Here is a 212,498-nt window from a genome sequence, read left to right on the forward strand (position 1 = left end):
TTGAAGAGTTGAAAATCTGTTGCCACATCTAAGTACAAATAATAAGCAAGCGAATATCTAAAAAACATTTGGAACGAGCCTCGGAAATATAAAAAAATAATTTTAAAGTAAATAACTCTTTTGTGGCTAGCCGAGCTGCTGTTTTAGCTGCTCTTTTAGCTGATGTTGCTGTTGTTGTGGCTGCTGCTGCTGTTGCTGTTTTTTTTTTTTTTTTTCATTTTCTGCGCCTTTGGATTTTGAAAGCAGTGTTCCAAACGATTTTTTAGTTAAAACATGCTACGTGCGAGTATAAAAACGAAGACGCGTCTTTTCGAAGCTTAGTGCGACAGCGAACTCTTAACCAGCCGGCGATCGAAATAACTTTTCCCAAGCAACGATCAGCAAGTGATTTCAGTAAGTTTCAGCAATTAAGTGACAATTAATCTTAGCTGGATTTCGACATTATTCAAGACCATATTGTTCATCAGTGCTGTGCTGTGCTGTGTGAGACCAAAAATATATCTTTTGGCATTTAAAGTAAAAATTGCAAAATTTATCTAAAAACTCTGCGATTGAGAAAGAGGAGTGGCAGTGTTAATCATAAATTGTGAAATTGTTGGACATAGTCTCATAAATATTTTATAATAAAAATGCATCTTTGTCATTTAAATCAGCACTCATTTAAAGGCATATATTTAATAATACAAAAATGCATCTTCGTTAATTATATATTACTAAATGTAATCTTTTAAGACTTGTATCGAAAATGTATTACAAGTTTAATCAATGTCATTTTTCATTTAAATTACCTCTCATTTAGGAAATTTAAATATTTTTACGAACCAAATGTGATCTCTTAAGACTTTTGTAAAAATAAATGTGTTACAAGTGTAATCAAATTCATTTTTCATTTAAATCACCACTCAGTTAAAGCCAAGAAAAATATTGGTATTTAATGATTGAGCTATTTAAAATTTAAACGAATTAATCGCAGACAAAATGTAATCTTTTAAACAATGTTTTACAAGTGTTATCGATTTAATTTTTCATTTAAAGCCCCACTCAGCTAAAGCTTAATCAAACCATTGTTTATTAATCTGTGTGCATTTAATAAAAGACGGATAACATTTTTCATAAATGTTAGATTTAATTATAGATTAGCCGAAGATTCTTCGGAAGGCCGAAGACCGAAACAAATCAATCAAATTGCATCAGTGCCGGAATAACATTTAACCCAAACAAGCCAAAGACTTTGGGCCATGATTTCTATGTCTTAAGATAAAATAATCACAATGAAACCTAATTCAAAGTTATTTTTATAGACTACAGTAAACATACTGTGAGCATTAAATATTCCTGGACAAGCCTTGAGCATATGCAAATGAGGATGCCAAATTGCAAACCGCAGATTGCGTTGCTGATTTTATTGTGGCAATCATTTTATCCGTAACATTTTGAGATCTACGATTGATCAATATTAGTTTTGAAGGCACAAAACAAATCTGCCCTACATTGGCTGCCCTAAACGTCAGTGGCGATTGCTGTTTCGTGAATGAAAAAGCCTAATTCAAGTTTTGGCGAGCATCGCATTTTACACACCCTGTTTGCAATTGTGGTATTATTAGTCATGCCATACAAAACTTTAACGCCGAATCTTATAAAAAGTATATAAGATTGTAAGATTTGGTTTAAAGATTGACTTCATTAAATCCAACTCCCCATTGACCTCATGCATTTCCACTGACGACAGAAACATATTAACCTTTGCAAAGCAACACAAAAAAAAAACACACGCAAAACAAATGCGAATAAATTTATTTAAAATCGGTTATTATTGGCCCACCTTTTATTTGTTTATTCGCGAACAGCAGCTTTAGCTTTATTTATTTATGATAAACATTTGGCAATGTTGTGTGTATAAAGATTAGGCTAACAGACCAACAATTTCACTAATTTGACGGTTGTCCAAATTAAGCAAACAATTTTTATTATAATATAAAAAGTCAAATTGCCGGATTTGATGTCCGGCTCAGATTGCAATTAATTCAGATTTATCGATTAAGCTACGCCATAAATTACCGTATCAAATTAAATACAGCCGTAGGTGCATATTCACATTTATTGAAATATTCTTGGGCTGCATCATTAGATATTCACAATATTACCGCTGGCTGACCAGTTCCAATGCGGTTCACAGTGCGCACCCAATTTGATGGCTGCTGATGGGTGGGTGCCAGTAAAAAAAAAGATATACACACGCACACACACGCACACACACACGCACACACATACACACTCGCAACAGATGTAATATTCAGATGTGTGTACACGATGCGTGGCTGTGACGGCGTCAAAGCCTGTTGGGTAATCACTTGTTTGCCATGACGAATACAAATACGAATACATATACGAATACATATACGAATACGAATACGAATACAAATACAAATACGAATAGGAATGCAAGCATGATGAGCACAAGCGCCCATTTGTGCGATGTGCCCAAATGGCAAAAGTTCACGGCAAGATCATCAATGTCCAAGTTATTATTATTTATCTCATTTTTGTAACCAGTCAATAAAATCTTTTGAAGCCCGCCAAAAGCAATGCAAATGCTGAAATCGGGTTCGACTCATTAGTTGTATTGAAAAGAACACGTTAATATCAATAGGCAGCTATAACTAATAATTGCACACAATACAAATCGAAAAAGAAGTATTCATTAATTAACATAGTTAATGAAAACCGTACAAAATCCGTTTCTTTAATTTGCTCTCCGTTAATGTCACTTACCTGTTTGCTTACACTAAAGACAAACAAATAAATAAATTTCAAAATATACCAAAAGTAGGATGAAGCTCACATCAATTTATGGTTAATTGCATCAAAGACTTTTATTGCGCACAAAAAGCAAGAAAGAAGAAGCAGTAAACCAGTCAAGAAATATCAAATTTAAAAATCTTAAGTCTAGCTGGTAACATCCACAACAAATACAAATACTTATTAACAAAATAAGCAAATTGCGTAATGACAACTCAACATAAAAGCAAAAAAATATGATAATAAAAAAATTAGGGAATCCAAGATATTCAAGGTCACAGCCATCGGCTGGCTGTCTTGAATAAACATCTATAAACGAATTGTATTCATAAATATGTACAAAATGTGGTTGATATACCGTCTTCAGAAAGTTAGGTCATCCTCGAATACGTATGTGAATATATGTTCGTGTTCATATATGTATTTTTACATATAATCAACTATCCGGTCTGGCATGCTTGCCACATTATACTTTATTAATAGCGCCTTTTTACTGTATTAATGGCATTACACTTGTTTTAAAGAAAGCTGAATATCACCTTAAACGGATTTCAAGCCGGATATTTTGCAGTGTCTGGCCTCATTAAAGCCGTTCCATAGAGAATCCCCAATAAAATATGGCCCTAAAATATTCTAGAAGATATTTGGTTTGAAGAATAATAATAAAACGGAAGAAGGTTTTCAGTTATGGATGGTAATTTTAAGATTTTTAGTGTAGAATTTCGCTCACAAAATGTGTTTTTAAATTGATGTGCCGAGTTATTAAAATTTAAATATTATAAATCTAAATTTTGTTAGAGCTCATTATCGGTTATTCGGTTAACGGTAAAAAAAACCTGTTTCACAGCTGATTATTTTTGAAGGTAAATGCGTGCAAAATTCGATTGTTTAAAAGCTATAATTACTTAAATTAAATACGGGAATTTATTATATTTGTGTGGTTCAAAACTGCTTTTTCAAGTTACTTACATACAAACACAAAATAACTTATATAATCCTATTGTTTCGAGCGGTAAGAACCCTGTTTTCTTTTTTAATGCTGATTGCAGACCAAAGAATATATTGGTTTTATCCCCTATTTATAATTTGAAGACCAATAATTCTTCGACGCTTATCTGCATATATATTTATATTAAGAATGTATTGTTATTCTATAGACTATATTAATATGCTAATTAAAACCAGTCGCATCCCTGATATACTCGTACAAGTACATAAATTAATTCCACATATATAGCAAACAATTTTAATATCAATTGCGATTCATTTACAACAGGTTTCAGCTTGAGCGGCAATCCAAACAAAAATGGTCAAAGCTGGCCACATAATACTTTTGACTCAGCTTTTGGTATGCATTTTGCACATAATGTTATAAATTGTAGCTAATTGTTATTGAATTTTAAAGGTCATTGCAAATGGAGCAGAACTGAGCAAAGATGCCGATTATGTCCAAAACGAAGTCAATCCAGCCGAATCGGCACTTTCCTTCCCCAGGGTATCTCGAAAGACATCGTCGCTTAACGGCAACATTGAAAAGATCGATGTAAAATGTGACACTTCAAATGGGATGATAGTCGAAGTGGAATTTGCGGAGCCATTCAATGGGGTTATATACAGTCAGGGATACTACAACGATCCCAAATGCAAGTGCGTAATATAACCCAACAATTTGATTATAAAACAAAACCAACTAATTTTTCCCCTACGCCTCTTTAGATATGTGAACGCTGGTAAAAATGAAAACAGATTTGTATTTAAAGTGCCATTTGATGGCTGTGGCAGCAAGCCCTCCTGCTCGCTGTGTGCATCTGTTGACAACATTCTTATCATTCAGAATGACGAAAGTATTCAAGAGAGCTGGGACACAGCACGCAAGATAACATGTAGTCGCAGTGACGAACAGGAAAAAACTGTTTATTTTCGGCCATTCGTTGTCGATATGCTGGAAGTAATTTCAGTGGAGACGCCAAGTGGTCCTGTCGAATGCTGGATGGAAATTGGAACCGGAATTCCTCCGAATATTAAGCCAATTAATTACACCTTAAAATTGGGCACGGATATCACATTTACGATAAATGTTAAGCAATCTACTCAGACATGGGATATCAATATTTTACAATGTTATGCATCCGATCATCCAGAATTTGATGCTAGCACTACGACAAAATTGCAACTTTCGGATAAAAATGGATGCTCGTTAAAAAGAAAAGTGTTCGGAGAATGGATGAAATTAGAGGCGCGCTCTGGACAAACATTAACATATTATAATACGCTTAAGGCTTTCAAGTTTCCCGACCGATCTCAAGTTTACTTAAAATGTGATATTGAACTATGCAATGGATCCTGTGAGCGGGACTATACCTGTGGCTTAGACATTAGAGACCAAGGTATAGCCACAACTAAACGAACACAAATCGAAACTCTGAAGCCAGATTGTTATCCGGGAGCAACAGATCCTCGTTGCCAACAAGGATCTAGGACCACACAAAAGCCAGGCTGCTCTCCTGGCTCAACCGATCCTCGTTGTCCACAACAGCCCACAACGACAGTTTCACCTAACTGCTATCCTGGATCACGCGATCCACGGTGCCCACAGGAACCGAAAACCACTTCAAAGCCTCGTTGCTATCCTGGGTCAACTGATCCCGATTGCCAACAAACCACTTACTTGCCTCCAACGACTGGTAAGCCACCAAGAACTTCACCTAAACCCAGATGCTCTCCTGGATCCACAGATCCTCGTTGTATACAACAGCCGAAGACAACGTCTTCACCTGATTGTTATCCTGGCTCACGGGATCCTCGTTGTCCGCAGGAATCCAAAACCACATCGAAGCCCCGTTGTTATCCAGGCTCTAGTGATCCTCGGTGCCCACAGGAACCGAAACCTACTACGAAGTCCCGTTGCTATCCTGGATCTACCGATCCCGATTGCCAACCAGCCACCTACTTGCCTCCAACAACAGTTCGACCAATAGGAACAACGTCTAAGCCAAGCTGCTATCCTGGCTCAAGCGATCCTCGTTGTCCACAACAGCCAAAGACGACTTCTTCGCCTGACTGCTATCCTGGCTCACGGGATCCTCGTTGTCCACAGGTACCGAAAACTACTTCGAAACCGAGTTGCTATCCGGGATCTACCGATCCTCGTTGTCCACAACAGCCAAAGACAACTGCCTCTCCTAACTGCTACCCAGGATCTACTGACCCTCGTTGCTCACAACAACCCAAAACCACATCGAAACCTCGTTGTTATCCAGGCTCAACTGATCCCGATTGCCAACCAGCCACCTACTTGCCTCCAACTACAGTTCGACCAATAGGAACAACGTCTAAGCCAAGCTGCTATCCTGGCTCAAGCGATCCTCGTTGTCCGCAACAGCCAAAGACGACTTCTTCGCCTGACTGCTATCCTGGCTCACGGGATCCTCGTTGTCCACAGCAACCGAAAACCACCTCGAGGCCCAGCTGCTATCCTGGATCAAGTGATCCACGTTGTCCACAGGAACCAAAAACTACTTCGAAGCCTCGTTGTTATCCAGGCTCAACTGATCCCGATTGTCAACCAGCCACATACCTACCTCCTACAACGGTCCGACCCCGCTTAACAACGTCGAAGCCAAGGTGTTCTCCTGGATCAACAGATCCTCGTTGTCCACAACAGCCAAAGACGACTTCATCACCAAAGTGCTATCCTGGATCAAGTGATCCCCGTTGTCCACAGGAACAGAAAACTACTTCGAAGCCTCGTTGTTATCCAGGCTCAACTGATTCCGACTGCCAGCCAGCCACATACCTACCTCCTACAACGGTTCGACCACCGGCAACAACGTCGAAGCCAAGGTGTTCTCCTGGATCAACAGATCCTCGTTGTCCACAACAGCCAAAGACAACGTCTTCACCTGACTGCTATCCTGGATCAAGTGACCGGCGTTGTCCGCAAGTACCGAAAACTACTTCTAAACCGAGTTGCTACCCGGGATCTACCGATCCTCGTTGTCCACAACAACCAAAGACAACTCCAACGCCAAGCTGTTATCCTGGATCAAGTGATCCTCGGTGCCCAAAAGAACCTATTAGAACAACCTCCACTCCATCATGTCGTCCAGGATCGAGTGATCCAGAATGTCTGAATTGTTTCCCTGGATCGCCAGACCCAAGATGCCCCAAAGTACCAACTACAAGAAAACCAGGCTGCTTTGATGGCTCAACTGATCCAAAGTGTCAACCAGCCACTTACCTTCCGCCAATAAAAACAACCAAAATTCCTGGTACTAAGGTAACGCCACCAAGACCTTCTTGCTACCCCGGATCAACAGATCCTCGTTGTCCGCAACAGCCAAAGACGACTTCTTCACCTGACTGCTACCCTGGCTCACGGGATCCTGGTTGTCCACAGCAACCCAAAACCACCTCGAGGCCCAGCTGCTATCCTGGATCAAGTGATCCCCGTTGCCCACAGGAACCAAAAACTACTTCGAAACCTCGTTGTTATCCAGGCTCAACTGATCCCGATTGTCAACCAGCCACATACCTACCTCCTACAACGGTTCGACCACCGGCAACAACGTCGAAGCCAAGGTGCTATCCTGGATCAACAGATCCGCGTTGTCCACAACAGCCAAAGACAACGTCTTCACCTGACTGCTATCCTGGATCAAGTGACCGCCGTTGTCCACAGGTACCAAAAACTACTTCGAAACCGAGTTGCTATCCGGGATCTACCGATCCTCGTTGTCCACAACAGCCAAAGACGACGTCTTCACCTGACTGCTATCCTGGCTCACGGGATCCTCGTTGTCCACAGCAACCCAAAACCACCTCGAGGCCCAGCTGCTATCCTGGATCAAGTGATCCACGTTGTCCACAGGAACCAAAAACTACTTCGAAACCTCGTTGTTATCCAGGCTCAACTGATCCCGATTGTCAACCAGCCACATACCTACCTCCTACAACGGTTCGACCACCGGCAACAACGTCGAAGCCAAGGTGTTATCCGGGATCAACAGATCCTCATTGTCCACAACAGCCAAAGACGACGTCTTCACCTGACTGCTATCCCGGCTCACGGGATCCTCGTTGTCCACAGCAACCCAAAACCACCTCGAGGCCCAGCTGCTATCCTGGATCAAGTGATCCCCGTTGCCCACAGGAACCAAAAACTACTTCGAAACCTCGTTGTTATCCAGGCTCAACTGATCCCGATTGTCAACCAGCCACATACCTACCTCCTACAACGGTTCGACCACCGGCAACAACGTCGAAGCCAAGGTGTTCTCCTGGATCAACAGATCCTCGTTGTCCACAACAGCCAAAGACGACTTCATCACCAAAGTGCTATCCTGGATCAAGTGACCCCCGTTGTCCTCAGGTACCGAAAACTACTTCGAAGCCGAGTTGCTATCCGGGATCTACCGATCCTCGTTGTCCACAACAACCAAAGACAACTCCAACGCCAAGCTGTTATCCTGGATCAAGTGATCCTCGGTGCCCAAAAGAACCTATTAGAACAACCTCCACTCCATCATGTCGTCCAGGATCGAGTGATCCAGAATGTCTGAATTGTTTCCCTGGATCGCCAGACCCAAGATGCCCCAAAGTACCAACTACAAGAAAACCAGGCTGCTTTGATGGCTCAACTGATCCAAAATGTCAACCAGCCACTTACCTTCCGCCAATAAAAACTACCAAAATTCCTGGTACTCAGGTAACCCCATCAAGACCTTCTTGCTACCCCGGATCAACAGATCCTCGTTGTCCACAACAGCCAAAGACGACTTCATCACCAAAATGCTATCCTGGATCAAGTGACCCCCGTTGTCCGCAGGTACCGAAAACTACTTCGAAGCCGAGTTGCTATCCGGGATCTACTGATCCCGATTGTCAGCCAGCCACATATCTGCCTCCTACAACGGTTCGACCACCGGCAACAACGTCGAAGCCAAGGTGTTCTCCTGGATCAACAGATCCTCGTTGTCCACAACAGCCAAAGACAACTTCATCACCAAAGTGCTATCCTGGATCAAGTGATCCCCGTTGTCCTCAGGTACCGAAAACTACTTCGAATCCGAGTTGCTATCCGGGATCTACTGATCCTCGTTGTCCACAACAGCCAAAGACGACGTCTTCACCTGACTGCTATCCTGGCTCACGGGATCCTCGTTGTCCACAGCAACCGAAAACCACCTCGAGACCCAGCTGCTATCCTGGATCAAGTGATCCACGTTGTCCACAGGAACCAAAAACTACTTCGAAACCTCGTTGTTATCCAGGCTCAACTGATCCCGATTGTCAGCCAGCCACATACCTACCTCCTACAACGGTTCGACCACCGGCAACAACGTCGAAGCCAAGATGTTCTCCTGGATCAACAGATCCGCGTTGTCCACAACAGCCAAAGACGACTTCATCACCAAAGTGCTATCCTGGATCAAGTGACCCCCGTTGTCCTCAGGTACCGAAAACTACTTCGAAACCGAGTTGCTATCCGGGATCTACTGATCCTCGTTGTCCACAACAGCCAAAGACGACGTCTTCACCTGACTGCTATCCTGGCTCACGGGATCCTCGTTGTCCACAGCAACCGAAAACCACCTCGAGGCCCAGCTGCTATCCTGGATCAAGTGATCCCCGTTGCCCACAGGAACCAAAAACTACTTCGAAGCCTCGTTGTTATCCAGGCTCAACTGATCCCGATTGCCAACCAGCCACCTACTTGCCTCCAACTACAGCTCGACCAATAGTAACAACGTCTAAGCCAAGCTGCTATCCTGGCTCAAGCGATCCTCGTTGTCCACAAAAGCCAAAGACAACTGCTTCGCCTAACTGCTACCCAGGATCTACTGACCCTCGTTGTCCACAACAGCCCAAAACCACATCGAAACCTCGTTGTTATCCAGGCTCAACTGATCCCGATTGCCAACCAGCCACCTTCTTGCCTCCAACTACAGTTCGACCAATAGTAACAACGTCTAAGCCAAGCTGCTATCCTGGCTCAAGTGATCCTCGTTGTCCACAACAGCCAAAGACAACTGCTTCGCCTAAGTGCTACCCAGGATCTACTGACCCTCGTTGTCCACAACAGCCCAAAACCACATCGAAACCTCGTTGTTATCCAGGCTCAACTGATCCCGATTGCCAACCAGCCACCTACTTGCCTCCAACTACAGTTCGACCAATAGTAACAACGTCTAAGCCAAGCTGCTATCCTGGCTCAAGCGATCCTCGTTGTCCACAACAGCCAAAGACAACTGCTTCGCCTAACTGCTACCCAGGATCTACTGACCCTCGTTGTCCACAACAGCCCAAAACCACATCGAAACCTCGTTGTTATCCAGGCTCAACTGATGCCGATTGCCAACCAGCCACCTACTTGCCTCCAACTACAGTTCGACCAATAGTAACAACGTCTAAGCCAAGCTGCTATCCTGGCTCGAGCGATCCTCGTTGTCCACAACAGCCAAAGACAACTGCTTCGCCTAACTGCTACCCAGGATCTACTGACCCTCGTTGTCCACAACAGCCCAAAACCACATCGAAACCTCGTTGTTATCCAGGCTCAACTGATCCCGATTGCCAACCAGCCACCTATTTGCCTCCAACAACGGTTCGACCAATAGTAACAACGTCTAAGCCTAGATGCTATCCAGGTTCAAGGGATCCTCAGTGTCAAAAAGAGCCCACTGCAACGACCAAAACTCTGTTATGTCATCCTGGCTCAAATGATCCAGAATGTCTGAATTGTTTCCCTGGATCGCCAGACCCAAGATGCCCCAAAGTACCAACTACAAGAAAACCAGGCTGTTTTGATGGATCGACCGATCCAAAATGTCAACCAGCCACTTATCTTCCGCCAATAAAAACAACCAAAATTCCTGGTACTCAGGTAACGCCATCAAGACCTTCTTGCTACCCCGGATCAACAGATCCTCGTTGTCCACAACAGCCAAAGACGACTTCATCACCAAAATGCTATCCTGGATCAAGTGACCCCCGTTGTCCGCAGGTACCGAAAACTACTTCGAAACCGAGTTGCTATCCGGGATCTACCGATCCTCGTTGTCCACAACAGCCAAAGACAACGTCTTCACCTGACTGCTATCCTGGCTCACGGGACCCTGGTTGTCCACAGCAACCGAAAACCACCTCGAGGCCCAGCTGCTATCCTGGATCAAGTGATCCACGTTGTCCACAGGAACCAAAAACTACTTCGAAACCTCGTTGTTATCCAGGCTCAACTGATCCCGATTGCCAACCAGCCACCTTCTTGCCTCCAACTACAGTTCGACCAATAGTAACAACGTCTAAGCCAAGCTGCTATCCTGGCTCAAGCGATCCTCGTTGTCCACAACAGCCAAAGACAACTGCTTCGCCTAACTGCTACCCAGGATCTACTGACCCTCGTTGTCCACAACAGCCCAAAACCACATCGAAACCTCGTTGTTATCCAGGCTCAACTGATCCCGATTGCCAACCAGCCACCTATTTGCCTCCAACAACAGTTCGACCAATTGTAACCACGTCTAAGCCAAGCTGCTATCCTGGCTCAAGCGATCCTCGTTGTCCACAACAGCCAAAGACAACTGCTTCGCCTAACTGCTACCCAGGATCTACTGATCCTCGTTGTCCACAACAATCCAAAACCACATCGAAACCTCGTTGTTATCCAGGCTCAACTGATCGCGATTGCCAACCAGCTACATACTTGCCTCCAACAACAGTTCGACCAATAGTAACAACGTCTAAGCCAAGCTGCTATCCCGGCTCAAGCGATCCTCGTTGTCCACAACAGCCAAAGACAACTGCTTCGCCTAACTGCTACCCAGGATCTACTGATCCTCGTTGTCCACAACAATCCAAAACCACATCGAAACCTCGTTGTTATCCAGGCTCAACTGATCCCGATTGCCAACCAGCCACATATTTGCCTCCAACAACAGTTCGACCAATAGTAACCACGTCTAAGCCAAGCTGCTATCCTGGCTCAAGCGATCCTCGTTGTCCGCAACAGCCGAAGACGACTGCTGCGCCTAACTGCTACCCAGGATCTACTGATATTCGCTGTTCGCATAATCTAGTGACTTCAACTTTACCGCCTACCACGACTCCAGCTTATTGTTATCCAGGATCTGTGGATCCCCGTTGTCCTGATACTTATAAGGGATCAACGCCTATTCCAGCCACTTACTTGCCGCCCTTGAGCAACCCTGGTTTCGACAGGACCATCAGAAACGCTAAGGCTAATTTCTTTAACGAGATTAACAAGCTCGCAATCACAAACAACAATATTTTTGAATTAGACGACGATGAGGATAACGAGCCCAGGAGAATTAAACGTGATCTAAACGACAAAGATATAAATCCAATAACAAGTGCTGATCTGAGCGAAGACCTTTTATCGAGAAAGATAATGAAGCGTGAGTTTAATGAGCGACCACCAGAAAGGGAGGTAATTTCGTTTACCCTTGGCATTCGCACCGGCATCGTGGTGAATTAGCCACCGTGGTATAGTGTCAAGAACGCAACTCGCTCGCACTAAGCTTAAAATGTAAACATGTCTTATAGCTACATATTTATATCTTACTATTAAAGAAATCATTCGCATATACTCGATAAATAGTTTGTAACTTATTTTTAAGTATGCTCAGCTTGTAACGAATGATTTATGTAAATGCTTACCAAACTGAACAATTAAAAAATATGAAAAATTAGAAAAATATTTCTGATTATACAGTGTGAGTCATACAGACTTACAAAAGGATACTTGATGAAGGATACATCTATTTATACATATTTATACGCAGTGTGTGCAGACAAAGCAAAACAGACTACGTAGCTGGTGGCCTGCTAAAATATTGGGATCGGTGATGCAATTCCTAATTAGACACTGGCATACCCTATCCCATTTGTGAAATTGTTGAAATGTTTATTTTAAGATTGATTTTATTTTGTAACTATGTGATTTCTCCATGCTGGGTTTGGCGAATTAAATACATACATATAAAGATTTGATTTCAGTGGCCTGCTGATACTAATGAAACTGTGATCGATATCGCAGATATCGCTATTGATACAAGTTTTCGATAACAGAGAATAACTAGAAGTTTTGAAGTTTTATTAAGAATGAACTAGAACGCAAAACGATCGTCTTTAGAAAGATTTCATCTACATAATCGAGCGATTTATTTATCAAAGCTTGAGCAAGCAATCGCAAAAAATAAATGCTACTGCTTAAAACGTAAAATAATAATAAAGTAGTTAATTTACGACTCTGGATAACGGCAATACGAGTTGCTTTCGATCGATTCATGTGGTATCCATTCCTCATATAACGGCAAACGATTCTTGAGAGCTTCAATTTCACGCAGAATCCGCATAACATTTCCACCAACCAGCTTTTTGATAGCTGCGTTCCCCCACACCCTATCTCGAGCTAGCTCGGCCAACAGCAGCGCATAGCTTTTGGGTGCTCCACCCAATCCAATGTGATCCACACCAGCCACCTTCCGCACATAGTTAATGGCGAGTATCGCTTCCCGTACACTAATCGGCCGATCACCGCAGCGCTCCAAGTTTAGCAAAATAACTCCACCATTTTCCGGCAATAAGCTGCAAATCATATTCAAATTAGTTAAATTAAATGTAGCAAGTTAGAAACCAGATACGAAAACAAACCTCAGCACATGATCCGGTATGGAGGCGACATTGGTGCCATTGCACAAGGATAATGGAGCGGCATTCATTAAGAGCACAGGTGCTTTGGCGGTGCGCAGAGCTATAACCATAGCGGTCTCGCTAAGCTGCGATATCTCCACCAACATGCCCAAGCGGTTCATTTCGTAAAGCATTGTCTGGTGTAGTAAATGGTATAATGGTTTAAAACTCCTACTTCAATTCGCATTGCCATGATTTGTATACCCACCTTGCCGAATTCGTTGAGAGAATTGGTCACATTTTCCTCGATGAGGTAATCCCGTCGCCGTATGGCTGCAGCAGCCCAAGGTGTTGTGCACTCCAGGCTCGCAATTGAAACGAAACGAGCGCCCAGTAGATAGATGGAACGCAGAACCGCTAAACTGGTGCCCAATGCATGACCACCACCAATGCCCATTAGGACGGCGACCTCGCCGCGAATGTGGGTCTGCTCCATCTCATCGGCCGATTCAACAATGTGCATCGAGTTCGTGGCGGCCGTGATGCGTTTCGCCTCATCGATGCCCTCGAGGACAAGCTGCACCGCATCCAGATACTGAGCACCACAGTGGACAGCAATGGGCCACAGAACGGCACCAATATGATTTTGCCGTATATCAGCCATGCCACTGCTATTGGTTTTAATGTCACTCGGCGGCTTCCAGGAGCCCTCGATGAGCGGCGATTCCGTCAACAGGCGTCGTATGAATGCCAAACGTGCCTCCAACAGCGACGAGGAACGCAATTGGAGTGCCAACGGTATTCCGCCAGCCATCGCAATACAGACCAACACCAAACAGACTCCTATGAGAATCTTGCGGCCTCGCGATCGTCCAGGTCGCTCAACGGAAGACTCGCTGCAAGAGTCCTTCTTGCAATTGTATGTCGGCAGGCCGCCATTGGAGCACCGCAACTTCTCATTGCCGCCACCGAATTTAGTTATCTCGGCGGGTAGCTCGATATCGGCGATTTCAGTGAATACAAAACATTGCTGCTTGCAATGTGGCTGATGCTGATGCAGCGGATGCACCTCCATAAAGTCACGATTTGGCACTGGGTTCATTGCATCCTTTTAATGGTGCAACAGCTAATTGAGCAACCACTGAATCCCAAAAATTGAGTAAAACAGCCAAGAGCTCAATAGTTTTATACTTGTAGCACAGCAAAACTTTACCTTATTGATTTTCCCAGTCAAATCCTTTTTTAATTTCACGCACGCAAGTCCTGCGCAATGCGCGAGTCCACACATTTAGTCTGTCTGGCAACATATGTATATTTCTTATCCTTTTTGATTACAGCCAAAGACAAACTTTATTCTTAATCAATAAAAAAGTACTGCATTCTTTCAGGATGAATATCACTTTCTACAAGGCTGAAAAGAAGTCACTTGGGGGATCCTGTTTGAGAAACGCTCAATTTTAAAGCATATTTTTGGGTAAAGCAATTAAGTGTGTGGGGATACGAAATTTTGAAAGCATACTTTTAGGTTGAATCAAAAGATATGTCAATGAATTTCAGAAAAATAAATCTAGCTTGGCCGTTTCCATAATTTTTTTAAGGACAGCTTTTTTTTAAGTCCAGATTAGTTCAAGTCACATGTCTTGGCTAGTCCTTACAATGGGGAAGTCTTTTATTTTTCTGAGCTATTCGCTGGAAAAATTTGGACTTATTTTAATATTGCAAATTCTAAAAATCCTTGTATCATACATAGGGATATGGCCGAGATATAGCTACGCAAAATAAATTAACAATTTCTTGTATGTATTTATATTTATAATTAATTTATTAAATCCGTATTGCAAGATGTGCTTATTTATATGGATACTTATACCTTCTTGTGTCATAATTTTTTGTGCGTTCCCAGCACAATTTTCATGAGTGTGTGCGGCGGCAGTGTTTCGAGAACGCAAAGCAACTGAATCTGATTTGTGATGCAATTGGAGGCTAAGGCGATTTGCACAGCTTGAGCGAATCGCTCCATGCATTTTATGTACGCGGGATCGTCATCGGGGACAACGTTGGCCTCGGTCAAACGGGAGCAATACTTTTGCAACGATGTCACAATTTGCTTCAAGTCCTGGGCATGCAATGGCGTCGCATCACCACTGTTGACCAGCTGGAGCAATGCGTGCAACAGTGACAAATGTAATTGGCTATAAGCCTGGCGATTTGAGACCAAAGGGGCCAGTACCACCCAGCGCAGCAGGCCGGCCAGTGGTGTGGCAAATGGCATTGCAATGGCGCCTGGAGGGAGGACAAGTGGCTGCTGAGGTGCCTGGCACAGCAATGGATTCTCGGTCGTCCATTCTGTTATCGCATCGAGGAGCGCATCTGGCGGTGGCGTTAAAACACCACCACGCATCTCATTCAGATAGAGATCGGCCACGGCAACCATAAAGTTTGCCGCAAAATGGGGACCGACCATTGGAAGTTGCTTCAATTGTTCCGCCGTTTTGCGCGAAAACGAAATGAAATCACTGACTATATTCTGGGCAACTTCCAAGCTCGGCGCTGTCTTGCAGCCAACCTGTTGCATCCATGTGCCTGCCGAGGAGAGTAGCGGCGCCACCGAACCCGACACCGCCGTACTAATCAGTCTCGATAGCAGCCGGGAGCGCTGTGGGGTCAAATGACTGCCAAATAGCGAGAGAAAGATCGCATTGCGTGTGGCATCCCGGCCGGGCCTGGAGAAGTACTCGATGAGCGTGAGTATCAATTGAAACTCTTGATATATATTCATTTGGCTATCCTTGCTACGCTCCAAGAATATGAACTCCGAAATCATTTGCATGGCCAAGTTTTGTTTCATGCGGCTAGCAATGAGACCCTCTGCAATAACAACAATAATATTACAGTAGTCGCAAGGAGATCTTAAAAATGTTGCATGTAAACCAACCAAGACGAGAAAGTGCCTCCACTGCACACATTGGATAATCAAGTTTCCGCAGACTTATTTTACCGTCGCCGGAAGACATTTCTATTGAAATGTGTGTAAATAAAAATTACTTAAATGTTTCTTTTTCTTCTCTGCACGTCAGATATTTGCTTTTAGAGTTCAGTGTTAATACTGTGCTTAGTGGCAACTCTAACAACTATCGTATTTCACGCTAAATATATCGATAAATATCATATCGATGGCGCACATTTTGAAGGGTTTCATTAGAATTAGGCTACTTTTTCGTACATATAGCATTTTGTTGGCAAATTGGGAAAAGACGACAATTGTTATTTATTTTGTATCAATGGTAAAAGAGTTTCTTTTTCCTAATGTATTATTACCAATCAGCTTATAATCAAATTTTAATTACGTATGTATGTATGTAGGGCTATCTTTATTGCATGTAATGATTATAAAATAAAATTGGGGTTACAAAGGCCCGCTTGTTATATCGGTAAATTTAGATACATTCTGAAAAGATGCAAAATGTTAAATTAATAAAAAGTAAACAATTAAAATTTATCAAAAGCCCTCATGGTCAATAATCAGTTAAAAATGTGTCGCATCAATAAACTACAATTATTGCTGAATTGATTCGGTGTAATCGAAACAATTAAAATCCGAACGCAAAGCAACTTTCTCTTAAAGTCGAAGAGTAGACAAAATTATTAAAAATGGCAAATGTCTGCAGATGGTTTCGTGTCACACATTTGGAAATTTGATAAAAAACGTGAAGCCAATACACATTACATAGGCATGTAAATAAATACACATACATATGATTAAGAACTTTTTTGTTTTTTAAAAAATACTAATGTTTTTTTGTTGTTGTTTGTTGTTTTGAAAAGCTTTAAACATAATCCATACATACTCGCATCGTGCGTTTGTGTGTTTGTGTCCGATTATGTGTGTGTGAGACAATAATGTCAATGTTCCTTATATAAGTTTAATGCTAATTGTAAGTCATGCTGCTCATACACATTGTATTGTAATGGCAGTCTTGTGTTTTCGCCGTCGCTGCAACAAATATATATATACACATATATATATATATATATATATATATATATATATGTATATGTATATACATTATGTGGCTGCAGAGACATGCGCACCACGTTTAGATCGACATTGGGAGTTTTACTTACGAGCTAATTCAGAGTAATCACGCACTTATTTTTATGTATGCAGATACTATACGCATTTGAGGGTCGCTTGCCATACACAAAAAAAAGGAGGAAAAAATAGATAACGGACAAGGAAAATAAAATAAAAGAAATTAACATTAATCGAAACCGGACGAAACTTAAATTGGGTGTGATTAAAAGCTGATCTGATGATGATAGCGGAAAAATACTATTGCAATATTTAAATACAACTATAAGTATGAATAGATTAATATATAGGCTATATGACCTTTGACTAAAACAATACAAAAAACAACCCCAAATTGTACACGACAACCCCCGCAACGGCATCGGTATCCACCACAAAAATAAATCGGTATGAAAATTGCGGTTTTAGGTCATGTTCCATGAGGAGGACGACGAACTGGACGAACAATCGTCACTCTCTGTCGTTGCACTGCTACCGGTTGGCTTCGGCCCCCAAATACGAACGGTGGCATCATCGCTAGCGCTGGCTAGTAGGGACGGATAGACTGGATTCCAGGACACACAGTTAACCGTCTTGGTGTGGCCGGCCAGCTTAGCCAATGGCTCCTCGCGCTTCAGGTGCCAAATGTACACAACCTTGTCCTCGCTACCGCTCGCCACGAAGCTCTCGTTTAAGCCGCCAAAGCACGAATGAATGGCAAAGTTGCTTTGTCTAATCCCTTGGAAACGTCGCACCAGGCACTTATCCTCGATGTCCCACAGATGCAGGCCCTGATTGGATACATTCAACAGAGCCAGACGATCAGCCGCATTGATGCTGAACGTCATGATTGGATGCGGTTCCCGAAGTATATCAAAGTCCGAGCGTGGATTATCGAAATTATAGCTGCAATTTCATTTCACAATTCCACAAAAATTAGTTGGATCTTTTTGGCAATATGTTTGTCAGGATGCTCACCCTCTTATGCGATAGTGATTATCGGCCGCTAAAATGGTTTTGTTATCTGCCCGGAAGGCGACGCTGTTGACACGCACACCCTCCCAGGAGTCGATTAGAGTACCATTCAGATCGCACAGGTAGAGCTGGCCCTTTTGGCCGCCGCAAACGAAATGATTGCCATCGCGACTGAACGTGCCGCACGCGAGACTATCCTCCAGGGATTGAGAAAACTTCACCACCAGCTTGCCATCGTCGACATTCCAGATGAACAGCTCGTGCGAGTCCTCAGTGCCACCCACCAGGATGAGCTTTGAGTCTGGACTCCAGCTAACGAAACTCACATTCAGTTGCGCTTGACCGTCGAGAACGCGACGATGCTTAAGCGTCAGCTTGTACGGATCTACATCCCAGATGATCACAGTGGAATCTTTGCTGCCCGTTGCGAGTTTGAGGCCATCGGGCGAGAATTTACAGAACCAGACCTCGTCACAATGATCGGTCAGCACTTGTATTGTCTGCATGGGAAACCCATCTGTGGTGCAACAATGATCGGTGAGCAGCGAGACTGTTTGCAGGTTCGTCTGCCAGGCCATGTCATGACAGGGGCAGTTCTGAGTTTGCAGGTCGACCGCCTGCTGCAGCAATGTACGCAGGCGACGCGGCGACATCATCACCGATGGCGGCATAAATGTCTGCAGACGCTCCATGACTAGAGCACGCGATGTGATCCCCTTGCCATCCCATTTGGCGCGCTGGTAGAGGTCGTGATTGGTCGAACACATCATGTACGAGGTCAACTGATGTACACGCGCAATATTATGCTGCAGTGGCGTCAATTCGCTGCGCAGCACATGCAGTGCATCCAACGGATTGCCATCATCCAAATGCTCCAAATATTTTTGCTCTAACAATATGAACTTCATTTCGGTAATTGTTGCGGTTTTTCCATTGTCAATCAACGGCTCCAAGTCCTGCAAATTACAATTTTCAATAGTTATGTAATTCATAAAAATGAAAACAACAATAATTTATTCCGCATTGATTTACCTTGAGATCACCATCTGCCTTGCTCCAGTCGCCCACTAGGACATGCTCCCTGAACTTCGTTGCCGATGGATGCTCCAAATAGCAATTTGATTCGCCCATTAGCGTCTTCACCGACTTCTCCAGACCAACGTCGTGCAGATATTGGCCAATCAGGCGTATTATCTCCTGACTGGACTTATCCAAATGCACGCCCGTATATCCGCCATTATTTTCACGATTATTCTCGCCATCCAGAGCACAATTGTTGTTGCTGCTGGTGCTACCATTGTTGTTAGGAGCAAAACCATTTTGTTTGACATCGTGACCATTTGTGGTATTATTGCTATGGGCACTGGATGGCTGCTGGACAGACTGATCGGCTGGTCCATCACCAGCAGCAGCACCGCTGCCACTGCCGCTGCCACTGCCTGTGGTGCTGCTGCCAGCCAAATGGGTAGCTTGGTCGCCATCTGTGGGTAATTCCACAGTGGAACCAGAACCATCTCCGGTTGCTGCAGAGCCTGACAACGCAGTCGTATTCTGCATATTCATAGCAGAATTACTAGAACTATTGTCGATTAATCTGTTGATATTACTAGTGTTGTTCGTATTGGTGTCCGTCGTGGACGTCGTACAATTCTGTTGCAGTCTATTTGCCTCCGAAAGGCTTTTTCGACTGGACTGTGACGATTCAGTTTTCCTTTCAGTTGCACTCGAGGTCGAGGAGGAGGTGGAGGACGAGGACGAGACTTGCTGTTGGGCCGCTCTCGACGTCGACGCTGCGTTCGAGTCTATGGCTGAAGATGAGTTAGATCCTCCGGAGCGACGTCCCTTTTTGCGCGGCGGCTGGTCCCCGGCTGAGGCACCAGTTGCAGCAGCCTTTTTGTTCTTTCTATCAATTTTGAGTACTTTTTAGGAACCTCACGGCAACAAGTAGCCTTCGCTCGCCTCTCCCCGTCGTCCGTCTATTGACTCGGCCCGTATTTATCCGTATCGGCCCTCGCTTATTATCTCATTCACCCTCCACTCTGGCGTTCTTGAGAATCTTGGGATCGTCGATAACAATTAGCTCCAATCACCTGTCGACTGTTAAGCAAAAAGACTTTCATAAATAAGCAAACTAAAACTTTATAAATAACACAACACGCACTTATTGTTGTACCGATCATTGTATTTATTGAATATTCATATATGTATTTACTGCGGAAAAGTGTTTTTTTTTTTTTATTTACGCAGTTGTCTGTATAAATGACAAATTTATTTTCTTTCTTTCTTTTTTTTTTGTTTCAGTATGATCAAAATGTATTTTCTTATCTAAATCCATAATTATCTTGCAGCAAACTTTGAATATTTATTATCAAAAAGATATGGGTGAATTGCTTATAGATTTTTTGTAACAAGTTTTGAAAAACTCACATAGAAAGTTTTGGATGCGTTGGGCTATGTATACATATATTAAGTATATACATAAATAGCATCTTTAAGAAATTTGTAATGTTTTGAATAAAAATACGCAGTTTTTTATAAAATGAAAAAGCAGAGTTACATACATGTATGTATTCATAAATATATTAGTATATGTTGATGTAGATATGTGCATACATCAGTGATGTATAAAAATTACCCCAATCTTGTGAACACTAGTGCACACACACACACGGGCACACATACATGTTGTACATATGTCTGTGCGTGTGTGAAAATGCATTTACTATGTAGAATACAGGTTCGGGTCTCCATAGCCCAAAATGAGCCCGAGCATAATCGGGTTTTTGACACAGACACGAACCGAGCACTAGTTAAATGACAAAGAGTGTGCGAGAAAGGGAACACTTGCATTCAAAACAAAAACAAAGCTGAAACAAAGCTACCGTTGGTGAAAACTATACATTCGCACGGATTGGCCACTCTTCCATGGTCGTGTCTCTGACGTACATATGTGTGAGTATATATGCAAGTATGAATGTATGTAAATGTGTATATGTAAATGAATATATATTTACGACATAAAATGCAGGTTTAAAGTTTAATTTCTTGGCCACATTCATCCAGTTACTGCTGAGTTATTGCGTTAAAACTTCCTACTCTTTGTATCCCACACACACGCACACAAAAACAAAAACGCACTGCCACACATGCATACATATTCAATTTGTATATGTATGCATATGTATGTGTACGTACATAAATACAGCAAACTGCATACATATACAGCTTATCTATTTCATTTTGCATTTCTATTTAACGTTCTATGTGCAGACATTAGTATATATTTTATTTCGATTATTGTTAGTTTACAACGAATGTATTGCGTTTACAAATCTATATGATTTACTTCTTATATGCACTTTCAACTAATAACAACGACAAATGGTCACACAATAGATAAAACGAAAAAAACGTAGTTTAAATGTGACCGTAGACCTCAAGTGGCAAATTACAAGTTTGGTATTTAAAATATACCAAACAATTCTACAATAATAAACCATCGAAAATATTACTTCAATTTCGCTGCCCATGAATATATATGTTTCTTCAACCTTTATACTTATGTTCATTTATATTATATTGGTTTAACTACTCGTCTTTTATTCCGCTAAATAAATAAAGTTACTTTCCTCCTTTTTTTCAGCTGTTATCACATTGAATTCAGAGTATTTCGCAGTTGCTGATGACGTCGAACTGCAAAATTCTGTTTTATATTTTTCAAACACTAAAACTTTCAGCTAAAACAAAAATATATTTAACAATCGTTAACAATTTCGAAATACATATACAAGCATTATAATTTTAAATATAATTTTTTTCATTTAAACTGATTTCCTTCGATTTGCCAATATGCTCGTAATAAAGAACTCTCCAGCTTTGTAGGAGCTCCGCACAAGAGGCCCGCTGGCAGTATATAGAAAACCGAGTTCATTGCCGCGCTGCTCCCAATGCTTAAACTTCTCGGGCGTAACATACTCGATGACTTTGAGGTGCCTCTTTGTGGGCTGCATGTACTGACCCAGGGTCAGGCATTCGACGCCTGCTTCTCGCAAATCGAGCATTGTTTGCTCCACTTCTGCATCCGTTTCACCCAAGCCCAACATCAAGGAACTTTTCGTAATGAGATTAGGATTGAATTGCTTCGCTTCATTGAGAACCTTAAGCGTTTGCCTGTAGTGGGCACGACGATCTCGCACAAATGGCGTCAGTTTCTCCACCGTCTCAATATTGTGGGCATAAACATCAAGGCCGCAACCAGCAATCGTCTGCACACACTCCAAATTCCCGCGAAAGTCGGGCACCAGGCACTCTACAAATATGTTGGAGTTACTAAAAGCAAAGGTTATTAAAATATTATTGGGGGTATTACAGAAAATGCTAATATTCTACCTACCGTGCCTTAATCTCACGCACAGTCTCTGCAATATGCTTTGAGCCACCGTCCGGCAAATCTGCAGGTTAAATATATTACAATTATTATATTTTAATTTATATAACATTTCCATTGTTATACCATCGCGATCAACCGATGTTAACACTATGTAGTCCAGGCCCCAGGAGGAAATAGCTTTGGCTGTGTTCACAGGTTCGTTGACATCCAAAGGCGGCGGAGCACGTGCAGTTTTCACCGAACAGAAACGACAGCCGCGGGTGCAAGTATCCCCCATGAGCTGTAATCAGTTAAATGGCCGTCAGCAGTGCTATCAGCACAGGTCAAGCAGGTCTCACCATAATTGTGGCTGTTTGTGTGCCATGTTCACCACCGCCCCAACACTCGCCGATATTCGGGCATCGTGCCTCCTCGCATACAGTGGACAGTTTTAAATCTCGCAGTTGTGACTTGATTTTGGCATAATTCTTTCCCATTGGAATTGTCGTTTTTAGCCATGGCGGCAGGCGCAATTGTTGAGTCTCCCCTTTTTCACGACGCAGTTTGCCATCGTAATTCTCAAAGTCGTCCTTGGAATTGTCGGAATTTTGTATAAAATCTTGAAAGTTTGGACCTTTAGATAATCGGTCACGGATCTCTTCCAGCTTTTCGGTGCGTGTTGACGCTGTTCGCTGCAAATTGAATGCAAAATCAAGTGTATATTAATATATTCCAGACAATTATAAAATAATGATTTATTTAATCGAAATCTATTTACCACCAAAATTGCCGTTGGGGAATTTAGTCTTCGCAACATTTTATATGTAATATTTAATTTTTAATGCGAAGGCATCAGTTATTTATCTTACGAAATAAATGGCCACCAAAAAACTGCATAGCTATCGACTACTATCGATATTTTGTACGTTGTAGGAAATAAAATATTTCGATTCTTACCCGATAGTGAAAAATATACATCTGTTTATTGACATCGCTGACAACATTAAGTCCACATTTTAAAAATCAACTTAAAATTTTAGAATTACAATTGTTAACAGTTAGGCTCTTCACTTTTTAACAATTGTAATTACAATCGAGAGTCTTATGTATAAAATATAGCTTTGAAATACCTCAATCAGCTCCAGAAAAAGCTTAGTTAGATTGCCTGTTAATGAACTGTTTATTTACTTTTCATACACGCACACAATTTGAAATGTTTAAAAAGCAGCGTATTTAAAATTCTTTATTTGAATGTAGATATATACATATGTACGTAATTATATGAATATCAATGAGTGTACGCAAACTAGTACAAATATTTCAATGATTTCTTACCAGCTATAAGAATAAAAACATAAAAAACACATATTTGCATGAAATTATTCAAAAGAAATTTAACACTCCAAATATTCAGCAGTTACGTGATATTAATCAATATAAAATACGTATTTGCGGACGGAAAATATATACTTCAAGTTCAAACGTACAAATATATATTTGATTATTTGAATGAACAGGTGGACATTAGATGGTTAAAACTAGAAACTCTATTGATGGTCATTTTTGGAAGGTTTTCACGTTGGAAGGACAAAAAACCCGTATTTATTGCTGATAACAATTCTCATGGGATTTTGAATAAATACATGTTTATATATGTGTATCTTTGATTGCGTTCGCTACTGGCCTAAATTTAAATTAAAGCAATAAATTAACATAGACAAAATAATGGAATGATATAGAAATGGGTTACATTTTAAAATTAAAAACAAGGTCTTAACGATATAGCGGATTTTTCGTTGCATTTCTGTGTCTTTGTGCTTCATTGTGCCAACATTTGAATATTAATGAAGCGCAAGTTGAATAATTTTAAATAATATTTTCTAGAAGCGATCCTTGGATGTAGCGCTATATTCTAGTTCGTTTAGATTTTGTATCTCCTGCAATTCCTGGAATTTCTCATGATCGCGAATGTGCGCATAGTTTGCCGAAAGACACATCAAATAATGCACAAGACTGAGAATGACTAAGAGAGTGGAGAGCGTGGCCAGAATAAACATGACCTCAGCGTTCTCAACACCATCCTTGCAGAATGCCTTAATCTCGTATTTTTCGCACACCTTCATGTCCTCCAGCTTGGTATTTGGTGGAAACATGAAATCTAGAAAAGGAGACAATCAATTGGAGATGTGATATCTGTTGTATTTTTGTTGACATACGGAATTGTGTTAGATCAATGCAGCTGAGGGATTGCTCGACACTGGAGCACATGTTCCAGAACATGGTGTAAATGAATGTGACAATAACCAAGAAGCATAAAATCAGCGTCCACACAAAATTAAGCAAATAGGTGATACCCATTAGCACCGCACAGGAGATGCGACCGCCGACGCGTGATCGCCACGCCCGGTAAACCTTGTAGCGTGTGGCGCCCGTTGCCAAGAAGCCCACAAACAGTATCATAAAGCCCAAAGCAGCCATGCCAGCAGCAATTATAACGAATATCAACTGCACTGCCTCGATCCTGAAAAGGTTAATTGGTTAATTAGTTAAGGCACATTTAATTTTAGTTAAGACAACTTACCAGATTAGACGCAGGTGGAAGACCTGATCCATCATGATAACCGTCAGCGAAGCACCGCGATACATGGTGCCACAGAAGATGCCAACGCCGAGCAGACACATTAGTGTCGCTATTAGCGTCGCATATGGAATGCGTGCCATACATGACTGGCAACACTCGGCTGCAAGAATACCAATTAAAATTATATTACAAAATGTGGCTACTTTTATAATAAGATAATGAAAAAACACATAAAGTACACTTATGTTGCATGTAAGAAACTGAGTAGTTTTAGCGGCTGTCTTTTATATACATCCATATTATATTTATTTTTTATATATTTATGTACATGTATATATCATTTTTAACCTTAATGTATTCTACATACACATACACAGAAACGCACTACACACACACACACCTGTTTACAGACAAGATAAGAGCTGTGCATTGTGATAATTATGAGTGGGGGACAAATACGAACGAAATTGTGCTTAAGCTGTTATGTGCTTGTTGCATGTGTTTGTCGTCGTACCTTCGCCGCCGCGTTCAGTGTACCTATCCAAGGAGCGTTCCGATTCGTAGGCACTCTGTCGCCGATTCTGGTAAGGATTATTGTTGTAGGCACGCGTGAGTACGCCGCCATCGTCTTCGAAGTTCGTCTCGAGCAGAATCTCTTCGCGCGGATCTCGAATGCGATCGCGATTATTACTGCCCTTGCCAGACATATTGAACAACGGCAGATCGTCGATCGAATCGAGTGCTTGTCGGGTTAACAGAATTTGTGTAGTTTTAATTCGTTATTCGATTTAAATGGCACAAATTGGGAACTAAATTCAATGCTCTTTACGCGCCTACTGCATGTTATTCACTGAAACAAAAGTGAATCACTCTCATTTGTTCGCGTTTCCGTCATTAAATATCAGTCATAGCAGAAGCGCTTCTCTTAACGTTTTATGTATCTAGTGAGCCCTTCTCACTTAACAGCCACATTCGATTTCGATTCTGCGCTCTCTCTCGCTCTTGCTAGCTAACTGCCCAGTGTGTGTGTACATTTTAACTTCGATTTCGAATTTCGAGCTGAGCAATTTATCGTTCGTCGTTGACTCACTTGAACTGAGGTGCGGTTGAAGCTAGCAGTCTGCCCAGCGAGCAGAGTAAGAACATCTTATCTCACAGACACACATATACACCTTTATCTGCGTCTCTTTATGGTCATGGCAGAGAGCAACATCACTGAGAGATCTTGTCTCAATTACTGTTAACCAACTGCTAAGCTAACAGACATTGGTCACATTCGTGTTCGAAGTTGCACTCCGTATTCAATTGAAGTTTTCGTCAATTAAGAGGTCAAATAGCATGCACAAGTAGTTCGTTACTTGGTTCAATTGGACAACAGCACAAGAATGGAATCTGATCGAGAGAAGAGCGCTAATTATGAAAGCATTTCGAAATTGAACTGAGTTGGATTATAATACCAGAGTTATTGAGTAATTAGCTAATAATTTAGCGATATTCTGTTGTCTGAGCGGAAGTTGGAGTTTTAATGTTTAATAATATTTTTGTACACTTAAATTGAAAGGAAGTATTAAGATATGTCATACAAATCTATCTTTCAAATTACGAGGAATTGGGGAAACGATAGCTGTATAATTTTATTAGAATATAATTAGTTTACTAAATAAACAGGAGCTAACGGTAAAATAAAACACTTTTTTATTATGTCTAAAATCGAAATGTTTGATAATAATTTATAGTAATTGTAGGTCTTTAAATGAGATTAATTAGTCTATTTAGAAGCTAACAACTTTATAAAGCTAAATGCATTTTGGGACACGAAATCTATGTGTTCCGCAGTTTGAGAGTCATTGTCTTCGAAGCGAAGCCGTCGGTATAAATTTCGACACGTTATTCAATATCGTTTTAAAATAATTAATTTAATACATGCAAATTAATGATAAATTTAACACTTACGCATTTTATGTTTTTAACAGAAATGTAAGCAAGAGTTGCAAATGTGTAAAAAGCAATCGTAGCAAATTTGATGATTTCAAACACGACTTGGCGCAATGTTGATATACAGTTGTTTTGTTTTCATGTGTTCATGTGTCTGTGCGAACGTAGTAAATTTGAGTGCGAACTCTGAATGAATGCGGGGAGGAGGCTTGAATTTGTATGCACGAAGTCAAACTCAACTCAAACCAGTTTTTGAGCTGTGCGCGACTAAACAAAAAACTACACTTGCCAATCACTAAATAATAGTTGGACTTATGTAATGCAATTCATGTATAGCAATTCATTTAAATTTGATAATAAGCACTGTTATTCTACACACCACATTTTATTCGCTGTGCTCGTAAGCTCAGAAATAAAAGAAAACAAACTTAAAGCAAACTGTGCAGCACTGACAAAAACACTGAATTCGTTTGTATGTATCAGAAATACTAGTGATGTTAGCATCGTATCGATACATGGTTTTACATATCGATATTTCAAGGTGTATTTATAGCGATATTTATAGCAATACGATTTAAGCATTAAAAACAAATCATTTTTGAATAAGGGCTGATTTCAATGTAATATAATTGACAAATATAAATTGTGATATGCAATTTTTAATTGTTAACTGTGACTTTATTTATGGACTGATCCGTCTCAGACGGGCACTTCAAAGAACATAAAATATATAAAATTTAAAATTGATAAGTAATATAAAATATATATATATTTATATTCAAATGAAGTTTAAGAATGCATTTAACTTTTCTCTTAAATAAAGACTACAACTACTACTAGTGCTAAGGGGGATTCCCTCTAGATTAGCATGCGATTGTGCCAAGGAGCAGATTCCGTCGTCGTTTTGCAGTCAAATTTCTTGCTGCCAATGAGGGGAGCAGATTTCAGCTTCATCTGCACCTGGGGGAGTTGCGAGAGCCGATCCCTAACCGCTATCGGTAGGTCGTCGTGGTCGGGAAAGTGTGTGGATAGTCCACTGGACTGCGTGTATGTTATGCCGCCTCCCTGCGTTTCGGGTATAATGGAGATCACTGATCCATCATAGAATTGTACTTGCACAATCCCATGGGACAGCTGAAAACAAGTGAAGAATATCATTAAGTCAAGCCACGAAATGCAACATTCAAGCTGAATCAACTCACTTCTGTGGCAGTGCCTACGCCCGGCACATTCAATCGCTTAATCGGCACATTTTGCTGGGCTGCCAAAAGCTGAGATCCAATCAGATCGTTGCCACTGCGCATCGATGAAATCGTGCTAATGGAAAAGTTTATTGAGCCCTGCAAATACAAATATATATTAGTAAAGTGTTTAAATTAAATTGCTACTAAAATTACCTGTTGCGATTTTGGCGTGGAGTATGCAAAATTTGTTGTATCCCGCAGTCCGTCAGCACGTTGCTGGCTGGGCATCACTTCAGGAGTGGGTCGCCTGCCAATCGTGACAGGAAAACATGTATTGCTGCCCGTTTGGGCGAGTTCCAATGCATTACAAATGCTCAAGCAGTGGGCGAAGCACTCATTGCTGTGTTCAATCCAACGCATTGCTTCGCCACTTGTCTGATCGGTGATCAGTAGTCCATGCTTATTGTACAGCTTGACAGCATCAGTGGGTGATTTGGTGAGCTTGGCACCCGAGTAGTAGCACATCTCGAAATCGGCCATGTTCTCCATCAGATGGCATTTTGCCAAGCCGCTAAAGTAGGTCACCTTCGGTGTTTTACTCTTCACCAGGCTCACAAATCGAGCTGCATAGACGTATTTCTTCCAATGTTTGCTGGGCAAATTGTCATAGTTGTAGGCATAATTTTCGGGTTGAACTGCTGATGGTTGATCCCGTATGGGCAGACCTCTGAAATTAATCATATGCATGAGAGTTTATTATCAACTCAGAGGTTTTTTGTACCCTTACCGTCCTGGATCTGGTTGGTAGATTATAATGCGACGTCCATCCCCCGATATGCGACAAATATCCACAATTCGATCTTCGTTCATTTTACTTTTGCACTTGATAAACTCGATGACAACTTCGCCATTTGCCATAATGCTCATGATGGCATTCTTTGTCTTGTAGCGCGTCGGTTGCAAGCGGAGAGTGTTTAACGGAGGCATCGAGATACATTCAGCATTATTCTTTTTTGCGGCAACTTGTCCACCAGTCGCTGGTGTGGAATGCGCCAAGAAGTGACCATTACTCTGGCCAATTCTCTGCCATTCCATTTCTGTGCTGTTCAGCGGCTCTGCTGAACTTTGTCGATACACTGGATGTGGTGCATAATTCTTGCGCTGCTCCTGGTAATAGCCAAACTCTTCCTGAATCTGTGGCAGCATGTGCCGCTGCGAGTTTTTTGAATCATCTATGCAGGCAAGAAGTGTAACCAATTTAAATGGGATATAGAAACTGGAAATTGTTATTTACTCACTGCTAGCAAATGTGACGATTCCGCTATCGCCACTGGCGATACTCTGTCCATAGCCATCGGATGCGCCTGGCGTTGTTGTGTAGGATATTATGCTGCCACCACCGGCCTTCACCATGAATGGATGCCGAAGCACTTGCTCCAATGAGATACGCTCATGTGGATTCTTCCGCAATAGCTTTTCGATTAAATCCCGTGCCTCGTAAGATAAATGGCTGGGCATCGTATAGTCGGAGAGAACCACTTTATTGAGAGTTGACTGTACGGCATCAGTGTCGAATGGCGGTCGACCCACCAGGAGTGTGTACAGCATACAGCCAACGCTCCACAGATCAGCGGGCAGGCCGTGTGACATGTGGGAGACCACCTCCGGTGATATGTAGTTTGGCGTGCCACACATGGTCATGTGCCTCTCGTCGGGCCTTTTCAGCTGTGTCGCCAGGCCAAAGTCAGCTATTTTCACATGCATATCTCTGCTGAGCAGTAGATTCGATAGCGATATATCACGATGCATAATGTTGTGCGAGTGCAAATAGAGCAGACCATCCACCACCTGGCGCAGAATGGAGGACGCCTCCTGCTCGGTGAAGGGGCGCTTCATCTGCTGGTTCATATAGCGATGCAGTTCACCGTTGTCGGCCAGCTCCAGCACCAGATACACATAGTTGCCGTCCTGGAAGAACGTGTGCAGCTGCAGCACAGATGGATGCTTCAGGCGGGAATGGATTTCCACCTCTTGCCTAACTCGACTCGACAAGCCCGAGCCCTGTATTAGTTTCTTGTCAATCTGCAAGAGAAAAACCTTAACTTCAACAAATATCCCATTTAAGTGAAGCACATTTGGCGTTTACTTACCATTTTGATGGCGACATTTTGCTGAGTGCGCAGACATTTTGCCTTGTAGACACAAGCGAAGCCTCCTTTGCCCAGCAGGTGCTGTACTTCGTATTCCTTTCGATGCAGATATTATGATATTTATTACTACTACAACAAATACCCGCATTATTTTGGTATTTATAATTACTTACATCAATTGTTTCTCCATAATTCCGAAATGGTAGCATAGTTTACTATGATTTATTTGTACTTTTATTTCTTATTTTCATAAACAAACATAAACAAGCCGAAAACTATTCAAAAAGAAGAACGCCAACTTCCAAGTGTTGGTAAACGAATAAAATTATTGCACATTCCCTTGCATCAGCTTGCCAACTGCTTATCGATATCGTTGCCATCGATACTTATTATCGAGGCGTTGGCTTTTGGGCGTTTAAATTTAAATCGGTAAATTATATGATTGGAGTATATTTAATTTTTTAGAAAGTCTCTCTTCCCTGACTGATTAGAACAAAATAATAAGAATCGTTAGACATTAGGCAACTTTATTTAAACCCATTTATGCGGTTGTCCACAGCATTGTTTTGTCTAATATCTATGATTTGCATTTTGCAATGAAAATCGTACTGTAATATTTTCAACAGATTTCGTGTCCATTTATCATTGTCATAATTATGCATGTTATGTATATATTTATATTATGTAAACGGAGTGACAGTTTTGGAAACCAAAAAAGCAATTTGATTTGCGCTTTGGGAGATAAGTGTCTTGTTTGTTGGAATTTGTAATTTATAAGTTTTTCCAATTTTCATTATTCAAATTGCACTATTTTTTGTGTTCAATTACTTTCAGTCTCACGCAGATTCATTTTATTATATAGTAATTTGTATAGACATATTTATTCATATCTGGCTTCATTTATATATTAAAAAATATAAGCTTTTTAAAATATTTGTATGGGTGTTTTTTCTGTTTTTTTTAGTACACATTTACTTGATAAATTCATCTTTAACTTTACAATTTAATTTAAATACCTAACAAAATAATCATATTATACGTGCAACATTAATATGTTGCTAAGATAATTAATACTATTACTAGTAACCTATTTAATTATAATATATTTATGTATATATATATTTATATATACATATATATATATTTATTTATATATATATATATTATATTTATATGGATGTATATATAACAATTTTTTAAATGTTAAAATGCTAACCTTTAACTGCTTCACAATATCGCCTTTATTTTGAAACTAAGCGATGGTTTTCATTCGATCGTAAACAAAAACCGCATCATGCAACTCAAAGCTAGGAGAATTGATTTGTCAAATTTGTTAAAACAGAATAAAATTATATGTGAACAAAATTTGAGACACGCACATCGGTTAAATATGTTATTTCTCATGTTTTTTATTGCCAATATGTAAGACATTATTACGCTAAGCATTAAAAAAAAAAACTTTAAACAAATAATGTTCAAACCAATTATTTGTCTGAATATAGCGGTAAATAGTATTTATATATTACAATATGATACAGCGGTCAATTCGAAATGCTCGATTTGTAGCATTTCATCACTTTTTAAAATGTATCCTTAGCTCAGTTATTTTTTTTCTTCGTTTTAGTTTTTCTTTTTGTTTGTTTTTTGTTTTTGATTTTTTTAAAGATGACTTAAAGAATAGAGTGCTTTGGTAGAGCATGTCAACCCGCGATCAGAGTCTGCCTGCCAACTAACTATTTATAATTCGTTACAAACTTCTTAGGTATTAACTTTGCCACCAGGCACACTCCACCTCCCGCTGTTTATAGTCTTCCTCTTCCTCTTCATTGTAGCATGAAGCATAGAGTAAATGCTAGGCATCCCCAACCATAGCGGCTCCGTGTTGCTGATACCTAGCTGCTGGACAAATAACACCCGGTGGCAGCGATTCCTGCTGCTCACGCAGCTGCCGACGCCGTTTCTTGCTCCATAGCTCATGACAGTCCTGCCACGTTGGCAATTGTGGTGTTGGCATTCTGTTGCAACAAATAAAGCAAATATAGCAAGTCCTATCAAACTTATCTTAATGACGTTCATTTTATTTGTACTCACTCATCTGGGTTGATATTCTTTAGCCAAGGTGATCTAAGCGCATCCTCCGCCGTAATGCGTTTCTCCGGATCCAAATCGAGCATTTTATCGAGCAGATCGAGTGCTGATGTTGGCATAAACTCAAAATCTTCACGCAAACGCCGGCGATGCGTTTTCTTCTGTTTCAGCGTGTGAAAAAGCGGCAGCTTAATAACATTCGGCCAAACGGCAGGAATTGGTGAACCACATATTTTCGATATAGTTTCCAGTTGTGCCATTTCCGCGTTTGCCTGAAATAGCGGTCGCTTCAGAAACAATTCGCCCAGTATGCAGCCACAGGACCACACATCGATCGACGGACCATAACGCTCCTCGCCCAGCAGCAGCTCCGGTGGCCGATACCAAAGCGTTATGACTTTGTTCGTATACGGACGTTCCCGATCTTCCGCGTTGTACAGTCGCGCCAAGCCAAAGTCCGCCAATTTTACCTTGCCCCTAAAAGAAGCGTAAATAAATATTAATTTTAAATTCAATAATATAGAATAACAAATATTATAATTATATATTCAAGTGAGGCGCATACTTGTTGTTCATTAAAATGTTGGAACATTTTATGTCCCGATGCAGAAAATTCTTTTTGTGGCAGTAGTTGAGGCCATCCAATAGCTGTTTCATAATGCTCGCATTGTTCTCCTCGTTAAAGTCAACCATGCCGGACTCGAGAAGACCCATGAGATCGTGGTCCATGTATTCAAACACCAGATAGAACGAGCCCTTATCCTTACGAAACTCAACCGCATCCTGTTTGTCCGTCACGATCTCGTGCAAGTTAACAATGTTGCGATGATTCAGTTGCCTTAATATTTTGATTTCACGCACAGCCGTTATGGGAAAACCTTCCTTTTCGTGCTCGAGACGCACCTTCTTCAATGCAACCATATCGTTGGTATGATGATCTCGTGCTTTGTATACCTAGGAATTAAACGTATGGTTAATTAATGACTTATAAAAATGTGCTAGATTCTGAGATCATCACCTGTCCATAGGTGCCCTCGCCGATCTGGGCAATCACCTCGAACACATCCACACAGCGTTCGCCCCAATCGCGGACATTGTTGCGAGAGTCGCGTCGATTGAGGATCACTGGACGACGACGCGATGCCGACTGGGATGCATTTGGATTCGCAGCCGTATTTGTCGTGCTGTTGCTGTTGCCACTGGGCGTATCGAAGTCCTCGGGACTGTCGATGACATCATCGTCGCCACTTAACTCTTCGCTGCCCGGTATTACGGGCGGCATTGGCAGATTCAAAAGGCTCTTGTTGGCATTGGCATTGGCAATTAGATTCTTATCTTCGGGTGATAATTTCTTCGTTGATGATTTCGGTGTGGCCGCCATCGCCGCCGCCTGCTTGACCACATCTGGCGGCGAAGGCGTAGTTGCATTCTCAAAATCGGCAGCATTCATGCCGGGCGGCAGGGGCAAAGCCGTTAGGCTCTTGTGTTTTTGGTTTGCTGCGTTCGGTTTAAATGATTGCATTACAATTGGTGAGGCATCCGTAACATCTACAGCAGCAGCAGAAGCAGCAGCAGCACCAGCAAGAACAGCAATAGTCGGATGTAGCTTAAGTGTATCATTGTTTTCTTTGTTTGGCATTGGAATGTTGTTAACGTCCAAATCCGGCTTACCGGCACCACTCACACTGACAATTCCGTTTGGCGTGGCACTTGCAGATGTTTGTGCTATCGACAATTGTCGATTGTCATTGGCAACATTGGGCGTATTGCCATCCACTGAGGAACTGTTTTCGTTGATAGTCATCGCACCGTTGCTGTTGCTATTCTCCTCCTGCCGATCAATAATCTCCTTCAGAGCCTTGTTCCGCTTATGGCGATCCTTCACCAACTCAGCAAACAAGCTCGTCTCGCTTATCTTTTTGATATACTCATCACGCTTATATTTCAAGTCACGCGACGCAGGTGATCGGGAACGCGATGCCGAGCTGCGACTGCTGCCAGAACTGGGTGAGCGTTGCTGCCGATTGCTGTTGCGATGATGTTGCTGATGATGTTGCCTCGGCGATCGTCGATGATGATGCGACGTCGACGCTGAGACGCCCGCCGGCGATGGCGGCGATGACTCATAGTAACGCGAACTTAGCCGCGGTGAGCGTGACGAGTAGCGTTCTGAAGAGATGCCAGCCATGCCACTGCTGCCGGAGACACGTTTGGAAGACGATCTCGTTGGCATTGGTGGCGAAGGCGAGTGAGGTGCGCCACCAAATTTGTTGTGTTTATGACTGCTATTACTACGTTGTCGATACATATTTGAATTACTGCTGCCCGAATTGGCGCCACCTCCAGGCGACAGTCGACTGCGAGATAAGCGATGAACGCTGGGACTCCTGAAAAAATCGAGAATAAATATAGTTTAATCATTTGATTTTTATTTCCAGTGCGAATTGCTTACTTGGACACACGCCGTGAGTATCGATCCCGGCTGTAGCGTTCATATTTAACAGCATGGTGCCTGCCGTGCTCGAATGGACCCACAGACGATGACAAGGATGCATCTCGGCCATCGCTAAACTTTCGTCGCTTATGCGGCGGCGTGCTCGGCTGGTGGTGATAGCGATCCAACTCTGAAATGCGAAACGGTTTTTTGTTAAATCAACACCATAATTTTAAGCTAATTTATTTTATTATTATTATATATATTGTTCACAATCTGATTGTACTTACCCGGTGATATGCGCTTCAGTTTTCTGGAGTCCTGGCCACTCACAGAGCCACCGCCCGAATAGCGTGTTCCATACGTATTTGAAGATCGGTGATGAGCATTTATTTCGTCTTTTAGGGGACTTTGCACAAAGCGAGTGCTACGTGAGTCACCGCGTCCACCAGCCGATGGATGGGAGTGGCTGAGTGACTGTGGCGGTGTGCGTGGTGAGGTGGCATATCGTTGGTTGCTGCTGCTGCTGCCACCACCGCCGGCGCGAGTTGGAGGCGAGCGATGTCGACTGTTCGAAGACGACGTTTTGTTCGTGACCGTCACTTGCAAATTGCTGCCCAGCGGCGTGCTTGTTGTGGCCGCCGTAGATTCACCATAATAGGTGGTATTATTACTATTGGGGCGTCGGGCAGGTGGAGTACCCACAGATATGGGACTGCTTTGACTGTCTTTATGGGGCGTATATGAGGGAAGTGCAGCGCTGACGACAGTGCGCTCGGCGCTCTTGGCTCGATTTGGAGCCGATGGCGGTGTATATCGCCGATGCCTGTCCAGCAACGATGTCAGGTTGCTGTCAGATAACGAATCGATGCTCGAAAATGATTTCGCACGCTTCTTCTTGCGCTTCTTTGACTTCTTTTTGGATTTATGCTTGTGCTTGTCCTTCTTCAACTTTTTGCGCTTCTGTCGCTTCATTTCGGCTTCGATTTCATCGGTGTCGATTGTATCGCTGGACATGTACAGCTCCCTGTCCCATTGCAACTGATCCTCCTTGGAGCCCTTCGTCTGCGTCAGTTCGACTTCGGCGCGATGGTGACTGACACTCTCTGTGACCGATGAAGTGTTAAGCCTACTGCTGCTGCTGGCAACAACTGACACTTGCCTCGTTCTTGTTGCCACCTCGTGAACTAAGGCCATGTCGTCGCTTTCTTCAGTGCGCCTCTTTCTACAAAAATGCAAACACATATACAACATCTGCGAAAAAGAAATGAAATTCGAAAGTTTCCTGATTTTACCTGAAGTCATTGTTCTTTGTTATACGCAAAACGGCATCCGAATTGTGTTTTCTAGTCTGATTATCTAGTTTTCGATTTGCTGGTCCTGCTGCTGATGTTCCACTTCTCCCAGCTAGCGCAGCATCCGAATCGATCTCGCCAGCTTCTGCATCGGAGAAATCCTCCGAACTGACGTCGGAGTATTCCACAAGCGCACTTGATGCCGCAGAGGAGGAATGCATGTTTTGCACGCAAGCTTTGTTGTCTATATATATATATATATATATAGATATATATATATATATTACAGACCGATCTGTACCTTAACGATAATCGAACAGCTCCACTCTTGTTCCCGGGTTTAATTCAATGATTTAGTTGCTGCTCCTTCGCAGTTTCGAGTACTTTTTGTGCAAAGTTTTACAGCAAAACTCGCGAACACAAACGAATTCGAAGCTGACATTTGAAGGGGCGACACTCGACGTGATCTTTGCCTTCCGGAGTTGTGGTAAATGTACGCGACTGGGTAATGTACATATGTGTGTACCAAATGTGGTCGATTGCTCGATTTGCCTGTCGGTTGGCTCGAAATTTTCACTTTTTGCCTAAAATATTTACATAGCTGCCTCTGTAAAAAGCAAATCGCCAGATCCACATCGACAAGAGTCCATTATTTATGATATCAGCTTCGAACAGTGGTTGGAGTCCTACAATAGGAGACACTGTAGCAAATGTTTTGTATTGTCTTTGATTGTGTTTTAGTCGCTTAAGGTGAATAAAAAAAGAAATTTGTCACTTGTCATTTTTAAGGTTATATTTTATGTGTGACCAGGCGTGGTAACATGCAAAATACCCGACTTGTGGTTTTTTTCTCTTTTCTTTTTATCAAAATCATATTTACTATACAAGTATATCAGCCATATTTTTAAAGTTTATTTCAAGCAAGGATTTAGAAAAATTATTCGTCAGTGTATTATACATATAAATTATTTTAAAAATACTATATATAGATGGTCACATTGGCAATATGAATGAGCTGTCAATTTATATAGTGTGAATTAACGTCTACGTTTATCACTTATACACTTTAAATACAAACACATATGTCTGATGAGTTGTCCTCAACAAATTCATAAGGTGCAAAAGGTAAAATATTTTGCTACTTTAGAGCACTTCTCAGTTGCCGCAACGATGAACTTAAATTACATGTGTATGTGTGCAAATACATGTATATGAATGAATACACATGCACATATGTATGTGTATGTGGGTCATTTTACTTGTTCTAAACTTACCAATATTTTGTTTTTTATTCTCTTGTTAACTTCACTTTGTTTTTTGGGTTTGCGTCGTTTTAGATTTGCAATTGTAATTGCAATACGCACACTCACTTGTTGTGTTGCGTCTTACATTATTAAATAACACGTTTGCTGCTGGCTTTTTTATAGATGAGCAAAACTCATTACGTGCTTTTCAGATACACGTCGGTATTTATATCCTTCACGGGTTTTTATTTTGCAAATTAAAAACAATTTAGATTATGATAATAGTAATGTATATCGCCAGATATAATTTTAATTTTGCATAATGGAAATAAGAAAAATAGAATTCTCATAAATTCTGCATGCGACATTGACAGAGCTCGGCCGATTATTGCGAATTTCAGGGTTGCAGGAGCACTAAAAAAGTCCCAATGAAACCAAATTCTTTTAATAAATACCATATTTATGGATTTTTATTAAAATACTGTTTTTTTTTATTTTCATTTAAAAATTACGTTTAAATATATAATCACTTACTATATTTCTTATCATAATCACACGACGTTGAAGAAAAAAAAAATTTAAGATAGATATAACTCTATTTTAAATGATGCCAAATATCTGACGTACTCCTTAATGGCAAATGCAAAAATCACCAAAATTGCGGTCAAACATCGCAGATTTCTATTGCTAATGCCAACGACACTGTAAGCCATTATCAGGGAGCAGAGATGGTGCCCTGTCACTAGCATATAGTGCAATTTTTGTCCAAAATCGGTTGTATTGCTACGCCAAACCAATATCGGCAGCAGGAAGAACTTGGAGAAATTCGAAATGGCCACCACTTTAAGTATGATTAATGTAACCGCTTCATGTCCGACTTTATTCATCTGACGTAAATTGAGAAGTGCGCTAATAAATAGCAGCAGCAGTGTTATTAAAAGGTATTCTGAAAAATATACGGTTGTTTTTGTGTTTAAAGATCATGTATATTGAAATGTATATTTTACCTCCAATGCTTTGTAATGTGCACATATAAAAGCCTTTCTCGTATAAGGCTGTATTTGAGCCATCTCCTCGCTTTTGCCGACACAATGCAAACGATTCAAGCAGAAGGACGACGAGTGAAATCTTCCAATACAACTTTAAAATAGTTATAATAATATTTAGTATTTAATACTGCTTAAATGGACCGCCAAGTGCACCTTAAAATTTCCATTGAATATCATGTGTCGAAACGCAGCCGAGTCCAAGAGAAGTGCATCTATCAAGATAATGAATTCTTCGACTTCGATATATTTATCAATGAGCTGGTTACACTTGCACTGTTAACGAGATGCCATAACTAGGTAAGTAATTAATAGGAATCTAAACAAATTTAGATCTCGATTAGGCTAAGTGTCTTACACAATTGGTCGGCTTAATGGTATTGCTGTACTTTTTAATCAACTCTCGTGCTGGGCTGCCGCAATTGACACAAACATATTGTTTTCCACTTTCGCTAGTCATATTTATTTTAAATCTGTGGTAATATTCAGAATATCCTTTTTAACAAAACAAATATCGAGGTAATCAGCTGACAAGTGCAAACTTGTTGATATCGATATAAATTGATACCTTACCGATAGGTTGCTATATCCAATTGTTCAAATTGGTTAAAAACAAATGGAAAATTTCAGTTGAGTTCATTTTTATTTGGTTAAAACATTTTAATTTTTTTTGGGTATTTTAGACGTCAGACACTCGTTCAAAAAATTGTCAAATATCCAGCGTAACTATCGTATAAGAAAATCGAATTTAATTTATCATTCTTCGCCGATTACCATTAATTTCAGCCCCATCCCTAGTTGAAATTTTGTGAGCATCAATTTGCATCAAAAAAAAAAACGTAAGAAAGAAACCAGTGTTCTTATTAAAACCAAACACATAACAACCGTTCAAAAGTAGAAATCACTCATCATTCACGGGGCTGCCGATGTGTGATTAGAGCTAAAAGGTTCATGTGTATTCAAATTCACAAGTACATATATATATATATATATATATATATATATGCTTATATATACACTTATTAACATATATATCCGTATATATATATACATATCCAATAATTATTCACGTATATGCTTATGTATGCATATATTAAAAAAAAACTGATATGTGTTTGTATGTAGTTGTGAGCGCTGTAAATATTTAAGCTCAAGTTTTGTATTGCGCAGAAAGCGTTGAGTTATTGCGACACCTTAATTTTGTTTGCTCTACATGCCTACATACAAACAAACACAGACACGTTCATACATACTTACACACAGACGTACATATATATGTTCAAATGTGCACACATACGTAAATACATACGAACGATATCGATAGGTCTGCGCTTATCGAGGATATAATCACAGATTTGTTGACTGTTTCAGGTCATCCGAACGTCGTCTCGTTTGATCAGATCACAACATCTGTATGAACCTTTGCAAGTGCAAAATGAGTTCGGCCAGCGTTGGCAATATAGCAGAAGCGTCGTCCAATTTAAATGTTGTGCCTGGACGAAGCCAAACGATGTGCCGTTATTATTTGAGAGGCATTTGCCGATTCGGTGACTCGCTTTGTCGCTTCTCCCATGACATAACTCGGGGTCGACATGAAGGTGAGCCACATGCCAGCAATATAAATCCAAATACAGACACCGATGCCGACGTCGATGGCGATATCGATGCTAAGGCAGAGGCGGAGTTGGAAGCGGAGTTGGAGTTGGAAGCGGAGCAGGATGTCTTGCCCAGCACCAGTCGTCGCAATTGGGTGAATGCGCCGATATTTGTGCCCAGCCAGAAACGTTTTGAGATTGAGGATGCGCATGAGGACGAGGCAACGGGCAGTTCCATTATTCAAAATGGAGTAACATGGGCGGAAATTGTCGGCGTTCCGTCCACACATAGCCAAGACATTGAAATTAAACAGGGTGAGCCGCATTCCTTGGATGAGGTATGTCCATATGAGAGTCCATGCCCCTACGGCAAGTATTGTCCCTATCGCATACATATGGAGCTATGCGAGATGTGCGACCAATACTGCCTGCATCCAACGGACCAAGCTCAACGAAAGAAACACAATCGTGAGTGCCTGCAACAGCACGAACAGGCAATGGAACTGTCTTTTGCGATTGCCCAGTCTAAAGATAAGACGTGCGGCATCTGCTTCGACACCATCATGGAGAAGGCTGGACGCGAGAAGCGCTTTGGCATCTTGCCCAACTGCAATCATATCTTCTGCCTGGAATGCATCCGCACATGGCGTCAGGCCAAACAATTTGAGCACAAAATCACGCGGTAAGTGCTTCCTACTCTCTAAATAATGTCATTATCCTTTGAGAATTTAATTATTTCATGTTTCAATTAAAAAAAATTATGCATTGCATACTTCTGAGCAAGCTTTCAGAAACTACCATAACTTTTGATATATATATATGTGTATTTTCAGAGCTTGCCCCGAATGTCGCGTGTGCTCCGACTTTGTTTGCCCCAGTGCATTTTGGGTAGAAACTAAAGAGGAAAAGGATAAACTGCTTAATGATTATCGTGCAGCCCTCGGTGCCAAGGACTGCAAGTATTTCAAAAAGGGCGAGGGAAAGTGTCCCTTCGGCAACAAGTGCTTCTACAAGCACGCTCTGCCCAATGGCGATATTGTGGATGTTGGGTTGCCAAAACGAGCTCGGAAAGCGTACAACCAGAGTCAACTCATGGACTTACTTGATGTAAGTCGATTTACATTTATTTTGTTCACTATTGTCTGACATATTGGTAAAAAAAAAAGTGCTCAGTAATATCAGCAGTCTAGCTCATTTTTTTTGCCATATAATATGTTTTTGAATATTTACCATCTAGGTTTTATTTCAGCTATTTTTTTAAATGTTAATGGTCTATGTCTCGCAGATTTATCTATGGGAATACGTCGATCGACGCGATATTCACTGGTTGGAATATTATTCAAGTGATTTAAGCGATGGCTCCGATTTCACGGATGAAGAATAAGCTATTCGCGCCAGGAACAATAATATTATCGGAACCACTATAAGTAACATATGCATAACTAAAAGTTAGATTCAATAACAAACTAAAAATAACATAAACCTTACAATGCTGATATATATATATATAATACTGCATGAAAAAAATCAAATGTGTAATTAAAAATAAGAGATGATTTAAGTACCAAATTATTGTTTACATACGGAAATAAAAGTATATATTTTTGCCCAACTTAACGCAACGAAATTACCAGCAAATTTTCCGCAATGCAAATGAAACAACAAAATTGTGAAAAAAAAAAACAAAACAAACGAAAACCAAAAAGATGTGGTTAATAATTAAATTTAAAAAATTAATATTGTAAATCACTTATTATTTAAAAGATATTTTAAAATAAACAAAAAGCAGGATACATTAAACAGTTAATTATTCAAAATAGGTGATATAAAAATGTGTATACACAACTATGCCTTTCAGACTGAATTGTAAACATAAAAAATAAGCGAATTTTTTATGATGTTTTCCACTTACTGTCCTTTAAAGTTTACTTACAAATAAGAAAATGCGCACACAGGAATAATCAGATGCTCATGCACACACACACACACATAATGTATACATATTAAACTGGAAATTATTGTTTGTCAGTCGATTCTATTGTTTGTATTGTTACGAAACTACTTATTACCTAATTAGATATTAAAATATATAATTCGAATAATGCCAGCATACATTCTTTGAACGCAACATAGTAATTTTTAATTTATTTGTTTGTAATAATGCCCCATGCAAAAATTGTATTGTATACACAAATAGGTATTTTGTGTTATGTTATTGTCTGTTATACAAAACAAATTTAAGGGAAAGTAAAAAAAAAAAAAACAACAACCAACTTAAATAAATCAAAACACAACATGAAATATGAAGTTTAAATATTCCAAAGCTAAAAATAATCAATCAACTTTTGTTACAAATTATTTTTCATTCCGCATAACATTGCATTATTTTTATGTAGAAGTCTCACAATAAAGATTTATTTATTAAACCATTTGTCACCAGAACCACAAAAAATCTGAAATGCTTCTCTCATGTCTTTCATTCATTATAAGTGCAAAAATCAACGAATCGACTCAAGGCTTGCAGGGAATCACTTTTGGGTCCCAATATTGGACCAACAAAGGCTTTGTATGAATTTGTTAAATATGTATGCGAATCTGATCAACCAAATCTGTAACAATTACCTGGCCCGAATGTATAAAGCTTTCACTATAAACTAATTGTTAAGCAACACAAAAAACAAATAGAATACAAAATACTAAATCAAAAGCATATGTGTGTGTATATGATTAAAAATATTGGTGTAAAATAATAGATTGTAATCGACTACTTTATAGACTTTAATTTGATGACGAATGATTAATTCCATTCAAATAATAGAGTAATTGAATACAATGTTAACAACCCGTTCAATATACATTATATTAATAGTTAATATAATTAACAGCTATATAGAAATATCACTTGTATGCTTAACATTAATCAAAATGTGCCCTTTCATTCCGTTCATGGGAAGAAATATATTACGTTACATTTAATTGAAATAGTACCTTGAGGCTCTAAAATGATATTTGAATTTTTTAGTTAAATTTAAAAATCAATAGACTATATAAGATGATACAATACAAATGAGCAAGTTAACAAACAACAAATGTAAAATGTGCGATGAATTCAATTTATAATATATGGATAATAAATAAAAATAATCTTGAATACACCGATTGTCTTGGTATATTTCTTTTGGTATTTTATTGCCTGGCTGAAAGGTCACCCATAAAATATCGATATATGCACATCACTATCAAATAGTTCTTATCGATCGAATTTTGTCGTCACTGGCAAGCACTTTATTACCAGCATTGATTGTTCCGGAATAAGAAAAATTGTTGTTAAAAATGTTCCAAAATAGTGCTGCTAAACTTTTGATGCCCGCTGTGCGTGGAGTATGGCAAAAGCGATGCCAATCGGTTGTTTCGGGTCCACCAACACAACACGTCTCCACAGCGGTGAGTAGTTTTTGGCGAATTTTTCGAGGGTTACGTAAACCTAATCCCAAGTTTAACTGCATGTAAAATATGTATATTTCTTATTTTAAATATGTGCATTTAATTGTTTTTTCAGGAGAAAGTGATTCTTGGTGGTGGCATGTGCGTTGCAGCTATGTTCATTCCGGCTTGGGTGCTTCTCCACATCCGTGAATATAGAGGCCTCAAGTAAGATGAGCTGCTGGATTGCGTTAAAATAGATAAAATAATTGCTTCTAAATTGAATTGTCAAAGTTAATAGAATGCATTAAAAGCGCTAAACAATAAATTATTGTAAATAAATGTCTTATTTCCTTGGCTACTCGAGGGTGAGGGATTAGCAAAGTTGCTGCATAGAATGACAAACCGAAAAATTGGAGATTGAGTGGAAAAAGAAAGACACTTTCCCTTGGGATAATATATTGTATTTTATTTTTATTAGAAGCATGAACGTAATCTGCACATGGCTTTAAAGATGTTAGCTCACTTATGATTTCTGATTAATGCAAATTAAATATATATATAAATGTAGGCGAAGAATAGGATTTCACTTTTTCTGCTCATCCTTGCCATCGCTTTTCTTGTCCTTGTCCTTATTCAGAGAACCGACAGCGTCACGCACTGCCTCCGACTGAGGATCAACGCCAGGCAGATTCTCGAGAACGCTCTGCAAAAATGCCGGATCACCGATAACCTCCGAGTAGTCCTCATCCACTTCCATCGGGGCGGCGGCATCATCAGTTTTGGGACGTTTGGCCTGCTGTGTCACATTATCATCGGCTGCATCTTGCATAGACATTTGCATGGCAAATGCGATTTGCTCCTCTTCGGTCATATTGGCAAAATCGGGCAAATTATCCTCTGGTGTCTCCGTGGACAATGCCAAGGCGCGCTGCAACATGGCCTCCTCCGAGTTGGAATTGGGTAGAGTAACACTGCTTGTGCCAGTACTTGGGGCACTCTCTCCGCTTGCCACTGGTGGGGCAGCTGTGGTCTCTGCACCGCCAGCATTGTCGGCACGGCGCTGCTCGCTTTCCTGACGTTGACGCTGCTCCTCCATTGAGACGCGCAAGGCGAGCGCCAACTCCGGATCCTCATTGGGATCGACACCAAATTCGAATACAGCTCCGCCCAGACCAGCAGCACCCATGCCATCCTCACCCTGTATAATGGGCGACGACAACAAGGCATCCGACAGAGCTGAGCCCCTAGGCACACTAACCAAATGCGAGCCGGTGCCGTCTTTGCCGTTGAGAGCGTTAATAAATGCGGTCAGGGTTTCAATGTTGTTGCCATGATCGCCAAAACTGACAATGTCCACGTTGACCTTCTCCTTTTTGAGACGCTTCGCTTGCTTCACAAGCTCCCCTTCCTCGTTGCTTATCGGCGAGCCGACAAAGACAACGATGCGCATTTTATGATTTTTGCCCTGACGATGCTTTAGCACCAAATGGGCAATTCGAATGCCGGTCAAAAGGTTGATTTCACCCTTTGGCTGAATCAGATGCATTTTGGAGAATATGCGACCAACATCGCTGGTCAGCGTGGCCAACACTTCGACGGTGCTGCAATGGAATAAAAGTATGTTTTTACAGAATATGCAAAGCAATTGTTAGGCATATTGATTTTATACTTGGAAAGGGTCATTAGACCAACATTATTCTCTGGATTTGATCTTAGCTTTGTGAGGCAAACCAGATTGATACCATCCTTCTGCACATTTAAACGGGTTGGAAAGTAGTCCCCATTGCGCTGATAATCGCTGTTATCAAAACTGAAAAGGAATGCCATTGAATTGCATTTAGTAGAAGTATTTAATATTTGCTAATTACATTTGTTATTTACCATATCATAGTACTTTCCAGGACCATTTTGTATTTTTGCTTGTCACTTTTCCACTGAACTGTAACACGTAGCTGCTCGCACAGAGCTGTTAATTTGTATTAAATATCGAGTTGATATATCGATATTTGTAAATATTTGCAGCATACGTGATTCGATATTTCTTGCTAGTGCCTTTTCATAAGAGATTTTGAATTTTATTTGAAATGTCCCAACAAAAAAAAATATTAATCACAAATTTACTTAGGCAACACTAGTCAAACCTTTTTTTTATTGCTTACTACATTTTGAGTTGCCTGGTTTCAGGGGCATGTTCATTAAAGAGTCGTTCATCTCTAATTGGAACCAGACTCACCCAACTGCAGTGTGGCAGCCCTGTCAACATATGTTTCTGTCCCATGTCTGTCATGTGATATTCACACAGCTTGAAAAAGTGCCTTATTCGTGATCGCTTATTTATAATTTGCAGTTTTCTGTTCAATTCATAAATCTGCTGATCTCGGCAGAACTGCAGTATTACGCCTAAGTTATAGAAGGAGTGCTGACAAAATGGTTGAAGCTTACGTTCCTCCCGTCATTATCACCTGCATCTGGGCATTCATTGGCATAATTTGCCCCTTCTTTGCTCGCGGCCCCAACAGAGGGTAAGTAATTCTAGTTTTTCGAATTATCTGCATTAACTAAATGTAATTTTCTATCTTAAACATATATTTAGCGTGACTCAATGCTGCATAATGCTTACTGCTGTTACCTGCTGGCTCTTGTAAGTTTTTTCCTCTTGTTGACCATGAGACTCATTTTTGCATACATATATATATATATAAATGATAAATAGTTATGATAAATATATTGACAACCTTATCGTCTTTTTATAAAGTTGGCTGTGCTGCTACTTGACGCAATTGAATCCACTGATTGGCCCCAAACTATCAATGAACGAAATTATGATCATGGCACGTGAATGGGGCAACGAAATCAAAGACACCATGGATGTCGTAGCATAAAAGTGGAAACATGCACACATTCCTTTATTTTAAACTTTGTTAATATTTCTGTCATTAATTTTGTTCCCATCCCACAAAAATTAACATATTTTTTCAAGTGCCCTGTTATAAACTGTTTAAGTTTGCATTATATTATATACAAATGAATAAATTCCATATGTATGTATGAAAAATTAAAAAATGTTTATTATTTACTTGCAAAGCGTATTATGATTAATTAGAAGGAAACATTCCCGGCCCGAGAAAGTTTTTGTTTTGTTGCAGCAGCAGCTGATTCTCTATTCGAAATACATAACATCATTATGTGTTTGGCTATTCCCTTTAGACAAACTGCTGATCAGCTAAAGCAGAGATCGAAGTCTTTCTCTAAATAACTTATAACTGGCTGTTTGTCCCAAGTACCAAGCAAACGAAGCCAACGTTTGCTGCCATAATCTGTTGCAAGTCAGGATCACACATAGAAAATTCTCTCATTAAGCTAACGATTTTATTCAGACATATGTCAATAGAAAATATATAAATTCAGACCATCCAAACGACTCATTCTCTGCAAAGATGCCATCTGCAAGACTCTATACCTTCCCGTTTTGCTAAATTAAATCCTAACCAAGACAATCTATATTGCTGAAGCTGTTCTTGATCAGCGGTAAAAGCTGAGTCAAATATTATTTCGTATATGTAGAAAAGAAAACACCAAATCATCCGCATTCAGTTTAAGTTCAATAAAAGTTTATTTATTTAGTAACTACGCAAAACATAAATCACTGAATGGTTTAAAACATATAGTATGTATATATATAATAATAAGTATGTATATTGATGTATGAGTGTATATGATATTATTGAAATATTTATTTACACTTTAGCGCTAATCAAATTTACAATTTGCTTAAATAAAATAATTCAAAACTTCATTTTGATTTAGAAACAAATGAGAGGAAACAGCATTGCATAATAAGAAATAGGAATAGAATGAAAAAAAAAAAATCAAAAACAAAAATAAGAACAAAACAAAAAGCTAAACAATGGCAAATCAACTGAAAACTGTGTGACTACATATTTACAGACAATCCCAAAAAACATAATTCGACAAGTTTTTACTTAATAATTTATCAAAATCGAAATCATGCCAGTTCCGTTGCCGAACAGTATTTGGGTGCTAGCAATGTTAATGACTTGTCATGAATACGGGAAACGACAACCGTAACATCTTTACACGGATTCTCATATCTATGTATTTGTAGAGCCTGCTGGTGTAGCTGTTGATGATGCTGGTTGTGGTTGTGGCGCTACCACGGCTGCTGCTGCTGCTGGTCCTGTCAAATTCGTTTGAACCGGTGCAGCGGCTGGAGAATAATATGCGGTTGTAGTTGGAGCGTTTGTGCTAAGAGCTAACCGGATACACAGGGAAAACAAAAATGATTACAACATGCGCTTTACTTTGATGGAATTGCGTCTTACATTGGCGCAGTGCCTTCTGAAACTTTTCATATTCAACATAGTGCTTCAAACGCAGTTCGTCCTCCTCAATCAGCTGCCGCTGACGTAGTAGCAGCAGTCGCTGGTGTTGGTTTGTGCCCAAACGTGAATTGCACAACTGATTGACCAACGAGTCCAGATTATGCTTTATATCCTGTAATCATAATCATATTAATTTAGTTTGAAATGCATATTGCAACTAGTTGCGTACCGATTGAATATCGCTTGGCAACAGATGAGGATGAGTGGCTGCCAGTGACACGGGCTCCTCAGCAACTGCAATTCGAATATAATTAAAGATCAATATATATATATATATAGATAGAACTTAAAACTTACCTTCAGCAACGGCTGGATTGAACAGCGGCTGCAGGACATGCTGCATGGTCTGGGCTGGTTGCTGTGCTCCTACCAGAGGCGCCTGTTGCAGCAGCTGACCCGCCATATACATGGATTGCTGCTGTTGTTGCTGCTGCTGCTGCTGCTGTGTAAGTAGTTGGTGAGTTGGCATACCCAGTTGATGTGGCTGCATCTGTTGTCCAACGCCAACGCCCATGGCCATCATCAGGGGTGAGAGCTGATGCATTTGATCGGGCTGCGCCTGCAAATACTGCTGTGTTGCATGCGGTGGCTGCGGCTGCTGCTGCTGCTGCTGTGACTGTGATGTGGGTAATGTAAACTGTTGTGCAGCTTGCTGCTGTTGCAACAAAATTGGCTGTTGCTGCTGCTGCTGTTGCTGCTGAGCAATGAGTTGAGTTTGCTGCTGTGACATTTGTTGCAAGGGTATTTGTTGTTGCTGCACAGCATTTACCATTTGCGGAAGTGTGCCTATTGGTGGCTGATGAAGCTGCGGCATATTTGAATACATGTGTTGTTGCTGCTGCTGCTGCTGTTGTTGCGGATGCTGCATTTGAAGACTAGACGGCTGAGTCGTAGCACCAACTTGAGTCTGTGGCACCATCACGCCCACACCGACGCCTGGCGGTGCGGCTTGCTGCTGATAAATCAATTGGATGCCATTAATGGCCATCGGAACGTTCTGTATGGGTGAACTAATTAGCTCAGTGGGTGTGTTGACAGCGCTGCCATTTTGCATGGCATTAAAGTTATGTCCCTGCCCAGCAGCAAGGCCTGCCACCTGCAGATCGATCTTCAGTTGATTCTGTGTCGCCTCGTCCATGGCAGTCTTTTGCTCCTGCACTCGACTCACGCTGAATCGGGACACTTTGCGTGCATTGACAACCGGCACGGGTTCATCAGCTGCTTTGGCAGCAGCGGCCACATTTGTCGCAACGTTTGGCGCCTGCAAATTTTGAGATTTAAAGAGACATTAAAAATAATGAAATGGCAATGTAGATTGCATTTGCTTCACCTCCTCAGTGTTATCGACATTGCGCAGGGCAGCCAATTTTTTCTCCAGATCGGCTATAGAGTTTTGATTAAGTGCTCCATTGCTAGCATTCTTGGCATCGCCGCCCACACTCAAAGTATTTGACAATTTATCCAAGCTCTCCTGTTTGGTCAGTTTCTTGTCGGTGCCACCAGTCTCAACACTAGCTATGCTGTCAACGACCTGGCTCGGAGTCTCGTGGTTAATGTTTAGATTCGATGCTGGCAGTTGCATATCGGAGCCCAGACTGTTGTCGATGGAAGTGCGTCGCGAGTTGTAAACGGATGAGCCACGTGCCGAGTTTAGAACTGCGGTGGGTGTATTTTGTCCAAGCGAGGCCGCCGATCCACTGCCACCACCCACGCTGCTTGACTTGGTGACCTGTACATTAAAATATACGATTGGAGTCGGATTAAATACATAATAAACTCCTCAGCAAACTTGCGAGCAAGCGCAACACAGAAACAGTTAAGGCTGGCCAAAAACGTAAAGCGTTAGTAAATAATAAACAATTAAATCAAACAACATTACAACAACTACAATAATATTACTCAAAGCCATTCGATAAATTGGTGAACAAGTTTCAATTACTTAATACAAAACAAAAAAAAACTCGCAATCATTTCGGTTGACAACAGCAAAAGTAAAACAAATAAAGCAATACCGAAACCAGTGCGAATGAGTTCGTTATTATTGTTTTAAGATAATTTCTTGATTACAGAGTTGTGATATAAATGTAATAAGTAAAACAAAACAAAAAAAAACAATATTGGTGACAATTCCATTGTAATCCAGGCACTGCTGCAAATTCTACGTAAATAGAATGCTGACAACATTTATGGAATTGATTCTAAGAGAGAGAGTATGGAGCAAATGAGCAAAGGGTTAATGAGGCCAGTACCAAAATGTTATACTATTTAAAAGACTTTAGTTAGAGCTTTGCAAAATGTTTCGCACTTAGTAATTCAAAAGGACGCCAGCTTAAATATGAATATTATTAACAATAAAAACAAAAAGCTGTACTTTTATTATGGTTGTGTGTGTGTGTGTGTTTAAAACAATAGATACGCAAATCTACACAATACATAAATTAAGAGGCAAAGATAAAAACCGACTACGATTTACGATAAAAAAAAAAACACAACAAAGTTGTTCATTTTTTTTTTTTTGTTTTTTTGCTACCAACCACTGTCTCTGGACCAGTTTGCGCCGGCTGCTGGGCGGACAAGGCTTTCATCGATGCAATTGCCGGCGAGGCTTGATAAGTGCCGGGTCTGCTATTGATGGAGGCAACAACGGCTGAGGCGAATGCATGCGCATGCGTTATATTCTCCAGTTCGATTTTTAGCTGTTCCAGTGTATTGGTGGCACCGGGTGGCTGCACTGCGCCCAGTTGAGCGGCCGTCTCTTTGGATTTGTCGGCATTCGCTTTGGCAAGGTCGCGAGCCTTTTTGCCCGCCTTGCTGCTGGCTGGCATCTCGAATGTAATGTTCACCTCGCTGAGGTCATCCAAGCTACGGGTGTGCTTTAAATCATCCACAATCTTCAATTGACGATTCAATGGCAAATTCAAGCTTCTCGGTTTTGCTTCGCTGCGCGTTGACTCCAATAGCATTTGGACTCGACTTATCGCCAGACTGCGTGCTTTCTGCTCGGAGTTTGGCTTTTCCAAGCCACCGCCGCCGCCATCCAATGGCTGAAATGGCTCATTGCCTGTGGGCGTAATGGCGTTATCCGGCATATAGTCAATCGACAGCGATGTATATTCCGAGGCAGTGCTGGTTTTGCGTGAGGCCGAAGCAGAGCCTATTGTCACGTCATTGCTGTTGTTGCCCGCATCCCTAGAGGTTGTCGAGGAGGACGAGATGGTTGAAGTGGTTGTTGGTGGCGTTGCTGCATTCAGTTGCAATTCGGCATTGCTTTGGGTTGCAGAAGACTCGCGCCCTTTTATCTCACCAGTGGCGGATTGTTCAGTTCCCGCGGCATCGGCGGCTCCTCCATTTGAATCCGTGCCTTGTGCTGAAGGCTCGAACATCTTAGTGATGTCGCTCGCGGTTTCATCCCGCTAAAATAATTGGTTCGTTGAAATGATATTTATATACTTTTTTACATATCAATAAATCTAACATTTTCTTCTTTTTTTTTTTTTAATTTTCTAAACCCTTGCAAAAGATATATTTGCTTATTAACAAGTTCTGAGTTGTAAAATGAGAAAACTAACGATAAGTAAAAATTGTTCGAAAAATATAATATTATAAAAACAATCGGACAGAATTTGGAAAATCGTTAACTGGTTCAATCGTCTCTCTGCAAGGGTATTTATTCATCGGATCTCCGAATATATTTGTTCTATCATTTTGTTTTTGTCAGTTTTGAAATTAAATTTGACTAATAGACGCCGGTGAACTAATAAGCATAAAATATATAGAAAATAAAAATACATTTCAAGGGTATTAAAAAACAAAACAGAGTATTTGAAAATTCGATCCAGATAATTTACAATTGACACCAATATAAATCATTTTCCTAGCATCAATTGCTTTTCAAATCAAATACTTATTGCTAAATAAATTTACTTATGTAGATATTAGAAAATTGTTTACGAAACAGAATTTTTCAAATATATTAGGTGCCAATTGAGACTAAGCGGAGAGACTACTTTCAAACTGTCAAAAGCGAAAGTAAAATATATCCTGAAATGTTCGGTTCAATGTAATTGATACATTTTGGTTTGTTTTTAAAGAAAAGTTGATAGTGTGCATGAGTGCGTTTTCTTAATTAGTTTTTTGTATCAATATGAATAAGAAATTTAAAGGCAGCTTCGAACATCTTGAAAACAAAACAAAAAAATATAGATATTTACATATACATCGGCGAAAACGTGAAATGATAATCCTATTAAGTAAAGAAAGAAGTTCGCGTTTTAAACTATATATATAGTATGTATGTAGTATATACGAGATAATATAAGCCCTTAAAAGTGCACTTAACACTTACAGATCTATGTCTTTGATGTGTTCTAAATGTGGAACGCTGTCGAGTTAGAGACGCGTGACGGACCTGTTTTATTTTAAAGTAGTAGAGATATACAACATACAATCAAGTTAAACATTTCATTTCATTTGACTTCTGGATTAGCTCGCATGAGAACATTTAAGGTTTATACATATATATATATATTTTTGGTTATCCCGTTGATGTTACTGAGAAATCGTATCTCTTAAATATGTGCTCTCCATTTAATCAAATCAATGTTTAGTAAATAAGATTCCACAATTGGCTTAACTGGTCCGCTGGAATATGAAGGCTGTGAATAAACTCTGAAACAGATGCGCTCCATATCAAAATCTTCAAAGCCTTAGAGAGCATGTGAATCGAACCACAAGTCGGAACGCATTTTACAAAAAAAAATGTTTTTTTTTTCTTTGTCATAATTCAGAACAGAAAAAGTTAGTTAGGATTAGTTGCAAGTTAAAGTACCTTCTCAATGTTGCGTCGATAAGTGGTTGGAATTGGAATTTGTTGTGGATTCTGCTTAACCTGCTCAACAATATCGTTTATCATCTCTACAAATACGGTATTTTGACAGTTGGACAGTAAATCTTGCGCAATCTGTAACAATTTGGAGTTGGAGCATTAGAATTTGATTGTTTTATTTTAATGCATGGTTGTTTGTGCTTACCAGTTTGTTGGCAATTTCAACTGGATTTACATCGCTAATGTCAAATTTAAATGTTATCGTCTTCAGCTTGTTTTCCATATGGCAATTAATGACACTGCCGTCATCCACGCTGGTCACGCTCAGCTTTGGTATGCGCTCGTTCCCGCTACGATTGGAACGACGCGGCTTCTGCATACGTGATCCAGCATGTTGCTGCTGCTGTTGTTTTTGCTCCTTTTCGGCGTCTGCAGGATTGTTGGCTGGTGTCTGTTGCGGCTCAATGCTTGGAGCAGCAACTGCTGCATGCTCCGGGGCCACAGATGTTGCCTGTTGATTTATGGCTATGTTCGGTAACTGCTGCTGCTGCTGTTGTTGTTGTATTGGTTGTTGTTCAGCTAATGGTTGTGTGGGTTGTTGCTGCTGCTGCTGTGGATGTTGTTGTGGCTGCTGCTGTGGATGTTGTTGTGGCTGCTGCTGTGGATGTTGTTGTTGCTGCTGCTGTTGATGTTGTTGTTGCTGCTGCTGTGGTTGTTGCTGCTGCTGTGGTTGTTGCTGTTGCTGCGGTTGTTGCTGCTGCACGATTTGAGCCTGTGGTTGACCATGCAATAGCTGCTGCAGCTGCTGCTCCAATGGTATTTGTTGCTGCATTGGCTGCTGTGGATTTTGTAGGAATGGCTGCTGTTGCTGCTGCAGTTGGCTGGAGGCGGCTGCATAGTTAACTAGTTGCTGGGCTTGCTGCTGTTGAGCATCAGCAACATTTGCAATTGGCTGAACAATTTGCTGTGGCTGTTGCTGCTGCTGCTGTTGTGGCTGTTGCACCGACTGAGCCTGATTATATAGAGTCGGAAGAGTTTGTGGATGCATGTTCGCGGGCACCTGCATTTGCCCTTGCATTAGCATAGTTGTCGGCTGCTGTTGCGACATGATTTGTGCAGCACCGGCAACCAGTGGATGTTGCATCGTCATTTGATGTGGCTGCGCCAATACATTTGGAAGGAACTGTTGTTGTTGTTGTTGCTGCTGTTGCTGCTGCTGCTGCTGTTGAGCGAATTGTTGCTGCTGATGCAGCTGCTGCAAGTGATGTTGCTGAAGAATTTGCTGTTGTGTTGTTGTTTGTTGTATGGGCGGTTGTTGCATGGTTGGTTGTTGTATTGGTTGCTGTTGCATGGGTGGTTGTTGTATGGCTGCTTGTTGCATGGGTGCCTGTTGCATGGGTGCTTGTTGTTGAATGGGCTGCTGCTGCTGCATAGTTGATTGCTGCATTGCCTGTTGCTGAAGAGGTTGTTGTTGAATGGGTTGCTGTTGTTGTATGGGTTGTTGCTGCTGAATTGCCTGTTGTTGTATGGGTTGTTGCTGGATAGGTTGTTGTTGCATAGGTTGTTGCTGAATGGGTTGCTGTTGTTGTTGTATGGCTTGTTGTTGTATGGGCTGATTTGGAATGGGTTGCTGATTGTGTGGTGGCAACTGATGCTGCTGCGGCATTGCTTGCTGTGATACTGGCAGCTGCTGTTGTTGTTGCATCTGCTGTTGCTGTTGTTGTAGTGCATACGGCTGCTGTTGCTGTGAAATCTGCACTTGATGCATGGCAAGCGGCGCCTGTGCCTGTTGTTGTTGCTGTTGATAATATTGCTGCTGTTGCTGCTGCACAAGATCCGTTGCCGGCACATTGTTTTGCATAATTTGCTGCAGATGCTGCAAGGGTATTTGCTGTACATTCTGCTGTTCGACCAGATGTTGCTGCGGTTGAATTATAGCAGCAGGTTGTTGTTGCTGTTGGGCAACTGCAACTGGTTGCACCTGCACCGGCACCTGTACCTGTTGGGGCAACAATTGCGATGGCGGCACGCTCGCTTGCGCTGCTTGTAGCTGTACCACTGGCTGCTGAACTGCCTGCTGTTGTTGCTGCTGCTGTTGTTGTTGATTGCCTGTGGGTGAAATAACCTGACCATGTCCATTCGCAATGTCCTGCATGGAGTTGGCCGTATTCTGTTGATATGAGGCCATCTGCGGGTTCTGTATGTAATGAACTGTCGTCTGATGTTGCTGAACCTGAGCCATCGCAGCGGGTGCAGCGATTACTGTCTGCTGTCCTGGCAATGACTGGGGCATCTGTTGCTGCTGCTGTTGTTGTTGCTGCTGTTGTTGTTGCTGCTGTTGTTGTTGCTGCTGTTGTTGTTGCTGCTGTTGTTGTTGCTGCTGTTGCAATTGAGCGCCACCGTTTTGAATGGAATTGGTGGATCTTGGTACCATTTTCTGTGGATCGGTACTGCTTGTGTTGGTACCCAGACTTGTCTCCGAATCGACATTTGGCATTTCGAGCTTGGTCGGCAGTTCCGTTATAATAATTCCATCCTCCTCGTCGTCGGACTCATCCTCCTCGTCGTCTTCCTCCTCAACATTTGTGGGCAAGCTCTCCTGCTGCTGTTGCAAGGCCAGCTTTTTCTGGAGCTTAATTTCGGTTTGGCGCTGCGTGCGTTCCTTGAGCAGCGATACAACCTGCACCTTGAGCAGGCGCGCCACTGCCCTTGAATCATCCTCCGATATGATGTTCTCCTTCATCATATCCTGGGCAATTTGCTCGTACTCATCGTGATCTATATTGAACTCAAACTGAATGGCCTCGTTTTCCTTGTGGCGTGATGAGCGTTTCTTTGGGTCCATAAATCGCAGACGAAACTCAATAATGTTGATGCTGGGATCCGAGAGGAACTGCTCCGAGGCAGTCGGTTCCACACGTATGCCAATGTCCTCATCGAAAAATTCAGATTCGAGCAGTTCGTTGCATCTGGGACGATCTTCCTTTTTCAGCTCAATGCAACGCTCAATGATGTCCCTCACATTGGGATCTTCGACTTTGGAGAGGGCAGCCGGTTTAATGCCAGATATGACCTTCTTGTATATCTGGGCTGGGCCCTTGCACTCGCTGTAAGGATATTCGGATATGGCCATCTCCAACATGCACATGCCAAATGCATAAACGTCCACCGATTCATCATAGTGCTCCTCGTACATCTCGGGTGCCATAAATTCAGGTGTACCAATCACAGATTTAGCATGGGACCGATTTTTTAGAGTTGCCAGTCCCAAGTCACCGATTTTAACGCTACCAGTGGTGCCAGTTATAAAAATATTATCACATTTCAAATCACGATGAATTATAGGAAATTGACGAGTATGCAGGAAGTTAAGACCCTTTAAGATCTGACGACACCATGACTTCAATACCTTTGGGTGTATTTTTTTGAATCGTTTTAAATACCTGCAAATACAAATGCAATCGATTATGTATCGATTAATAAATGGTTCATTCAATGATTGATCTGATTAGCTCCATTTTTACTTACGACTTTAAAGTACCAGATAACATTAGTTCGGTGACTAGTACGATGTTCTTTTTGCGTCCAACAGGAAACTCCCAATACGTATAGAATCGCACAATGTTTGGATGCTGCAATTTCTTCAACATATCCGCTTCTTCTCGGAATCGAGTGCGTTCACTTTTCTTCACTTGTTTATCCTGCAAAAACAGACATATTTACATAGTTACAAATTCCAAATTCATTATGTATTTAATTTTATTTACATACCAGCAACTCGCACCAGGCGACTGGCACTCCGGTTAGAGTGTCTAGGCCGCGATAAACGGTCTTAAAGGAACCACGACCCACTTCTATGTCGTATTTGAAGAAGCGTGTGCATGGCGACAATGCTATCGGATCATCATCCTCATCGCTTTTACGTTCTTTCTGCAGGGACGTCACTGACGAGGTGGCCGATGTGGTGAGTGCCGATGATGGCAACAGAGCCACCGATGACTCTGTACCAGCAACAGTTGCATCGCCGGCAATTCCCTCGCCTCGCTCCGATTGCTTGGACGAGTCCGCGAAAACCTTTGGTTGACTTTCATCATGGAGTCCCTCGCCATCGTGCTTCTCCTCGACGTAGAAGCCAACGCGCTTAACACCGCTTGGCTGTTTATTGGCTGGCTTGGATGGCACATCAGTTTGAGTCTTCTCAGTCTTCACACTGCGCGACGCCTCGTTAATGATGGTGTCAATAATCCCAGCTACTTGATGATTGGCCGCTTCAGTAGTATTCGATCGGGTCGGTGTACGAAATGTCTCCTCCAAACGTTCAGCTTCGCGCGATAGCACCTCAATGTTGTCATCGTAATCGCGTGGAAACTCGGTTTCTAGCTCCTCAAACTGCAACGGGTTGGCATTTCGGTTCGATTGCTCAACGTTCTTCCGCACAAAGCGTATTGGCTGCACATTATTGTTAGTCCCCTTTGCTGGTTTTGCTCCCTTGCCGCTTGGCGCTTTGAAAGGCATTCCGCTGGTCATCGATTGGGGCCCCGTCGACGATTGTTGCTTTACCGCTGGCTCCAGTCCCGTGTCAGACGACGATTTTCGATTCGATTCCACTCGCGGTTTCGGTTTGGCATCTGCAGCAGCAGCAGACGCTGTTGGGGACGGCGACGGGGACACAACAGCCTTGGCTGGCATGTTTTTGCTTTTATCCGCGGATACTACACCAGCGTCTCGATTTTTCGGGCTATTGACTGCATCTGCTGACGGCTGCGCATCATTATCCATTGTTTCCTCATTATGTTCTGCAACGGCAGTGTCCGTTGCCTCGAGGCTAAGTCCCTCAACGATGGACGAATTGCCTCTGGTTGATGTCGTCTCGGTTCTCTCCTCTTGCACCTCCCTTGCACTCCGACTACTGTTGACCACCGTTCTGCCAGTTATGGTGCTATTTGAGAACTGGCGCAGTAACCGACTCCAGATATTATTATTTTTACTATTGGCTAATGGTGAGTCTGCAATGGACGGCTCCACGGCCGGTGCTGTTTGATGAAACTGAGTGGTGCTGGTGGTGCTACTAATGTGTACAGGAACCACTGGTTCCTGTTTGCGACGATATTTGATCTTCTGTGCGGTGCCTTTTAATTTACAAGTCGGAATAATGCTTTTCCTTGGTGAGGCACCTCTACTCGAAGCACACTGTACCGGTTTTTGGCTTTTAGGCTCTTGCACAGCAGTTTGCTCCTCACCAGAAATATCTGAGTTATTTCTGTAAAGAAAGGGAAGCCGATATATATATAGACATATACATTGCGAATATTTCAAACATATTTAAATTACTTATTATATTATGTGTTTCATGTTATTTTTTTCGCTATTTGAAATCAATTATGCACTTTTTTAATTATGTCCAGATCTCACCTTTGAGGTTGCGTGGTACTGGAAGAAGTACCATCTTCGCTGATGGTGCTTTCCTTCCGAATACTGTTTGTGGGTACGACCTCTCTATGTCGTACAAAGTCGCAAAGGGTTTGTCCAATTTTGCAATATTTTCAACAACCAATGGCCAAGGTGGAATCTGCACAAAAATCCAAGGTTCACACTTTCATATATATATGCATATTCATATATATGTGCGCATATATATATGCATGTAAAATAGTTTTATTGTCGGTAATTGATTTGTTTCAGCAATAAGAAAAGCCGATTAATCGATTTAACTCTTGTTGCAGCAGCAACAGCAGCACCAATAACAGTTTGCTGATGAAAATATTGTATATAGTATTCTATTCGGGCTGTGCATTTTTGTTGTTCTATGCAATGCTCGAAACGTTGCTTATTACTATTGATATTTCACTGCGCCTGTGCTCTAATAACATACACAAAAAAAAAATGAGCGAGTATGTATGTATGTTTTTGAATCGAAATACATTCATAAATACATATACATATCTATGTACTGTCTGTATGTATGTATGTCTGTCTGCCTGTCTGTTTGTCTGTGTGTATTGAGCATATGTACTTTGTGCTGTTCGATTGCAAAACAGCTGTCAGAGGCAGCAGCAGTCGGTTTTTTGTTTCTTAGGGTGTATCTTAATTATGAGTCATAAATCCCAATTGCACCAAACTACGCCTACTTTTGCTGACTTCTGGTTTTCTTTTTTCCTTTTTGTCTTCTTTTTATCCGATCGCACAGTGACACACGTACATACGTGAGTACTTATATTGATGTACTCACCTACACATGCAAATACATTTTTAAGTGCATGTGTACGTGCATAAAAAACATATGTACAGATATATATAGATGTGTACAATTTAAATGTTGTTTCACTATGCAATTGTTTTATTTATGCTGCGTGTTATCACAACACGAACATTATTTAGAGTCGCACAAAATGTATGCACTGATTATGATGTCATAGACGTGGAAAACCATCAAGCAACTAGCATAGAAAACGCGTTTGGCATGTCTTTGCCACGGCTATATTGAAAATATGTGGTAGCACTGTATACTATACGTAAATGAAATGTGCAAAATACATCAAAATAGTAGCACATTCATTAAATTTCACAACAAATTTACAAAATATACCGCCACATATGTAGCCGTCCCCGCACCCACAACTGTGATCTATCGATAACTTGTGTATGTCTTTGTCGATGTGTATTTTTCGTTCGTTTAATGCTCGTATTTGATGTACCTAGCTTGTGGCCGTTTGGTGTTAACTCACTATTCACACTCGCATGTTTGCATGGCACTTGTATTATTTGGTTTCCGCAAGAATTTTAGACTATATTTTGTTCTATTTGTTACACAAGAGCAACACTAATTAGAGATGGCCGATAACTGATGTACCTGCTACTTGTCATAAATATCAGATGGTAGCTAGTCAAATATATTCGACGACTATCGATACTTCAATATGTTCGATATTTATCAAGAGGCGTAAGCTTTGCATTGGCGAATAAACTGTTAATTGCTTACATTTCAAAAATAATATTTGGCTAGCTAATTGTGATTAGGTCAACTAATTTTTGACAGACTGAGATAATACATATAAAAAGGAATTCATTTAGGTTGGACACAAACAAAAATTGAATTGCATACTTTATTGTTATATTTATCACATTTTAAAGGTTTTTACATGATAAAAAATCAATAAATATAAGATAATAAAATAAAGCATTAGGAATTTTATCAGAATTATTATACTACTATATTAAGACGTTGTCGTTGTGAGTCGCCTATTGTGGGCGGCGTCCTATTTATCTTTTTGACGCTATTTACTTAAGATGAATATTATCTAATCAATTAAATTGTTTGCTTTTTTAAACATGTATAATTAAACTAGTAGCTTAAAGAGTAAGTAATTATGTTACATGATCATTAACTATATCTATAAATATATGTATATGAGAAACATAATAATACAAAATATTAAAATTATTTAAGGTAATGCACACAATAAAGCTAATAATGATATTTGAACTTTCTCCTTTTTCCATGTGCAAATTTCTTTCATATTTAAAACCCGCTTTCTTATCAGCTCGAAGCGAATTCGCGTTCGTCTCGTGTACTTTTCGTGTGTGGGTGGATGGTTTACTTTGAAAGATTAATTACCCACCTTGGCGCATAGGAAGAAGAAAAGTACATATTTGCAAACCGTTTATTCTTATCTCACTATGATTTTGTGTGAACAGTAATCTGCGGTCATCTAAGAGATTCAGTTAGGAATTGCGGTATTACGTGCTTGCAACCTAAACCGACAGCGCAATTTTTGTCACCTGTTTTAAGTAAAATTATCCATTGTTATTTTTAATTCATATCGTCGCGAGTCTTAGAATATAGCTCAGATCTATATTCATAGCCATGGAGTTAGGTCTATATGCATAGATATATAGCCATGTCTAAGCGCCAAAGAAACACGCAAAAACGGTCCGTCGGCAATTAATTTTTATTTTGAAAAACATTTCTGTATTTAATTTTGGTTGAAGAATGTGAAAAATCTGTATTTTTAAACATTTTTTAAGGAAATATTTTGTTTTTCTTATTTGGCAAAGACCCAAAGTGAGATTGTTCAGAACTTTTGTGATTGGCAAAGTAATTTGGAAACTAAATTATTGTTTGGTATAAAATAATCACGGCTAACGATGAATGAAAGTACATATTTTGAACTAGACGATTTGGGATGTCCACAAATAAATTGTACAAAAATGGAGTTTACACAATTTATACTTGGCCCACAGACACTACCACTCCACAAGGCGGTAATGGTAAGTTTAAATAAATGTCATAGAATGATTGAACTGTTTCGATTTTTCTAAATAGCTTCTAGATTCAGAGACATTTTGTTGGTAATTTGTTGACTAGTAGTAACATAAAAATGCACCACTTTTAGTCTGCAGAATGCCATTTTAAGAGATGTTTAAATTTTCTACTCCCTCAGCTTTGATATAACTGAAACGATTTTTATATTCAGTGATAATGCGTTGAACTCTAGGTGAATGCTACTTATAAGTTTTGTAAACACATTTTTAGCTCATGCCAAAAGTCATGTTGATGTCTTTACACTGCACACATAGATAACATATGACTTTTAAATGGAAAATGTGATTGTTAATTAAACGTTCTTGTATACTCAATAGATAAGCATCATTTTTGGTGGCATCTTCATAACCGGCGTATTGGGAAATGTTTTGGTGTGCATGGTAATAATTCGGCATGCGGCTATGCACACGGCCACCAATTATTATCTCTTCAGTCTGGCTGTATCCGATTTAATATACCTACTTTTAGGTTTGTTTACACAACAAACAATAAAACAATATTTACGTAAATACATTTTTGCTTGGTCAATTTAATGTGTTTAGGATTGCCAATAGAAGTCTTCCTGTATTGGCATCAATATCCATTTTTATTTGGCCTGCCATTTTGCAAATTGCGAGCTTTCATATCGGAAGCGTGAGTAATTGATTTTATTTACTGACCTTACTAGAATTTTTAAGAATCAATTTCATATTACAGTTGCACCTATGTATCTGTGTTCACAATTGTCGCTTTCTCCATGGAGCGATTCCTGGCGATATGTCATCCATTACATGTGTGTGCCATGTCTGGCTTTCAGCGTGCCTTAAGGATCACAACAATCCTTTGGATTGTGAGTTTCTTAATTGCCATACCATTTGGTATCAAGACTGAAATTCAATATTTGAATTACCCAATTGGTATGAGTTGTTATTGTATTGAACGAAAATGGGGTTACAATAATTATGCCTCTTATTGAATAGATGGATCTTTAATTACGGAATCTGCATTTTGCGCCATCGAGTTGGAGTTCCCCGAGAAATTCCCTTTATTTGAGGGCTCCTTTTGTATTTTCTTCATCATTCCCATGGTGCTGATAATAATATTATATGGTCGCATGGGCGCTCAGATACGATCCAGAGCCACAGATAGATTGGGTAAGTCCAAATTGATTGAGAGTATAAACTAATTTAAATATAACTTAATTGCAGGAGTTCAGCAGGCTTCAAGGAATCAAGCCACTCGAAATTCACAAAAGAAAAAGAGAGCTGTTATCCGAATGTTGGGTAAGTATTCCAAATACCAATTTAAAATCAAATTTAAAATAAATACCTTCTCTGAAACAGCCGCAGTGGTTGTAACATTTTTTGTCTGTTGGTTCCCATTTCACCTGCAAAGATTGTGGTTCTTGTATGCTAAGAATAATGACAACTACCAAGATGTGAATGAATGGCTTTTTTCCATAGCTGGCTTTGCATACTATGTCTCCTGGTAAGGACTTGTACATGATCTAATCAAATGCTACAACTGGTTCTCATTATTAGCACAATCAATCCAATTGTATATAATGTTATGTCACACCGCTATCGGGTTGCGTTCAAAGAGATACTTTGTGGTAAAAAGGCTGGGTCATATTATAACAGCGGATTTGCCAGAGATCAGTCGAGTTTTATGAGAAATGACTCAAGTTTCCGCAAGGAAACAACTACAACTCATCTGGGTGGCAGTAAGCGCAACAGTCGTCTCCATCCAGTGAGTAATTAACCTTAACTATATAACTACTATATGTGAATAAGGGCTACCTTTGATAACCTTTAGAATGGCATGACTGACTACCCATTACTCAGTACCACAAATATTGTCATTGTTCTTGGCAATAGCAGTTCACGTGGCCATCAAAAAGAAATTAATCGTGATATACCCGAAGAGATTGGTATCAAAAAGGAGGAAGAAACGTAATTAAGGGATTGTTACTCAATTTATGCACTTATTTATAACTTGTATATTATAACCAAATAACTCCAATATCGCACCACATAAACATAAATGACGAAACGATTTACATTATTTTTTTTTTTATCAGACCTTTAAGCCAAGGCTAAAACTCAGAAAGTAAAATTTTAATTATTTCATCAATGCATATATATATATGTATTTGTATAACCGTACTGTGTCATAGTTAACTGTGTCTGATTATTTGAATAACAATAAACACAAACGTACAAAACCAAAAACAAAAACCAAAAGATCGCAGTGAAAGTTTTAACTATGCGCTTTATAATTGGGCTGCATGGGCATTAAAATAGCTTTTTACTTGGCCTTAAAGCTTAAACATAAAAATGCCTGCTTAATTTGATTGGAGCGCAGCATTATTGCATACGTGATACCCTGTAAATTATGCATGAAGTGGTTTAGAGCCTCATCGTCAGAACAATGCTGGTTTTTTAATTGTGGCTTGGATGGATATCATTTCGATTGTAAGAGAAACCGCCAAACTGGTTTCATTACACACATGTAAGATTTGCGGAGAGATGAGCTGAAACACGCATAAGTTCGACTATAAAATACCTTATTTATTTATTTGTTACTCGTATATTTTTCTCAGTGCTATTAGCTTAAGCTTATTTTTAACGGCACTAATTACTGAAAAGAATGCAGTTTTTCAGGTTGTTGAGAAAATCTAAATAATACAAAATTCAAGTGTTGAAATTTTAATTTTCATTAAATAAAAACTTAAAATAATATGTTATTGTTATTATTTAACGAGGTGTTAAAAGCTTAACACTCCATAAACATAGATTTCATATACTCGCATTATCTATGGGTGGGAGAGAGAGTAAGCTTGTTGGTTAGAAGTTCTGCAGACATGATACAAAGAAAAAGAGAAACGAATATATATTAGAAGAGATGCTTGGCAGTGCTTTGAATATCTATATCTGCATTCATGGTATTTTGGCTAAAGTGAACAATCCGGTTTCCTTGCGCACAACCAATTCATGCGCTTTGTTCAGCAGGCGAACGTTAGTCAACGCATTTGACCCAGAGACGAGGCAGAGTGCTCTTCATTCTTCGGTGGACCGCCTTGAGTTCCATGCGGCAAGAAATACCGCAATAGAGAGATCAATCTAACAAACAACCAGTTCGAAAACAAAAGAAGCTGGCCACAACAAAGCTGGATATCTATCGCGTGTGTGCATGTGTGTTGTGTTAAAAATTTAAGAAAATTGGAATTTGTTTATTTCGAGTAAAAGTAAAGTAAAAGTTGAAGAACAGACAGCTGCGACATCGAAACAGCAAATTAAATGCGTTGCGACAGTCGCAGCAGTCAGACAGAAAAACGCGACGCGAAACTCTTTTCGATGGAGCCGAAAATGTGTAAAACTCGAGGAAACTTATTGCCAGCCATTATGCTAAATGTGATATTGCTCTTTGGCTGCATGCAGCTGCAAGTGGAAAGTAAACAGCAGCTGCCCGAATTTAGCCTTGAGACGGCTCTGCGCAGTGCTCGGTTGATGCAGTTTTTAAGTGAACCAATGCCCAGTTTCAATCATAATCGACGTGTCGGTGGTGGAGGTCCTGGGCAAATACCCCGTATGCGTCCAAGTCCCGATAATCTGCAGTCGCCACCTGGCTGGAGGCCACCACTGCCGCCTCCAATGCTTGCTGGAGGAATGCAGCAAATACGACGTGAATTCAATGGCAATTGGCCACACAACACTGCCATCAATAATGCAGCAACACGATTTGCTCACTCCAAGGATGCGCCTGTTCTCGATGTGGGCAAAAGTCAATTTTATCGTCCCAAGGATGGTTCACAATATAATTATAATGTAAATCAATATACAACGCCGAATTTTAAGGCATCGCCGCCACATTTTAATGGGAACATCGCCGTCAAAAACAACGAACAAAACAAATTTCCAATCTATACGCCAATAAAACAGTATGCGATTCCCGTTGAGGCCAACAAATACCTAAGCTATGCGGATCCTACAAGTAAACAAACTCAAACTCAACCCCAAACTCAAACCCAAACACTTCAACATCATAATCAATTGGGAAAAGCTTCCAACGGTTATGCCGTCTATGAGGATACGGAAAATGCAGCCAAGAATGCTGTTCATTTGAGCTTCAACTATCAGCAGAATCCGGGGCCACAGCTGATGTCCAAGGACGCTGAGAAATATTTGCATTTTATGGGCACCAATGATTATTTTCTGCCCAGACGTGATCCCAACTACAAACAGCTGGATGCTGAGCGTGATCAAATCAGCTATCACCAACAACAGCAACTCATCCAAAGGGGTCAACAGCAACAACAACATCAACAGCCAACAGTTCAAACACTTCTACAACGTCAACATACAGATAGCAGTGGATCGTCTAGTTACAATAAACCCTTGCGCGTCTCCGATCTCTTCTATCAGCAAGATCCCGCTCCAGCAAACTCGGCCGTGGTCCGGGGCAGTTATCAGGCGGGTCAGAATGCCTTTGTCGTCAAGTCGGATGGCAACAAATCAGTGAAACATATTTTATCCACCACGTTGACCTCGAAGACAACACAAACTCCTCCAGGACTACCCACTTACACCAAGCCCTGGCAGAATGCCCATAAAACAGCGACACCAGAACCAGTGCGTTTCGAGTTTACGGAACACGATGCCATCAAGGGATCTGCGAGCTACACGAATGCGCCTCAAGCACCAAAATTCTACTATGAAACGCACACATCAACACCCCAAATTCCCAGTTTGAGTACGGCATCTATTCCCAATATTCCGCACTCAGTCAAGGAGGGTCAAATTGTTGGAGAATCAAAGGATGGCACTGCTTATGTAAAGAAGGTAAACTCAAAACTTTTGTTCTTCTCTATGACAATTTTACTTTTACTCTTCTTTCAACCTGGTTGAACTACATAATAAAATAGTTAATGAGTCATTTCATGCGTTAGATTTTTAAGATTTGAGTTTGCCGCAAGGCAAGAACACAGCAACTTTCCACTATTCAACAAAATACCAAGCAACCCATTATTTGAATCGGCAGTAATTCAGCTTTCTTCTAGATTATTACGCGCTTGCGAGGTTTGCTATCAAGAAAGATCCAAATCAAGCTTAAATTGGTCCAATTTAAATAATTTGAGTTCGCTCGCATTTTTTGTTACTTTCACCACATTACGAGTATTTCAATCAAATTGTTTACCTAACAAATACAAATGATTGTTGATTTTTTTTATTTTATTTTTTTTTTAATAATTTCAGCGTCCCCAAGAGAAAGGGATTTTGAACCCACCAATTGTAGCAACAGACTCAGCCGAGTCGCCAAAGGATAATGAAGCTTATTGTGAAAAGATTTGCGCAAATGTCTATGATGAGAATGATGAAATAGTGTGTGGCTCTGATGGATATATGTACACGGGAGAAACACAACTGCAGTGTTATTCAACTTGCTTAAATATTGGTTAGTATTAATATAGCTTGAAATCGGAAATTCTGATAACTTGATTATTTAATTACATTACTTGTTTTTATTTGCAGAGGTCTCGATACAGAGTAAGGGGTCATGTGCATAAATTTGCTTCGAGTGTGAGCTATTCATTTATTTGTTTAGTTGTAAATTTAAAATAAGTTTATTTATTTTTAGTTTTAGTGAAAAATAAAGCATGCCAATTCAACAAATATTATTTTGAAATTTATAATTCTTTAATTTTAGAGTCAATCTTGTTTTCGAAAGCAAATTGACTTAATCTAAATAAAATGCAAAATCTATTAGCTGAGCTGAACTTTTATCTGTGACGATTTGTTCATATAAATTGTAACCTTCAAATATACCGCTGATGTATGTTGTTCTCGATAGCATTGCTGGGTGGTGTATGGCCGATAAATGTATATATTCGATATACACAATAATTTTTGGTTACCTCGATTTGAAATAGTCAATAAAGCTCGAGTTATGCTTTCAAAGATAAAATCTAAGCTGATTAAATTTAAAAATACTGGTCGCAACCTCTTTTTATTTTATTTGTTGTTTGTTAATTTCCGGAATCCCTCTAATGTTATTAAAACAAAAAATATCGATACCGCGAGTGTCTTTTACCATGAATATTAGAGAAATATCGCAAGAGATGTCCAAGAGTATCGACCTATCGAGGCGATAACAACAATTGCGAAAACAAAGCAATTCACGTATCTGCATAATAATTTTTGGGCAGTATTTATTATCAATTCGATTGAAAAGCGTCGCAATCGCGCCATCCGTGATCTATTTATATTTACCCAAGAGTCGATTGCCTGTTGCGTGCGTGTAGAATTTCTTTTGCATGTTGGAGCCAAACATAGCAAAAGAAAAACTCTACACGGGAGCAACTACGCAACACCCTGCGACCTCGAGACGCGGCCAGTGCAATTAATTGAGATGCAAAATTACGGCGTTGGAGCTGCTGTCGCTGCTGCTGCAGCTCCAGCCGTCAAGCGTCGTACGGACAGCTACGAGGCTGCCCAACACTATCCACACACGCCCAGCAGCGGCGAGAACTCTCGCTGTGAGAGCGATGAGGAGTATGTAAATACAAGGATCTTGCGACGACGCATGGAACTGCAGTCGACGCCTTTGATGGAAGCCAATGTATCAACACCACCTACAACAACAACAGCAGGAGCGGGAGCAGCAGCACCAGAAGCATCTGTAGGAACGGCAATGCCACAAGGTCATGTGGAGCAGCCAGAGTTTCTTGCTGGAGGACCCACATCGTCAACGGCGTCCTACAACGAGGAACGCATGCGTCGCAAGCTGCAGTTCTACTTTATGAATCCCATAGAAAAGTGGCAGGCCCGCCGAATGTTTCCCTACAAATTTGTTGTACAGGTATATATATATATACATATATTATATTGTCTCGTTTATTCATCTGTTGAGCAGTAAACTGATCGCTTTGTCTCGTGATTCGTGATTCGGATTCCCAAACTGAGTCTGTCTCAAGTTTTTGTTTGTGTGTGACACATCTCGCTAACAATGGGACTGAAATTTAATTATTTGGCTTGTTTGCTTTTCAATAAATTCAGTTTGCAGCGCAAACATTGCGTTATCTATGAGTGCTAACTATAAACGAGTTACGTAGTACAGTTACTAGAAATGCTCGGGAAAGTATTATTATGATAAATACAAGGCTTAAGTGGGGAATTTTTTTTTGTGCTTTTATGGCTATGATTAATATATACTTGATTTCCTTTGCTGTCTGTTTGTCTGTCTGCTTGTTGCATAGCTGCCTAGCAAAAAAGAAATACAGATTCTTTGCAGATATGACAGTTTGACGCAGATACATATATATGTTTGTGTCTGTGTCTGTTGATAGAATGAACATCGTATCTATTAATAGGAAACGTTTACAACCTTTTAAAACAATTTATCAATCGAAATCTATGTGAATTTAATGTATTTCACTTTCCATTATGACTCAGATGATTTAGCGGAAAATTGTCGGTTACTTAAAAGTTTTAAATTCGCTTACGTAAACATCCTAATCAGTTGTCCACGTTCTTATTTGTATGCCTCATAGATTAACTATATATATTTCTTGTAATGCACTATTACTATTTCTATGCTGTATGGATAAGATAGAGCGTAAAGTTGTATTTAAAGTGCCGAAGGTTTAAGAAGCAAATATTGTAATCAACAAACAAATTTTTGATATCTTTTGCTTGCTGAGAAATAAGATCACTAAACTTCAAACGATAGAACATATGTATATATATTATTTATATATATATATGTCCATGTCTACAATTGCTTCTTAAAAATGTAAACCGATTGAATTTTGTTTTTCTTTTTGAATGCAATATTATTGTTACTGATTGCTACTTTATCATTCATAGATTGTGAAAATAATTCTGGTGACAATGCAGCTATGTCTCTTTGCCCACTCACGATACAATCACATCAATTATACGTGGGATAATCGCATTGCGTTCTCGCATCTGTTTCTCAAAGGATGGGACTCGTCGCGAGAGGTTGAGAGCTATCCGCCTGCTGTCGGACCATTTGCCCTGTACGAGAAGTCCGAATTCTTTAGTACAGTGCAGTTTGCAGTAGATGGATATGCCAATATGAGCCGTTCCATTGGACCCTACTATTATCCCACATCGAACAATACGATGCCGCCGTTGACGCTGTGCATGCAAAACTATCGTGAGGGCACAATATTTGGCTTTAATGAGTCGTACATCTTTGATCCGCATATTGATGAGTTGTGCGAGAAACTGCCGCCAAATGTGTCCAGCATTGGGGTGGAGCAATATCTACAGGACCAAGGAGTCGAGGTCAATTTTGCATCGCTGGTGACAGCCGATCTAACGTTCAAAATCAAAACCGTCAATTTTAAAGCCAACGGCGGACCGTTGTCGGCTCCCGATTGTTTTAAATTTGACCTAACGATAATGTTCAACAATCGAGATCACGATGGACAAATGCTTTTGTCCCTGGACGCTGAAGCAACGCGCTTAAAATGCAAGGGAGATACGGATTTCATATCGGAGGCACGTTTCGACTCAATACTGAGAAGTATTCTCAATATCTTCGTGATATTGACCTGTGGTCTATCCTTTGCCCTCTGCACTCGCGCTCTCTGGAGAGCCTATCTGCTCAAATGCACCACAATCAATTTCTTCCGCTCACACTTCAACAAGGATCTGAGCTTTGATGGGCGTCTGGAGTTTGTCAATTTTTGGTACGTAAAATGAATGGAAAGTTATTATTGGAAGTGCTGAGTTTTGAACGCAACTGTTTTACTTATAGGTATATTATGATCATCTTTAGTGATGTGCTTCTAATTATTGGTTCGGCTTTAAAGGAGCAAATCGAGGGCAGATATATGGTCGTGGATCAGTGGGACACCTGCTCACTATTTCTGGGAATTGGCAATATGCTTGTGTGGTTCGGTGTACTCCGTTATTTGGGCTTCTTCAAGACCTACAATGTGGTAATACTCACGCTGAAGAAAGCGGCACCGAAAATACTGCGCTTTCTGATCGCCGCACTGTTGATCTATGCGGGCTTTGTGTTTTGCGGCTGGCTTATATTGGGACCGTATCACATGAAATTCAGATCGCTGGCAACCACCTCGGAGTGCCTGTTCGCGCTGATCAATGGTGACGATATGTTTGCAACGTTTACGACGATATCCAACAAGGCCACCTGGTTGTGGTGGTTCTGCCAGATCTATTTGTATTCGTTCATTTCACTGTACATCTATGTGGTGTTATCACTGTTTATTGCTGTTATTATGGACGCATACGATACGATTAAGAAATACTATAAGGATGGTTTTCCCACCACCGATCTCAAGGCATTTGTGGGCGTACGCACCGCTGAAGATATTAGCTCCGGTGTATTCATGAACAATCTGGATGACTTCCAGCAGACAAGTTTTTTGGATATTGTGAAAAGTGTTTGCTGCTGTAACTGCTGCAAAAGGCGCATGGAACCCGACCATGGCAACAGTGGCTACGCGAGCCTATCAAGTATTTTGAAATAGTTTGGTGCATCTGAGAAATTGTTTTTATGTCTTGTAGCTTAGTTCAAATTGTTGTTAATTGTTGTGTCTTGTGTCTTGGTCAAAGTTTACTTGACAGCAAAGAGCATTAATTAAGGAACCCAATGTACGTATTATCAGAAATTTCACAAACCCAAACTGTCAGCTTCTAAATGAGATAACTTTTTTCAATGACACAATGACGTGGAGCGCAGCTGACTAATTTTGTCCAAAGATAAATTTTGATAAAAAAAATAGGAAATATAAAAAAAAAAAAACAGAAAAAACAAAGCCAACACAATATTTGTGTGTGATAGAATACAGAACAATAGAAATTATACTAAGCATGGGAATTGCATTCAGATCTTCCATGTGAACAGATCATCCAAACGAGTTTACGTACAAATAAGAAAGTCACTGTATTATCCAATTATAATATTGAATTGGATAGTTCAATAAGTTTAATCTATTTATGTTTACAATGAAACGCTTGTAAAATACAAAAAAAAAAAAACCAAAAAAAATATATAACTGTTGATTCCATCGAAATAAGTTAATGAAACTATTGGGTGGCATACCCGATAAGGTGTATTTCTCCAGGGAACAATATTGCAATTATAAATTAAAGTTTTGTTGAATTATTGTACAAAAGGCTTTTTTATATATGTAAAGGGCATTTTTGTGTAGCCATGTAGCACTATGGCCGTGCTGATGGATCTCGAAAGGACCTACATATTTTGGCTTGTGAAAAACAGTCCTATCGATTTGCATGTAAGGGTTTTTAAAATTTGGATAAAAATATACAGTATTTTTACATGGGTTGGATTACAAATAATGGTAAGAAGTCTGAAAATCTGTGGTAATTTGGCAGTCTTGAGGACTAGCCGGTTGTCCTTTGATCTATAAATACTACTTTCTTAAAATATCTGCAAGCACATGAGCGAAACACAGTTGTTTTCCTGAAAACCATTTGCCTTTTTTTAAACCTCCTAAAAGTATGCTTTAAGATTTAGAATGTTCTCCAACAGCGTATCAGTGAAATGTGAATGAAAGTCGAATGGCTAATCAATTTAGTTTCAAACCGTTTGCTCAGCTTAATATCCATAAAAAGCATTCGTTTGGCTCGCTCCAATCGTATTTCTATTGTATTAGGCCTGTAAATAAATGGTAGGTCAGACCATTATCACCTTTAATGGTCAATTGACCATTCCTTTAATAGTCCATTGACTATTCGGCCACCTTTGCCGAGAGTAGTAGATGAAAATCGCCACTTTTATGTTGTTAAATTTTATTTTAAATGGTTTCCTTTCGTCAATTACAAATGTATTTAATATTATTTGCTTCTATTGTTGTTGCTGTATTTGCGTTTTGCTATATTGCTGCTGCTGTTGTTGATGTTCTTAACGAATTTAGTGCATCAAAATCGTTGCACGATGTACAACGCTTTGTTTTTATCTTTGTTCTTTGTTTTGTTTTTGTAACTGCATTTTAATTTGATTAAAAATTTTTATTTTTTTGTTTGTAAATAAAATAATATCTGCATTATTTGGTATTGTTAAAGTATTTGATGCCTTTCATTGCGTTCTTTTAAATATATATAAATATGCATTGTATATATAATTTGTTTTCTGCTTTTCTTTTTTCGTTTCTTTTTTTGTATTTATTTATATATTTTTAAATTACATTTCACAAAATACAATTCACAACTACACTTGACGTCAAGTTTCTGGTTTGTGTAACTTCAACTAATCCATCAATCACCCAGCTATTTCCATTCTCTTCCTTTTAAAACCCAAATCCATTATGAAATATTATTATATTTTTAATTTTAGTTTTCTTTTTTCGTTGGAAAAAATTAAAAAATCGTATACATTCGCAAATTGCAATCAATTTTGTTTATCAATTTATAAAATTAATTTTCAATCACAAAAAATCAACGTAATAATGATCAAGAATATTAATCTGTTAATCTTTTATCGTTTTGTTTTGTTTTGTTTTTTTTACATTCGCCATTTGACATTTCATTTACGTATATTCGTTACTCTTTTTAGCCTTTAATAAGTGTATTGTATTATTAATATTTATTATGATAAAAGCGTTTACTATTTACGCCAAAAACTAAAGTTTTAAATGCTCAAATGTCAGGATTAATTCCTTGCAGATTCCTCGAACATTCATTGCAAACTAAACGCTACTACTAATATTCTTAATGTTTCTTTTTTTTTGTTTGTTTTTCTTTTTATTTAAGCTTATTAACAACATCGAATAGTACGCGTATTTTGTATTTGTAATTTTTTTATTGTTTTTGTTTTCAATATTTATGTAAGTTTAAATATATATATATATATATATATATATATATATATATAAATATATTTATATATATATATATATATATATATATTGAACATTGTACGTCATGTAGAGAAATTTGCTAATTAATGTTTAATTTTTGGTTTTCGTTTGTTCTTTTGTTAGCTTAACTTGGAGAGCTTCGTTTTTATGATACGTATAAGTGTTGTAAGGGTTTCTTGTAAATGCTAAATAACAACTGAAGTGAAAAGTCAAAATAAACCAAAACAAGCGCAAAATATCTTCATCGAAGGTTCCAATCAGCTGAAATGATAATCTACTTACTTTACGATTAAAGCAAAAACTTAAAAGAAATAAAAAAACAAGAACTCAAAAAAGTTTGAATATATTTTTGTTGTTTTATAATTTTAATTAAAAATTTTTGAATTTTTTCGGGTTTTTATTTGTTTCTGTTTATAGAAATAGTTATAGTTGCTAAAACATTACACATAAAGTTGCTATATTATAATATATATATATATATATATTATTATTTAATTATTTTGTTTTGTTTCGTATGTGAAATTGGTTTCAAAATGCCAACAGTTAAATTGTTGTTTTTCCATACATATATTATTGTATATATATATGCAAATATTAAATAAAAATACAATAGATTTTAATGCATGAAAGATATTTGTTTTTTGGGTTTCGTTTACAACTAACATTACATTTAATTTAATACTCTTATATTAATTTTTACTTTATACAATTTTCCTTTGCTTTTTAAATGCAAAAATGCCCTGCATTTGGCTGCAGAAAAAGTTGGCAATTTTTATTTGTTGTTATATTTCGTTAATTTCGTTTCTTTCTTTATTGTGGGAATTTTTGTAAAAATTAAATTCAGTTTTTGAGCGTAAATGCAGCGCTGCCAGTGACGCTAAAATGCAAATTACTATTATGTATTTTTACTTGTATAGTTTTAGTTTAGGATGTTAAGTTACAAAAAAATAAAACGTTTACAAACTAAACGCAATTTGAAAATATTTACAAAAAAGTGCTGGATAATGCCTTAAGTTAAGATTAAATAATTTACAAATGGTTTTTGCAACACTGTGCGCTCGCTCGCTCTCTTTTTTCGATGCGGTGTGACAACCCTAAAATTGCACACACATCACTCCTTAAATGCGAATTCGAATTGTGTGTGTGTGTATGTGTATGTATTTAATGTATGCATGTGTGTGTGTGTGTTTTCATTATATTTAAGGTTAAGGTTAATAGTTTAGGTAGTTTGATTAAAAGTTACTTGTAATTTCGAAATATGGCTCGTGGCTCTGACTTGGCAGTGTGGGCAGAGTTGTTACGCATTTCGTTTTTGCTCTCTTCTGTTTTTTTTTTTTTTATAAATATTTTATTTTGTAAGTGATTCTTCTTCGATTTTAATGGTTTCTATGTTTTATGCAAACTATTTATGTATTTACGCTTATCGTTTTGTTTTCTCAGTCTATTTCGTTGAAGAAATTAATGGAAAGAACCAAAGAAATGTATGGAAAATGGCTGCAGAACATACGCGCCCAAGTTGGTTCCTCAACTGCTTTTTTTTTGTTTTTTTTTTTCTTTTTTTGGGCAAGAGAGCGACTTCCACTCTCAATCTCTTTGCTGCGGCGGTGCTCGCTCTTTTTTTTGCTCTCTTGCTCGCTCTTCGTCTTTGTCGTTGTTGTTGATATTTTAAAGGTTTTTTGTTTTGTTTTGTTTTTTTTTTTTTTGGACTAGAATGTTATGCAAATAGTTTAAAATCTCTGTTTTGCGCTTTCTCTAAACAAACTACAAGCTACAAAAATTAATATGGCATTGCTTTCAAACCTTTGAGAAAGTGACAGGCAATGAGAAAGAGAATCTAACAGAGAGAGTGAGAGTGTGCGTGAGTGAGATGAAGAGAGGGTAAACTGTGCTCTCTTACAGCTGACTGAAGCTGCTCGTTGAGACCCAATGGGCGGTGTCCGGGCGTACCATTAACTATATGGGACCGTAATCGCTCAACGCCTGCCCCGGATGCTGGGAGCCCGGACCCCCTGGGAGGGTAACAACCACAGAGACGGCTCGCGAATCAATTACCGAACCGGGTGCTGTGCTCTGACCAGCACCAACACCACCACCAACACCACCAACGCCACCACCGACGCCGCCACCAACACCGCCACCATTGACATTGCCGTAAACGTTGACGGGTGCGCCGCCATTGGCGCCACCGCCTTGTAACAAGCTGCCAGGAGGAGCTCCCATGCCACCAACCGTACTATTGCTCATGCCCGCCGTGCTCATCAGTGTGCCATGACCACCCAGCACACTGCCGCCACCCATGGTTGAAGCTCCTCCCGACTCTCCATGTCATACATGACTGGCCGCTGGCTGCTTGAGAACGTGGTGGTGCAAATGGTGATGGCTCGTCGATGCCACCGAAGCACCACCCGCCTGTGTATATGGCGTGGCCAGCAGCGAGCCCGCAGCTGAACCCACTGGCATGCCCATGCCCGAACCGGCATACGGATGGGGAATGGGTGGCCGCTGTTTGATCAGCGCCTGATTGGCACCAGTGCGATCGGGTGCACCGAACAGACGACGCCAGAAGCGTCGCCAACTCTCCAGCGTCTTGCCCGACCAGATCCAAACGCCCGACGTTATGCCCACAGCCAGGGCCATGAAATACTTGAGCATCAGCACGGAGTAGAGCGGTTTCTTGCCGGGTCCCTTAACCTGGGCACAGGGACAGGCCAGTGCCTTGATCCAGTCCTCGAAATACGCAGCCTCGTACAGATAACAACCGATGACAATCGTTGCTGGTACTGTGTAGAGCACCGAGAAGATGCCGATGCGTATCATGAGCTTCTCCAGCTTATCGGCTTTGACGCCGGCACCAACGCCGCCCTGTTGCTTAATCACTGACCGAATCCGGAAGAGCGACACAAAACCAGCCATGAGGAAGGTGGTGCCAATGACAAGATAAACGAAGAGCGGTGCGAGAACAAAGGTCTTCAGATGATCCGGATTTAGGTTGCCCACGTAGCAGATGCCCAGAATGGGATCACCATCGACAGCGGAGAGCAAAAGAACGGCAACCGATTGAACTGTGGGTATCAACCAGGCGGCCAAATGGAAGTATTGCGAGTGCTTGGTGATGGCCTCATTGCCCCACTTGAGGCCGGCGGCCAGGAACCATGTGAAACTGAGGATTACCCACCAAATGGACGAGGCCATGCCAAAGAAGTAGGTAAGCAGAAAGACCAAGGTGCACGAATGCGGACCAGTCGAACTCTCGCGCAGCAATCGTCCGTCGCACGCAATTTCCTCGTTCTGCAGAAAGTTCCGGGATAGATAGCCGACGGCGACCATGAAATAGCAGGCGGATAGGAAGACAATGGGTCTCTCGGGATATTTAAATCTTTCGGTGTCGATGATGAATGTGGTTAGGGTCATGAGGGTGCTGCAGAAGCACAGGCCCGACCACAGGGCGATCCACAGTCCGGCGAAGTCCTTTTCGTCGTTCGTGAAGAACGGCCCCTTGCATGGAATGGCGCAATTTTGTACGCCGGCGATCCTTTGCACAGTTAGATTCATGTACCAGTGATGGTGCAGCATTGGCGACTGCTGCATTAGCTGCTCCTTCCCCAGGACGATCAGCGGCGAACGGCACGAGCAGCTGCACTCCTTTCCGTTTGCCTTTTCTCCTAGGGAATTTTGGCAGTTTTTTGAATTCTTGCCCTTGCACTTGTTCGCCGTTGTGCCGGAGCCACCCGATCCGCCAGAGCCGCCCTGCTTCCGTTTGCCACCTGAGCCACTACCAGAGCTGCCGCCACTGCCACTGCCACTACCTGTGCCGCTACCAGCTTCCGTATACGATGGCTGCTCCATGCACAGATTGTCGGGATCACCGTGCAGCGGCAAATGTTCGCAGGCCATGCGTTCCGGCCAGTCGAAGCTGTACTGTTGCATGATGGGTGCACAGCCGGAACGGGCACGCTCGCAAACGCTGCGACAGACGGGCAACGGTTTGTGGTAATCCTCCAGGCAAATTGGTGTGTACATGCTGCACAGGAAGAACTTCAGATCCGGTGAGCATTTGATCTCGACCAGCGGCCAGAATTGATGCACCTCGAGGCCCGCCTCGTCCTGGGTCTCGTGATTCATTTCGTTGGGAAAGGAGGTCATGTTGTAGCCAATGCCCCGGCACATGGGTATCGTGATTTCCTCGCATCGCGAATTGGGATCTTTGGGTATGGCTGGCACACCGTAGCCCGGTGCCGGACTCACCTCCATCGAGTGGGAGCCCATTCCCAAGCCCATGCCCATGCCCATGTGACCGCCTCCTCCGTTGTCCGTCATATGCTGTGGATTGTCCGCTCGAACGCAGCACTGGCTGACGACCAGCAGCAGTGTAGCCAATACCAAGATTTTGCTGCTGAATGTGGCTAGCGTTGCCAGACTCATTTCGTTGTGCTTCATTGTGTGCGTAGCTGTTAGCTTTTGTATGTGTATGTTGAACTCGCTCTCTCTTTCCTTTAGAGTAGCTGCTCTCTCTCTCTCTCTCTCTCTCGCGTTCTCTTATGCACTCCTTATCACTCTCGTAAGCGTTTGGAGCTGGCCGAAATGCTTGGAGGATGTATTCGCTATTTGGACAGTTCAGCGTCAAATTGTCAACGCTGGACAAACGGCATGGTTGAGCTGTAAATGGAAAGATGGAGAGAATATAAATTAGTTGAGAATAAATAGGAAGAGAGAGAGTTGAAAAGAAAGAAGTAAAGCAGTAAGGATTGCTTGTAATAAATATTATTTTTCAACTATTCTAAATTGAACTATTCGTATGCAGCTCTAACATTTGACTGACGACAAATGCTGCCATTGATATGAAAATAAATTGGTGTTGGCAATGCTAGAAATATAAATGTGAGTTTTGCTGATGAGTCGTCGACAAGTTGCAACTGCTCTTTCCTGTTTTTTTTTTTTTTTTTGTGGCACTGGTGCTTCATTTGTTTCAATTGGAGCGACACTTGGACGACATCGAAATGTCACCATGTCCACCCTTTCCGCCAATATTTGCTGACGCTGACAGCCCAAAACTGGGCAAATGGGGAGTGTGTAACTGCTGACCAAGAGGCGCATCAATCAAAATCACTGATTTTTATTAAATTTGACGCCGTCTGCTGGTTGCCATCAGCAGTGGAAGCTGCGTTGATCAAAGTGTTTACTCAGCCCAAAAAGGGTGTGAAAACGCACTGAAAAGGGGCATCAAATGGGAAAATGGGTTGTCTCTGATGAAGCAGAAATTAATTCAAGACAATTGCTCACTTGACGAGACACCAAACACTCACAACACAAACGAGGAGTCTTAAAGTGCTGCGCAGCTGCCACCCATATAGATTTTTGGGGGGCAGCGTTGCGTGTCGCTGTGTTGCGGCAGGCGTTGTTTGCCACCTGACGTGAGAGAGAGCTTTGTAAATTGTGTCAGCTCTGGTTGGATATCAATGTCGATGCCAACATTCTGTGGTCATCACGAAACAAAAACAACGATGCAAAAAATAGAAAAGAAAAAAAATGAAGAAATGCTGTGAGAACTCAGGCGAAAATTGACAGCTGGACAAGTTGGTTGGGGGCCAAAAGTGAAGGGCGTTTAAGCAGCTAGAGCATCAGTTGCAGCTTCAGCTTCCAGCAGAGATGCTCAAGCAGTAAGTAGCAAGTAGCAAGTAGCAAGTGTCAAATAACATACATATTTGTGGCTTTTGTGGGCAGCAGCAGCAGTAGCAGCTGCGTGTGGTCGAAAAACATGCGAATTTTCGTGTTGCAAAAGCGTTAAAAGCATCCACAAGCAAAACTGTCAACAGCAGCTGCAAATATATCCTGCAAATCCTTTGTCAGCCTTTGTTGTTTTCGCTTCTTTTCTGTTTTTTTTTTTAAATGAATGACATTTTAATTAATAACATTGGTGCTGCATGTCAACCCCCAGCAACGAAATTCAATTTTTGTTTTTGTTTTTGGGGGGGTGTCGTTGCCCTGAAACATTTTTCGTGTAAAAGTGTTTGCGCAGCACTTTAGAATAATTAAGTAAATAACGCTGCCAAAATGGAAAAATGACAAGTGATGTAAATGGTAAAATAAAACGTTGAAATCCAATACAGAGATGTGGGCGTGGGAATTAATGCAATAAGTTAGGCTATCGATTGCGATAGACGATAACTTTCAGAGTTGTTCAACTATGATTGGGTTACATTTAACCATTTAGCATTGATGCCATTTCAATTCCAGCTAAAGGCTGAACTGTATACGATTGGCATATGTACAGATACAGGCATTAACCCATATAGATAGATAGATACACATACTTCACTTCACCCATTTAAATACAAAACGTGACCAAAATGGTCGACAACTCTAATGAAAAACGCAACGCAGCATGGGTAAAAGGAAAAAATGAAGAAGAAAAACATATGCGTGTAAAAGTACTCGTCGTAGATCCAATCCAAGGTATGAAAACATTTTGTATGGGATGGCCTAAAAACAACAACAAGAAGAATGCCCTTATTATGGCTGCTGCTGTGGTTGCTGTTGTTGTTTTTATTAGTGCCTGCCACAGTATCAAGTGGCATATGGAAGGCAAACATTGGTTTTGTGCCTAGCCATAGATTGCTTACCAAAACCAAACCCAAGCAATAAGTACTCGCACTACTTGGCCGGACTTGTTGTGTGTGTGTTGCATGTGCTCATGGGAAATGGATTGGAAATAATAGCAAACGTGCCTCTTTCGCAGCCAAAGAGAAAATGTGCATAAATATTGCTTTTAATAGACAGAGAGAGCGAGCGGCACAGAGGGAGCGAGATGGCAGACAGAAAGTGTCTCAAGTGCTCGTGTCGAGGTCCATGGAAAGAGTGGTAGCTAAATAATATGTGTGTGTTTTTTCTGTTTGTGTTGGCCCCGATCGCCACTTCGTCCATTTGTCCGATATCGTTTGTTTGGGCATATGGCATGTTTATTTAGTGATTTGTTGTTTCTCCAGCGAAAAACGCGACTCATATTGTTTATTTAATTGTTAACAAGCGTACGAGTCGAAGCTCGTTACAACTAACAAATTATTACCAACTCACACACACAGCAATATGGCTAAACTAAGCCCCAAGACTCTTGGTGCCCGGCATTGCATTCATTTTGCAAATCATGCAGCACAACAAGATGGTCGGAGTCTAGAATTTTATACAAAATCACGCTGCCAACAAGTCTCAACGATGTTTGCACAAGCTCTCGACGAGCCGCCGGCAACAAGCTGCCCATATTTACCCAAGACTTGAGAGAGAGAGAGATCGCTGCAGAGAGTGTGAGAGAGAAAGAGTGAGAGAGAAAGAGTGAGGGAGAGAGAGAGAGTGAGAGATCGCTGGCCAGATTGTGGCCGAGTGCGTGCTTTGAGTGCGTGCCTTGGCCAAGCGATTCGAAATTGGTGAATGGCTGCGCTTCAATGCAGTAAAGAGGCCAAGACGGGGCTAACAGTCATCAGCATCAGCATCGGCATCAGCAATGCAGACGGCGGAAGCTGTTACCAAAGTTGGTAGCCAGGCCAGGCGACAACAGGCGACAACTGCAACTTGACTGCTTTAATTAAACAAACAAGGCGCAGGCGCAGCCAGCGAAGAGCAAGTAAGAAACAAACAAACAAGCTGGGAAGCGAATGGACAGACAGACGGACAGGCAGACAGACGGACAGGTAGCAAGTGATATTCGCCTCTTGGGGTATCTATCGGGTACAGTCCTCACTCGTATATGCATTTACAATGTTGCAAAGTGTTAACAAAATGGCATTCATAGTATAAAGCATGCATTTAACTTTAATTATCGATTTATTTTATCATTCATCTTTGACCAATGAATGATCTAAAAAGTTAAATTCTTCATTCAATCAATCTGCTATTTATCAATGATCAGTGTGTTGATGTTAAACTTTTTAGATTTCTTATATCCTAAAGCAGGATCTCGGGAAGTAGATTTTTAGTAGTTGCATATAAATTATGCCCTACAACAATCAGCACTCTTCATCCAGCTTCAGCGACAATTGATCACCGGATAAACAAGCTGCTGGAACTTCAAAGAGATAAAGTGATGAAGCGACTTTTAGGCAAATTAAACAACAATCGAGGACATCAACTTTAGTTGATGAATCTATTCATAGACAAGCCACACTAAGCGATAAGTTATCGTTGGCCCCAAATGGAGGCAATCAATCAAAACAAGGCCTGCAAAAAAAAGGGGCCTTCGAACAAAACGATTGCCTCAACGAGTGCTTGAGGAAAATGGAAAATGGAACGAAACGGAACGGCATGAAACGGAAAAACTTGCCAACCACAGAGCACTTAAACTTTTCTATGGATCGTTGAACACAAAGAAGCGTTGAAGCAGCAGCAGCAGCAGCAGCAGCCGAGGCAACAACAGCAACAACAACAAGAGTAACTTCACAGAGCACAGGTGCAACAGTACTTCCCTGTACCAAGAAAAGAAAAAAGGAAATACGAGTCGAAAAAATACGTGGAGTTGGCCTTGGCTTGTGCACTGGCCAAACCGCGAAAATCAATTGAAAAAGTCACAGCCAAGAGGAAAAAAAAGTGTAGCTGGTAGCAGCTGCATCATTTAAGGGGGACTGAGGGGCTGCGGGGAGGGTCGTAGGTGAACTGTTTGACCTGTTGTTGTTGTTGTTCTTGTTGCTGTTGTTGGTGGCTCAAAGTCGGCGGCGGCATCAAAAAGCGCGTAGCGCGGCGCAAAGTGAAAACAGTTTGACGAGTCAAGTTGAGGGGGAGGCAATGGAAAACTGAAAAACTTTAGCCGGCAGTCGACCTGTGCCTGTGCCCCCTGACCCTGCCCCTCACACGCGCGCGGCAGCCACAAAGTCAATGCAGACAAGTTCCATGACCTTACAAAACGCAGCAGAAAAAAAAACACACACACACACACAGTGAGCAATTGCCACATGGCTGGCAATAGAGAGAGTGAGAGCGAGAGAGAGAGAGGGAGCGAGGGAGAGCAAGCGAGTCCTTTGGGAGCGTGAGCCTCGCAAGGGGAATTTGCCAGTCGCTCCTCGCTGTGGTTGCGCCTCAGCTCTTCAGCTTTGGCCCAACGACAATGTAATAAACAAAACTGGCTCAAGACTTTTACGCGTCCGCCCATTAAAATCATTGACATTTAAATGCGCATTTTTTGTTAAGCGTGCGCTGCTGCTACCGCCGCCAGAGGGCGCCAGGATACACTTTGGTGGCTGGTTTAGGAGCAGAACAGAATTTGACGAGTTTCGACGGAGTTTGTGCATTTTGGAGTGGCTGGCTCCTTGCCAGCCCCCTCCAATTGCGCTTTGATGTTTTGTGTGTGTGTGTGTGTTTTTTTTTTTTTGCTATTGTCGCTTTGTTGCTTTGTGCTGATGATGCATACAAATTCCGAGTGTGTTTTTGTATGTGGCGCCCCCTGACGGCAAAGCGGCTGCAACGCTGGCTATCATTAAATGCTCTTTGGCATCATAGTTGCTGTTTTTGTTGTTGCAGTTGTTGTTGTTGTTCTCTGCGCTTTACAATTAAAAATTAATTAAGTAGACAGAAGGATTTCTCTCCCTCTTTCCGCTCTCTTTCTCTAGCTCTGTCCTTCTTTCAATATTTATCATTAATGTTAACTCTATTGAGCTTTGGGCTTTGGGTTTGCTGATTATAATAATTGCAAGGGGTTTCTCTGCGTTTCTCTCTGGGGGATCGCATTTGAGGCTTTTGTCGTGATGATAAATTATGCAATGGGGCAAGCCAAATGCATAAATTATAGTTAAACATTGAAAACACACAGAATACAACTTTGAGCGATTTGCAATGTTTCTTTGTTGTGTGTTTGAAACACGCAAATGCGACACAAATTTCTGTGTTTCTTTTTTTCTTATTTTGTTTTTTTACCCTTACTGGAGCAAGAAGCTTTGCTGCTGGAGGGGTTGATTTCGGTATTGCTGTCGTTCCACTTTCGTTTGAGTTGTGAGCGAGTGTTTTCTATTATTAAATTTTTTTGCGCAAACTGTGTGTGTGTGTGTGTGTGCAAGAGTGTGTTCGGGGGCTAAATGACACCGCAGAAAAAAGGACAAAGTGACAGGCGTTGAGAGTCGCTTTTTGGACTGAATTTGGTGAGGGGTTGCTGACGACTGCCGGACGCAGGACGCAGGACGCAGTACTCAAAGCGGGGCAGGCAGGCAACAAAAATAACATGAAAATAAAATTAAATTTCCGATTTCTTTCTTTGCCTTTGCCTTTGCCGTTGTCCCGTTGTCTTGGCAAAAGGCAGCAACAGCAGCAGCAGCAAATTTTGCTAATAACGAAACGAGTGCAGCTGCAACGGCTGCAATCTGTGAGGCGGGTTGGGTGGGGGCAAAGGGAGGTGCAGTCCTTTAGGGTTGCTCATAAGCAAAGAAGGGATGTGGAAACTTCGGCTGGTTGACTAAACACAAAAGAGTGTCAAGTGTCGCTAAAAAGGCAAAACATGTGGGTGTTCCCCTATCCCCTCATCGCCCTACCCTCCCCTCCCCTCCCCCTCTCCGCACTTAACTTTCCGCTCTCGCCGACTTCACTCGCCCTCGACAGATTTATTTTTCATTTGGAAACGTTGCTGGATGAGCAAGCGTTTTATTTTGACAGTTGGCCAGCCTCCCAGCCCCATATGCATTTTACCCATAGGGTGGGGGGGAGTACGAAGACACAAGAGAAACAATTAAAAAGGGAATTGCCTTTGCCGCATTTTCTGCATTTTTGTCAAACGCTGTGAAAACAAAACAAAAACCAAACACAAAATTAAAGACAACCAGAAATTAACTTGCCGCCGGAGGAAGTCCGGGTTGCAATGAATGAATGAGTTGGTTTTTATGTTTTTATGATGCCACAAGGCGTCAAGTTTGGTGTTGAAGTCGTAAATTAGAGGAGTGGCAACATAAAACCAAAATTTGATGACCTTTTGAGTGGGGACTGACTGTCAGCCAGCCAAGTCGGCAACTGCGGCTGCGGCTGCGGCTGCGGAAGTGCATGAAATTGCTGTGATTTAACAATGCTTACAATATTGCGCAAAGAATTTCTGAAGTGCTATTTACGCAATTTCAATTAATAACTACATTATACACAATAACTCACACATATAATATATATTTATCTATATTATAATTTATTATATGTTTTATTTTTACTTTTTTCTCCCTGAGTTGCTTAAAATTATTTTATGACAATCAATTTGGTTTTATTCGTCATTTCAAATTTCATGTGTTATTTTTTTATTTATTTCGTTTTTTTATGATTATTATTATATTTTCAACAGAGAGCGAAAAAAAAGAATGTTTATTGCCATTTTCAGAGGCGGCTATTTGTCTGCTTGCATGATTTACATTTATGGCATTTAATAATCGGCTGCGTTTTATGGCTAAGTTTGGTGCTGTTGTTGTTGTCTCCTATTTGGATCGTAAATGCATTGGAGCGCTATCAATTTTGATATTTACGAGTATTTCTCGTTGCTGTTGTTGTTGAAAGTTGTAATTGAAATATCATAGAAGAGCAACAGTTGATGACGTTCTGCGGTTCATTTACGGTGTTTGTTTGTGTGTGTATTTTGAAAGAAGAAGCCCAATGATAAATGTCCGAGTCCAAAGTGATTATTGTCTGACATTGACATAGAGTGAAACTTGTTTTTACAGAACTCTGTGCAATAAACACGATTTTTATGGCCATTTGAATGCGTCAAGCAAACGACCTGTGGCAACATACGTAAATGATGCATGCGACGATCAAGCTACTACAACAGGGATGCCTCTGTCTATGTCTCTGTTGGGTGTTGGGTGTTGACAATTTAACGTGCATGCTCCAAGTTTGCTGGTTCAGGTTCAGTTTGAGGTTGAGGTGCAGGTGCGGATTCCATTTCTACCAGTTCGCCCAAGCATTTTTAGTACCATTCATTGTTGAGTCTAACAACCTATTGGCATCTCGCTTTTACACGTGTTATGCACACGTATTAATTAATGTCTATGTGGAAATTAAGTGAAATACACACAAAAACACACACATAGAAATGTATATATGTTTATATGTTTTTATATGCATTGCGAGGATGTTGTTGTCGTCATCATTATCATCAGCATTGCTGTTGTTGTTGTTGCTCTTGTTGTTAATCATTGTCGTTGTCGTCGTCTATGTGACAAAATGTCGCTGACATGGATAATTAATGGTCTGTCAAGAGGGAAGTTTAGCTATCTACAGTATGTATCTCCCTCCCCCTCTCATTTTCTATATCTCTCTCTCTCTCTCTCGCTGTGTCCTGTCGCTGCTCTTAATTGCTAGTTTTGAGCCTCGACTAGCTTCACCTGGCCAGGCAGATTACAGCAAAACCTAACTATTAAGCACCACTCGAGCAACTGATTATAGCCTATTTTGAAATGTCGCAAGATGCTTCATGCCTCAAATCTTAGGCACTAAGAAAAAAAAAACAAGTCATAAAATGTTTCATAACTTCCTAAAGCTATTTTTTCAGTTTCGGCAAAAACTTTGTTTATTTGCTTGACTTCAATTTCTATTCGATTGCATATTTTTTTAAGTAGAAATCAACAATGTTGTATGTAGCGTGTTCCTGCAACATTGCTGCTGCTGCTGTTGCTACACAAATTAGTTTCTGCATTTGAGAATGCAATGCAAACAATTCGAATTCTAAATATTTTTATGTGGCTCATAAATTATACAATTTAGTAGTCAACAAATTTGTATTTATTTATTTAGCGATTCTTGCAGCTTGACTTTGAATTTTCAGCTATTTTAGTTGCGTTCGTTCGCATCAAAATCGCCGTTTTCTCTTTTCGATATATTTGACGCGACTCGATGTCTGGTTTGTATTTCAATGCCATAAATTTGTCGCCGTTGTTCTTTGAAAATACGCCAACACACTTACACACAATACACATAATAATACACATATATACACACATATTCCATCAGCTAGGCCAGCTAGGCTAGTCGCTGCCTGCTTCTTCTTCTTTATTTCTTTCTTTCAGTGTTGTAACATTACGCATACGCCCTGTGGCCAAATCTGCTTGAATTGTGTTGTGTTGTGTTGCGTTGTGCTGTATGTTGGGCGGGTGGCTTCCTGGCATTGATTTTTATATGCTTTGCTGCCTGTTTTTGTTGCTGTTGTTGCTGTTGTTGCTGCTGCTGCTGTTTCTTTGGGCTGCTTTGTATTATATTCTTGTATTTAATGGCATTTCTAGCGTGGTTTATTTGTTGGCATGCGTGCGACCCAACGTCGAGCGATAAACACGCGGCTCACCCCCCCTGGCCCCACCCCACCCCCCGCCCACAGTCCCGATCCGTCCGCACGTCGCCGTCGCCGTCACCGTCGCCTTCGTCGTCGGCTTCCCATTCATTCAAACCCCAAACCCAACCACCAGCCGCCCTTTGCCTTGCACCCCACTCACCATGCCCCTGCCACCCGTCCCTGCCCCCTCTCTTCTCTATGGCTGTCTCTGGCATGCGTTTAAGTTTTCAGTTAATGGCTTTTAATGGCATTCCTGTTGTTTTTGTTGCGTTTGTTTTGCTTAGGTGTGTGTGCTGTGTGTGCTGTGTGTGTTTGTGTATATCTCTTGACTTTCTATTAAAAATCTTAAATAAATATCAAAATCAATTAGTTGCGTAAATTTCGTTTCAGTTTTCAAATGCAGGCTATTAAGTATATATGTATGTATGCATATATATTTGAAGATTTAAACCCAATTTATTTCATACAAATAGCTAAACACTTTCTGTGTATAAATATTTCACAATATTTTGCATAATTTAGCACCTTGTGTGTGTGTTATAAATTTTAGATGAATCTCAAAAATGCATAACCAATGAACGCTAACAAATTACCAAAAACACAAAATTACCACAAATTATTTTTCTACCATGCATATAAATTTTGATTTCGAGTCGTATGTCTACTTGACTCTGGTTTGACTTTTTGTCTATATGACTAGAGACAGAGAGAGAGAGTGAGAGAGAGAGAGCGAGAGAGAGAGAGCGAGAGACAGTGAGAGAGAGAGACGGAGATAGGAATTTCAATGAGGCACATCACATTATAATTTATGAAGCTGTGACTAATGGCCAAATTGCCCATGGCAATAATTTGCATGCATGCGCCTCAAGTTTGACTAATTTCTTGGTCAGCAAGAAAAATATATATGTATACATATATATATATATATATATATATATACACATATGTATAGGGAGTATTTGAAGCACTGTTTTCTACTAGCAGTGGCAATCTTATCGATAAGAGGCCTACACACGTCCATATATCAATCAATATCAAGTGTATCCGATATGGTCGCGCCACAAAATCGAATTTATAACAATTGCTTAATTGAAGCGGTTGCCTACAACCGAAAAAAAATTTAAATTTATGAAAGCAGCAGCAGCAGCAGCAGCAGCCACAAATCGAACAAAATCATAAATAAATCGCTTGCTTATCGCTCGACGCGGCATATATATGTATATAAATATAGTTTTTCTGTGTTTTTGTTGTTTTTTTGTTTTTCAAATCAAAGTGAAAATGCCGCTTGGCATTTTCTATTTGGGAAAGTGGAGGACAAAACTGGCACTAGAAAAACTGTCGACTGAAGTCGTAATTGAAACCCCGAACTTTGTACTCAAATGTCGCTCGAACTCACTTTCATATCACAGAACTGTCAGTTTTAATGGCAAAGTGCTCGAAATATATGTACAAATGGATGTATGTGTATATGTATGTGTGTATATGTGTATGTGTATGTGGCAACAAACTGAAGCCCAGTAAAGACACAGTGCACAGGTCAAGTTAGCTGTGAATTTAATTGATAAGCTTTGGATTTTTGGTTTTTTTCTGTGTTATCATTTCATATTTGAAGTGGCATTAATTTTGTGGGCTTGTTTTTCATCGGTTTTCAAGGTACTCAATATGAAATTGTTTGATTGTTTCTTTTCAAAACATTTCAGTTTACAATGTAGCGAATTTTGATTTAGATATAAACATTTAAGTGGGCGAGATTTTTGTGTGCTGTTGTTGTTGCTGTTGGCCCGTTAGAAATTGGTCTCTTGCATATTTGGCGATATGGCATCGTAAATATTTTTATTGCATGCCATAAAAAAAAAAAGAAAAAAATATACAAAATGTAAAGAAAGCAAGAAGTGCATTAGAGACTAGCCGGAGTGTTGGTGCTATCAACAGTTTCACGCCTTCCTGTATCGCTGTATTGGCCTGTTGTATCTCTGCCACATATGCATATGTTGTATCTTCTGTTGTTGGTTGGATGGCCTTTGTTTATGCCACACATGTTACGCCTACGAAAAACACGTATAAAAAACGTAGTACGTCCGTTAGCCCGTTGCTGCGATGTGAATGTGGATGTGGATGTGGATGCATTGTGTTCGTTGTCTCTCGTCTGTCTCTGGTTTGTCTCTGGGTTCCTCCATTTGCCAGCCATATGTGGCAGAAATGCTAATGGGCATGTGGAAACTTTACTTTTTGAGCTCTACCTTGCATGCCAGCCTGCCTGCATGCTTCTATTTTTATATGTTTTTACATATTATTTTGTTGTTGTCAACCAACTAACCAACAACGTTGGCTGGGCGCTTGTCAATCAAAAAAATTATGCGCAGGTTATTCTGCAGACACAGAAAAAACAAAAAAAAAACGAGAAAAATCCTGCCGCGACGCAGTTGCAGCTGAAGTTGCGTCGTCAATTTTATGTATGAAATTACTTTCGAGTACATTGTAAACTCGGCGAGTAGCGAAGACAGCCAGTTTCTAGCCAGACAGCCATGAAAAAGACTGGCTTAAGAGTATGCTAATTGAAATCAAGGCGGAAAGTCAAATATTGAGTCTTAGTTATTGGCGAATAGGAAAAGCGAGGGAAAACGATTGATTTGTAAAAATCTGCAAGCCAAAAGTGTCGCTTAGGGAAGGGAATTGTCTAAATTAAATCGATGTAACATTTTCCCAGTCAAACAATAACTTATTAACGATCTATCGATATTTTATCGATTTCAATCGATTGTTAATTGTACTCAAGGCAGAAAAGGAAATCAGAGAAGAAGAATGTTATCAGATTTTGCAAGGAATTTATTTGCACAATGTCTTTCTAAATGCGTATCAATATTTTGCATTCCCATTTTGATGCTAAAAGTTTCAACAGCATTTTGAATGCATTTTCGAGTGCGCTTGTTAAAACTTTGATTTAACATATACTTGGCAAAGTAGCTGTGCCAATTTGCCAAATGGCCGGGGCCAGACATGCGCTCCATCGATGCATTAAATGAGTAGCCAAAATGTGAATGGGGGGTTGGGTTGAGTGGGTGTTTGGAATGGGCAGATCTTAAGCATTTAGACGATCTCACTGGCAAATGCAATGAACTCTTGGCATCATCATCATCATCAGCAGCAGCAACAGCAGCTGCAGCCGCAGCATCCACAAATAGACTCAGCCCACGCGCCTGCAGCAACTGCAACATTTGAAGAGATAGTGAGAGAAAGAGAGAGGGAGAGAAGGAGAGAGATATGTTGCAGACGAGGCAGGCTGACTGCAATCAACGCACTTGTTCCTGTTATTCTTGCTCTTGTTATTGTTGTAAACTATTTATGCATTTGGAAGTTTATTTGAAACACGCAAGCAAAACGCGCTCGAATGAAAGAATTCCATTTCCCTGGCATTTCAAATGTTGTTTTTGTTGCTTTTGTTGTTGCTGTTGTTGTTGCTGTTGCTGTTGTTATTTTTTTCTCGCATCCCGGCATCTTTTTCATGGCTGTTTGTTGATTTTATGTACTGTTTTTCTTGCTTCACTTCGATGCTCAGCGACGTTGGGGAGGGGGCGGTTGCGTCTGCCCTGCGGCCACATATGGTCACCTTAATTTGCCCGCCCCCCCCTGCACCCCTGCACCACGGCCCCCTGCCTGCTGCCCACACTATTGGCCCCATGCTGCAAATAATTTATGCGTTTTCCTTGAGTTTCGGTTTGTTTTTTCAAGCGCATTTCAACAGGCAAAGCAATCAGCAAATCGCTCAGCGGAAACAGCACCAAGGGATGCTGAATGTTGAATCTTGAATGCTGGGATGCTGGGATGCTGGGCTGTTGAGCTGTTGAGCTGTTGGATGATGATGATGCACGCAATCGACTCGACGGGTGGTTTGACTCTTCGTTCACCCAGCTCAACAGCCGACCGACCCCCTTCTCGTTGTCTTGGGGCAGTTTTGGTGCGTGCCTCAAACGCTCGAACTTCTTCGACTCTCATACTTTGGGCCAATTTTGTTTACATTGACGCCATCGAAACGTTTCAATTGACTCGCTTCCAAGCAGCTAGCTGGCGCAAAAGGTATGAACGTATTGATCCTTGACAGACATCTGTGCATTTGTATGAATTTTGACAGCAAATTGTGCTTCTAAATTTAAGCATGAGCAAACAAGAAACAATGCTGTGGTCGAGTGAGCATGACTACTAGATACTCTGCACCCAGCTGTTAAATATATTCCACTTTTATTACCAAATGCTCAAATGTAAGCATGCGTGGAAGTGTTCTCTTCTGAAGAGCGAATCAAGTCGACGCTGATAATAATGAGATCAATATGATAATATAACTTGGCTGTTTCTAATGAGATCTTTAATTGTCCATTCGATCAAGACACTCCTTTTAAAATTGTGGCTTTTATTGCTATCGGAAATCGATATAAATCGCAGTTGTTGATAAATATAGAGTTCTCATATACCAAATTTAAAGTTTTTAGCTCTTTAAGTCTCCGAGATTCGCGGACATGGCTATATAGACTCGAATCGGCTGATAAATAATATATATAAGGAGATGCTTCCTTCTGCCTGTTACATACTTTTGCAAAATACAAATATACCCATTTTACCCATTTTTAATGGGTTCAGCTAATTATCTTAATTCAAGAACATTTCAATTTAAGAATGTGCTCTTTGCTTGATATTATTCACGCTCTGTTCTACTGTTCTGGAAATTGTCCGTCATTTGGTAAGGATACTCCGCTCTCTTTTTATATACATATGTATGTGTAACCCAAGTTTAGCGCTGTCGCCATTATATTTCATTAGCCCAGAAAGCAGACTATACAAATCGGCGACAGTTTTTATGGCAACTTGCCACATGCTCAGCGCTAAGTATTTTGGCAATTCGATAGCTGCCTCAGCGAATCTTGGCTCGTTGAGACATACATAAATACATGTCTATATATGTTGTTGATGTCTTCTTGGGCCATTGGCTGAAGGAACTTGTTGTGGCAACGTTTTATGCGACATCTCAGTGCCTTGACTCTTTGGCAACTTTCGACACTTTTTTATATTAGCCATAAAGTTAGCTGTGCCGTGTTTTTACTGCCGTCGCACATTGTCAATTAATGTCAGGTAATGGGCGCACCAGATGTCGTTTAAGCCATTAAATGATGTAATGGCAATGTGAGCAACATGACTGAGAGACAGCAGTTGATTCTATGCCAAAGTTGCTTCTCGTGGGAAACATTGTGTGGCGACTTTGGTGAGATTGTCCCAAAAACAAATAAACACAAATAATACGGACTACATACTCGTACATACATACGCAAACAACTAACCCAAAACAGTAAAAACAGTATAATTTAATTGCAGAACGCATGTGAATCTAATTAATGATTATTATTATGATGTGGTTAGCCTGAAAGCCTTTACCAAAGTTAAATAAACTTTTAAATGGCATACTTAAAGCTTTGCCAAAAGAGAGCAAAGAGAGAAAAAGCTTTTGCGCTTTAATAATTTATGAGCACAGTTGTCACTTAAAAAGTTTCGATTATTAATGTCCAATTCAAGGAAAGAAAGATGTGCACATGTTTTTTTTATAGGACCAAAATTAACCAATAAATCAAACATGCTTACGGAGTGATGCAATAACTACAAACTTGAAACTCATCTCAGAATTCTGGGGAAAAAGCTCTTTGCACTGAAATCAGCTAAATAAACATGCAATGTCAGAGATGAGAAAGCTGACACTGTCAGCTCGTTAATTAAAAGCTCCATTGGCATCATCATTGGCAGCGAGAGAGCATTTTCCACAGCTTTTTTTTTTTGGGGCCTCGCCCCTTTTTGCCTACTTCAGTGGCATTTCTAATTAAGCGCCGAGCCCATTTTGGGTGCATAAACAAATACACAATACACAATAGACAATAGACGATGGGATAACAAAAATATGGAAATAAAATGTTGAGCATTGATTGACTGCTCGACATGGTTCGTGATCAATTTTAACAGAGCCAGGCCAACAGCAATGAGGGGAGTGGAGTGTGCGAGGGGGATGGGGTGGGGGGTTGCGTAGAGCGGCACACAATTATAATTCAATTAACAGTAAATTTAAACGTCTGCCGTCGGCTCATGTCCGCGTCAATGGCTGAAAAAGGCAGCGCCACATGTTGAGAGTTTGTACTGTAGTTGTTGTTCTTTTATTTTTTATTTATTTTTGTTTTTTTTTTGTACTGAGAATCGATTGCGCGGCATGTTTGGCATATTTAATTAATTATTGTATTGGATTGTTGTGGTTGTTGTATAAAGTTTAGTAAACAAGGCAACACATCAATGCGCATTGCCAGCCAGTTAGCCAGCAAGTAAGATCAGTTTTTGCATTTATGGAAATATATTTTCATGTTTAATTACGAAAACATTTTGATAGCATCTCTGGCAAGCAGAATAAGCCTCAAAAGTTGAACACTCAAAAACTGCGCCAGTTGGCCAGACAAGTTTAGCAAAAGAGCCAAACAAAAGCGTTGGCAATGAGAAGGGGTTAGGGGCAGGGACATGCTAACTAGATTGAAACGCCTGCCAAGAGCGAAACAGAAAAGGAAAAGGGAGAAAACAAAATCCGAACAGAGCTAAAGGATATTTTTGCATCTAAAGCAGCAGCAGCAGCAGCAGCAGCATTAAAGCACAGACCTGGCTAAATGATGAAGATGCCACGAAAGATGAGTGTGGAAGGAGAGATAAACAGACAGACAGACAGAGCGAGAGAGAGAGAGAGAGAGAGAGAGAAAAAAATAGTGAATGCTCCTGCACTCAGCTGTCGGCGAACAGAAAGAAGTCAACAGCTCGTTAACGTTAAAGTGGCAAGAGATATGCACGAGACTGAAAGCCAGGCAGCCGAGGCACAGACACAGATTGAGGCACAGACTCCAACTGCGACGACTACGACTCCGTTTTCAACTCGGACTCAAAGCAGGCAGAAAATGTGTTTCTCTCGCCGCTTTGTGCAGCAGCAGACGAGGTAGGGTAAGCAACAATGGGGCAACAAGTCGCGTCTAAGATGCGTCGCCCACGGCAACAACAGTTGCCAGACATATACAGCCGCATAGCCGCACAGCCGCAACCAGGATGCCACATTTTTGAAGAGCAAAATTGGCGTTGAAAAGTATCTGACGATGACGACGACGACGACGACGACGACGACTACTACTCTGCCACATGGTCAATTGCACAGGGTCAGGCGTCTTCTACCTCCTTGCCGCATTCTCAGTTGTTGGCAAACTAAGCGCTATTGAAGTTGCCCCAGATGGTGGGCAGTGGCAGTTGCTTGACTAACTAAGGGTCAAGTTTCTGGGACTCTGACTCCAAAGACACGAACTTGTTCACTGCTTCAGGATAAAATGCAAACTGAACACGACAAACAGATTATGAGTGGAGATTTGGAAAGCGTCATGATTTTTGCTTCAGCTAACAGTTGCAGCTAAGCGCTTAAGAAGTGCTGGACTATTGTTTTTTTAAGTCTGTTTTTTTTTTTCTTAATTAAGACAGCAGCAGTGAAATATTTTGGGGTTCAGAGTTACTTCAGCTAAATGTTTACACTTGAAAAAAGTGCTCTTACTCAAGGCATTTCTCATTGCATAATTGCTTTCTAAGCTCGCTTTTCGAATTTTATATTTTAATCGTGTTTCAATCAACTTACCATTTTTTCCATTCCGTTGTTGCTTTGTTTAGCGTTATTCTTCTTATATCTGTTGTCTGGGCACAAAAATTAGCTCAGCTGTAATGAGATGCGAAAGAAGACAAAAAATTTGCATGAGTTATCTAAAGTTTATGTTGGATAAGCTTAAGCAGCGAGCGAGCTCAATCTAATCATGAAAAAGGCCACTTTGAAATCTCTGGCCAAGTTGCTGAGAAATACAGATAATTTGTGTGTTGTGTTGTGTTGTGTCGTAAAAAATGTTTATAAATTTTTAATTAGAAAATATTAAAACAAGACAACTTAATTATGTAATGAGCATTAAAGTTGATGAGCCTGCTGGCATTTAGAACAACGCCACAAACTTTCCACGGCTCCACTGATTTATGTTGTGACACAGAAGGCGTCCCCAAAAACAGGGAGCAACAAAAGAAAATGGCGTGAAAAAATACTGGCAAATAAAATGGACACAAAATCCAACAAGCAAAAAAAAAAACAAAAAAAAAAGGAAAGGAAAGAGTAATGCGACATAATTTACAGTCCATGCTAAAAGAATGTGAAGGATTTGGACGGGAAGTCAAGTGTTTTGGAGAGAGAGAGAGAGAGAGAGAGTGAGGCATAAAAAGAGTTGTGGCAAGCTTAGCTGCCTAAATTGTGGCCTGAGTTATGTGCGCCGCCTAGGCAAATATGTTAATATTTGGCTAATGAATGGCCCGAACAGAATAACTGGCTTCAACTAGAAGGTGGGTGAGGGGGGTGGGGGGGGGGGAGGGTGTCATTGTGGGTCGGCACAGAGACAATTGTAGTAGCTGTGGCCAGAGTTGGGGAGCCAACGCGCCACACTTCAAAAAGCAGCAGCGACAGCAGCGGCGAGCAAACAAGCAAACAGGCAAACGGAGGCCCAAAGCGGGGGCTAAACGCAAATAGACAGAGAAGAAAAGCATAGAAAGACTGATGGAGAAAGAGAGAGAGCGGAAGAGATAGAGTGGGAGAGATGGAGGAGAGTGGGAGCACTTTGGACTACTTTAATCACGCCATGGGATTAAGGGCAATGCCGCCGCAGATGATGAAGAAGTTGCGTGTGCCAAGAGTTTGCATTGGATGTGGGTGCGAGGGGGGAAGGAACTACGCTTACAATTTAATTAACTTTTTTGTTTTTATTTCTTATTAAAGACGCCCCTTGTTTGTTGTTGTATTTGCTTTAACGGCACTCTTTGTATATGCCATAATGCAAGTTTAATCAGCAAGCGACAAAAAAAACAACAAAAAAAAAAGAAGACAACTCAGATACAGATACAGATACTTGTGAGTAGACGTTGAGCGTGTGTGTGTGTAGCAAGATTTGCCTAACCAAGTGGCAGATAAGTCCAACAACAACAACAACAATAGTATCTTTTGTATTCTACCCACACAAATAAGGCAATTGCCGCCTTTGATTTACCTACTGCTTGCCCCTCTCAATTTGCCATGTGTAATCTGCAGTGTAAGAACACCAACACCAACACCAACTACTACAATAAAAAAACAATCGAGAGCCGCTTGATAAAGTTAAGCAAACGACAACAAAATGACAATTTTTTAATTATAAACGTTGGCGCTTTTGTTTAATTAAAATGAAAACCAAGATGAACAAATCTTGCGCAACTCTCGAGATGAAGCAATTTTCAAAACAAATTGTTAGTTTCCATTTAGAGGCAAACCGATATTAATCACATGCCAAAGAACAAGTTAAGAGCAGCGAAAGCTTGCCCAAAAAGTCAGCCAAGCCATTTAGATAAATGGCCAACTGATATTTGATATACGAGCTATGCGCATAGTTTAAGATTATGATCGGATAGTCAGAGATGGGAAGGCGTGATTTTTATTATTGTCAAGCAATACAAATAAATCAAAAGCAAGCCAAAAACACAACAAAATTCCGAGAAACACCAAAAAAAAAAGAAACGAAAAGATAAAAACCAAATTCAAATTCAAATGTGACTCCACATATAAATATTTCCCATGAAATCTAAGCAACCTGCCAAACCACAAGCTGGAAGCCCAGTTCTCCGATCTCCGATTATGAGATCTTCAGATTGTGTCTGACGACTGTTGGACGACTATCATTTGATCTTTTGCCTAATTAAATGGGCGACTCTGTGCAACCACAGCATCAGCGTCATGTGGCAGGCCAATTAATTAAACGCATAATTTATGGCAAAATGTTTTTGTTTTTGTTTCTGTTTTCGCTTATTTTTTTTTTGCTGTCTGTCGAATGTCAACGTTGTCAATAAAGGCACATAATCAAAATGCGAATCATAAACGCAGAACGGCATACAGAGAAAAACGTATCAGTTTGCAAATGTTTAATTTATGACATTGGCGAAAATTTATGACTACAAATTTAAATGCTCAACACGAGGACGAGACCATGAATATGTATCTTGCATCTTGTAGCTGGCTCAATTGAAATTCCAATGAAGCTCAAGGAGCAGCCACCAAAAAAAAAACAATAAAAAAAAGAAACAAATAAAAGGCGCAGGAAGCAAGCAGACTGAAACAGGGACAGAAAGACAGACAGACCGACCAGTCGCAGACCTTAAACAAACAAAAATTAATTATGTTTCGACGAGAGAGAGCGAGAGCTAACAAGAAAAAAAGATACATTTACAGATACAGATAGAAATACAAAACAAATAAGGAAAAGAGCAGAAACCTGGAGGCCTGAAATAAAATCATTTCGTTGCGTTTCGATTCGTTTCGTTGCTGTTTATAAGAAAAATATGTTTTTGTTTGTTTTAACGCGCTTCCTTTGCACACAACATCCAGCATGCAGCATGCAGCGTGAAGATGCGTATCTGTTGCATCTGTATCTGCTGGATACATGTGCAGCAAGCGCAGCAAGTACAAGAAATGTGTGTACATTGTACACGTGTCTATTCCAGCTATTTTCGGGCATCATTTCAATTAATTTTTAGTTTGCTCGAGCTGCCTGTGCATATACATACATATGTATATATTTATATATACATGTATATGTGTGCATCTGCGAGATTCATTTTTATGAATTATATTGCATGCCTCAACAACTCGTGCAGCAACCATTCTTATTCATTCTCTCTCATTTCTGTGCGCGCTGCTTCATTTTAATTAGCTTGACAGTTTTTCATTTTTTTTTTTTTTTTTTTTTTTTTTGGTTTTTTTCTGGTTGCCTTTGAGTGAACTTCGTGTGTCTGTCTGCGGTTTTTAGGGTTAACAGCGCGTAGATTGATATCTTCAAGTTCATTAGAGTTGCAAGTTGCTTTAATTGGAAATATGCACAGATCTTGAGCAGGCCACAAGAGCAGTGCAAGAGGGGGGTGCACACTTGGGTGAGAATTAATGATGCCTGGCTCTCGACTCGAATTGCCTTGCTCCTGTTGCACCACAGCTGAATTCTGCTTAAACTTGGACATACATACATTTATTTCTATATATATACATATATCGCGCGTGGTATATATATAAACTCGCCTTGTGGTATGCCCTTTTTTTTACTGTACTGTGCATGTTGTTTATCATCATCTCTCTGGTTTTGTTTTGTTGTTAACTGATTTCAACGGAATCGCCAGCCAGCTTGCAAGTTTACTTTGGCTGCCTGCCTGCCCCCTACAGTGTTGTTTTAATTAAATGCTTTCCGTATATGGCGCATAAGAATGTTGCCCTGTTGCCCAAAACGGGCAAACAAAGTGTGTATCGGGCCTTGTGCAATACTGATTAAATTAAAGGGAAATATATTTAATAATTATCGCCTTCACAGACGTGGCCACAAATATTTACAACTGAGTCACAATTATGAACTCAAAAGCAAACTAGTTTTTCTTTCCAGATATCCTTCATAATCAAAAGCATTTATCTTATGGCCATTGTCAACTTCTTGGTCGGCATTTCCATTTAAATTTCCACTTCGCTCGTGAGTTGTTGTTGTTGTTTTTGTTGTTATTGTTGTTTTGTTGCCCCATTAGAATAAATGCCCGCATGGCTTGTTAGTTTTCATTTTAAATGAGTGTTTTCCTTAGCTTTTTTAGTTGTTTGTTTCTTTTTAGAACGCTGTGCACAACAAACAGAATTAACACCTAGTCGCAACATTTCCAGCTAAAACCACACACACACTCACTGAAGGAGAAATAGAGAGAGAGAGACAGGGAGAGAGAGAGAGAGGGATACCATAAGTCAAATCCATAACAAGGTGTCACTTGGTCGTTGGTTGCGTTTTTTGTGTGCTAGACTATCTGCTAAATGAATTAGAGAGCTGGGCTGCCCTGCTCCCAAAATGCCATAAATATCAAAGCGAGAGTGGTGGGGAGGGGGGGGGAGCATATTTGGGGTTACACCCACATGTCATGGCTGTGTTGGATTTATAACTGACACTTTCGGTTTTTTCCCATTCATTTAAATGCAAATTGTTCAACTAGGCGTATGCTCAATATTTGCATTGCCAATTAGCATATTCAACATATTTGAGTGATAGCAACAATTTTTAGGCCGTTTAGAATATGTTTTATTTGCCGTTTAACAACACATGTGTGTATCTGTGTCTTTGTATGACAGAAATGTTTCTATAGAAACCAAAAATAAATTCTAGTTAAAATTGCTCAATAAAAAACGACGGCGTCGCCTGGTTTTCTTTTTTTTTTCTTTTTTTTTTGTATTTGTTGTATTTGGAGAGTTTATGTGTTTGTCGATTATGTTTGTCTACTACCTCTCGAAAGGGGTGCGGACAGTAGGAGAGTGGTGAGGGGAAGGGGGGGGGGGGAACAGACTACAGCTCCCCGCTGTTCTATTACCATAATTTTCTAGTTGATTTCTGACGCTCATAAATCATCATCAGTTCTGCAGACTGTGGCCAGAGATAGCGTTTTGTTGTTGTTTTTGTTGTTGTTGGTGTTGCTGAGGTAGTCGTCGTTTAAGTTTTATGGCATTTATCTGCCGAACGGCAGGCGAATGGGCGACAACAACACCACCAACACCATTGACAACAGCAACAGCAACAGCAACAACGACAACAACACAGGCAACACAAAGGAGAATGTCGTCAACTTTGGCGACACAGTTAGCAGCACCAGCAACAAGTTTTTTTTTGTTACACACCCATTAAAAATGCTTAAAAAGGGTATAATGGTGAATGTAAAAAAATATGTAACGAGTGGAAGGAAGCGACTATACTCTACTATATTTTTGATCAGGAACAACAGCCGAGATCTCAGAGAACTTAACATATCAGAGATTTAAAATTTGGAAACTAAGTTGTCGTATATAAAGTTTATTTTATTTTATTATTATCGATAAATATCGATTTACGATAGCACCAAATGTTAGAATTTTTAAGGCAGAGTCTACCAATTAATATATAATACACATTAACATATAATTGATCAACTGTAGGAATTTCAGAAAGATCAAATAGAAAACACACAGTTTATAGTCCATTTTCATATTGATCTCATTTGCAGCTGCCCTGTGTCAGTCATTGGAAATGAGAACACCTCCACGCATGCTTACATTTGAGTGTGCCAATCTTTTTGAAGGGATATTTAGCAATAAAAGTGGATTATATTTGACAGCTGGGTTCAGGGTATCTTTTAGTCGAGCTCATTCGACTACAGCATTCTTACTTGAGTTTGGTGTTTTGTGTTTCGTTTTTAGTTTGATGTATCTGCCAGATACGAATAGTGAAAAATTGATAGCTTGTTGTGTGTGTCTTCAAGCAAAACGATGCATAATAAATGCCTCGATAAACAATATAAAGAATTTATGGAAAGACAAAACAAAAATGATAATATGAAAAACAAATGTATAATACAAATGGACAAAGCTAAGAAATTCAACAGAATTTTGAAGGTGAGAAACATGTTTTGTTGGCTATCTTGTTTCTCCAAGTCCAAGAAATCTATACTTGAGTTAATTATGTATGACTTAAATGCCATATATAAGTTTATATTCTGTGCCCAGTCGAGGCACAGCACACGGCTTAAGTAATAATTGTTAAGCTAACAAAATACACAAAAATCAATTTAGAAATACAACAACTGACACAAAAATAAATATGTGGAAAATAAATAAAAGCCCACATAAACAAAAAGCGTTTAGCAAAATGCCATTAAAACGCAATTTGACGCCTTTTTGTTGAACAAAGCCAAACAAGCAGCTCAATTTGAATATGGGCTTAAAGTTAAAGTTATACTTTAAAAATTTTGCGACGAAATCAGCTTCAAGCCACATTTGAAGATACCGAAAATATGAGCAAAGATCCAAAAAAAAAAGAAACAAAACATTGCAATTTCTAAATTAGTTGGCATAGCACCTAAGCAGATTACACACACACACACACACCGGACACACGCACACTGTGTGTGTGTTTTTTGGATGTCATTTATCATCGAAATAAACCGTCATATGAGTGGCGTGTTTTCTGGTGGCACAACTAATTGCTGGGACTATTCAAACGAGCCGTGGCTTCTCTCATAAATAATCATCCTAATAGACGGCAAGGCAAGCAAACAAAAACAAAACAAAATTTATTCATATAGGGGGAAAAACAAACAGCAAAAGAAAGGCAACCAAAACAAAAAAAAAAAAACAAAACAAATTCGAAATCGTTGAAGGCACCAGAAAATTATGATCAATGCAATCATGTCAAATTGATTTCGGCTTGCCCCTCAACAAAACACAACCGCAAGCCATCAAAATACCAAATTCCAAATACCAAATACGAAACGCGTCGAAGAATCCGTGTAAGCCGCGGTACGCAAGAGGCAAAAGGTCCGGAGGCTAATGATGCGAACGACTGAATGAAAATCTCAACAAGCAGCCAAACCAACCAAAATTGAAGGAGCTGCAAAATAAATCAAACAAACGAGCCCAACCAGAACACAACTAACCAGGGCCAAGACACAAGCTGAGCCGAGCCGAGCCAAGTTGAGTTGAGCTGGGCTCAGTTTGATGAATTGCAGCACAGCGCAACATTGACTTGGCCAGTTTTGCTCAGTTGATGGACGATTTGGTCGAGGCCTGTAGCTGCTCTCTCCCTCTCTCTCTCTCTCTTTCTAGTAACTACTTTTTCTTGTTGGTTCGTGGCTCAAACCAAACTGCGGGCTTGTGGTAAAAAATTAATCAATATGCTGCTGTTGTTGTTAATTTTGTTGTTATTGCAGGGCTGCTCATGTTAGTCAAACAACAGCGTCTTGTGGCAGGGGCAAAGGGGCAAAGGGGCAAGGGCCGAAAATGGTTTTATAATTATAAGGGTCGCATTCAGGTTGACTGCAAATGATCGGTTGTCCGACGTCAGCTCGTTGACGGTGGGTTGTCCCAATAATAAGTACGACTTGTTTGTCAATAATAACCCACAACAGCCCCTCAAAAAGGCAATCCTCTTGCCCCATAATTAGAGCAACAATACCCTGGGAAACAGCGCATTGCGCTGGCTCAATTACAAATTATATTGCTGCAACGAGTCCTCTCCTAAGCCAAACAGCTACAATTCTAGCTGCGAGTAATTTAATGAATTCTTACGGCCAACAAGTTGGCGAAAGTGACAATTACATAGCTATGCTGGATTCCTGTAGCTAATTTCAAACTTGTTTCAAATCAAACTAGAACTGGAACTAATATGGTGCTAGGAGATATCCTGAAACCAAGCAAGATATATATTTAAAATCATAAAAACCTACTCGACTCGGCTGTTGCTCATGATCAAGAATATATATACTCTAAGGAGCAACTTCATTATATTCATTTAAAATATTCACAACTTAATTTGGGTATTATTTAATGATTTTTTAATGCAAAGTGATTATGAATTTTCCTATTTTTGACTATAGATAAGGAGTATTAAACAAAACATTATTAACATATTTAGAAAGTTATCAAAATGGCTAGTGATTATTACTGCATTATTATTAGCATAAATCTATTAATCAAATATTGAGAAATGTTCAGCAATTTTTGTATGGAATTGATTTCAGCTTTTATGAATTTATATAATTAAATACGCATGCCACAAAGCTATTCATTTTGTAGCCCTAAACTCAACTAAACTTCTGTTGCAATCAATAGTCAATCAATCTGATTATAATTAATGTTAAGGTGCATGTTTTTTTCTGTTAAAAAGAGTTGATGGGAATTTTATTTAAAATATATTATAATGAGAAAAAAGGTAAAAAAAAATTTTAAATTTAAGTGCTTAAGTAAAATATGAAAATAAATATGAAAAAACGATGTTTATACTTAATGGTAATGTGTGGGTTTTTTCCTGTAAAAACAACAGAGTTGTGATTTTTGATTAAAAAAAAATACTATTATGAGAGAATGGCAAAGAAGTTTAATTTTGTGTTTAAATCAACGTGATTAAATTGCTTAAGAAGGCAGTAAAGTTAATTTACAATTAATGGTATATTTTATGCTTTTTATAAACATGTTTTTCTGTAAAATCGAAAAAGTAGTTGCGAATTTTTGATTCAAATAGAAGATTCATTAAAGCATACCAATCAAGGTGAGCAAGTTTCAACATCTATAAAGTACTCAAGAGTTCTAAAATGTTACCAATCGCTAAAAGCACAATTTGCGCTGGCCTGCAAATGCAAATTAGCAATAAATAAACTACTCAAATTGTAGCAGATTAGTATGCACATTAGCGTCCAAGTGGCAGCTCCCCTTGCTGGAGTCACAACAAATGATAAGCAGGATGCCAAAATGACAACTTAACTTGGTGACAAGTCAACTTGTCTCAACTCTGGACTAACTGACTGACTGACGGACTGACTTAGTGAGTGACTGAGTGTCAAGGCGCTTGTCAATAAATGTTTTATATATTTGCAAAAAAACAAGAAAAAGAAATAAACTTCAATGAGATAATCCGCACAATTAAGCGGGAGACACCCAAAGGCAGAGGCAGAGTCACAATTTGTATGGTAGGGCCAAGAGAGTCGAGTCAGAGTCAAAGCAAAAGATCGACAATAAAAACAGCCAGCGAACAAAAACATAATTTATGATCGTTTGTGGCAGGTAGCAAGGAGGCAAGTTTGTTGTTAAATGATCACCTGTTCCTCGATTCCAATCCACAGGCCAAATGAAGGAGCGGCAGTCGAAATCTGCGGGCGGTAAAAGCAACGAGCAACCAAATACTACGGCAATGACAAAGTCAAAAGGAGAGTCTCGTCTGGCATTTGAGTGTTGCCACAGCATGGAGTCGCCCCAGCGCGTTTCTCGATCCTTGTTCACTCTGTGTGTGTGTGTGTGTGTGTGTGTGTGTGTATGTGACAGTGCGCAATATTTCGAATTGCAACGTGCGGGTTGCAAAAAAAGAAAAAAAAAACACACTGAAAACAAAACAAGAGAAAAATTCTGCGCCGCATGTTGTCCCATGTTGCTCGTTCAGGCAGCAGGCAGTCTCAGTCTGCGCCTTGCCCCTTGCCCCTTGTTTTATGTAAATTGATCTTTTTCTTGCGACTGGCCAACACCTTTTGGCCACTTCCTTTGCGCCGAGATGCTAACCTTGAGCGCGTCTGTCGTTAAATAAAAAAGAAAAGATAAACGCGACTGTTCTTTGTTTCATTTAACTGAAAGTTTAATGAAATCATTTTGTGTGCAACGTTCCTCTTGGTCAACCAATAATAAAAAAGAAGGAAAGAATTGTGTGCATTTGCCGTAAAAGTGAAATAAAATATTTAATGACAACGACACCGACACCGACAACGAGCAGATCGAGTCGAGCCGAGTCGAGTTGATCCTCACCAGACCTGTTGCAGGGAACATGGAAAAGGTGTCACGTTACGCATAATTTATGGCCACAAAAACTATAATTTTCCAAATGCCAACGACATGCAACGCAAACGGAGACCCGCATATCGCAAGACCATTTCCACCAGATCTCCAAGAAAAAACAAATAGTCGAAATAAAATAAAAAAAAAAACAACCTTTAAGCGTTTGAAAATCGTCGTCTGACATGCAATGGGTTATCTCGTTATCTCGATGTCGATCTCGATCTGCATCGAAGTCATCGGCTTGCTGGCAGATTAATGAGCAAAGACTGATTCAGGTAGTCTTCTTTCTCAGTCAACCTGTAGCTTTTCCTCAGTCTGCTTGCCAAAGTTATTTTTCTTCTTTTTTTTTTTTTTGGTTGGTTGGTTGGCCCCAATAATTCTGGGTTGTGGAGAGCAAGGTTTGTGGTGCAGTTATTGTTGTTGTTGTTGTTGTTGTACTAGTAGTTGTCTGGTAGCCAACTTTGACAACAAATAATGAAATAATGTTCATGGCAGCCACGCACAGAGATAAGATTTCAGTTCTCTTTTGACAGCAATATTGATTCGAACGAAAAACGAAAATGCTCGAAACAATAACAACAACAACAACAACCATCCATCAGACCAATAACAGCAACAACAATAACAACAAATTCATCGGTGACGCCGCCGCAATTTCTTATTTTTTTTTTACTTTTTTGTTTTATATATTTTTTTCACTCTTTGTTGGGTAAACAAAGCCCCATGGCACGTTGGAAAAACGAAACTAAACGGAATCGAAATGAAACGAAACGAAACGAAAGGTGAGTAACGGACAGCAGACAACCGACAGCAGACAGCCGGCATATTATTGTACCAGTGTAGGTAGGAAATCGAAATCAACAAAACTGGGCAGAGATAAGGCAACAGCTACCAAAAAAAAAAAAAAAAAGAAGAGAAGAAAATAGTTGTATATATACAACAACAAAAAAGAAAGAAATGAAAATATTAACGAATCAGAAATGTATAACTGTTGACCCCAAAGGCGAAAAAAGGGACTAAAATTACCGTAAAAAGAGTCAGTTCGATTCTCATCTCTCTCTCTCTCTCTCAATCTCTTCTCTTCTCTGCCCTTAAATATTTCATTTGATAAGCACATATTGCAAACAATTTATTTTGCAAAATATTTATGTGAAGCTGAGTCAATTTTTTAATTTTTATGATTAAACTAAACTACAAATTCTATAAAATTGTTTTTAAATTTAATTTCAAAGATTTGCTGATTGTAATTTTTATTTATTTATTTTGTAATGTAGACTTAATTCAGTCGAAACAGAAAACTTCTTTACAAAATATAAATTTAATTAAAAATTAATGCATCAAATTAGGTTAAATTTAAATATTAAAAATAACATTTCTTTTTATTTTGTTAGTGTGTCGACTAATTGAAGTCCATTTCTAATGCATAAATAAATATTTCAATCAGCAAATCCAATTTCACTTTACTCTGTCGCTTGTGAAATATTTGGCTGACACCTAGCAAATTATGTGGCCTAAACTGATTGACAGCCATTTGACTCTTGGCATTAACTTGGCTAAAAGATACATTTGTATCTTTTACGAGTAGTTGTGCAGGCATTTTCACTGCCAACAACATACCTGAGGATATTGCAGCTCTCTGATAATCCCGAACTGTGGTAATTAAAAAAAAAGCGCTGTGCTGTGCAACTGTCCAAGTGTTAATCCAATTTCACACACACACACATTGCTTCAGTTGCAGATACATTTAATGGCGTGTACTAGATACACACATACACACACACTCGCACACCCAGTTGGGGGCTGCTGTCTCGTCTTTGCAGTAATTTGACTTTATTTTTGGACAGATTTTTTAATTAAAATTTCATGTAGCGGCAGGCAGGCAGGCGAAATGTTGTTGAGATATCTACAACTCGACACAAATACACTCTCGAAAACAACACTCGGCCGCAATTTGGATAGGTGTCAGGCTCAAGTAGACAGGCGACAGCTCTGTGAGGGGGTTGTGTGGGGGTAGGGAGTCTCGCGTAGCGCCAAAAATCCAATTTCAGTTGACGCCTGTCGTCGTCATCGATCACAGATCACCCAACGACAACAACAGCAACAAGCGACAAATCTTGTTTTTTTTTTCTGTGTTACTTTTAACAATTTTTTTGTTGTATTTTTTTGTATTGTAGAGACACTCACACGCACATAGTTTGAGATACAATTTGTATTTTCATAACTCGTTTTGCCAGCAGCAACAGCAACAACAAAAACCACATCGAAGTCAGCGATGACTTCGACGCTTCTTGTTATGATGCCCACTTGGCTGGTTGCTTTATTAACTTCTTTTTAATTTATGACAGCCTTTTATTTGTTGTATATTTGTAATTTGTGGCTCGTTTATTATTACAATGGCAGCAGGCAGCATAACAAATTCATTTGTCGAGCATTTCTTTCGGGGCTTTCGCACAATAACACATATATCTTTGAGATAAGCTGTTCGTTCTTTTTTTTTGCTTAATTTGATTAATTGAAGTTTAGAAATCGCGCAATGTTTTGGTAAAAATCAACGCCAAATAATGCCAAAGAGCCGACAGAGCAAATGACGCGCACACAACCAAACGCTGCGATCGTCGAAAACGAACTGAGACAGCTAAGCGACGCGACGCCGCTTCTGCTGCTGTGCGACAAGAGAGCAAGCCCAGAGAGTTAGGGCGAGAGAGAGAAGCCCAGAGAGTTAGGGCGAGAGAGAGACAGCGCAACAATAACAAAGAGCGTAAGAAGCAAGTGTTCAATGCTCAATGCACCGTTTCCGTTGGTTTTTTAATTTTCTTATAAGTAGCATGCGATAAATGCTGGAAAACAGAATTGTGTTAATAATTCTACTGTGATTTGCAGTTTGTAGTTATGCTTTTAAATGAAAGATATTGAGTCCAAATATTATGGTAGTACTTATTGCTTAGTCATCATTTTGTAAAATAAAATAAATAAAACTAAAGAAATAATTGTATTTTGCACATCTGCTGCAGATTTTTTCAGAGTTGTCACAGTTAATTTTTAGGCATTTTTGTTTTTCACTCGATGAACTTGCATTTTGTCAACCCCCACATTTCACCTACTCTCTGTGCTGGTTCTCAGTGTTGACAAATCTGACTAGATTGACAGCTTTACTCACGTTACTCATGGCATGACCACATGTGCTGCATTTCGCAGCAACCCTCCCGCTTTCCCCCTGCACTTTGCTCTGACAGAGTTGCCTGGCATATTTTCAGGTTTTTCACTCTCCCCGGCTTGCTCAGTTTGCTGCGTGCTCTCTTCGTCGCTCTCTCTCTCTCTCTCACTCTCTCTCTGTGCCTGGCAATTTTCAAATGACAATTTTCCAGCGATAAAGGAACGTGCGTTCCTCCATGCAGCATGCACCCTGCTGACTGTCTGTCTGTCTGTCTGCTGCTGGTGGTGGCTGAGAGGCTGATTGTGGCACGTTTCGCATACAGGGTGCTCCTCTCTTCAAAATTGCACTCTCATTAACTGAGCCCGGGGACCTATCAGTGCATGATAATCACAAGAACTAAACCAAAAAAGGAAAAGAAAATAAAACACTGCTTTAATTGCAATTCCCTTCTCTCAGCACTGCTCATCACTGTTCACCTCGCTCAAATATTGCTAATGAGCGCACGTACCATGCTCGCTCTCTCGCTCTCTCGCTCTCTTTGGCTCTCTCTCTCTCTCTCTGTGGTGTTCGCGAACCGGTTTTTAGGTTTTTATCTGCTAAGGGTCTTGTTAAAAGTAATTCGTAACACGTTGTTACCAGATAACGCCGCCAAGCAGCGCAATGGGTCTCTGCCGTTGCGCTCCTAACGAGTTGTTGCTTTTGCTTCTCTGCTTCTTCATCATCCGTTGCTGGGCTTGTTAGCGTCGTTCGCTGCCGCTAAAAGAGCGATAAAAGAACCAATGGGCAGACTGAGACAGACAGACAGAGAGAGAGAGAGAGAGAGAGAGAGAGAGAGAGAGTGGAGCGGAAGAGCAGTCAAGATCAAGGCAGGTTTAATGGGCAGCAAGCAGCGAGCAAGCAAAACATTGGCGATCAAGGCTCACGTTTTGACTTTTGGCTTTCGGACGCTTCGTCGTCCGGTTCAATACACCCTGTGTAGCTGCAGGGTGCCCACAGCCCAGCCCAGCCCAGACCAGCCCAGACCAGACCAGCCCAAGAAGATCGTGCAACAGAACATGATTGCTGGTTGTGTACGAGCCGGTTTGGAGAACACCACATGTGGCAAGTTGTTGCTTTTACTGTTGTTATTGTTGTAGTTGGCTATGAGTGATTTTGTCTAGTTAGGGAGTCGGTTCGGGATGTTGCAGACATTTGCAAAAAAAAAAACCAAATTCTCATGTTTATATGCATTTCGATTGTCGCCAGCCAGAATCAAGCCAGCTTGCAGCATGCAGCATGCAGCAATCAAATCGTGCGCTTGGCCGCTAATGAACTTACAATGCTTTTGTTTGCTGTTCGGCGGAGTCGCCAGGCAAAAGATGTTAGTAACTTTTAGCCAACACACACCCACACACACACATACACGCACACACACACAAAGCTTGATCAGTGGAGTTGCAATGTGAAACATGAACTCAGCCCATGATTGAGCGTCGAAAACTTGGTTCGTGCCTCAATCAGTTTGGCCGTTGGGCAACCAACTCAGGACTGGCTCGGTTGATGTCGATGTTGGGTCGCCGCCCATGATCATGATCAACAAAACTAACAAGAGGTGTTGCTTCTGTCGTCGCAACCAACAACAACAACAGCAACAGCAACAATTTTGTATCTGGCTCGTCAGCAGACTCCACTGATCGTGATTTTACCGGGTGGCAGTTGTGGCACAAACACACATAGCGGAATGTACTCTGTCTGCCTCCTGCCTCCTTTTTTGTACTTTTTCGATGATGATCGTCGCCGGCCTGATTGTCTGCGCCTTGTTTGTTTCTCTCCTCGCGTCTTGTCTTGTTGCATCCATGGCCCTAAGGGGAATTCGCCTTAACTACTACTAGTCAACTGTTGGCAAAAAAAAGAGAAAAAAATTACAAAATTCCAGCAACAAGAACAACTTGCAACTGGCAACTGGCGCGCCAATGCGCCCGGCGTTCTGTCAATGCTCATTTAAGGCACCAGCCAAGAAACTAAACAGCTCACTTCACTGAAATCGGGACAGTCAGGCAGTCAGGTAGGCAGACAGACAGACCATGCCTTAGTTGCTGGGTGGTAGCTGCTGAGCTGCTCAGTTCAGCTGACAAATCAATTGAGCAGCTGTGGAGGACTCTTTAGTCCAGTCATGCCAATTGACAGTGGCTTACAAATGAGCCATCACTTTAAAGCTCATAAATTGCTGAGCCAGAATTAGGATCTCAAAGGAATTGAATTTAACAAAACAAAAAAAAAACCATCAATCTTTATTTGCTGCAGTGAGCAATGATTCAGATCGATCTTACTAACAAGATACAAAATTGTTGATCACATCAACAAGAGATAATCACCTGTTAGCTGTAGATGGGTAAACCATTTATTTGAGCAAGGGCACGAATTAAAAACAAATATTGTTAAAGAATCTTTCAGTTTTCTTTTGTTAGATTTATTTATATTTGATTTGATTTTTTTTCTTTTCGAAAAACCTAACATTTTTCGATTTATTTTAGTTTATATGGATGTATTTAACTTTGTGAAAATTGATAAAAATTAGTAAGATCTTTATTTTTCCCTTTTTGGTTTTTATGGAGTTTTTTTTATGGTATTTTTAATATTAATTTATTTTAATATTAAAAAAAAAATGGTTGAGATGGCAGAAAATGGGAAAAGATAGATATTCAAAGAGTTTCTTTTTGTAATAATTATTAAAACATCTATATTAAGAAAAACACTTGAGGTTTTCAAGAAATCCAATAGCGCAGTGTACAAAATGCTGACTCATCCCCTTGATGGTCGCCTTTGCAAATGAATATTTGCTTGCATAGATAAACGTAAAACTTATGTAATAAAAGCCATAACACCGATTCGCCTAGATAAGAACTTGTTATGTAGATGATCACGACCAAAAGTCAAAGATCAGCGATTTAATGAGCGCAAACTTTTAGTAAGATCGTAAAACTGATCAGGGCAACAGATTGCTGGGAACAGCGTCAAAGATCAGCTTAATAACGTCAGTATTTCAATTAATTGAGGCAATGCGAGGCATCAAATTAAATATAGCTAGGCATATCAATGTCATCTTGAACATATACATACATATTTGTCTATATATATTTATACATATTTGAAAGTATTACGCATTCTGATCGTGCCACTTGTGGTGCGTGTTTTGCTGATTTCGCAATCAGCATTCTGTCAGACAGACCAATTAATGCGCCACTACTACAAATCCCATTTTCCATAAATAAACATTACGATTTATGGCACTGCTGGCACTGGGCATTATTAAAATAACATATTCTTATTATTAACTGATTATCATTATCGCAAAACGTTCGAAAATACAACAAAATAATAATTGTCAATCACGCAAACATTATCAGAGACCAGCCATGAGCTATGGTCATTAAAAAAAAAAAAAACGAAACAAGAAAGAAATGCAACTCAAAAAATGCAGTCGGATCATATTAAACCATTAAAATAATTAAGATATAACAGCTCCCCCAGTAATGAGGGCAATAAACGAGACAAGGCGAGAGCCAACAAATAATTCACACCATTTTACCATTATTTTTTACAGAGAGCCAAGCAGAGCTAATTATGGTTATTCCGGAATCCGTATGGTTGGATGATCGGATGGGTAATTTACGTGGAATACGACCCGAGGTAGATAAACTTATGTCAGACCCCAAGTGCGATAACCCGCATAGATAAAACTGCGAGAGTAACTCAAACAATGTATATGTGTGTATATATATGATGACAATATTAAAATTTATTGCCTGCTAAATTGACACTCAGCGTGAGGGGCGCTCAACTTATTGGAAATGCCACGTTCCAAGTCTAATATACTTATGCAAACATGCACCCAGAAAAAAACCACACACACAAAGAGCTATGTACTCAATTCAGGCCCAGGCGTTTTAAAAATTGAATAAAATAAAATAAAATTCGAACATCATCGAGGAGAGCTGAAAGTTCATGCTTTAAAATCGATTATGCAATCCAGCAGTGGACTTGTTGAACTGAATCAGATTAAATATTATTCTTCTTAAATTGAGAACTTTAACGTTTTGAACACATATTTAAATAAATCAAAACTAAGACTGATTTATTTCTAATTAAGAATAACTGAGATTGAATATTTGCTAGGAATTCTATGCTGACTGCTGGGATTTTCTTTGAGTGAATATTAATAATGAATATCATAAAAATGCCAAAAATAATTTGTCTACCAGTTTTGTTCAAATCAGCAACGTAAATTATCACAATAATGTGAGTCCTTATTACGGTTGACTTGTAAGCACACACACATATATATATATATATATAAATAAATGTATAATATATATATATTAGTAAATTCACTTAGCCCAGTTCGGAATTCCAATTCATTTGGCAAAAAAAAATAAATAAAATGCGAAGCGCATGTAATGAAATGAAAAAACTTTGAGCAAATAGAAATGCTTGGCAGCAACTGTGCGGAACAATTGCAGGGCGGCAAACAATGTGCAACATGCACCCAGTCATGCCACATGTGGAAGGGCAGCGCAACTGCTGCTGCAAGCAGGGCAATGGCAAGTGTAGGGTGCGGCATGTGGAGAAATCAACCAACTGTAGCGGCCAAATCGAGCGACAACTCTGCTAAAGTTAAAGCCAAAGCCAAAACTAAAACTTTGCTAAACAGAAACTAGACGACAGCCGGAGCAGTTTCAGCGAAAAGGGATAGCGGTGGGTTAGGGGGTTTTGGGGTTAGGTCGTGGGGGCCGCAATGCAGTTACCAAATCAGATAGCAACAATAGAGCGCAGTCACAAGAAAGTCGCAATACAAGAGCAACGTCCAACTCTCCATTACAGACGGACCAGTTTATCGGTCTAAATCGAGCTATATATGCCAGTCGAAAATTATATAAATGGCACAAAACTTTCCACTCAATGCAAGTTCTACATTCCCGCTTCCCGCTTCCCCCCACCATTACTTTGCGAGGAGAGGGAGTTAAGCGCCGTGTTTTAACATTAACTCGAATTGTTTGCACTTTGCACTCAGTTGCTTGTCAGTTGTTTTTATCAAGTTGTTTGTCTGTTTTGTCGCCCATGCAAAAATACATAAAAGTACATCTAGAAGCACATATAGAAATACATATATATATATATATATATATATATGCAAGTATGTGATCAACATTTTATTCTCACATATTTTGTCGTTGGCTGTTTTGGCATGCGTTTTTCGATTCTGCAGCTCTTTCAACATAAACTATTTTTTCTTATTTTTTACAAAGTTTACAAATTGCGTGTGTGTTTTTTGTGGGTGCAAAAGTTTCTTACGCAAAAAAGACCGACAAAATTTTGCCATTTGATTGCTTTTTCATTGTTTTCAAATAGATGCAGCAGCTGGAGGTGTGTGGGTTATGCCAAGGTTTGGTAAATATTCGAGTGAAGTGCAACAATGCAAATCGATTAAAATCATATTTATGGTGTGTGTGTGTGTGTTTTGGGGAGTGGCAGCCACGGCTAAAGTTTTGCGAACTTTTCGATTTCGATCATCATTATAAAAATGTGTGTAACTCTTAAGGCGTGACTTCTGAGAGATTTATGTGTAAGAAAAGTGTTCTAGCTAAGAGTTAAATAGTCTCCAACTACTAACTTTCGATAACAAATTTTGCATCTATAACAAGCGAAGCTGTATAGAGATACATAATTAATTTCAATGCTATCTCACAAGATTTCAGCCTACTAAAGTCAGAGAATCGAAGCCAAGTAGGCAGCTGATTTTTTTAATCTTAAACCCTTTTAACATGGGTATAAGGGGTATATTGGTTTTATGCAAGAGTATGTAACAGACAGAAGGCAGCAGCTCTGAGCTCATAGAGACTATATATTCTTGATCAGGAATAACTGCTGAGTCGATATAGCCATGTCAGTCTGTTTGTTATTATGAAAATGGGGATCTCAGAGACTATAAGAGCTATAGACTTACAAATTTGAATATAGTTTTTCGTATACCTCACGCAGATAAAGATTATTTCATTTTATCAATAACTGCACTCGTTACGCAAATATCGATACATATCGATGTCCAATATGAGCAAATGACACAATTTTAAGTCTTCCAAATCTGTTATGTATGAATTGGACATATTATTGCGCAACTTGACTAATTTATAAGATAAGATAAGAAACATCAAATTTAGAGCTAATATTTATATTTTATATTAATCTTTTTACTATCAGGAGACGCAAAATATTTAACAGGGTATCTTATAGTCGCGCACAGTCGACTAAGGCATTTGGACTTGTTTTGTATAACATTTGCATTGGCATTTGCATTTGCGCAGCTGTTTCAGAAATTTCGAATTCCGTTAACACCTCTTCTGACCCTAACCGACATTTTAGTGCCTGTCGTCAAAGTTACGTCAAACAGATGCAGAGAGACAGAGAGAGAGATAGAGAGAGAGCAGAGAGGAAGCAAGATATGCACACACACTGACCTCAGGGCAGTCGAGGAACAATAATTGTGGGTTTCACAGGAAAAAGACAAACAATGAGAGAGAAAAGGTTAACCGGAATTCGGCAACCCAAACATCCTGTGCGATAGGCATTAGAAGTCGCAAAACGCGGTCAGCCGCCAGTAAATTGTCAAGGTCAGTCAAGGGCCGGTCGTAAAACAAGAGAACTCAACGCAACGAAGGGTTAAATAGTCAAATGACCTTTAGCGCCTATCGCCAGCCATAAAATGAGCTTTAAAATTGAGAAATCGAATATTGAAAAACCAACTTCGATGCGCACTTGAGCTCAATTTGGTTGGTCTTTGATTCTGATTCGGTTGCTGTTGTTGATGTTGATGTTGTTGTTGTTGTTGATGTTTCTTTTGCTTGCTCGTCGCAGCCTTCAATTTATTAACCTCAATATCAATTGTGGCGCATAAATCACGATAAAAGTAAATACGCGCTGTGCATATTTCACAAAAAAAAGAAAAAGAAAAAAAACTGAAACGAAACGAAAACCAAACCAAACGAAACGAATTCATTTGGACGCAGTTTGTGTTGAGCTCACAGGATGTAAAAAGGATTGTGCAGGCAGTGATTTTCAATTTAAAAAATTGCACGCAAAAGCGCCACAAATCAAAGGAATTGACTTTGCCACAGGCAGGCAGAGAGAGACAGAGAGAGAAAGAGAGAGAGGGAGAGAGATGGAGAGGCTTCTACAATAAATTTCAATCTAAAACTTAACTAAAGGCACAGCAGCTTCTGTTCAGTTGTTCAGTTGTTCTGTTTGGTTCAGTTGGGGCGTGAAGTTCCTCCAAAGTAGTTCTGCAAATGCAAAACAAGTGAAAAACAGCAGAAACTCTCCAGAAACAACCCCCTCTCCCTCTCCCTCTCGCCATCCCGCACCAACACCCTGCTCGCCCTTTGGTTGGCCCAATACACGCCGCAATAAATCTCAATTGAAATGCTTTTTGCTCTCGCAGCTCTTAGCACTGCCAGAGAAATTCACTTCAGCTTCAATGGACTGCAATGGCATGCTGTGATGTTAACTTTGATGCGTTCAAAAGAAATCAATGGCAAATAGTTCATACAGCAAGTTCAAATGCCCAAGCATAGGGCATATGCAACGCACAAGATACCCCTTTTTACAACAATTAAATGTGAAAGAATATTGGAGTTCTTTAGGTTACCGGTTACCGTATAAAAAATGAAATATTAAAAGTTGTCTACTCTCTCTACAAAATTTATTGCAATTTATATATAATCTATCTATTGAACCGTTCTCCAAATTTTGAATCAGGGTTTGCAATTAAACTTTTCATAAATGTAGAAAATATAAAAATTAATTGAATTATGTTCATTTGTTTCTGCTTTCAAGAGTTTATTATATTTAATATATTTTTCATTAATTTAGAAAGGTTTACGAAGCAATTAACATTAGTTATTGGAAACTTTATAGATTTTAGAGCACATTTTCTTAGTCATATTCTTAGTTTAGTCAAAACAAAGACCAAGATAAGTCCCTATAGTCTTTGGTCTAATATACCCCATTGGTGGCTGGCTAAAACGTTTAGGGGGCGCGCCTGTCGAACACTTTGAGCAATTGACGGTATTTATAATTAATAAATGCTCAGAGAGAGGGAGAGAGAGAGGGAGAGAGCAGGGAGAGAGCAGGGAGAGAGCAGGGAGAGAGTAAGGAGAGGCGGCTGATTAGTGCGCCTGAACGGCAATGACAAAGCAATCAAAACACTTGGCAAAAGCATCCACAGTGGCCAATTAAAATGCACAAAACCTGACGAGGCGCCCTGTATCGACCATAAAAGCCAACTGCTCGCACACACTCAGCATGCAAGCCCAAAGAGATACGAGTGTGTGTGTGTGTGTGTGTGTGAGTGTGTGTGTGTTTGAGGCAATCACACCAAATAAATCATTCAATGCATTTGCACAAGTTTTCAGTCGGCCATTTTGGGTAGCAAGAACAACAACAACAACAACAACAACAATAGCAAATGCAATTGAATTCAGGGAATGAAAGGATTGTGGCAAAGTTTCCATTGCGAATTATTCATGTGGCTGGAGCTGTTTCGTGGGGTCGGGGACGGTTTTGTGGTTGAGTGGCAGCAGTGCAAGTAGATATGCCGGGCGGCTTATCTGTCATCAACCGCACACACACAGTTTAGTGGCTGCAAAGGAAATTACACGACTCCACTTGACGCAAAATGGCCACCGGAAGTTTGGGGGTCGATGGTGAGAGATTAACGATACCCAGCTAAATTGAAGGTGTCGAAAATGTGTGCATAAAGTGCTGCGAGCTAATGCGTAATGAGCAAATATTTGATTTAACTGGCGAAACCGAAGCGAACACATTTTTGCTTTGTGTACTTTGTGGAGTTTGGGCAGCTTAATAATGAGGCTTGAAATTGCTCAATTGTGTGCAGCACAAAGAAAAAACTGTGACGAATGCAGTTCCAAAAAAAAAAAACAAAAATCAAAATCAAAATAAAAGAAAAGAAATGAAACTAAAGCGTGTTAAAACGCTGAAACGCATTCAAACATTCTGTTCTTTGTCTCTGTCTGGCAGCTGTGAAAATCCAATTTCCAGGACGCGTAAGCGGATGCAGTCCCTGACATTAGCGCAGAAACCAAACGCGTCACAAAGGAAAATGCAGCGTACACACATCAAATCGACGATGAGGATGCAGGTCACACACACACACACACACACACACCAACACACACAAGTATTAGATGGTACTGTGCCGGGTCAGACAGGTCACGACAGTCGTCGTCATTAGAGCTCGTTGACAGACATGGATGTGACATTGCGTCTGAGTCTGAGTCTGCGTCTGCGGTTGGTCCTGCACCCTATCCGTCCGTCCCTCCGTTTGTGTCTCACGGTTCCATTGAAATTTGCTCGGTGTTTAGACAATATTATGGACCGTTTTCGGAACTGTTGACAAATTGCCCGCTATTTTCTAATCAATTTAGACGATTTAGCCGCACAGTTCAATAAACCCACAGTTGCCTGTCATTTCATGTCTGACGGCGATGAGGAAAACTTTTTCTATTTCGAAAATTGGCCAAAAACGTACAAATAATTTGTAGAAAAATGTGCAGAAACACGCCACGTCAAAAACGAAGGCGCATTTACCTTCAAAATGCAGCACGCACACACACACACACACACAGTAAATGGGGGGAAAAGCTACAATTTTTATTAAATTTTCCTTGGCGCTTATGCAGTTTTTTTTCATACTGCAAATCATGCATTAAGTGGGGGAGCGAGGCAGCAAACCGCAGTGTCAGCCGTCAAAACTTGTCAATTTTCCATATAGTTAAGCAATTTCGCATGCTATAATATGCAATGGGTTGTTGGAGGCAGGGAGGGGAAAGTTGGAAAAGTACTTGCAGCATGATGCATGCAGCTGATTTGGCATGTGATTTATGGGAAATTTATTAAATGTTTGATATGCAGTTGTGTGGAGCATTTTAAGAGCGAAAAGTTGATAAAAACTATATAATAAAGTTATAAGCAAAAGTAGTTTAATTAATTAAAATATAACGATTATATTTTGTTGAATATACAGAAAATGTCAGACTGTGTGTATATAGCAAAGAGATAACTGACATCAATATCGAGTAAGCAATTGAATAAATTGAGAACGAAATTGTTAAAATTGACAGAGCTGATATGCGGATTTATGATATGTATTCATGCTCTACAGTTATTGACAAGCCACAACGACAGATATGTCATTCATGGTGAGACTTGCAACAGAGTCTCTCAAATAACAAGCGGCAACCAAAGGGGGCACAACCTAATCTTAATCTAAGCGTCAGCAGACACCACAAAATGTGCTCTGTATGTGTATTTGTGTTGTATGACTGTAGTTGCAACTGTGATATAAATTGTTTGATAGCGCAACCTGGCGACACCCAACAACAACAACAACGATAACAATAAACAGCACCCGTGCAAACATAAAGCGGCAGCAACTCAAATAAATCGTTGAAAATCGAAAGAAATGCGCCATAAAACACAGAGGGGGAAAAAACGCGTTGACAGTTTTAGGCAAGCTGTCGATCAAAAGCAAAGAGCCAGCGATTGGTTTAGGGCATGGTTTCAACAACAGTAACAACAACAACAATAGCAACAACAACAACAGCAACAACAACTGCAATTCACACCTTGCCGGGGCGGACCCGGTTGTAAAACGCGCACAATCAGTGCTTCTAATCTAGAAAAATCAACAAAAGAATTGAACTGAAGTGAATTGGAGTCAGGCAGCAGCAGTTCCCTGCCACAGCAACGAGTCTCGGCCACAAAAGCAGTTGCAATTGAAATCATAAAATATGACATGATTATAAATGAAATAGCGATAGAGCAAACCAGAGTTTATGGAATGTTGCTCGTTGTCCATTGATGGATCAATTCAGCTCAAATTTGTCAAGGAATAAATCGAAAAGATGCTTTAAGGAATATGAGAGAACTGTGTATTAAGTAAGGAAAGCTATTGATGTAGATTTAGTTATAAAAGGATGATTGATCTGAGATGAAGAAATAACTGGAATATGAAGCAAAGCTAATAATAAAACAAATGTAAGACTCATTTAAGATGAAAATTAGTCGACTGTTCGAGTGATTCACTACAAAAGAGTTGAAAAAAAAAAAAACAAATCAAATTCACTAAGTACATTTGCTATATTTGTGCCGCAAATCCGTCATATTCCATATATGTCTTATCAAGCGCATAGAAGCGACATTATCAACAGCAATGATATACAGCTGAGCAATTTATGACCACATTCAGCAGAGCATACAGCACACAGTACACTGAGAAATGTTTTATGTGGAATGAAATTGAATAGCAAAACTAATAAAGTGCAATTGCAAACTGGTCGCTGGGACCACCAAGGTAAACGACGCCAGATACGTACTCGTGATACTTTGTACGAGTATTTTTGTATTTACATTTAGTGGCAGAGATACAAGCCAGACAACGCACATAAATCAATGCACACTCGAAAGATAGGCCAGCCCAGGCCAGGAGGCGGCAGGAGGAGGGTGGTGGCTAAGGCTGTCGTCGGCATTTGCAGTTGCAGTTGTGTTCAGTTTTGGCTAACGGTTATCTCGGACAACGGAGGGGTTGAGTAATCGACGGGTTCTCGTAGCCGAGGCCCCAATCGTTGATAACGAGCAATGGGCTCTGGAGCGCCTCGTTGACTACTAAAAGCACTGAAATGAATTTTAAATATTTTATCGATGCGCTGCGTGACTCACTTGAAAACGGAGAGACAGACAAACGACAACAACAACAACAACAGCAACGACAACGGAGACGTCGACGTTGAATTAGACGTTGACTATAATGCCCGGTGGACAGTCACATCCATATTCACATATTGACAACGCTCCGCTCGCATTCTCATCAAATGTAAGCCAAGCTCACCGCAGACATGCAGTCAAATTCCAAACGGAAAGCTACCCAAAAATACTACCAATATATTTGTATGTAATGGCAATAACTATATGTGAGTCACGTACACGAGCAGAGCATGTAAATGACTTGGGTGACAAAGCAGACTGAGGCAACAACCCTCTCCTCTCACCTCCACTCCCCTTCTCGACCTTGTCAGCAGTCAGAGCTTGTCACATTGTCTCAAAGCACAGCACAGATGGAATTAGTAGGAAGGAGATTCTTCGTTGTTTTTTTTTTCATTTTTTTTTTTGGCTTTCCTTGCGCATTCGTGACACGCGCCAAAACACAAATTTTTCGATTTATGCAATTGAGGAAATGGTTGAACAGACTCAACTCGGAGATTGCTTTTCCACACACACTCTCCTACCCTCACCCTCCGTATCTGTCTAGCTTCGTGTCTAATGCAGCCGACCGAGCCATAATCGTTTTGTGGTAAATGCGAAATTAATAATTAAGTAGGCGGCAACTTTTGTCAAAAGGATGTGTAGTAAAGTTATTGCAATTGCCACAGAACCGGATACAAAATGTGAATCATTTGAATGGAAGTTGAGTTTAATAAACTTGTATAAATATATTGGAAATATCTGAAACGTCTTCATAATTATGCTTTGAGACTATACAGTAAATCTTAATGCTTATGACTTTGATGAGCTTTTATTATTAACAGAGTTTCACTTGGACACGATGATGAGGCCAAATTCGAAGGCTGATTACTGGAATAAGGCTGCAACTGCGCTTAGGCATCAACTTCAAGTAGATCTCATATTTTATCTTATTTGATTTAGTATTTAGCTAGAATATTCAGTGGTCTTCAAGCGTATTACTTGGTCATATCAATAAATTGAGACTAGAATTTATGAGTTGAATATTTAATATGAACTCTTTCAACTGTTGCCATTTTGTAAGCCAACGAATTAACATTTTATAAGTTCAAAGCTACGCAGTCAGTTAAGAATTACAAAATTGCAAATTGGCATCAACTAATGCAGTCGTTTGTATAAAGACTGGCGAACGCTGGTCAAATTTATAATACCCTCTGCAAGGGTACGCAAATATATTCATTATAACAATTCAAAAATAAATTAATAAACTGATGTCCAGCTCAGTCATATAAAGCAAATCTGTCTAATGGTTATATAACTCTTTCAACTGAACACTTCAGCAGTGTGTGTGTGTGTTGGCCAACCCCATTTGGAACCCACACGCGTTGAGGAATTTATTATGTGGCTGCGATGTCTCATAACTTAAGATACGACATTTGTATCTGTATCTTTCTTTTGTATCTGCTTGCAGGCAATGCATGCATGCATATGTGTGTGTGTGTGTATCTGTGGCAATGTCACAGATTGCTCATGTTTGGGTAACTTGAGAACGCGGTCCAGGCATTTATTTCATTAGCACGCAAAAGTCAGCAAAGGGGTTGGAGGAGAAGGAGAACGAGAGAAACAGCGTCGCCACAGACGACAAACGATGATAATCATTAAAAAGCAAGAAATGCGTATAAGAATAATCATCGTAATCATTGGCTGGGTGCAAGCTGACTCAAAGCGGGGACTCCAACTCAAGCCAGGCGATGCCCGGCGTGTGATAATCCAAGCGACATGCGCCCCAAACATCCAATCCCCGTCTGGATGCCAACGAGTGGCATCCTCGAGTGCTCGACTGCTGGGTGACAGAGCGTTTGTAATTTATTTAACTGCATTTTTGTGGATTCGATTTCCAAGGAGGCACCAACAAATTTGTGTACGCACCACAGACACTGTATGCGTGTGTGTGTGTGTGTGTGTGTGCTGTGTGTGTGTAGATGGTAAAGATACGCGCCCATTGGAGAAGCAACAAGATGCTGGTGCCTCGTACTCGGTATCATGTTCGCTGCAGGTAAAGATGCCTGGCAAATGATAAACAGGCATTCATATAGCCAGACAGACCTGAGAGCCGAGTGTGTGTATTCTATATCCTTTTGTGTGCGTGTGTGTGTGTGTGGCAGTTGTACAAGGCAAATATAAATATTTATGTGGAAACAGCAGGCGTTTTGTCAAAATATTTGTGTAAGTCGGAAGGTGACGGCGCTACATGGAGCGATAGAGAGCGAACCAGACACGCATTCAGCCAAACACAAATCTTTGGTTTGATTTTCTTACAAATTGTTTACAAAACAATACACAAAAAAATAACTGAAAATTATTTGTTTTGTATTTATGTTGAGCTGCAGCAGCAGCAGCAGCCGCATCACAGATTAATATTAAGTCATTCGGGTAAAGAGTTTCCTTCATGTCTGAGTTGCGCCTAAGCCAGTTGATCCGCATGCAGATGCCCCTGGCTCGAATTCTCGTTCTGGCCATGACAGTCGTCGCCTCGCCACGAAAAGGGGGTTAGCATGAAAAATTGTAGGGCTTATGAGGTAACGAGCGCCTTGACATTAGCAGCGCTTAATCCTTTCGCCTGTCATGCGACAGGACTTCGCTTCGTCTATTCTCTTCTGCCACTCCCCTACACGCTGCCTGCCTGCTGCTCTGCTCCAGCTGTCTTTTTTCGTTATGCTCTTCAAACGTGGCGAATTCATTTTTTTTTGTAGAGTATGCTTGAAAGTCCCATAATAAATTGTTAATTTTTTATATGTACTTTGGTTTTTATACATAAGAATCAATCGAGTTTATGTGGAGCGTTGCGATTATTTTATTTAATTTTTTTAAGTGATCTCTTTTTATAATTTAAATATGTTAAAAATTTAATTGTAGAAGAAGTTGTAATTGTACAAAATGAGAATATAAGTCAAATAGAAAAAAACTGCGCTAGAAATTTAACCGAATTTTACACATAGAAGCAATGTATTTTATATAGTGCCTATATCCTTTTTATTATTATATTTTATACATATATATATATAATATATTTCTATTTTTATCGCAGATTTATATCACTTCATTTAAAAGGACGCTTTTATATATTGTGTGTATCTAAAAAGCGCACCTGCTAGTCGCATATGACTTTGGGCTCCTCTTTAATGACTATATGCTTTAACATTTCTTTTTATTTTTTATTTATTTTTTTGGGTTGCCGCTTTGCGGTCGACTTGCCGCATTATCCTATTTTATTTACTGCTAATGTTGCGCTTTGCCGTCTAAATCGCATTTGCAGTGATTTTTTTTCTCGACTTGGCAACAATAACAACAACAACAACAGCATAAAACACATCATTAATTTAATATGAAGTAAACTGAAAAGAGAGAACGAGTTCAACAGAGAGAGAGAGAGAGAGAGGGAGAGAGGGAGAGAGGGAGAGTGAGTGGAATAAGTTGAGTAGTGGGAGATATCAAACGAGGCAAAAGTCAAAGGACTTAAGTAGGAGCAGCAACAACAACTAGATGAAAAACAACAGCAAAGCACAAAAATTAATTTAGCTTAATTCGTCCACGAAACTTAAGTTGGAGCGTGCCGAGGGAGTCAAGTTGGGGCTAATGGAGTGGGACTACCAGCAAAAACAACAACAACAGCAACAATAACAACAACTTGAAGTGAGCAGCTGAGTAGCTGGAAAGATTCAGCATACAGCACATGACTCTTGTTTGGGGGGCTCTCGGCAAGGAATCCTTTAATCCCATTGCTGCCAGTTTAATTATGTAGTTTATTAGGCGGAAATGAAAAAGCGAAAGCCAAAAGCGGAAACGGAAACCAAACGAAGCAGCCAACCCGGTCGTCTATACAAAAATATATACATATACATTTAAATACATATATATATATATATATACACAAATATATATATACATATTAGAAACCGGCCACTCAAGTGGAACTACCACTTTGCATAGACTGCTCGGCTGGCTGCAAAAAAAAGGTTAAGAAAGGTTACTTACCGTTTTTTGGTAGCTGCACTTAATAAACCAGACAAAAGTCAGAGCACTGCAAAAAGAGAGACAGAGAAAATGAAAGAGACAAGAAGCGAACATTAGAATAAAAGCAAATTACAACACGAAAACTAGAGGCTAAAAAAAGAAGAAGAAAACAAAAAGGTTAAAGGCTGGCATTGTTTCAAGGCTGAGTGCCTGATATTTATAGTGAGCGTGCAGCATTGAAAATTTGTTGACTCGATTCAAGCTATTTACTTGGCTTCTTTTCGTTTTTTTTTTAGCCTTTTTCTAGCTGGTGTTGGTGCTACGTGCGGCAGCTGCAATTTTCCAGTTTTTGGCCTCGAGTTTTCGTAAATTGCCTCACAATCAGCATAAATTTTGTCTGGGCCTCCCAAATTAGGCGGCATAGTTGCCGGGGCGTGCCAAGGTAGTCCTAGAAACCAAAACAAGTCCAAAGCACCGGCCATCTATTCAGATTGAAAGGCACAAATTTGTGCTAATGAGTTTTGAAAAGGGATTTGTTGTTGCTCGCTGCTGCAGCACAGCACAGCACAGCACAGCCAAAGCCTCGTTTGTTCGACCTGCTTAATGTTTGCTGAGAGAGAGATAGAGAGTGCCTCCCAGCCTCCAAGTCTCCCAGCCAGCCAATCTGCTCATTTGCAACTTGCTACTTGCTCGGCCAGCTAAGCAGGTCAGTGTTTAGCTCACCTGCTGCCCCCCATCCCTTCCCAGCCAACATAATCCACCTTCTACTCAGCTTGGCTAGTCACGTGTGGCAATTGCTGCCCCGGCTCGGTTCGACTATCCTATTGGTAATTGAGTTAAACTTTTGTGCTCCTAAGTAGGCCATGCCACTGGCTTCACTGAGCTGTAAGCCAGCGATTGCATCACAAGATGATGATGTTCCATCGCTTCTCTACTCGTTGGAAAGTTTTAAAACATCCGCACACACACACACACACTATACTCACACAATTGAAAGTGTAAGCCATATAGAACGTGACAAAGTGTGATATATACACAAACCTATCTAAATATCGACTAAGCTCTGTGTTTATGCGTGCATCAAATTCGTGATTTTATACTTGGGCGAAGTAGTCTTTGACATGCCCCTTGACATATTTTTAGTTACATAATTAAAGTAAAACCAATTATTTTATAATTCATAAATTTAGGAGTGAAATATAAGGCCAAATATGGCAACCTAATTTTATTTATAATTTATATTTACGAAGAAAATGATGAAAATTTAAATTATTTACTTCCAGTTACATTTATGTTTGCACTGCAATTTATTGCCATCTATTCAAATATGTCATAGCAAAAATATCTATAAACATAATATTTATTTGATGATAGGCAATAAAAAAGCAAATGCCAGCTAACAACAACACTAATAAACATTGTAAGCTATTCAAATTCTAATAGTTTTCTGAGTAGCTTTCGACGATTTTGTTTTTAGTATTTCATGTGACAAATTCATGTGAAACATGCCCACATAAACATCAAGTTTTTGATAGTCCAAATATGGCAAGTGCCATTATTGCCATGGTGTATGGTTGTTGCAATGGGAACTGTTGCAGCCAGCCTGCAGGGCCTTAGTGTTGGAGAGTGCCAAAAGCACTAGACACTCGAATACAAAGGAAAGTGCATTTCCATTTGCGAACGGATCGAGAACGGGTGGCTGGGTGGACAGGCCGGGTCGGGACGGGTGGTCCAGAATTCAAATACTAAACCCGACCAATTCAGCCAGCAAGCAGGCGCACTTCAAATGTTATTGAAATATTTATAAGTTAGACACCAGGCGGACACACACACACACCCACACTCCAACGCACACACACACACACATACAGTTTTACAGTAGTGGAACCTCAACACTTACAGCAATCAAATGCACACAATAAAACATTTTCAATAACTCTTTCGACGCTGCAGCAATGCCATTAAGCAGTCGGAGTTCCGCTCGATTCCTGCAACAGCACCGTGCCTTGCCGCACCGCTTCAATTTGCCACACCGTTGCCATGCACATATTTTGGGGGCACCTCTATGCCGCTGAGCTCGTAACTGCACTTGAATCTCGCACTCTGTTTGTTGTCTGTCTGTATGTTTGTTGCTGCTGTTGCTGCTGTTGCAGTTGTTGTTGCTTGTGCCCCACTGTGCAAAAGCACACGGGCCTCCCAACGTGCACGGTTGCACTGTGCAATGTCAATGGATTAGACTAGATGAGAGTGAGAGAGAGAGTGAGAGTGAGAGAGAGAGTGTGTGTGAGAGAGAGGGGGTGTGCGTGTGTGCAACTCAAGTGGCTATCAATCGTTGCCCTTGCCGTTTTCAGTTTGGGTTTTTATTTAGTTTGTGTTTTTTTTTTTCTGTTGGTTTCCTTTTTATTTTTTTGTTATTTTGTTCTTTTTTTTTTGTGCCCACGTGTTGATGGAATTATTTGCAGTTCGAACTATTTTCATTTTTTGTTTCTATCCGTTGGTTTTTCAAGTTTATATAGTTAGCTGCAGTCGGCGGCATTCGGGTTACATATATGAATATAGACGAGCGTTTGATTGCTTTCAAAACATTGGCAACCGTTGGAGTTTCAAGTACTCTGCTTTCTATGTGTTCTATTTTCTTTTTTTTTTTGCGTTCTCGTTTTTGTCTGCTAAATTACTAACGAGTTTTTCACAGTTTGGGCCGCAAAATAAATGCAAGTCACGTAGCGAGCGGCACGGGATGAAAGCGCTCCACAATGCCAGCAAGGACATTGTCAACACAAAAGCCGCCGCCGCCGACTGTCCGTCCGTTCGTCCCTCGTCCTTCCCTGCTGTTATCCTTGCTGCCACTTCCACTAGATCCTGTGTCTCTGTCTTGGGCATCGTCACTCAGCGGCACTGTTTGTTTGTCAACATTCCGAGCCCTTCACACGAAAAAATACAAAAAAAAAAAAAGGAACGCCAAACCCCCTCAATACAAATTGCGCAAATCCTTTTAAAGGCAAAGCAGCAGTCGGCGCTCTACGCGCTTTTCACACCACCCCCGCTCCCCAGAAACCCACCCAGTGGCATCTCTCTCTCACTTAGTCTATTTGTGACTCTGTCACTCTGTGCACGTTTAAATACGCAAACAGCCGACGAGGCTACGTGCTTGGAAAATAATTTAAAAGCTCAAAAGGTGAGCAAAGCAGCGAGCATAGGCACGTTCTAACAACAACAAACAACACACAACTCACAACATGCTCCAAACAACAAAATGGCGTAAAAAATCCGACAACGGCGCTGCCTGCTTCTGCTTCTTCTTCTACTTTTTTTTTTTTGATTTTTGTTTTTTGTTTTCTTGTGTGCTGCGGTGTTTGTTTTAAAAATTTATGAAAATTTGTTTTTCCCCAAAGCAGGCACACGCACAAACACACACACACACACACACACACAAACACACACACACACACACATCAAAAGGCAAAAGACGCAGTGCAATCGGCAGCTGGCAAATCAACCGAACAATTTGCATTTTCAATTTGCAACAACAAACAACATTGATAGCATAGTGGCAGTCAATTCAGTTGCCGGCTCAAACTGCGACCTAACGAAGCAATAATCAATTATCAATAAATTTAACGCAAGCTTCAGGATGTCCTCCTGCCCCCGGTAGAAGCACATAAAGTGCGCCTGGAGAGTGGCAGGCAGGCGCTGATTAAGGATGTGATGCGGCAAGCTCCTCTCGACTTTTATCTGCCACACAGCCCGACAATCGCTGTGCTTATGAGCTGCCGCAATTGCTACAGTTGCCAGTTGCCACGCCCCCGCCTTTGCAGTCATTGCTTTCACGCCCATTCGGCGCTTTAATGACATTTTAAGCACACACACAGACGCAGACAGAGAGCGACGCATTTGTGTTTATGCGTGGCAAAAAGTTATGTTTGAGATTTCAGCAAAGTTTAATCATAAAACAAGCATTGAATTGCTCAACTCAAATGATATGTGAATAAGTTTTATTGAGCATAATTCCAATTAACTTAAAAACTTTCTGAAAATTGGAAGCATTTTCATGTTAAGCTCTAGGCAAAAGTTTGTGTTGCTTTATGTTTAACAATTCCGAAATTTGAATTGGTGCTTAGAATTTAAATTTAGCCATCAGAGAGAACAGAGTACAATTTTCAATTTGGTAGTAAAGAAATAATCGCATATTTCAGCTTTTACCAATTAAGAGAACAGGCAGAGAAAGTTAACAAAGAGCAAACATTTCTTCCGTAAGAAACACATTTAAATTCTTCTGAAGCTTCTCGTCTCATTTAACGACTAAATTTGAAGTGATTCACATATTGCATCTGCACGATTATAGAATATTTTATGCATACGTATTCTTTAATTATTGAATGAATCTCGTTTGTAGAATCATTTATGTATTTAATGACTAAATGAAAATGATGACAAATCGAATCTTCCTAATTCCAAATTCTGAAAACATTTATGCATATTTTTAACCAAATGGAAATGATTCACATTTTTACATTTCTACTCTTTAAATGATTCAAATTTTTTTTTTTCCAAACAAATATCAAAGTTTGGTAGCTCTGCAGCTTGAGTAGTTTGGTGTTATTGTGATAAACGTTTACGCATAAACGCAATCAGGCAGTGACAAGAGCACCTTAACACCTTGCAGTCGCCTTCAGCAGATAGCAGCAGCAGCAGCAGATGGCTCTCAGCACTCAGCGACTTGCTGGCCTGCTGTTTCATCCTTGAATGCATTTTGGCGGCACTTGCTTTTACAGTGCTCTGTGCTATGTGCTCTGCTGACTGCGCCAGTGTCTTGGATCTTTTGCAAATTACTTTGCAAAAATAAAGCGACAGTTGCCCTTTCCATCGCTTGCAGCATCCATAAGATATGCACAAACAGGCGGGCCAGGAGCAAGGAGCTGGGTGCGAGGAGCTGGCAGCGAGCAGCTTGGAACTCGGAGTTCGGCGTCAGGACCAAGTTGGAGCATTTGCCTACCTCGTTGCATACACACGCAAGGATATCATTTGACGGCGGCGTTGTTGCAGTCATTGCCACAGTCAGCCAAGTGTTTGCTGTTTGCCATCGCCCGCTGGCATTTGAGAAATGGCGTCCCGCATGCAGCTTCTTGATAAACCCCCAATGCGGTGCGGTGGGCGGTGGGGTGGGGCAGGGTGTTGCATATCCTGGCTTCATTTCTCAGCTGTCTGCGGCTCGCTGCCTGTTCGCTGCCAACAGGACTGACGACGGGTACAGGCAAAACAGCAACGTAATCACCTTTTGCAATTAATTTAAGTGGATTTAGTGTGCAATGGTTTTGCGTATTTGCCACTCCCGCTCTCTCTCTCTCTCTCTCTCTCTCTCTCTTTCTCTCTCTCTCTCTCTCTGTCTCCCTGTCTCTGCTTGCTGAAAAATGGCTGACTAAAGGTGTTGATGAGTTGTTTTTTGTTGCAGCGCTCCTGGCAAATGACTTTGACTCGAGCGTTGCAAAGAGGGAATTTGCCAGGATGCCGGCTGGATGATTATTACGGTGGCCGGGCTTAGATTAGACATTTGCAAAACTTCAACTGTGGCAGCACTGTTCACTTCTTTTTTTTTATCCAACTTTACGCTAGATTACCAAAGAGGAATTTAAATACATTTCCGCTGCATTTGCGAAAAACGTTCAGGTGGATTTTCGATTTAAATGGCATGCTCCACATTTGCATCTTTTGGCAGCTGCCACTGTCCAAATAAATATCTTACGTATTACCCAACAGCTTTATAGCACAATATTTGTATTCCATATCAGATATATACATATATATAAATTGAAGCGTGCTCTCTTGCTTGTCGTATTTGTTTATTTTGAAGTTCATGGCTTGGCTTGCATTTCCAGGGAAACTACAGCTAATGCCACTGCCACTGTGAAACTCTTCCCAGCTGCTGCTCGGTTGCATTTGATTTATTTACTTGACCCGTTCGACTTTGTGTTGTCTTTGACGTTGGCATTGTTGTTATTATTACCATGTCGAGTTGTCTGGCATTCTTCTGCCGTTGCTGCTGTTTTTTTTCTTTCTTATGTACAGTAAAAATTCACATAGTTTATATTGACTGGAAAGTAAATACAAATAAATAAACAAATTGCTGTTGCGCATACGACGCGTTGTCTCCGCTTGCTGCAGTTAATTTGTCGAGCCCACGTTTGCCAGGCCTGGGTCCCAACTTCATTACACTTTGGGGGCTGTGTTTATCTTAAAAGTTTACACTGCATTTTCACAACGGCATTTTCGTAGAAGTTTTCAATTGTTGCATGAAGTGCACATTGAGTCGGTATACTACTCATTATGCCCCATAGAGGTGGAGAGATCAAGCTTCCTCGTCTTACTAGTTATCCATTTGCCTGTTAATCATTATTTGAATTTTGTATTTTTTTTTCCTCATTTTTTTCATACAGAGTGAAGTGCGTTAGGAGCTGTGGGGTCCAGTGTAAGGGGTCCGTCCCTCCTTGTTTACATAGCCGGCGTCTCTTGCGCTCATTACGAATGCAGTCGCAGATTGCAGCTCTAAACGAAATTTACATAAATTTTGATGAGCTCTTCTCGGTAAACGTGAAACGAAATGAGAAAAATGTGCAGTTGCCTCTGGGCCATGACTGTTTCATTTTTTATGCTAAACTTGAGTAAACAGAAAAAAAAAAGAGCTCCAACAACAACAACAGCATCAACGGAACCAGCACCAACTCTAGTGACTGACGAACTAATGAGTTGTGCCACTCGACTCCATCCAAACCCACCAACTGCTTCCCAATCTTGGTGCTCACATTATCGATCTCGGCTTCGACCAGCGTCTCTGGCTGTCGATGCCTGATGCTGTTCGCTAAACTGTTGCCACTTGAGCATTGCAATTCATCAATTTATCAAACGTTTGCACAGCCAATTCAATGATGGACCGCCCGGACAAGCCCAGTAGACCCAGCATATCCAAACCAGAGCCAATAGAGCCAACAGACGCCATTCGTTCTCAGTGGCTTTTTGTTGTTGTAGTTGCTGTTGTTGTTGTTGTTGTATTTTTGCAAATCATCATCATTCTTTTGTATCGTCATGAAGTCGTTTGTATCTATCAGAACGTCGAGTTCAAGCTGGGAGTTGGGAGCGTCTAGTGCTTTCAAGTGTACTGCATGACATGTGGCTTTCCTTCTCTCACTTTATCTATTTCTATTTATTTTTTTTGTATTTTTTTTTTTTAAGTTTTCTCCATTTTATCTGTCTCTTGGCGTAGTATAGAAGAAGCAGTTTTATTGGCTAGACTAGTTTTTAGCGCACTTTGCAGCTGCTGCCGATTTGACCAAAACACAAGGTTTGAGTCGAGATTTATGGGGCTTGGCATTGGCTGCATCGCTGCGCAATGCTAAGCATAGGGATAAACCTATTTCTATTCTTTCTTCCTGTTTTTTTTTTGTGTCCATTTGTTTAACTGTCTCTTTGAGTTTTCATTCTTTATCGAAACTCATTGATGGATATAATACTATTTTTTACATCGAGCAGACACTCGCTTTTGTCATAATTAATCTCTGCCGTTATCGACTTCGATTTCACACTCGTTTTTCAATTCTCTTTTCCTTTATGTTGCATCCTTAAACGTTGCTTATATTAAAGTTACTGTTTCTTTTGTCATTTCCTTGATTCTGGTATATTTATAAAAACCTTCCTTCTCTTGCATCTGTAAACGTTAACTTATAATAATATATATATATATATATTCTGCATTTTCCTTGATGCTCAAAATTATAGATTACTTAACTTTAGTTTCTTTCTGGGATTTTCAGTAATAATAGTATTTTGGAGCTGCAGCTTCAGCAATTGGACTTTTAATATTTGCTGCTACATTATCATGTGTTCCGAGAACTACGCACTATGTGGACTAGTGTCTGATGTGCTCCCTTGTTGCACATTGCCAAACATCACTAATTTGCTCATTTCAATTTCATTAAGTTGGCAGCGCTGTTTGCATATTAGCATGGCAAACAGTCTGTACCTTAACCAAAGGGGGAGTGTAACAGTTGATGAGACATCTCTAAACAGCTCTCTGCTGGGCAATGACGATGTGACTACAATGTCGATGTCGATGACGATGACGATGACGATGATGATGATGATGATGATGATGATGAGGATGGGGCTTGTTGGCTGCTGCTGGCCAATGTTGTCCTCTACCGAGAGGCAATAACAACACAAGGGCCAAATGAGCTGCAGGCAAAACAGATAGCAAGACAACACAGCACTGTCTGCAACACAAACTGAAAGGATGTAATGCCGTATATCGTTGTTTTAGTTGTTGTTGTTGTTTCAGTTGTTGTTGTTGCTGCTGTTGCTGCTGTTGCTGCTGCTGTTTCTGTTGCTATAGTTGTGTTTGGCAAGAAGCTTTCGTCGAGCTACCGTCTATGATTCCAGCTCAAAACTGGGCATATTTGCAAACGAAGCCGAAGCCAAAGCCAAAGCCAAAGCCAAAACCAAACACACAAACAGTCGAAGAAGCAGTAGGAGAAAATCCAATGTGGATTCAACGAGAGGAGACCGCAACCTAAACGCTGTTGATGCTACACGCCAAAGTTGGCAACCAAATATTGTTGCATCAGACGGCAAAACAAAGGCTGAAATGCAATAAGCCAAGCTGTTGATCGACTCGAAAGATGCTCTGCACATTCGTTAACAATGGGTTATTAAGAAGGGTATTAATGAAATGCACAGTTCAAAATGTGACTTTAGATTAAATTGCTTGACTCACAATTATTTGATATCAATTAAATTCAAAAATTGGTAAAAGGCTCCAGTTTGAATTTAGCTCCTGTTCGAGTTGCAATCCCATTTAGCAAATATCCCATATTAGCTGGAATTACGACTATGCAATTGAAACAATAAACATAAACTTGAAATCTATTGGCTAAATTCACGTAAGATTGAACATTGTTTAAAAGAATTTTGTATCGTTTTTGTAGTTCAATATACCCCTTCCACATCAATGCACAGGGCTTTTCAGCAGTTAGGTTGGCGGGCTGAGGAGAGCCGCATAATTGGCCAAGTGGTTAAGGCCGGCTCTAACCGGTGCTGCTGCACTCACCACCTGGCTAACCAACAGTCGAGTCCCAGTCACAGAGCCAGAGTCATAGTCAGAGTCACAGCCACAGAGCCACAGCATCCGAATCAACTTCAACCTTAGCTTCTATCGCTGCCTTTGCATCTCGAGACGAGTTTTGCTGGGTAAAAATTGTATTTTTAGTCATCCTCCTTGTATGCTCGTTCTGTCTGCCCCGGCTGCTGGCCAGGCTGCCTGGTTGCCTGGCTGGCTGGCTGCCTGGATGCCTGCTTGGCTAACTGGGATGGCTTGTTGGTAGGTTGCGTGGCAAGCATATAACGACTTGCCGCTTGTGTTATTATCTCGGGGCATAAATTTTATGGGCAATATTCACAGCTCCACCCACTGTTGAAAATGATTTTGTGTGTTCTGTGCCGCTCTCTCACTCACTCTATCATTCTCATTCGCATACTCCTGCCCTTTCTCTCACTGTTTATCTCTATCCGCTAGCCAATTGCTAAAATTATTTGTGGCCCACAGGCCGACTCGAACCGAGTCATATAAATTATGCAAAAGCTGCTCTGCCAGTTGCCGGAGCAAGCAAATTGATTCGCTGCGACTCCTTGACTGACAGCTCCTCACAGTTGGTGACGGATTCACAGTTGGAGTTGGATTCGGATTCAGATTCAGATTGTTCATACAGCGCGCAAGCGGAACAAATCACTTGGCGCCACTTTGGTACAATTGGCGTAGCTGTGGGAGCTGTTACTCGCCTTTACTGTGGACATAGTCAGTCAGTCAGTCAGTCAGTCAGTCCGTCTGTCTCTCAGTCTCTGACTTTTGCCAAATCAGCAATAGATTGCAGTCAGATTTTTGGGGCGCAGCTTGACACAGTCACAATCCAACAGCTGTTGGTTGTAGTTTCGTTTTGATTTTTTTTATCCAAAGCCGCAAAACAAGTTTCCATTACAAATTCCATAAGCAGCAAGGCATTGAGACAAAGCCGCGTTGAGTTATTAGAGCCGTTTGGGTGTCAACCTCAGCAGTTTATTGTTGCTTTTTGTTTTGTTCTACTCTTTGTTTTCTGCTGCCTGCAAGCTTTTGCCATTTATTTATGTTCATATTCAGATTTCACAAAGCAACACACACACACACACAAATTTGTTGCCAGCAAAACTGACAGTTCAAATTGCTTACAAGTGGCACACAGTGCCTTTTTCGAATAGACGCGGATCGCAGCAAACAACTCGCAGCGAGTCATCAATGAAGTTGTTAAAATCGGCGACAAGGGCCACTTGGGATTGACAGCTGCGAATGGGTGGGAGAGAGGGAGAGACATAGAGGGAGAGAGAGAGAGAGAGAGAGGGACACTGCAGTGGGAGCAGCCAAGAGTCTCAGCCGTTTCTTTTTTTGGCTGTCAACTTCAAGTGAGAGTCTCCAGAGACAGCGATACAAGTTCAACTTGAAGATTTAAGGCACTTGAGAATACCAAAAAAAATAAGTCGTATATATATATGTATATACATATATATACTATAGATGCCATTTCATATTTATTTAAACATTTCGCTGGTATCCAATCTTTTGATAACAGGCCTCACTGTACTTACAGCTAAGCACCTAAATATGACAACTTTTCGCCTTTTTCGCCAAACAAAAAATGTTGTCAGCTGGCTATAAAAATTCCATATTCCATAATACTCATATGGATGGAAAAAAAAGTGGCTACAAGGACGACGCGAGGTCCTTGTGCCCAGCACGTGGCAATAAAGTGTTGGCAATTTGAGGCTAGGGAATCTGGCAGCGGAGCGGTTCCACATTTCGTGCTGGGCTCGTCATATTTTATGTCCAAATAGTTAAGCGAATGCACAAATACACATAAAGACAAAAAAAAAACCAAAAAAAACAACAAAATATAAAGAAAGAAATGCTGGAAAATTGCTTGTAAAACATTTTTGTATGTGTGTGTGACATTGACAGTGGATGGGGTGGTAGAAACGGAAAAAAAGAGAGGCCGAAAGAGAGGGCGAGAGAGAGAGAGAGAGAGAGAGCGAGTTAGCTAATGGGCTAGAGAATGACAGAGAGCGGTACACATTTATACCAAATCTCCGGGCTCGGCTACACATTCCCATAAATCACAAAAAGCATTTAAATTTTTTTTCTTTCCTTTTTTTTTTCTTGGCCTAGAACAATTTTTTCTTCTTTTTTTTTGCCGGCTACATTAATGCGCCTACACACACATAAAATGGGCACGGCAGTGGAGGGGTATCTATCTGGTATGTAACTGACAGCCTATTTGCGCCTCGGCAGCCATCGTCACCGCTAGGAGCTGCTGCTGCTCCATGCAACAACAACAACAGTTGCCGGCTCCTGCCAGGCGGTGGCTTCGTTTTAAGCTATTTATGATTTCAGCGCAATACACTCTTTATTCTAGCCGGCACATTGCAATTGCCAAGACATATGTGGGACAAAACTATATTTATTAGTGTTAATTACATTTTTATATAATTTTTTGGTTGAATAACTTGATTAGATGCATTTGAAGATGTGGTCCAACCATTGTTTTCACGAAATTACAACTTGAAGTCTTAGTTGAATAGGACATTCAGTTTCAGCAGATAAGTCTTAACTAAATCAATCAATCCATTCAATACATGAGTCTCTGCTTAGATAAATATTTGCAGCCCAAGTTGAATGCTCAATCAATCCAATAAGACTTTAAAATAAAATCCACATTTAAATAAAATGTGTTAAAAGTGCTCACAATTCTATAAGTTATTTTGTAATCAGCACTTTTAGACATATGCAGATAGACAAAGCATATAATGAATCAAGAAACAGACGCTGAATTGTAGAGTATTTTCATAGCTGGCAATATCCTTTATGATTTGTTTTATTTTTCGTCATTGCTTGTTTTATTTTTATTTTATTTGCATGCTGATTTTTCCGGGCAGCAGTTTGGCAGCCCAGTGTTGTTTATATTGCTGATGCCATAGAAAGAAAAAAGGGGAACTGGTTTGGTTGGGGTGTTTGGGGCCAGGGGTGAAGCTTGTGCAGACTCGCGAATGTTTAACAAATGTGTGACATTTTTGTGTGTGCGTGTGTGCGTATGTGTGTGTGTATGGAACGAAAGATTGGGAGCATGAGCATGGGCAAATTTTCTGTGAATGGCTCCCGATTTGCCATGTGTGCTCCTCTCAACTCACAACTCTCAATTCTCGACTGGCGCTGTCTGTTTGCTCTTCGCACACGCGTTTGGAATTGATTTTTATGCTGTGATTATATTTTCGAAAAGGTTGACGATGAGCTCGAATCAAGGCTGTGGTTGTGCTTGCGGAGGGGTTAGGGGTTGGGGTTGATGTAGGGGTCGTGCTACACTGTTTGTTTTTACAACAGCAACAGCAACAACAAGAACAACAACAGCAACAATGAAGTGTCGCCAACACGCTTGAAAAAATAGAAATTAAATTGTGCGTTCATGTTGTTTTAATGGGTTGCCCCCCCAATCGGGTTGCGTTGCGTACAAGTAAGTGTGGAACAGGGGGAGGGGGAGATGGGGGCAGACACAGTGGCAGATGCTGCACAGCCTGATAGTCAACGGTTTGCCACTTTTATGCGCCTTGTTTAACGATCGGAAGTCATATTCATAAAAATATGTCAATGAATTGAGAATTATTTATGGCACAACATAAAACCGAGCCAAATAAATAAATTACTGGGCATAAAAGCTGTCGCAGAGTGCGTCCAACTACGAAATACCTGTGCCTGTTTGGATATTCAAGTAGTTTTTTATATCGATTTCAAAATACATAAAACCAATTTTAATTTATTTTATTGAAATGTGTTGCAAGAAAACTGTACTCTTGGGATTTGATGTTGAAGTGGACTCTGCCAAAATCAGGGTAAAATAAACTAGTCACAAAAACTGTGGCACAAGTATTAAACTATTCCCAAATAACGTGACAAACTCGACAGTTTGGCAAATATATTTCGAGAGATATGTGTTGGAAAGTGTGTTAAGAGAGGCGTTTGCTAAATTGTATTTGGCTGGTGGAAGGCCTTGCGCTCAATTCACGAGGCTGAAATTGAAACTGAAACAGAAACTTAATTGCAATTAAAAGGCAAGTCGAGTCGAGTCAAGTCGAGGACCAGAATCGACTGAACGAGCAGCGAGAGCAACACCTACCATTAAATGTAGCACTGCGTTAGACTGTTGCCTGGCAAACGACCTACTTTCATAAATACGCACACACTCACACACACAGACACACACACACACACACACTGGCACACCCCAAAAGCCCAATGAGTGGCCGTTGCCGGAGTTAGAGTCACTACTGTAGCCGGTTCCTGACCCGTTCCGGACGTCAGTCAGCCGGCGATGTGTTGGCCAAAAGGCTTAAATTTCCAAACGACAATTAGAAAATTTGCAAATTACACGGGACCGGACCGGTGAGAGGGCGGCGAGCGGAAATTTTTAATGAAAAGTGCGCATGGGAAAGCAAACAGTGGAAAACTTGTCAGGCAACTAGATGTTGTTGTTACTGCTGCTGGTGCTCTTCTTGCTTTTGTCGTACACCAAGTCCGGACAGCGGAACTGGCCCCAGTCTCAGCGAGCTCGGTGCATTGTCAGCCGTCGATTCGAGTTGGCATTAAATTATGGCCCAGCTAAGAGTATGAGAAAGAGAGAGGGGAGTACAGCGAACGGGTGTTAACTTGGTAATTTTATGCCTGAGTTAGCATTTAATTTGTGTAAATGATTTTGTGGATTTTATGCGCGCTATTAAAATTCCAAGCCAGAAGTCGAAGGGTGAGCGTTAACTGAGACAACATTGTGTAAGGGGCAATATGGCCAAATTGACCGAATGACAGACCGGCAGCTGTAAGAGTATATGGCATTGATATAAGTTTACTTACAGGCAATCAAATAAGTTCGAGCGTCAACCTAAAATGAGAAATAATATTTGGCTTTTAGTATGACATAAAATATGAATGGCAGCGAACATTAAACTTAGCGTATATAATGATAATTACAACAACATTTCCTTATATGTGCATTTTGTCATTATGTAATCCGCTTAAGATGTCAAAGTCGCAGATTGCGCATACGCGCCGTTGGCCCCCACAGCTAACAAAGACATTTTTTTTTCTTTTTCGCCTAATGCGACACTCATTTGAAACTCATTTCAATTTTAACACTTTTATGCTGTATTCTGGCACATTCAGCGGTGGCAGCGATGGCAGCGACGCCGACATCGACAGCGACGTCGACATCGACGTTAGCCCTAGTCGCTTTACGGCTCGTAAAAAACTTTTTTGGCGCCGCACATTATTAAAATTTCTTTATGACAAGCGAGGCGAGAGTGAAGAGCCAAAGAGCCGCTCCAAAGAGTCGTCGTCGTCGACGAAGACGACGCGACAAAAGGCATAAAAACTGGTAACAAAATATTTGTGTTGGCCATACCCTGTCGTAGTGCATCCTATGGGGTATATATGCATTTGACCTTAAGATTTTACATAAACTTTAAAGATATATTAGTTTGAAAGCCATTAAAAATTGTAAGTTTGGTTTAAAGTTAGTTTTATTGACATAGAGGGTAACTGCTAGCACAGCATTCATGTGTAATTTTTGTGTGCGAAGGCAAAAATTTGTTTTGGTCTTTAGCTTATGCATAAATTAACATGAGATTTATGTACCCGTCCACTTGAAACTGAGCCAAGAGCCAAAAGACAGCGCCTAACAAGTGGAAGAGTGGAAAAGTTAAGGATAGCCAAATAATAGTCGTACAAGCATTTGAGCCCAACGTTTTTTTCGAACGACTTTAAAGATTTTCCTTCACCCAAAACGTGGTGTCTGCTGCCTAAAAAGGAGTCGCACCAGCTGACAAAAGATGCTTGAGAATATTGTCAGACTTGAGCCCAACCCTTTTAGTTGGCACTGTTTAACTTGGCAACTTTGCAGCCGTCTAGGTCTGGCTTTAACAGTGCCGGGCGTAATGAGATTTTTCATTAGGCCAAGCCACGCAATTTATGTGCATATTTAAGTCACATTTAAACAAGATATAAAAACCAAAAAAGAAAACAAAATAAAAGCACGACGACAACGACGACGACGACAATCAAATGATGCGCTTTATATGGCGCTGAAACCGTTGACCATAACGGAAACTTGTTTTTAATTAAAACCTTTCCGTTTCGAATTCCAATTGCCACTTAAAATGATCATACAATTCGATATGAATATTTAAAAATGCATAAATAACTGCAGAGTTAAGCGGATAATGGCGTTGTCGTTGTCGTTGTCGATTTCTGGCAGCCAATTGAGGTGAATTTATGAATTTATGAAATGCCATTCCGCGAGAATCGAATCAAATCAAATCAAATTAAGTCAACTCAAATCGAGCATGGAATAAACTCGTGAAAATATGTAACAGAATTAGAAAGTGGTGAGGGTTACACATTTCGAATGCAGTCTCGATTCGTCATTATTTGTGTTTCTGTTTCTGAGGCATGCTTTAGCTTTGCTTTTACGTTCAGATCGACCGAATCCGCCGCCCTCATCGGGCCACAGACTCTCTTTGGACGTTCTGTTTTTATTTTTATTTTTTTCTCGCGGAAGTCACGTAGCGAGTGCACAATTTGAAAATGAGTTTTGTCGGTTTTACACTATACCCTATAACAAAGCAGAAATCATTATTAATGCCGCCTCGGTACTACACCCAACATGCCACATGCCACATGCCGCTTGCCGCATGCCGCATGAATTGCTAGTCTTTCTTTCTTTCTGTTGCGGTCAATGGAAGCCGCGGCAGGAATTGAGCAATTTGCACGTCTGGTTTAGTCAAAACAAAGTAAAACAACGAGCCCAGTAGGCGTACAATGGACAATTGGACATATAGCGACCATCCAGAATACAGAAAACAAATTCAACTATTGGGGCGACTGCAACTATGAGTTCGAGTGCGAGTGCGAGTGCGAGTTCGAATGCGAGTACAAGTTCGAGTTCGAGTACGAGTACTCGTGCCAGGTTCATTTCCAAGAAGTGCCATAAATTCGTCAATTATGACGGCGTGGCATGCGGACGCTTTGGTTATGAATCGGCAGGGCTCCAGACTGCTCCCAGGGAGTGCCTATTTCCATACACATATATATATATCTATATATGTATATACTTGGACAGATTGACAGCTGTCAAGCATTGAGTGACCAATGGTCAACGAGCAGGCAGCCGGAGCTGGGTGAACACAAATTGATTAAGGCATGTCAAGTACATATTTTAAAATTGCATACACATGCAGATTGAAATAAGAATCGAGATTTCTTCTGAGGAAACTGCCCAAAATAAATTCGTATTTAGTTTAAGTTGCCTGTCCACATATACTGAAAGAACACCAATGTAGATAAACAAATTTGTATATTTAATTAAAAGAATAGGCAAATCAGAGCATACTGCAAATAAAATCTTCCAACTTCTGCAGCCCAAAAAGTGGATGATTCAACAAACAAATTTGCAGGATGTGAAAAATTTTAACTTTGCATTTCCAAGCTTTTTAACATACAAATACTAAATATAAATATTATTATATTTAATTCTTAAAAATAGTCTGATGTGTGTAAATACTTTTGCAGAAGGTTTTTATAGAAGAGAAAATTATTTAATCGACTTTCAAATCACAAATAAAATCAGATTAATCTCTTCGCTCTAACAAGTGAAAACGTAAAGCATATTTAAAATTGTTATCCGTATTAAAAGTTTATCAAAATGACGGCATTATAGCATACAAGATACATTGACTTTTATAGTTGGATTTATGTAACATTTTTTATGCTTTAATCAGAAGAACATGTTATGAATGAAATAAATTACAGACAACATAAGCTAAAAGCCCCTATATAATGCCCAACATAAGAATAATTCCAGCAATATGTCGAAGTCGAGGGCATCAAATAGGAGCACCTAAGCCATGGATGGCCCCGTGCTGCCATCATAACAATTTCAAATGTCTTTCTAATCCATTTACAATCCATTTACGAGCTTCTTTCTAATCCAATACAACCCACACGGCGTGTTCCCCCAATGAGCAACCAAAATGCGGGGCATTTACTTCTCCCCCCCATCCCTCATCTCTGCACACACACACACAATTGCAAACACGTGTGCGGCGTGCAGTCATCGTCAACAAACTGAACTGGCAACTGGCAACTGGCAACTGGCAAGAGGCGTCATTTAATTAACCCGCGAATGCAGACACACACAGAGTGAGAGAGAACCGGAGCCCCGACCGGGCGACCACATGATGGGGGCCACATAGAGCCGTGTACGGTCCGTGCTCGGCCGGTTCGTTCCCTGTACGGACGCCTGCGCAACGCTCGACGTGTCGGCCTCGTAAAACGGTAAAGTTATTTTTATGCGCTTTTAATAGACTCACGCTTAGAGCGCGTTGACGACTCCCTGACTCTGACTGGTTGAGGAGGGAGGTAGGGGAGGCCCTGCTGACGTTTGAAACTAACCCCGGCCCACTGCATCGTATTTCATGTTTATGAATGCATTTTTATTATGATGATTTTGTTTTTCTTCTCGTGATACTTCCATTTCACGCCACGCCACGACGCCTCCTCGCCCCTCCTCTACCAATCAGGAATGCAATTGTGCTTTCAGTTTCAGTTGCATTTGTTAGCATTTTTCATGGGTTTTCTTTATGGCTCTTGATTTTTTACGTTTAACGGATTCGAATTTTCGGATTGAGTTTCTTTTGGGAGGGCGCTCGTCAAATTAATGCATATAGCGTAAGGAAAGTGAATCTCGGCAAAGTCATAATAAAGTTGTAAATATTGATTTGTGAGGGTTGCGACAATAACAATTAACGAGAGCAAAACAATAATGACGTAAGTTAAATTTAAACTACCAGTAATTAGCTCATTCTCTGTGTGTGTGTGTGTGTGTGGGTTATATGATTTTATTGAGACATTTAGACCAGCAGCGATTTAAAGCCGTCCGGTTAAAGCTAAGACTACATTTCCCAAGCAGCCAGAGCAGTCATAAATCTTGAAAGCTACCCGAAAAACATGCCATAAAACACATGAAGACTGTGTAAATAACAGAGCAAAGGGATGTGTTTGGCTAAGAGCACGATAGAGATAGCTAGACTGTGAGAAAAAGAGAGAGAGAGAGTGAGAGAGAAAGAGATAGAACAGCTCTCTGGGCAAAGCACCTTTAAGTTGTGTGCTTCCTGGTTCTGTGGCAATTTATGTGCGAAATATTTTTGGCCTGTTTTTGTTGCGTTAGCCGGCAGCAAATAAAATCAGGCATTGCCCATGGAACTGAACTGGTGGCCATTAATTTATGTAAAGCACAAATTATGATTGGGACAGAAAGTAGGCTGACTCTGGCCTCACTGGCAGCCCTCCAACTAGGCCTACCAACTGGAGCAGCCAGTCATAAGCAGCAGCAGCAGCAGCTGTATCGCGATGATTATGCAAGCTGCCGAATTTTCATAAGCATCATCATAATCATCATCATCATCATCATGATGATGGTTGCCAGAGTTGGGCAGAAGTAGGGGCAACAGCAAATGGAGGCGCAGGCCGAGCCATTTGGAATCGGTTGCTGTGGCTTTTTGGGGCGTCCGACAGTTAAGGGTAAGTGAAAAGCACCGCAAGAAGAAACGACTTTGGTTAATGGCGCAAAATGTTCGCAGTTGGCAGCCCAGCCAGGCAAGTAAAATGATTTATGGCACAAGGAAGTTAATTTATTAATTTCACAACGCTGAGAATGCAGCAACATCAGCATCAACAGAAACAGCAGCAGTGGCAGCGGCAGTGGCAGTGGCAGCCGCCACAGGCTCGTTTAGGGAGTACCGGGAATGGAAAGGATCCCGACATGTTTACAAGCAGCCCGCTGCTCGGGATCGCGAACAGAAGCGACAGCGCAGTAGCGTTAAATTAGAAAAAACCGCTTAACAAGGTCACACAGATTACAAGCGGGATACCAACATTGGTGGGGTGTGAACACAGAGCGGAGCGGAGGGGTGTGGGTTGTGGGCTGTGGGTTGTGTGTGTGTGTGTTAGCGAATATTAAAATTATAAAGAGCGTGAAATGTGACTTGTGAACAAGATATATGATATGAACATAGAGGAAAAGAAAAATGCTGTGGTTGGCATATTTCTGACCAAATCTAAGTCAATTTAATGAATATAGATATTATCCCAGTCTAGTGTTTGGAGCATATACATATATTAATTAACTGTAGACAGGGAGACAAAAAGTCTCTCATCTATACTATAAAACTACCATTAAGATGTGGGAAATTTGATTCAGGTCTACATGAATATGCAATCTTGACGTGCTTCAGCTAACTGCTTTCTCTTGTTTAACAAAGAAATTGCAACCACAACTAACGTATTTTCTAAAATTAAAATCGAAATCGTATCTTTAAATATTTGTAAAGAAATTATCGTATAAGTACTCGTATATAGAATTAGTCGTCTCATATAAACACAGAATGCGCGGCCAACTCTCTGATTAATTTGTATAGCATTTAGCACAATGCTAAACTTTTTCATACCTATTGGAAAAGATTTCCACTAACGAATTTCTCCATCGCTAGACTCCAGTAAAAATTAAAACTAATAAAAGCTCATCTCAGTTCGGTATACGTACAATTATAAAGTGGCTTGCATCAGATCAGAAATTACGTATACGTCACAATGGCGTTCCCCTGCTCACCGCTAACTAATTGATGGAAGCGCACGCACACAACTCAATAAAATCAAATTTAGCTCATTAGCAACAAAAATTGATTGCAATATGTTTGTTTCACTTTGATCTAAAGGCACTTAGACTGTTCGGCCATAAATCGAGCGACCGCCCGTCGCAGCAGCCCAAACTGTGAATCGGAACTGGCATTGGGGCTATATAAATATAGCTATGTATATATGTATCAGCACACACACACACACACACACATATATATATATATATATGTATGTGGTTGTAGTCGGCGTAAAAGGGGGGCGCTGAGTGAGAGCCCCCCGGCTGATGGAAAGCGAATGGAAATCGGTTTTGAGAAGAAGGCTGATTTTCTAGTCAATTTCCACAACAAATGGCTCAAATTTAGCTCTTGATTAATTGCACAATCCAGTAGGGCAGACATTGAATTTGAACTTTTCAATCGACAATCATTTTTTGTGCGTTATTAAATCATCAGCGCATATTCTGTTTGAATATTTCATTTGCAAGCGTTGAAAAATTGTCGCGTTGACAAACAATTTCATTCTGCAGATTGCGAAAAGAATGCAACAAAATTAAGATGCCTTGTAAATCAAATGATTACAAAAAAAAAATTTCATTTCATTTTTTGAGGCGCCCATTAAACTGTCAGCAAGTTGCCGCCTACGAAAGAGTAGGGGAATCCCGGAAGACAGAGACGGAAGCCGGAGCGAGGCGTGAAAACTCAAAGGGAGAAGAAAATTGTGAATTGATGATGCCTTTCATCTATTTACTTACTTAACCAAGCTTCTACGTCGGGAAGTTGAAAATAAATAATCGATACGAATTCATTAAGTAGTGTGAAATAGAAGCAGTTAAAAATAGTGCGAAAGAAGCCAATTCTGATTATTTCACTTGTTGACAAAGAATAGCGAGTTTAATGTAAGACAACAGATATTTATTTATATTTCAAATATTCGACTGCAATTTCTTGTCTATTATTAAACTCAATTTTCTCAAGTGGTCTCTTACATCAACTATAATTAATTTTAAAGTTAAGGCTGTAATAAATTTTGTGACATTAATAATAGTACGTATACCAAAAAAGAAATGGAACGTAAATAAATAAATTTGTGGCGATAGAGGCTTTCAACATATGTTTTACTTGCTTCATTTTGAGCGGCATGCTACATAATAAATTCGTTGGTAATAAAAATACATCATCAAATAAATAGTTGCCGTGTTGCACACGAACAATGCCGGCACAAACGATAATTCGTAGAATTTCACTTGGCAAATACGAGTAAAATAAATTGCATCTACGCAGCTTTTCCGGGTGCTCCAAAAAAAATTGCTCAGAGCTTATCTCTGGCCACACCAGCAGCAGGCCTGAATAGAGGTTGTTGGTGGTAGGGGAGGTGTTTGGTGGTGTGGTGTGGTGTACTAAAGCAAAGGCAAAGCCAAAGGCAGAGGCAGGGAGCAGGGAGCAGGCAGAGCAGGGAGAATGAGAGCAACCCTTAAATCACATTTTGCCTAATTTTTCGCTGTCAAAAAACCTCATTAATCTTTTGGTCTGGCTGGCAATGGCAGTGCCATGAAAATGGAACAGGAAAAAACATACGCCACACGGAAATTGCTATACGAGGGCGCCAAAGCGGCCGAGCCCAGACATACACACACACACACGCATACAATACACACTCACACACACATACACACACCCAAAACCAAAACCAAAATCCGCTCTCACCTTGCCGAGTTCGAGAAATTGTTGCTGCCCTTGAAAAATGAGCCGCTCGTATGTCAGACGCAGAGAACGTAAATGTCAACCCCAAAAAAAAAACAAAAAAAAACCGAAACCGAAAACGAAAACGAAAAAAAAAAATGTTGGTCGAACCGAAAGTCGAACGTGTGTAATTTATTTAAATTTAAGGACAAACTCTCCGCAGTAGTACGCGACAGTTTTCTCTAAACTCAAAGGGGGGGAAAGGGAATGAATGTCGAACCCCTTTTCGCTTGGCCCACTTGAATATTGATTTCTTGCGTAATCTTTGCGGCACGCCCGCCGGCCAGGGTGGCCCAACCTCTCACTGGCTTCACCAACTCCAAATCCAGCTCCGATAGTGGCCTGGCCCCCATTGACGTTTCATATTTATTAATGAGGCGCATTTGTGTTTGGAATTTTTAATTGGACAAAGGTGACAGGAGCGGGAGCAAGGAGCAGGAGTAGGAGCAGGAGTAGGAGCAGCAAAGAGCTAAATGGGGGAGGTATGCCATGGCTGGTGGTATATCTGGCAGCCAGGAGGCACAAATGTAATTGAGTAATTAACATAAATTATAATACATAATTTGCGCTTGCCTTTTTCCTAATTATTGTTAGGTAAATTAGATTTTTGGCCCAAAGTTTCGCCAACTGCTTGAAAATACATAAACGAGAAATTATTGTATAGCCTTATTCATACTCGCATTGAATGTATTTGTTTTTTCCAGCGATAAGCAATTTATGTTCAAAGTTTTCGCTCAAAACTTGGCAAACAGCTTCTGTTCGGCAATCTGTTCGCTTCCCCAGACCATCGTTTTGGATTTTGAAAACCAAATCAAACTAAATCAGCATCAGCACAAAATCTTAAATGATGTTTACACACTGCCAGCCAAAAACAATTGACAGACAGCAGCGACAGAGATGACGACAACAGAACATCCTCGATGGCAGTTTCCTGCATTTAACCCAGCAATGAAAGTTGACAGAGCGCTGCAGAGTCAACCAAGTAAGGATATCGACACAAAGTCGGTGTAAAAATACAAAACTGTTTTATTCCAGAATGGTAAAGCTCAAATGTCGAATTTTAAGTGACAACTTAAGAGTCGCAATCTCTAAAGGAAGAATGTGTTCTTAGAAGAACAATAAACTAAATTAAAGTTTCTAAAATAAATGCTATTAACCTAAAAATATACATTTATTTATTCAAGATTTCTCTTAATATTATTTTATTTGTATCACTTTAGCAATAGCATTGTAAAATTGTAGGTGTGCAGGTGTTTTGTAAGATGTTCTAAATCCATAGTATTTCTCTCTAGAGTCTAGACTATTCATGCACTTTGGCATGAGAATAAAAGTATCCTTAACACCTCGAAAGTGTGTAGAGCATTTAAAATGCTATCAAAATTTCTACACTTTTGCAGACAGACACCAAACATGCCACACAGCTTTCATTTTGGAGATGGCAGAGGCAGAGGCACAGGCAGCGGGTGGAGTTTGAAGGAGTCATCTGTCAGAAGTTAGCAACCCTGCCGCCATATTGAATTTTGTTGCATGTGTCTGGGTTGTGCCTGGTTGAGTTTGTCTGCTCGGCTGATGCTTGCCCCCCTTCCAACCGCACCTCCTGCGTTCAGCCCACCTTGTTGCTCGCTGCCTGATGCCTGCTGCTTGATGCTTGCTGCTGATGTGTGTGACAGAAATGGTGCTGGGATTTCAAAGTTCCCTTACACACACACATACACATACACTCGTACACACACAGACACACACTCGTACACACACAGACACAGACACACACACGAGTAGAAATGGCAACTTTGTGCATAATTTTGCGCCTTGTTGTCATGTTTCTGTGCCCCTCATGACTCTTCCTGCTCCTGTTAAAATTTATGTGTGTGTTTGTGTGTTTTGAGTTGCCTTGTAAAATGTAAATAAATACGACGAGCAGCAAAATCATTTTTGTTTGTTTAGTTATGCCAGTGTTAAGGTTTATACGTGGCAGCAACTCACGAAAAGTGCGTGTTTGAGCTTAAAAAATATATGCTTAGCTTTATTAATTAAAATATTTAATATATAAGTACAGGAGAATATATGTATATAAAATCTAAAAAAATATGCATGTGGAATTTGCACAGAGAATTCTACTATGAAAAAAAAGTGAAAAAATAACTAAACTCAATTTTCAATATAAGTATAGTATAAGTAAAGACTTAAGCTGTATTTTTAGCTTGCTTATTGCTTGAAGTAATTCAATATTTTGCAAATCACAATCAAAAATCGTTAAATATGTGCATCGTTTAACTTGATATGAGGAACGCATAAACTGAATTGAGGTGCGTGTGTAGTGAAATTGCCTAAGCCTGTTATGGCGTCATTGCCTTGCTTTTGTGCCTCCAATTTCCACACACACGCACTATGAAAAGGGGTGCTACCCCTCAGCTTCCGCCCGCTCGCCCACAAAGCAGCCTACTCAAAACATCTCTATCCACCCCTTGAGGCACGCCCAAGTGCTGCGTTGCTTACGCAGCTATCATCAACAATAATAACAAGAGCACAAAGGAAAAGCTCCACATTTCCCACTCCCTGCGACCACCTTGCCCACACCCGATCCCATTTCGACGCTTTGCTCTAGCGCCAGTGTAAGTTAAGCGTCAAAAGTTTTGATAGCTTGAGAGATGCCTACTGGAGCGACGACTCCTTCGACTCCTACGACTCCGGTGACTCTGACTGGAACCCCATTTGAAGCGGCAAAGCGACGTGCAACATTTTTCATTTTTAGTTGAGCAAAATTTTTAACACAAAACTTTTATGTAAAATGTCTTGCGAGATAAAAGTTTAAATTGTCAATTGAAAATGTTGTTGGCAAAAGTTTTTTTGATTAATTTTCACTGCGCAGCGCATCGTTGACAATAAAGATGAGCATGAGCGCCAACGAAGAGGGCAAGAAAGTGTGGAAGTCCCCCGAACAACATTTACATGTTCAGTTCGGCACGAGGCAGACAAACAATTGAGCACATTAACGCGCACAGATATAGCAACAGAAAGAGACAGGAATATTGAGAGTGAGAAAGAGACAGACTGAGAGAGAGAGCAGTATACACACAATATGTATATGTGAGAAAGAATCTACTGCGATTTGCATGTGAATGTGATGAAATAGAATTTAATGGCAGAAATAACAATGAAAAGTGAAGAGCAAATAAATAAAAAAATAAAAAAAAGTAAGCTAAAAAGTCGATTGAAAAGAGAAGAACGAATGAAGCAGCAGCAAAAAAGGGAATTGAAAACATATTAGATAACAACAACTTGGAAAATAAACGCTAAATGCTTCTACAAATCCTTTTTGTTGAGCTCTTCAGAGGAGAGTGAACACAGACAATAGTTTAAGCTTGAATAGATCTGGATTTAAGTCTGTTTGAACATTTGTACACTGTATATTTTGTTGGGCAAGTATTTTATACCGCTTTGCCTGTCTATTTACAATCTTTTTCATCAAATTTCTCAACGCCCCAAGTCTTTTGTCATTGGCAGCTTTCAATGCGTTATATGCTCTTGCCCCCTTCCCAGTGATTTACAGTTCGGAAAGCCATTTTGTACAATTTCCACACGATTGATTTCGCAAATTTTCGCCGCAAGTGCCCCCAGAAGCGAAATAGCAACCACTCATTTCCCCAACACCCGTTAAAAGCCCAAACTCTCCAACACTTTGGCATCTCACACGCTCAACCCCCGGCTGGTTTCTACACTTGTAATGCCTTTTACCCTGTAGCCACAATTACCCAAAAAGCCGATCCAATTGCTGCTCCTGCTATGGACACCCTTCGAGAGCTCACATGACGACTGCTATTGCTGCTGCTGCTGCTGCTACTGCTACTGCTACTCCTTTTGCTCTGGACTTATTGAGGTACATGGCTCTAATGCAATTAAGCCGCTCCGCATTGCCTGCAATTCATAAATATTTTATTTGACCTCAGCAGCGGGCCGGGACAAACCGAAAACGATAAAAAAAAGTTATATATATATATATATATATATATACATATATATGTCTTACATAGACATTGCGTATACGGCGACGAGTCCAGCCAATATGCTTTTCTACTTTTTGGGGTCATTATTACTTAACGCCCTGGCAATGTTAGGCAAATTGCTTTTCGGACTAGCCACCGGAGAGTTGTGTGGGACTCTGTTTGCCAAGGATATTAGAGTTGCATGTGCTTCCGTTTGGTGTCTGTCTCTCTGCTTCCACTTCTCACTGTGTGCTGTCCAACCCCCAAGCTTGGAAACAAATGGCATGTGGCAAGGGAAATGGTAAAGGCAAAGGCAATGGCAAAGGCAATGGCAAAGGCAAAGGCGAACGTAAAGGGTTAAAAGGTGCGGTTTGCCACGCTCCACGCTCGACGCTCGACGCTCCATGTTCCTTGTCGCGGTTCCGGAAACAACCACCTAAAATGGACACCAGCTGCATTTGCTTTTGTCTTTTGTTGTTTACTTTTCATGACTTGGGTTCCGTTTTCTTTGCTTTGATGTGCCACAAATTAATTGCCTACAATTAGGCGCTCTGGCAAATGTCACTCACCCACTCATTTCCTCATCTCCTCACTTCCTCATCGACTCACTCTTTCACTCGCTCGCAAGTTGTAAGCATTTTCGACACTTACCGTTGTTCCTGTTTGTAACGGTAGCTTAAAGGCTTGCCAAAGTCTGCAAAGATAGCAGAAGAGCAAACACGGTTTGTTAGTGCCAAGTTCGAGTTGGACAAAACATATGCCATTACAGCATTACTTGTGTATACTTGTGGCATGTCTGTCACATGCAGAGCAGAGCAGACCAGCCAAAACAACAACAGTATCCCAAAAAAGAAACTTGCCCAAAAACTTTGCTTGTACCCTCGACCAAAAGAGGGACTTTTGCTAATGAAAAGTGTCTGCCGTTGGCTCTCCAAAACTTTTTCATTGAGTAGTCCTGTTGTCCAGCAACGGCCATCGGAAGTTACTTGATTTTCTTTTTTATTGAAATAAATAAAAGTAAAACCATCGAAAAGAGCATGCCACGAATAGTTTATACACTAACAGACTGACTTCAATTAATGTCCGACTGGCTGTTGTCACAAACCCACTGATAATGTTGTAATGCCTTATTGGCGGATGAGAGATACGATACGAATACGATTGCTGTTCAAAGTTTTCGTGCCAAACAGAAATTACATTTCGCTTCGCATTTGGGTTTTTATATTGTTGGCCAACTCCCACGACACATACTTAATGGCAAGAAGCACATCGCACATCGCACATCGAGCACAAAGCACTGACCAAAAGATTTATTATCAAATGTCATTTTTGCTCGCTTACTCTTATGTAATTCCCAACACACCCCCTCCCCCACACACACACACATACACACAACCACACACACACACACACACTTGAAGCTGCCGCAAAACATTTGTTATAATCAAAAGTTCTTGGCTATGCGCTGATTGCGCTCTGCGCTTTGATTTCTCTCTGAACTTTCGTAAATAGTTTTGCCACTTTTGCCATTCTGTATGCGCAATTTATATGGCTTAACGTTGACAGTTCAATAAGCCAGAGCCACAGGCTGTCTGACACTCTCTGACTGACTAACTGACTGTCTGACTCCCTGACACTGCACTTTAATTTTCATAAATAACCCACAGATAAATAAAGTTGTAGGCCAACAACTATTGCCAACTACCTGAGAGGCAAGCCACTAATTACGCATACGCAACGTTGCGAGGTTAAATAAGTTACCCCAAAAGTTCCTTAACCTGCCTACCAGCCAGCCATTTCAATAACTTCTGTTGCAATTCCCAGGCTATAGGATTTAGCATAGACAGAGACAGAGTCGGGCCATGCCAAAAAATGTTGCCTTCCACCATATATCGTTTTAACATAATTTCTGTGGCAAAATTAACTTTATGAACTGTTGAGCGAATCGAGGCAAGGCAAGGCAAGGCAAGGCAGGCCAAGCAAACGAGTCAGGCAACTAGCTAGCAACTGACAACGTCTTACAGATAGAAGACAGTCCTTGGAGCGTGCGCCGCGCAACCTGCCACTTAAAACAAATAACAAAGTTTTGCTTAACTTTGCGGCAAGTCGCTAGTCGCAAGTCGATGGGCTCGTCCCGGAATCGGTTGCCCGCTCCTTTTTGGTCCTGTTGCTGCTGCTTCCCAAGGAGCTGGCCCAGTCATGCCCTGTCAAAATTATGGCCAGACACAAAGAAATGTCGTCGACGACGACGTGGTGCGGCTTTGTCTTGGGCGTTGCAGAAAATCATCCGCAGTGTGTGAGAGTGTGTGTGTGTGTGCTTGGGACTAGGAATGCTTTTCCCCCCTCCGGCTAAATTACGTATGAAAATGGATTTTTTTTAAAAGAAAATAAAAGAAGAAAACCTGGCGACGTCAAAGGACATTTTACGAAAAGCGTCAGCTCACAACGGTGAGCAATTCTGTTTACATTTGGCCATCAACAATAAATTGATAGCTGTGAACAACAACAACAACAAAAATAAAGACATTCTCAGGCAATCAAAAATAGCTGTAACCATTTTAAAGAAAAGTTGAAAATAAAGTACATTTGCTGAACGTATTACGACTTTGAGTCCGGATACCCGGAAAATGTTGAACCATTTTTAAGGCGGATTTTATTCTAAGAAGTCTAAGGAAGCACATCTTTGATTATCTTACACAGCTAACTTTATACCTATATAGAAAACAGCTAGCTACAACACTAGCCTAGCAAATTTCTAAATATTAATAATTTAGTAAAGCCTAGCAGGCAAATAGTTTGGCTTTCTGTGTGACAAAGGAGCAAAGGAGAGGAGAAACATCAATAGCATTTACGGAGACATTTGCCAGGCACGCTAATTGGAATGTAGGGTCTTCGATGTGGAACGCTTGGCGGGAACGATGCAATCAGAGTAGCAACGAGAGCAGCACGTCGCCCATATTACTTAAGGCCACTAAAGAGCCGTCAATAAATGTGTCGTGAGTGGGGGGTTTTGGCCAATTGCAGCTTGAGGTAATTGCGCTGCTTTCAACGCCCAACAAAACAATAAGCGTTAACTGACAGAGTCAGGCACAACCAACACACACACACACACACACACTGGCATTAATATGGCGCCAACTTTGGGCCAACTTCATGAATTTTGAATGTATACGCACAGTGAAACTAAGGCCAACACAGTTTCCACAAAAACCCAGCCCGGCTGTTGGCCTTTTTATTTTTTTGTGCTGACACAAGATGTGGAGCTAAAACTGTAGTCCTACTCGATTCGCTTGTGTTTGTTGTTGATGTCGTTGCTGTAGTTGTTGTTGCTGTAGTTGTTGTTGTTGTTGTTGTTGTCGTTGTCGTTGTCGACTTCCGACGACTACTTAGAGACGCCTAAACAGCTTCATTACTTTTATGAGGCTGGCGGCGCGCTTCGTTGGCTCCTCGCCCATTGTCTGGGGCCATCTCTGGCCTCCGTCTCCGTCTCTGGCCAGGCGCAAATTTGTTTGTGTAAATTAAATGAAACGACTGTAAAAATGCCAAATAAGCTAATTTGCGGTTAGTTTTCCACAACACAGCACGACAACACCAATATACACGTACGTATAAACGGCGACCATAACTCTGCCAGCCTGCCCCATCATTATCAATCAAAAACAAAATGGCTTCCCCACAGACCCCCCTTTGCTCCACCTAACAGTATACAAAGCGAAATGAATCCTTTTTCGTATTGTTCACTTGGCTGGTTGCTGGTTGTTCGTTGTTGTTGTGGTCGCTGTTGCTGTTACTGTTGCTGTTGCTGCCATTGGTCATTTCTGCGGAAATGAAGCGAACTGGGAACAGCGAGTTGCATGTTTAATGCAGACAAGTCTGTCATGCTTATTTGTGCCTGGCCATGAATTTTGCATTAGAATTTAGTTAAAGTGCAGCTGGTGCGAGTTCCAACAGAAGCAGGAGCAGCACAACGAACTGTGGCAAAGCGAAACTTTTTCATGCAACTAGCGTAGAGGAAAGGAAGCACACTCAGAAGGGTTGGTAGTAGATATCTAATACATAGTTGGTGGTTATCATTCGAATACTATTAGCTATGCAAACGTGGCTTTAAAGACCGCTTGATAGCAAGTGTGATAGTCATGTAGTAGAAAGCAGAAAATCTAAAAACTATCTCAACAAAAGAATTTTATTGTATCTTTTATACACTCGTTGAAATACAAAAATTTAATAGTATTTCAAAATTCGAACTAAAATGTTAATGTCAGCACATAAACTGCGATCTGCAAGGGTTCGGCCGATATCAGAGGCAAACAAATAATGCGAAGCCAAAGTTGGCTTGAAGACTAAGATGACCATTTTGAAAGATTGAGAGAGAATGCTGAATATCAGTATTAAGTATATTAGGTGAAAGTCAAGTGACAAACCCACCCATTGATTTAGATTTTACAGATCAGATAAATGTAGCAAAAAGAAGTCAATGAATTTATTTTAATGCGCAGTTGGACATAGGTAAAAGTTTCCAAATGGCACTAAAAAGAGATATACAATGTGTCAATTTAAAAAGCCTCTCAAATTAGAGATGCGGACAGCAATAAACTGGCTTTTTAGGATTTTATTGACGCACATCAATCAAATTGCTATACAATGACAACAAAGAAAACCGAAAGCTGCAAAAACGCTAAATAAACAAAAAAAAAAAAAAACGAAAACATATCAAATGAGTTGCATATCAAAAAATCATTAGCATTTTGTAGGCATTTTAATTGAAATTGTATATGCCCATTGGCAGAACAGGCACCAACTTTATGTCAACCTAGCTGGATGAGCGCCCAGGGAGGAGGGAGAGTGAGGTTTACATATCTGGACACGCTGTTTTGCATATCAATCTGAAAATCAATTAGAACTTGCTGGCACGCGCCAGCTGCCCAACTTTTTTCATTAAAATTAAGCGCTAGCTTCGGAACAGGGGCAGAGGCAGAGGCAGGGGAACGTGAGATTGGGCGGCTGAGAAGGAACCTATTGGGAAAGAAGCTCAACCTGAGTGCTGAAACTTTTATGCTCAACACAAAAATGTATAATTACGAGCGTTTACGTCGAGTTCCCGCTACATATCTCTATCTCTCCTTGTCTCACCTTGTGATGATTTTAAAGCGAAAGCTCGTCTACATTTTCCTTTTCACAAAACAGCAACAACACTTACAGCATCAGCAACAACAATCCACACATCCTTTCAGCATCGCTCTCAGACGACGGTTAGCATCGTTGGTTTATAGAAAAAATTTGCATAAAGTGCGCATAAATTATGCCGTGAAAAAAAGTTATAATACCATACTTACAGTACAAGAGGGGAGAATGCGGATGAGGATGTCTACTGCTATCTACCGAATACACCTCTATGCCCATCCAGGTGTGTGTTTGTGTGTGTGTGTGTGCCTGTTTGTGTGTGTGTGTGTGCCTGGGACGCATGTGACAGAAACTGCGCAACTTTCGTCGTGGATTCACAAGAGGGGGTAACCAGTCTCTGTTGGGTCTCCACTGTTTACACTTAAGTAACATAACAACAACAACAACAAGAACAACAAAAACTGCGACGAGCAACAAATTTGTTTAACAAAAATTTTCATAAAATAATGCAAAAGTTTCAGCGTTTCTCCTATAATTCATTCTGGGGCAGCTGTTGCTATCGCCGGTTGGTTTGTTCTTGTTGTTGTTGTTGTTGTTTGGTTACTTTCAGCCTGGCCTGGTCTGGCCTGGGCTGGCCGGGTCCTCAAACGCAAACTAGAAAGTTGGCAAAAGCAGAATGTTCATCAATTCATTAGAGTGCCAGGCGATAGAAATTGTTTGCCCATCAAGCCAATCACAAGCAGCTGTGAGCTCGCCTACTACTGAGAGTTAATTTGTCACTTATCCAAAAACTGAGCCAAAACTGAAAAGTTTCCCCAGCATAGAGCTTATCATTTGCACGATGATGATATCAATAAAGTTTGCTTGCCATATGAAAATACAGCTTATAAATATTGATAAGCACAAGATTTAATGAAGATGAGTGATTCTAAGAAGAGCAATGACTAGATTCAGTAAGGGACTACGGAAGATTAATTACTCTTTCAGCAATATTATATAATATTAAAAGATGTATTTCATGATGTCAAATTAGTATAAATATCTTATTATACACATCCTGCAGCCTGTTTATATAGTATTGAATTACACATCAAAACCATTGATAGACAAAAGATTTAGGGAGGAAAATAACAAGGGGAAATCATTTATCAACAGGCTTATGATATTAAAGATTGTTTCACAAATATTATTTAATATTCTAAGATGAATTTCATGATATCAATATAGAGAAGCTATCATTTAGTATTACAGCCTAAACCTCTTCTTAATATACTTAATGCTGTTAAGGACTTGGGAGAAAATACTCAACAGTTGGCTGCGGGAGATTAAAGACAGCTTCAGATATATAATGTAATTCTCAACTTTGATTGCCACGATTATACAGAAAAATAGACATTATTATTGGTGAGCCAAAGAAAAAGAAACTGTCGATTTAATCATTAAGCAAAATCGTTCAGCTTTTTGAACATCCCCTAACCGAACTTAATTTATTTCCTTGGCGTTCACTTATTCAACTCAAATTCGACTCCGAATCCAAATCCAATTAATTCATTGTCTAAGCTTTCTGGTGGCTGAATACTCACACCTGTCAGTTGAGCTGACGTCCACTTGCACCTTAATTGAATTCGTGTAATTCGTACGGCAGTTGGGGTGCTGGGCACCTTGCCTCGTCCCATTGTATGCTGCTCATTCTGCTCGGTGTAGCCCGCTTAATGAGGACTGACAGGCGACAAGCGTAATTAAATTTTATTTAAGTGTTACATGCAAATTTCACTCGCTTTCAGCTGCATTCCATTCCGGCAGTCAGGCAGACACGTCCTGCCAGGTTTTGGTCTTTGTCTTTGATTTGTTTGGGTTTATCTGCTCAGCTGGCGATGGGGCTAATTTATGAGCGTGCCGAAGACAGCGGGTGGTCTTCAACTTACACAGTTCTTACGGCCATTTGAATGGCGTCTAATTCCTCACACGCAAAGCCGCTTATTGATTTGCACCCTCCGACGTTGCGCATACGCCGCGTATATTCTGCCTTTTATTTCATTATTGTGTGCAGAAATGGAATGGGCTGGCAGCTTTCCATACTACTGCTACTACCACTTCTGCTCTTGATTATGATGGAAGATGTGCACTGGTCACAGACTCCCAGGCACAGCCCCTTCTGGTCCCAGACAGCTGAGAATGACAATGACATATTATCATCATTAACACTTTCCTTTGTGTGAGAGCGTGTTGCATAAGCTTTTTTAATGTGTTTCCCTGTTGGCTGCTGTTGCTGTTGCTGCTGCTGGTCGAGTAAAATTTATTATTTTGCTTGTCGTTGTTGTGCGTTATGCGCTCTGATTTGCCACAAACAATTTAAATGCGAATACTCTAATTGGAAGTAATTTTATATATTCTCCGAGACGACTTGAAAAATAAGTCAAGTGCACTGAATAGTGACTTATGACTGTTGCTGCTGCTGCTGCTACTGCTGTTCCAGCCCCGCCCCGATCCGTCCCCTTTGCCAACTGATATGGGCGGTCTGCCAGTTATCAGTTTGCCGTTTGCCAACTGTCGCTCAATTGACATAGAAATCCATTCGCGATGGCAACTGCAGCAGACTCGATTCATACTGAATGCGCCCAAATGACGCCAACAACGCCAGCAAAATAGTTACGCCCACTTCTGGCTAGTAGGAGTAACCAGCCAAACAGCTAGTCGGCAATGCTTTTAATTAGTCAATTGCCTTTTACATGCGCCTTCATTTGCATAGTGGTTGACGCGGGGGAGCAACATCAGTGTCTCAAGCCGCTGTTATTATTTATAATTGTATTTAATACAATATCGTGTGCTTAGCCTCAAGAAAGTCTGAGTAGAAAACTGCTCTAAACGCATAAATTAGAGATGAATGGATATAAATGGTTGCCTTATAAATTACATTAGTCACAGTCTTGTTGTTCTCTGATCCAAGCGGACAACAACAAGTAAGAATTATTTACTCTAGAGAACTCGACTAGGAGATATCATGAGCTCAATTATTACATATATTATATTAGTTAAAACGCTGGATTTAATAGGAAGGCGCTGCTTTGAACTGTAATTTGTGATTTTCTTTTCCTATCTTGGTGAAATTGGTTCGGTTTGTCAATAATATATTATACTGAAAGGCAGAGTGCCTTTCAAACTATGGCTTTCTTTATTTTATATTGATATTTACGAAATGGGAAGTGTTATGGAATAAATAATATAACAAAATTTAAAATCTGTATCTTTTATAAACTTCAAATATATCGACGCTACTGTTGATTCCACTTTTCTTCTACCTATTACATACTTTTGCAAAAATGTACATTTAATTTTACTGATTAATCTTTAATATTTATCCTTTTACTAGCCAGTGTAAGAATTGTGTAACATTTAAGTAAAGCTTGCTGGCTTCAAACTCGATTGATTCCTGTCTACTCCACTGCATAGTAATTAAGAGGCGCTTCAAAATGTGCCCCAGTTTATCAAAAACCAGAAAAAAAACTGTTGTCAGTCTGACGACTTTGTGGCTGTTTGTCTATGGGTGTAATATCTATAACGCCATTGTCAGCAATAAATAGTCAAGTACATAATACTTATAATTTATTTTGCATAAAAAACCAACTTTGGCTGCGGCACATGAGTTGATGCTGATGTTGGATGTTGGATGTTGATACTCGTCGTCGTCGTCGTCATCGTATCGTTGTCGCACTTAGTTAGATTTATGGCAAAGTCAGTCGAGCAATTTGCGTGGGTAAACATGCACTAAAACTCAATTTAGAGGCGGATATATGTGTGTGCTTAAATATATATATTTATATATATATATTTATGTATAATATATAGTTAGAGTGCCAGCAAATTGTATGCTGACACAGCAACAGCAAAAGCAAAAGCAACACCAGCAACAGCAACAACAGCAACAGCAGCAGCAGCAGCAGCGCAATTTAATGCGATTTAAACAGAGCAAATTGAGCGGGCCACTTGAATGCTTGTTGGAATGAATGAATGACTGACTGCATGACTGGCTTCAACAGCAACAACAACGGCAACAGCATGAGCAACAGCAGCAGCAACAGTGGCAACTGATAACGATAACAGCCAAGGCATATCTCAATATATCGCTCTCTGTTTGACTTTGCTGCCTGCCTCACATTATTAAATTATACACTGCAGATTCTCAACTCTGGCGCACACCAATTAATCCCAACTGGATTTGGCATAAAGATAAGACAACGGCCTCCTCCACGTTTGTCGTCATCGCTGCAGGGCAATCTGCCCAAAAACCTACTCCCCCCTTGCCCACGCACACACCACCAAAGTACCACAGCACCACAGCACCACCCCCAAATAGACTGTTGGCCAATGCGATTCGTTGTCCCAAATGTGCCGTTTGACAATTTTGAGCGCGTGGCTTGGCGGCCTCTAAACGGCCTCCATTTTCATTCCCAGCCTGCCACTTGATACCAGCAGATAAGTCATTTTTATGTGACACTTTGCCTTAAATATTTCACATTTTTTTCCCTACACACTTTTGGCTATTGTTGTTGCTGTTGTTGTTGTTCCAGCTCGAGGAGTACTTGTGCGGACATCTGACTATGGGGCGCCATTATATAACGCAGACCAAAGTCCTGCCAAACATTTTCTACTTGCCTCACTCTCTCTCACTACGAAGGCAGCTAAGCAATGACACTATATATATATATATATATATATATATATTATAATGGCAGCAGCATCTTTAATGGTTTAAGATTTAGTGGTCCTGATAGGCACAATGGATGAATACGAATGACCTTCATTGGCCAGCACCAAACAGTTGGTTAAATGGATGAGTTTGGCTGGAAAATGCATTAGAATTGAGTGAATTTTAATGGAGCACACTAAATATAAATATAATTATAAAATATATGTACACATATAGATACACAAAATATATGTGCGGAGATGCTTCCTTCTTGTTGGATTTTGGGTATACAAAAATTCCAGCCCTAACAGGACGTTGTCTTCAAGCTATGCAACGTATCTAAAAGTATCTAATTACATTTTAATATAAATATTTTCGCATTATTCATTTATTTTTATAATTTTTTTTTTGTAAATTTACACAATTTTTAATTAAATTTTAATCTCTTTAGATTCCAAATGTTGTCCTCTTCCTCCATTATTTTTCAAGGTCTCCGTTTTGAATAGCAATTTGAGTACTTAAGTTTGAGGAGCTGCCTCAGATTGAAGCACCCCAGTTCCACCCAGGGACAGACGTCTTTGCGAAGCATTCACACGTCAAGTGACCGTCAGTCGAGTTTGATCAAATGGCGTGACAACAGTGACATTTAGAGCTAAGTAACTGATGCTGTCCAAGTTGGCCAACATCATTTGCCAGTGCTTGCCACATTGGTTTTGTGCTGCAGTTTAGCATTTGAATTTGGTCAGTTTTTGCAACTTGTTGGCTCTAATGGACTTGACGCGTTGCCCGCATTTAATTGCAAACATTTGGAGTGTGTCGTCTGACGTTGACCAAGTTGGTCATAGCCCGGGCTAACTGGTTTTTGGACCGAATTAAGCAATTCATATTTGTGGTAGCTGGAAAATGTACTCGTAATTGAATTGAGTGTCGTTTGACGTTGACGCATTTTGCCATCACCGTGTGGGCAAACATTTCAACAGCTACGCTTAATTATAATTCTCTCTCGCATTGGGGCTTTGGAGACACTTGAGCCCATAAGCTGGCCCCCATAGAAATTCAAACAGTCAACACAAATTATGAATGTTATTATTTTTACGCATTATTTACACACCTTTCTGGTCTTGTTTACATTTGTCTACACCTCTCACACCGACCATCCGCAGAGCATCTCCGGCATTAAGTTCAGTTCCACTCCATGTGAGGTGTCTAAGCCGCAGCTTTGGTCTCCGGACACGATACGACCTCGTCATTCTACAATTCTCTCTGTAACGTTTTGAGTTACATTGTTAGTTAGGCTTGGAGGGTTGGTGGCGGGCGGGAATGGACCCAGGCATCAATTGACAGCAGCTCAATTTAGTCATGCCTCGTTTTTTGATCGATTTCCACACTCCGATAGCCTCGCCCTCACTCACACAATGCGTGGGCAAATTGTTTCGATAATTTTTTAAGAGGATTTTTTCCGAATTTGTCTGCTGATGAAATTATAAATAAATCACATGAAATTGAGACTTACATACGAGCACTCTTTGAATAGAGTTATCAGCATGATTGGGACTGTGTATGGAATTATGCGTTTGTGTTTGGATACTTAATGGATTTCCATAGAATAACAATAAATATTCAATTTGTTTGCTTTTATCATATTCATATTAAGTAACACTTGCAAAAATGTTTTATGACAATTTGTGCAAATAATTTCCCAAACACAAAAAATTGCAACTTCTTCAGTTGTTGTTGCTGACAAGCATTCAATTACAACATACCAATTTTGTATTGTGCGAATATTTCTGTTTTATTCTTTCAAGTGGCTTATTGACAGCCACTTGTTTTACATATGCAAATATGTTGTTTGCTCCACTTGCCGCACACGCACACAATCATATTCACATATATGTATGTGCCACACACTACATTCATTTGCTTTTAAAAATATATATTTTACATTTTGATGGGCTTTTTCAGTAGGTTTTCAATTGCATTTGTTTGCTAAATGCTTTTCGATTTTTAACAGCATAATAAATAAATTGACCAGTCAACTGCACTTCAGCAATTTCAAAATTTATGAAAATCAATTTTCACCAAAGTGTTTAACATTGTGTGTGTGTGTGTGTGTGTGTGTGAGTGTGTAAGTGTGTGTGTTGTGTGTGGATTTATGTATAAATGAATTGTTCATGTGGCTAACGATTAACGACAGTTAATCAAAATAATGTTTTGACGCCGCTGTCATTTGTGCTTTTATCGCAGCCACAAGCAAATCGCATTAGGCTCCATTGGTCAGCGACGGGGGTGTGGCTGTAGGGAGAGGATAGGTTGGCTGCTGTCATTTTCATAATTGGCCGAAAAACCAACAACAGACCGCACAACTATTAGCCAAGCGCACAAAATTGACTGACAAGCGGACAAACTGTCAGACAGAGCTTGCCTGACTGACTGACTGACAGTTCCAACTGTGGATGCCGACGGGGTTGGTGCGGTTGGGCGGGGTGGTGGTATGTCAATGGCCGTTTGCTGGCCCGTTATTAAAATTTAACGCCGCAAAAGCGTAAAATTGCCACATTTATCTGGCAATGTCCTTTCCCCGATCCTTGTCGACATTCTGTGCGCGCTGTGCTTGATGCACATTAAAAGTTGTTAAAATATCACAAATTGACTTTTGATGTTTCGCGGTTGACTTTTTTTTAATGGTGCGTAAAAAGTTTATTAAATTTAAAAGCCATTTTTGCATGCTTTTGCCCTTTTGAGTCTGCATTCTGTATATTTCAGTTTTGTTGTTCTCCCTGCTTGCTTGTCTGTTTGTGTATTTCGTATAAAAATCATATTTCAATTTGCAACTGAAATTTCCAACAGTTGGCAACAACGGCTGTATGGAAATACGCACACACATGCCCCAAACAGAAGGATACAAAGAGGGGCAGGGGGAGGGAAAGTGGCAAGGAGGAGATGCGACAACTGCGTTGTGCCCATGTAATGAAGTTTCAAATGAAGTGCGACAACTAACGGAGCAAGCGACACCAAAAGCTGCAAAATGGGCGCCAACTGCGGTGTCACACTTTGTGGCAATAACGTCGACTGCAACAGCTACAGTCAGGAACAGGTCCTGGTTGTAGACACGCACACATACACACACACACACATGACACGACTATCGCAATTATTTGGCAGCAAGAGCTGCCTGTTCTGCCACTTTGGGTTGCAACAACTCAGCTCCACTTCATGCAGCTGTGCTCTTTTTGGCTGTCAGTGTTCATTGGTGTCGACGAAATGGCGACTCCCAAAGCCGCCTGTCTGGGCTGCACTGCACCCGACAAGGAATGTGCAATTGACTATTAACGCAACTTTCCCAGTTGGTTTAAACAAGTGTTTGCAAATGATATCACCACTTTTTACAGCAAGTTTGCAACACTTTAAGCAAAAGTGCTTGGAGTGTTTGGATTGATATGAAGAAAAACTATAAATGTTACCACAAAATTAGAAAGGTATATTGCCGGTAACGTACTTCAAAAAGCGGTAAAATAGAATTTGATTCACTCTGGCCTCCAAATATATCTCCCGCAATTGAAGAGCTAAGGTTACAAATCTTTGAGGATAGATTCCTAGGCACTTTCTTCACAGATCAATAATTCTTAACTACATCCATCCTGATCATTGGCACTTGTTATCAGCTGGTATTAAATTGGCATCAGAGTATTTTGCAGTCGATTCCGCTCGGCTGTAACAATCTCACTTGTTTTATAAATAAATTTTAAATTATTGGTTGAAAGAATCTGATGAGCTAATCTTTTTTAAACAATAGCATTTATCTTAAGTGATAAATTTCTCAGTTAACAATGCTATTATACAGTAACGGAAATATTCTTTAGTTTTGATCATATTAACAAAGAAATTGCATAAATAAGTCGATTATGCATCCCTTCCCAGCAGCTGAGTCCGGGTTCAAGTTCCATATATGGACTAGCCCAAGATAATAGGCGCCTGTGCTCTTTGTAAGTTATTTGTGAAGTTTGCAGCTTTATCTCAACAATGATAATTGTATTCAGATTATTTAAATTCATATTAGTTTTTGTGTTCTGATTAAACCTACGACAACCGTTTTGAATGCAAATGGTTGTCGCTGTTTAATTTCTCCATATAAGTGTTGCTATTTTCAATAAAACCATCAAAAATTTGCATAATAAACCTGACCGAAAAACCATCAACGCGTCGCTATTAAAAAAACCCGCATTAATTTTCATTAAAATCTCACCAAAATAGAAAAAATTCAAATAAAACAAGTTAGAAAGCAATATGCGAGATTGAACGACTAAAAGATACCGTGTAGCCAACATAAAAATCCAGATCTTCTAAATATTAAACACAATCGACTGAAAATAGTTTCTCTAATAATTTCTGAGCTTGAATAAAAATTAAAAGCAGCAGGAAAGTAGCATCAAATTAATAAAATACATTAATTAAATATATCTGTGTCTTTATTACAATTTCCAATTCCAATTTTATTTGAAGTTTACTTAAAAGAACTAAGAAAATATTTATGAATTTTATTGATAAAATTTAATTTTACTTATGTCTTATCTATCTCATATTAAAAATACTTATGGGATTCATAATACCCTCTTATACCCATCTTAAAAGAGATACGAAAAAAAAATCAAGACCCAAATATTATGCGAAATACAAAACGAATTCATTTAGTTAGCACCTTCGAATCTTTGCGTGCTCCGTTTGTGGCAATAAAAATACGAACAACAACAACAGACAAATAGACAATTAATTATGGGCTACAAATAATAACAATAAAAATTAATAAGCATTAATGTGAGTTATGAAATTTTGTGCAGTAGCAACAACGACGACGACGACGACGACGACCGACTACAAGCAGCACAAACTTTTATCGCATAAATTTTTATATAATGCGTAGCAGCAACAAATCACACTGGCAACAAACCAACCAACCAACCAACCAACCAACAAACAAACAACAAATGGCCAAACAACTGCAAGTAATTATTATTTATATTAGGTTATTTCTAGGTGCTCTCACAAATTGTGTGTGCCCTTACCTTTTGGGAGGGGGGGTTCGGGTTTGGGATTGGGTTTGGGTTGGTAGGGACAGAAAAGAGGGTAAATGAGCGCGGGTTCAAAGTTTCTGTGCGCGTTGCCAACTATTTCGCTTATCTTTGTTTGGCAAAAAAAGCTGTGCAGCAACAACCACAACAGCAACAAATAAGTATCAACAAATTTTTACAGCGTCGTCGGCTTTTTGTCTTTGATACAAGTGTCGTCTGGCGGGGCATTTGGGCTTTGGAGGGGCAAAGGGGTTGGGGAGAGCCAACGTTTGATTGGTATTCACTGGCAATCGAAAACAAAAGCGTAAAAAACCAAAACCAAATTGGCACTGGCACAGATCAAAAGGTGCCGTCAAAAGTGTTAGACGACAAATAGACCGAGGGCTCCTCTTATTATTATTATTATTATTATTATTTATGCAGATGTCTCTGGGGGCCTTGCATAATCATAGCCCCGCGGCGCCAGCTGAGCATAATGAGCTTCAATATTTGATCGGTGTTAATCTGTTTTGATCGCGTCATGTCATCGTTATATGTTTTCCAATTTCCAATTAAGAAAAGGCGTCAAGCAAATTATTGACACATATGCCTGTAAATGTGACAAATTTGTAAGCCAGTTTTTCCATTTCTTGTTGCTGTTGCCACTTCCAATGATTGATATATGTAATTAATGCAAGGCAATTGCTACACAGCAGCTGTGCACCAATTGAAGTGCCAGAGAGAAATTGCAACAGGCAACTTGCAACAGCACAAAGCACTCAACTCAGCAATTCATTCAGCTGTCATATGTCAAGTGTCAGTTGGGCAGCTGCTGCAGAACAGGAGGCAAGGCAAGGCCTACGGTTGACAAATCAGGCAAAGGTAATCATTATTTGAAAAAGTGTACAGTGTACAGTGAACACAGCACAGGTGTCAAAAAAGAAAAAGGCAAACGAAAAAAACAATTAAGAGGGTTCTATCTGAAACAGCTCAACTTAAAGTATTCAAAATTAAAATGCCTCTCAGGCAAATGGGATAATATATAGTAATTTTTAAACTAAACAAAGTTATGTTTGAACTGAATGGTGGCCAGTGAAGAATTCGATTTTAGAAACTGTGTGAGCTTGAAATTTAATTTCTAGTTGTTAACTTTTCAATTTAACATACCCATATATTATAAATTTAAAAAGACCTTGTTCTAATCAAAGCTATTTGATAGTTCGATCTGTCAAATTGATCTAAAATCTCACATCATTTTTACGATTGTAATTAAGAATGGGATCCATAAAGACTACAAGTTGGTTTTAAGGTTGTTCATTCTAAAATACAGAGATTCAAAATCAGAACGTTTTTCAGCAGTTATTTGCAACACGGAAAGGACCTCATTAATCTAGTGATTAAACATTGAAATAGAAAATATCATTATTCCTTAATGACGGTTTTTTCAGTTTGCATCATTTAATATAATGAAAGCCCTTTTTAGTACTTTTGTTTTTATTTAAGAGATTCAAGCGGAAGCCCGCCCATCTCGTTCAATTGCGAAATTAATTAAACTAAGAGCTATGCTGCTACTTCATCATTCAACGCCAGCTGTTTTTCAGCTGCTCTCCTGCATATATATTTATAATTTCGAAATTAAACGACTTGCAAAGTGCGTGGCCAACGTGGAGCTAGCAGCTAGCTGCTGCCTGTGATCCATTGAGCCAGGCAGCCAATCAATCAAATTCAGCAGCTCAACAACAAAAACAAAAACACGAATACAACAATATTTTATTCTCATGCCATTATCAAATCTCCCTATACTATGCCACTATGCCTAAAGCCATCCATCCCCCACTTTAGTTTAAGCTGCCCGCTTGATTACCGTTCAAAATTGATTGATTAAATGCCGTTGTCAACCGCGTCGCACGAATCGAGTTCCAGCTCTGACTCCGACTCCGAGCTCGACTCACAGAGTCCCTCAGTGCCTCATCTCAGTCCGCCTATCTTTGCAAGGGGCTGTCAGCGCTTTTGTCAACCGTCATCGACGACAGCGACTGTGGATAATCCCCCGGGCTTGCAGCAGATACTAGGATAACATCCTCTGAATGTTGTCGAAAAAAAAACACATGCTTGCACTTTAATTTAATTACTTACAGCATCGAAAGGAGAGCAGCAAAACAAGACAAGAAGACACATTCCCTTCTCTACATCAGTTTAATTGATTAATAAGGATTGTCAACCCAGCGTTTTTCGGGGGGTCATTTTCGTTCACACGTCGCCTCTGTAGGGTCTACAGCCGCTCCCCTCGCAAAGTGACAAGGGTTCCCACTCACTGCCAAGAGTGCACAGATGGGTGTCAGATGTAGCAGAGAAATGTGACAAAATTCGAGGAGCCTCATGAGGTGTCCCCATTTTAATATGTCAGCTTGGAGCATAAGCGCAGTTTTTTCTTCTTTTTGTTAGTGGTAAGAAGTGCAGTTGCCAGGACTGACTAACAACCAAAACAAACAAAACCATAAAATTTGCATGAAAATGAACATATTTAAAATATAAATATAATTTACGCAGATTTGCCAACCGAATGAGAGAAATTTGTTAAGAAACTGGCAAATATTCATTAATTAAATACATAAAAAGATTTTGCATGAAAATAATCCCATTAAATATATAAAATTATTTGAATAGAGTAGCCCAACGAGTGAAATTCGAAATTAGATAAATAAAATCATAGCTAGATTTTGCATGAAAATAAACATACTTAATATATAAACTTATTTGAACATAATTGCCAGACTGGCTGGCAATAACTAGCTATCAACTATATTTAACTATTTTTGAGTTAAAATCTTTTAATTAACTTTAGTTCGATTTCAAACTAATCAAAGTCAATAAACTGTACACAGAAAAAAAAAAAAACAAATATTAATTTAAAGCTAAAATAGCGTTTCAAGCACACAATCAGTTTTTTATGGTGTATTTCAGTTAGACCAATATGAAATATAGTTTACAAGAGTTGCCAACACGACAGAAACAAAAACTCGAGTTGAGAAAATGTGTTTTTTTTTTTTCATTTTCATCATCGTAAATCTCAACCAACTGTCAAATGGTCGAGTTCTATGGCACAATTCAGTGAGTGGCTCTTCATAAATCTCGGCACTCGGCACACTGTGTGTGTGTGTGTAGATTGCCCAACCTGCACCTGTGTTATCAGCACAGAGGCGACTTAGTGTCCCATAATTGCAATCAATTTAGTGTACAACTAAAATTACAAAATCGACCATTCTTTTTCAATTGCATGCCAGAGAACAAAAAAAAAATTAATAAAAATGAAACTACGAATTTCTATGTACATAAAAATCAGATTAAACTACTCGATGCGTTCTAAAAGGCTAAAGCCGCTGCTAGATAACTGAATCGAGTGCAGAGAGACCCACAAATTGAATCTAATCGTGCGGCTATCTACGTGTAATTACAATTAACTTGTGTGTGTGCCAGTGTGCGAGTGTGTGTGCGGGAGCGCAAAAGGAAGAGAGTGGAAAAACTAACGAGCAAAAAGATAATGAAATATTTTTTTTGTGCTTTCAGTGCGATGATTGTGTGGGTTGAAGATAAGCCCACTAGCGTTGCAGGTTCCGACAGCAGCAGCAGCAGCAGCAGCAGGTGGGAAACGGGGCAGATTGGGTAGCTATTGTGGTTAGCCACCTCCCTTCGCCCCTTCCATCTTAAAACAGTTTCCATTCTGGTAATCAATCATTGTCAATGCCGCCTGCCGTTGCTGTCAATGCGGTTTGGGGTTCGTTTCACGGCTGCGAGGTAGGCCCAGCAGAGCAACTTAAATTGCTAGCAAGTATGTGAAACTAAGGGAAGAACTCTGCTTAAATATTTGCTCGATTATTTGTATATATATATATATATATATGTATATATATATACACTTGTGTGTGGGGGGTAATAACAAAGGCAGCCGACGCCTGTGAAAATGAAAATGAGGCCAGCAATGCACTAATAATAAAAATCAAAAAGAAATCAAATTAAATAAGTAAGCAACAAAAAAGTGTGCTAAAATTGAAGAAAACGAAGCGAAAAACGCATAGAATAATGGGAACAAGACGAGAAAAAGAAAACAACAACAATAAAGCAGAGCAATTACAGTAGCAAGAGGGGTAAACGATATAAAGGAAGACGAACCTAAATTAAAGCAGGACTCTGATAAATTTCTAAAGCAGACACAATGAAAATTACAACAACAACGGCAACAAGAACGGCAATGAGAACGACAACAAACGAGAAGCGACATAAAATGCGTACAGCCGAGAAAGAGGAAAAGTCAAAGGAAAGCCAAGGAAAAAAGCAAGCGGAAGGAAATGCCATTATGACGTAAATGTGCTAAAATAAAACAACATGGCGGACAGCGACAACAACAACAAGAACAACAATAACAACAACAAAAACGACGCCGAACCGTGTCGAAAGCGAGAAGCTCCCCGCAGCGCCCAAAGAGAGCATAGCCCTAGTCCTACGACTATGTGTGTGTGTGTGTGTGTCTGTGTGTGTGTCTGTGTATGTGTGCCTGTATGTGTGTGCGTTTGGGGCTAATGTCAAAGTCAATCTTGGGAAAAACGCGTAGCGCATAAACATACAACAAAGTAAAGTACAAGGCTAAGGCTAAGGCAAAGGCAAAAACGACTGCAAAACCAACCCCCAAAAATCATTTTGGGGACTCGAACCAACAAAAAAAAAAAAAAAACAACAAAAAACGACAACTCGATTTTTCTTCGAGCAAAAGAAAAATTACCTAAATTAAAGCAAAAGAAAAACAATTTTCTCGTTTTTTTTTATATATACTTCTTTTTGCTCGTTTTTTGTTTGCTTTTTGTGCACAGACACACACATGTGCAAAGGGTTAAGACTCTTTGGAGAGCAACAAGAGAAATTGTTTAAAATTGCCAACTGTAAAGTGGCAATGAGCGCTAGATGAAAATGTTAAACACGTTTTCCGCTTTTCTTTTATCTGGCGTGTGTGTGATTTGTCTGGGTAAAGAGCCAGAACAAGCCGCAACAGCAACAAAAAAACAAAAGAAACTCGCCCGCAAGAAACTTTACCAAATAAAAATAAAAATATATAAAAAAGAAGCAAAAATGCTCTAACGGAAGAATTTACAAGGAGTTTAATTGACTTTTATTGTTTATTGTTGTTGTGCAGTATAAAATAAAATTGATTCTGTATCATTTTACAACTTAATAATTTTTGGTCTGGTTGGGTGCTTTCTGGTTACTTTGTAATAAATATCAAGCTATTTAATATTTTAATACTTATTATATCTTTTATTTTATATTTTCTTTTATTATATATTATGCAATACAATCGAGACATGGATTATTATTACAAAAACATCTTTCACAAAAGATTTGGCTTGCTTACAACTGCTGCATGGTTTCTTTCGAATACTCCCTTAATGCATAACAAAGTCGATAACAAAGTCATCGTATACCCCAATAAGGTTATCGCTAACAACTGCAAATACTAGATACTAGCGCCAATGTCTGCAATGTCTACGTTTTTCCTCTTACCGCCTTGGCTTGCCTGCAGAATTTTCCCTTTTTCCGACGCCGACGCCGACGCCGATGCCGATGCCGACGCTGCAGTCGACACTTTGGGGGTGGTTAGATAAAATGTGGAAATTGTTGAAAACGTTGCGAGACTGCCTCGCAGAGCCTGCATCGTTATGTTGTGTGCCCGGGTCGACGGACTTGGACGCTTTTTGGGGGTGGTTGGTGGAAGGTGCGACGCCCGTCAATGGCGGCTTATGCTCCATGTGCTGTGTGTGTATGTTTTTGTGTGTGTGCGTGTGTGTGTGTGTGTGGCCATGTCCTTGCCTTGCTACTGCTGGCAGGCATTTTCAAAATTTTCCTTCATCGTTTGGAGGGGGCGGTAAAACCGAGCAAAAATAATAGCAACAACAAGAAGAACTTGAAGAGTGGCAGCAACAATTTTGCCACTCATAAAAAAGGAAATTTGAACTTGGCCTGATGTATGTATGTACTACGTCCGGACCGCGACCGTGCCACAAAACAGCCACTGTGGACGACCACTGCGGCAAATGCCCAACTGACGAAATGAAAATGCCAGACGGTAGCTCCAATGACCACCACCACCAACAACAACAACAACAACTGACAACAGCAAAAGGGAACTGAGCACAGCCAGAGCAACGAATTTCACTCGAGAGTTGGTGAAAGTTGCCCTTGAATGGTGTTTGGGATTATTTAAACCCTGCCACCAACCCTGCCACGTTGCCAGTGCCCCGTCTATGAAGTCCCAATTTCTCCCTTTTGCTGGTATCCAATTGAGTTCGGATTCAGTGTTTGCCAGCAAATTGAAGTCGATAAACATGAACTAGCCGGGCCCTGCACAAACAACAAACAGCAACATAAAACTACTGCAACTTTAACTTAGGGCCCCATGGAAATTATCGCTAGGTTTGACAGAGCAGCTTACCCAGCTGTCGCACAAATTTAGCCACTTTTCAGATCAGTTTAAATGTAACAAATATAGGTGGTAATATGTTATCAAGGTAAACGAATTGATAAGCAATTTCAGAAATATTTCAATGAACACGGAAGTACTAAATTAGTCTAAAGCTAATTTTACTGGGTAATCGAAAATAATATACAAGTCAATAGTTAACGTTTTTGTTATCTGTTGAATTTCTATAAATACCTTATACAAACATCAAATTATTAGCAGCTTACCAGTTTTGTATATACTGATAGAGCTGCTTAACTAACTGCCAAAATAGGCAATGGGAATGAGTTGTGGCGCATAGATTTCCATAATTTTTAGATAATTTATGTTGAAGCAAATATAATTGGAAATTTATCAAGTTAGAATAAATGATAAGCGTAGAAATAAAAATTCAAAAAAAAAAAAATTGCTAATTTTTATATTATATTTATTTACATTTATATTTTAATAATATTAACATTATTGTTATTTTTAAATTATTATTACAGATTCGTTAAATGTATATAAAAGACTCTTAAAAATAAGTTAATAAACCTAGCTTACCGGTTTTATATATGTTGAATGCTTTTTGGTTGATTTTGCCTCAAGGAATCCACGTAGCATATATTTCTGTGCTTGTGGGTTTTTTTTTTTTGTTAATTGTTATTACACTTATTGTTAAGTTAATAGATTTAACTGCAGGTCGTATACGGTTTGCATTAGCACGGCACGGAACGGAATTGTTGCAAATTGCTGATTATTATTATAAATATTACATATTATCAGATTACAGACAGTTAGTTAGTTAGTTGGAATTATGATTCCCATTTGATGGCTTGTAATAGTTTTTCTTTTAGTTTGTTAGCCTGTAGACAAATACACATGTATATTGATTAGTAATTGTCGAGCAATTAAATTGCAAGAGAGACAATGGGAAACAAAAGCCGGCTAAAGAGAGAGAGCCAAAGACAAATGGGAGACGCACGTGGCAACACATACACTCACACACACACACACACAAACACAAATACTAAAACAAACGGCGACCAAAGAGCAAACAATAAACAGAGAGCTCCGAATGGCAGCCAGGTGTGAGCCTGGTGGCCAACAAAAAAAGGGAGGCAGCCAGGAAACCAGAAAACAGCAAACAGCAACCGGCATTGCACGGCCCGCCAGGCTAAACAACTAAATCAAATCGCAGCCAAGTGGCGGAGCCAGCTGGCAATGCTAAACCCCAACGCCAACTCACAACCGTTTCCCTGCCACCTTTTACGGTGCACAACAATTTAAGGCCCGCTGCCCGGTTGACTGCCTCGCAATGGGCTCTGGGGCAAATATTTTAAATGCGCAGATTTTTGGCATGTTTTACTGGCAGTTCACATTTTGAATTGTTGCCATCACACAGAAGTCGTGGCAGTCGGGGCAACTGGCAACCGGCAACCGGCAACTGGCAACTGGCAACAGGGAACTGGCCACTGTAAACAGCGGCAAAATTCTGGGTGCAGAACAACTCGTTTCACTGACAATTTAATACAAAAAATTCCAAATATTTCAAAGGCACACAATCAAATACCAGCAAAATGCAAGCCAGCCAAAGCGAAACAAAAAATTAAAAATAAAATGAGTTTGTCAGGCTCTTTCTAAAGTGTTTGCTCAAAATAAAATAACAAAAAACTTATGGCAATCAAATTGAGGCTGCGGCTGAAACTACATACGAGAGATATGCAAATTTGAAAGATATCAAAGAAGGTAAAAGACATATGAAATAAATAAAGAACAAGAAAATATGCGCCTTAGCATAGTAATTAAATGAAAATGGAAGATATAAATGAAAATATAATTAAAATGCAATGGATTTATATGGTGCTCAAAGAACCAATTATTTGCTTTTCGAAATTTCTATCGTTGAATAAGAAAACACACACACAGAGAAACGCACACACACATGCATGCATACAGTATATGCAGTTTATGTGAGTCTTAAATCGTTGCTGGTTAAAGCCGCAGCCCTGAAGGAAAAGGATTCGTGCGTGTTTCTGTTTCTGTTTCTATTTGTGCTTCTATTTCTATTTCTATTTCTGTTGGTGCTTTTGCTTCTGTTTTTGCCTCGCCAGACTAACTCAATTAAAGCAGCAGACAGAAAGTGGAGTGCCAAAGTGTTTGCCAGCGCGTGCAAGCGAGACAGCGCGCATACACACACACACACACACAAATACCGCTAGCTGGAGAAGCCCTTTAGCCATTAAAATGTGTTGCAACTGAGAGAAAAATATACATTTTATAAATTCGAAATAAAAATATTTTTGCCGGCAAACTTTAAAATGTCGTGTGTGCGTCAAGTAGCTGCGAAAATAAAAGCGTATCTACAGAAAAGTATCTAGATACTTTTTACAGACATGCTAGCACAGCTAACAACAACAACAAGACATGTCTGGCACGTCTCTTATTGTTGTTGTTGTTGTAGCAAACTCGTCTCGTAAATATACTAAAACGACAAAAAGAGCAGCAAAAAAACTCATTTCGTCGTCTGAGCTGACGACAGAGCCGTCGACGTCGCTGTTAGCGTTAGCGTTCGCTCTCTTTGTGTTGTTTGTGTTTGGTGTTTTTGTGCTCCGAGTTTTGTATTTATCTTGTTGTAAGTGCAACTTTGGTTGTTGTTGCGTTTGTGCTTCTTTTTGCATTTTCTTTGAATGAGTTTTGCTTCACTTTCATCAAACAGCTGCGCTCCACAAGCTACTTAGATACACACACACGCAACACACACACACATATGCAAGCACACACACAGAAGCTTTTGTCGTTTACCGTTTTTGCTTGTTTTGTTTATTATTGATTTCTTTTTGCGTTGCGCGTTCGCCGCCGTTCGGTTTGCAAATGCCGCCAAAATTGCAATCAAATGCAGCTTTTATCAGTTTGACAAGTTCTCTGCTGCTGCTGATTCTGCTGATGCCTCTGTTTCCTGGAGTTAACTGTTAACTCCCACGCTGACGTTGACGCCGACTGCGCTGTTTGCTGTCCACTGTCTGTTAATTAAACGCGTTCTTATTATTATTTTTTGTTATTGTTATTAACACGCCGTACGCTTTGTTATCAGCATTCGCCGCCGCCGCTGCTGCTGCCGCTGCGCTGTCGCGATTCGCATTCGCGCATTCTTCAAAACACAGTGCAGCCAACGAACGCTGCTGCCAAAGAAACGCTGCTGTTCTGCTGTTTTGCCGCTTGCTAATCGCTTTCGGTTTAACTGCCGCGTTCTGTAGTTTTTCCGGTGATTTCCACTTGCTAACTGACATTTCTGGCGACTTTTCCAAGCGGGGCCGCCTTCGTTTGTTTGTGCACATCTCCAATGAGAGCGACTGCTAGAGAGAGCGACAGAGAGCGAGAGAGAGCGCGTCACAACAGCTGTCGACTGCGCCGGTCACAATTGAAACGTTTGCGAATTGGTGCCTGCCAGCGCTGCCAACTCGTCGCGTTTTGCGACCGTTAATTTTGAACTAACCAAAGTATTTGTGCAAATTAAATGTGCAAATTAATAAAAAGAAAAATTCATTTCAATTAATATTTGTATTCATTTGTTCAACTTGTGCTACACTCAGCTGTAGATTAATATTTCAAATTTGAGCTGGGCACAAGGGGAATATGAAACATTTACTGCGCATGCGTTTTGCTTTGGGATTCATTTCCGTGTTCTCTGCTCTCGCAGAAAGCAGCGAAAGCTACACAAACCAAGTACACAAAAACAAAGCGAACCCCCCTCCACAAGCTCCCTTGCTGCCCAAAGGGGGTGGTGGCTAAACAGTGGCAATGTGGCAAGTATATTGTAAATGTCATTTACCAGGAGGACCTGCCGGCCGGCTCACTTGTGGTTAGCCAGTTTGGCTACCTGAAGGGTCAAATGTTGTTGTTGTTCCTCTTGAAAAATGCCACCGACATTGGTTAATTTAGCGGACAATGAAGTGGACCTGTAAACGGCAAAAATGCAATTGACTTAACTTGCGTGCAGAATTATTCTCAGCCATTCAGTCTCAAAATCACAATTCGAATTTTTAAGTTATATATGATTATTCTGAATTAAGATTTCAGTCGATTTTAATATTTATATAAATTGCATTCTCCAATTTACAATATTGAACAAAGTTAACTATTTTCTTTGTACATATTTTTACAAACATATTCTTGATTATTGAGATATTCGCTCTTCATTTTGGGCTATTATTTATAACATAAAAAATATTTGAATTAAAATGTCAGCCAGTTTTAATGGATATAACAATTGTTGAATAAGTCAAAATTATTGTTTCCTCCAATATCTTTGAGGTCTCTTTAAGTTATTGCTCCCAATTTGCACACAGTTTCTTAATAGCCACCATCAATCGTTGTTGGCCAAATATTTTTCCAACAATTCATTTCATTCATGCATCGAAAATTTGTCGAAAATTTTTGTGGAACACCTGCGGTGCACAGAAATTTGTTTGCATTGCAATTAGAAATATGTTTTTCGAGAGAGTGAGAAAATTGTGAAAATAGCCAAAGACTGGATGATATTGCCATGATTCAGAAGGAATTCGATGCTACTGCTACCACACGCTATTTTATGGCCAAAAGCTTGTTTGTTTACCAACCCATTGCGACTATGCGCCAAAAATAAAACAAAAAAAAAATAATTATGGCCAGCGTGTTGAGCAATTAGTTAAAAAGAAAAGCAGCAAGACACTGCAGGTGGAAGAGGCAGGGTGTCAGGCGGGGGGGCATTGCAACTCAACGGGGGCGGCACTCAATTTGCCATTTTTATGAGGCGCTTCAAGTCAAATTGAAAACAGCGCGTTTTTTTCGCTTTTGGCGTGAAGAACTAAACACCATGAAGTGGCGGCGAATTGAGTTATCCGATTGAGTTGAATGGAGCAAAGGGGTGCATAGGGGGCACGGGGCATGTGGCATTGTTCGGCCCCCATGAAGTGCACTCAATCATTTTGTACGATCCGGACTGAGTCGGCTGTTTATTTAGCATTTTTACACACGCCACAAATCTGTCCACAAAGCTCAAAGGCCTGCCCCCTCCAACACGCAACCCCCTATGACTGCCCCTCAGCAGCTCATTTGTTTTTAGTGTGTTGAGTGTGTGTGTGAAGTGGCCTCTTAAGTGCATATGTATTTGTTAATCGTAATGATTTGTGCAAATGCCGTTAAATGATATTTGACATTTGTGAACGGGATTCTTTGTGGGCGTAGCTCTTGACTCTGATTTGATTTGTTTGATGATGATGATAATGATAATGATGTTGTCAGATAATTTGCCTCTCAGCAAGGAAGTGCTTCATTGTCATTGTCATTGTCCAAATGAAAACTGATGGGCAGCTCTACATCCTCACCCCATTCAACTAAGGCAACTGGCAAGTGAGCCATCATCAGTTGGTGCTTAATTAAACGCTCGCTGCAGTCAGAGTCGACTTATTTAATTAAAATTATAAAAATTATAAACAATAAGTTCTGTTTTCAGCCCGTTGTCAGCTGAATATTGTGTTTACATTTGGCGCTGAAACTGCGGAAATACGATTTTTATTACAATTCCAATCCCCTTTTTAACCACGCCATTTAAATTAAGGGTATAATTTGGATACAATTGGTTTGGCAATGATTTCGTTAAGGGAAAACTATTATTGATTTAAGATTATTGAAAAATAATTCTTATTGGAATCGGCCAGAAAGATTTTCTAGTTGAATATGTTTAAGAATGCACATGTTGGATCTGTCGCAACGAGAACGAGAATGAAATTGTTTCGCATATTTACTGCAACAGTCCAACTTTCTGTAAGTCCAGAAATTGTAGGATCTATTCGCTTCACTGATTTTGCCAATTTTTTCATAATGAAATTGAAATTTGTTCAATCGGCTAGTGTGCCAGGGGGTCGCTAAAAAATCCTTATAAAATACGAGAAATTGTAAAAATCATAAATTAATTTTGCACAATTTCTTAACAAAAAGTGTATAATTTTATTTCACATTATTTTCCGCTCCCATCTTTGTTTAATTAACTAGAGCATTTCAAATTCGAATATGTTTCGCGAATTTTACTACATTTTATTTATTTTTTACTCGCTCGCGACTTTTAACAATTTCCACTGATTAATTAATAACAATAAAATTAAGCGAAAAAAAGTGCCGTTAATGATTAAACACAGTGGCGGCAAGTAAAAGCGCAACTCCAACAATAACATGGATGTGACAAGCAATTTGTTGGTGCTTTTGATTTATAGTGGGAAATGAAATGTGAATAAAAATCGTAGCATACTTTCAGGCAGGCGGACAAAATAAAAATAAAAAATAACTGTAACCGAGCAATAAATCAGAAAATGGACAAATGTGGGCGGCTCAGTGGAAATGGGCGCGGTCGGCTTGCATTGATGTTGCAACGGCTGCTGCTGCTGCTACTTTTGTCGCTGTTGTTGTTGTCGCCATTGCCATGGACGCTGTTTTTAAACAATTTGATTTTATTGCATGGCAAAATTCAATGAAGCGACCAGCGACAAAACGACAATGCGACAAAGCGACAAACGGCTGACAGCAGTCGCTGAAATTTGCATACAGGAACATACGGCACAAGCACACACACACCCACATACACACACACACACATACACACTCACACTCCCATAGAAAGAGACAACATGTTAATGCAAATAAATTGCCTGCTGACTTTATTTAAATTTCCCACAAGACACACACACACACGTGGCAAGGGGTAGGTGGTATGATGTGGCACAGAGAACTTCTTCTACTCCATGCGCCTAAGCAGGCAACGATGCGGCAAAGTGTTAGGCACCGAAGAGGCATGACCGTGCTAAGGGGTGCGGGGGGTGGCTGCAAATAGAACCACAAGGAACTGGGAACATGTGTTGCCTGTGTGGGCAACTCCTGGCGGCAGCTTTTTGTAATTTTAATTTTGATTTTAATTTGTGTTGAAATATTTACATAATCACTGACTGACAACAGGCTGCAACAGCAGCAGTAGCAGCAGTGGCAGCAGTGGCAGCATCAGCAGCAGCAAACAGGACTCAAGCTTGAGCAGCAGGACTCAGTTCAGGAGTCACTGGCAAGCAGCTGCTGCCTGCCGCAATTTATTAAAGTTTAATGAAAATGTATAAGGCCTGCATAAATGATTTAATAAGCACACACGCATCGTGTCAGTGTGTGTGTGTGTGTTGCGTGTGTGTGTTGTGTGGGAAGTGTATTGTTTTTGTTGTCCATGCATCTCATTAATGGCACACATTAGCATTAAGCATTTGAATTCAACGAAATTGCGGACTAAAAGCCGCTGTCAACACAATAATCTGGTAATCATTTTTCATTGCATAATCGCCAAGGCTCACAAAATGGAAATCAGTGGCAAAAACTGTTAAATAATGTTTTTAAAACGGCAAGTGGATTTAGTGAGCTCGATAAGTAAAATTGAATTAGTAACGTCAGTGAATCAAAAGTAAACTCTAAGAATGATATAGAAAGAATTTATCGCAAAATTAGTTCTTAAGCAATTGCAAGTAAAATATAAATTACACAGAATTAAAGAATTTTTGACCTGAATTTGAGGACTTTGCCATTGAATAATGAAGTTGAAGAAGGCTTAGCAAGACTTTGCCGTTCACCAATAAAGCTTAAACAGACTTATTAGGCTTTGTACACAGGCCCAACGCAGAGTGTCCTTCAGATTCCAGTTTCTCTTGTTTATCCATCATCTACACTTATTAGTCGAAAAGATAGAAACCCCCTCCTTTGATAGCCTTCAACTGTGCCTATTCTAATTGCGCCTAGTTAGCGACAAGTGCAACAGCAGCAAAGGCTCTTGAAAAATGTAAAAAATAGAGTGAAAAAAATACATTTTTAATTAGAGCTGGCAAAGACGAGCTGCGGATAAAAAAAAAAAGCGTATGTGATTTTGAGGCCTTGCAATTAACTTTGGCAGTGCATCAAGAAGAGTGAAGAGTGCAACTATATATATATATACATATATATATATATATATATATATATATGTATGTGTGTATACTATCTTTAGGGGAGCCTGCAATCGCTTTCACTTGGCCAAAGATCAAAGGAACAAAGCCAGCGAGCATATGCTAACAATGGCGCTCTTTATGGAGATTCTCCAACTTTACAAAAATGAACGCTTAAAATGCAACTGATATAATAACAACAACAACAAAGACAATAATAACAAATGGCATCAAGCACTCAACAACTCGGTTCGGGTTGGAATAGAAGAAAAAAAAGGGAAAGAGACATGCGAATAAGTGAATGAAAAATTTTCATGAATGGAAATGTAACTACTGCTGCTGTTGCCAGATAAAAGCCCAGTGGAAACCCATAAATACAGGTAGTAGCATTCTGAATGGCTGTGTAAACGATGCCAAGTTGAGCATTGAGCGTTGAGAGTGGTGTGAGCGGGGCCTAAGTGAATTGCCGCTTGCCGCTTGCCACAGGACAACACACAGCCATAGACAGCATGACAATGCCAAACTCAACTCGACTTCTAGTGGTTCCTGTGCCTCTCTTCGCCTCTCCCCCAACTGGGGACTCTATTGCATTGTTTAGCTGCTAGTTGCTAGTTGCGGGCAAAAAGCCTTTGATTTATGACATGTGCGTTTTAATTTTGATTGTATTTGCTGGCATTCGAGGCAACTTGTGCCAGTGCAGTGGAGTGTTGCATGGGGGCATGGCGAATGCGGAGTGCGGAGTACGGAGTGGGTAGTTGTTGGTTGGGCGGCAGGTACAGTTGCTCCATTAATTGGCCAGCAATCAACGATAAGGTTTTTGCACACTGCGAGAGAGAGAGAGAGAGAGAGAGAGAGAGAGAGAGAAAAGAGACTCAGTTCTCTATACAAAGGAGTCCAGCATTGCCAAAAAAGAAGTCGAGAGTGTGGGTGAAACAGACAATGATATATCTCTGAAGCTAAGACTAAAATCTAAGGCTTGTTATAAAAAATTCAACAGTTTCTTCATGATTTACGTTAAATGTTACAATGTTGTAATTCATCTTCGTATCATACTTTTCCATCCAACCACTACTCAAATGAAAATGTTTCATCATTATGACATGTAGAAGCTGCTCATTTTATCTTATTCGCACTCATCAGATTGCTTAAAGTATTGTAAAATTTCTCCAAACATCCAAACAACATCCAAACAGGGCGAAAAGCATTTTTGAGAACGCATGTCTAATTTCAGATGGTTAATCTTAATTTCAGCTTAAACTTCATTATTTATAATTTTCCGCACTTGAATAAAAACAAATCCTTAATCAAGATACGTAAAATTGATTTTACAAAGCATTTTTCTTCTCTGTGTAAAGAAAGTACTTTCCGACGGCTGCAGAAATATGTTGTTGTGGAATAAATGGGGTAAGAAATCTATGCCGACCATCCATATATTTCATTTAGAAAAATAACATTGTGTGTGTTACTTAAAGCACACATGCATTTTATTATAAGTGTATTCCTGTTAACTGCAAAGTCAGTTTTACAAAAAGAAAGCCGACAAACGGCTCAAACGGTAAACAACATTTTCCACAAATCTCATGTTAATTTTTTTGTAAAAAATGCAGCAGCAACAGCAAACTGGAGAGGAACCTGTGGAGATGCAGTTGCAGTTGCAGCATACCAAACAGGACGCGTGCAGGAGCAAGGATACAAGCGAGCTTTGAACTAAGGGACTCACACACACATTCACATCTCTCCCCGCCCCGCAGGCGTCCACGAAATGCGGCAAAATTCATTTTTTTTCCACAAGACACGAGACAAAACGAGAGATCCGGGGAATGAGCTGAAGGCTGAAGGCAAAAGCAACGAGAGATGCAATCTCAAGTGGTTATCTCTTTTGCGTATGGTAAGAGTTAAGGCGTAGGGGTGTTATTCGCTCTGGGGTGAGTGGTAGTCCTCTGGTCCTGTTGTCCTGTGAACGCCGTGCTAGCAAAGTCAACATCAAAGTTCACGCCGACAAAGCGTTGCGAGTAAATGTTTAATGAGCGAGTTGAAGAGAGGGGCATGTAGTTTAGGTGGAGGTGCAGCAGCTGGAAATTGTTCGGCATGCGGGGATGCCGACTCCTTCAAGTCGGGGAGCGCAAGCCAATTAAAACAAAAGCCAAAAAACAAATGCACTTGAAGTGGAAGCTGGAGCTGGACCCAGCTGGAGAGCGGAGAGCCGAAAGTGGATAGGGACTAGAAGCGGGAGCACGTTTGACAGTGTCAAAGACGAGCCTGCCCGGCTGCCTACCGCATGAAGTGTTTGGCAACATTGTTGGACTTGATGGGCAAACCACCGCCCACCCCCCAACAAAATCCATCCATCCAGCGAGCCCACCCCTCAAGCGAGTACGCACTCCAAACAACAGTTCTTCTTTGAAGTCAAAAGGATTTCGAATGCTAACGGGTAAGAGGCTGCTACTGTAAATTAGCTGCTTTTGCAGCTTGTGGTAGCACTTCTGTGGGAGGCAGCTGGCAAAAAAGTCAAAAGTGACAGCTGCTTATCACTCTAGGCCACAATATGTTGCAGCTAATCAAATGGAGCAAGGTGCAAGCAAGAGAATGGGATGTTCAGCTACCTCTTTGATATGCTAATGCAAAAAGTGAAAAAATATTGGTCTAATATATATGTATATCTAACTTATTTGCTCTTAAAGCTATCAAATCTGTGGCACTTTTAGTTGCACTCTCTAATTTAAAACACGAACTCATTTATTTTTATGGAATGATATTTTTTCTCTCAATTTAATTAAATAATATATACGTTTTTATTAAAACGAATGCTTTCCAATGTAGACCAATTAAATTTGGACAGTTCCTCGCAATTATTCAATATAAAAATGTTTTATTTACAGACCGAAAAAGTAGTCGTTGCTTTTAACTGTCTACAGCGTGTGGCAGCAACATATATTTATTTTTAGTAATAGCTCTATTTTCGACTGGAGCACACAGCTAACAAAATTTACGAACAAAAGATATTCAGGATTTTTTTTGTTTTCGAACAAATTAACATATATAAATCACAATAAAAGATTTTACTTTAGTAAAAAAAAACAATATGAACGGTGAGTAAATGCATAATGTAAATGTGTCTGACTTTAACTTAATACGTCTAATCGAGCTTAAAATATTTGACCAGATTTTGATTCGGCAGATGGGCAGGCTGCTGAGGAGGTTGCTGCCGCACCTGAGACCAAGGAGGCTTTTAAGAACGAGAATTTCAAGCCTTCGAAGTCAACGAATGAGACATACACTAACAAGTACATGATGGGCTCTCGTAATCCCATCACTGGCACTGGATTAAATGGGGATGGTGTCGGTGGTCTAAAGCCCAAGACGGCCAAGGACCGAGGCGAGTACTGAAACCATATGCATAATATCTAATATAACCATATCTATGATAATAATATCTATTATGATACTAATGGTAAACTTAATCGTAGGTGGTAATCCCCTTACTGGTGAGGGATATATTGAGGGTTTCAATGATTTCCAAGTGCTCAAGGAAACCAAACATTTAACTTTACCATATTCAGCTGGACATTGGTAATAAGGCTTAAATAACATACGCAAACTAAATATAATTATTACTCTTGGTCTCTTGCAGAAATACGAGCTGACTTTGTTGTCCAGTCAAAAACACATAAAACATCTTTTGTCATGTTTAAAGACGATCACACTCTGGCTTGCAGTTTATTTGCAGTTTATTTCAAAATTTATAAAAATAAAAAAAAGTGGCATATTAAGTTTTCCAGTTTTTGTTTCAATTGAATAGCGAAATTTCACTAATATGTGTAATTTTCTTCGCAGCTTTTTAAAGATTTAATGCCAGTTATTAGTTGTTTTTTTTTTATCTGGCGCGGCATTGAAATCTGCAGACTACCCCCATTATTCTCTAGCTTTTAATTATGCCTGGCTGACAGCTAGCTGCAACAACAACAACTGTGATACTGGCTCCCAGCGATATGTGACAGGCATTTAATTTGATTTATGGCCAGTGAATAGTCTTGATTAGAACGCGCCCGCCCAAGCATGGGATTACAGTGAATACACGGGATATGTGAATGTATATGTGAGTGAAGCGAATTTAACTCAATTTCACATAAATCAAAAAAATTTTGCCAAGCCCCTCCCCAACAGAGCGGAGCCCCCAGGCGATATGTATTTATTCCTAGCCTGCCCCAGCCCTGCGCTGCTTTGCGCACCTTGGCGCTAATCGTATTTCAATTGTTGAAACGAATTGCGAATTGAATGAAGTGCTGAAATTTGAGCACAACAAGAGGAGCGTGGGGGAGGAGGAAAAGAGACATGTCGATATGTACCGTGGGTGTGTGGAAATGTGTGTATGTGTTTCAATTCCCCAAAGAGCAGTCTACACACAGAAAAATATGTGCATTATAATTTCATATTCGGTTCCATTTTGTCAATCCAAAAACCAGTTTTAACTTTCTTAGATTTTTGGAAAACTTAAGTAGTTAATGAACACATATAAAAATTACTAACTACAGAGCAATAATATATATATATATTTTTTTTTAGAAAGTGAAAGAGCATTATTTTATAGATTCAAATAATAGGTTTCTATATTTTTGAAACAAATTTTCTAATCATTTAGAGCAACACTTTTGTGAAATGTGTTACCTAAGCGCAAAATAAAATGGAGCATTTATGGTGCCTGTGTAAAGGAAACAAGACATGTATTTAGTTTTTATTTAATTTTATTATTTAAAAATCACAATTGCTTGCTTTCAAATTTGATTTCAATATTAAGTCAATTTTGTAATATTTTGATGTCAGTGTAGGGGTTTTCTTCGGAGCGTTGTCAATGCGATTACCGTTGAAGTCGCAGGCAGCTACAAGTTCATAAAAGTAACGCTCAACGCTGCCAACAATGAGCGAATTTAGGTGTCAAACGGCAGGTGGAAATGGCAGCCAAAGCCAGAGCGGAAGTGCCCAACGTTTGGCCACGACTCGTGTCGGAGCTGGAGCTTTAGATGGAGTTGGAGTTGGAGGGGTTGTGGCCTTTTGGGACTGGGATGCGTCAGAGACAGATGATATCTTAAACACCACAGCACACCACACACACACACACACACACACACCGAGAGAGAGATACACAATCACACACTACACACAGAACGGCAGCAAATGTTATCAGAAAACCAAGCGCCTGGGCTGCTGTTGTACAATTTTTGACATGGGTCCCCAAACAGACGCCAAACAAAGGGCCAACCATTGTTGGGTTTGGGGCTGCGATAGCTTTTTTGTTTGGGAGTCTGACTCAATATTTGTGGGTGAAGGTGTGGGTGGCGAGCAGGAGACAGTGCGTGTGTATTGGCAAACCGCAAGAACATCAACTGATGGCAGATAAATTAAATTTTGCGGTTCTAAATGGGCAATCAATGAGGCGTTCTCAGTGTGTGTACTCGTATATGTGGAAGGTGAGTCTACATACTGTTCACTACGAAATAGTTAAATTTACAAATTTAACAAACGACAGCCGCAAAAAAATGCACACACACCTCGAGCAAATCGCTGACTGCAGTTTTGCAACTTCAAAGTCAAGACATGAAACGCCCCGCGCAGACACAGAGATGTTTCCCAGTCAGTTCACGGTTTTCCCCCGTAGCGAGACTAGTCCCTAGACCAAAACTCATCCCAACTGTTGCGAAAGAAAAAAATATAGAAAAAATTGTTAGCGAAACTTTTGCTCTCCCTCAAATATTGACTCAAGCAACGCTACTCGATGACTCAAGTACCTCAATTGTGTACAAGGGGTCCTGAACTGGTCTCTCGTCCTTCGAGTGTGTGTGTGTGTGTGTGTGTGCGAGGTGTTGTGGGTATGAGTGCGTGTACAGTCGACACCTTGACGTTCTGTTTGTCTGCTCTGTGGGAGTGTTCAGGTTCGTACCTGTTTATTGGTATTTATTTGGATGCCAGCACGCCTAATCAAACAGACATCTCTCCACACACTTCACAAAGGGAGAAGGGAGGTGAGCACAACTTTCAATATATATTCAATTTGCTGCTGCGACTAAGGCCTTTAACTTACAGACCTTAACTGACCAGACTAAAATCCTATATAAATTTCCACATATGTATGCATAATCCCGATAATCCGTAGCATTCGTTATTTTTTGTTGATAACAAATTCAGATGCTCAACTGACTAATATATATTTTATTTAAATTAAAACAATTAATTAAGCTTGATTTATTGTTTGCAGTTAGCAGAGGGAATTATAAATTAGTGGCTCAGGAGATCCCATAAAATAAATTTATTCTCGGCAGAATCGAAGCTCGATATTTGCCATTGAAACGAACGTGTGAAATATATGTTCTACTATGAGCAGATTTTGCGATAATCGAGCTATCTTAAACATACTGCATAGATTAAAAGTCAACAACACTTTAGTCTAGGCACTAGGCACTAGACTTCACATAAGTTCATTTCCCTTCATTTTTGTGAGTGGGTCAATAGAGCTGTCGAGTCTCAAGCGAATGGCTTATTGAAGTGCTCTTGTTCAGGTGCATGCTATGATTTCAATGGACCTCGCAGGAGCAAGATATCTATAGATATATTTATTAATTAACAATTATAACTGAATGAATGAGTGTCTGTCTGGTAGCCGGATTCTGACCAGGTGAGCATTGATGATAAATGGACGTCTGAAGTGCAATTTGCATGTGTTTTTCTTTTTTTAAATCAGTCGTTGCCACAACAAAATTTCTGCAACAGCAACAGCTGCAACGGAGTTGCTGATGAGCATCATTATGTCAGTTGTGGAGTACGCTGCACATGACATCGATGGATATCCGGAGGAGTTGACATTTATGACAGACGATGGCGAGCGGCAAGCATTATTGCCTGCTGGCTGTCGGGATTAACGCCATTTTAATTGAATTTTAATATTTCACACACACACACGCTCGCACACACGACTCGAGGCCGGAAATGTGGCATGGTGGCAACGTCAGGCTTTGAATTTGTGCAAAAACCGCAAGTAAACGGGAAAACCTCCGCTCCGACTATCGAGTGGATGAGCTGATTGGGATTGCGTTCAGAGTTCTGGCTTCCAATGAAATAGCCATTATGGAAATCTGTCGTCTGACATAATGGCCAGTCATGTATTAAATTAACAATTGGTTGGACCGCCGTCTGTTTTAAAGGCGATACGTGAAAGCAATTACCACTGTAAGCCAATTATGGTTTAATAAGAACTCGAGCCAGCAATAACTATCGATAATCCTCGATGCATTGTTTAGAGTTCATCTACTTATTTTCTTTTCGGACGTCAAATTTAAATGAACTAATTTTACAAGAAATTCACAAAATAAGTAAGTTTGCAATATGAAAATGATTGATATGTATGTTATCGTAATCGTTCATAAAATCTCACAAAATGGTTCACCAGCGAAACTACAAAAACAACTTCAACCAGGGCCAATCACTTTAAATGCTTAAAATAATCTTTTAAAATGATGAGAAAAATGATTTATTGATGTGAAATTACCAACTTTAAATTAACAATCTTTAAATAAAGAACTCCTCCTCCATAGTACCTTAAGCACTCGGTCAAGCTCTGTGATTGTCCACTGTACGAGTACCAATATCAATATGTAGTTCCTGTATACATATGTATATATCAAATAAACGCTATAAGCTGCATGGCAACCTGATCAAATATGTTAGCTCTGGACAACAGAGTCCACCACGCCCAAACAGATTCGTGCAGCGAGTGTCCAAATATTAAATGACCATTGTGACAATCACCGACAACTGACTATAAAACTGTCAACTATTGATGACGTGACTCGGATATGGGTGGTAGACAAAGGGGTTGTAGTGGCGGGGGGTGGGGAGTACAGGCGAATGTGCAATGCAGCGTGTTCGTCTGCAATCAGTGTGCGAACGCAGTTGCCAATTTCTTCGCTTGCTTGCTACATGCAAATTTAAACGAGTTTCAATCACCAGCGGCCATTGTCTCTGCCTGTCAATTTCTCTCTCCTCTCACTCTCTCTCTCTCTCTCACTCTCTCTCTATCCCTCGCTCTCTTCGTGTCGCTTATGTCTGTCAAGCGAACAGTGCGTATGAGCTATGAAAAAGTAATTAAATTTAAGGGCTGCGAGAACAACTGGTTACCCAGGCTAGTTAGACAGAGCCAAACAGACCAGCGAACACCATAAAAAAAGTGTCATTATTAACGCATTGAGCGCGGACGCCAAACAAGCTGACAGCTGTGCCCAACTCAAATGGGAATTGTGTGCAAAAGGATTCAGATTGGGATGTAGGGTTTTTAGGGGGATAGGGGTAGGTGCCATGTTGACACTTTGCACAGACCAAATGACATTTATTGAAATTTCATCATTAGGCGTTTGGCACGCGGATAGTTCCACGACTAACTAAAACTTTGTCAACTTTACAGCACGTCAAACTTATTTAAATCGACGTCGGTTGGCACGTGTGTGTTTAACATGGGGCATGGTGTGGCTTTGGGATTGGGGGGCATCTGTCATATTAGCAGCGGGTTATCAAAAACAGAAAAGTTGACAACCCTTGCATACGATGGAAATCAGTTTTGGCATCAGCAGCAATTCAGTGAACAGCAAAATATCCCCAAGGATCTGTGAAATGTGTTTCCCTTCTTTACGATTTTATGCATAATTTGTGAAAAAGTTCCAAGACAGTTTTCAAATACAAGATGACACAAATCATCCCCCAAATCGAAAAATGAACGATAATGGAAATATAATATGCTGCAGGCGACGCATGAGCATCAAATACGTGTTAGAAAAATATGTGTTTACACTAAATTTAAAAAAATATATTACAATTGTGATGAGTGCGTTGACCTGAAATTTACATGAACCTGAGGCAGTAGGATATTTGCTCAAATAAATTATAGGATACATTTCAGATAAAGTTCAAGTGTTTGTCAACAATTTAATCGTTTACTTAATGCAAACTAGAACCATCCACAAAATTTAGAAAAATGTAGTAAGAAAGCTGAACTGTTTATTAAATTTAAAAATGAGCATTTAAATTTATGATTGAAATTAAAAACTAGAATAAAGGACGTAATAAATCTAAATTATGAAATGGTCAAACGCTTATTGCAAGGATTAAGGAAAGCAAGAAGGAAACTAGTCAAAGCAAAAATTATTCAAAATAGTCAAGAAGGAGTAAAGAAGTTACTTAGAAGAAGTATCTTAATATAATTGGACTATTTCTTACAAAGTTCTTAACTTTAAATCAATCTAGATACAAATATCAGATATGGAATAGGTGCGTGTCAAGACAAATAAAACTGGTATGAGTGCTGTTCTTTGTAGAGCTCAACAGTGAAATACCCTGTGCATAGATCTTAACTACTTTGAACCACAAACTCGGGCCGCCAAAAAATTAAAATTTCAGCTTAGCCCCATAAGTTGTACGGCTTGAGCAACTTCAGCCAACTTTCAAGAAAAAATTTCAGATACTTCCTCCTGCGTATTACATACACTTGCACAACTACATCACACCCTCAATTATCCATTATCATATACAGGGCATAAAAACAATAATAACAAAATAACAAGCTTTTCCCTCATTATTTTTTTGGATGCTATCGATCTTAACTGTTTGTTCGACCCCAATCCCAATCCCATTCTCTCCCCCATCCATGCAGCATATCAAACAGTCAGTCAATTCACCCACCCCTCAAACATCAACATCAGCAGCCAAGCACGCCCACTTTCCCACTTCCCTTCGCCAACGCATTCCCTTAGCGTGTTTCTGGTTTTTGCCTGCGGCAACATTTTCGGGCTACGGCTTAGGTTGCCTTTGGCGCTAATCAAAAATGCAATGTTTGGCTTGGTTAAGCGGAAATCAGTAGATTGCGTCGCACACTCGCTTGTTGATATTAACACCCCGTTCTTCGACAGCAGCCTCGAGAAGTCGGGTGAGAGAGATTGCGGGGGGTTTGGCTGTGGGGTGTTGGGGAGGTTAATGAAACGTCACAGATGATGACGACGTTGGGCTAAGATTTCAATGATATGTCAAAACTGAGTGATGCTGATGATGGATGGACAAGCCGAACACGCTTACCATCCTTTTGACTATCTCACACCTCACCAACACCCACCCATTGCTGCTTGCCCCTTGCTACTTGTCATCTGCCTCATACATCAGACGCCGCAACGCATAAATTTAGGGAATTTTACCAAGTTGAGCGACGCATTTACATGGGATTTGCTGCTGGCTGTGGAAAGGCTCTTTGCCGGGGCTGTTGCAATCGGAGTTGGAGTCGGAGTCGGTTAGAGTTTCAGATACAGTTTCAGAAGTTGGATAGAAAGCAAACATTCGTATGGTGGCAATTTCCGTCGTTGTCGTCACACTCACATCAAATGCAATTTTCATGGGCAAATAACATAATCAGCAAAGGACCGCTGTCAGGACACCCTTATAATCAGCATCAGGTTAGATCTTTCTCACCTCTGATTGCCTCTCGATTGCCATGTTAGCCGCAAAGAAAAATGTTTCAATTTGCGTTCACCAAACGTAATTTTTCCCATATTGAAATTTGATTTGCGCTGTGCCTGAGCAAAGTGCACTGGCATTTTTCTCTCCTCGAATGTTTGCGCAAAACTTACACCCAGCATTGTGTGGAAAGAGAGAGGGGTGTGCGGGGGGAGGGAAACTCGCAATTGAATTTGCTTTTGGTAGCTGCAATTTTGAAAATTTGATGTGGCAGCTGAAGCATAATTTTTAATGGCGTTTACATAGTTAGAAGACGAGGCGAAAGTGATTTTATGTTCAGTAACAACATGACAAGGCATCCTTGTAAATTATCAACAAAAGGGAAAGGGAGGTGGCAAATCAAGTGTGAAAAGGTTTTTAGCCGGGTGAGGTGAAAATCGAGCTTGTAAGTCAAATTAAGTCATTTTTATTTTATTTCATAAATTTAATGTTATTTTTCATTTTAATTCTGTGAACAGATGACATTAGTTAAAAGTAACCTATAAATGGCTTACGAACTTACAACTATTTAACTCATTGCGCTTTAACATGCACTTCTGACTTCGGTAAGGGCAGCAACTCGCTCAAAAATGGGGCCAGGGAAAAACATTGCGAAAAGTTTACCAAGCCAAAAGGAAAAGCTGCTCGAACTAAAAAGGAAACACCTTTGCTTAGCAAAAGTGAAACACAACCGCAGAACGTAAACAAATACGACTGACGAGGCAACCAACTTACATCTGCTGATAAAGAAAACCAAGTAGGTGTGCATGTGTGCATGTGTGTGTTCGCGTGTGTATGTTAACCACATCTGCACGTCCTCTGCCTGCAGACTGGCGACGTCTTTTAATGAAAGATGACAACAACAACATGCCTGATAAAAGGTTGTCATTAAAATTGCAACAGTCACCGCAGTTGCTTCATTAGAGAAAAGGCGTGCGGCGACTGCGTTTCGGGTCTAAAGTAGGTTGCCGTTTGGCAAATACACACCAAATGAATGGCTATAAAAATCATGTACAAGGCATTGCATCAAGATGAAAGTGGAATTTATAATTCATTAAAGCAGTTGAGCTTTTATGTTGGGTATAAAAACCTATGCTAGTGCGTAAATATTTGAATGCTAACTGCCAATTGTGCTGCCAGATGCTACAAAAAAGCAGCTGTTGATGACAGTGTTGACTAACTTAACATTCTCTGTAACATAACAGCATAGCAAACTGCAGCAGTGATGTTGGACAAATGTTAATGTCCCACAACAAAAAGATAGGAAATTATGAATTAAATGGTATACAAAATGAGGTAAGAGATGCAAGTACGCTTTCAAGGTGTTAGCTCGATTTGGCAAGTGTCATAAAGTGGCAAAGGACACGTGCACATTTTGTGCATATTCATACACGTACCATTTAAAGAAATAAACACCGACAGCTGTTGGTGTCAGTGTTGATCAATCTACAGACTAAACAATTCTCTGTTAATAACAGCATATGAAATGTTACTGCAGCTGGGATGTCGGCCAAATGTTTGTATTCCCCAAACAAAACAAAAAGTAAAATATGAATTAAATTGTACATAAAATGTATTAAGGGATGCAAATACTTTCAAGGCATCCGCTCGATGTAGCAGCCTTAAAAAAAATGGCTAAAAACGGAACTACATACACTTTTAAGGAATAAAATACCTACACACATTTTATGCATAATTAAACACATGTATTTTAAATTAATAAGATTTATAAGGCCAATAACTCTAGAACAATCGTATCGAGTGCTCTGCTTCTGCCTCCGCCATGCCATCCAATGGTCGTGTGAGCTCAATGGAATTGATGCGGATCATTGTGTTTGGGGAGCGCTGGAAATTGATGCGCATATATTGTTTCCTGCGCTTCTTCTTGAAGTGTGTCTTTGTGTGCGTCAAAGTCTTCTCGATAATCGTGGCCTTCACCATAACTAGGCCTGCATCCAGCATGGGGCGGCCAATCAGGGTGAAGTCCCGTGCACCCGCTAGCAGAACTTTGTCCAGGCTAATTTCGTCGCCAGTCGTTGGGGGCCAATAGCCCTCGACTAGGATTATGTCGCCGGGTGTAACTTTGAACTGCTTGCCGCACAAATGGACAACGGCAAATAGACGACCCTGCTCCGATTTGGCCACTTGTTGGTTAATTCTCTCGCACACCGTTTGACACTCCTGCTGATGCTCCTTGGCAATGGCAGCCACATCAATTGTGGCGGGTTTGTTTTGCTGCTGCAATTTTTGATTTATGCTCAACGCACGCATTGCACCTGCAGAGGGGAGGGGTTGGGTGAGATGTAAATGTTATGTCACTACCTCGAATTCGCTCTCTTCAATACTTACCATTTAACGTTGCACGTTGCGTTGTGTGACGGAGCACTTGACGCATACTCTGCGCCAGCAGAGACATATTGTTTTAGTTATTTGTAATGGTAATCTTTCACAAATAAGAAACCAAAAGTGTGCGGTGTGCCTTCGATAACTCTAACGATAACTTGTAATCATATCGATTTAATATCATCAGTGCTGCATAGTCTCTTAGTCTTAACGTTTACCAGCACTGCATGCCATGTGGCCTGTTAAAAGCAGGATGCTATACATTTGTTATCGACACTATTGTATCGAAGTTGGCGTCACTGCGCATTTCATGCTTTCAAATTCTAGCGGAATTTTGCAAGTGTCACAAAACTAAAAAAGACAGAAAGCAATATTAAGAAAGTTGAAGTGAAGCTGTAATTAACAATATTAAATACTACTACTACTGCTTATCAACTGTGAACTAACGAGGCATTTTAAAATACCCAAGAACTTTCCGCCCGCTTGAACAAAGTCAACAAAATGGAAAATAGTCTATTTCGTGATCCGGCACTCGAACGCCATTTCACGGGACACACGGGTCACATAACGCAGCTGCGCTTCAGCCCCGATGGCAATCAGATCGCGACCAGCTCACTGGATGCCACCGTCATACTGTGGAATCTGAAGCAGGCTGCTCGCTGTATTCGCTTCGCGTCGCATTCGGCGGCTGTTTACGGCGTAAGTTGGTCGCCCAAGGGGAATTTCATTGCGTCGTGCAGTCAGGATCGCACTGTGAAGATCTGGGAGCCAAAGGTGCGCGGTGTCTCTGGCGAGTTTCTCGCCCATGGCAAACCCGTACGCAGCGTTGACTTCGATCCCACGGGCCAAATGCTGTTGACCGCTTCCGATGACAAGGCGGTCAAATTGTGGCGTGTCTCTCGGCGCCAGTTCATCTCGTCCTTTGCCCAGCAAACGAATTGGGTGCGTGCCGCAAAATTCAGTCCCAACGGCAAACTGATAGCCACCGTTAGCGATGATAAATCGCTGCGCATCTACGAAGTGGGCACCGGCGAATGTGTGCGTATTTTTACGGAGGAGCGGGCGGCGCCACGCCAGGTCGCCTGGCATCCATGGGGAAATATGGTTGCTGTTGCCCTGGGCTGCAATCGCATAAAGATCTTCGATGTGATGAACAGTCAACTGTTGCAGATGTATGTGGTGCACTCGGCCCCGGTTAATGATCTGGCCTTCCATCCAAGCGGCAACTTTCTGCTGTCTGGCAGTGATGATAAGAGCATACGTATTCTAGATCTGCTCGAGGGCAGACCCATCTACACGCTGACTGGCCACACGGATGCGGTCAACGCTGTTGCCTTCACACAGGATGGAAACAAATTTGCCACCGCAGGCAACGATCGTCAGGTGAGCAATCTTTTCATCTGTAATAATAATAATTTACTTACCAATTTCTGTAATCCTTGCAGCTGCTCATCTGGCAATCGAATTTGCACACTTACGATACCTCACAGTTTGAGGAGAAATCTCGTTCCTCGTCCTGTTGCGACACCAGCTCCGCCTCCAAGTCGAGTGTCGATGCCAACTCGAAGGCATCGAATGATCTGAGCATTCGCATCGATCCGCGTGAATCGTTGGCATATCGTGCACTGGATGAACACTTCCAGGTGGTTGACAGCGAACACACACCCAAACAACAGCCACAACAACAAACACTGCAAGTTCCCAAGTTTCATGCTCGTCACGAACGGAAATTATTTGCCACGGAACTTAAGAACATCCACAACACACCGTTCCTTTAACTAGTTTAAATCACACAGCAAGCAGAAAACCGCCTTCGAGTCCATCGCATAACCAGCAAACTTTCCACAGGTTTTGGATGTATCAATAGAACCGGACTCCACATCCGAATGCTGTGCTTGTGCCACTCAGCTTGACTTAATCGTCGACCACTTGACGCGATTAGACGAGCGCATAAGTCGATTGGAACGATTACAACACTTTGATTGATTAATACAAACACTATGATTGTATTTAGTTAATTGCTAATAATAATAATAATAAATAATTTAAATTAACATGCTCTCTGTTTACTTATTATTGACAAATACCCTGATCGATGATATTTTTGATATTGTAGGGACTGCGGATGGAATTTCGAAATATGAAAAAATCTCAACTAATGAATTAAAGAATGAAAATTTCGGCTATCCCAGATATTAATTTGAATTTGATAGCCAATAATATAGATTGTACAAAGGTAGACAACTCAAGATATATATTTGCAAACGAAAACTTTTTTGGTTTGTCGAGAGGGAAATATTTCTAAATTCTACATATTTTATCTGGTTGCTGCATTGGATAAGGTTGGTGTATTGGCAAAACTGCCCTCCAGCAGCAAAAACTAGGCATACTTTTAGGAGCAAAAAGGTAATAGAAAAGTCCAACTTACAGTTCAGTACAGATTATTGAAGGATATGGCGCGCAATTACCGCAAGGACCTAATCTGTCAGACTGTACTCAAGGAGATAGTAGGGTCATATGTAAACCTACAAAAATGGGAAATTTCACTCTCAGTGCGAGCGAAAATGCATCGAAATATTAAAGTTTCCCATGAGTGAAACGTATTCTTTAATCTGATTGACCAGGACGCAGAATGACCTGCCCAGACCATGGGTACAGGTAACAATCCTTTGGCATTAAAGACGTCTGGAAATGACGTAGTCTTATATAACTTCAAATCATATAGTTAATTTCATGATTTAACTAAATCGATCGTTTTTACAGCACTTAAGTTACGCTTGAGCTTGAGACATTTTAAACGAACACTGAGCAGTATTCATTTTACAAAATCTGATATTATTATTATTGGCATCGTAGAAAGAATTAAAAGTTCCAGCTAATAATTAAATAAATAAATAGATAAATAAATTTCAATTTCGTTGATAACAAGCAGCGTTGTCACCTTAACTCGAATATAGACTTCGATCAAGTTATCGAACTCTGGAGTAGTTCATTAAACTTTAAACTGCCTGTTTGTAGAACACCTCGAACTCGTCAACTCTAATGATCCTGTCGTGGAAGTTCAATGCCTCTGCGAATAACTTGTCGCTATGTTTATCAGCTAATTATGTGCTCGACATATTGCAACAAACTTCTGTAGTTTTGAAGAGCACGAAACGAAAGCCGAAACCAACAACCGAACCCAAAGCCAAAACAAACAATTCAATACACATGTGAGAACTATAAACACAACTCAGGACATGACAACGGATTAAACAAACGAGCGAGTTTGCAAATGCGAACACAAACGAAAAGTGACAGGAGTGCAACTGTGAAAGTGCAACGCACCAGGCAAAAACAATAACAGCAAACAACAAACAATCAACAGACCCACCAAAGTGACTTTTGAGAAATTAGTGTGACAAGCGGACCATTTCCACCTGTAGAGTTCGGTGCCTTAGTTGCTACTGTAACTGTAGTTTGCCAAAATGCAGTTATAGGGTGCTGAACCACAAAAGCCCGCAACCCTTGCCAGCTCAGAGTATTGCATAGAAAAGGTCATTGTCATCTCAGCAAGTTCAACAAACTGCTACTACTTATTTTTATTTTTTGGAGGTTTTCAAATACAAAAAAAAAAACCAAAAAAAGAAACTCTTGCATTTTCAAATAAATAAAGTAATGTGCCAAAGGGCTAAGAGAACCGCAAGCTGGTTAAATAACATGTTCGACAGCGAAAATAGCATACCCTACAGTCACAGTATCGTGGATGCAGAGTCAAGTTGGGCTGCAAGTTGCAAGTGCCTCGAAATAGTAGCAGAAGTAGAGAGATCCTGGTCGCTGGCATGTGCCACAAACGAGCCGCAATAAGCGGTACCTAAGACCCAAGGACCCTCTTGCTAAGCTTTTGCTGCTGCTGCTGCTGCTGGTGCTGCTGCTGCTGCTTGGGGGCTTTTGTTGGCTCGTGTCATCTGTTGAATTATAAAATATGGCAAGGAATTAATTTGCCCTACGAACGAACATGAAGCTCGCAGTTGCTACGACTCGAATCTGGCACAGCAGCAACTGTGGCAGCAGCAGCAGCAGCCGCAGCAGCAGCAGCAACTGTGGCAACAATGAGGATCGACCCCTACATCTACAGCATTTACTTTAGCATTTACCTAACCGAATGCATCGGGCCCATCATCTACCGCTATGCTCTTCGGCGACTTCTGCTTATCTCTCGGCGCGCATGCGTTGCGCACCTGTCGCTGCTCGATCCGCAGACAAAATGAAAAGGTGCGCTTAAATTCTTATAATGACTTGCGGGGCTGCCAATGTCGAGAGTCGAGAGTCCTCGTTCTCCATCTCCTTCTCGTTCGTTTTGTGTTGCATCTTCGGCCGCAATTTGTTGTCCTTTTGTTGCGCCGTCTGTTGCCTCCAAATCTGTCTATAATCTGTGTTTAGGCCATGCACATTGATTTGTGCTCAAAGCAAAGAAAAAACACCTTGTGCTCAGGTTATGTTTTTGTGTTCTTGCTTTTTGGTCTCTTGGTTCTTGACTCTTGACTCCCCACTGCACTCTTGGGTCTTCTTATTGGCTTGCACCTTTTGACTGAGTGGCACATGGCAAAATCCGTACCATTTTGTGTTTAGATTTTGTCATTTTAATTGCTGCCTGTGCTTTGGCTTTTGACTCTTTCGTTTCGTTTCGCTTCGCTTTGGGTTTTTTCACCCTACAGCTACAGTTAGCACTCGTACCTAAGCTGCTGATTGGCCCATTGTCTGCGGGTTGTTTCTTTTTCTTATGCTGGCTGTGGCTGTTTTGTTGCCAATTAAGCTGTTTAAATAGATTTCACAATCTGCTTTGTCTTATGCCTGCCACTTGACTCGTGCTTCCTCACTTCAATTCGCCCCTCTCTCTCTCTCTCTCTATCGGTTTGCTCAACACCTTAGGGGTTGCTTGCATATTTGACTTGGATTTGTCATTGCTTTCCCTTGTCAATGCTGTGCATTCAAATCGAACGAGCTTAAGATTTTCCAAAGTAAGGTAAGGCTAATCTCTAAATGACTGGCTGACTGACTGGCTGGCTGGCTGACTGGGAGACGACTACTTGGTGACTAGTTGGCACTCTTCTGGCTTCTGATTTGGCCAGCGAACTTGCTTAACTATTTCCTATTACATTTCCCCATTGCATACAAATTTCACTCAACATTTTTGTAAAATTTTGATTATTTAACAATATTAATTGAAACAATTCAAATCTAAAAAACAAAAAAATTAATTCAATAAATCATAAATTTGTTTACAGATAAAGTTCGAATTGGAAAATTTCGACGTATGCCCATAAAATGATTTTTTAGATTTCTGAGATTTAAATGTTCATATGGATTTCGACCTAAAATCACGGTTTCAACTTAAAATGTAGGATTGATCAATAGGCCAAGTCATGATCAAAAAGGCCTTAATTTTGAAAATCATAAGACGATATAATAAATAGGAGCAACGATTATGAGCTGATTTTTATTACAGCATGTGCAACATTCAGCTGCTGCTGAATTGAGCCCGACTCCACACTCTCCATGTCAATCTCAAACAATCAATTCTACATAAATTCCAAAATTCCCCAACTCATCCTGCAGGTGACAATAGATATTGCTGTAATCATAACTTATCAATTTCAAGCCAAAGAAAACACATTAAGAGGAGGCTCACAAATAAATGAGATCAGTCCTCAGGCTCAGGCACAAGTCTGAGACACAGGCTCAGGCCAGGCTCAGGCTCAGGCCAGGCTCAGGCAGAGGCTCAGGCTCAGGCTCATGAAAATTGGGTCATTTGGACTGGCCGCTTGTAATATCGATCGATGAGCGTGACAGGTGCTGGCACACTTGCAGCAATTGTTGTTGTTGTTGCTGTTTCTTTGCTGCTGTTGTTGGCGTGTTGATCGCATGTATCTTCCTTTGGTTTTTTGGTTTTTGTACCCTTGCAGAGTGTATAGCATTCGTAGTGAACTTCGTAAATCTGAAATCTGCGACCAATATGATTATATTCTATACTAGATCAGCATTATGATATCTATAAGCAAACTAATCTACCAGTTTATAGGTAATCTGAATAAAACACATCCGTCTTCTTCATGCAGTCAGAAAAGATTTCGCTCTACATTGCGCAAGAGTATGCAATCTTCGGCGTGCCTGAAATAGCTGTTCATTCTTGTTATTATTGTTTTTGTTTTTGCTTATGTATTTTTTTGTTTTTTGTTTTGGCAAGCGTCAGCTTGCGGCACACTCCCTCAAGGTGCATAAGCCTAGATTAGACGTCGATTGCAGTTAGATCTTGATCTCCGTCTGTTTTGTGGTTGCCTGACAGATTTTTATGACTGCTGTTGGCTGCTGGCTCGGTGGCTTTGGTGACGTGTGCCTCATGCCAATTGGACCGACCGGTCGCTGGCGGTGCAGTGGTGCATTGGTGCATTGGTGTTGTGCTGCTGCTGTTGTAATTTACCTCGACTGTGGAGCATGGCATATGTTTTTGCAGCAAACCGGCTTTGAGCACGCGTCGTCTGGCGCACAATTATTGAGCCAGGACGAAGACGATGACAACGACAGGTTCCAGCAGGATTCAGCAGGTGCTGGCGCGCCACTTGTGCGGCTCAAAAAGGAATCGGAATCAGCGCTGCTTACAACGAAAGGACATAAACATAAATGAGCCCAGCCGCTGTAACATTGCCTTTTTTCCCGACTCCTGCTCACTCCTCGCTGCTGGCTGCTGGCTGTTGGCTGCTGGCTGCTCATTTCTCGCTGTTCGCTGCTTACAGGTGCCTTTTGCCACAGCCCTCGTCGGCCTTTTAATTGTGCCCTCGCTTAGGTTCACCTGCAGCAGCCTCGCAGTCCCAGTCGCAGTCCTGACCTAAGACATCTTTTTTTCATGTGATGGCCTCCACGTACGCACATATGTGTATGTGTATCTACATACATACATACATATATATATATTCGGATCCTCGCTCGACCGCTTCACCTTTTAGCCGCAACTATTATTTTTATTAATAGCCAAAGTCAAAGTCACCTGCCCGTGCACCTTTTGGGCTAGGGGTAGCCGGAAAACGGATATGTTGCGGGCCCAGCTAGGCTATTTCAAGGCATTTCTAAGATTATTTCCTCTTAATTTTCACTTGAGTTCCTTTTCTATTTTGGAGTTGCAGCTGAGCGCAGCTTTTGTTCAACTGTCTTCTCGTTTGTTTTTTATGGGGGCCTGTCGTTTATTTGTTTTTGACTGCTATACAAATTCAAATGGCAAGACAAATTATGTGGGCTCAGGTGTTAACTGATTAGGGGTTAATAAACCTAAAGCCACCATATGCCAGCTACAATCTTCCTCTCAAGTACCACTCTCTAAACTCAAGCTAGACACTGGCTTTTGAAATTTGTTTGCATATCTGTATTTTTGCAGCAGTGATGTCTGCTAACAAGTAAAAGCTTTTTGTCAGAAATACATTTTATATGAAAATGCATAAGACAAATTTAGCAAGCCAACAAAAAACTGTTAAGCATCTCATTGTTACTAGCTGTAATTTATATTTTTAAAATCGAAACCTATGAAATTTGGTAAATATTTATTTTAAGTTTAACCTGCCTGTAAAATGTATCAATATTTTATCCACTTCTAGTTCAAATAAGAGTATATACTTTACTATAATGATCGCTTTCGTAACATACATTATGGAATACTTTAAGGCTGCCACATACATAGAATCGAGTGCCTCACTCCAACTCTTTGACTACTCGATAAGCAATTTATCGCTTTGTCGGCACTTGACCAAGGTCCTTGAGCTGAATTGTTTTGCAGCCGCCAATGCAATTGAACTGCATATTTCTGATCGCTGCTGTATGTATGTATGTATGTATATGTGTTCTCATTTTTTGCCCAATATTTTGTCAATTTCGATCAATTTGTTGCATGCCACAAGCAGAAGAGCAGTGCACAACAGCACAAGTGGCAAACTGAGCAGCCCAAAGTGAAATCCTTTCCAAATGATTTGCCGATTTTGATTGCTGCTCACCGATGAATGGCAATAATGAACGCGCCCGAAAAGTCGGTGATTTGTAAACTGCCAAACTTCATTTCGGGCGTTTTAAAGTGCCGAAAAACGCATTGACATTCGGTTAGCACAAATTGCGATCGGCAATCGTTCGATGATCGCTCCCGATCACTGCTGCCTCAACTTGTCTCTTTCTCTTTGTCTCACTCTCAACTCTCGGGCGCAATTAGCCCGAACTTCGAACACTTATTGGCGTTTTGACGTACCCCACCAACTGAATGGGAAAAACGCTGCTTGTAACGCGGCCTTTTACAAAGCGCATTCCTAGCATACCGCAATGAGCAAAGATCAAAGATCACCGCGGCACCCGAAACAGGAGCAGTTCCCCAACTCCTGCTGCCAGTTGCCAGTTGCCAGGAAGAGACCGTGTACCTCCAATTGAGTACGTGCAAAAATTTAACTATAAAATCAGGTTTTTGGGGTGCCCAGAAACATATTTGGTGTGTCTCGCTCAATTTTGCCACATGAGTTCAGCTGCTGAAAACCGCAAGGGTTGCATATGCAACGTCCTTGATAGCATATTTATATTTATATTATATTTATTACTGACAGATAGACTAATTTAAATAATTTCGTATTACTTGGTGCAAAGTTTATTCAAGATAATCCGCAAAAATAAAACATATTTCAAATGGAATTTTGAAACAAAAAATTTCATCTACAGCATCTTTTTATTAAAGAATTTTCGAAATTCTATCTCTCGTCCATAAAAAGTAGAGGAACTCGATAAATATCAACCCATAAATAAAATATTCAATTTTTTTCAGCTTTCAACTTTATTTTTTGCCAAATAAAATACAACTAAACATAATTAATTACAAAGAAATGATTTTGTAGAAATTATATAATTGGTATAAAACTAAAAAAAACTAATATAAGCATATGGTATAAATAAGGGGCATTTTTAAAAAGACTTAAATAGTGGAATAATAATAAATATTTCGTAAATTAAACAATGATACAGACAAAAATTTCGACAGTTTTAGTTTCAATTACGCTTTTGCCAAGTGTTCTTGTTGTTGTTGTTGTTGTTGTAGTCTTTGGTACTTTTAGCTGCGTTTTCTTTGCTTTTTACTAGGCCAATTTTGGATTTGGTATTGTGGGATAAAACAAATACAAAAGTTTAAAAACATTAACTATTCAATAAATAATGTTAGCTTAAATCTAAATTATATTTACTTATCCATAGTCATATATTTAGGTCTACAGTTTAGAAAAGTCTTGTGTGTGTTTTGTCAATATATGTACAAATCTTAGGTCTAAAATTGAGCAGAAATATATCTTAGCAAAACAACTAGTGCGGGAGAAATGTTCAATCGATTCCCCTAACAATACGTACATGTATATTTTGGGTGCCTAAACAAAACAAACTTTGGCTTTATAGCGACGACTTAGACGACCAACGTGTTAACTGGTTTCGGGTTACGGGTTACGGGTTTCGTGTTTCGGCTAATCCTACTGGGTCTGGCGTGTGTCTCAGCTGATACGGGCTATATCTATTTATCTACAGATTGTCAGATCGATTAGCAACTGCTGCTGCTGACCTCCATTTTGATGGCAGGCGGCGTCAAAGCGCCAACTGCCTCCTCGTGGCGACTCTCACGATGACGTCGCAGATCCACCTTCCGCTGGAACGACTGATCGCAGAGTCCACAACCAAAGGGCTTGTAGCCGGTGTGTTTGCGCATATGCGTGATCAGATTGGAGCTCTGACTGAAGGCCTTTAGGCAAACGGTGCATTTGTGCGGCTTCTCACCTGGTAAAAAAAGAGACGGAAATCAATAAAACAATTATTATAATGAATATACAGTTTATTAATTATACGATTACATGTCGCTACTATTATTTTGAGCAATTAGACAAATTGAAAGCTGATAAGCATCTAGAACGACGCTCGCTGATTTTAATGGACGCAACTTCTAAATTGAGGGTGGCTCCAAATCACTTGAGGGTGACATGCGAAGCCAGTTTACGGCATTTATGCTCGACACATTTGTACTAATTTGTTAAAACTTTGCATAACATTTGGCTGACTGGCAATGAATTTAATAATGTGATCGATTTAATGATTTAATTTTTTTCAGTGATTGATTAAATCTTCTCAACGTTCAATAAATAACTTGATTTGAATTCAGGCTCAGCAGCATTCTTGATTTAATTTAACATTATGAATAGTTTTTGAATAGTTTTTGAATAGTTTTCATCACACGAAAAGCGTAAACTTCATGTGGGTCTGCAACTGTGCCAATTCAGGTGACTACCCCTCTTATCAAATATGCTAATATCTCTCAGTGATCCAGGGCGTGGAGTGGTAGAGGGAGATGGAGAGGGAGAGAGCTCATTCAACTTACCCGTATGTATGTAGGTGTGCTTCTTCATATCGGACTTCTGATGGAATCGCTTGCCGCAATACTGGCAGGGATATGGCCGGGTATCGCTGTGTATGAGCAGATGTGTGGATAGAGTTGACGAGCGCTTGAACGACTTTCCGCACTGTTTACACTGTTGAGAAAATAGTGCGAATTGGAACATGTTATATGTATATGTATTTGCACAGAACGAGTCACAATAATCCAAAAAATACCCCAACTCCAACCAAAACAACAATCGTTATTTGGACAGCCTGAAACCGAAAACGAAACTGAAACTGAAACAATATGTCGCGGCAAACAAAAAATCTCAAGCAACATAATAATGTATGTGCTAAATTATTTTTTCTTTTTTTTTTTTGACTTATGAATTAAGATTTGTGAGTGCGCAAATATTTGGGAACAGGCGGCGCGAAATATGGGGTAAAACCCAAAGAGAGAGAGAGAGAGAGCCGCAACATTAGCTTGTGGCAAGCGTCGGCCTCCATATCAAAATATATTTGCGTTTATTTTTGAGAAACAGCTAATCAAATAGCAGCTTAACTCAATGTTAAATCTCAAGTGAAATACATTTCTCCGTAATAAGTATGGCATGCTATGGAGTTGATATTAAATGATATTAACTTTTTCATACTATTTGTAGGCCAAACACAGCTGTGGAGCATTGGATACCGAAGACTGGGACTTGGGAATCGAGGTAGTGCAACTGGGACTGGGTACTGCAACCGTCTACCCCGTAACATCTTCGCATTAAGATTAAATGTTTGAACAGTTTGTGTTGCTGCAACATGCAAGTATCTAAACATTGTCGCTCCCGTATTGACACAACTCAATCCCATTCCCAACCCATCCAAGCACCTAGCTGAGCTGGCTACGTGTGCGACATTTATTAAAAAAAAAGAAACATACGTAGAAATAAACTGAGAAAAACCTTTCGAAAACCTACGCATACTGTAAATTTACACAAGTGCGCTGCTTAAAAACAAAAAAAAAAACGACAATTTCTTATTGTATTTTTTTTAATATTTCTTTTTTTTTCTTTTTTGGGATTTTCTATTTGTGGATTGCATTTGAGCGGCAACGTTATTGGTATGTATCGATGCCTAGACAGAGCCCCAATTAGTTGCCCCATTGTTACAGCCAGTCTGAGCCATAATGTCAATTTGCTCAACTCGGCCCGAAACGGAAGTTGGCAAAACTCTCGCGTAGAAACCCCAACGTGACTCAACCCAAAACTCAGACTCCGGGTGGGCAGCGCAGCACAGCTTACACCATATCCATATTCAACAACAGATGTAAAGACTTACAAAAAAATATGACCAAGTAAGGGGGGCAAAAAAAACGAAGTATAACATGCTGCGCCTGCGTCAAGGACTCGAGCAACTGTTTCGACCATATGTCTGCGCCCTGGAAACCCTGCATGGCTATCACATTTCACTTGAGTCCAAGCCCGTCCTGCCATAGGCATTAAATGTGTGAAAAAAAAAAACAAAACAGAGTTGCCTGTCGCGGGTGTTGAAGTGCCTTTGATAAAAACATAAACTGACAGCGAGGGTAGTCAGAGCATGACCATGCCCCTCCCTTTGGTTAGGTCTTGAGTTCGTATGTCAGTCGTGGTCGTGTGCCCTCGCTGCCTAATGTGGCAAGAGCAAAAAAAAGAAAAACAAAAATGCTTAAGAGGCCTTAAACATAACGACAATTATTATTGGGCCAAACATTGTGCGTAATTTGTACATAAATCTTCGTGAGGAACCCTCTGAAAATGACAAAACGCTCGCTTCGAAAAATAATCAAAATTATTTGATTAACTAATTGCGTGATTTCGATTGTGCCTAATTGAATTTCCATGGAAGAGTTCAACAAATACAGCACCTACAGTTTGTACTTTATTGCATTATACATATATATATTTGCTGTGCCACTTTTCCAAATTGAAATGGGCGGGCATCGTATCCTGTGCGTGAAACGGGTGGTCGGTCTGCCTATCGATAGCAATGAGCAATTAAAATGTGACAGGACCTTCAAAATATGAAACAATTAACACGGGGGACTCCTGTAAGTGGACTGACACGCAATGTTTAATATATTTTGGAGACTTATGCAATTTATGTACTTTTTACTGGACATTATTCAGACGGGACTCAGCGAAGGATTGAGTGCTTGGAAGAAAACCTTCGGCTGATGTCACGTGATACAGTCATTAGAGACAAGGACAAGGCCTACAGATTTCAAATAGATTTTCCCCCTCTAAGATTTACGAGGTAATATGCGTAAGATTAAAGAAAGTACCTGCAGATAAACATGCCTAAACTCATGGGAAATCCTGAAGATATACAAATATAATTTTGCTGGCTTTTTGCACTTCCGGCCCTAGTTTCAGTTTCCACTTTGATTCGACTCGAATAAATCCAAATAATAAAAAAAAGAGAAGTCAACTTCCCGTCTGCTTACCTGAAAATTTCTTCCACTGCGCTTCTCCTCGCACTCGCCTTGATACGATGATGAGGAGGACGAACGACGCGCAACATCTGTGGCAGTTGAATCAGGATGTTGCTGCTGCTGCTGCTGCTGCTGTTGCTGATGATGATGATGATGTAGATGCAACTGTTGTTGCTGCTGTTGGTGCTTGGTCGTGTGTTGCTGTTGCTGTTGCTGTTGCTGGTGTTGATTACGCATATAGCCAAACTCGGCGGCTGCCACAAGACCCATGAGAGCCGCTGCCGAACGGTTGCTGTCCTGCTCGGCAACTGCCTCGCTCTTAGCCGACTTATGCTGTTGTTGCTGTTGCTGCTGTTGTTGCTGCTGCTGTTGTTGTTGCTGCTGCTGCGTCTTCAGGTGCTGTGTGAGCAACTCCAGATTGTTGCCAGTGAGACCGGCCATGAAGGCGCTGCGATGCGCATACAGCTGCTGCTGTGCTGTATCAAAGTCCAGATCCTGTGCGACATTTGTATGCGAGGACACCAGCGAGGATAGCGGCGACTGTTGTGAGGATATTGATGCAGCCGATCGTCGCTCGTATTTAAATTTACGCACTATGGGATCCACATGCTGCTCATCGTACTCCTCTGCCGATGCAGTCGCCTCCAATGCCTCACGCCGTGTCGAGCGCTCGCACATTGAAGCTGGGGACCAAATGATATTCCCCTGCGATCGACGCTGCTGTGGAGTTGCCGAGCTAACTGTCTTTAGATTGACTGCTCTCAATGGAGGGGGCGTGGCATTGCTGAGTGTGCCCAATTGCAACGATTGATCAGCATCACTGAGGCTGGCTCCGCTTAGACTGCCACTGCTACTGCTGCTGCTGCTGCTGTTTTGATCGTGATCATGATCCTGATCCGAATCATCTCTAGCGCGCTGCTTGGTGCTCAGATTCAGAGGCATTTCCTCATCCTGCTGCAGCAGCAATTCTTTGTTTTCTTTCAGGTTGTTATTGTGCTGCAGCTCATGATCCTTTTCGGGTGTCAGCGCATAGTCGCGATCCTTTTGGTTCAGCACAAGCGAGGCGGGCGATTTCGGAGTCATGGGTGTTAAAGGTGTTCCCAGCGCTGAGGCCGAGGAGAGCAAAAATTGTGGCCAGAGCAGAGCGCTCGAGTAGAGCAGCGGATTGTAAAGGAAGGGCAGATCTGTAAGTGTTTCGGAAGATTGCCAACAAATAATCGCAATGTTAATATACATAAAGATCAAACACTTTAGCATTTATAGCAATTCATAGCAAATTTTCGAGATATGATCTTTATTTTAAATAAACTGCTCTCAAAATGTCTATCAAGTTTTAGTCAATGTATTAATCCCACTTTGACAAAGGAATTTAAAGCTTAACATTTAGGATGATAAAGCTTAGAGAAAATTGAATCTGTGAGAATTGATGTAGCTGTATTTGGCAGCAAAGCTGCAACTTTTCATTTGAAATCTCATTAAAACCGTCGTCATTTGGAGTGGATAAAACTCACCTCGGTTATTCAATTTGTGGGCTGCTGCTGATGCTATCACAGTATTGAAGGCTGAGGCCCGCTGCATCCATTGCTTGTCCAGCGATGGACCCGCGTAGCCCGCTGGACTTGGCTGCGAGTGCGGCGATGGTGGCGGTGACAAATGATTCATATTGGCCTTGAACACTGGCTCTTTACTTTGGTCTAAATGCACTTTATTCACTTGGCGAACGGGCCAACAGTTTGTTTAAATATTTCTCATAAATTTTGGTCGAGCACTGCACAAGTGGCCGTGAGCGAGAAAGAGAGGGAGAGAGAGAGTTTCGCGAGCAAACGAAATATATATTTTTGTTTGATTCCAACTGATCGATTAATAGAATATTTCTATTTTATTTTTCATTCTTTGGGTTAACAGATCTTCAAAAATGAAACTTGGCTCACAGTGAGAGACGTACACGTCTGTATCGTTCGGTGCTTCGCACCTGACTGAATCTTTGGCCGATTGTGCGGTTCTAAATTGAGCCAACGGTGAAGCGAGTGCCAGCCAAAGGCGACTACTACCAACAGCAACAGCGACTACAACTTGGCCCGAAAATCGAGGCTCTGGCTAAGTGTGTGTGAGCCGAATCAAAACGAACCCTCATTGCATTCGTATTGGTGCTTAAATGTTGACTTTAGTGGTGGCTCTTGAGCCCTTTTTGTCTGTGGCTCTGCGTGTCTCTCTCTCTCTCTCCCTGTGTGTGTGTGTTTGCGTGTGTTGCCAACTCTGGTTTTTCACCTTTGGCAGCAGTTGGCGGCCGTTGTTTTTGTTGTTGTTGTTGTTGTTGTCCTGCATGTTGTAAGGGTCAAGACACACAGTTACGCAGCCAGCGTCAGAGCCAGAGCCCTCGCCTCCTGTGTTTTCTCCTCTCTATCAGTTGCTTTGATCGTGCGCAGCTCCTGTTGTTGTTGTTGTTGTTATTGTTGCTGCTGCTGCTGCTGTTGCTGTTGCTCTTGTTTGTATATCAGTTGTTGTTGTTGGCAGCACGCGTTTCTCAACTAATTGGTATGCAGTTAAAGTTTGGCGGGCGTTTGTTGTTGCTGTTGTTGTTGTTGTTGTTGATGTTTTTGTTGTTGTGGCAGTGCTGCCCTCGTCCCGCTGTTCTCTTTGCATTGTAACTGTTACAGTATTTGCTGTCGCTGCTGTTACTGCTGCTGTTGTTGTTGCCGCAACTGACACCAACTGTTGGCCAGCTCAGGGATTGGGCTTGTGACTCAGCTTAGCTGCACTCATGTGCACGAGAGTGTAGACCAGGCAACGGCCGAAGGATGTTTGCATTGGCACGAGGGGGTGAGAACAAACGCAAACATTGATCAGAGTAATCCGGGAGTGTCAGCGGTTTGCTGCTTGTGTATAGACAGATTATCAGATTAACAAATATTACAATTAAATATAAGTAGATTTAAATATCGAATTGCATCCAGTTTATTATCTTTAATGTTTTAAATTTAAATTGACACTGGCTATATTCAATTATTTCTTAATTGAAAATTAAATTCTAATTGCTCGCAACTAAACTTAAATTTTGTTATTAATATGCTGAAATTATGGATAATACATAAATATATTTCTCAGTGAAAATATAGAGATAAATGCAAGGTTGGATCCTTTGAATTCAACTAGAGGAACTTTTGGTCATCTTTAAAGTTTGCCCTACTGCAAGCTAAGATTCTTGGAAAATTTAAGGTTTTAAGAACTCTGCTGCTGGCGATACTATATAATAAGTGATATTCTGAGATTACTCTTCTATAAAAACTTATTTATTTATTTACTTGGCGTGTTTAATATTAAATTATGAATCAGCAATTTTAAAGAGTTGTGTCATATCTGATACAAGTAAATGTCAATCTTCTTATAAGCAGCATTTTTTCTGAATATTATAATAGTTATTTTACTATAAGACACTTAAAATATGAAAGGAAAAGTCGTAAATTTGGTTTGCCATTTCAAAGGCAATATCAATTAAAAATCATAATTCATCACCTGCTTTTTGATGGCAGTATTTAGATGCACCTTTCATAGGTACATACGGTCAACGTTTTTCCTTAGTTATTCGTCCTTATCGCTCCTGTGCCCCTTAGTTGTTCATCTTTGCTCGCTTGGTCGCCTCTTGTGCTAAGTTATTTCCAGTTTATGTTGCTGTGGCCCACACCTGTCTAGGTTACGCCTGACAAGAAAAGAAAACGCGGGCACACTTCGGACGACTGTCATCCATTTAACGATCCTGTTCCTTGTTCTTTTGTTGCTTTGGCGCAATTTCCTCGTATGCCTTTGCATTATATTAAAGGACATGTGCACGCCATTACATCAGTCCGTCAGTCAGTTGGTCGGGGATCGGAACTGGTAGACACCCCCTAAGACATTCCAAGACACGAGCGTGCCACAAGCCACAATAGCTCAAGCGAAGCATGCCATAGACATACATCTCCATGCATAAAACCCAATGGGGGTTTTTTTTTTATAGCTCTATGCCATATCAGCCCCGATAGTCATTCATTATAACTACTGCGATGAGGGCTGATGGTTGTTGGTTGGTTGGTTGGTTGATCGCACTCGTTGCGCTTCAGAGCGCGCACAAAAGTGTGCCTCAAAAAGAGAGAGCCCTACTCGGGGTTCGCACGGTGCTCGTTGCCCGTTGCTCGTTGCCCGTTGCTCGAGGGTTAGCGGTAGCCGCAAGCCGCCTGACGGTTTTTGTAACGGATTCACCTTATGCCAGACGCGTGCACATCCATCATCGTTTGATATGCACAGGTAACAGCAACTGAGTAAATCGTAAACAATTTCCATTTTCTATTTAACTTTTATTCTTTCTTCTTTTTTTTGTCTGCCCCATATTTATTCCCAGTCACACCCTCAGCTTTGTTTGCATATCGCGCCCCTCGCTCTCTTTCCCTCTCCTCACTCTCTCTCTCTCTCACACACACTTTGGCATTTGCCTCTTTGTCAAACAAAAACAAATCCCGCGTTGGCTTCTGTTTCTCGGTGTTGTGAGCACCTTAAATGCCTCTACACTTGGCTGCTTGGCCGCTTGAATCGTGGCTCGTGGCGCGAGCTCGTCGCTGATTGGTTCTGTTCGGGGATGGGCGTTGACTTAGTCGCCTCTCGGCCTGGCTGGGCAAACGGGTTTGTCTCTGTGTGCTGTCCATGTGCCGTTGGTCTCTCTTATCTGCTTACCACTTACAGGCATGGTGAAGGTGAGTTTTTGGCCTTAGACCAACGTATTGCCGAACCGTTAGTCGCAATGAATTGCATTTGATTTGTGACCCGAAGCAGTCAAAACGGAAACGGTTATTTGATTTACAATTTGTTATGACTCAAAAGTGACTCCTACCGGTATTCTCCGGAGTAAAACGGTTTCTATGACTATTCTATCTTATTTAAGAAGCAATCTGATCAAATACTCGTAGCAAATTATTATTATTATAAAAGAATAGGGGCGAAATGTGGCACACCCAAATTTAAAACAAAAAAAGTATGTTTTTGCTTTTATTCTTTCTTATGTATAGATTTTTAAGTAAATAAAATATTGCTTTGTTTTTATACTCGAGCTCCCAGTCCAACAGATTAGACAGATGGTTCATTATTTTTAATTTGAACTCAAATTTCAGAGACTCTAAACAGCAGTTCCAATTCATTGTAACCTTTTAGAAGGTATTGCACTTTTGTAGTGACGCTTCTAAAATTAGTATTATATATATTTTAAATCTGAATCACTTGCCAGGTGGATGTAGTCATGTCCGCAAGCAAATCCTTCATTTTCAAAGCAGACTTGATCAAATTTTGAATATATTCGTATTTTTTTGTTTTTGTTTTCTGTTACCAGACCATTATATTTAAATTTGGAATTATGTAGATTTTGAGCTATTTTAGAACTGTGATTTGATGTGGTTTGATCTGGATTCTCGATGCACTGAAAGCTGGGCGCGTAGGAATGCCGCTTCTGCCCTACGCAGTGCGATCTTCACTGATTTATCGCACAATCTGCGGTCATCTTTTAAGTGGGCAACCATTTAAGTGTATTCTATTTGTCTCACAGTGGGTGCTGGCAGTTTGCTGCTTTCCGCATGGGCAATGCACAAATTCTTAACAACAAATCAGACGGAAATCTGTAATAAATTTATTATTATGTAGATGCCTGGCCTGGCTAACAGGCTAAATGCGGAAAGGCTAAATAAAAGGCGCTGTGGCTACTGGTTATGAGCACGATCACAAAGAACACACAGCGAAGCTAAATGGGTCCTGGTCCTGGCAGCAGTCACTGTCAGTGTCGCTGTGGCAGTTGCAGTTGCAGTAGCAGTCGCTGTTGCAGCGTTGGTTCATATCGTGCAGATTGTTGGCAATTATTAAAATGATAATTGCACAAATCTGGCTATCAATTGACGACCATCGAAGACCTTAGACCAAGCGAGACCAAAACGAGCAACCCGCCAGCGAAAGCCACAAACAAAGCACCCAAACACAAAACCCAAACCCAAAGCCAAAGCCACTCGCTAAACTTACACAGATCCGAAACGCATGCGCAGCGGCAGTTCCAGTCCCAGGCCCAGTCCAAGAGCTGGTCTAAGCCTTGCTGCTGTTGTTGTTGGTAGTGCTCTTGCTGTTGGTCTTGCGTCTTATCATGTGGCGTTGGTGCAGCTTGCAGCATTTTGCAAACGTTGACAATTTGGTATTAATTTAAGACAACAGCAACAAGCCTCCTGGGCAAGCGGACAGAGCCTCTGGAGCTACCCACAGTTGCCCACTTGGCCACTTGGCCGGCTCACAAACAACAACACGGACATTTACATGCTGCTGCTGCTGCTGCTGCTGTTGCTGTTGCTGCTGATGGCGGGCTAAAAACAATGAAATCTGCGTAGTTTACTGTTGACCCAAGCAGAGTAGGACATATGAACAGTGTGACCAGATTCGTTTTTAAATTTTAGTTGCATGGGGTTATTGGTATTCGAATTTTCACATGACAGTAAAATGCTATTAAAATAATTTAATTTATTTATTGCATTTGTGTTCCTTTTTTCCTTTTTTTAAAATTAATTCTGCATTTATATAGACATAAATAAATCAGTTGATTAATCAAATACTTATTGGATTGTCAATTTAAAGGGCTATTTCGAACATAATTATTAGAGCCAATTTTAATTCACCGTCGAAGCGTTGGTCACACTTTTCTTGCTCAGTCGTTACAGCTGCGCACAATTATAAAACAAAATTGATAAAATTATTGTTGAGCAAGGGAATAAGAGAGAAAGAGAGCGAATAGGATTGGGAATAGTACGATGGAGATTAGCTTAAAGCCAAAAGGTTGAAGTTGCTCACTGACCACCTCATAGCACAGGCGAAAGCTGTGCTGCTGCTCCAGTAGCTGCTGCTGCTGCTGCCCCTGCTGCTGTTGGTGCTGCCCCAAACGCATGATGAAAATCAGCGACTCGCAACAAGAGGCAAAGGAATTGGAATTGGAGTTGGAGTGGATTCGGGATCGCGTTCGGGTTCGGGTTCAGGTTTGTATATATGAGGCTTGGGATAATACGGTAGTGCAGTGCTTTGTGCTTGCTTGTAGGTGGCTTCGCAATTCTGTTGAAATTTATTTCAATTTCATTTGATATTAATTGCAAATGGCTTTAAGATTGAATTCCAATGTTACCTTTTTTGGGGAAGGCTTACAAATGGCCCCAACTTCTCACTCGACCCCCAACGGCCTGGGGCATGTTGTATTTGTATTTGCTGCTTGTATTTGTGCAGCTTGTTAGGCTGTGCCTGCATTTGTTTTGTTGTAACGCTGGCGCCACAAACAATTTGCTACAAATAAGGCACCGACTTAAGCGACTGCGCAGCATTTTGGGTTCAGGATTGCCACTGAGCTCAGAAGCTCTGAGGCTGTTCAGTTTCAGTTCGGCCGCACAAATCTCTGACAGTTGAAACGGCGCTACTACTGTTTGTCGTAATTAGCAGCAGTGCAACAACAACTGCAACAACAACTGCAACTGCAACTGGAACTGCAAGCAATTGGCCAAAGTATTTTTGACCATTTTGGGCTGTGCGAAAGTTCAACGGCTGCTTCGATGCTGACTTTCCAAATGGCAACCCACACGCTGACACAATTAAGCCAAACACATGTCGCCCCACGAGCAGATAAGCCATTTATTAACTTTTCACAAGACTCTAAATGATGCCATAATCTCCGCATACGGTTAGACACATGAGAGAGCTTCCAGCTTTCCGGCGCACAAAAGATGCAAAGATATAAATAAGCAAAGGGACACATTGCCAACGACTGTTGTACGAATACCCTAACAGGCTTACATTTATTTAAGTTAATTATGTATTCCACTTGTACTTAATGTGAGCAACTTTAAAAATAACATTTTCAATGTGATCATTTTGTTAAAATTGGTGGCAAACAGAATACAAATGTCTATAAACTCTATTGAGGGCATTATAATATGTGACTTGAGCTACGAGTACTGTTTGGGAAGGGGGACCTCCAAGGAGCGCTCTGCCGCCGCTTGTCAACCCCAAGCTTGCCAAGCCAGGCCCAACAATTGAACTGCAATAAAACAATTTACCCAATATAGCGCAGAGCGCAGAGCAATCGCAGTGACTATCCAGCTATCCAGCTAGCCAGCTAGCCAACTATCCAACACACAGCGCAGACCTCGTCGTACCTCTCTCAACATTTATCATTGAAATGTGGCGTGCTGCTCTACGCAGCGACTGCGGCGTCGGCGGCTTTGCGGCACCAAAACGAGACCCGATCACAGCACAGCGTCTTCGTCTCCGCCTTGACTTGGCGGTCGCTTTGCATATGCAGTGCCCAGTTCCAGTTTAAGTTTTCAGTTTCCAGTAGCAGTCTCTCTGCCACTGCCTGTCGCCGTCTCAATCGCTGGCTCTGGGGCGGGCGATAAACTAAGCGCTCTGCGCTCGCTTCCAGATCCCAGTCACGTAAGTCAGTGTCAGCGATGCCCATACAAAATCAATTCATTGAACTGAACAGATTTCTCTAGTTCCCCTCCCCTTGTTGCCTGCCTGCCTGCCGATACCCCTTTGACCGCTTCTCTAGTCTGCGTCTGTTGCTCTCAAGCAGACTGCTCGCATCTTCATAACAATTGTTAGTCGGCCTAATTTGCATATGTTTTGGTAGTTGCGACAAAGGCTCTCATAATTGCTTGATTTAGCGGCCCATTCATGAGCGACGCCAACAATAACAACAGCAACAACAGCAACAACAACGATGACAAGAACGGCGCCAGACGCATCCGACTGCGTTTTGTTTGTTGGTGTAAATTGCAGACCAGTTCACAGCAGCAGCAGCAGCAGTAGCATCAACAGCAACTGCCACAGCAGCAACAGCAACAGCCACAGCAGCAAAGCACAGGAGGAAGTTTGCCCTCTCCACGTGCGCGGGTGTCTCAGGTCTGTCGTGTAAATTGCCAAGCAATTCATAAATGTCAACGCGTGCT

At 40.4% G+C, this 212,498-nt stretch overlaps 23 protein-coding genes and 2 long non-coding RNA genes across 35 annotated transcripts; 11 read left to right on the forward strand and 14 right to left on the reverse strand.

Annotated features, from left to right (window-relative positions):
- Nucleotides 1–358: 358 nt before the first annotated feature.
- Nucleotides 359–12,499, forward strand: LOC6556925 (mucin-2). Of its 6 annotated transcripts, none has more exons than XM_043215665.1 (5): nucleotides 359–393; nucleotides 4,076–4,147; nucleotides 4,205–4,446; nucleotides 4,516–9,173; nucleotides 10,725–12,499. In XM_043215665.1, exons 2-5 carry the CDS (start codon nucleotides 4,106–4,108, stop codon nucleotides 12,293–12,295), a joined length of 6,513 nt encoding a protein of 2,170 aa, XP_043071600.1. In that variant the 5' UTR covers nucleotides 359–393; nucleotides 4,076–4,105; the 3' UTR covers nucleotides 12,296–12,499. The 6 variants fall into 6 exon arrangements, with proteins under 6 accessions (XP_043071600.1, XP_043071602.1, XP_043071604.1 ...); XM_043215667.1 differs by having other exon boundaries at nucleotides 4,516–8,765; XM_043215669.1 differs by having other exon boundaries at nucleotides 4,516–8,090.
- Nucleotides 12,500–12,728: 229 nt separating this feature from the next.
- LOC6556998 (dipeptidase 3) lies at nucleotides 12,729–14,671 on the reverse strand. The gene is made up of 3 exons (XM_001984871.2): nucleotides 13,721–14,671; nucleotides 13,474–13,649; nucleotides 12,729–13,407 (listed from the first exon to the last, which is right to left on the reverse strand). The coding sequence occupies exons 1-3, from the start codon at nucleotides 14,552–14,554 to the stop codon at nucleotides 13,062–13,064; spliced, it is 1,356 nt and encodes a 451-aa protein (XP_001984907.1). The 5' UTR covers nucleotides 14,555–14,671; the 3' UTR covers nucleotides 12,729–13,061.
- A 580-nt stretch (nucleotides 14,672–15,251) lies between these two features.
- Nucleotides 15,252–16,557, reverse strand: LOC6556905 (uncharacterized protein C7orf26 homolog). The gene is made up of 2 exons (XM_001984870.2): nucleotides 16,388–16,557; nucleotides 15,252–16,320 (listed from the first exon to the last, which is right to left on the reverse strand). The coding sequence occupies exons 1-2, from the start codon at nucleotides 16,464–16,466 to the stop codon at nucleotides 15,332–15,334; spliced, it is 1,068 nt and encodes a 355-aa protein (XP_001984906.1). The 5' UTR covers nucleotides 16,467–16,557; the 3' UTR covers nucleotides 15,252–15,331.
- A 1,209-nt stretch (nucleotides 16,558–17,766) lies between these two features.
- On the reverse strand, nucleotides 17,767–21,864 carry LOC6556696 (WD repeat-containing protein 26 homolog). 2 transcript variants are annotated; one of them, XM_043215670.1, is made up of 4 exons: nucleotides 21,846–21,864; nucleotides 19,532–20,596; nucleotides 18,503–19,455; nucleotides 17,767–18,430 (listed from the first exon to the last, which is right to left on the reverse strand). In XM_043215670.1, exons 2-4 carry the CDS (start codon nucleotides 20,060–20,062, stop codon nucleotides 17,950–17,952), a joined length of 1,965 nt encoding a protein of 654 aa, XP_043071605.1. In that variant the 5' UTR covers nucleotides 20,063–20,596; nucleotides 21,846–21,864; the 3' UTR covers nucleotides 17,767–17,949. The 2 variants fall into 2 exon arrangements, with proteins under 2 accessions (XP_043071605.1, XP_001984905.2); XM_001984869.3 differs by lacking the exon at nucleotides 21,846–21,864 and adding an exon at nucleotides 21,695–21,711.
- Nucleotides 21,865–22,230: 366 nt separating this feature from the next.
- On the reverse strand, nucleotides 22,231–23,799 carry LOC6556978 (lipoyl synthase, mitochondrial). Its single transcript, XM_001984868.3, has 5 exons — nucleotides 23,647–23,799; nucleotides 23,228–23,560; nucleotides 23,013–23,169; nucleotides 22,893–22,950; nucleotides 22,231–22,828 (listed from the first exon to the last, which is right to left on the reverse strand). Exons 1-5 carry the CDS (start codon nucleotides 23,683–23,685, stop codon nucleotides 22,321–22,323), a joined length of 1,095 nt encoding a protein of 364 aa, XP_001984904.1. The 5' UTR covers nucleotides 23,686–23,799; the 3' UTR covers nucleotides 22,231–22,320.
- A 545-nt stretch (nucleotides 23,800–24,344) lies between these two features.
- LOC6556973 (neuronal membrane glycoprotein M6-a) lies at nucleotides 24,345–27,867 on the reverse strand. Of its 2 annotated transcripts, none has more exons than XM_032742151.1 (4): nucleotides 27,403–27,867; nucleotides 25,450–25,609; nucleotides 25,085–25,389; nucleotides 24,345–25,026 (listed from the first exon to the last, which is right to left on the reverse strand). In XM_032742151.1, exons 1-4 carry the CDS (start codon nucleotides 27,404–27,406, stop codon nucleotides 24,749–24,751), a joined length of 747 nt encoding a protein of 248 aa, XP_032598042.1. In that variant the 5' UTR covers nucleotides 27,407–27,867; the 3' UTR covers nucleotides 24,345–24,748. The 2 variants fall into 2 exon arrangements, with proteins under 2 accessions (XP_032598042.1, XP_001984903.1); XM_001984867.3 differs by lacking the exon at nucleotides 27,403–27,867 and adding an exon at nucleotides 25,964–26,530.
- A 260-nt stretch (nucleotides 27,868–28,127) lies between these two features.
- On the reverse strand, nucleotides 28,128–31,007 carry LOC6556999 (serine/threonine-protein kinase PLK4). Its single transcript, XM_001984866.3, has 7 exons — nucleotides 30,892–31,007; nucleotides 30,719–30,814; nucleotides 29,867–30,650; nucleotides 29,356–29,800; nucleotides 28,782–29,295; nucleotides 28,587–28,724; nucleotides 28,128–28,518 (listed from the first exon to the last, which is right to left on the reverse strand). Exons 1-7 carry the CDS (start codon nucleotides 30,925–30,927, stop codon nucleotides 28,243–28,245), a joined length of 2,289 nt encoding a protein of 762 aa, XP_001984902.1. The 5' UTR covers nucleotides 30,928–31,007; the 3' UTR covers nucleotides 28,128–28,242.
- An 890-nt stretch (nucleotides 31,008–31,897) lies between these two features.
- On the reverse strand, nucleotides 31,898–37,247 carry LOC6556996 (cyclin-dependent kinase 12). Its single transcript, XM_032742001.2, has 7 exons — nucleotides 36,536–37,247; nucleotides 35,531–36,465; nucleotides 35,259–35,430; nucleotides 33,825–35,193; nucleotides 33,372–33,760; nucleotides 32,810–33,283; nucleotides 31,898–32,733 (listed from the first exon to the last, which is right to left on the reverse strand). The coding sequence occupies exons 1-7, from the start codon at nucleotides 36,754–36,756 to the stop codon at nucleotides 32,571–32,573; spliced, it is 3,723 nt and encodes a 1,240-aa protein (XP_032597892.1). The 5' UTR covers nucleotides 36,757–37,247; the 3' UTR covers nucleotides 31,898–32,570.
- A 999-nt stretch (nucleotides 37,248–38,246) lies between these two features.
- Nucleotides 38,247–39,361, reverse strand: LOC6557016 (protein ARV1). Its single transcript, XM_001984864.3, has 4 exons — nucleotides 39,184–39,361; nucleotides 38,982–39,101; nucleotides 38,787–38,919; nucleotides 38,247–38,725 (listed from the first exon to the last, which is right to left on the reverse strand). Exons 1-4 carry the CDS (start codon nucleotides 39,283–39,285, stop codon nucleotides 38,358–38,360), a joined length of 723 nt encoding a protein of 240 aa, XP_001984900.1. The 5' UTR covers nucleotides 39,286–39,361; the 3' UTR covers nucleotides 38,247–38,357.
- A 227-nt stretch (nucleotides 39,362–39,588) lies between these two features.
- Nucleotides 39,589–42,532, forward strand: LOC6556974 (probable E3 ubiquitin-protein ligase makorin-1). Of its 2 annotated transcripts, none has more exons than XM_032742079.1 (4): nucleotides 39,589–39,664; nucleotides 40,197–41,102; nucleotides 41,254–41,527; nucleotides 41,706–42,532. In XM_032742079.1, the coding sequence occupies exons 2-4, from the start codon at nucleotides 40,240–40,242 to the stop codon at nucleotides 41,802–41,804; spliced, it is 1,236 nt and encodes a 411-aa protein (XP_032597970.1). In that variant the 5' UTR covers nucleotides 39,589–39,664; nucleotides 40,197–40,239; the 3' UTR covers nucleotides 41,805–42,532. The 2 variants fall into 2 exon arrangements, with proteins under 2 accessions (XP_032597970.1, XP_032597966.1); XM_032742075.1 differs by having other exon boundaries at nucleotides 39,627–39,772.
- Nucleotides 42,533–43,696: 1,164 nt separating this feature from the next.
- Nucleotides 43,697–44,185, forward strand: LOC6557019. Its single transcript, XM_001984862.2, has 2 exons — nucleotides 43,697–43,864; nucleotides 43,980–44,185. Exons 1-2 carry the CDS (start codon nucleotides 43,754–43,756, stop codon nucleotides 44,073–44,075), a joined length of 207 nt encoding a protein of 68 aa, XP_001984898.1. The 5' UTR covers nucleotides 43,697–43,753; the 3' UTR covers nucleotides 44,076–44,185.
- A 106-nt stretch (nucleotides 44,186–44,291) lies between these two features.
- Nucleotides 44,292–45,803, reverse strand: LOC6557015 (26S proteasome non-ATPase regulatory subunit 4). The gene is made up of 3 exons (XM_001984861.2): nucleotides 45,728–45,803; nucleotides 45,516–45,656; nucleotides 44,292–45,447 (listed from the first exon to the last, which is right to left on the reverse strand). Exons 1-3 carry the CDS (start codon nucleotides 45,751–45,753, stop codon nucleotides 44,430–44,432), a joined length of 1,185 nt encoding a protein of 394 aa, XP_001984897.1. The 5' UTR covers nucleotides 45,754–45,803; the 3' UTR covers nucleotides 44,292–44,429.
- A 306-nt stretch (nucleotides 45,804–46,109) lies between these two features.
- LOC6557006 (V-type proton ATPase subunit e) lies at nucleotides 46,110–46,840 on the forward strand. Its single transcript, XM_001984860.2, has 3 exons — nucleotides 46,110–46,368; nucleotides 46,440–46,487; nucleotides 46,602–46,840. The coding sequence occupies exons 1-3, from the start codon at nucleotides 46,274–46,276 to the stop codon at nucleotides 46,726–46,728; spliced, it is 270 nt and encodes an 89-aa protein (XP_001984896.1). The 5' UTR covers nucleotides 46,110–46,273; the 3' UTR covers nucleotides 46,729–46,840.
- Nucleotides 46,841–47,435: 595 nt separating this feature from the next.
- On the reverse strand, nucleotides 47,436–58,612 carry LOC6556968. Its single transcript, XM_043215335.1, has 13 exons — nucleotides 58,487–58,612; nucleotides 56,846–58,334; nucleotides 56,603–56,775; nucleotides 53,787–56,517; nucleotides 53,280–53,747; nucleotides 53,078–53,209; nucleotides 52,595–52,657; nucleotides 50,784–51,662; nucleotides 49,580–49,978; nucleotides 48,547–49,510; nucleotides 48,419–48,483; nucleotides 48,190–48,361; nucleotides 47,436–48,119 (listed from the first exon to the last, which is right to left on the reverse strand). Exons 2-13 carry the CDS (start codon nucleotides 57,851–57,853, stop codon nucleotides 47,959–47,961), a joined length of 7,215 nt encoding a protein of 2,404 aa, XP_043071270.1. The 5' UTR covers nucleotides 57,854–58,334; nucleotides 58,487–58,612; the 3' UTR covers nucleotides 47,436–47,958.
- A 2,182-nt stretch (nucleotides 58,613–60,794) lies between these two features.
- On the forward strand, nucleotides 60,795–63,613 carry LOC6556981 (neuropeptides capa receptor). The gene is made up of 9 exons (XM_001984857.3): nucleotides 60,795–61,342; nucleotides 61,715–61,865; nucleotides 61,940–62,030; nucleotides 62,094–62,293; nucleotides 62,357–62,530; nucleotides 62,585–62,659; nucleotides 62,720–62,864; nucleotides 62,918–63,125; nucleotides 63,192–63,613. The coding sequence occupies exons 1-9, from the start codon at nucleotides 61,220–61,222 to the stop codon at nucleotides 63,330–63,332; spliced, it is 1,308 nt and encodes a 435-aa protein (XP_001984893.2). The 5' UTR covers nucleotides 60,795–61,219; the 3' UTR covers nucleotides 63,333–63,613.
- A 1,299-nt stretch (nucleotides 63,614–64,912) lies between these two features.
- Nucleotides 64,913–66,962, forward strand: LOC6556970 (G-box-binding factor). Its single transcript, XM_032742738.1, has 3 exons — nucleotides 64,913–66,217; nucleotides 66,632–66,830; nucleotides 66,908–66,962. Exons 1-3 carry the CDS (start codon nucleotides 64,967–64,969, stop codon nucleotides 66,940–66,942), a joined length of 1,485 nt encoding a protein of 494 aa, XP_032598629.1. The 5' UTR covers nucleotides 64,913–64,966; the 3' UTR covers nucleotides 66,943–66,962.
- Nucleotides 66,963–67,503: 541 nt separating this feature from the next.
- LOC6556950 (mucolipin-3) lies at nucleotides 67,504–71,507 on the forward strand. Its single transcript, XM_001984855.3, has 3 exons — nucleotides 67,504–68,234; nucleotides 69,242–70,092; nucleotides 70,161–71,507. Exons 1-3 carry the CDS (start codon nucleotides 67,785–67,787, stop codon nucleotides 70,897–70,899), a joined length of 2,040 nt encoding a protein of 679 aa, XP_001984891.1. The 5' UTR covers nucleotides 67,504–67,784; the 3' UTR covers nucleotides 70,900–71,507.
- Nucleotides 71,508–73,937: 2,430 nt separating this feature from the next.
- LOC6556953 (frizzled-2) lies at nucleotides 73,938–149,154 on the reverse strand. Of its 2 annotated transcripts, XM_032743489.2 has the most exons (5): nucleotides 149,112–149,154; nucleotides 136,901–136,928; nucleotides 122,956–123,001; nucleotides 94,197–94,274; nucleotides 73,938–77,907 (listed from the first exon to the last, which is right to left on the reverse strand). In XM_032743489.2, exon 5 carries the CDS (start codon nucleotides 77,686–77,688, stop codon nucleotides 75,577–75,579), a length of 2,112 nt encoding a protein of 703 aa, XP_032599380.1. In that variant the 5' UTR covers nucleotides 77,689–77,907; nucleotides 94,197–94,274; nucleotides 122,956–123,001; nucleotides 136,901–136,928; nucleotides 149,112–149,154; the 3' UTR covers nucleotides 73,938–75,576. The 2 variants fall into 2 exon arrangements, with proteins under 2 accessions (XP_032599380.1, XP_001984889.1); XM_001984853.3 differs by lacking the exons at nucleotides 122,956–123,001; nucleotides 136,901–136,928; nucleotides 149,112–149,154 and adding an exon at nucleotides 105,591–106,601.
- LOC116806539 lies at nucleotides 100,853–101,691 on the forward strand. The gene is made up of 3 exons (XR_004365678.1): nucleotides 100,853–101,312; nucleotides 101,366–101,509; nucleotides 101,564–101,691. It is a non-coding gene; the product is annotated as an uncharacterized LOC116806539 (long non-coding RNA).
- Nucleotides 144,606–145,582, forward strand: LOC116806538. Its single transcript, XR_004365677.1, has 3 exons — nucleotides 144,606–145,004; nucleotides 145,182–145,459; nucleotides 145,513–145,582. It is a non-coding gene; the product is annotated as an uncharacterized LOC116806538 (long non-coding RNA).
- Nucleotides 149,155–172,600: 23,446 nt separating the features above from the next.
- Nucleotides 172,601–173,312, reverse strand: LOC116806537. Its single transcript, XM_032743495.1, has 2 exons — nucleotides 172,882–173,312; nucleotides 172,601–172,823 (listed from the first exon to the last, which is right to left on the reverse strand). Exons 1-2 carry the CDS (start codon nucleotides 173,136–173,138, stop codon nucleotides 172,766–172,768), a joined length of 315 nt encoding a protein of 104 aa, XP_032599386.1. The 5' UTR covers nucleotides 173,139–173,312; the 3' UTR covers nucleotides 172,601–172,765.
- Nucleotides 173,313–180,848: 7,536 nt separating this feature from the next.
- Nucleotides 180,849–181,555, forward strand: LOC6556895 (microtubule-associated protein Jupiter). The gene is made up of 4 exons (XM_001984852.2): nucleotides 180,849–180,874; nucleotides 180,949–181,161; nucleotides 181,253–181,355; nucleotides 181,417–181,555. Coding segments are annotated over exons 1-4 (324 nt in total). The 5' UTR covers nucleotides 180,849–180,867; the 3' UTR covers nucleotides 181,418–181,555.
- An 8,435-nt stretch (nucleotides 181,556–189,990) lies between these two features.
- On the reverse strand, nucleotides 189,991–190,820 carry LOC6556933 (39S ribosomal protein L21, mitochondrial). Its single transcript, XM_001984851.2, has 2 exons — nucleotides 190,656–190,820; nucleotides 189,991–190,582 (listed from the first exon to the last, which is right to left on the reverse strand). The coding sequence occupies exons 1-2, from the start codon at nucleotides 190,720–190,722 to the stop codon at nucleotides 190,050–190,052; spliced, it is 600 nt and encodes a 199-aa protein (XP_001984887.1). The 5' UTR covers nucleotides 190,723–190,820; the 3' UTR covers nucleotides 189,991–190,049.
- Nucleotides 190,821–190,929: 109 nt separating this feature from the next.
- Nucleotides 190,930–192,703, forward strand: LOC6556945 (POC1 centriolar protein homolog). 2 transcript variants are annotated; one of them, XM_032742819.1, is made up of 3 exons: nucleotides 190,956–192,032; nucleotides 192,095–192,292; nucleotides 192,498–192,703. In XM_032742819.1, the coding sequence occupies exons 1-3, from the start codon at nucleotides 191,151–191,153 to the stop codon at nucleotides 192,633–192,635; spliced, it is 1,218 nt and encodes a 405-aa protein (XP_032598710.1). In that variant the 5' UTR covers nucleotides 190,956–191,150; the 3' UTR covers nucleotides 192,636–192,703. The 2 variants fall into 2 exon arrangements, with proteins under 2 accessions (XP_001984886.1, XP_032598710.1); XM_001984850.2 differs by having other exon boundaries at nucleotides 190,930–192,032; nucleotides 192,095–192,703.
- Nucleotides 192,704–199,894: 7,191 nt separating this feature from the next.
- LOC6556846 (zinc finger protein sens) lies at nucleotides 199,895–205,570 on the reverse strand. The gene is made up of 4 exons (XM_001984849.2): nucleotides 205,026–205,570; nucleotides 203,527–204,698; nucleotides 201,058–201,208; nucleotides 199,895–200,462 (listed from the first exon to the last, which is right to left on the reverse strand). The coding sequence occupies exons 1-4, from the start codon at nucleotides 205,174–205,176 to the stop codon at nucleotides 200,230–200,232; spliced, it is 1,707 nt and encodes a 568-aa protein (XP_001984885.1). The 5' UTR covers nucleotides 205,177–205,570; the 3' UTR covers nucleotides 199,895–200,229.
- Between the last annotated feature and the right edge of the window lie 6,928 nt (nucleotides 205,571–212,498).

Source organism: Drosophila grimshawi, unplaced genomic scaffold (assembly GCF_018153295.1).
Source record: "Drosophila grimshawi isolate 15287-2541.00 unplaced genomic scaffold, ASM1815329v1 contig_44, whole genome shotgun sequence".
Classification (NCBI taxonomy): Eukaryota; Metazoa; Arthropoda; class Insecta; order Diptera; family Drosophilidae; genus Drosophila; species Drosophila grimshawi.

Excerpts from the sequence above, each read along its gene's own strand:
- LOC6556925 (XM_043215664.1), top strand. The coding sequence starts at position 4,106 with ATGGTCAAAGCTGGCCACATAATACTTTTGACTCAGCTTTTG. Across the intron at positions 4,148-4,204 it reads TACTTTTGACTCAGCTTTTG|GTCATTGCAAATGGAGCAGA; the intron begins GTATGCATTTTG and ends TGAATTTTAAAG. Across the intron at positions 4,447-4,515 it reads TACAACGATCCCAAATGCAA|ATATGTGAACGCTGGTAAAA; the intron begins GTGCGTAATATA and ends ACGCCTCTTTAG.
- LOC6556998 (XM_001984871.2), bottom strand. The coding sequence starts at position 14,554 with ATGAACCCAGTGCCAAATCGTGACTTTATGGAGGTGCATCCGCTGCAT. Across the intron at positions 13,650-13,720 it reads CTCTCAACGAATTCGGCAAG|ACAATGCTTTACGAAATGAA; the intron begins GTGGGTATACAA and ends TTACTACACCAG. Across the intron at positions 13,408-13,473 it reads ATACCGGATCATGTGCTGAG|CTTATTGCCGGAAAATGGTG; the intron begins GTTTGTTTTCGT and ends TATGATTTGCAG.
- LOC6556905 (XM_001984870.2), bottom strand. The coding sequence starts at position 16,466 with ATGTCTTCCGGCGACGGTAAAATAAGTCTGCGGAAACTTGATTATCCA. Across the intron at positions 16,321-16,387 it reads GGAGGCACTTTCTCGTCTTG|AGGGTCTCATTGCTAGCCGC; the intron begins GTTGGTTTACAT and ends TTGTTATTGCAG.
- LOC6556696 (XM_043215670.1), bottom strand. The coding sequence starts at position 20,062 with ATGAATATGCAGAATACGACTGCGTTGTCAGGCTCTGCAGCAACCGGA. Across the intron at positions 19,456-19,531 it reads AGGCAGATGGTGATCTCAAG|GACTTGGAGCCGTTGATTGA; the intron begins GTAAATCAATGC and ends TGTAATTTGCAG. Across the intron at positions 18,431-18,502 it reads AATCACTATCGCATAAGAGG|CTATAATTTCGATAATCCAC; the intron begins GTGAGCATCCTG and ends ATGAAATTGCAG.
- LOC6556978 (XM_001984868.3), bottom strand. The coding sequence starts at position 23,685 with ATGTTGCGAAGACTAAATTCCCCAACGGCAATTTTGGTG. Across the intron at positions 23,561-23,646 it reads CCCCAACGGCAATTTTGGTG|CGAACAGCGTCAACACGCAC; the intron begins GTAAATAGATTT and ends TTCAATTTGCAG. Across the intron at positions 23,170-23,227 it reads CACAAACAGCCACAATTATG|CTCATGGGGGATACTTGCAC; the intron begins GTGAGACCTGCT and ends AACTGATTACAG.
- LOC6556973 (XM_001984867.3), bottom strand. The coding sequence starts at position 26,156 with ATGTCTGGCAAGGGCAGTAATAATCGCGATCGCATTCGAGATCCGCGC. Across the intron at positions 25,610-25,963 it reads CACTGAACGCGGCGGCGAAG|CCGAGTGTTGCCAGTCATGT; the intron begins GTACGACGACAA and ends GTATTCTTGCAG. Across the intron at positions 25,027-25,084 it reads CATTGATCTAACACAATTCC|ATTTCATGTTTCCACCAAAT; the intron begins GTATGTCAACAA and ends CTCCTTTTCTAG.
- LOC6556999 (XM_001984866.3), bottom strand. The coding sequence starts at position 30,927 with ATGCTACCATTTCGGAATTATGGAGAAACAATTGAT. Across the intron at positions 30,815-30,891 it reads ATTATGGAGAAACAATTGAT|GAATACGAAGTACAGCACCT; the intron begins GTAAGTAATTAT and ends CTGCATCGAAAG. Across the intron at positions 28,519-28,586 it reads GCGTAGGCACTGCCACAGAA|CTGTCCCATGGGATTGTGCA; the intron begins GTGAGTTGATTC and ends ACTTGTTTTCAG.
- LOC6556996 (XM_032742001.2), bottom strand. The coding sequence starts at position 36,756 with ATGCATTCCTCCTCTGCGGCATCAAGTGCGCTTGTGGAATACTCCGAC. Across the intron at positions 36,466-36,535 it reads ACAAAGAACAATGACTTCAG|AAAGAGGCGCACTGAAGAAA; the intron begins GTAAAATCAGGA and ends GCATTTTTGTAG. Across the intron at positions 33,761-33,824 it reads GCGAGGGCACCTATGGACAG|GTATACAAAGCACGAGATCA; the intron begins GTGATGATCTCA and ends TTTAATTCCTAG.
- LOC6557016 (XM_001984864.3), bottom strand. The coding sequence starts at position 39,285 with ATGACTAGCGAAAGTGGAAAACAATATGTTTGTGTCAATTGCGGCAGC. Across the intron at positions 39,102-39,183 it reads CCATTAAGCCGACCAATTGT|TGCAAGTGTAACCAGCTCAT; the intron begins GTAAGACACTTA and ends TCTCGTTAACAG. Across the intron at positions 38,726-38,786 it reads CACATTACAAAGCATTGGAG|AATACCTTTTAATAACACTG; the intron begins GTAAAATATACA and ends TATATTTTTCAG.
- LOC6556974 (XM_032742079.1), top strand. The coding sequence starts at position 40,240 with ATGAACCTTTGCAAGTGCAAAATGAGTTCGGCCAGCGTTGGCAATATA. Across the intron at positions 41,103-41,253 it reads TTTGAGCACAAAATCACGCG|AGCTTGCCCCGAATGTCGCG; the intron begins GTAAGTGCTTCC and ends GTGTATTTTCAG. Across the intron at positions 41,528-41,705 it reads AACTCATGGACTTACTTGAT|ATTTATCTATGGGAATACGT; the intron begins GTAAGTCGATTT and ends TATGTCTCGCAG.
- LOC6557019 (XM_001984862.2), top strand. The coding sequence starts at position 43,754 with ATGTTCCAAAATAGTGCTGCTAAACTTTTGATGCCCGCTGTGCGTGGA. Across the intron at positions 43,865-43,979 it reads CACAACACGTCTCCACAGCG|GAGAAAGTGATTCTTGGTGG; the intron begins GTGAGTAGTTTT and ends TTGTTTTTTCAG.
- LOC6557015 (XM_001984861.2), bottom strand. The coding sequence starts at position 45,753 with ATGGTCCTGGAAAGTACTATGATATG. Across the intron at positions 45,657-45,727 it reads CTGGAAAGTACTATGATATG|TTTTGATAACAGCGATTATC; the intron begins GTAAATAACAAA and ends ATTCCTTTTCAG. Across the intron at positions 45,448-45,515 it reads GGTCTAATGACCCTTTCCAA|CACCGTCGAAGTGTTGGCCA; the intron begins GTATAAAATCAA and ends ATTCCATTGCAG.
- LOC6557006 (XM_001984860.2), top strand. The coding sequence starts at position 46,274 with ATGGTTGAAGCTTACGTTCCTCCCGTCATTATCACCTGCATCTGGGCA. Across the intron at positions 46,369-46,439 it reads GCTCGCGGCCCCAACAGAGG|CGTGACTCAATGCTGCATAA; the intron begins GTAAGTAATTCT and ends ACATATATTTAG. Across the intron at positions 46,488-46,601 it reads GCTGTTACCTGCTGGCTCTT|TTGGCTGTGCTGCTACTTGA; the intron begins GTAAGTTTTTTC and ends CTTTTTATAAAG.
- LOC6556968 (XM_043215335.1), bottom strand. The coding sequence starts at position 57,853 with ATGGATAATGATGCGCAGCCGTCAGCAGATGCAGTCAATAGCCCGAAA. Across the intron at positions 56,776-56,845 it reads TCGCCTGGTGCGAGTTGCTG|GATAAACAAGTGAAGAAAAG; the intron begins GTATGTAAATAA and ends CTGTTTTTGCAG. Across the intron at positions 51,663-52,594 it reads CACATCAAAGACATAGATCT|CGGGATGAAACCGCGAGCGA; the intron begins GTAAGTGTTAAG and ends CAATTATTTTAG.
- LOC6556981 (XM_001984857.3), top strand. The coding sequence starts at position 61,220 with ATGAATGAAAGTACATATTTTGAACTAGACGATTTGGGATGTCCACAA. Across the intron at positions 61,343-61,714 it reads CACTCCACAAGGCGGTAATG|ATAAGCATCATTTTTGGTGG; the intron begins GTAAGTTTAAAT and ends TATACTCAATAG. Across the intron at positions 62,294-62,356 it reads ATATTTGAATTACCCAATTG|ATGGATCTTTAATTACGGAA; the intron begins GTATGAGTTGTT and ends CTTATTGAATAG.
- LOC6556970 (XM_032742738.1), top strand. The coding sequence starts at position 64,967 with ATGCGTCCAAGTCCCGATAATCTGCAGTCGCCACCTGGCTGGAGGCCA. Across the intron at positions 66,218-66,631 it reads GCACTGCTTATGTAAAGAAG|CGTCCCCAAGAGAAAGGGAT; the intron begins GTAAACTCAAAA and ends TAATAATTTCAG. Across the intron at positions 66,831-66,907 it reads TTCAACTTGCTTAAATATTG|AGGTCTCGATACAGAGTAAG; the intron begins GTTAGTATTAAT and ends TTTTATTTGCAG.
- LOC6556950 (XM_001984855.3), top strand. The coding sequence starts at position 67,785 with ATGCAAAATTACGGCGTTGGAGCTGCTGTCGCTGCTGCTGCAGCTCCA. Across the intron at positions 68,235-69,241 it reads CCTACAAATTTGTTGTACAG|ATTGTGAAAATAATTCTGGT; the intron begins GTATATATATAT and ends TATCATTCATAG. Across the intron at positions 70,093-70,160 it reads CTGGAGTTTGTCAATTTTTG|GTATATTATGATCATCTTTA; the intron begins GTACGTAAAATG and ends TTTTACTTATAG.
- LOC6556953 (XM_032743489.2), bottom strand. The coding sequence starts at position 77,688 with ATGAAGCACAACGAAATGAGTCTGGCAACGCTAGCCACATTCAGCAGC.
- LOC116806537 (XM_032743495.1), bottom strand. The coding sequence starts at position 173,138 with ATGTGCACAAACAAACGAAGGCGGCCCCGCTTGGAAAAGTCGCCAGAA. Across the intron at positions 172,824-172,881 it reads GCGAATGCTGATAACAAAGC|ACAGTGGACAGCAAACAGCG; the intron begins GTACGGCGTGTT and ends TTTAATTAACAG.
- LOC6556895 (XM_001984852.2), top strand. Across the intron at positions 181,162-181,252 it reads CAAGACGGCCAAGGACCGAG|GTGGTAATCCCCTTACTGGT; the intron begins GCGAGTACTGAA and ends ACTTAATCGTAG.
- LOC6556933 (XM_001984851.2), bottom strand. The coding sequence starts at position 190,722 with ATGTCTCTGCTGGCGCAGAGTATGCGTCAAGTGCTCCGTCACACAACG. Across the intron at positions 190,583-190,655 it reads GCAACGTGCAACGTTAAATG|GTGCAATGCGTGCGTTGAGC; the intron begins GTAAGTATTGAA and ends TCCCCTCTGCAG.
- LOC6556945 (XM_032742819.1), top strand. The coding sequence starts at position 191,151 with ATGGAAAATAGTCTATTTCGTGATCCGGCACTCGAACGCCATTTCACG. Across the intron at positions 192,033-192,094 it reads CCGCAGGCAACGATCGTCAG|CTGCTCATCTGGCAATCGAA; the intron begins GTGAGCAATCTT and ends TAATCCTTGCAG. Across the intron at positions 192,293-192,497 it reads CACTGGATGAACACTTCCAG|GTTTTGGATGTATCAATAGA; the intron begins GTGGTTGACAGC and ends AACTTTCCACAG.
- LOC6556846 (XM_001984849.2), bottom strand. The coding sequence starts at position 205,176 with ATGAATCATTTGTCACCGCCACCATCGCCGCACTCGCAGCCAAGTCCA. Across the intron at positions 204,699-205,025 it reads CCACAAATTGAATAACCGAG|ATCTGCCCTTCCTTTACAAT; the intron begins GTGAGTTTTATC and ends AAACACTTACAG. Across the intron at positions 200,463-201,057 it reads GCACACCTACATACATACGG|GTGAGAAGCCGCACAAATGC; the intron begins GTAAGTTGAATG and ends TTTTTTTACCAG.